This window comes from Ambystoma mexicanum, chromosome 8, assembly GCF_040938575.1.
Source record: "Ambystoma mexicanum isolate Mex_15411 chromosome 8, UKY_AmexF1_1, whole genome shotgun sequence".
Lineage (NCBI taxonomy): Eukaryota > Metazoa > Chordata > Amphibia > Caudata > Ambystomatidae > Ambystoma > Ambystoma mexicanum.
The window spans coordinates 33183766-33472123 of NC_090929.1; the positions used below are offsets into that span (position 1 = coordinate 33183766).

The following is a 288358-nucleotide window of genomic DNA, read 5'->3' on the forward strand; positions in this document are numbered from 1 at the left end:
GGTTCCTGGTGCATCTTGTGCACAATCTTGTTGAGTAAGGGAGTCGGGGGGGGGGGGGGGGTGAGCGTAAATACATTTCCCTGACCATGCTATCCAGAGCTCGTTCCCCTTGGAGTGGTTCTGTGGGTACCTGGAGGCATAATCTTGGCATTGAGCGTTCTCCAGAGTTGCGAACAAGTTGATCTCTGGGAAACCCCATTCTGTGCAAACGTTGGGGACGATGTTTTCATGTAGCTGCCATTCGTACTCTACGGGCAGTGGGAAATCTCTGCTGGGCACGTCTGTCAGAAGATTGAGTTCCCCTGAAACGTGTTGGGCCCTTGTTTGTTCAGGTAGTACATGGCTGTAGTGCTGTCTGTCAAGATCAGGACCGTCTTCCCCTGTAACTGTGTCTGAAAGTCTTTCAGTGCTTTGAATACCACTAATAGCTCCAACAGATTTATGTGGTTGGATGCTACTTGTGAGGACCACATGCCGTGCACCGTCTGCTGAAGCGGGTGAGCCCCCCACCCCGTGAGAGTTGCGTCGTTCGTGAGAATGGCTCCTACTGCAGGGGTGGTGAAGGTTTTCCCCTTCAAGAGCTTTTCCCTCGACCACCACTGCAGAGAGAGAACAAGGGCTGGCGAGACAACTACCAAATCTTCCCATTGTCCGCTGGCCTGACACCACTGGCTGTTGAGCCACTCTTGCATGGGACGCATGCGCAGACACGTGTGAGGATCCAAGTAAATGCAGGACGCCATCATTCCTAACAGTCGCATGGCCTTGCGTACCAACACTTCCCGACTGGCTACATACTGAGGGATATGAAACAGCATGTTTTGAACCTTCTCGTTGGAGGGGAAGACGAGGCCGAATTAGAGCCCCTAGAAACTGTTTGACTTGACTGGGGTCTAGGCTGGATTTCTTCTCGTTGATGGAGAATCCAGACTGAATTAGAGGTCTATTGTCTTCTGCGTGTTCAATAGGCATGTTTCGTAGGACTCCCCTGTTATGAGTCAGTCGTTGAGGTAAGGGTAAACCGGGATGGATAGTCTGCGCAGGTGCGCTGCCGCTACTGCCAGTACCTTTGGAAACATCCTTGGTGCCGAGGCAATGCCGAAGGGGTGTACTTTGAACTGATAGTGCTTGTCCTCTATCATGAACCTTAGGTATTTTCTGTGCGCTGGCAACATTGAAATATAAAAGTATGCATCTTTCATGTCCAGTGTTGCCATGTTATCCCCGTTTCAACAGCGGGATTACTTCCTGTAAAGTGACCATATGAAATTTTTGAGGTTTGACAAACTTGTTCGCTGGGCGCAGATCTAGCACAGGGCACATGGTGAAATCCTTTTTTGGTGCAAGGAAGTACACAGAATAAATAGCCTAATTTACCTGTAGAATAGGGACGACTTCTATGGCATCCTTTCCTAGAAGGGTCTGCACCTCTTGCAGTAGGATTTGCAGGTGGTCCGGCGTCAGGCGTCTTGATCTTGGCGGTCTGAATTGGGGTGGTCGGGCAAATTCTATACAGTACCCATGGGAGACCGTCTTGAGTACCCACTGGTCTGTTGTTATCCCCTCCCATGCAGTAAGGAAAGATGTTATACGCCCCCGACCCGGTTTGCATGGGAGGGGTCCTGGATGCGCAAGTCATTTCTGACCAGAGGTCGGGGCGCCCCTGGGGTTGGAACCTCGTCCTCTACCTTTGCCACGCCGCTGCCCTCTGGGTGGATAAGTGGTGGAGGTATTATACCCTTGACCCGAATTACAGTTGTTTCCTGTATTATACTGGTTCTGGGGAAAACTAGACTGCCCACGAAAGGACCAGCGGGAGCCGCTTCCTCTCTGAGGAGAGGGTTTCTGGGTAATTTGTTGAAGGGACTTGAGTGTTTCATGTTCTTTTTTAGCTGTTTCAAGAGCATCGTCCACTGCCTTGCCAAACAGGTTGGTCTCGTCCATGGGTTTGTTAATCAGTGCTGCTTGGGTCTCTGGCTTGAAACCGGAGTTCCTCAGCCATGCATGTCTCTTGAGCAAGGTACCTTGTGCCAGGGTTCTCCCTGCTGTCTCGGCAGCGTCCAGAATGTTTTTTAGCACATTCTGGTTCATCTGCTTGCCTTCGGAAATGAAGGTGAGCAACTTGGTCCTTGTAGGTTCTGGCACTTCCCGAAGGCCTTCTTGCTGAAGGTTCCACTGGACGTCTGCATAGCTGGCCAATATCGTTGTGTTATTGGCTATACGGGTGGTAAACGCTGCAGCTGTTAACCTTTTCCCAGGGCATAAAGTCTCTTGGATTCCTTATCGGGTGGTGCCTCTCCTGTAGGCAGGAGAACACCAGCCCGTTTTCTAGTAGTGGTAACCACTAACGAATCTGGAGTGGCATGACCCTTGATGTAGGCAGGGTCGGTCGGAGAAGGCCGAAACAGCTTCTCCACCCTAGGGTTCCCCGCCCTGGTCTGGCCCGGCGTCAACAAGGAAGGTGCCAATCTCCTCTTGATTGAGTTCAACAAGGGGATGGCCTGGCTGGCCAGAGGTTTTTCTTTGAGTATATACTCCACAAAATCAGTATCTGGTAAGGCCTCCTGAGTGGCGATCTGAAAATGGTCAGCTGCCTTCTTCAAGATGCAGTTGAACGCCATCTGGTCGTCCACTGGGGAGGCTTGCCGAGCCAGAGTGGAGGGGTGGAGGGGGGGAAATCTATGCACAGGACATCGGGGTGCCGGATGGGAGTAGGGGACGTCCAAGGTTGAGCATTAACCTGACGGCTGTCCTCCCAATTGTCCATAAGACCTGTCTGATCATCCACATTGTAGTTTTCCAGAAAGGTGCCATCTTCATCCTGATCATAAGTGTACATAACATCATCATCATCTGTGAGGACACAAGTAAACTCCTCATGTGGATCTTCCAAGGTCCTTTGAAACTTGGATACAGGAGTAGAAGGAAAGTCTTCAAGTCCACTTGGGAGCAAGGGTCTCAGAATAAGAGACACATTTTTCTAATCTGTCCAAACATCCCTCAAATTTCTCCCTGATCCATGAGGATGAACCAGAGGGATCCATTGGAGGAAAGAGTTCATCTTCTTCCCTGTGACGTCGAGATTTTTCCCCTAATGTGCCTGACAAAGGCACAGGACTCTCAACGTAGTCCTGGCAGGGATCGGGGTGCTTTGGCGTGTCCCTTGACATGTCTCTCAGCCGTTCTTTGTGCTTTGCCGCCTCCTTCGACCGCTCCTTCAGTCTACCTGCCGAAGTATCCTTGCAATGCTCTCGGTAATGGTCGGAGAATCCGGGCGGTCTACCAGCTGAACCAGAGGCTGAGCGGTGGATTTCAACGCCACCGGGACAACCGGAGGCTGAGCAGTGGATTTTGATGCCACCGGGAGAACTGGGAGCTGAGCTGTGGATTTTGCCGCCACCTGGGCCTTAAGCGGCATCTGCGCATCCTCCTGGAGCTCCTCGACGTCCATGTGTCTTACTGTTAGCGCCCTTTACTTTGGATTGCCCAGTTGCAGGCCGCGACTGCGGTTGCGGGGAAGACTGCCGATCAGAGGATCCCATCGAAGATTGACGGTTCTGTTGGCACTTTGATACGCTTCGACAGTGCCGCCGAAGCAGAACCATGGGTTGTGTGTTTGGTGTTATGATCGTGTGCGCCCCTGTGGCCGGGTGTTTTCCCCATAGCATGACTCGGGTCAGGCCTGGTGGGGTCAGGTACGGGCTTCACGGACCGAGAGCAGTCCACCGTTAGGTCAATGGATTCCGACACCGAGGCCTTGCCATCGCTAGTTCCTCCATCACTTTCGGCGGTCGCAACAGCGGGGGAAGAACATTCGGCCTGCGACATGCCGTAGGCCGCCCACTGCTTTAAGCAGCACTCCTTAAGCATTTTAGGGCGCAGGAGTCTACAGGCCTCGCAACTCGCTTCGTTGTGGTCTGGGGCAGACAATTGTTGCACCGAGCGTGCTCATCTTTCCAAGGATATTTGGCCCTGCACGAGGGACAAAATCTAAATGGCTTCTTTTCCATAGCGAAAGACTATTACAGCGATGACAAAACCCAGGGAGCAGAGAGGGTGAAGGAGGAAAGGCATACTTGTCAAGAATATGTCCACCCGACCCCATTCTGCCTACTGTGTAGGCCGGCCAGAAGGCCCAGCCACGTGGACGGCAGTGCCGCCGGGATTAACAGGCGTTGAAAGTCTGCAGCAGTCTTCGGCGTTGTCTCACAGGATTCAACAGTCAAAGTGACTTAACGGGAATAACGACAAAGTCGATAATAATGACAATAACGCTATCTCTATGTAAGAGCTCCACATTAGGGCGACCAGTAATCTGGGTGGAAAAAAACAATCCGAGGGACCTCAGCTTGTGAGGGATTTTGGGTACACTACACGTCACGTTAGGGATAGTGCTACGGACACGCCTATGCCGACGTCCCCTTTCGATCCTTGAAAGACAAGATGCAATACTCTGCGGTTACCACTGGATGACGGACTATATGCACAGCATGTGATTTGAAGCAGATTATCAAGCATCAGAAAATAGATTACATGTATGCAATCACTGAAGTAGGGCATAACACAAATCAAACCCCTGTAAAAGAAGGTGCAGATTAGGTTATGCACTACAGGTCCACAGAGAGTTAACCCTAACTTCAAAAGTCCTACCCAAAATTGTCTGGGGCTTTATGAAGGTAGGGTCTCTGGGGTCCAGCGAACAGATCCAAGGGTTACAGGACAGTGTATTCTAACTAATGGAAGTATCCCCAACTTTCGGAAGGCTTGCGCCAGCAAGCTATGGTAAAACCAAAGCATAGTAAAAGTTAGGAAAACTTTTAAAGGGAGTTTAGGGGCAGGTAAGAACCTATGTAACTTACCCCCCCATACTCCGATTCCTCCCAGGACTTGGCAGCTCGATGGAAGGTCTGAGGTTGCTTTTCCCACCGCCAGCCTCAGTCCTTGATTCGCAGGGGTTGCAGGTTCGAGCTGATCTCCGGTCAGTGTCATTCACTAGTGCAAGGACTCTCTGATCAAGGATGCCGAAAAACACGATGCAGGACCCCTCACAGGCCTGGACTCAACGGAGGTAAGCTGTTTCGAACGGTGGTCACTACAGCACCGTGACGCAAATGGCCTCACTTGTTGCGGTCAGACTTTTCCTCCTATCTCGGGTCCCGTTGAAGCTAGGACTCTGACATTCCGCTGAGGTAAGTATTGTTGGACAAGCTGAGGAGCCTCCAAGTGCCAGGCCTCAACCTGGAACGATTACGTCGACAGCACAGGAGCCCAAACTCAGAGCTGGTCAGCGACAGGACGGTCTTGGGACACTTCCGACGGCTCTTCTTCACAGGGTACTGAGCAGACGTCAGGAATGTATGTTCCCTCCACTCCAAGGGGTGCAGCTCCTTCACAGGACTGCTGAAGAGCAAGATAGGGCTCCGCCAGGACAGCAGCAGAGGTTGGTTGCCAAGCCTCCTTCAGTTTGGTCTCCACCCTCTTTACGGGTCTCACAGCTTGACAGGAGTCTTGGCTCCTTCAGGTTACTCCAAGATCTCTGAAGAGTGGATGCAGGTTTCCTCTTCTTATCCTAAAAGCCCCCTATCCCTCCAGCGTATACATTTAGCACACCTAGAGTGACCAAAAATCCTTTGAGTGTTAGTCTAGGGTAAGAAGGCCATGTCAGTTTTCCCATAACGGATAAAAGACAGTGTAGTGAAGCTTAAGTATTCCCTGCACTGTAAAAAAGCACAGGTCAGGATCAAAACTAAAAGCAAAAAGTGTCGGGGTCCATAAAAATGGAAGGAAGGTGCAGTAAAGAGGAATCTTTCCTAGCAGGTATGTTTTTAAAGAGGTAACACTGGAATACATTGACATATATATATATATATATATATATCACAAGTATGTTCTAACAGTGGGAATACTGGTCTATATTTTCACAGCCTTACAGTGATTTTGGGCACTGCACAGTCTGTTTTAGTGGCAACGTGGTGGAAAATGCTCCTTTGTATTGTTCGAGACCTTGTAGCTATTGGATTTACTCAAGTTATTCTACAGAACACATTTTAAATTGTATAGCTTCTTATCCAGTTTACACAGTTGTGCAGTAAAATGTACCCTATTAACCGATTATTTCAAAACAAAATCTAAAAAGGACCCCCCTGCCCCCCTGTCAAAAAAACCAACAGAAGCCTCCCTTGGCGCTGAAAACCTTTATATCCCTCCAGGCCAAATATTCACCTCTGCCACTGCCAGTCACCACGCTCGCTCACAATATTCAGACACCGGAGAAGCCTTAAACGATCAGCGCTTTGCACCCCATCCTCCACATCAGTATACAAGGGTGCAATGGAGGCGGTGCGGTGGGAGAGTTAAGAGTGGGCATACAGACTCATTATGAGTTTGGTGGCATCTTGGCGATAATTCAGAGAAACCACCAAAGAGTACTACTGTTATCACCACTTGGTCCGGAGGTATTACCACCGATTTGGCAGTCCTTGGGAGGTAGGGCAGAGGAATTACCTCCAGCATTTTGCCTGAAAGCCCAAGGGCACAACAAACTAAAAAGTGATGCGTGGCCTGTATTCAGATGGGAGTAGGCGCAGTGGTGCCAGAGAACCGGAAGTTCAGCGTCCTGAGAAGTTCGGCAAATGCCAAGACATGCATCGTACCAGGCCAAAAAAGAAGTGCAGGGCACATAAAACCTTGAAGACCCCAGAAGGAAGGCAGAGGTTAAGACAATGAGGGAAGGTCTGAGGACCATAGTCAATCGAGAAACTGGACTAGTTTTGTTTGGAAAACCCAGTAAAGTGACATACGCTAATCCCTTTATTTCCGATTGGTCATATCTGCCGAATCCTCGTATCTGACTAACAATTACCAATCAAAGATCAACATTCATTTCATATACTGCTCTGTTGACATGTGCGTCTCTTGTCTCACTTGAACAGCATCGGTCTTCATTTTCATGATTCATTCTTTTCACGCTTCTCTGCTAACTCATGAAGGTCTGTTTTGGGCTGTCCCAAGTTGCTATGGCAACTGGGAGAACGTCAGTAATGTGGAGGAAAAAAGCAATCATCCGTAGCTTGCTTTGGCCCTGCTAAGTGCCAGCAAGCCAGTGTCTCACTCAGTCCATCGCACACCCCATCCAAACGTTCTCCTATTAATCCCTTTATGAAAATGGATGTAAAAGTTGCAGAAGAAAGCATTATGGATCCTCCGAGGAAGGTACGGTAAAACTCTAGAGATCACTTTGAGAACAAGACTGGGCCAGTACCCCTGATGTAGGATCACCATAAATGGGGCGCATGCACCTAACTTGCAGTTGACAATAGGCTGTTGCATCCAGCAGAGCTTTAGGGGGAGGAATAGGGGGTGGGGGCGACAGAGAGTAGGAGGTGGATACGGGTCAGAGTTACAATCCTGGCTTCCTCATTGGACCACATAGAGTGATGCTGAGAACATGACTTCATCGCCTAGGGTTGGAGCGATTAGGAATGGCCAGAACATGGAAAGCCATTATCAGAGATGGGAAATCTATCAGAGTGCAAGAGAGAGATGGAATCCTCAGCCTTCCTGGCCTCACTCTGCTTGTGTTGAGAGCCAGTGAGGGATTCATGTCAAGGGGCATGCTTGAACTGCCTAGTGAATTGCCTTGTGGGATTGGAAACGAGAAGGTACCAGCCATGCCAGTTTCCCCCAAGGCAAGGCTAGACCTCGGGAGCAAGTGCAGTGAGCGGAGAACGCCTTCAAAAGGGCAACCGCATTGTGAACTCCAGCGTAAGAGCCTGACTGCTGAAACCCTCGTCACAGGGCAGTCAATAAATCTAGTCTCTTTGCACAGTAGCCCAACACTGCAAGACTTCTTTTATTTTAATTTTATAAATTAATCTCATGATTCTCTATGCACTGAAACAGTTATAAGAAAACAAAGCTGATGTTACCAAGTCTTCCCCAGAACAGGAACCTGTGTGCAAGCAGCCCCTGCTTGAGGAAGGGTCCCTGCATCACTAGAATATCAAACGCGGACTGGAGGAGCCTCAAGTAGTGTTCCGAGCCCTGGCTTCAGCCCCGAGCCGCCCCAGGTTCTTCACATTGAGACGGTACCCCCCCACAAGCGTTGTCATTAGTAGGATGAAGGAGGGTCATGTTTTTAGCTGCAGGCAGTGGGGGTGAGGGGAAATCCATTTGCAAGTGGCCAGGAATGCATCTGCTTGGTTGGTCAGGAGTTGGCGCTCTTCATCCAGGCTCTGCTTAGCTCAGCAGCTCCAAGTAGGTGACAGGGACCTTTCCTTTCTGGTTCCCTCTTTCTCCTACCAGCCAGTCAGGATCCATGCCAGGGAGGCTGTACACAGTGATCAGCTGCAAGATGGGGACACAAAAAACTGACATCAGACTTCAAACTACTACTTTTTGGAAAAATGTTGCAAAATGTGTATGAAGTTGTCAGATGCTCAGTGCCTGGAGCCCTCTGTTTAATCAGAAAAGAGGATAAGCGTTTGTGTCCGCACACAGCATGCTTCCCCCACCCTCAATCCAGAAGCTTGCACAGGCAGAACCATTGTAGGGACAAGATAGGGTCTGGTAAATGGAGGTGGCAAAGGACAAACCTTTTAGGCGAGCGGCACGTCGGAAGGACTTTGGAGAAGGGCTGACCTGGGGGGTATGACAGATAGTTGAAGCTGAGGGTAGGAGAGTCAGGGAAAGCCTAGGCTGGTGCCACGCGCGACCCCCAGACCTCCACCACATTGCACCGACAATCCATTCCACAGGAACCATACATCCTCTTTCCTGTCAGCAGAATTATCCGGGGGCATGTCAAGTGCTTCTATAGGGGAATCTTAGAGATGGAAAGGCGGGGCGCCAAGTGCTTACGGCAGCTGTGGGGACCCGTGCAGTGGAGCAGAGGGGTTGCAACCTTCCCCGAAGATGGCTCGAATGCGCTGAAGAAACCCACAATGACCAGTGCCTGAAATTGAAGTATTTGCCGCATCGCCTTATGATGCTGCGCTCGCTGGGATGGAAGGGGCAACTCTTTGTGCCTTCAGGTCTAACCACGCAGGGGCAAACCATTCACCCGGCGGCATGGCCTACCAGAGTGCAAATGTTACATGAATGGCATGTGAAAAAATCGTATCCAGTTATAATTTCGAAAAAAGTTTCTAAACACAAAACTTTCGAATACAAAGTTTAGAAGAAAAAAATTCCAAAGCATTTTTTTAATGTTAAAGAGTTTAGTTTAGTATAGTAAAATAAGTGTTTTTTTTTTTAAAAACAGGGGTTTAGGGTGGACCCCCATAAACATTTTTTTTAAAAATGGCATTCAATTTTTTTTTCCCCCGATGCTTTGTTGTCGAAACTTTTGTATTTCGAAACTTTTACTGTCGAAAAAGTCACTATAAACCGAAAAAATACAGATTTCTTTTGTTAAAAAGCGTACACGGTTTTGTCATTATAATCACATACATGAATATGCAATTTCCATAGCAGTGGGATGTTCAAGGCATGTCTGCTTGGACTTCACTTGGAGGAGTGCAATCGGGGCTGGATTGATGTAGGGTTGTAGGACCCTGGCTGTTTGTAGGACTTGGTTGCCTTGGAGGTGGGCCTTGGCAGGCGGCAACACGACAGGTCTGCACCTCTCACGAGGAGATGTGTGATCACATTTTGGCCCGCTGGGGCAGTGGAGTAGGAGGTGTGGGAATAGAAGATTATTGTTATTCTCACATGGGTTCTTTTCAATGTATAATTTCCTTTCAAATATAAACAACACACAGAACAGCAGATACGCCCTAGGGGCTTTGTTCACTTTTTCACACTAAATATTTTCGAATGTTCCAGTCAATGCGCAGCTCTGCCCGTCTCACTCCAGGGGGAGGCGAGGCCAGCGAAGTGGGAAAGTGCACACACACAGCGGTAATGACTGGAGGTTAAGGCAGCAGAATAGGATGTTGGAGGTGTGGAGTGGCTGGCTTTAAGAGATGCTTCCTGCGAGCACCCCATCATTCCTGCCATGCCCCAGAAGGGCCAATCAGTGTGTGCATCCAGCCAGGCTGCAGCCCCAAACTCGCACTGCCAAACATGGCAGCAAAGCTATCTCTGGCGCTGCCAAACATCTCCTTGTATATGTGCGGCAGCAAAGCTATCTCTGGCGCTGCCAAACATCTCCTTGTATATGTGCGGCAGCAAAGCTATCTCTGGCGCTGCCAAACATCTCCTTGTATATGTGTGGCAGCAAAGCTATCTCTGGCGCTGTATTCGAACTGAAGCAAAGTCTCCACGGACCTCCTGCGGTAGACAGATTGTGTGGATGAGTTGACGCAACCTACCTAGATAAATCAGTCACTCCTCTGCACACCTCCAAGTAATTTGAAAACAGAGGGGTATGGGCTTTCATGGGTATCTGGTTCCACCAACTGCTAGACGATAATAAAACAATATTTACTCTTACATTTGTTTTTATACTTTGTCCTTTAATTTCGTCATATCCTTGGGCCTACACGCGTTTCGGGCTCTGCACTCTTCAGGGATTTGAATATTGCTGTTGCATATGTATTGCTAGTTTCTCTCTAATGCATAAATAATAAACCCATTTTTGAGAGAAAATATTCTTTTATAATCTTCTAGCAGTTGGCACAACCAGGTACCCATGATAACACACCCGCTCCCCATTTTCATATCTGGCCCTGGTCCCAAAGAACTTAAGTCCTGATGTGCAATGCCCTGGTAGAGACAGGTGCATGGGGTCAAGCGAGGCACTGCGTGTTGAAGGATGGCCAAGGGAAACAGGATACAGAAATTGGCAGTTGATGGGTTTTACTGATGAAGTGCGAGTCATTCCACAATACATGTTGTGCCAGAGCAAAGGGAGGGAGCTGGTGCCAATTTCCAACTAACAATGAGGAGGAGGCATGTTCACAGCAGAGGGCTCCAGGGGGAGAAATAATGCACAGAGCCCAATGATGTGTCAGTTTGTGCACGCAATAAGGGCGGCCTTCGAGGGGAAATGGAGAAAGTCTATCCCTGGCATAAACATACCAGGGAACTCTCCGCGTCGGGTGGCAGGTCTCCGGCCATTTCCTCAACACCATCAACATTTACAAACACAACAGGGAAAGAGCTTTGGAAATTCCGTACACTGCGCCTGGAGCTCTAGAAACTATTTGTTGGTAGGTCTCAGTAAATTCACTAATCCTGTGGTCATTTGGTTTCTCAACCCTACTGATTTGTGGATTTGTGGATGGAAATGTTTTAAGTGAAAGAGTTTGAAAGGAAAGAGTGTGGGGACTGTATTTCATTAAAGCCCATTCTCCCCCTCAGCAGTTCCAACTAAATAGTAACAGAGGAGACCAGAAGCACCTCCAGACCATCATCCCCAGCTTTTAAAGAAAAGGAATCCTTTCTTTTATAACATTGCACTTCCTGTGATGTCATCCAGGGAAAACGATAAGCATTTACAAGTACATGTTAGGTAGATTTGTATTTTTATGTGAAATCCCCTCACATGCGAGTCCCAACACTTTTTGCTGGACCACTGGATTTTTGGTCCGTTCGAGTGAGTTGGAATCTTTTTCACACTCACTCCTTCTTTTAACCTGTCTTTGGGACCCTTTTGTATTTAATTTTTCATAAATTTGTCTTGCTTTCCTGCAGGTTTTGTGGCATCAGTCTGACTTCTGCAGCACACAGCACTCTCTGTGCAGCGTTGCTGGGAGCCCTTTGGGCTTCCCTCTTCATTTTCTGTCTTTCTATTGTGATATCAGCACACCCCACCTTATGTGGATGTTGGCGGGGTTACACTGTATCCCCTTTCTCACTGCTCCTGTAACTGTTTGGTTACAGTGACAAGCCAATTAATCTGAATGGCTGGTGTCAGTGGTTTTATCCTGCCTACTTCTGTGCAATTGTTACTCCCAAGCTGTACTCAGCCACGGTAGCGCACAGAAGGGTCCCCATTGACCCTTTTTTTCGCCGATTAAAGATGGCTTGTCCTTTCTTGGTCCTTCTGCTGTGCAGGGTGGCGCAGGCCTTTGTTTGACTTGTCTTTGGCAGGTTTCCATGGAAAAGCACGCCCAGGCGCCAGCGTGTCTGAGGACAAGAAACAGGGGAGGACTATGAAACTCTGCTCTTCTTGGTCTTCCGCTTGCCTGCCTGAAACCAGTTCCAACTGGGGGTGGGGGTGGCTATCCTGTTGCCCCCCCACCCCCCCACAGAGTTTGAATGGTGCATGGGTGCAGATTGGCTGGGTTCCTGTATAAGAGTCATGGATCCTGTGGCTGAAGACAAGCTGACCACTGGAACTGAAGAATTGAGGAGGAGGAAGAGAAGACGTCCGCAGCCACTTCCAGACGACTGGAGATGCCTTCTGAATAATCACTGTTGTCCGACCCCTTCTTCCAAGCATCAAGAGAGCCCCGAAAAGGATGACTCTCTCCCTTAGACTGGTGGGTCCAATCAGTCTCAAGACGGCCTGCCTTTCGAGCCATCCCACAACGAGCTGTGACCTTCACCGGTTGCAAACCATCAATAAATACCCTGGAAGACATGCATTACTTACCGTAAAAGCCTTTCTGATGGTTGCATCTTCTTAGATTCACATGCTGTGCATATGGTTCGACATCCAGTGGTAACCGTGCAGTATCGCATCTTGTCTTTCGAGAGTCGAAAGGGGACGTCGGCATAGGTGTGTCTGTAACACTATCCCTATAGTGACGTGTAGTGTACCCAAAATCCCTCACGCATCGAGGTCCCTCGGATTGTATTTGTTCTGCCATGAGGGAGCCTTGTGACTAACGGGAGTGAGCACAGAAAAAGGAGAAAAGTAATAGGACGTCTATGTTCCTTCCATCCGAGCGGGGAGGCAGGGAGGGCGCATGTGAATCTAAGCAGATACAATCATCAGAAATGCTATTACGGTAAGTAATGCATGTCTTCTGATGTTTGTTAATCTGCTTAGAATCACATGCTGTGCATAGACTAGCGAGCAGTACCCGGAGTTGGAGGTGGGTTGTGAGAAGGAACAGTAGAAAAAATATGTCTTAGTACTGCTTGTCCCACCTGGGAATCAGATCTAGAGTGGGCATCTAGACAGAAGTGTTTTGTAAAGGTGTGTACAGAACTCCAGGTTGCCGCTTTGCAAATGGACCCAAGAGGGACATTTGCAATGAATGCTATGGAAGCCCCAGTGCCTCGAGTAGAATGTGCTCTAGGCTTGAAGGGCAGTTCTCTCTTAGCAAGAGTGTAACAGAGAGTGATGCATTGGACAATCCATCTAGATATAGTGGATTTGGAAACTGCATCTCCTTCTCTTCCTGCCGCCACCGGCACAAAGAACTGATTAGTCTTTCTTAGCGGTCGAGTTCTTTCCATATAAAACATGACTGCTCTGCGTACATCAAGTGTGTGCAGGCTCTTCTCTCCCAGGTTTGATGGGTTCTGAAAGAACGTTGGTAGTTCTATTGACTGGTTGACATGGAACTTTGAAATTAATTTAGGTGCAAACCTAGGGTGTGTGCGTAGAACCACCTTATCTTTGTGAACTGTTACAAAGGGGCCTCAGATTCAGAGCGCTTGTAGTTCACTCACTCTCTTAATGAAGGTGATAGCTATTAAGAAAGCCGTCTTAAGAGTGAGGACCTTAAGGCTCGCTCTATGCATGGGCTTGAAGGGGGGAGCCCATTAGCCTGGTTAACACGACGTTCAGGTCCCATCCGGGAGCTGGGTTAGACATAGGAGGGTGAATTCTTTTCACTCCCTCCATGAAGGCTTTAATAACTGGAACCTTCCACCATGACACCTTATGTTGTGACGTAGTGTAGGGGGAGAGTGCAGCTAGGTGAACTTTAATGGAATTAAAGACTAAACCTGAGTCCAGTAAGTGAGTCAGGTATAAAACAATATGTGTGGGAGAGCAGTCAACAGGGTTGATGCTCCTTGAGTTACATCAGATGATGAACCGTTTCCACTTACTGGAGTAGCAGTAACGAGTGTTCGGTTTCCTAGCCTCCCTGAGAATGTCCATGGATCTCTGAGGGAGCTGCAAATGTCCAAATGCTATGACCTCAGGAGCCAGGCTGCCAAGTTCATGGTCTGCGGGCATGGGTGCAGCGTCCGGCCCCTGTCCAGCGACAACATGTTGTAGGGGCATGGTAGTTTCACTGGAGGAGATAGTGACATCTCCATCAGATGAGCGAACCAGGGTTGGCAGGCCCAAATGGGGGCCACCATTATCATGGTAACTGGTTCCTGGTGCATCTTGTGCACTATCTTGTTGAGAAGGGGAGTCAGGGGGAAAAGCGTAGACACATTTCCCTGACCATGTTATCCAGTCTGTTTCCCTTGGAGCGGTTCTGGGGGTACCTGGAGGCGTAATCTTGGCATTGGGCGTTCTCCAGAGTTGCGTACAAGTCTATCTCTGGAAAGCTCTATTCTGCGTAAACGTTGGAGACGATGTCACAGTGTAAACGCCATTCATATTCTGCGGGCAGAGGGAAGTCTCTGCTGAGTTCGTCTGCCAGAAGATTGAGTTCCCCTGGTACATGTTGAGATAACAGGAACATGTGTTTGAGAGCCCACTTCCAGATGTTCTGGGACAGCTTGGACAGTCCTGGAGAGGGAGTGCCCCCTTGCTTGTTCAGGTATTACATGGCCGTGGTGCTGTCTGTGAGGATCAGCACTGTTTTCCCTTGTAGGTGCGCCTGGAAGGCCTTCAGTGCTTTAAAGGACGCAAACAATTCCAGAAGGTTTATATGGTTGGACGCCACACTTGAAGTTCAAACTCTGTGCGCAGTCTGATGGGATAGGTGAGCCCCCCCATCCGGTGAGGGATGTGTCTGTGGTTAGAGTGGCATCCACTGCGGGGGTGGTGATGGAGTTCCCCTTCACAAGGTTCTCCCTCGACCACCACCGCAGCAAGAGAACCAAGGCTTGCGAGACAACCACTAGATCGTTCCATTGTCCTCTGGCCTGAAACCGCTGGCTGTTGAACCACTCCTGCATAGTGCGCATGTGCAGGCGCACGTGGGGAACCAAGTAAATACACAATGCCATCATTCCTCGCAATCGCATGGCTTTGCGTAGCGTCACCTCTCGACCGGCTACATATTGAGGGATCTGAAACAGCATGTTTTGAACCCTCTCGTTGGAGGGGAAGACGAGGCCGTCCCTTGTTCGAATTAGAGCCCCTAGGAATTGCTCGACCTGGCTGGGATCTAGACTGGACTTCTTCTCGTTGATGGAGAAGCCCAGGTGGAACGAGAGGTCTATCGTCTTTTGGGTATTTGAGAAGCATGTTTCGTAAGAATCCCCTGTTATGAGCAAGTCGTCGAAATAAGGATAAACCGGATTGGACGACCTGCGCAGATAAGTCGCTGCAACTGCAATTACTTTCGTGAATACCCTTGGCGCTGAGGGTAGCACTTTGAACTGATAGTGTTTGCCTTCTATCGTGAACCTGAGGTATTTCCTGTGCGCTAGCAACATTGAAATATGAAAGTATGCATCTTTCATGTCCAGTGTTGCCATGTAATCCTCCTGTGTGAGCAGGAGGATTACTTCCTGCAGAGCCACCATACAAAATTTTTGAGGTTTTACAAATTTGTACAGTGCGCATGGTTAGATCCTTTTTGGGTACAAGGAAGTACACTGAATAAATACCCTCCTTTACCTGTGACAGAGGCACAACCTCTATGGCTCCTTTTTTCAGCAGCGATTCTACTTCCTGAAGAAGGATGAGAAGGTATTCTGGTGTGAGACGTCTTCCCTTTGGAGGTCTGAATGTCGGGGACCGGCTGAACTCGATACAGTAACCGTGGGCTATTGTTGACAGTACCCAATGTTCTGTGGTAATCCCCTCCCATGCCTGGAGAAAAGATGTTAACCGGCCCCCGACCAGGGAAGCATGGGAGGGGACCCGAATTTTCAGGTCATTTAGTGACGGCAGCCGGGGAGCCTCTAGGAGTAGGGCTCCGACCCCTTCTTTTGCCACAACGCTGGCCTCTCTGGGCATACAGCGTGTTGTAATTACTGGTTCCTTGAGGGGAGGACCAGTTGCTGCCTGAGACATACTGCTGCTGAGGTTGGCGTTGGCCACGGAAAAGGCACCTATTACCAGGTCCGCGCCTGTTGGAGGGTTTCGTGATCTGGACCAGGGTCTTCAAGGTTTCATGCTCCTTTTTCGCTGTTTCCAGGGCGTCATCAACCGCCTTTCCAAACAAGTTGGAGTCCTCCAGGGGTTTGTTAATGAGGGACGCCTGAGTCTCCGGCTTGAACCCTGAGTTTCTAAGCCATGCATGACTTTTGAGGAGTACGCCCTGGACTAAGGAACGCCCAGCCGTTTCCGCAGCATCTAAAGTATTTTTAATTATGCTCTGGTTCACTTGAGTGCCCTCGGTAACCGTGGCCAAGAGACGGGTGCGAAGTGGTTCAGGAACCTCCTGTAGGCCTTTGCGCAACAAGGCCCACTGGGCATCAGCGTAACTCGCCAACAGAATTGTATTGTTGGCAATACGCGTAGCGAAAGCCGCCGAGGCCGTAACCCTCTTGCCCTCTTGCCAAGTGCATAGCGCCTCTTCCCTTCCTTATCTGGGGGTGCTTCTCTGGTGGATAGAGGAACCCCCGCCCTCTTCCTCATGGTAGTCACCACCAGAGAGTCTGGGATGGAGAGGCCTCCAATATATAGAGGATCAGAGGAGGAGGGGCTGAAGAGTTTCTCAATCCATGGGTTAACACCCTTGACCAAGGCTGGTGTAGACAAAGAGGGCGCGAGGCACCTTTTGATGGAGGCGAGAAGCGGAATGGCCTGGCTAGCCGGTGGCTTTTCCTTGATGATTTTCTCCACAAAATCAACCTCGGGGATAATCTCCCCCGCATCGATCTGAAAATGTGCTGCCGCCTTGCGTAGCATGGCATTAAACGTGGACTGATCATCCACAGGCAAAGGCTCCCTAACAGGGGTAGTCTGTGGAGAGGCCAAATCCACAGTATCAGGGTCAGTAGACACAGGGGACTGCCATGGCTGTGGGTCACACCTATTGGGGTCTACCCCCCAGCCCTCAACAGGATCTTGCTGGTTCCCAGGATCCATGAATTCATCATCATCCTGAGTGTCAACAGAAGGGTCATCTTAAGTGTCATATATGTACAGTTCCTCTTCCTGGTGGTCGAAAAGTCTTGGAACCTTGGCTTGAGGGCCCTGAGGGCTTTCATCCATTGGCCTTTTAGGTGTCTCAGAAAAGGAAACAAATCTATCCAACCTGTCCATACAGGTCTCAAATCTTTCCCTGGTCCAATGGGAAGATCCAGAATGGTCCCGGGGCGGAAAATCTTGTTCCCCTGTCTCCAGACGTTGAGATCTCTCCCACAAAGTGGAGGAAATCCCCCCCGTCGCCCTCCGAGAAGCCTTCTCGTGGGCCAGACGGTGGAGGAGTGTCTCTGAGTCTCTCCTTCGACCTAGGGCAGGGTTCCGCCCCTCCTGTCACACCTTCGCTAGCCGTTTCTGAGCATCATCGGAGACGGAGACGATCCTCGCGATGCTCTCTGGGACCATCCTCAAAGCCGGGAGTTGATCATGTGGAGTTGTTTTCGGCAGAGCCGGAACCTTGCCGTCGACGGACGCCTTCTTGCGATGCATCTCGATGGCGCCTAATACTTTAGGGGTAGCGCCCTTTGTGTTAATCGGCCCAGTCGCTAGGCGTGTATGCGGCTGCGGGGAGGGCTGCCGACTCTTACGGTCGGCGGGGACCGCCGGCTGTGCCGCCGTCCCCGTTGGCGCAGAGGCCTTCTTTGAGGAATGGCTGGGGGTTGTTTGCTTTGTGACGTGTAATTGTCTGTCAGCGTCGCCGGGGTGTACATCCCCCAAAGCAGGGCCAGAGACAGACGCAGCTGAGCCAGAGCGCTCTGTTGAGAGGTCTACAACCTCCAGTACAGAGGTCTGGTCGTAACTATCACCCTCGTCACATTCAGCAGCCGCGGGCGAGCAATCAGCCTTCGACATCGCGTAGGCTCCCCACCTTTTGACCCTGCGCTCCTTCAGAGCCTTAGGGCGGAGGAGCTTGCAGGCCGCGCAACCAGCTTCGTCGTGCTAGAGGGGTAAGCAGCGGTTACACCGCTTATGCTTATCCTTCCACGGGAACTTGCCTTTACAAGCAGGGCAAAATCTAAATGGAGTCCTCTCCATAGCTGAGGACGTTACCAGTGACGACGACCAAGAAGGAAAAGGGGAAGAAAGGGAAAGGCATTCTCAGTATGAGACAGAAATGTCTACCCCAACCCCACTCTCCCTACTGTGTAGGCCTCGAAGGCCTGGCCACGTGCTCGGCAGCGCCGATGGGATCACCATCCGTCGAAATTCTTGTCTCGGCGGCGATCGGGAACGGCCATCGAAAAGAGTCGGTAGGTGATATTATATAACAGTAATTAAACAAATCGACCAAAGGTCGAGGGGACAAAGGCAATGTCTCTTTATGAGCTCCGCTTAAGGCGACCAGTATTCTGGGTGGAAAAAAACAATCTGAGGGGCCTCGATGCGTGAGGGATTTTGGGTACACTACACGTGGCTATAGGACTAGTGTTACAGACACGCCTATGCCGACGTCCCCTTTCGACTCTCGAGAAGACAAGATGCAATACTCTGCGGTGACCACTGGATGTCGGACTATATGCACAGCATGTGATTCCAAGCAGATTAACAAACATCAGAAACTGTGACCACTGTGCAGTGCATCACCTTCTGAAGATCGAATCCTCCCGAAACTTTGGTGGACTCTTTCCGGACCTCCATAGGCAAGATTCCACTCCTTGAAGTCCCCTCACCAGAGTGCTGGGCCGGGAAAGCGAGACAAAAACGTTGACCGCGTGCTAATCATTCTGCACTGGTGTCTTGAAAAGGGCGCCAAAATCACAGAACCACAAAGAATCTTATGCCAGAAGCTGCTTCACTCGATTGCTGCTACGAGATCCATTCCAGTGTCCCTTCTTTCGCCTGCCTTGCCAAGAATCTGGAGACCAGGTCTGCTGCTGCATCATGGGGGCATCAGGCTGCATCCTCTTCTTCACGAATAAGGTACCGTGAGACTCCTGGTAGAACTTACCTAGGGCTGAATTACTGCAATGCTCATTTGTGTGTTTGGGAGTTCGCCTATACACGTCCGGCCAGGCTCAACGCCTGTGTGCCTTCAGGGAGCCTTCCCCGAAGTCCCTGAACCCTTTTTACAAGAAATGCTTTACTTACTTGCTTCTGAAGACTTCCTCTGGCACCTTTGGACTTTGTACAGCGTGTGCCTTGCTTGTTTTGCCCTTCAGTCTGACTCTGTGACACTCATACCTAGATAGGGATGGACTACTACAGCCTAAGGCCCCTATGAAATCATTGCAAAGTATTTACCTGTTTGTTGGTCTGGTTTCATTTATTTTACCCAAAACAGTTATTACTAAAGCACTTTACTTACCTTTTGAATTGCATACTGCCATTCTCAAAGTGTTTTACTTACTGTAAGAATTGCATTGATTTTTTTAAGTTGCTCATTGTGTGTTATAGTACTTAACTTTCTGAAGAGTCACTTACCTTGGTGTATATATAAAATAAACCATTATTTTTACATAACGTTTAGTGTGTTAGTGTTTCTTTGGCCTATGTGTATACTCCAAGTTCTTTGTACTGCCTACAGCCGCCTTCCTCCTTCCCAAGATAAGCCTGGCTGCTCAGCCATTGCTACCAATAAAACGTGTGTGGTTCAGGCCTGTACTAAGAGTCTGAGCCCTGTGTCCCGAGTGTGAGTTTTCTAAAGTCCTACCTCAGGTGGATTTTTGCAAAACTCCATAACAGTACAGGCTGAAGGCCTGGTTATTGTTATGGGGTTTTAGTATAGGGCTTGCGTTTCCTAGCCAATACTCAGATTTCTGCCATGTTGGGATACGTGGCCCTCCAAGTGGCAAAGCAATTTGTAACCAGCTACAAATAACCCCTCAGCCTCCTGCCCTCCATTGTGATCTTCCTGGAGGTTGGGGACACCATCTTGTGCTGGCGGGCAGACTGCTAGGGTCAGGAGAGGAAATAGAAGGGCTACCCTTTTCTTAGAAATCTGCAATGCAAGTCTTGACTAGCATGATTTCCTAAAGGACTGTGGTTTATCTTGTGTGAGAGAAAAGTATATAACAAAGGCAGAAAATCAAGTTGTGGCACAAACCAGTGGCAGGTTGAGGCTAGAAAAGCACACTTGGACGTGAAATACCAACCTCATCTGACTTCAGAGCTAGCTCGCTGGAATCCGAAGCATCATAGTCGTACAAGACTCGAGCTTTGCGGGTACCACTAGCAGGGGGTCTCAGGTCACTGGGAGACAGGCTACTTTCCACAACTGTGCCAGGTGCTGATGCTGCGGTAGGCGCGACAGGAATGGTAGCTGCACTTGCAGGCGTGCTGAGAGGAGATGTGGAGTCTGAATTCACCACCAACGTGGCAGGAAATCTGGCAAAGAAAGAAAAAGGTGAGTGCTTCAGGACGTGCACAGAGGAGTCAAATCCTAGAAGCTAAATGCCAAATGGACTGGAGCTCGCAGTACAGCGGGTGGTAATGAGCTCTATGCACTACCATAGACCTGTAGGCCTTATTGCACTACTGAAGGAGGCCAGCCCATGGGCAGCAAAACCAAAGTCCCATTTACACCAATACCTGTGGGGTTATGGACTAAAGCAAGCCTACCCATTTTCCTATCACCAATAGCATGAAAATCATTTACTTATTTACCAACACAAACCACGTTTAATCCTTGCTAATACATACAAAGAAAACCATTTGTCGCTCCGTGATCACCCTCGGTCCCACAGGGTCCCCTCCATCACCAGCAATGTCCTCCACTAATTAATTTTAAGGGGGTGGGGCAGATCTCGCGCAAGAAAGAAGCAAGATGGAGCAAACGATGCGTTTGCTGGCAGCGGAATACATGAACCGTAAGAGTGTGCAGAGTCCTGGGTCGAGAGGGGAGCAAAGGGAGGAAGGAGGGGAGGGGGTTCCAGAGTCAGCATCTCTGAAAATGAAAAAGAAGGCGATGGCAGAAGAGGTACAGCTCAGAGGTGGGGGTGACCAAATACAGCAAAAAAGCTGAGGTAATGGCAGGTTGAGGCGGGGCCTGGCTAGTCTCAACAGAACATTTAAAAAAGGACCCTTTTTGTTTTGTTTAACCAAATAATATCTGGGTTTTAATGCTACAAAACATAGGAAGGAGTAATGGAAACGAAAAACAAAAACGCAAATGATAAAAATTAATTTGTCAAATGGATCCTGCAAGCCATCCTGCCAGCACCCTGCCCTCCGTTCCGTGGTTTGCCGGCCACCGCTTCCACCCTCCTCTAACTGTCACTCCCATACAGATTCCACATCTTACGATGTGCAACATGCAGCCATGCATACAACCCACCCCTTCCCCTCCAAGGACAATTGGCTGCGAACATTCAAAGACTAACAAACAACCCTTATGAAGTCACACTTGGGACACCATGTGTCACTAGCATTCTGAAGGAAAAAAGTTCTGCGATACTGAGAACGTTAGAATCAAAAGTGGCAAACACCACATTTCATAGACATATGCAGACACAGCTGCACCCTCCTGGCAAGATTTACTTCCCGGGGTATGCAACCCTCTACATACGGCCTCTAGAAAGTGTGCATCTTGCTCCACTCTCACTTCTTCTGAATCCTCCCTCACCTTGAGAGCACTCCACTCCCACTTCTTCTGAATCCTCCCTCACCTTGAGAGCACTCCACTCCCACTTCTTCTGAATCCTCCCTCACCTTGAGAGCACTCCACTCTCACTTCTTCTGAATCCTCCCTCACCTTGAGAGCACTCCATTTGTCCTTCCCACATGGACAACCCGCTATTATTCGTATTCACTAAATTCTGTCTGAACCTCTTTCTAACGTCAACTTCCCACCTGGGAATAGAACACTGCCACTTGACTACCCTGTTCAAATTCAATATTCAACCATCATGGAGTCTAACATTCGTAAATACCTCCCTTACATCACTGGGTCTGAAAATTGACAAACTCTTGTGCACTGCTTGTCCCTTTTTCCTCCTCACCCAGTACCCGGTTTGGATCATCTGGGGATCTCTTAGAACCCACCAATTTCCTGTACTTGGTTTGTCCCTCCGTGTTGAACATCTCATGAACAACCTCCTCATTCTTCACCAAGGAACGTATACAACCTGTGTCCAGGCTGGTATTTGGTTCCCTACATCACATGAGGCCAGAAAGGAGACAGCCCTGTCAATTTATTAAATGTCCTAATACGCCATTACCTTTCCTCCATTGTATTGCTGATCTTGGGCGTTTCATTCCTTAAGGCTTGTTCAGTAGTCTCTACCATAACATGGTCGAACCTCTCTACTAATTCATTTGTCTCAGGTGGACGTTTTCGGCAAATGATCATCCCACTCCCTACCTCCTTTGCATAATCCATCATGGGCTTCCCTTTAAACTGGATTTCATGGTCGCTTATTACACTCTCAGGTAATCCTTCTTTCCTGAACACTTGTTACAAAAACTCCATCACATAATAAATGCTTGCAATCTTCGCCAGTGTTCCCTCTGGCCACTTGGAAAAATAATCATCAATACAAATCTTGTGCCCAACTTCAAGGCGCGGTACATCCCCAAAAAATATTTTCCCGCTGGTCTCCACGCTCGCTCTCTTTTGAGTCTGCAGCTAAAATGGGATAAACTTCTTGCCTCCTCAATTTCCAACTCGGGTCAGAGTTCTGGCAAGGCCAGCAATTCTGACCACCTTTTCTGCACAAAACCACTACCACCAACAATATTTTTCCCTAACAGCCAACCATTCTAACCCCAGAATTGTTGTGGTAAATATTCAGTGGAGCCACAAGGTAGGTGGTTTAATTTATTTAACACATCTCCATTATGGAGACTTGCAACCGCTTCCACCCTCCTTCATCCAGTCCTCCAACTGTCCGTCCCGAATACCCAGTTTCACTCACCATGTTCTCCATTCCAGATCTTGGAATGTGGAGCATGCAGCCATGCATAAAACAGCTACTTTAAACAATGTTCATTCAGAGATTTTCCACAACATGCAGTTCCCTACCTAAATGTTTTTGCGGAACGTTAAATCCCACTGACAAGCTCTTTAGATATGATTGTCTTTATGTGGCCCTGTTTTTTCATGGCTATTATGTTGGTATAGAAAACACAAAGAGTTGATGGCTGGAAGGATTAGAATGAATCTTAAACCTCTGGCAATTGCTCCGGGCAACGCTCCAGACAATAGTTCTTCACCTGCCCAGCCATCTACTGAATCTCCTAAAGGAAAATAGCTTTGAGAAGGGATCAACACGGTTCTTGGCCTTCATGGACCTTGAACAGGCATTTGATAGTGTTCTCAGGAGTCATTTTTGGGCAAAATTACGGAAGTGGGGTTGTCCGGTTGATCTGGTAGAAGCAATGGAAGCACTCTATACAGATACTTAAGTCCGAATTAGGTTGTCATCTAGTAAAATCTTCACTTATCGGGGTTGGAAACAGGGGTGTGCTCTTGAACCGCTCCTTTTCTGCCTCTATATAGCTGATTTGGGATTGTCTCAGGTGGATATTCGGGCCTTTCTGCCAACAATCAACAGAGCCCAGGTTTCGTGGATTCTTTTTGCGGATGACCTGGTTTTCCTTGATTGTACTCCAATAGGACTCCGACGGCGTCTGCAAGCTAATGGTATGAGAATCAATGCAGCAAAATCTAAGGTGCTCCCGCTGAAGAATGCAAGATTGACTAAGAAAGAGAAATTTACTTGGAGGGAGGAGGGTATACCCTTGGAGATAGTGCATTCAATTGTAGTGCATTCAATTGTGTATTTGGGAGTCACTATTATCAGAAATACTAATGAGGCAGCTCATTATGCATATTTGTGGCAGAGAATGATCCCCCTGGTTAATCAGGGTAGGGTGCTCCACCGGAAGTTCAGTAAATTTACATTTCTACCTATTGTGACCTTCTACAAGCAGAAGGTGGCGCAGATACTCACCTATGGCGCGGAGGCAGTGCTTCGATCTCATGTGATTGCTGGGAGAAATTGGAGGGTCATTTTTGGCGCAGGATCTTAAAACTGCCAAATGACCTCCCGATGTTTATGATTAGGCTTGAAATAAGGCTCCAGTCTCTGGAATCAATGGTGGCTTGGAAGACCGCCTCTTTATATAGAAAGTGTGCCCTGGAGAGTGTGGTGATGACTTTTAAGATCTTGGCACTAAATAGTAGGGTGGTCGAAAGCCAGTTGGAACAATGGCGGCTTAAGGTGGAAGCTTTTTTGTTGGATAAGAATGTCTCTGTGGAATCGTTGCTGTCCAATCCAATGAGTGTGAGAAATAAATTGTTGTCTAGGGACTGGATCGTCACCATGGATCAATGTGGTGGTTTAAACTCTAGAGAAATGATGACCACTGACAGTGGGAGGGTCAAAGAGCTACCCAAATTTATGATCAAATTCCCCTCCCGAAAATATCAGGATTTACTTCTTCGATGTCGTCTGAATATCCTCCATACAAGAGAGGTTCTGTTTAGGAGGAAGATGGTGGGTGTTGGTACAGTAAGAGGCTCCAGCATGTGAAAACCCCGGAGTATTTAGTCATGAATTGCGAAGCACTGAGGGAGACTCAAGCGTTTTTTTCTTGAGGATTCTCTCCGGATGGAATCAACTCTTACAAGTGTGGAATGGTGGAAGTGGATGTTAATTGGTGATAAGTCCAGGGTGGTTATTGCAGTGATGAAAATGCTTAACGCTGTGTTATCAAACTGGGAGGGACCACCGAGGATTGAGGGTGAGGATTAATTGAACTCAGTTGGTCGACTGTAATTTAACTACCTATGGTTTGGTCTGATTTATTAAGTGGGAATGTAGGGGATTAGAGTGTGTTGCAGTTGGGTTGTAGATGCTCTCTGGAAATGTAATGTTAAAGGTTTATTTTAAGTTGATGATTGTTTTTACATATTTGACTTTTAACTAATAAATAAATAAAAAATTAAATTTAAAAAGGGGAAAGACCATATGCTAATCAGGCTTGCCCCCACCACAAAAGGGGCAGTCCAGCCCGAACTGCTAGGTCACATCCCTTCTGCGCGAGACCACAAGCATCCCGAGACATGCCTCGGCATCATCAGTGATGAGTAGCTTGGGTCTCTAGGCCCACCTGGCACGGTACCCACATCTGGGCATACCTGTCTCGCTCAGAGTGACAAAACAACAACAAAGAGTTGCGGGATCAAGCCTGATTTGCATATGGTCCTTCCCCTTTTGGAATGACTTGGCAAACAAAGAACGATGGTTTGGAAGGTTGCCCAGAGCAATGCCAGAGGTTAAGATACATTCGAAACCTTCCAGCCATCACCTCTTTTGTTTTGATGTAGTCACCCCGAGTGGGACGGGTATACCCATATTTTGGTCCTGTGTCTGCTGGCCTACAGACCCAAGCTACTCCTCACTGATGAGGCCCAACAAGGCCGAAAAATGTTTGGGGATGCTTGCAGTCTCGTGCAGAAGGGATGTGACCTAGCAGTTTGGGCTGGACTGTCCCTTTTGGGGTGGGACCAAGCACGATTTGAATAAAGTCCTTCCCCTTTTGTAATGACGTTGCAGGCGAAGAACAATGGTCTTGAGGGTTGCCTAGAGCAATGCAAGAGGTTACGATTAATTCTAAACTTACAGCTATCACCTCTTTTGGTTTGCTATTATGTTGGTATGCATTGTAAATCTCGCTTTAGTTTTTCCTGTGCAGAGTAAAGGACGATTTGACTTTCTAAATCAGCATTAATAAACACGCTGCTAAGAAATACTGCAGAGGACATGTGGGCTATGTGGGGGAGGACAAGTGTGTGGAGGGGTTGGCAGGCCTTTCCTCGGAGGCTCAGAAGAACGAAGGAGAGGAGGTAAGCATGTGTTTGGGGGCAGGAGCGCAATATTTGGAGCAGGGGTGTGTGTGTGTGTGTGTGCGTGTGTGTGTGTGTTTTTGTTTTGGGGCTGGGAGAGCAGTGTGTGGTGGTAAAGTAGGGGATGAGGGAGTGAAAGAGGGTCTTGGGTGGGTGTAATCCCCACCCCAATAAGAGGAAATTCCTGCAAACACAGGCGAAGTGCAGGGGCAGGAGGCAGAGCAGTTCAAAGAAGGCTACTCCAAATCGTGCAGAAATATTTGACCTTTCTTGGATGCAGTCTTCAACATGTGGGATTTTCACATAGAACCAATATGTTTTTACTGATTTAGAAAGTCATTTGGTCTGGATATTTTTACGCTTAATACATTTTTTTTAAAAAGGGGGGAATTTTACACCTCCTTTCAGCAAAACACCAACTATAGATGTTTTACCAGAAAATTACTAGAAACTGCCATATATTTAAAACAATAGTTTTCTGTCACTGTGTGCTACAATGGTGTAAAGCCATGTGCCCATTGCATACTGTGCCTTCAGAGAGGATGCAGCAAGCCCTCTACCAATCAGCGTGCCAGCTGTAGGAGTAACTCAGAAGCCATGCACAAGCAGAGAAAGAAGCTATCGCAAGGCATGTACCCATCTTATGAGCTACCAGCAAAAAGAAGCATTTCCAGCCCTGTGCCAGCAGAGAGGCTGACAGAGGTCCAAAGCATATCACAGTGTTGCACAAAGGGGGGCAGCAAGCTCTGTGCCCAGCTCATATGCGCAGTGTGGCAGCAGTGTTTTTCTAAGCATTGTGCTCATTTAAGTGTGCTGGCAAAGAAGGGGGAGAGGGGTGCTTCATCAATCAGCACGTTTTCTTCAGGTCCTTGGCCCATTTCAGTTTGTCGCCACAGAGGCCATCACTGACCCATCATCTGAGCCTATTATGGTCAGTCAAGTTTTGGGGTACAGATAGAGTAGCAAGTGAGCCAGATACAGATTCTTTTGTGATTATGTTCCAAGGGCAAGACAATGTTTGGAAATGAGGAGGTGCCACCTTACCTTGTATCCGCAAAGAAGGGATTGGAAAAGGTATGCAAAGTGGTCAGTCCAGGAGAAGGGAGTGAGTGGAAAGACCAACATTTCTGCTGTCCATGCAAAAGGTTGTTCTAATCTATGGCCGGTTTCGTGGTTAGGGTGTTAAACAAGGGCTAATATGGTAGTCTTGTACAATGAATCTAGTATTTTCCATAAATAGACTGGCCAGGGTATGCAAGAGTTCTGCTTATGAACAGGAAGGCTTTATAACAGTAGCAAGTTCAGAACTTCGGCTTGTCCCATTTTGAATTGTAGGGGCAATAATTCAGCAGCTAAGGTTATTGGACATGTTAGTGCAGTTCTATTGAAAACCAACGTATAAATAACCGCAAGTCCACCATCCTGTTTGGTAATGTGGGACTTTGAGATCTATTTGTAATTACTAGGAGTAGGTTCAGAAAACAATGACAGGGTTTGTCACCCGGAAGCAGAGTGTCGGACAAAATGAGCATATCAAGACCATATCATGCACTCTGGCTTCACCATTCAAACAAAAAGGACTGTGCTAGGCACATCCACATTCATGTGGACATCCCACAATTATGGAAGGAAAGGGATGGGATGTAGCACCACTCAACCTTTTGTATTATTTAATATACAGGGGGAACAATGCACTTTTGATCACAAAAGAACATACAATAGATAAGAAATCCAATTTGACGGGAAGCTGTGAGCTTCTTACAATGGGGTGAGTTTGAGGGACATTCTGACCAGGTTGTGTAGACAAGTTGGAACAGTCACTGTGAACAATACATAAGTGGACATACACAGATTAAGGACAACCAACATTAGACCTTTTTAAGTGCAGATAGGGTGTACGGCCAGCTGTACTCAGAACGTGACCATGATGAAGTGCTAGAGTGGAAGCAGCGAAAGTGAGGGACAGAGGCAGGTTAGAGGTGAGGGAAAAATGTTAGCTAGAAGACAGATGAGAGGTATGTTAAAAAGGTAACTTGGAGGCGAGGAGGTAGAATTTTAGTTTGGTTTTGAACAAATAAGTGTGTACAGTTTCTGGGATGTCCGTGGGAAGAGAATTCCATGGAAGTGGAACAAGAAGACTGGACGGTTTGGGGGGGAATCAAGGAGCCCCAAGGGTAGTTGAGGAGGCAGAGCAGAGATTACAAGAGCTTGTAGAGTTGCCTATAGGAGGACAGACACATTGGTGTGGATGGATTTGTGAACCAGGGGAATACATTTAAATCTGGCCTGGTTTTGCATCATCAGCCATCCAGCTTGGTGACGGTACGAGAAAGTAGGTGTGAAGTGAGGGAGTTCGAAGAGAGTCCTGGTAGCGAAGATAATGATCTTGCTGAGAGGACATAAAGCTTAGCTGGGAAGACCAAAGAGGATGCTGGCACGTGTGCCGCACTGTAGCCCTTCCCCCTTCACATGCACTTGCGCGATCTGAATGACACTTGGCCTAGTATGATCGTTGTCTGTCTTCCCTCTGTCCCCCCTCCCTTGCCTCGTCGCGCCTTGAAACACTTCTGTATAGGCGCGTTATAAATGCCATATCATATCATAAAGAGATACTAGGCAGTGGTGAAAGGAAGGAGGGCCTGATTTTCCTAATATTTAGGAGGTTGAGGCAAGCTGTTGCAGTTTTGGAGATGAAAGTAGAGTAGGTGTGAGAAGGGTCATTGATGACGCTGAGGTTCCTAGCTGAAGAGTAGAGGAGAGTGTCAGGTGGGAACTGGATAGGCAGAGGAAGAGATATGAGAGAGAGCATTTGGCAGGGAAGAAGAGCACCCCTGTTTTGGTAGAGTGCAAAGCCATCCAATATTTAATGGCAGAGACACAGTTGGACATTTTAATAGAGAGATCATAGGAGAGTTCAGGAAAAATGAAGATTTGGGTGTCATCCGTGAAGAGTTAGTACAAGAACCCAAAGGAGGAGATTAGTGCCCCAACAGAAGAGGTGTAGAGTGTAAAGAGAAGCAGACCCAAGACCGAGCCTTGAGGAACACCAACAGTTAGGCGTGAGTTGAGTGGTGTTGTTGCTCCAGAGAACGAAGAATTGGCGAGGTGCCTAGTAGGATTCAATCCAGGCACATGCTTGATGGCGAATGCCAAGAAGAAAGCGTATTAAGGAAATCATAGGGATCGACACTGTCAAAGGCAGCAGACAGGCCAAGGAGAATTAGGCTAGAGGATAGGTTGGAGTGCTTAGTGGCGATTAAGTTTGACACATTCATGAGAGCAGTTTCCGTGGAGCGGCAGGAGCGGAAACCTGCTTGTAGGGGGTCTCGAAGGTTGTGGATGTCTAAGACGGTTGAGCAGAGCCCTTTTGAGCACTTTAGAGTAGTGTGGAAGGAGAGACACAGGGCGGAAGTAAGCCTGTAGGTTCGGGTCAGCCCCTTGCTTTTTTAGGAGAGGGATGACCGTGGCTGTTTTGAAAATAGAGGGAAAGCAAGCAGAGTCAAAGGACAGGTTAAAGAGTAAATTGAGGCGAGAGGCCTCTTAAGGAGCAATAGGCTTGACTAACTGAGGAGCAAGAGGGTCTAATGGGGCATAAGAGGGGTTAGCCTTCATCTGTAGAGATGGGATTTCGTCAGTATTAGTGTGGTTCTAAAGTGGGAGATGGAGGCAGAGGCTGGTGGTAGAGTAGGCGGAGTGTAGGAGGAAGGAGGGTGAGGAAGGTCAGGAGAGTCTCTAATTTTTGAAGTTTGTGCAGCTAGACCATTAGCTGTGAGAGTGCAGTCGATGGTCATAGATTTAGGAGGATCTCTGCTTAACAGCATCTCCCTTGGTCTTCCTGAATTTCTGGAACATGCTTCAGGGAAGTGTGAGACACAAGTAGTTTAAGGGGATGATTGTCAAGGAAATTCAGTAGGTTAAAAAAGGGGGGCAGGGGGACGTGGAGTCCCCCATTTTTTGCATGACAACATTATCAACTACCTCAGAACAATAAATGAAAAAATCCAACAGACAATCGATACAAACGTGCAACTATAAACGCAACCACAGATAACTGGTGACACACCAACCACAGGAAGACTCGGTTTTGAACCAATAGACATAATGATCTCACCCCCAGAGGGCAACGCAACCAACTCACAACTGGACTAGCCGCCTAGCATGGGAACCCAACCGGAGACTTAAAACGTGACACATAACCTAGGAACACTCATGAACAGACTATCACTGGAACCACAAGTCAACGCAATTACAAAGAAATGAGTCTACCTCTTGAGAGTACTTAGAGGGCTGCTACTCTACCTCTCTTTCCCACATAGAACCCTTGCAATCATCTCACTAGTATTGTCAAGAATCGACTACGCAAACAGCCTCTACCTTGGAATTCCAGAACGGCTCACCAAAAACATCATCGCATCCAAAACAGTGCAGCAAGGATACTCCTGAGATTAAACAGAAGAGACCACATCACATCAGCTCTGAATATCCTCCATTGGCTCCCAGTAAAAAATAAATAAAAAACCATTAAATTTAAAGCTCTCTGCATTGCCCATAAATCATTACATGTACAAGGAGCCGAATTACTCCAGGCCAAGATCAGCCACTACCAACCAGGAAGAGACCCAAGATCAAACAACGACCACCAAATTGAGACAAAAATACAGAAAAATGAAATTTGGAAGAAGTGCATTCTCACGCCTACTTACTGATCTATGGAACACAATGACAAAGGAAATTAGGCGAACAGAAGACCACCTCATCTTTGGAAAACAACTGAAAACATGGCTATTCAACTTCCAATGACCTAAACAAAATATGGCAGCAGCACCAATGGGGACCGTAGGAAAGCCACCAACCACTAACCCCCGCTTCCATCTCCTCCCCTCCTAGGCATGCGTCACATTAGACAGAATTGTGAAGATTAGCCATGTGTCACTTTTGCCGTTTAATCTTGCTGCACGCAGAAGCACACTGTGTCTGGTCATTCTTGCTGCGTAGAAAGGGGCTAGTGGGAGTAGCCAATGTATTGTACTTCGAGGAATTGTGGGAGTGTCTAGTGTGTATCCCAGACACTGGACCTTACGCTTACAGATACAAGCCAGTACGCACAAACCATAACTACCAGACAAACTACACACGAAACACACCTAACATAACAAACCTTTGCATATTACAAACAACCAATGCATTGGGCCTTCCCCTTATAGATACAACAAGCCAGTCCACGTAATCAACTCATCCACAGCCAACACACACCAAGGCCGGTTTCTCCTGGTTCTGGACCTTTCCCATCATTCTACCCTCACTAACTCACCTGCCCTATTTCTTGCAGAGCCACGCAAGCACCTGGAGACCACCCCAATGGTAGCGGTGCGCGGTATTAGACAACATAACAGCTTTTAAGAGTGTATTTTGAGGGACTATTTGGCATGTATTTATTTGTAGGGGTTTTCTGTGAGAGTTAAAGCCTATATAAGTGAGGAAACTTTGTTGTGCCCTGATCATCAGGGGTTGAAGTGAAGAAATGAATGATATTACATTTTCATGAAATATATATACATAGTTGTAATTGATAGGTTCAATGGGTAGGCTGCAAGAGAGTGGCAGCTTAATAAGAGGTTCCTTTTACTTGTCTTCCAATTATTAGAGTCATGAATTGCAGGATTCAACCAGTCTGAATAAGGGCGCAGACTGACACCTGAAACAACACAAATAATAAGACTGCCCCCAAACCTTGTGTTCATACCACTGACACCAGAGCGAAACAGAAAAAAAAAAATGTATATGTCAGCGGAAAAAAGCTGGTCAGACTGGCCTCAGTTATTTCTTTCAAAATGCAAAACCCCTTCAAGGTATGTTTTGAGTAACTGTTTTTAATCGATATAAGTTTAAAACTGTTTTTTTTTAATGGTCTTCACAAATAAATAAAAGGTTTCTGGTTATGACAGGATGGTGGTGGAATTGCAGGACCTGTCTCAGACTTAACAGAATTCAAATAAACTATAGCCTTGAGAAAGCTCATGCGTGAACTGCTCATCACCACCAAATCAAACATTAAAGACAACTTAGACATTTGTCAAGTAATTAGAATAACTTCAATCTTATACCAAAGGCATAAGAATCAGTCAGTGTTCGTAAAGCGTGGAATCCTCTTTTAGCTCTTAAACGATGTATGTTTTTGGGAGACTCCCACATTCTTTACCAAATACGTTCCTGTTAGGCAGGTGTATAAACTAAAAGCAATGCAGGCTTCAGGTTAAGTTCTCAAGCACTCAAATGGGTAAGATGCCTTTGATATGCTTGGCTAGCAGATAAGCTTTTCTTGCTTCCGTGGCTACTAGAAGGGGTGCAATTCACCTAGCATGGCGACAGAGTCTCAATCAGATCCACTAGAGGGTGCAGGCAGGTTTGGGAATGATCCCGTGTGTTGCCAGTGGCCACAGAGCTAGCCATGGCCTGGGATGTAATAGGAGAGAGTAGGTTTCCCCAAGTCCTGTGCCCATCTAATAAAATGCCATCAGGAAACTGAGGTGGTCCTAAGCTGTCTAGAAAACCTCCACGTGCCAGCAGATAAAAGCAGTTTCTAGCATAGTACAATTCCTCACACTGTCACCAGGAAGGACAGCCTATGCCCTGTCCTCTTCCAAACGCATGCAAATCGGTGCCAGTGCAGGAGGCACTGCTTCTAGTTAGAACCCTTTCATTGGCATCAGCCAATTGCAAGCCACATGTCATGCAGTGAATACTTACATTTCTCCTCTGGAGCTGCGGCCGTGAAAAGGAATGGAAGGAGAACCAGTGTTAATCACTTTAACAGCGATGTTTCAGTTCCACAGAGGGAGAGAAGCAGAGCATAGGGGGCACAGATGGGGCTCGGGCATGGCCATGCAATTGGCTCACCACCGTTGGACAGGCACATGCTGGTGCCCCTCAACCAAGACACAGATGGAGATGGGTATAGAAACATGCCCCTACCCCACATGTGGTGGTGGCGAGAATGACCTGAGCAGGCAGAAAAGGAACTGGTCCGCTCCATACGAGATGGGGAAGGTGACACGACTGGACCAGCACACAGAGACGCAGGCATAGCAACATGCCCGTGCAGCAGGGACATGCCCAGGGAGCGTCATTCACCAGCTCTGTAGCCTTCGGCTTGATATGTAAACATGAGGAGGAGGAATACAGCAATGGGAAGGCACAGCCACTCCTTCGCCTCTGCATAGCACAGTCCCCAGCAGCCCTGTATCGTGGGTTACTGTGGGCACTGTGTGAATATTCACTACTTCAGTACAATGGGCAGTCGCAGGATGCAGACACTCCAGAAGCACATACACCTCAAAACAAACCCAGCATTATCTGCTCATGACATTTCATACAAGAAATTTTGGCTGTGGCGTTACGGTGAAAAACCAGACCATTTGAGCATGTATTTTTTTGAACATATTCGGTCCTTGCACGGGTGCTGTAACAGGGCGCAATGAAACTCGGAGCCCACCAGAGAGCAGAATCCACATTTACTCTCACAACAGCATGGCACCATAGGGTCATCTCCTGCTGCCGGCTGTGCCAATCACCAGGGTGCAGCACGACTGACTTCTAGGGGTGTGCTTCCATACGTAAAGAAGGGACGAAAAACGAATGCAATTTCCAGAGCTCAACATCCTGAAAAGCCAGTGACCTCATGATTCAGACATACATATACTTTCAGGTGTTAAGGTCGCTGGAGCTCAAATCCCGCCCTCTCAGAGCCGAATGACCCCGGGCCTCAGAGTAAAACGGTCTCAACTCCCCTCTCCTCAGAGACCAATACCCTACCCTCACACTTCCCAGAGCCCAACACTCTGCCTTTCTTCAGAGCCCAAAGGCCTCTCTCCCCAGACCCCTATGCGACGGGTCCATACCTAGCCAGCCCTGCCACAGCGGCGGGGTGAGGGAGTTAGGTCGAGACCCAGTCTTCGCCATCCCTATATTTGCTGTATTGCATATGGAAGAAAAACACCTAATGCCTGCTGTACTCCATTTTGGCTAGAATTCCATTTCTCTCATTTCATGACTACCTGTACCAGGAGGTAGGGAGCAGAGGAGGGGGGCAGGGGAGAGACGGGAGCAGAGTAAGGGGAGATGGTGGCAGTGTAGAGGGGCTTGGGCGAGAAAGAAAACAAGGCCATGAAAACCCTGAGTGAGAGGAACTGGATGTTTGGAAAGGCACCAGACTATATTGGAATACAAATCCCAGGAAGTGGTCAGGATAGGTTCCCACCAAGAAGATAGAAAAGACTAAGAATTGTTAGGGTAGCACTCTAGATAGTAGCTGTTACTGAGCTCCAGTTGTCAACCTGGGATGGACAAGTAAGCCTGTGCTAGACGGGAAGCCCACGGGCAACGAGAGGGTTATACAAAATAAAAAAACCTTGAACAATCCTTTGAAGTCTGAATGTTCTTAAGGCCACGTGGGACACCAATGACTCCCTTCTACGAGCCCAAGCCCCCCCTTCAGAACCAAATGGCCTCAGCCCCCTCAGAGCACCATGCCCAGCCTCCACTCAACGCATCATGCCCCCCCACCCTTCCTTAGAACATCATGGCCTGCAATGCTTTGCTCCTCAGAGTCTAAAGGCCTATGGCCCCTCATCCCCTGTGTCCAATGACACCCCATTCCTTAGAAATAATGTGCCTTCCACATGTTCAGTGCCCCCATGCTCTCCACCCTAATCAGAGACTCCCCCACCCCCGACACACACAGGCGGACAAACCCTACTCTATGAATCTGTTTATTTTTTTATTGTAAAATATAGTTTTATATCAAAAAACTTTTTTTTTTTACATCTTCCATAGGTTCCATCCCTTCATGCTTCATTTTACACGTCGCCTGTAAAACGAAGTATTAGTGCAAATTACATCGAAACCAGTGTCAAAGTCAGGATCAAAATCAAACATCAGAGTCAAAACCAAGATCAAAGTAAAAATCAAGATCAAGATCAAAATCAACCAACAAAATCGACCATCGGTTGTCTCTTCAAGTCTCAAGTCTCAGGAAGCTAGCACATTGTCAGATAGTCTATTACAGCACAGGATAATAGACAATTGCGACCAGACAGTAGGTATGACCACCACTCATATTGTTGTTCAGTGGTGCATATTTCTCCATAAATCTGGATCTTTTTATTGTTGCTGGACAGCCTATAACTAGGTGTTTTAGACATTCAACCGTTTGTTCACAGAATCGACAACTGTTGTTAGTGGTGCCACTTGTTTGTCTGCCGAATAGTAGTTCCTTAGTTGGGAGTAGGTTTAGACGTAATCGTAGGAACTGATTACGGTGGTAATTTGATGGGAATTTGATTAGGTATTTCGCAGGTTCATGTAGGGGTCGGGCTTCGCCGATCAAAGGTAGACTAGTTTTGAGGCATGCCCTTTGATCAATGGTTTTGATCCAGTCACTAAGGGCTAGCATTTTCTTTACTTTGCATGGATTCTGTCATGATCTCTGCTTCCAAAAGGTCAGGGTTTTCCCAACTCCCTTGGAAGCAGATCCATAACCCAGGTTCCGAGTGCCAACCAGTCCCAATTGGGACCTTTTGGACCCAGTCCTGGCGCCAGTGGCACCAGGCTCATAAATATGCCCAGTCCCAGCGCTGGAAGCGCCGGGCTCATAATGCTTGGGTGGACTTACCTGCAGCAGACCATGCTGCTTACTTGCCTGCCAGTTGAGCCTCTGATCCTCTTCTGTTTGGAACTACTTTTCCTGTTGGGTGGGGCAGGAGCCACTCCCTAGATTCAGAACACTGGAACTCTTCTGGAAAGCAGGAACTCTTTTCTTACCTAGGCGTGGCTGTGGAAGGAGACACCTAAGCACTACAGGAGGCTATTTAAACCACACCCGATGGATGAATCTTGCTTTGCGTTATTCTGCATCCTCTGCAGCAGAACGCTCATCGTGTCTTCTGCATCTGATCCTGGGCCTAAGGAAAAAGGCTTACCATCCTGAATCCAGTCTTCAGCAACACCTATAAAGACAAGAAAGAACAGGTTAGCATTACGGTCTTCAGTGACAGCTCTTCACTTACCTGGTCCATCGGCTGTCACCAACGCCTCGCGCTGCATTCCGGCATCTGAAAGACAAAGGCTTACCTACTCTTCGCACGCTCCGGAGGCCTTCGGCGCTGCATCCCGCATCTGAAAGACAAAACAAGGTGCGTTTAAAGACATTGGGGAACTTTGATACTCACGTGCCATTACTCCTTTCCACATCTAACTCAGTGGGTATTCCGGCACCCTGCAGCCGCTCCGAACTTGTACCTGCAAAATAAAAAGACAGAGCGCATCGTGAAGCAGGCAACAAGCGCTTACTTACGTGCTTCCAGGCGCTTCTATTCATCACACGGGCTCCATCTTCAACTCACTTCAGCCCGTCATCCGCCATCGCCGGAACCCTGCAAAACAAGAAACATCATTACTAAAGACTTTAAAGACATTAGAATTACTCGAAACTTACCGTTCGTGCAGTAAACGACGGACAGCAGTCCTCTGAAGTCAAGAGGCCTGCTCCCCTTATCCAGTGAAGAAACTGGTTACAGCACCCTGCCCCGAGGCAGATGGAGAGCACGGCGTTCACTTACCTAAGGTGAGAGCGTTAACCTTTGGGGATCTACAGGAGAAGAGAAAGGGAAGAAGAGAGAGACATTCAATAACCCAGTTCCTTAATCCCATATTTTCTATCTGCACACATCCTACCCTTCAAGTCAGACATACAGTGCACAGAGGTCCAGCCCAAAGAGCCAGCCGTGTGTTACACATCACCTTTGCAGATACGGTATACGCCCAGTCAAGACCGGCGCCTCTACGGGAATCAGGTGAGCGTTACAGATTCTCCATCAGCATTTGTATGCTGCTTCCAGTGTCAATCAAAAGATCGGTCAATTTGTCAGACCATGACTTCGGCAAACAAGTGTTTGTTGCACCCTCTAATATTTTGTATGCTTTCGGTGTATTGTCCATCAATATTTTTCTCAGTAGCGAGACCGATTTCCAAATCACATGAGAGTAAAGTGATCGGAGCCCCAGTTCATATCTAATGGATTTTATGGCGGCACAATTGGGTAACCCAAGGACCTTTTGCCAGAATAGGCCTTCTAAGACGGGCCAGAGGTGATAGCTGATGTTGAAGCCTGCCTCGCTTCCAAATGTTACAACAGCGACTACTTTTTGGCGATAAAACATTATTACCGGACGTAACAAGAACTTTCCCTAGTCTGCATGCAGTTTTGTACCTTGTAGTTGCAGACTGTTGATTTTGGAGGTCAAATTCGTAACCCATCGATGCTCTCTAATGGAGTTATTAAAATACACCCCCCAAGTAGCAGATATTGTTGACCCGTTCCAGGCTCTCGGCTGAAGCATACCATTTAAACGACTTCCATTTCTTTCCCGATTTGAAGCCAAAGTTCAGGATTTTAGATTTTGCGACATTGGTCTTCAAGTCATTTTGAACCAGATACAGTTCTAAACTTGAAAGCAGTAGTTGGAGGCCAACTTGGGTGCAATCAATCAACACCAAGTCGTGTGCATAGGTGACCCAACTGAGATGGTGGCTGTTGATCTTTGGAGGGAAACAATGGCAGTCCATTAAGGCAGCTGGTAGATCTGATATATATAGTTTGAAGATTGCTGCAGCCAACGGGCAGCCTTGCTTAACCCCTCTTTCTGTGGGGGGATCTTGTTGGTCAGTTCGCCTTGGGCGTTAATTTTCCCTCGAATAGATGTATTCGTGTGAAGAAGCATTATAGCCTGTAGTAGGTCGGGTGGACATTTCCAGAGATTAAGTTTGTTCCACAACAATTATCTATTTAGGCTGTTAAACGCTTGTTGTAGATCGACAAACGTGAGAAACAATGATTTGTGGTCACGTAGGGTTTCAAGTTTTAGGACTGAGAAAAGTGATAGATTTAGTTCAACTCCGACTCCTTTAGTGAAACCAGTTTGTCATGTATCGACAATGTTGTTGTCCAAAGCCCACTTGGATAGTCCCTTTTCCAAGAAAGATGCAAATAATTTTCCAACTACATCTAAGAGGGCAACCGGCTGGTAGTTATTGGGATTCGAGCGATCACCTTTTTTAAAGATAGGTACAACTACTGCTGATTGCCAAGAAGTTGTAAGCGTTCTAGTTGATAAGATTTGGCCGAACAAAACATGGATAAAACTGGACCATTCAATGATGTTTTTCTTTAGCACTAGATTTGTTATCCCGCCTGGGCCTGCTGCACCAGAGTTTCTCAGCTTTGAGATCGCAGTTCGAATGTCATCTATCGAGGGTGGTGGATCCCAAGTCACTGCATCATCCATGATAAATGTAGTGGTGGTATTTGAAGTATTGCTGACTACTTTGGAGAAGTGATCTATCCATACATTGGCTGCAACCTCGATGCTTAAATGAAATTGTTGGGATAAGGAGCCAGTGTTAATTATCGCCCAGGTTTCATGTCTTTTATTGGCACAAATCAGCAGGGGCATCATCTCTGCACGCTCTTGTTCACGAAGGAACTTAAAGGATTTCATCCAGTTCCGATATTGCTGTTGACGTTTCTTTTCAGAGAAACATAATCATTGATGTTATTGGTCTTAATTTGTTTGATGTCAAAACGCAGTTGTCTCTTGGCGTTTGCGATTATTTTGCTGTATTGATGAATAGGCTTTTCATAGTTTACTCGGAAGCCACTTGATATTGTTTGAAAGTCTAACAGCAAAGCTTCATATTCCACAGTGACTGAATCATTTTGGTTTGCAAGTTGAAAAGCCTTTGTTAAACATCTGATGTTATTGTTCGTCATTCGTAAGCGATTTGGACCTTGATTTATTTCTAGATCCCCAACATGGAGGTAGGGGTCTTTGTTAGCAGGCTCCGTCCAAGTAGATATAATCGCACCGTGGTCACTTTTGCCTAGGTTCTTAGTGTAGAAGCATTTGATCTTGTAGGTAAAGTTGTTAGATACCCAGATGTAATCAAGGGTTTTCTTAAAACCCATTGGCGCCCATGTGTGTTTTGCCGGGATATCGCCTATGGTCTGTCCATTGAGCATGGTGACATTTTGGGCGTTCATTTTGTTAAGCCACAGTTTCCCTCTGTTAGAGTTTGGGGTTGTACGCATATCACTGGGTGATCCATGGGCATCTACCCAGACGGAATTAAAGTCACCACATATCATGATGTAGATTTCCTGGAATTTGGCTGTGTGGTCATCAATTATTTGTGTGACTGAGTCGATGAAATGGGTCGAGACAATCATTGCTGGGTTCCAGTCCACATTTATTATCAAGAAATGGACACGTGATCAATTTTTTTCCGTCATCGATTTTATCACTGTGGCCTGGATGAAAGTACTGGGCTCAATGGAGTCGATTACTGACCAGTCATCCTTATTTTGAATTAGTGTTAGGAGGCCAAAGAAATGGACGGCCAGATGTGTTCTTTTTTGCTTTATTTAGTAGAATGGTGAAACCGTCACCTACTAGAGTACGTTGGAGCCACGTTTCTTGAAGGCAGATTATTGAAAAGTTCTCTTTCCTTAATTCACATTCATTAAATAGGTGAGAGAAGCCCTGTGTGTTCCGAGAGATCAAGGAGTGATCCTCCAATTGGGTTCCATGGCTACATAGCTAACCATGGTTTAGGCTTCCAAATCTCGCACTGTCGAATCCATTTGTTGAATTGGTTGAATGATTTTTGATGTTATGCCTCAAGGATGGCTTGTCATTCCTTTCAGAAAGCTGCTGATGTCTTTGCTCATTTCTTGTTAAATTTGACAAATGGAATGGAGAATGGTCATGAGGCATATTGTCTCTTGAAGAGTTTTGTTTACAATAGCTGCTAATTTCATATACGAACAGGAGGATTTCAGCTCTAGCTTCTAAGAGTGTTTTTTTTATCAGTTTTGAGTGGATGTGTAGAATTACCTTGTCGGCACGCGTTTCTGAGACGTACTCAACAATATCAATGTCCTCTGATCTTATGGTCCTGAGAGATGGAACACAATACAGGAGCTTCAAGATATTACGTCGATTCAGATTGTCTTCCTCTTTATCGCGCATGATATTTTCTAATAAGATCTTTATTGATTGGGATTGGTTTGTGCTGTGCTCAGATTGCGATCTCTGTTTTTCTTTTTCCTTCTTTTTTCATTTGAGCTTGGCTAAATTTTGGATTCAGGTGTGAAATTTGAATGTGTGTTCTCCCTCTTGACGGTCTATTGGAACAAGCAGAGTCCATTTTTGGAGAAAAGGATTTACTTAATGTATTTTGTTGTTTAGGTGCAGAAGTGGGTCGCTCCACTTGATTGTCATCTGCATCTTTGACAATGTAAATAGAGCCACTTGAAGAATCGCCATTTTGGACAGAATGGGAGGAGGAATCTGAGGTATCTCGCGATTGCGCCTCCTCATCGATGGAATATGTCGTTAGGTTGGCAAGGTCTGCCGAGTTAAAGGTTGTGTCGTGATCTTGTTCATTCTTTCGTGATTTTATTTTTGGGTTTGCGGTCATCTCAGACCGTTTAAAAAGATTAGGTGCTTCAATGTTTGAGATTGTAGTCCTGCCAACGAGCTTTCGCATTGAGATGTTTTTGGGGACTTCAACAGGCAGAGGTGTAGTAAGATTACTTATACATTTCTTTGAGTTGTTCGATTTTCATTTCTTTCTCAAGGGCGCTGTATCAGCAGCTTTAGATGCCAACAATTTATCTTTGGCAGGGTCATTTAAGTGACTTAGGGGAGCTTTACCAGGTTGAGCTTGTGATGGGGGAAGAGGCACTGTCTTCATTGTGGTTGCTTGTGAACTAATCTTGGGATTGCTTTCAACCAAGACTGCAGTGTTGGTCCCAGAATTTGTCATCTGTGGAAATTTGATTGGATGGTTGGTCCCAAGATCAGTGTTTTTAGTTCCAAAGGCAAATCAAATGTCTTGTGTCGATGTCGGGTTTGGCATAGGTTTTTGAACTTTCCTGCGTTTATCTACAGTGTCGAATAAAAGAGGGGCAGACGCACTTGATAGATTTATTGGAGGGGCGATAGGGTCAACCAGTTTTTCTATCAACGGACAGCCGATATTGGAACGATCATCTTTCTGGTTGGATTTTGTCTCAGAATTGAAGATGTAAGTCTGGGCTATTGTTGTATCCTTTCCGAATTTTGTTTGGATGCAACTGCAGTTTAGAGGCAAGTTCGAAGGTCCACAGTTTTTCCGCATCCATTTTGCGCATTCCATAACTCCTTCCATTAAATCAGCTTTGTGAACAAATTTATTTCTTGCAACATCGCTAAGACGTTGCTGCCATCGAGTTGACGACTCGGCCTCGGTATCCATCTCCGATACACACAGGCGAACAAACCCCACTCTATGAACCTATGTTGCACAAGGAGTCTTTATAGGGTCATTTCATGAAGTAACAGGAGATGGAGCAATACTTGACCAGAATAGAACACTCACTGATGCATAGAAAGGCAAATAGTGGAAAGGCACTGCATGAAAAAACTGCTCGAGGAAATAAAACATGAGGCAGAAACCCCTCAATCCCCCACCCACGCATGAACGTCCTCATCGCCTGCGCCCAATGGCGCCTGCGCCCAATGGCGTCCACACCCTGGATTTCCATGTCTTCAAAGCACAATATGTTACACACCCTCCGAACCACAATTGCTCTACAATCCGAAAGCACACCATTCTCCACCTCACAAGAATTCTTCATGCTGCCAGAAGAGAATAACTACACACATCCCGAGCCTGATGGTCTCACCATCCCAAGCCAGTGTTCCTCTGGAGTGTCAGCTCAGCCACGCCCTCAATTCCACATGCCCAGCGTGCAGAATCCTCAACATCCCTCGTTTCCCAGTATCATCAAAACATTCTTAAGAACACGTTCTGCCACATTGACAGAAGAGAACGGGCAATTCATCATGACCAGCTCCTTGTTGCGGCATACCTTGGTAGAGAAAGCTTTAAATAGAGGTCCCATCTCACAGTTCCACTAGAAGAGAGTATCAGAGAGTATGCCATGGGCATGGGTACCTGCCAAGCTGTTTCTGCAGATCCACCATATACTGGTAGCACTGGGCGTAGTAGGTAGCTTGAGCTTCCACAAACTCATGGAGGCAGCGCAGGTGGTTCACCTGCGGGAGGAACACAAGCCTGGTCAGTTTCCGTCAGATATCAGGGATCAGCGACTGTGCTGTGGGGGTGCTAAATAAGAAAGGGAAAGGGAATGTGCAACATTCAAAGGGTTTTACTCAAGAGCACGGGCATCTAATCCCAGGTTCTTGACAAACTGAATACGTACATACCACAATCCCTCACAAAACACTGGCATGCATGCCAACTGGTTAATGTTGCCATAAGGCCCCTTCATCCAGCCCAGTGGCAGGCTCCAGTGTTGAGGGAAGAAGCCACAGTGGTGTTCTACACGCAGCTGGGCACCACTGAGCCAGCCATGGCAGTCTACTTGAATACTCACATGTGTACTGCTGATCCCCTCCAGCAGGAGACGCGTCACTTCCCCCTGCCGGTCAAACTCAGTCTGGGCAACACGAAGCTCGTGCTCTGCCTGCAAGACAAAAGTGCACAATGTATTAAGACACACACTAGTGTCCCTGAAACTACACCTGGCCTCCCCTCGCCCCTCCCTCCCCCACAGGAGTCACATTCACCATTTTACTCTTCAGACTGTCCGAATGGCATCGTTCCTCTGGACGGACTCTGGCCAGAAATACAATACTTTCCGTTATGTGTAGTGTTTGAATTTGAATACATGGAAGCACAGAAAGGTACTAGATCTTCTAGGAAGGCAATGTGCAGCAGTGGAATGCACAGGGGAATGTGCTACTACCCCAAACGTCAACCTGCAATACAGAGGAGCCTGTGAAAGGGGAAACATCTGCGCAGCAGTGTCAGTGCTCTGGTCAGATAGCAATCTGGCTGCATGCTCTACTGTCCCAGGCTTAGGACCGCAATGGACTCCTGGAAGAGGAGGAATCGGACACTGATCTCCCAGAGCAGAGAGTGCTCAGAAGGGATAGAGCATGCAACATATGATGCCTGGGTCTGTAACAAGCCAAGGAGCGGTCAGGAGTTGAGCCAATTTCATCAATTTACCACCGGTTTTGTGAGGATATGACCCTCCACTCCCATAAAGATAAGTTAGACAACGTGCTTGTCTTGGATCGGTGAACAGAATCTACTGTGGGTTCTTTCTGCTGGGCAGTAGGTGGGAAGGATTTACTCAATGTCACCAAGTGACTAAAAACACTGTACATTGCTCTAACACTTACCAGTCCAATCCCCTTATGAGGTTCTAGGAGGGTTGAGATAAATTAAATGTATCTGAAAATGCTAGGCACCAAAAGGCTAATTGAGTAGGTCGCTGATAAATGTCAGTCCAAGGCTAGAGCATGATGGTCCGTGCAGGTTGGTGAGAACCTGGATAAGAAGGGCACGTAGGATTATCTTCCTGTTCAAACTCTGGGAAGTGCACTTGCTGTGACTGCAACCTGTATATATATTGCTAATGACCATGTAACTAAGTAACTAAGCTTTGCACTGTAACAAGTGCCACGATGTCCTCGGGCTGTTGTGCGCTATATAAATTAGAATAAAACAAAACAAACAAACAAACAAACTGCCATCTTGAGGTCCGCTCTCCTTTGCCTCCCTAGCCATACTCTATGCCGTGTGCACTGCCCAAGGCCTTCCAATCCCGACTCTGCAGCATGCTACACTCACAGTCATCGCAAGGTTTTTGGCGACTACAGATTTGTTGAATTGCACTAGATTATTCAATTAAACAGGTTGACAGGTTTCTTTTTGCACCGTTTTTTTACCAGGACTAATAACCATGTCAAGATGCAGTTTGTTCTGGTGTTTATTTAGCATATTTACTCCACACCCCACCGCCCACTTCAGAGCACCAAGATATTTTCCAATGGGTCCTACTTCTGGTCAACAGTGCTCCAACGCACTCTAGAGCTCATCTCTTTAGAAAAGTGTGAAAATAATGAGTGAATCTAAAAGGTGTGTTGTATCCTGCAAGCGTACTGTAGGCATATGACTGGTTCATGAGAGCGCAGAATGGTATCTGCTTGCGGGGGTTGGTGATAAGGGCGGCCAGGGATGTATTGAGGTGGAGAAAGCGTGAGCTCTGCAAAAGAGTCGACAGCTGGTAAAGGAATAGATGCAGACGAGCACTGATGGGTAAGGTTACATGTGAAGGACACTGGAAATATCAAAATAAGTTTATTCAAAAAGGGATTTCCACAAAACATCCAGTAAAATATACAATCAACATTTCATGGACCATTTCAACCATTCATAGGGGTTCAAAATATAAAATGGGGCTTTTAAAGATGAAATGACAGTGGCTTCTATCGAACATTAGATTTCAGATTTTAATTAAGCACATTTACAATGAAAGATCCCCCAGTGTTAAAATGCACATAAGATATTCATTACCCTCTTCCATATAGGTTTCTAACAATTCCATTCTGATACGGACTATAGGCCAACATAGAAAACAAACTCAATTGTAATGAAAAGGGAAATGGATTGAAAGTCATACTAGACACATGCTGAAATCTAGGCGACCGTCTGAGCTTTCCTGCAATGTCACTCAGCGGGTAGATGATGAAATAATGTGATGTCCGACAGTAACGGGGTGCAGACAGCCCCACATGGATTATGGACTACTGCTGGGTCACGTGTCTGCGGTACGTGGACTGCCTTCTTCTCTGGGATATCAGGATGAGCAGAAGGGGGGAAAGTGGGCCAGTGTCTGCCAAAAATATTTGGGAAAGCTGTATGCTACTCTACAAGATTTTCAAAGGTGGTCCATACATTGGTTTGTCCATCACATCAGTCTGCTGCGCAGCACCGAGTGCGTGAAATGTGCAGCAAGGTTGCATGCCACAAAAGCGGACCATGAAGCAATCCCACAGGCTGCATGTTGTACAATTCAAAATGATCATCCTCTGTCAAAGAAGAAATGGGGGGGGGCATAAGACAATGTATCCACCACCTTCTAACCTACAACAGTGGACCCCAGACAAATCGAGGAAGGGGAAAAGCTAAGACGCATGTAACTCCTATGGACGGAAGGCCTGGAAACTCATCAGTATACAGATCTAAGGAGGGATCCAGATTAAAACGTTGTGAAGAGCGTTCTACGCATCACGTCCCCTGCCTAAACACAGGCTAGCACGGTTAAGGCTACATCCAAAAAAGGAAGTGGCATGACAGGATGACTCACGAAGGATTAAGCCATTGCAACCCCAAATCTTGTAAGGAAGGGGAGATCCGTTTCCAGACCTTTCCATCTGCTACAGGTGCAACAGTGACAAGGCCTGCGGTTAAAGCAACATGTAGGTTGCACCTATGTGCATGCAGGTTCTTCGATAGCACTTCAAGCCGTCATTCTGACCATTTCAAGTCTTTGCTGAAGTGAATGAGGGCTATGGAAAATGGTCATGGAGCCAATGAGGCCGGCGGGGGGGTTTTGGAATGGACATGAAAGCGTGCAGTGTAAAAGGCATCATGAAGAAGGACACAGCCAACAGATTCCAAATTCAAACAATCAGTTTTCATTAACTTGCATATCAGGATGGAAAAAGGCCTAAATTGCCCTATGCTAAGGTGGGATTTCCCTACCCAAATAAAACTAAGGAGAGTCTGAGTCAAAGAGGTCAACTTAGGAATCTGTCTGTGACCAGAACCTATGCTTGCCAACACAAATATAAGTATACAATGTGTATGGGTGTCAGCAATCAACAGAAAACAGTGTTCAACACACAGTCCTGAGCTTCTTCCAGCTCGCAGCTTTCTTTCAGCTCCCTTCCTCTAGTATAAAACAACTCAACAAAGTAAAGTCTCAAAATCCCCTTATTTAGAATTGGAATGCAAAGAAGTCTCTTCAGGTCTCAGGGGTTCCTTCCCCAAGTTACAACTCAGAATTCCCCTCTCCCAGTTCCAAATCACACAATGAAGGGCTTCTAATCAGGACTCCGGGTTCCCTTCCCCAAGTGCCAAAACACAATTCCAAAAGAAACGCAAAATGTATTTTCTTCCACCGTTTGGTTAATGTTGTTTTCAAATGCACAGTTCAAATACTTTTGTAGTTTCCCCACAGGTTGAAATTGTCAAAATGATTTTTGTAGTTTTCCCACAGGTTAAAATTGTCTCTGTCTGTCGGTGTCCTTCGATTGCCTGTTCTTGTCCCCATTTGGTTTCAAACTTTAGGTTCTGTTTAGCAACAAAGTCTTAGTTCAGTTTGGTGTTCAATAATTAAACCCCTGGCTTCAGGTTTGTTTTTGCTTCATATAGAGTTCAATAAATATAAATTTCACTTTAATTGTATAATTCTATGTGCAGAGACCTTTTAACACGCGTTTCTCATCACACACGCTCACTCCAATGGAAGGTATTCCCTTTTGTTTAATGGTAGACAAATAGAACTGCTCGCTTTGCTTCAATTGTATAGTTCGCCGTTCAGAGACTTTCGGGACATGTTCCGTGCCACATGCATCCCATCCGATACAAAGTATTCCCCATTTTTGTATACTTTTTTTAAAAAACAATTTTTATTGATTTTATTCAAAACACAAAAACAACAACTCAAACCAAACGTACAGTGGATGCATAATGTCAATCACAAATAAGCTTACATTGCTAAGATCCAGCTCACTGTATCTCCTCTTCCCTCCCCCCTCCCCAGCCTACTCCCCCTTGTTTCGTCTCTCCCTCTTGCGGTAGGGATTCCTCTTCGACAGAACTCGGTGAGTCTCTATCACTTGTTTCCACATACGAAGGCCCGAATAATCCAGCAATCAATTGCCTCCAGCCCGTTAGGGTTCCGGCTTCTTCTTCTACCCCCCCTGTACACGCTTCCTGCCATACCACAGTTTCTGCATCCGCCCACTTTTGCAGATCTTTCCACCATGTCTCCATTTTCAGTCTATGGCATGCCTTCCAGCCCATCGCAATCCTTCTCTTTGCTAGGACATACGCTAGGTCTTTAAGTTTGCTTACATGTTTAAGCTTGCGTGGTCTGGGGAAACCTCCTATCAAACAGGCCCACGCCATATCCACCTTCATATGGATCCCCTTGTCTTCCAATTTTTGCGCTATTTCTCCCCAATATCTCTCTATCAGTGGGCACGCCCAAAACATATGCACCATTCCCGCATTTTCTTCATTACATTTAGGGCACACCTGACGTCCAGCATTTTTAAATTTGGCCATCTTCTGAGGGGTCAGGTATGCCCTGTGAGTTATATACAATTGTATCTGCTGTAGCCTAGCATTTCTTGATACTTTTTTATGGTATCCTTGTGCTCTTTCCCACATCCCATCGCTCATCGGGGCCCCTATTTCTTCTTCCCAGTCCAGTCTGAGTTGCACCACCTCTTTGCCCACTTGGGACATTATCATCACATACAGTCTAGACGTTTCATGTCCCCCTTCTGCTATGTCATATATCGTGTCTATAGCGGCATCCGTATCCTCCCCCAGCACCACTTCAGACCAAGTATCTTTAATTTGTTGCACCACCCCATGATACGTAATATATTGTCCCACCTGCAGCCCCATTTGTTCCACCAGCTCCCCAAAATCTAGTATCCTCCCCTCCTGCCACACATCCCCCATCGTTGCTATTGTCATGATGCCTACCCCCGGGCTTCAGGACCAAGCCCATCAGCTCTGGAAGCAGGCATCCAGATACTTATTAAAACCCCAACAGCCCCGGCTGGGGGCTGTTTGGGTTCAAGTCCTGGCGCCTTAGGCGCCAGGCTCATAGACTTTACTTACCTGATGCAGACCATGCTGCAAGTGAGTCCAAGCCAACGTGAGGCCTGGATGGGACTATTTTATTACAGGGACTATTTTTTACTCAGGCGTGGTTCTGGAGAACTTCTTACCTGGAACTACTTTGGAGGCTATTTAAACCACGCTTCGCGTTATTCTCCATCCAGCAGCGTAACGCTCACCGTGCCTGCAGTCAGCATCCAGTCTTCTGCCACGCCCGCCTCGAATCTGGAGCTCCTGAAACAAAGAGGAAAGAAAATGACAAGGTTAGAAAACAAACTATTTTCAAAATCCTCACCTGATTCCGGATCCATCTTTCCATCTGGAAAGAACATCATTTCAGTACGCGTCGCATCTCCAGCTGCAGCGCCGCGCCATACTCACCAGTCCTCGCAGCATCTTTCGATTCGGCACTGCCTCCATCATTTCTTCGCCGAACTCCGGCACCTGGGGGACAAAAGAAAACAACAAGGTGAGCCGAGAAAACCAACAAATATAACTCTTATCACCATAGACTTACCTGATTTACCACCGGAGGCATTATTCTATAACTCTCCACATCTTCATGCGCCGCACCTGCAAAGAGGGAGAAAAACAACACGTTAAACACGTGCAACATTTACCGGACAGCGTCAGGTAATACAGGCTCTTACCTGAGTGCCACCAGCTACCACAAGAGCATCTTCTCACAAACTCAGCTGCAAGACAAGGAAGGAAGGGGGGAACAAGAGTGAACATCGGACATATGAACTTGATACTTACTGTCCTCGCCAGGAACCTCAGAGTCAATACTCTCCAGAACTCTCCCACGCCTTCAAACCAGTGAAGTAACTGGCATCAATGCGCCCCTGCAATCCATGCACGATGGAGAGCTCATCTTTCAAGAGTATAAGGTGAGATTGCTGAGAGGGCACTTCGGAGGTGATTAGTGGGAGGACTGTGGGGGGTGCCATCACATGAATCCACGGGTGGCTAAATCCATCTCTCCACTTGCAGGAGAATACTTCTACGGGTCAAGCAGACAAGATTAGGAGGGCCAGTCCAGTCAGTCATCTCTGCATTACGCATCACGTTGGTGGAGACCGCAGCCATCTGGGTCTGACCGACGCCCCTGTGGGAGCCAGGTGAGCGTAACAGCTATCCCCACCGGTTCCCAGTGCTTCCTAATCATTAACCTTAGCTGCTTTTAGCTTCCCACCACTGTGACCAATGGGATCTGTGGGGAGCACGGGGACGGCTTATCTATTAACCGGCACGATCTTCGCCACATCCTCCATCCAAGGCTCATCATCCTCGGGCGGCCTTCCAACTCCGATTTAGGTAACCATATCATCTCTTGTAGAAAGTATGGGGCGCAGTCCCTCTGGAACAGCCTGTGTTCCAGGGTAGACTCATCTGAGAGCCATTTAGCTACGTATTGTAGTTGGCTTGCTACGTAGTAAACTTCCCAGTTTGGTAATTTAATGCCTCCTTTCTCATATGGATTTTCTGATTTCCACAGGGCTACCCTGTTCCTCATCCCGTACCATAAGAATTCCCTGCATATGCTACTCAGCCTAACAAAAAATTTCCTGGGTATTGAGTATGGGATGTTCGCGAAGCAGTGCAACAATCTGGGCAGCGCCACCATCTTGAGCATCGCCCCTCGTCCCATCATTGCCAGGGGGAGCTTCGCCCAAAACTTCATGCTAGTTTCCAATTTCTTAACTGCTCTCTACGTGTTATGTTTATGTTCGGCTTCTACCATGTGATATATATCTACTCCCAGATATCGGAATGTGTTAACCTTCCACGGTATCTGTAGAACCGGCAAATGCTCTAACGGGAGCCCTCTGTACCTGCCCAACGGGAACATGCAGGACTTACTTGGGTTCACCGCTATGCCTGATAATTGTGCGAACCTCTCCATCACTTCTAATATATATTGGAGGTTCTCTTCTGGGTAGCGCAAATATAGGAACATATCATCTGCATACCAGATTAGATGTGGTGTCTCCCCAACGACAATTCCTATCACATCATATTGCTGGCTTAAATAAATCGCCAGGGGTTCTAAGGCCAGGGCTGGGGACCATGGGCAGCCCTGTCTGGTGCCTCTACTGAGTTGCCATCTTTCAGAAACCACAGCCCCTGTCTTCACTCTTGCAAGTGGTGCACTATATAGCAGTTTGACCCATTGGAGATATCCTGGTCCCATACCATAATTGGTTAGGTCCAGAGTTAACCAGGGCCATTTGACCAAGTCAAATGCCTTGATCGCATCTAGTGATATTATCACCATCTCGCCTGTATCTCCGTTGGCATGTTCAATAACCTGGTGGAGTCGCCTCAGGTTATTTGAGATGTTTATATTCGGGACATATCCCGTTTGGTCGGGGTGTATTAGTTTATTAATGACCTTCTTCAGTCTATTCGCCAGAACCGCTGTCAGAATTTTACCGTCTTGATTTAACATCGACAAGGGCCTATAGGAGCCACAGTCGCTACCCGGCTTATTAGGTTTAGGAAGTGGTATAATGACCGCTTCCCGTAGGGATTCCGGTAATTGCCCAGCTTCATAAGCATCTCCAGTAGCGGGGGGAGTACCTTTGTTTTATATGCTTTATAAAATTTGCTTGGGAGGCCATCAGTTCCCGGGGCTTTGCACGTGGGCAGTTGCCTCACTACCTCTTCCAATTCCTCCAGGGTAATCGGGGCATCTAGTTCCTCCCTCTCCTCTGCACTTATCTGGGGTAGCCCGATATCTTCCAATGTGTCTCTTATCTCTTCACTGCTGCTCCCTGTCTCGTCCCCATACAGGCACTTATAACACTCTGCGAATTCCTGATTGACCCCTTCTTGCGTGTCAGTTATGCTCCTGTCTTCTCTCAGTATCGTTCTAATTGGGGGCCTAGGGGTTTCATTTATATATAGCCATGCTAGGGCTCTCCCCGGTTTGTCCCCTCCTGCGTGCTGTCTCTCTATATACTTTTTATAGTTGAGGTTGCACAATCGTTCCCAGTATACAGCACATTTCTGTTGCAGGCCTAGGACCCTCTCTGTGTCTTCCTTGGTAGTACTACCCCTTTCCGGCACCCTTTCTAGTTCCTTTTCAGCCTGCTGCAATTCGGTCAGGATCCCATTCTGCAGTCCCCTAGCCTTGGCTATGGCAATCCCTCTCACCACCACCTTGAAAGCTTCCAAGAGTGTGCACGCTGTCTTAACACTGCCAGTGTTTATCTCAAAGTAACTAATTATTTCTTCTCACATATCTTCCCTAAATACATGGTCTTTCAGTGCCTCAGCTCGCAAGCACCATGTGGGTATCCTTCCCCTCGGGGGTCGTTATTGCCATACTAACATCAGCGGCGAGTGGTCAGAGAGGATCCTCGCTTTATATTCCGCGTTCGTTATTTCAATCATTAGTTCATGTGAGACAAACACGTAGTCTAGCCTAGTATGTAGGCCTTGAGGGGCCGCATAGTGTGAATATTGTCTATCCTGTGGATGGCGTGCCCTCCACGCATCGTCTAGCCAGAAGTCTGCCAATAATGACTGCAATGTCTTCGCAGCCGGAGTGGGTCTGTCTACCTTAGTGTCCGATCTGTCTATTTCGGGGTTTAACACACAAGTGAAATCACCCCCCCATAGTAGCGCCTCCCCACACTACCACTGAGTTTACCATACAGGGTCCTAAAGTACGCTGCTGTGTCCTGGTTCTGGGCATAAGTATTTACAATACATATCTCTCTATTTTCCACCAGCCATTTCATGACCACCATCCTGCCGTCTGAATCCGCTGCCGAATGCAACAGCTGGAACGGGACATGCAGGGCCACCCATGTAATTACCCCTCTAGCATAGGCCGAGTATGCTGCCCCTACTACCTTCCCTTTCCACTTCTTCTGTAGCACTTCCAGTTCGTCCTGCGTTAGGGGAGTTTCTTGTAACAAGGCTATGTCTACTTTCTGTCTGTACAGGTAAAGCATAACCTGGTTTCTTTTCAGATAGATGTTGAGCCCCCTAACATTCCAAGTAACTATCTTAAGGTCTCCCATGGTTTGTATCTTTTTTCTCGGGGTGTAGGCTTGCACCCCAATTTACCACCCTCCCCAACTACAACAAACCACTGCACCCCGCCCATGCGCTCCCCTCTGCCCCCCCAACCTCGACCTCGACCCCAACCCCAACAAATGCCCAGCTCCATCCCTGGATCTCAGGCCCTCCCGCGTTTGGTTCTGCACTAGGAAGCCCAGGCCCAGAACCCAGCAGGGTGTCACCGGGCTACCAGTGACCTAACTAAACGTCCAGTTATGGGTGTGTGAGGTCATGCTCCGTGTAACTCTTATACTAATATCAGGGTTTATAGTGCTACCGGATCGTACTTATGACCATCTCCAAGCCTACTTCCCCACCAGTTATATGCAGTGCTATATTCAAGTCCCATTGTCATAAGCTGCAGCACATAGGGCGCTCCAGACGCTTATTACTTATCTCTGCCTTCATCCTCCTGGACCCCCGGTTCCTGGGGGCTATTCTGCGCATCCAAACCTCCCATGGCATCCTCTGGGGTGTCGAAAAACCAAGTCCTGCTCTTGTGAAATACTTTTCATTTCGCTGGGTAGAGCAACATGTATTTATGGCCTGCTTCCCGCAATCTTCTCTTCACTGACCCAAAGTTCATGCGGCTGCGCTGTACCTGCAGGGTGTAATCCGGGTATGCCGTTATGCTCGCTGCTCCCTTCTGAATCGTGCCACCCTTCCGAAAGTGTTTGAGGATCCTTTCTCCGTCTCGATAGTTTAGGATCTTGGCAATCACTGGCCTAGGGGGGTTGCCTGGCGGCAGCTTCCTCATCAGAGCCCTGTGCGCTCTCTCCACGGCGAACCCCTGGGACAGGGTTCCTCCAGGTATCTCCTGCAATAGCATGGACTCAATGTATTCTGTGAGGTTTGTACCCTCAGCTCCTTCTGGCAACCCGACAATGCGGACATTGTTTCTCCGAGCGCGTCCCTCTGCCTCCTCCGCCCTGTTTTCCAGGTTGCCTACACGTTGCACTAGGGTGTGAATTTCCGACTTATGGGCCGCACAGGCCGCCGTATTCGGGGCTACCTCTTTTTCCAGGTTCCCTGTGCGCTCAGCCAGCGATCTTACGTCTTGTCGTAGTAGGTTCACATCCTCCTTCACTTCTCCGACTTTCAACTCCAGTGCAGCTTTCAGTTCATTTATTGCCAGGCCCAGTTTAGTCTCCCAGGCCACTTTTAGGTCTGCTATCGCCGCCAGGACCTCCTTGTTGCCCATTGCATCTGGGCCCTCTTCGGGGGTCTTGTCTTTCTTCCTGGCCCCTTCTGCACCTGGTGGTGTTTTAGCAAAATCGTCCAGTGTGGGCTGTTTGCCTTTTTGTCTAAGGGGCTTGTTGGACATCTTAATGCCTCAGGGGCAAGTGGGCCCACCACGTACAGTTCTCTTTTTGGGCATGCCAAGTCGCCCAAAATATCAGGGCCCAGCTCACTCGTGTCTCCGCGGCGGCCCGTTGCTCTGGCTCTTTTCCGTGGCTATTTGCGTGCCATGTATTGTGATCCGCTTCTGCGTTGCGTCCGCCCCAGAGTGGATCAGGATCCTCAAAGGGTTAGCTTCGCCATACAGGCGCTATGTGGTCCTGCTGCCCAGCTTCTAGTGTGCTGGGATGCAATCCTTGTGTGTTTATACCTTATGAGCGTATCCCGCTCCTTTGTCAATGCGCCTACAGCTGTTTGTTCAATTATAATTTGCCCGCGTATTGTTGTGCAGGCAGTATGGCAGGCTCCCAAGCTACTGACAATGGGCTGCGTTGCGTCCGTGATCAGCCCGCTTCTTCACATTTGTCCGTTTCTGGAGCGAATCAGGATTCCCAGGGGGTTAACTTCCCACACCGGCACCACATAGTCCTACTGCCCAGGTTGTTATGTTGATGCCCTCCCTTGCAATCTCAGTGTGTTCATACTCTGTGAGCGTATCTCGCTCCCCTTTCAGTGCGCCTGCAACTGTTTGCTCATTCCAATTTCGCTCACGTGTTATTGTGCAGGCAGCACGGCGATGTTCCCAATATATTGTCAATGGGCCTTGTTGCATACGCAATCAGCCTTCCTCCTCGTGTTTGTCTGTTTCACTGCTTCAGCTCGCGCTGTACGTGTCCGCTCTCCACCTGTTACTGTATCCTCTTGTTGGAGCGTTCAATGTATCCATTCCGCCTCTCGCTCAGGTTCGTGCGACGTCTTCATTTCGGCTGCCGTCCACTTCACCTCTCTTGTCTCTTCTATGTATGCAAAGCCTGTAGCCTTCCCAGTTTATGTGAGCACTTCGGACCCCATATCCATGAATCCGCTGTGCGGACAGCTCCACCCGCGCTCTCCTGAGGCTCGCCCTTTCACTTCTTCCGTTACACAGAGCTCTGGCGTGGGGGCCGCGTGTCTTGGTTTCGTTTCTCCGGCCCGATCTGCGGCTCGCACAGGGGCTCTCACACGCGGCCACGCTGCGCACGGCTCCGGCTCCTCTGTTCGCCTCACGGCGGTCCTGTACTGCCAGCTGGGTGAAAGCTCGCCGCTCGCATCTCTTTGCCCCAGCCTTCCTTTGTCCTTAAGCCACCATCTTGGGGTCTCGCAACAAAGGGTCCCCAGACTTCAAACGTGCTCAGTCAGCCTCCAGTTTCTCGGGCGTCCATAAGATTGCATGCTCTGCATGCCCTGTGCATTCATACGTCCTTTTGTGTCGTATGAGGCTTCTCTGCAAGCTTTAAATGCACTTTGTTTCCAGGATAATGGCCAGATCTTCGAGAGCTCTCGGGAAACACCACCTCCTACGTGGCCATGAAGCCACAGCCCCCCTTTTTTTGTATACTTAACAAGCATAAAGGTTTGATCCTCTTTAATGGAACTGTTCGGAGACTGTCGAAAAAGTGCCTTCTGCCGCACGCGACAACGCCGATACATTGTATTTCATGAAATGCTTAAGTTCACACACGCGCAATGGGTTTCTTAAGCCCCAGAAACTCAATGGTCAATTAGGATGTTTTGGCTGCAGCGTGGATCACACACCCTTCTTCCTCTAGTGCCGAGGCTCCAGCTTTTGCCCCTCAGACACTCCTGGGGTGGTCCTCCATCACAGGGGAACGAGTACTTTAAATATAAAGGAACAGGGCAGTCTTCCAGCACGGCTCCCTTCACCTTTCTTGTTCAGCTCCAGGGACACCTTACTGCCATGCCATGCTGAACGATCCTCTGCTGCACGCACCAGCCTCATGGTCCTTCTCCTGTCGATTCCCTCGGCCACTGGGTTGGGCTCAATTTATACACCTGCAGCCCCTTGACAGTCTGCAGGTGTGAATGATTATTCAGTCCTGCCTGACTCCCATTAAAGGGGCATGTCTGACCTTCCCTACTCCTAGCAGGCATCTTCCTCTTCCCAGTACTAGAATGGTAAAAGAGCATAGTCTTCATTGCTCTTAGTTGCCTCTTCTTCGTCCCAGTACTGTAAATTGTTAATGGTGGTGAAATGAGGGGAGCTGGCTAGCCTATATTGGTTGTGGAAGGGTTGGGTTGGTTGTCACTAGGGAAAGGGGGATACCATGTCTCGCCCAAGGGTATCCCACCTCCAGTTCCCAAGGATCCTCCACCCAGGTGATCCTCCCTCGCTTCAACGCTACCCAGGGTCGGGATCCAATACCGATGGCCTTTCCCTGGTCACCTCTGCAGAGGATCCAAGGGGTTCAGAAGTGAGAATACGCTCAGGTTTCTCACAGCAGCCAGCGTGTAGTCAGTCGGTCAATACTGCCTCAGTGTCCGAACTGGCAGATTCAGAGTTATGTCCACTATTGGGGCCTGTGGCATGTAGAAGGAAGCTTTTCGTGGAGGGTTGTTGCAACTACAGGGCTCGAAAATTGGTTTGTATGGTGGTGCTTGACACATGGCACAAAAAATCTCCTGAAAATCCAGGAAACAACCTTCCTTTACAATGCAAATTCCCTGCAACTGTTCCAAACAAGCACAGGGAATGCTTCTTCAACATATGTTAATGCATATTTCATTTGTGACTAGTAGGTGTTGTGATGGGCCAGCAATGCGAGACTCAAGACTGTTTAGTATTCTCAAGTTTCAACATTTTAAAATAAAATCCACAAAAAAACCTAACTACACCTACTCTACCTAGTCTAGGATCTAAGGGACAACCTCCTAGCATTGACAATACTAACCCTCACACTAAACAGAAACATGTAAATAAACATGAAACCTATATAAATGAAAGGTTACCAAACAGCCAGTGTCTTGGATGACTTCTACTTGTGCTGGGCAGAGCTTGCTCCCCCAGAAATATCCCAAAGTCAATACTACCAAGGAAAAGAAAAGTCTTATAAAGTTCACACAAATAAAAATCCAAAGTAGCAACTCCTCGTCGCTGGATGAAAAGATTCCCCTTTTCAAGTTCCAAAAAAGAAAACAACAGTACCAATATCATCCCTGGACAGCCTCTCTCCAGGAAAAGATGAACAAAGTTGTTGACAAAAATACCACTTCTGCTTGATAACTCTTCTGTTCGCAACTTCTGCTGCGTCTGCTAGATACAGTGTTGTGAGGATGCTTCTGCTTGAAAATTGCTCTCTCCAGCAACTCGCTTGATGCAACTATGAGAGCAGGCTCCCTTGCCCCACAGTTAACTTTTGGCTTCTACTATATTCAACTGCTACAATACTGACAATTGTATTTGCGACCACAGTTCTGCTGCTCTGCTGCTACTGCAATTTATACGGTTAGGTAACTTCCACAAGACATCTTCCGACCTCTACAGGCACTCTTCTCTCACATGTGGTAAGAGGGCAGCCTCTTTACCTTTCCTTCTGCCTTGTAGCTACCAACCACAATTAGACTGCTACAACTTTAAAATATTTATGCAACTTCATTGATGTTGAACAAGTTCCCAGCTCCCTTCCCCATCTTCACGAACACTGTGGCTTCAGTGGCTTTCTCAAGGCTATAATGCCACTCTCTCCAGCCTTGGATAACCTTTATCATCCCTAGAGTTGGAAGTCTGAGGTAACGCAGCGTCAACAACTCAAACAATATTGTTTAGTTCTTAGATGAGCTGGATATGCTGTAACAGGGTTTAGGCTATTGGCTTTGCAGTACTCGTTCTCTGCTCAGCTTCTACTGCTTTTATATAACTTCTGCTTTATTGTTTGTGATGTTGCAAGAAATCCATTTTCAGGTAATTATTAAATTAAGCACATGCGATTTCGTTTTACCTTTGAGCTGCCAGTCCAAAGTTACGCATTCCCAACTTTCGGTCAGCTTCTTGGCCTCCAAGGTACATGGGACGCAATGTTGCACGCGCAACTTCTCAATTTATGAAAACTGGGCTGTAACGCTTTGGGAGAGTCAACTAAGAGTCTTTCGCTTTACAGATAGCGCTCTCCATATTAACAAAAGGCACTGACCGCTCGGCATCGAGTTGTGCTTAACAGTGGAAAAAGAAAAGGGCAACACTTGTTTCTGCTTTTTGATTTTTCCATTGCGTGTTACTTCTCCCTTATTAATAGGACTTCTCACTTCTACAAACAAATGTATCTTGCTCAAATGTTAAGAAAGCTGGCTACTGTTACCGGCAAGGTATTCAAACAGATTTAGAGTACAGGGCTTCACTTTCCCGACTCCACAATCACTATAACTGCGGGCTACATCTGCTTCCCGGCTTGTTTTCTTCAGCTACTACTGTTGCAGGTACTCTTGGGACCCAAACCCCTCTGCTGCTCGGGTGTCCTCCAATCCAGCCTCATCCAAGAAGAGTCTTCTACTCTCCAGTTTCCCTCGGCTTGCGTCCGCACACAAGCCTTGGGTGGATGCACAATTTCAGCTCTCCATTCACAGCAATTAGGCGCGCTTGGAAAGACTGTCCGTTTCCTTCAGCCTCTCCTAATGCTGCCAAAGCCAACAGGGTTTGTGAGCACAGGACCAACTCAGAGGCTGAAGGGGAAATCTGCTCTTCTCTTGTTCTGGCCTCCTTTCTGTGGTCACACTTCCTTGTGAACCCCCAGTCGTGTGCTCTGCTCCTACTTCTGCCAACCATCCAGCTCCCACTCCAGTTTCTTTCTACTGCTCCTCCCTGCTGCAGCCTTTTATGCCCCTCAAATGGGTTAATTGGTTTCAGGTGCAAGCCCTTAGCTCTTGGCAGGGTCAGGCAATTAGTTCTGTTAGGCTTGCCTGCCTGACCTGAGCTCCTGTATGCCTCTTTAGTCCTGTTCTTCACAGTACCTGAGGGATTCTGGGACATGTAGTCCATGGCTACATCTTTAGAATGACAAAAAGCCATTAAATGGGTGGAGTTATGGGGAAAGTTCAAAAGGGGTTCCTCCCAGTCTTCCTGGTCTGATTCCTCCCCACACCCCCTTGATCCTCCGGCCGTGCATCACCACTAGTGTCAGGAACAGAGAGCGCACGCCTGGCTTCCCCTGGGCACATGAAAAGTTCCCAAACCAGGTTTCTGGGGGGAATCCCATTGGATTCTCCACAGTGTGCATTGGACTACCTGGAAACATCTCAGCAAATGCACACAGCAGTAGAACAAGGGTGTCCGATTTTGCTCATCTGTGCTGTATACGTTCTATGCAATTTGCGAGTAAAGCACACCATCTGTTCTGGTGAGGATCCACTAGCGCAAACCTTCATTTACAGGACCTTTTTTTTTAAACGTGTATATATATTAAGCACCACATACAAAGCTAACTCTACTTGAAGGCGCTGAACCAGCAGCAACATAAAGCGGGTAACAAACTCAGTGCCTAAAAACCTAAAGGTAAAAGCATCACAATTAAGCAACACTGACAGTGTGTGGTCAAACATTCAGACACACACAAACGTGAAGGCACTTGTCTCCCGAGGTTTTCTTTTTAATTGCCATATCCACTGTCTGTGAAGGAAGCCCCCTGGATATACAAGTACTGAGGGCTGAGTACCACCCAATTATTCCAAACAATGGAAACGTCCTTTAACTTGATTTCCTATTCAATGGGCCAGCATCCCACCTTCTGCCTGAAGAGTTCGACCAGCGCATCAAGCTTCACATCAGTATGATGGCACTCTCTGCATCATCCGTCAATTATGCAAGCTCTTATGTGGCAAGCCAATGATATGTAGCTGCTGTTATAGTAATTCAGCAAGGACATCGCCAGAGCATGGATCAAAGTATGAAGCCCCAGTACCTGGGGAGGAACAGCGAGCAAAGAATTGAAAATCAGGACAAAAACATAACAGTCTGCTGAACAAAAAGCAGGAGTTTAAAAACGCCTGAATAACAATGAGCCCTGGGGAGCAATGAAGCTCTATGCATAAAATGCTGTAATTGAGCGAACAGGTTATTGGGTTTATGTAGATGAAAGATAATTGCTATTCTTATGCAATTTGCAGGTGTACTCTGTTTTGGTGATAATGTTCAACAGAGCAGTATCTGGGAGTCAGCACTATACACCGGTAAACATGGACTATATGTAATGACTCCTACCATGCACCAGGAAACCTGGACTATATGTAATGACTTCCCTACCATGCACCAGGAAACCTGGACTATATGTAATGACTTCCCTACCATGCACCAGGAAACCTGGACTATATGTAATGACTCCTACCATGCACCAGGAAACCTGGACTATATGTAATGACTTCCCTACCACGCACCAGGAAACCTGGACTATATGTAATGACTTCCCTACCATGCACCAGGAAACCTGGACTATATGTAATGACTTCCCTACCACGCACCAGGAAACCTGGACTATATGTAATGACTCCTACCATGCACCAGGAAACCTGGACTATATGTAATGACTTCCCTACCATAGGAAACCTGGACTATATGTAATGACTTCCCTACCATGCACCAGGAAACCTGGACTATATGTAATGACTTCCCTACCATGCACCAGGAAACCTGGACGATATGTAATGACTTCCCTACCATGCACCAGGAAACCTGGACTATATGTAATGACTTCCCTACCATGCACCAGGAAACCTGGACTATATGTAATGACTCCTACCATGCACCAGGAAACCTGGACTATGTGTAATGACTTCCCTACCATGCACCAGGAAACCTGGACTATATGTAATGACTTCCCTACCATGCACCAGGAAACCTGGACTATATGTTATGACTTCCCTACCATGCACCAGGAAACCTGGACTATATGTAATGACTTCCCTACCATGCACCAGGAAACCTTGGACGATATGCAATGGCTCCCTCTAAAGCCCACATAGACCCAGGGCGCAGTGTTGTGCGACACAGGGCCGCAGGAGACGCTGGCTGTTTGATATGTAGCACATTGCGCTACGTCCACACATTCTGATCCTTAAAGAGCCGGGGATCGGGCCCTCCATGGCCAGGCCCACGCAGGCCAAAGGCGCGGTGTTGTGCGATGCAGGTGTTTGGCGATGAAGGGGTGCGGCGCAGAATGTGCGAGTATGCTGTGTAGTCGTCGACCATCTGCGTCCGAAAGGTAAGAAAAGTGCGGGAAGTTGGAGCAGCCACTACTGCTCCCTACTAAACTACCCGGCCTTTGCGTGTACTTCCACCTAACCGCCTGATATAACATACTCTGTCTCTGTGCAATCTTAGGCTCTGCCCTCTAGTCATTAGCCATACTTTGTGTTTTGGGTCCCGCTCCAAGTCCACTCAACTGTGGCTACTGTTAACTGTTGAACCATGCCCCTCTAGGCTCTCTCCCACTCTCTAGGTCCCACCCACTGTAGTTACTTCTGTACTGTATCTGTGTCCCACTAGGCTCTCTCCCACTTTCTTGGTCCCATCCACTGTGGTTACTGTTGTACTGTTGTGCGTCACCTGTCTGCTTCTCTGTGTGTTGCCTACTGTGTGACCCTCCCCCCCCTGCGCACCTTGGGTCGTTCGGCGCAGGGCTGTACGTCTTTCCTTGGCTCCCTCTTCCTCCTCCTTTCCTCTTTGCACCTTCTTTGGTGCTTTACGTTTCTCCCATCTTCTCTCCCTGCTACTCTATCTCCTATCCTATCCCTCTCACTAAATCTGGAAGTAGGAAGTTCAAGAGGGACATCCTGGTCTCCAACCCAGGCCTCCCTATCGCCGATACCTACAGCAGTGCTTCCTCCAGACAGACTCTCAGTGATACCCTCTTTGTCGTTCCCTCACCAGACCTATGGACCCCTCATATTGTCTCGGCTCTCTCTCCGATCTCTTCCTCTCCCATTAATGATGGCACTCGGTGGTAGGTCCTCTTGGCCTCCATCCACTCCTCCAAGACCATCAGTAATGTCTATCTGAATGGCGCCGTCTTGTTCCAAGGCCCTCAGCCCAATCACCTCCTTTTCGATAGGTGTCTCCTGTGCTTTATCAACTTACTTCCTTCTCCCGCTACTCCTACTAGCACCTCTCTGGCTCTTCCACCACCACATTCTTCCACCACCTCTCTGGCTACTATGCCACCTCCTGGTACCACCTCTGCCCACTCTTGTGCCCCTCTACCACTTCTGCTGGGTGTACCTCAAGCCTGTACCCCATCCCAGAAGTCTTTCAAATGTGGCGGCTCCACATCGCTACTCTCAACTCTCGCCCTGCTGTCAAAACACTCCTCTGACATGTGCCACCTCCTGGAAGAACTTGACCTTCATGTCCTCGCTCTCACTGAGACGTGGTTCACGGCCAGCTCTGTCACAAGTTTTGACACTCTCCTCCCTGATGGCTACAAGATCCGCTCCGAGCCAAGAACCAATTGACCCAGAGGTGGAGTAACTCTGATCTTTCCGGATTGGGTCCCTGCTTCTGTCATTCCTACGCAGGCCTACCCCTCCTTTGAATGCCTGGTCTGCAGGCTCTCTATCTCTGATGACCTCTCTCCGACTGTGGCCACAATCTACAGGCCACCTGGCCAGGTTGCCCTCTTCCTCTCAGAGTGGGCTGACCTCTCCTCTCCTCTCCTCTCTTTGCCTCTACCTCTCAACTTCTCCTCCTTGGAGACATCAACATCCAACTGGATGCTTCCAATCCTCCTTCTGGGTTCTTCCGCAATCTCTGCGACCTGCTCCCTTTCTCCATTCTACCCTCTGGTCCAACACACTCTGCCGGACACACCTTGGATGTTCTCATCTCCTCAAACATCCCCGCTCCCTAACCCCCTCACCACTCCTCTCTCTTGGACTGACCACTTTTGGCTTTCCTCTCACCTCAAGCTCTGTCCCCCAGGTAAAGCCCACCCCAGCACTGCCACCTACCTTCTTGGTCATTTGACCCATGAAGCATGTGTTAGTGGATGCTTTTGCCTCTACTTTCTCTGCTCCTCCTACAGCAGACTCACACCCGTACAGAGCCATCTCTAACCAGCATCTTTCGATCCCCAACACTCTGGACATACTTGCCCCTGTCATGAGAATCCATCTGGAGCCTACCTCCAAGTACAACTCTTGGTATGGCTCCGACCTCGCCGCCCTGAAACGCAAGTGCAGGATGGCTGAGAGGAAGTGGAGGGCCTCAGGCGCATCCTCTGACAAACTGGCCTGCTGCCTGCTCCAAAGGCAAAGCAGACTCTCTGTCCTGTCCAAGATGAGAGCCCACATCCAAGCCTGAGTCTCTGCGGCCTCTAGCAACATGGCTAAACTCAAATCTGCAAGGAGCTGGACAATGCTTCTGCAGTCTCCACCTCTCCTGTTCCCTCCCAGGCCCTCTGTATGGCTCTGGCTTCTCACTTCACCACTAAAATTCAGGACATCCTGTCCTCGCTCTCCTCTTCCTCTCCTTATACCTCTTGCAGCCCCCCTTCGGCCGCTTCTCCCTCTCCTCCTTTCTTCTCTTTCTCTCGGACAACACCTAATGAGGTTTCTAGACAAGTCTGATCTATGAAAATGTCAGCCAAACAGGTGCTCCCCTGCTCCTCCAGAACCATTAAGGAGCACATTGACATTATCGCTGCAGCCTTGGACGATTTCTGCAATCACTTCTGCCACTGGATCTTTTCCTCCCTCTTCTCAGTACTCCCTTGTGCACCCCCTCAAAAAAACCTTCTGCCAATCCTACCTGTATGGCAAACTACCGCCCAATCTCTCTCACCCCTTTCCTGGACGAACTCCTGGAAAAGTTGGCCATCTCCCAGCTTACTCTCCACACTGAATCTGTTGGTTGTCTCCATGACCATCAGTCTGGCTTCAGAGCAGGAAAGGAAACAGCTCTCCTGAACACCCAGGAAGATCTGCTCACTAATCTGGATTCCAGCCTTCCTTCTGTCCTCATCCTCATTGACCTTTCCTCCACTTTTGACACGGTCAACCTTGACTATTTATAATGACCCCCCTACCATGCACTAGGAAACCCTGACGATTTACTTTTTTTCCCACTAAATATTTTTTTTATTAAACATTTTGTCATACAAACAGTTCAATCAGTAATTCACAAAGAACTGCATCAGATTTAAACTTTGCCCCTCCTTCCCTCCCTTCCTCTCTCCCTCACTCACTCACTCACTCACTCACTCACTCACTCACTCACTCACTCACTCACTCACTCACTCACTCACCCCCCGCTCGTATTCAACCAGGCCCAGTCGGGCTCTGGGGATTGTAGAAAGAATTGAATCAGGACCTTTTTCCATAGACAGGCTGACAAATAGGGTTCATAGAAAGCGAAACCCTAAGAGTGACGGAGAATGTTTTTCGAGGAGACCAACGGGTGGGTCAGTTCAAAGCAGGCTTAAGCAAAGTCTCATTGTACCACAGTCCTCATGCAGGAGCACCATTGTCCAGTTCAGCAAGAAGGATTCCATCGGGTCATGGGTTAGCGCTGTTAATTTCTCCTAAGGGAAGATAGCACAAAGTTCTGCAAGCCACTCTGCTCTGGAGGGCACTAGATTGTTTTTCAACTTCTGGGCCAAGGCCAGTCTCCCCGTTCTCAACATGGCCTGGACAACCTTGGAGAGGCTACCAGAGTCTGATTCTGGGGAGGGGATACCAAATAGGAGTTCAATAGGGTGCAAGGGTAGAGAGAGACCCACTATATCCCTGATCCAGCTCAAGAGCTCCAACCAATAGATCTGGATGGAAGGGCATTGCCACCACAAGTGATACCAGGTCCCAAGTTGACCGCACTACCTAGGACAGAGGGGGGGGAACACCAGAAAACATTCTAGACAACCTATCACAAGGGAGGCGCCACAAGTGGAGGACCTTAAAGTTATGTTCCATGGCTGAGGTATAGAGAGACCTGTTTGAATCTTTGTCTGCCCTCCAGTTGCACTGTGATCAGTACATTGTATATCCTGGACAGAGCTCCCCTTCTCGAAGTAGATTCCACAATTACCCTCTCCAGCGGCTTGAGAGGGCGGGTAAAGGCTTCGCCCCACTGGGGACTGGTCAAGATACCTTTCACACGGAGGTAATCGAAGATTGACATTGGGTGATCCCCCAGGGTTTCTACTAGAGTACTGTGCTCAATAAAGGCATTCTGATGAAATAGCTGGGCAGCCCGTTCCAAGCCCATGTCCGACCACCTTTGGGTATCTCGAAGACCCCTCTTACCCAGATCAAGGGGTGGTCCCCACAAAGAGGATGGGGGCGGGGGGAGACCAGGAAGAGAGGGTTACATTCACTTTATCAAGTTTCTATAAGACCCATAGGACTGACAGTGTTGGGTGGTTTCTGATTGTGTCAGGTCAGTCTCTGTTCGGAGCGCACAGGAGTTCTCATTCCTGTGGTGTGTGTGGGTGTCTTCTATATAGGTCCAGTAGGTTCACATTTCCTCTTGCATGTGTTCTAGCATCACCCTAAACTGGACTGCTTTGTAGTCCTGCCAGAAAACCAGGAGACCAAAGCCACCCTGGGACCTCAGGAGAGTTGAGGTGGTGAATTTAATCCTTGGCTTCTTACCGTTCCAGATAAATCTTTGGGCCATAGAGTGCAGGGCTTTGAAGAATGCTTCCGGTATAATAGTCGGGAGCGAGGTGAAGAGGTAAAGGAGGCGGCGGAGGAGATACCTTTTTAGGGATACTATGCACCCGAACCATGAGATAGTCAAAGGAGCCCAACGCTGGAAGTCTGATCTTATCTTGGAAAGGATGGGGGGAAAGTTAGTTCAAAGAGGTTACCCATATCCCTTGGGAGGAGGATTACCAGGTACGAAGTTGCTTTGCGTTCTATTCTGATACCTCACACTGAATCCCTCTCCCCAATATCCTTGTCAGCTCTCCCCATTGGCATGAGACTTGATTTTGATGGATTTATTTTCAACTCAGAGAAAATCTCAAATGTATGCATCAGGTCTAGGATCCTAGGGAGGGAGACCTTTAAATTAGTTAAGTAAGCGAGGATATCATCTGCAAAGAGTGAGAGCTTAAAGTCGAGATCCCCAAGGCAGACCCCCCCTGAGATCGCCTGATGTTGTCTTATAGCTATGGCGAGAGGCTCCTTTGCGAGGGCATATAAGAGGAGAAATAGGACAGCCTTGACGTGTCTCCCTGGAGAGGAGGAACGGGGCAGAGACCGTCTTGTTAACCGACATCCTGGCGGAAGGGCCATTGTACAGAGAGGCAATTCACCCACAAAATGTTTCCTCCAGTCTCATCCTTTGCAGAACGTTGCCCATATAAGACCATTCAACACGGTCGAAGGCCTTTTTTGAGTCAAATGAGAGAAGATAGGCTTCTACATTGCTATTGGTGGCGTAGGTGGCGTAGGGTTGGTCCCCGTGAACCAGTGAAGGGAGATGATTGGCCAACCTATTTGCGAGCAGCTTAGCTAAGACCTTCACGTCAGTATTAAGTAAAGAGATGGGGCGATAGGATTGGCAGTTCTGCGGGTCCTTCCTCTCTTTTGGCATAACCACGATGCAGGCCGACAACATGGACTGAGGGAGGGATCCAGAGTCCAGGACCGCATTGAACAATTTGGACAAAAACAGAGCTTGAGTGGAGCGAAAGGATTTGTAGAAGAGAACCGCGAAGCCATCATCGCCCGGGGTGGTGCCCCCGCTCATGGTGCTGATAGTGTCCACCACCTCTTGAGGGGTAGTGGGCCTCTCCAGGGGGTACGCTCTCGGAGGAGGGAGGCGAGGGATCGGAAGAGTCCAGGAAGTTATCGGCCTCAGCCCCGTCCCCAAAGTACTCTGACGTGTAGAGACGTTCAATAGTATAGGCGGAATTGCTCTGCTATTCCCGGATCGTCAAGACATTTAGCCACCCCGGGTAGTTCCAGCGAGTCGACCCTTCTGCTGTTTCTGAGTTCTCGCAGCCTCCAAGCTAGGATTCCATCCGCTTTCTCCCCCCTCTCCATATATCTTTGTTTCAGGAAGGATAATTTCCTTTCAGTCTGCCCAATCAAGAGTGTGGCAAGTTTTGCCTTAAGTTGCTGGAGCTCTGCCCATTTGCCCGGGAACACTTGGGATTGGAGTTTGCCCCCCAGTTGGATCGCCTCTATTCTGTCTAAGGCATCTCTCCTCTTTAGCTCTCACGGGTGCACTGCTGGCCCAGGCTTCCCCTGGTGGGGTCTGGAGGTCACTCCTGGGAGGCTAAGGGGGTGGCTCAAACCCTATATCTGGCCAGCGAGGAGATCAGTCGAGATGCGTCAGTCCATCTCAGCGCCCCCTGGTGGTTCCGACTATTTACTTTTTATTTAATTTATTTATGTTTGCATTTGTTAAGCTCTCTTAACCCAGAGGCATGAAGGTGCTGGTCACATGTTAAATACACACATGGGTGCATGCATATAGAGGGGCTTAAGCTGACGGTTCAAGCAAAGAGAAGGCAAGTTAGACCAGTTCAGGGAGATTTGGGCATTCAAGGGCTCCAATGGGTGGTCAGTTAGAGGAGAAGAGTACAGTTTGGAGATGTTTCCTGAATGACCAGAGATGTTTCCTGAATAACCAGTATGATTGCTCTGATCTCAATTGCACAGAAAGTACGTTCCAATTGTTTGAGGCAATTACTGTGAAACTGCACCCCTCTAGATCTCTTCCTCCTGAATCTTGGGATAGCCAGCTGGTGGGAATACGCAGAGAGGATAGGTGCAGCGGAATGAGATTTGGAGAATATTTGCGAGAGATACTCAGGCGCAGTGTTCAAAAGACATTTGTGGGTAATGGCTAAGGATTTTGAAGATGATGCGCTCCATGATCGGTAGCCTGTGAACACTTTTCTAGCTGCTGAAATGTGCTCACGCTTTGGGATGTTGAATGCCGCTCTAAGGGTGTGATTCTGAACAATCTGCAGTTTATTAATATTGTGTGACAAGGTCCCAGCAAATAGGGCATTGCAATAGTCCAGTCTCGAGCCTATGAGGAATCTAGCAATGGTGAAACAGCTTTCTGTGGTCATGAAGTGTCTGCATGCGTTGATCAATTTGCGGTGTGGGCTGCCGAAGAAAAGATTGTGTTGACCTGCCTGGAGAGGGACAAAGTAGCATCCGAATAGACACCCCGGGTAATGACACTGCTGGAGACGTGAATGGTAAAGCCCTCAATGATTAAAGATTTCTAGGCTGGGCCAAGCATAATAAGGGAGGAGTGTAAGCCAACCAACAGGATCTCTCCGTCTTAATGCCAGTAAGACGGAGATCCTCCTCATCAGCTCACCAGCACCTTCCTTTCCTCACTCTCTGGCTGGCCACTCTGGGCCCTCTTCCTACTCCTACCTGTGAGGCTAAGAACCTTGTGGTCATCTTCGACTCCACCGTCTCCTTCTCTCCTCACATCACTGACGTCTCTAAGAAGTCAAACTACCAGCTGCACCTCCTCTGAGGTATTCTTCCTTTCCTCACTTTCCCCCAGAAATCCACTGTCTCCAGAGCGTTGGTTCTCTCTAGGCTGGACTACTGCAATAGCCTCTTTCTAAATCTACCTGCCTCTACTCTGCATTCCCTACAACTCATCCAGAACAGGACTGCAAGACTTGTCCTTGGCCTCGAGGCCAGGCATCGTTTCTCTCCAGCATAGAAATCTCTTCATTGGCTCCCAGTGGCGGCAAGGATCAAGTTCATGACCCTCTGCATCGCCCACAAGGCTTTCTATGGCCTGGGACCACACTATCTCTCACTACCGAAATATCTTCCTACTCCAGCTCTTCACTCCTCCACCTCCACCTCCTTGAGGGTCAGTCGTTTCCTCAAGCAACGAGTTGGGGACAGATCTCTTTCTTCGGCTGGTGCCTCCCTCTGGAGCAGCCTCCCTACCTCTGTGAAACTTGAGCAGAACCATCTCCTGTTCCGGAAGCACCGCAAGACCTTCCTCTTTGCTTCTGCCTTCTCTTTTCTTCTCCCCTGCTGATCTCCTGTCCGATACACACACTGGTCACGTGGCAACCTTCTGAATTCGGGCCCAAGTTCCTGCCTGGACCAGCTGCAAACCTGCACTGCCTCTTGGCACCCCCTGCACTTGTGGTCTGTATCTGTAACCCTAAAGTCCCCTCTCCTGCACTTCTTAGACACTTGTTGTCTGCACTTTTAACAGTCGCACTTGCCACCCGTTGGCTGCGCTACTTGTTTCCAGATTCCTTATCTTGCACGTGCCCATTCTCCCACACCCAAAGCCCCCCGACACTTCTCCCCTTCCTGCTCGCCTTACATCTGATCTGCATGTCACTAGGCCTAGTAAGATCATTATTGTCCCCCACGTTTCCCCTCCCTTGCCTTGTCGCGCCTTGAAACCCTTGTGTATAAGCGTGTTACAAATGCCATAATCATATCATATCTGTCATCATTGAGGCAGAGGTGGTAATGGGCCATCCAAGCCTGGATGGTAGCGTAGATTGAGTGAAGATTGCGAGAGTCAGTGGAGTAGTTTCCGCCAGAGAGAGCAAGATTTGCATGTCATCACCATAGTTCATGTAGGCAATTCCTGTATCATCAAGCAGGTCAAAAAAGTGGCTTAGTGAGTATATTGTAGAGCATCAGGGAGACACTAGCCTCGCGGGATGCCACATGTAACAGGGGATGGAGTTAATGCAGCACTTGTAGAGAACATCCTCATGGTTCTTTCCGAGAGAAAGTATGATATCCAAGAGACAGCGTCTGAGGCCAGGTGTCAACATAGGATTTGATGATCTACCAGGTCAAAGACTGCAGACAAGTCTAGCAGCAGGAGGAAGGCTGATTTGCTAGCGTCTTTAATCTCAACTAGTTGAATCTTCAGATCCAGCAGGGCAGAATCAGTGCCATAGTGTGGACAGAAGCCAGATTAGCGCAAGTCCAAGAGATTGTATGTTTTGAGGAAGCTCTGGATCTGAAGATACGCTGCCCGGTCTAGGATTTTCAGCAGAAAAGGAATGGTGGTGATGGGTTGATAGTTAGTAGGGATGTCAGGGTCCAAGGTAGGTTTATTTAGAAGAGGAAGGGCCCAAGCATCCTTGAGGCTAGAGGGTACAGAACATGAGGTGAATGAGGTGTTGACAAGGGTGGCCAAGAAAGATGTGAGTGGTTTATATATAATAACTCTTACCATGCACTAGGAAACCTTGACTATATGTAATGACTCCCCCACCCCCTCTCCCCCTTGACCGGTAAACCACCACGACAAGGCTTATGGTCAATAAATCATGAAATAATGCTCCTCCCTTTGGCAAGATTGTCAGACCTAAACAGAGAGCGATTTCTCCTGAAACATGGACCTCATATTAACGTTGCCAGTGTTAACGGATGCCACAACGAGGGCCTGGATTCTGATCAATCCAATAGCCTCCCCTGCAGGGGAAGTTGTTGCTTTTCAAGGTAGAAAGACAGGTGCACATGGAAATAGCTGTATAGTTTCCAGCTGAACCCTGTGTGCTAATCGATCTCCAGGGCTCTGGGAAATGACCAAACTTGGTGCTTACAAGCGGTGGAGAATGAGCAGCACCCCTACTAGCAGATCCTGGTCACTTGACCCCTCCAGAGAGGCTTGCCGTGTACAGCCTCAGGTGACACTGGGCAGCTGCTTACAGGCAGTCTGGGGAGAGCGGGCGGGCGGAAACGGCAGTCACTGAGCCCAGCTGTAAACAACTGATCAGTAGATCGGCCCAATTTGCATATAAATATGAGATTTATTGCAACAACAAAAATGACTTCCACCTTTAAAGTTGAGATCAAATTATAAAGATATATCTGGGATTTGCAGGCAGTCTTTCTAGTCACGATCATGCAGTACTTTCTCTTTATCGCATGTGCCCCAAATCCTAATAAAGGTGAATGGTAAAAACAGGAGCCATTTAAATATTACCATTACCACCATACTAATCAAAAAGGTAATGATTTTGAATGATAATGTGTGCAAGGCTGAGTAGGGTAGTGCTCTATTTGAGATGGACTGGATCCGAAGAGGGATGTGAGCCTGTTGAGTGGGGGTAGAGCAAGGTAACATGGCGGGACGTGGCTAGCAAGGATCAAGCCTCTTGTAGAGGATAGGCTGGCTGGTTTGAAGGGCTTCACACACTGTATCACAGTATGGGTCGCTAGTGCACAAGCATGCCCTCAATGAGCATGTTAATATGTGGCAATGAACGTCTGCCCCACTCCCATTTTCAACCATATGGGTCATACAGTTGCATTCATTCACGGCTGCAAACTTTAGCAGTGCAACACTGATGTTGCCATAGTTGGGGGAAGGCACTCTGCCAGACAAGCAAGTACCAGGAAGAAGCAGATCATGCGGATGTTCTGCAGCTGTGCATTTGACAAAGATCTCTTTGATGGCAGTCATGCTGGCATCGGAGGACAGGACTGCTTTGTGATCAGAAGGCGGATGTGCTCCCTTGACCTACCCAGTGGGCACAGTCAAGCTGCAAGTTTCCCCTGTTTCTAGAGAGCCTTGCAGTCCTTTCTTGTACAGACCCGACACAACGTGGCTGGACCACCCGACGCACTGAGCACCAGAGACAGACCGCGCTGAAGGCCTGTTTCAAAAGCCAAGCAATACGAGAACATCAAAGGTATAGTTGGCTTCCTCATTGGTGTGAGCACATGGCTGAAACAGGGTGCCCAAAACGGCCGTGTCTTTTTTAGCTCCAAGTGCTATTTCCTTGATACAGGTCTTGGGAACTTCTGGGGGGTGTGGGAGATCATCCAGAGGTTGGCAAGGTCTCTGCTATCCAAGCCATTCTGTAGACAGAACAAGGTATTGGCTAGGGTGCCAGTACCTAGATGTGCTAGAAAGTGCTTATGCATGCTTTACCTGCTGCTTGTGAATAAGTCTGGCTCATCTGTAACAGAAGGGAGTAAAAGAAGGATGCGCTGAAGCTGCCTGGGCAAGAACTGCCTAAGCTTTTGGAGTTATCCCCAGGGAGTTGTATACGCTGCAGAGGAACCTACACAATTTCCAGCAGTACGTGTACCTCCACCAAAGACTGTGCCCCCTGCAAAGCTTTATTCAGATGGAGGCCCCATATCACCTTCAAGATGGCCATGTCTCCCCAACCACCATCACCCCTTGGCGTTACGTGGGGCTCCCCCTTAGGCAGTGCCCCCTTCACAAGGTAACTCTCTGGCCTCAATTGACCTCTCTTTAGGGGGCTCCCATCATCTACAAAGGTAACTCCAGTCTCTGGGCCTAAAGTGGTATTCTCATGAGGTCTCTAAAGATAACCACAGTCCGAGTCCCGAAGGGGATGTCCTAAATGGATCATACAGAGGGTCCCTCATTTGGCGGAATGCTTTGCTTCATAAACTGCAGATATTGGAAGTGCATTGAAGCCCTCATCAGTAGGCACAAGGGTGGCACGTAAATAAAGCTTTAAAACGTAGAGAGATTATATTCCGTTGAAAAGTATTAGACATCTGAAGTCTTGGGAAATATTTCACAAATCCTGCTGAATGGAGGGGCATATCCTACCAATTTCCCTGAATCAGATTTGAGGTCCACACACCCGGCAAGGAGGCGTCCACATGACCCTGCGCCCCACACCAGCTTTACTGGTTTGTTTCTGCGTTTGATGGGTGGCATTCCTGAACATTACTAGGATGACTTTCCAACCCATCCGGCGCCCTACAAGCCCCAGTGTCTTTGGCTAGGTTTGCTGCAGTGCAGTTCACTCGGATTGTTTCACTGGTGGCAATATCTACTGATTAGGTGTTCCTGGAGGGGGAAGAGGGGCCCACTAGTCACCAATACTTACATGTATCCCCCTTGAGTCGATTCCCTTGGAATTCTGTACCCACTAGCACAACCCTTCTTTCACAGCAAGCCGTGAATGACAGCAAGCGACAGCTGCGGCTGAACTCTCAATGACCCGGGAGAACTATGGTCTCCTTCAGAATCACCTTCTTAGGGAGGACCCCAGGATTAGCCCTGAACAGATCCAATCATTGAACCCCCTCCGCACCCCCCCTGCATGCTTTCAGCAAGGTGTCAGGCTACAAGGTTGACAAAGCAACAACCCTCTCAGAAAGTTGTCTCCCCAGTCCCACCACAGGAGTCCTGGAGAGACCCTGTCTGAGACTCACAATGGGTCTGACAGGATGCCCTGAAACCGAGACCACTGACACCAACGTAGCCAATGGAGCGATGTGTAACCAGGTCTCTTGAACCAGCAGGATGCAAGAGGCCATGAGAACCAGTAGAAGCAGAAAGGTAGAGGCAGGAACAAGCCACTGGGACTTAAAGCCATTGACCATATGGAGGATGTTTGCAACAGATCCTCTGAAGGGAAGGCCCTGCCAAGGGAGGTGTCCAAGACAATCCTGATGAAACCGAGGGACTGGGAGGAGGGGGCATGGGACTTCTTTAAGTTTGGGGAAAAGCCCAAACCGTGCAACAGGTTGCACATACACTACAAATGTGCCAACACCAGGTCTGGAGAACGAGTTCGGATAAGCCTGTCATGTAGGTAAAGATATGAATGCCTTCCCACCTGTGGCAAGCCGACACCGCTGCCAGAAGCTTGGTGAACACCTTGGGCACCGAAAAAAGGCTGAATGGCAGGAACCTGAATTGGTAGTGGGTGGATTCTAGCACAAATCTCACATCGGTCTTGTGCTTGCGATGAATCGGCACATGGAAGTAGGTGTCCTGGAGATCAGAGCTAAAGTGACCATCTTGAACCTGTACTTGCACAAGTACAGGCTCAAAGCCTTCAATCGAAGATAAGAATCAGGACCCAGTCCTTTGGAAAAAAAAGTAGTGTACCTGCCCTGCCTTGTTCTGAGTAGTGCACCAGTTCTATGCCACTCTTCGTTAAAAGCTGACAAAACTCCTCCGGGCGTTGAGCAAAAAGGGAGACTGTAACCCGAGTTACAAACTTCAAGGCCCAAGTTGGTTAACCCCACTCCTCATCAAGCAGGGAAATTCTCCCTCCCACTTGGGTGACATGCCTGAGGTCCACGTTACAGAGGTCACTCTGGAGGTAGCAATACCACCCCTCCCCCGCCCCCTTTGTTCTCCAGGACTTCTGCCCTAGTGCAAGAAGAGCAAACACTTTGCATCCACAAGCATTCAATCTCTTTCTACCCCTGTCAGGAGGAAGCAAGGGGAAGTCGTGGGCTTGAGGTTGGCCGTCATGGCCTACACCACCAACCTCTCCGGGGGATGCATTGGATGAGAGAAGAAACAGATCCAAGGGTACCAGGTGGTGCTTCTTAGGTCCCAGTCCACCTTGGGGATAGATGCCAGCTTCTCCCAACACTGGGGCCTCTACAGTTGGGTTGAAAGGCAGCAGGGTTTCCCTCAGGGTACCCTCATCCAGGATATTGGTTAGTTCAAACTGGACCTTGGTCCTGGTGGGTACCAACAACCCCAGTGGCTTGTATTATCTTTGCCATCATCCGCTGGAAAGAAGCATGTGGCTTGCTCGGAATCAGCGCTGGAAGGATTTCTAGCTCTGGTGTTACGAAAGATTTTTGTTTTGCGCCTTTCCCTCCATAGATTTCAAGAAAACATCCTTCTTTTTGGTTGTATTGAAGCCTGTCCTTACTCTTTGGATGACAGTAAAGCCTTCTGCTTTACTTCCCTTTCCCTGTATTTGCTACGAGCCATGAGCTGGGGGGAAATCTGTGGCAAAATTGACGATTTTCAGCGCGATTACCGCCGGCGGGAAATCCGCCGGCGGTAATAGCACAAATTTTCCCCATTGGGCCCAATGGGGAATGAGGATTTCCCGAATGGGCCCAATGGGGAATGGGCAATAACCCTTCCGCCAAACCCGTGATCCGGCGCTAATAGCGCCGGTGGGGGTTGGCGGTAGGGCTATTAGCGCCGGCGCTAATAGCGCCGGTGTTACCGCCCAACTCGTGATGAGGCCCTTATTATCCTTATATCTCTTTATATAATGGCTTTTTGGTTACTTTTCATATATGCCTAAGACAAGCCGGTGGCAGCTGTGATATTGTTACTGTTTTTTGTGTTATTTTACTTGTGTACTTACCGCAAATGGCTACTAAAGTTGGCCAGCACCCTAAACTGGCCAAGCCACAAGGTATTCTGCATGTTCTTTTGCCATATTTTTCTTTGACCTTCTTCCTGCCTTCTCAGGTCAGGAACTGCCTTATTTGCAATTCCCTTTCCCGGGGAAAAGTTGTGGCTTTCGCAGGCTAAGGGGTGGTGTGTGTGAGCCAGAGAAGGTGCCTGGGACTGTTTAATTCAAATCCACATCTCTGGTGGCAGAAAGTATGTTACTAGGCAGATGTGGTGGCCAGTGGCTATCCATCACTGGATAGCTGCTGGCTGTTTGACCGGTGCAGATCCTTACCTTTGGGGGGCTTGGAATTGCTCCCAGCCTGAATCTTGGATAAAAGGAGGACACACGATACTGTGGAAGTCTCGGCACCAACGATGATCTGATTAACAAAGACCAGAAGCACGCAGACAACCCAAAGGCGACCCTGCAGTTAACTAGCATCGACTCCAGTGTTGTCCCGGAGAAGCCCTGCTTTTCCGTCCTGATCTCAAGGTGGTCTTTGTTGGTGCTTGGACCTCTGGACCGATGGCAACAACCAGTCTTGACCAGCCCCCCTCCCTGCTGAGCCTTCGGAAGTGTCTATGGACCAACCAGCGGACAGACCAGCTCTCTCCTGAGGTATCTCACTGCAGCCATTGTCGGTCCGAGTAGAGCCTTGGAACTCGACAGAACTTCAGCGTGTGCCATAACTCGCCTGGTCCTGCATTTTCAGTGTCTCACTCCAAGGGAAGCTCTGCTGGGGCGGCTCCTATATTCGCAGCTGTACGATTGCTTGCCACCACCTGACCGGGAAGACCGTCATTTGATCTTGTCTTCCTCGTGTCCCGAAGGTGTCCCGTGGCTGTCTCTCCCAGAGAGGTCTTCACTTTTCTTTGTTTGGTTCTTTAACTGGAAGCTGTCTGGAACACATTCCTGTGCACTGCAACCAAAACGAAATCCTGTGAAACAACTTATCACTTCTGTCTAGACGACCCTTGCAGAAAGAACAACAGAAGAGCACTCCTGCAATTACGTCTGGAACCTCCACCCAAGGTATCTGGAGAACTCTGTGCTGAGGGGGGGGGAAGCTGAGGGGGGAAGAGTGGTGACCGAAGGAGATGAGGGGGACAGGGAGGGCCGACGGGGGGCATAGGTCTACTTTGCTTTTACTTTCTCCCCCTATCTCCCATAGGGTAACTAGGGCGTAAATTCCTGACTCCAACTCACTCTGACCGGACCTCTGGTGGTGGAACCTGGGGTTGAGAATCCTTCTCTATGACTATTTTAGTGGGTTGGTATTTGAGTGGAGTACCCAATCTGGGGCTCTAGGCCCAGTAGGCACACGACCCACGTCTGGGCATACCCATCCCACTCGACGTGAAAAAGCAAAAACAAAGCAGTGATGGCTGGAAGGTTTAGCATTAATCTTAAACATCTGGCAATTGCTCTGGGTAACCTTCCAGACCATCGATCTTCGCCTGCCAAGCCATTACAGAAAGGGGAAAGACTATATGCAAATCAGGCTTGGTGCCACCCCTTTTTATTTTGCATAAGTCACCCTGAGTGGTGTGGGTATGCCGAGATGTGGGTCCCAAGCCTGCTGGGCCTATAGACCCAAGCTAGTCCTCACTGATGACACCCTATGAGGCTGAAACACGTCTGGGGGTGCTTGTGGTCTCGTGCAGAAGGGATGTGACCTAGCCGTCTGGGCTGGACTGTCCCTTTTGGGGTGGGACTATGCATGGGTTCCATTTCTGTAATAGCTTGGCAGGCTGCAGAACGATGGTCTGGAGGGTTGGCCAGAGCAATGCCAAAGGTGAGGATTAATTCTAAACCTTCCAGCCATCACCTCTTTTGTTTTGCTTAATTTCTTTGGTACAGGAATATTATGGGCTTTGGGGTAGTCAGCTTAAAGCACAGAGTGTGGAGGTGTCCCTAAGCAGCCAGTCTTTCTCCCAGAATGGGCTAAACCTCCCAGGCTTGAGCGGATCAGAATACCACCCAAACAGCTGTCCAGCCAATCAAGGATCCATGTACCTCATAACAATGCTTGGTGTTAGAAGCAAGAAACACCAAGTCTTGTATTGTTCACCTATGGGTTTACTACCATTTGAATCCGATTTCTGGGAATTTGACATCGGCCCATGTGCTCTTTCAGCCCACAGGCTCCTGAGCACCATTAGAACAATTTACATGTCCCTGAATAGGTCTAGGGAACTACTTACATTTTGCAAATGTTCCTTGCAGGTTTTGAATCCAATTACAAAGAATTGTTATTTCTCTGCATTACAATAAAAAAAACTCCCATTTAAATGTAAATAATCTTGCTTCTACAATTCCATTGCTCATTTTCATTCCATCTTAATTGCCCATGAGCTCATGTCCACCTCCCTGGCTTCTGTATCCATCCAGCCAGTGTAAAGTCCAGTCGGAGAGCCCACAGTTGCACTTCTGGCATTATAGTTGTGCTGACAACTTGTAGATGCTTTGCTTGATCTGCAGACAAGCCGGAACGCTCTCCTGCTGGCCATGTGGCTGTCATTAAGCCTCGTATTATTGTCTCGCAGTCCCCAGCAATTTTGCTGGCCCATAGCTCGCCCTAAACCCTCATCTCCTTTTCCATCCCTTCAGACCTACACTCCAAACCCACTGCCCACAAAGCTCTCTACCCCAAGATGTGAAAGCACCCCATGTTAGCCATGTAGCTTTCTCCAGCCCTCCAACTGACCTGCTCACTTCAAAGCTCCTATACCAGCTCAGGGTCTATACTATCAACCCCACCACTCTGCTCTTCTGCCAACCCCCTCGACTCCTCTGCCAGCAGACATTTTCCCAGCCAGCCTCGACAGCTTGCCTGTAGTCCCTTGCTGGCTTTCCTACATGTTGTGCCTTTGTTTCTAGGGCAGCAGATGTGTCTGCTCTCGGCTCTGTGCCCGCTGCGCCTCTCCCCCAGGACTGAGAGGGGTGAGCAGGGAATGAAGCAATTCTGAAGTAAGAAGTCCCAGGTAGAAGGCAGATTATTAATCGACAGGAGACGGTGCTTCACAGGGAAGACAGGGCAACAGCCCTGTGCAAGGACTAAAGCATACCCTCTGCTTCTTTACCAAAGCAGCAGAAATGGAATCACTCTGTGCTACGGGCAGGGGTGGTGGTTGGTGTTTCCCAGGGCCTACAGTGGATGAGTCAATGTTAAGACGGAGCACACTGTGCTCTCCACTCCTCCCCCATAATCCCTTAACACCCACATAAAGAGCATCATTAAATATTCAGCAGAGCTGTTCCCACTGCCTCCGAGAAGCAGAGCGAGACCAAATGGATTCCCTTCAGCAGGCAAGAACACGCAGCATGAGATGAAATACAGATTAGAAGGGATGCAAGACGTAGAGCGCAAACCATCACAAATACTGTGCAATGCAGCCGTATGTATCATGTCTACATCACCGCTGTGTGCCCTTCTGAGATCTAGGCGGTGGCCAAGTCCCTGTGCACGTCATGGTTTTACAGCAATACACATCACATGAAAGTCACATCACAGGAACACAAGCCCCCCCTCCCCGGCCAATATACAAATACTTACTTTATCCACCTCGTCACTCCAGAGCTACAGGATCCCAGAACATCAGGACGGCAGAGTAACAGGACAACAGGTCAGTATCAGACAAGTCGTATACAATTCAACACCACAAACACATACATGCAGGCTAGCGGTAGGAGCACAGAAAAGGGTGGGAGCGTCACTGGGTGGCGGGGTGCAGACACATACACACAGGAATTTCATGCTCTAGAAATGGGACAGGTCTGGGCCTCGTCTGTGGGTAGGGAGAGGATGAAGGCAACGTTTTGATTGAAATCACAAACATGTAAAACAAAGCAATGAAAAACCATGCAGAGGTGGCCTGATGAGAGTGAAAATAAACGAATGGCTGGGGGATTAATGACAGCTGGAGAGTGAGAGCAGGGTATTGGAAGCGGACAGAGACAGGCTTTTGGCCTTTCACCATCATCAGTACACCCCCCCTGCCCAACACCATGAGGATAAAAAAACATCAACCCAAGGAGACCAACGAGGTGTCCTACCCAGCCCAGTGTTGGACCAGAGTCATTGCAAATCACTGTTACTTAATAGCTCTTTGACAGGACAGTTATAATCGTTCAGGTCTTCTGGGGTCCACTCCTGTCGCATAGAAAAGCCTACTCAGTTAATTTCCTATCACTAACCATGAGAACATGTTGCGATGCATAAAACCATCCTTGAACACTTGGCCTGTCCTTAATTCAAATGTTTCAAAGAGAATGCCATCTCCACCCAGTGCTAGAAACCCTCCACTGCATCAACTCAACCCAACCCCACGCTTAGTCCGCCTCTCCGCTTCCCCTTACCAACATCACCCACTTTACAAAAACAGGAATTCTATTCAAATAAACTACAATTCTTGGAATCTACCATCTAAAAGTACAGCTTCCAGTTTTGCAAAAACAAAAAAGCAAAATGAATTTTACAGACCGCTGAGGCCACCATTCAAATAAGGTCTGGTTGAAATTAGACATCCTGTCCCTGGCACAGTCATCCAGAATAACTTTAGTTCTCTGCACCAGGCTCTCCTCCTGTACCCTTACCCAGGCTGACTTCTGTCCCTTCTATGCAATAGGCTTGTTCCCCTACTCCCACCCAGACACCTTCTACTCCCACCCAGGCTCCCTTCCTCTACTCTCACCCAGGTGAATGTATGATCCTTCTCTGCCCTTCTGTACCCTCACCCAGGCTTCCCTCCCATACCTTCTCTGTACCCTCACCAATGCTCCCTTGCTGCATTATCGGCCAGGCGCTCTTCACTACCCTCTCTGCACTAGGCGCCATTCCTCCATCTTCACTTAGGCTCCCCTCCTGTTCTCCTTTTTGCCCTATGCGCCCTTTGAGAACCTTCGCCTAGGCTCCTTTCCAGCCCAACTCTGTTCCCTCCCTGCATCAGACCCCCTCGCCCAGGCTCCCTTCATGTTCTCTAGCCCATGGAAACTTCCATCGTTGCACCGGACTCCCTTCCTGAACTCTCTCCTAGGATTTCTGCCAGTAAACCTCTGTGTTTGAAGGCCTGCTTAATTCAAATTTCTCCATTAAACATGTCCCATGCAGAAGCAGAATGATAAAGTATATAAAATTAAAATAAATCTCGATTCCACAGGGACAGTCACAGCACCACAGAAAGACCTGCACAGCCGGATGGCAAGAGGGAAGAGTTGCTCTGGGGAATGAACACCAATGGACATGGCTCTGGTACCCACCAGGAGAGACCCCAAACCCTATTACTCCATCACAGGCCCAGATGGCTATTTAAGCTCTTTAATGTCGCCACTGGGAGATGTTGGATTTAAAGCAGGGCAACATGGCACTAAACTGCATCCAGGCTAAGGATGAGACTGGTGTCCGCATTAAACAATTTGACGCACACATGGCACTCTCACTTTAGAGAACCCAAGCTATACCAGACTAGGAAGGAAGAATGCATACCTGGCTCAGATGTCACCATGTCCAAAAAGCTTTTGCATGGATAGGAACTGTGCTTGCTCTGGTTTTTCAACAAGGGGGGCAGGTCCCACCTTTTACCTCCAAAGAGTGTGTGTATACCAACGACCTTCCTTTGCTGATATGTAGCCCTTGCTACTCCTCCAACTATCAACAAACATTTCAAACAGCCGACAATGTGTTTGGTTTCATTCTGCCATTGCACCCCTTTAAGACTCCGATTCAGGACTGTTTGTGAACTCAGAAGCCCACCCGAACCGGCCTCTGCAAATGTGCTGCACAACCAGTTCCTCTTTCCTCTTTTGCTTGCTCAGAGCCAGGCCTAGGTGTTCATTCCACCAGAAGGAAGGAAGCGAAGCAAAGCCACACCTGGATTTTCAACATATTAACAAGAGATGGACGGTGGCCTTTGAGAAACCAAGCTGCAGTAGGTGTGGGGGCGGTGATGATGGACACAGAATGTGGGGGTGGGGGGGAACCATGCCAACTCTGGAAAGATACAGAATCCCCACCCAAAGGCATCAGCACTCGGAGGAAGTGGCTATTTGAGGTCCCCTCATCCCCATTCTCCACTCAAGCAATGAACACAGTATTGTGAGGTGTGGGGGTTTGAAGTGTTACACTCAATGGGACCACGCCACTCTACTCCCTCTCTAAAGCAGGAGGTCCCAGCTGGTTCATGGGGCTCATCGAGGCAGCACTGGATGCACAGAGCCCAATTCTACTTCTGTTCTCAGAGTGCTTGTAATCACAACATGAACAAGCCAATGACCATAGTTATGTTAGGGTCACAGTCACCAAGCATTTTATACTTTCAATTTAATGGCAGAAACTTCCCTGCAGGCCGGGAGTGTATTTGGAACAACGCTGTTCAGCAATGTAGCTAAACCAGCATGGACGCGTGCGAGGCTGCCCAATTTGGGAGGGCACGGAGTGAGTTTTTTTCTGGGTCAATCAGGAACTAGCTCACAGTGGACGTATGCCTTGTGCATGGAACTCACCGCATAGCTTTGTTTTTTTTTTAGAGGGCAGTGGAATAGGACTGCCTGCCAGTGAATGGTGTCTGCTTTAGTGCAGCCTGTGGCTAGAATAGTAAAGGTTTTCACAGCACTCGGCCAGGTCTGGTTGGAGCCGCACATCAACGGCTCTTCACCAGAATATGATCAGGCCAGTGACCACGACTCGGGAGGATAGCTCGGCTTGGAAGCAAGACAACACAGAGCAACACAGGTTCTATTCCCAGGTCTGTGCTTAGAAACCTCTGGGTATTAAGCGCGCTGTAAATAAACTATCATATCATATCACGACAGAGAGAGCTTCAGGCAAATACTTGCCTGTTTTTTCTAAAGGAGAATTCTCTGGAGAGCTTCATGCGGCAAGAGCAGAGCCACAGGCTCTGGAGAGGACGAAACTGTTCTAAAATAGACCCGAAAGCCCTGAGAAGTTCTGACAAACATTTAACATGGACTGTTTATAAAATTGAGTCAAACACCAGAATGTTGGCAAAATCTTTCGCTGAGTGTTTTCATGAACATATCTGTCAGCACTCACTGAGCAAGCTATTTCAATGCTATTTTCATTTCCTATAATCAGAGATTGCCAAACACTTCCTCCAGCAACTGGCAAGCAGTATTCTCCTTCGAGTCGATCACATAAGCAAGCCATTTAAATCCTATCTTCCTTTCCTATTATCCAGAGATTGCCAAACACTGCTTCCAGCAACTGGCAAGCAGTATTCTCCTTCTGGTCTATCATGTTTAAGTCTTGGACCCAGGAGCACACAATGGATTATACAGCTGCCTATTTGAGGGCAGCAAAAGCATTTCAGTTTCTACAGCTTCGGAATGACTATGTGTGGTTTACCACAGAACGGTAGCAAAGTCCCAGACATCTGAAACTTGACAGACTCTTAGATAAGTTCATTGTTTTTTTTTGTTTTTTTTTTATTCTCGTTTATAATCAAAAAGATTTTTACAAGAACCTTTTCAATTTGAACATCATCTTTGTAGAAGGATGTGTAAAAAGATGGCGAGGAGTAGAGAAAATGATCGAATGTCTTTAAATCCAGGAGAGCAGGATTTGTAGTTTCCCCTTTAAATTGCTCTACGAGTTGGTCAAGAGTGGGGCAGCCGCTTGGTCAACCTTTTTGGATTGACGTCGCTTGAGCTGTGATCATTTTCAATGCTGCTTCTAAAATTTTGACTGCCGCTATGGTGTATCTGTCTCCCCTGCTATCAAGAGGCACCATCAGGTTTCCTCCTCTCTAATTTTGGAATCACCAAAAAGCGGAGTTAGGTATGAGATCCTAAGATGGCGAGTCTTTTCACAATCCATTAGTAGGTGTTTTATCGTTTCCGGTTTTGATTCATCTTTGCAGAGTCTGAATTTGTCTGATGTTGTGAGTGCATGGATCGCACACATTTCTTGTGTGGGGAGTAAGTTCAAATGTATTCTCATAAAAGATTTCTGCAGTGCTTTGTTTGGAAATTTAGAGCAGTATGCTAGTGGAACTTTCAATTTGTTTGTCGATGGTGGAAGATGTGTCAGCAAACGGTTTGCAGTTGCTTTTTCACATGTAGATATCCAATCATCAAACCCCATTTTTGCATTTATTTTTTTGGGGTTAGTGATCAAGTCTTCTTGAGAACAGGCGAGTTCTTTCAGTCTACTGTCCAAGTTGTGTTTCCAGGTGTTTAATGCTTTGCATCGGCCGCTTTGAAGTTCACTACAAATGATCTTATAAATAGCCAAGTTGTCGGGAGTTAGAATTTTCCGCAGCAATTGCATTTGGCTTTGTTCCACTGAGGCTGCCAATGACAGTAGACCAAGCTCACGCCTAATAGCTGGTGTTGAGGTTGATTTAGGAAGTCCTAGGACCGATTTCCACACGTAGCCTTCGATCTTCAACCAGAGCAAAGATGGGATGTTAAGAAATGCGTCCATTCGGTAAATCAGTGCAGGGACCACTTTGGATTTATAGAAGTGTATTGCTGGTGTTAGCGAGAATTTTCCATATCTTCTGTTGACCAGCCTGATTTGGCTGGTCAAAGTTTAGTTTTATTCCAAAGTGATTGTTTCATTGCTTTTTCACTGTTTGTTGAATCCACCATTATGCCTAGATATTTGAAGTGCGTGACTACTTCCATTTTTGTGTTGTTTAGTGACCAATGGCTTTTGTTCTTTTTCCCCGTTTATTATTATTTTTTTGTCAAGAATTAGGACTTTTGTTTTGGCTATGTTGATTTCCAAGTTGTTTTCTTCGGTATATTTGGGCAAGTTAGATATCTGACGTTGGAGACCAATTTGAGTTTGGTCAAAAAGAATTAGGTTGTCTGTGTATAAAATACAGGATATTGGATGTTCACCTATTTTGGGCGGCAAAATGATCTCACAGATTCTTCAGAGTATTGGAAGTCACCAATGTATGCGATAAAAAGAGAGGGAGCCAAAGGGCAGCCCTGTTTCACTCCTCGCTCAGATTTAATTTCTTCTGAGAGTTGTCCCTGTTGGCTCAATCGTACTCGGATTTTGGTGTTAGTATGGAGTGTAATTACTGGTTCTAGGATTTCTTTGGGGCAATTCCATGTGCTAAGTTTGCTCCAGAGTTTCTGACGATCAATTTTGTCAAACGCCTGTGACATGTCAATAAATGCTAAGAACACTTTTGGCGACCCGGTCTTGATGTTATTTTTTATTATGTTGAGTAGAAGAATATTAATGCTGGTACTTGCGTTTTTCAAGAAACCGGTTTCAAAGAAATCTGTGCTTGGTGATGTTCTGGCCCACCTTTGAAATCTTTCCAGTAGTAAATGAGGCAAAATAAATTCCAGTTATATCCATCAGTGCGATTGGTCTGTAGATTAGTGGATCGTCGCGCTTTCCTTTCTTGAAAATTGGTACCACTACGGCTTCCGTCCAGGATGCGAGGATCTGCTTTGCTACTTTGCAGTGATGGAAAACGTTACTTATAAAGATTGCCCACTCATCCGGGTTCTGTTTGAGGTCGATATTAGTGAGACCGTCCAGTCCCGGTGCCCTTGATCTTTTAAGTTTTAAGATTGATGCTCTAATGTCTTCGGTGTCTGTAAGGTCGGCCCATTTATTTTCAGCTGGAAAGGATGGCATCTTTGCATTCAGTGTTAGTGGGGCGAAGAGGTTGGTGAAGTGTGCTATCCAATCTGTCTCTGGGGTGGCATTAATTAGCTGATTGTTAGTTTGAGGGTCTTTGCTCTTTATCAGTGCCCAGAAATCTCTATGTTTGTTAAGAATTTGAACATGTTCTCGGCGTCGTTTTGGTATAAGGTTGCTCTGTAGTCTCTTAGACTGGTTTCATAGGTCCTTGTTGCTGCTTTAAGGACCTTTGTACCTTCCTCAGAGTCGTGGAAGCGGACAGATCGTTTTAGTTTGCTTAGCTCTCTTCTTTTCACTACTAGTGTCTTGTCGTATTCGTGATTAGCTTTCTTCTTTTCTTTACCTTTCCTGGAGTCTTGCTTGTAAGTCATCAGGAGCGGAATGTAGTTTGGTCTCGATGTTTCTGCGCCAAGGGGGGCGCTTTTCAATTCAACGTTGTATTTGTTCGTTATATGTCTTAAGTCTGCCGCTGTTAGTCTGAGGCGCATCTGGTTTGCGTTTTGCTCCACGTTTGGCTTCTAGACTTGTTTTAGTGGACAGGTGGTAGTCAGATAGCTTTCATTAGTACGATGAACCTCAAAAAGATCGACGTAATGTAGTAAGTTATGTGTCACAAAGATGTAATCTAAAGTTGTAGCCGAATTTGCACATTCCCAAGTTGGAAGACATGGGTGATTTCCACATGTTGTTGCTATGTTTTGGAGATTTGACTTCATAAGATTCATCCAAGTCTTTCCTCGTTCTACTGTAGCAAGACTGAGTTGTTTCTGAGTATTGATGTCGGAAGATATTTTGCAATTCGCGTTTAAGTCCCTGCAAACAATAATATGGCTAGTTTCAAATTCGATTTGTAGTTTATCAAATGTGTTGGATACTTCTGTAGAAAAAGTGGCATTGGTGGTTCTTTGCGGGTTCCAATACAAATTTATTTATCCCAGCTTTGTTGGAGTTTGACTCGCCATTTTTGAAATTGTATGATTCCATGAGGCTAAAATTGCTAAAATTCCATAAGCCTCGACTATTTTTTTTCAATCGAGATTCCTGAGCCATATCGTACTGCCGTCAAGAGGCCCGAAGATGGCCGCCCTAGTAGACCTTTCATAGCTGGCGATAACTCGATTTCATAGCCGTCCAGGGCCGGTTTTTCCTGCAGCCAAGTTTCTTGGAGGCAAATTATGTCCAGAGTTTCCAAGTCTTGTGCCTCTGTTCGTGGCCACGTGTGTTCCAGGAGCCCATGGTTACTGGTTTTATTGATGTCAAAGCACTGCGATGGACGGTACTAATTTCATCTTTGCTCTTCCTGTTCCTTGGCTGCTATTTTGTAGATTTCGGTTTTAGAACGTCTTTCAGCCAATTCCAAGGTCCGGTTGAACCCTGATCGCTGTGAAAATCCTTGTCCGCTTTATTCCAATGTTGGGCAGACTTTTGATAAGTTAGGCTTGTGCCATCTTCACGATTGGATCTTGGAACGTATGGTGCCTTCCCATTCGTCAGGTCCTTCAAGATATGTCTTCTGTCTGACCTCAATCTGCCTCTTCTGTCGTTTTCATAGTTATCGCTTCAATAGTGGTGAAGTCTGTCGTGTCCGGGCCGGTCAAAGTTGGTCCGGCTTTGGTATGGCCGATTCCGTGCGCCATGGAGGTCTTCGCTTCTTCTATTTTTGTAATAGTCCTCCGTTTTAGACTTTTAGTGAGTTTTTGCAGCATGACTGCTATGTTTTGTACCTGGTTGTTTGACGGTGGAGGATGATGCGCATGGTAGTTCTGATATTTTGAAACCTAAATGTTCCAAGTCGGGAGTATACTTCTTGTTTGATTTCGTAAAGAGCTGACGCTTTTATGTGCAAATAAGCTTTTGCTTTTTTATCCTTATGATAAGGTTCAATCAGGATGAAATCTTCACTTTTTAATGTGCGTAGCTTTCGAACTTTTCCCAGTATTTCGAGCACCGATTTTCTGTTTAGGACCATATAGAATCTGCCGGGCGCTAACTGCTCCATTTTAAAGGTACGGGTAAGGTTAGTCTGCAGGGAGAGCCTTATAGAGCCATGCTGAGTTTGTACTTTAGATGGATCTATTCCTCCCGGTGGCCCTCTTTGTTCGTTTAATGTCTTTTGAGGGCTGATTGTTCCTTGTTTTGTCTGGTTCTTATTAGACGATGACGACTTTGTTCTTTCAAGATGATCCATGACAACTTGCCTTGGATCTTTTAGTGTTGAAGTTAATGGTCTTAATGGTCTTACTGGTACCGTATTCAAAATCAGTTTATTTTTAGGTGTTGAATCAGGTGGGCACTGTTCATGATTTTTTGGTGCGTCAACAGCTTCGGTGCGGTCATGAAAGACTTCCACTTCTTCAACTTGATCTAGGTGGAGTGCTAGATTCATTAACAAGGAATTACAATAAATTCCTTTGATGTCACTGGTGATTTGTCGAGTTCAATCACTTCATGATCATCCTGCTGGGAGTCTTTTGGAGTACTTGTTGGCTTTGTTGGTTTTATTTTCAGTGTTTTGTTTTGTGGTTGTGCAGGAGGTCGGGCTAGTTTAAATATAGCCAGTGTTTTGATAACAATTTTCTTTTGAGGTACCTGCTCGGAGCGTTTCTTAGAGTTATTTTCCGGTGCATCTGATAACAGATTTTTTTTGTCATAGACTTTATCTGTGATGCAAGGTTTTCCTCAAGGGTTGGTTGCCCCCCTTTCTCTAGGTTTGTTTGTTCTGAATTGGATGGGCGTAAGTCCGGATGATGTTTAAGTTTATCTTCCAGAGTCATGAGTCTTTGATCCCACCTCCTTTCATGGTCGGCAGTTTGTTCTAAGGCAGTTATAAAACCTTCTACAAAAATTAATTTGGTATGCATTATCGGTGTAACTGTTAGTGAGTCATTCATGGAGTTGTTTATAGACTAGTATAGTTTTCCAAAGGGCGCGAGAGCGATCGCGGGCATTATTGACAACATGTCTTTTTTTTTATTGGCAAGTCCTTGTGTATGTTTGCAAATAGTTTGCTCGATCTTCTATTTTTGATCAGCGTGTGATCCTCTTTCGATGTTCCTGGTGAGGTCGCGGCGAGTCTCGCCCAGTTACGTAATCTAGTTTTCTTTGAGCCTATTGTGGCTGATGACTGCTCAGGAGTAGTTTGAGCTTTTCCATATAGCTTGCTTGCCCTTGGTTTGCTTGTGTTTGTGGTGTCAGTTGACTTGGGCTCCAAGTCATGTAATTGAAGATCCTGAGGTTGGTCGTAGGGTATATGTTTTGCTGGAGCTGAGTCCGGTTGAGAGTGCCTGCTTTGCGCATCCTCAAGAGTAGTTGTTTGAGCTTCAGTCATCTCATTTGGGGTCTTTAAAAGGGACAGAGGTCGTGAGTTTAGTGCTAGGGGTTGCATTGTGTCAACAGTTGTTTCCAATGGCTGGGCATGCCCGTTCCAAGCTGTTGATTCGTTTACAAGGGGAAGGTCAGTGCTGACGGTGTCGGGTAATTGGAAGACTTCTCTAGCTTCTTCTTCATTATGGCCGTTGTAAAACACTTCTACCCCAGTTTTGCGTTGTTTTGATGTGGGTGGAATGTCGTAGACTGCGTCTAATATCTCGGCGTCTGAGAGTTCTGCCTCGGCCTACAATTTTCTTTCAAATTGTTTGGTGAAGAAATCCTTCAGGGCGGTTGACATTAAAGGATTTGGGAAGGAGGCTTTCCCTGTGTGTTTTTTTACTTGAAGTGGATTGTTTTTTCTGTTGCACTTTTGTATTCATAACTTCCGGTATATCCCTGCCTCTTTTTTTATGCAGGACTTTTTTTTGTAGATCGGTAATGCTTTTTCTCTCTTTTGCAGATATGGGTCAGAGTGGACGGTGATGGGACGAACCTGCGGAGGCGGGGATCCCTACGCGGCATCCCCCGCACTTCGTGACCAGGAGGAGTCAGTGACCAGAAGCAGCAGCTCCTCAGTGGAGAGTCCAGGTAAGGTATCCGGATGGGCGGTTCAGTCTGTGGTGAGCCCGTTTTTGCCGAGACTTTGGTCGTGTCTCGTGGGTTCGTCATGTACCAGAGCCTGTATAGATAAAAGGGCTGGGCACATTCCAATTCGTTATTTTTAAAAGACGGCAAAGTCTTTGCCGGCACATCCTTATGTTGTAGGTTGACTTCTTGCAGCGATAACAAAGTCGCTGTCGCGGATGACATCTCCGACGAGACATTTGCCCCAGTCGGCAGACAGAAGTCCTGCCGGAGGCGCCCTTCGACGCCTTCGTCCAGGGCACCACTTGCCATGGCGGAGGTCTGCCGGCCAGGGGACGCCTCCTCAGTGAGTTCCTGGTCCACTGCATTTTGCTCCTGCTACGGAGATCGATTCTGGTGGATGAGGGCCCCGTCTGCGGCGCACCGTTGGCCATCACTGATAGAATCTTGCGTGCTGGGCGTGATAGACAGGGGAACCCGAGCGATGGCTAAATGGCGGTGTAGCGGGATTGCCTCGACCACGCCGTTTGCTAGGCTCAGACTTGTGTCAGGGTCCGAGTCCGATTCGGAATTCCTCACCATGTTCAGGGTGGTGGAGGCGTTCAGAGAAGCGAGGTTCAGGACAAGTTGGTGGAATGAAGGAGACAGACGGTTGATCAAATTTCGAAGAGCAAGTTTTCCACGTCCCTTATTCGGTCGATCCGGACGGGAGAACTGGCTTTGGAGGACCCGCCCAGAAAGACTTTTGAGCGGGTCTGGTGGCGGGATGATTTCAGCCCCTCCGTCCCTTGACTTAGACTGCTTAGCTAAATGAGCCAAGGGGGTCTGCTCCAAAGGCTCCATGGAATCCGTGGACTGCCGTAGACTGCACAAACTCTGCGGTACAAACTCTGCATACCGCTTCGCGTTGGACCCTGGGTTATCAGGGCCAGCCCCCAGCCAGCAACAGTGAAGAGAGACTTCACAGGGAAATTGCAGAGTAGACTGCCGTAGACTGCACAAACTCTGCGGTACAAACTCTGCGTACCGCTTCGCGTTGGACCCTGGGTTATCAGGGCCAGCTCCCAGCCAGCAACAGTGAAGAGAGACTTCACGGGGAAATTGCAGAGTAGACTGCCGTAGACTGCACAAACTCTGAACTTGCGAGGAGTGAAATATGGAGACGGCAGGTCGCAAGAAGCATCAAAGAGTTGCGCAGCAGGAGGGTTACTGGGTTTCGGAGATGCAGTATTGACTCAAGTGCATACAGTATGTGCACATTTCACAGAAAAGAGGCCCAGGGTGCAGAGGCCTACCAGGAAATCTAAGTTTATTGTTTTGACTTTAGAATTCTCAGCCTCAGTAGGAATTAAAATTACTCCACTGCTGGACTGATTCTGGACTATGAATGCTGGAGCAGGTCAGTAAATCAATCGGAATTTGCTTCTCATGCACTGCAGAGCCTCCAGCAACCACATCACTGTGGTAACATCTTCTGCCGGTCCTGGGATCTTGTGGACTACTGGGCTGGCAGCTAACCTTCAAAAGAGCATCCCTCCACCAAGCCAGAAATTGGCCTGTTCTAACTTACACTCCAACAGTCTTACATCAAAGCAGGCACGGGATGAGCTCCTTTTCAGGAGAGCGCCCACTTAACAACCCCCCCACTCCCCTTACAAGGCAGCCATGTGCTCCTTCACCGAGTCATCCTGCGGACCATCAGCCATTGCAATGTCCTTGCGGCCATACTAGGAGTAGGTTTTGAAGAAATTAATGTGTTATATATATGAGCAGGAATGTGGGGTGTAATGTGAAAGGGTCCTGAAAGACACCCCCCTACTACTCCTCTTGTACCTGCCACAAAAGCAGATCAACCACAGAAATAAACAGTCCTCCTGCTGTTGGATGAGAATTATGCAGATACAGGGAGGGATGGGAATAAGACAATGGAGGGAAGATGATGGCAGGGTGGGGGTTAAGCCACTCCCAATAAATACAGCAGACACTCGTCCATCACCTCCATCGTAGAACTCTACAAGTACAGCCCTAACCATAGGTAAAGTTATACAGCTCGACAAATGCCTCATTTTAACATTGCGCGCATATATATTCCAAGATATACAAGAAAGCTCACGAATAGCTCAGAAAATAACTCAAACAGTCAGTGTTTAGTGCCTCCTCATGCCCACTGAGCTTGCCCTACACAGTGCCACCAGGAAGAGGTGCGACACATGTGAACACCCGGGTTAGTCAGTTACTTCTAGTGAGAGAATTGGAAGCGATGGAAAATAACAGCGTATCAATGAAAAGATTTCAGATGTTCAAAGAGGCCTATAACCACCAGAAATCTCGGTGCATCACTGAGGGGCACCAGCTTGGACAGAACATGGGAGGACAGGCACCCCGGGGTCAGGAAAGCACTCCATTGCTAATTAACATGTTGAAAATACCAGGACTTGAAGGGCTAGGCGGAGCAGGACACAAGGTGGAGACAAGAAGGGTTTTTGGGCTCTTACCGCTGATGCGCTGGCCGACAGAACATAATTGCGGGGCCTTGTCTCCTGAAAATCAGGCAAAGCCTGTAGGGGGAACAGAGGTCACAAACAGGTCACGAAGGAAAAGAGATTATTTGAGAACTCTAGGGAGCAGCTGGGAACATCAACCAGATGGCTGCTCCTATAATCTGGAACAGCAGAACTAAAAGTAGGTCATGGCAATTTCATGACCCCGCACAGACCCTACACACAAGCTCCTCGAGCACAGAGCCACACCCTAAACCCTCCCCCTAAGGCCTAGCACAGGTGTATGGACCCTACATCAACCGAAGTCCAAGTGCAGGTCTACAGAACATACACCTGCTTCTGAGGCCTATGACATGAGCACCCAATCTACACTAGCTTCCGAGGCCTATAACATGAGCGCCCAATCTAACCTAGCTTCCGAGGCCTACCAGAAAGAGAGCAAGAAAGGGAACTACATTTTACACGCAATGGCTGGACTTTCAGAACGTGAATATTACATCATGAAACATTAACACGGAACAGACTCCTCCATCATAAGCATTGTGCATGGACCATCGATAGATGCCTCCATTACAAGCATTGGGCATGGACCATTGATAGATGCTTCCATTACAAGCATGGTGCATGGACCAGGGATTCATGCCTCCATCACAAGCATGGTGCATGGACCAGGGATACATGCTTCCATCACAAGCATGGTGCATGGACCAGGTGTACATGCCTCCATCACAAGCATGGTGCAGGGACCAGGGATACATGTCTCCATCACAAGCATGGTGCATGGACCATTGATAGATGCCTCCATCACAAGCATGGAGCATGGACCAGGGATACATGCCTCCATCACAAGCATGGTCTATGGACCAGGGATAGATGCCTCCATCACAAGCATGGTGCATCAACATAGAATAGACCCCTTGATCGCAAGCATAGTGCATGAACATGGGATAGACGCCTCCATCACAAGCATGTACGCAATATAGAGGCCTCCCATTCAAGCATGATGCATGAACCTGGGCGATACCTCTATCACAAGCATGTACTTGGGACCGACACCTCCATCGTGAGCATCACATGCATGGTAAGCGAACCTGTGATAATCAGGAGCATGGAGCACAAACCTGCGTCAAATACTATTATCGCAAGGATGGACTTGGGATAGACACCTCTATCTCAAGCATGATGCATGAACCTGGACAGCTACCCCCATCACAAGCATGCACCCGAGATAGACACTTCCATCACAAGCATCACGGGCATGGTGAGTGAACCTTAGACAGGCGCCTGAACCACAAGCATCACAGGCATGGTGAGTGAACCTTAGACAGGCGCCTGAATCACAAGCATGGTGACTGCATCCATCCCCATTTGGGTGCCTGATCTTTATTTGGAACTCTCCATTCCAAGCGAGACACAGTCCTCAGTCATGAGTCTGCATAAAGATGCAGGTGCATAGAGCTGGGTCAGCAGCCCCCTAAGCGTGGGTGGATGTGGGCGTCCATGGAAGGATTGCCCAACAGCCGGAGCATTCTTTTGGAATGCCACAGAATGCGGAGGTGGCCGTTCACCAGCGCATCCAAATTCTTAACAGGTAGCTGGAGAAGAAAGAAATCACTGCAATTCAGCACCAACACAGTTTATACTCACATCCCCTTCGCACTGTGTACAGAACCAAAAAAAACAACAGCACATGTTAGTATCGGGAGGCAGAGCAAAGGGAAAGCATTTGATGAAGAGCCATGCCGGGTGGTTCTGGGGGGCACTGCCATAGCAACCCTCAGAGGATCATTTCAAAACAGAGCCATGCCTGGGGGCACTGCCAATGCAGGGACGTGCATTGCCAGGATCTCACTTGGAGAATCCTCCATGGCCCACAGCATGTAGCAACTATGGCGTGCCTGAAACCCCTACACAGAAACACATGCCCTTGCACCCCAGAAAGTGGCAACTCCTTAGAGTAGGAAGGAATTTCTGCTCCTGGTTACATGGCAGCAGTGATGGTCAGATATTCTCTGGAATACTGGCCTGAAAACTGCACCCACAAAGTCCATTGTGGCAGGATCATCAGAAGGGGAGTTTGCTCCTCCCCCTTCCTTAGTTTTCAGAGCCTCAGCCTCAGGTTTGCAGGCCATAGATTCACACTGAAGCACTATTGTTTAAAGTCAGTGTCCAGCAACATTGCTTTTGTGGGCTACGCAGCAGAGACAAGTGGGGGATTATTTGGAGCCAAAACGGGTCTTCTTCCTGCTGCTACACCTCGTGAACAAACCAGGACTCCTTATACTCCTTCAGATTAAAGGCTAAACAAGGCCCGCCAACTTTGTTACAGGAGGGAGAGGAAGCCTCTCAGGCAGGGGTTGAGGGGATGGGAAAGGAGCAAATCACCACAAAGCAGAATGCCACATGGGCAACGCCTTCTTTTGTAGATGTAGGGCATGGGGTACAGACAGGCAAAAGGGAGCTGGATTTGGGGGGGGGGGGGTAGAATGTTCAAGAAAAAGGTTCCCAAAGTTGGGTGCCAAGAAGAAGGAAACATGATTGGCGGGTATTACAGAAGGGGAGGGGTAACACATTTGGACCAGGAGTGGCAGCAAAAAGGACAACATTTTTGTTTGGGGTGCCCCAAAACAAGATAAGTTTTTCCTTCACAGTAGAAATATTAGTATGCGTTTTAATGGGGCATGGACCTTACTCTCCGTAAAGTATAGAAACTTTAGTCAGACTCTGGCCCTTACCCCCAGATTGTCAGGAACACCCCATTCAGCCCTTTCCTAAGGATATTGCAAGTCCAGCACAGTATTTGCTGCGGGTCTCCTCCATGGTGGCAAGGACTACCTCTCTGTCAAACCCTGCCACCGTGGAGGCACCGCTGCCAGTCTCGCATGCTGCCCCCCCCCCCTGTCCGCACATCACAGACTCTATCTTGTTGCATGCAGGCAATGTGCTAAATTAAGAAAGGACAATGAATCATGGGAGTAGTTACCGCTGCCTTGGCCTCGGCTGCCTTGGCCTTCTTCAGTCGGGCTTTGCAGGCGTCCAAGTCCAGGCGCCGGTTCTCCAGGATCCGTCTCTCTTTCTGCAGGTGGAGGAAATGTTAGACATCTGTGAACCAACCTTAGTAAAGGAGGATGTTTTAGCAGATCTTGCTATAAAATAAAGCCACACCTTCTTCAGCTTCCCAATGTCACCCAACATGCAACTTCTTTGGAATGAAGTGTGCTCGGCAAGAACACCATAACGGAACAGATGGGTGTAATGCAGCAGCTTCATTGGCCATCAGCTCCCTCTCCTAATGAACCCAATATAAAGTACCCCAAGCCTTACCCAAGCTACACTCCCCTAAAAACTGCATTTCTAGACTCACTTTCCATTCCATCCTCTCCTTTGGACCTATTGTGCTTAACTCCATACCTCCCCTTCACTGCAGAGAAGCAGTTCAGGCTACACCTTAATTCAATATTTTTTTATTTTTAATTATCTTTCAACACAGAGGGCTACCGCTAACCATCCAAATATGGCCACCCTCTTTTCCCAATGGCTGCTTTCTGAGACAAGATCACCACTGGATTGCCAGCACTAAAGCACAAGGAAAGGTGTAAGAAGCGAAGGCACTCTGTGTGCCCAGAGTGTCAAGGCAATAGCCTTGTGTTTGAAGCAGCATCTTGAGGTGGATGCCAGTGGGCGCAAAAGGCTTGCTCTTGTAGTTTGGAGAGTGGGAGATCAATATATCACACGATGGTAGGGGGTTGCAATGTCAAGTGGTCAAGTACAATTTTGTAAACATGAAACGTGTTCTTATTTGAAGGGAAAATTGGATTTCAACAATCTGATCCGTTGCATACAATATGGCGGGCCAATTGTAGGAGGAAACCACCTGATGCAGAGCAGAAATTCTATGCACAGGCCAAGAGAGGGGGTGAGGGGACAGATAGGATGGAGGGTAGTGTGACGCCTCAGCAGGAAAGGACACAGAACCGCTGGGGAATGAGTGAGTCAGAGCAGGAAAAGAAAGCATACAATAAGTTTAAGAAGGAGCAGGCTAAGAAGGACTAGAGAAAATGGTAAACGAAAGTAAGAAGAATCAAAGATGGCAGAAGACTTTAAGCATACGTCATTCAATGCTGCACGAAGCATATATTGAGACATTGTGTCAGCGGCATGGTCTGGCTGTAACAAGGAACATATTCTACCCAAATGATTGTACACATATTCCTGACACTGACACACAACCATGGAGGCTAGTTCAAAACATGGGCAACAGGCGAAAAGCCCACAGGTGCAGGGAAACAGGTTTATGATCGCAGACCTCTTCACTGAATACTACATAGGGGCCATGTGACAGTCACCTGCTGGCTCTGCAGAAGTGAAGGAGAGTGGCCGTGGGAACTAGGTGCATCCCCGAGGCCGTGGATAATAGGCCTGGGGTGGCACTCTCCCCCTGACCGAACCACTTTGCAGAGGACAGTCACACTAGCGATCATAGTCCTCGCCCCAATGTGATCCAACCATTATTAGAATGCATACTACAAACCCATTAGGTAAATCCTTAATCAAAACACTTATATTAACATGCAGGGTGATAAGACACCCCATCCGCAAAGGAAAGAATCCGAAGCTCCCTTTAAACATATGCCCAATGCCAGTTTAGAAAAAGCTGCCTTTCCCTTTAATGGACAATATTCCCCTTCACCAGACACTGCTGTTGTGCACTGTAACAAACGTTACTTCAGCTCTAAAAGGCACATTAAATGAATCAGGAAGTCTGTGGGACAGAGTCTCAATCCCACGGCTGCATGACCGTGATTGTATTAGAGAGAAACCAACTTACAAAAACATTGTGCCTCATTACAGGCTTGGTGTTATTTCGACAGTAAATCAACCGAAATACCACCAAACAGATTTACTGTTACCGCCTCTTGGTCCGGTGGAATTACCGCTGGATCACAAGTGGTGGTAGGCAGTGTTAGTCCCCATTTAGAGTCCACTGGACTTCATGGGATTTCATTGCAATTACTGCTGGCAGTAATCCAATTTGGCTGTTTTTTGGCAGTAGGGCAGAGGAATTACCTACAGCATTCGTCAGTGCGGTAATGCAGTAGTAACCATGTTACCACAGTTTTTGGACACACCGCCAAACTTTTAAATGAGGCCCATTGCCTTGGCCAAAGAAATCTTCTTCCGAGAATACATTTCACGTTCCCCAAGCGCTGCTACTCAACGGTCACAACTCTCCCTGACCAACTCCATGGGCCTCCAACAAATCATACTCTCCTCTAAACATGTTAACTGCCAGATGCACAACCTTTTCTTGGCCTCCTACCAGCTCAGTTCCTGCACAGACACACTGACCGACCATACCCCAACCCTCTACTCCTATCTCACACACGCACACACGCACAGGCCAGGTTAAACACTGGACTTTCTAGTAGACATCCTAAAGGCAACCTTTGAGACATTCCCCATCCCAGAGGATGCGGCAGACCTTCTGGAATCAATCGATCACTTTGCCAAGTCAAAGCCAAACCATTGCGCCATGGTACACACCCAAGCTAGTCTCCAGTAAACTCTCAAACTTATCCTTGGAACAGCAGTAGTGCAAAAAAACACACCTCAGGAACTCACATCCCTCAAATCCCTGTGCACCCAACACAGACCCATGATCTCCAATGCTAAGACTGCTTATTGCACGTCCGTCATCAAGGCACCCTCCAACAGGAGCAAAGTCTTATTCCAAGTAGTCTAGCACTGTGCCAAGTCCACACCCGACTCAGACATGCCCGGCTTTACAAGTAACGTGCAACGAAATCAAGATCTTCTTCATAAACAAAATTAACCGAACTCTAATTGACACCTCCAAGTTGGACAAAGGTTTGCTTCCCACTCCTTACTGAACACTCTCCCGTCCCCCGCCCTGAACTAACTTTATGCCCTTCTTCCCTAAGGATCTCTTAGATATACTCCCTTCCCTCAACCTCACCATTTACACGAACAATGCCATCCCAGCCTCCCTTAGCAAACACTTCACTGACCCAGTGCTCAATCCAGTCCTCGGCATCGTGAAAGTGTACCTCAACAAGGTTTCATTCCCAGACGTAATCAAAACAAATCTAGTATGACCCCTCTTCAAGAAGCCCACACTCAACCCAGAGGCCCTACCTAACTACAGGCCCACCCACAAGCCTTTCATTCATTTGGAGACTCAAAGTTGCGACCCAACTATTGACAAAAATCAAACAGCTCTGCTTCCTCTGTGACTATCAGTCTGGCTTCCATCTCAAATTCAGTAGAGAAACTGCCCCCACCAAAGTGGTAGACAACGCATTCAACTCATTTGCAAGCGTGACTCGTGTCTCTCATTACTCTTAGACCCCCCTCAGCTGTATTAGATACAGTCGACCATCAGACACTCCTCACTGAGAGGATGGGCTACTCCGGTACAGTCCTAAAATGTCTTGCTTCCTGCCTATATGGCCGACACCAAGGGGTACAGCAGGGTCAGTTCAGACCCATCACCTCACAATCATCTTTGACCTCTATATTGAACCTCCAGCAATTTTATACCAACATTGATATTAGTCAATAACCCGACACCTCAGGGTAAAAGGCCCCCATGACATCATCTGCCTCTGCGAGTGTCTGGCCACCATCCAAACACCTACCTTAAGCTTCCTCCCAACGTGACCGGACTTCACATCAGTCTACCTGCCAAACAGCATGTCCAAATGTGGCTTGACGATACGCAACTGGAGGGTCCACTACGCAGCTGTCAGATGCTGCCATATCCCTAGGCTTCATTATCAACATTAACTTCTACCAAAAAGGCATAGCCAAGAAAGCATGAACAACCAGTCTACAAATCGACATACTTCCTAAAATAAACCCTTCATCCTCCCTTTAGGAATTCTGCATGGTGGTTCATGCCCTTGAGGGGTAAACAGCAGCACACAGACATGCATCTGGCCACCTTCAAGTCTGTCCAACATTCTGCAGCCCACCTCATTATAGGCACCCGCAAATTTCACCACATCTTTTCCTCCCTGCGTGACATTCAATGGCTATCCCTCCCGGCCAAATCCTATTCAAAACTGCTTGCATCATCTACAGTCAACAGTCTTGAACAGCAGGCCAAAATACAAGATGGCTAACCTCCACAGCTCTGCAAGCCCTCAAGCTGCTGTAGCAAATCCATCAAAAAAGCTGGAGTCAAAGCTATCCCACAAAGAGAAGGGCCTCAAACAGTCCTTCTCCTGCCAAGCCTGACCTTCTGGAATTCTATGCTGCTGCAGGCTTGGACCTCCCTAACCATCCTCCAGTTCCGCAAAACACTAACCACGTGGCTCTTCCATCAGTGCCTCTCACATCAGTAAAGCCATGTTTAACCAGCCCTTCTGCCAACAGTCTATTACTACTGTCCAAACGAGCCATACCCAGGACATGCTTCTGAAGTCTGGGAACAATTCAGAAATCTGGCTTGGTCCAACCCTTCGAGTCCAAAATCATCCCCAGGTGCACTCAGGGAAGCCAGTCAATCCAATCCCAGCCTTCACTCAATCAGCACTCACAGGTGCACACCTTCTGTGAAAAGCACACTCGGGGGCGATGACACAGACTATTAATGTAGGCAACCCTAGTTGGGTGGGTGTGGGTTCGAGGGGGAGGAACCTTGTGTTTGGAGAAGACTAGAGATTGGAAGCCAGTGGAAGATCGGCAGGCTACTAGAGTGAAGGAGACTGGAGAGATGGCCGCAGAGGAGAGCAGTCGGTGGTGGTGGGGAGAGCTGAAAGCATAAACAAACAAAAAAACAAAAGAAAAGGGAGGTGGTGGAGGCCACTGGGGGGCGCAGGCAAGATGGACACCTGAACGCAAAGCTCCGGCCCCTGTCCCAGATATATGCAGAGCAACTGCAGAGAGCTAGATCTGGGAACCACGTTGGAGGGTTCCACATGCACAGGAGGAGTGGAGGCATAGCCTGGCCAAACGTTAGGCAAATACGGCCGGTGGAAACAGAGAACTGAGCACCCCCCCGCCACAGGCAGCAAGTGAATAGGTGCGGCCTTGGCCAGCCTCGCGGCCCGAAGCGGGAGCCGCCTCTGAGGAGGAGGCAGGGTTTCCAAAACCCTGAGCGGCGCACACCCACGACGAGCCCCCAAGAGGAGTCGCAGCTGCTGCAGGCACAGGCCGCAGTAGCGGTGATAAGAACGGCGAAACTGCAGCCACAGACAAAAATACCAAAACACACAGTGAGCAAGTCACAAGTGGCAAGTGGGGGATAGCCCTTTCCCTGGAGCCCTGGAGGTAGGGTCTGGGGATTGAGTGGCGACCGGCAAAGCCCCCTCCATTCCCCCAAAGTAAGCCACAAAGGAGAGCCAGGACAGTGATGCGTAGTAGAGCAGGGGGGCCCCTGTGATGGGCCATGAGTGGAGGGAGAAGGTATAAAAGGGACCCCCAAAAGTAGCAGAGAGGAGCAGCCAGAGCCCACGCTAGGAGAGCAAGCCACAAGACCACTAGTAGAGGACAGCCATCTCCCTGAAGGCCAGGCGGTAGGGTCTGGGGATAGAGAGGCAGCCGGCAGCAGACCCTGCATAGAGAGCGACAGAGGAGCACCAGGAGCAGCCATGCCAGCAGTGGCATACAGTGGAGTAGGGTGGCCACTAAGGGCCACAGGCTGAGGGTAAAAGCGGCAGACTCGAAGGAAGGCAAAAACCAGTGGGGGAAGGGGGGAAATCGGCCTCCAGAGAAGAAGGAGCACAGGGAGGCACGGCAGGTGGCCAGAAGTAGCCAAGGGGTAAAGGCGACCTCAACCCCCGGGGAGGAGCACAATGGATCAGAGACCTGGACAGTGAATTGGGGCAACGCACCTGAGAGGGGACACAAAGTGTGGAACGGAGGGACAAGCCCACCACAAACCAGAGCGTATGGTTAAGGAGACCCAAGTGGCAAGGGGACTAAAGAGAGGCACAGAGGCACAGAGCAGAAGGTGGCCCCGAGGGGAGAGTGACAGCAGAGGATACATCGCAACGTAGAGGCCGGGCCAAGTTAATGAGTTGGGAAGCAGCGCTCTCACAATTCCAATACCCTGACAGGGGAGACATGGCAACGACAAAGGCAGAGGGCGGATCCCACCCATGTTCTATGAAAATTGTCATTATAAAAAGTGACATTCAGATGATTCTGGAGGAAATCCGCGGAATGCGCACAGACATTGGGGCGAAAGTGGCAGACCTGTCTGCAAAGGTCATCACACTGGAAGAGGGAATAGAAGGTGTAGAGGCAAATTAGGCCTCCTCAGGAGTGATGTAGTCACAGATAGAAGTCCGACTCCGAGACATTGTGAGGAGAGAGGTAGGCCTAGGGCTCAAAGTGGGCGATATCAAAAATAGAGAGAGGCGCAACAACCTTCGCTTCTTTGGGCTGAAGGAAAAGGAAGGGGAATCGATGGCCGGACTTGAAAGAAAAATCCAGGAAATTATAGGAATGGTCCTAGGAACAAAGGAGGGTTAACAAGCGGCCCTAGATCGCATGCATTGAGCGGAAGGTGGCACCAGGGGACCCCAATCAGTGCTGGCAAAACTACACTACTATCGGGACAAGGCAGACATCTTGGACAAAGCGAGATGAATGGGACCATCGACTACGAAGACTCAAAAGTAGCGATATTTCAGGACCTCTCTGCACAGACCCTTATGAGATGCAAAAAGTGTGGCCCCCTCATGAGGTTGCTTCACGAGTAAGGGGTGAGATACAGGTGGGCTACCCGTTTGCACTCAATGCGAACTGGAAGGGGAAGCACACCACCTAGTCCTGGAAGAAGACATCAAAAGGGCCACAAAAGAGTTAACAGGACCCCCCCCCACAGGACCATCAGGTGGAAGAAGGGGGTGAAGAACTGTCCAAGAGGCGAGAACTCAGGGGCCCAAAGACAGAATAAAGAAGGCGTAGAACACAAGGAGCAAGGAAATTCCAAAAGCTCAGCACCCCATCCCCCAGAAAAGAAGCAACCTGACGGGGGCCAGGCCACAACAGGGCAGTTATTGGCTCAGAACCCAGTTTAGTTCTGTTTGAACTTCTGAGGGAGGATGTGGGGAGGGAACGAGGGGGAGCTGAAGCTACGAAAACTTTAGAGGGAGGGGAACGTTTTTTGGCAGTTGCCATGTTACGGTTCAGGTTACAGGATGACACATAGGGGTCAGAGATGGATACTCAGGGGAGAAAAGAGCAGGAAGGGGTGAGGAGAAATAAGGCTGAGATAGTCTAATCGGGGAGGCAGGGTCAATCTATGCTACAACTCTACACACGGAGGGTGTAATAGGGAATATCAAGGGGGATGGGACAGGGGCTGTTACCTTGGTGGTTCGGTCGGTCAGCCCGAGAGTTCAGGAATGGGTGGCCGAACGCTTCTAGCGGGAAGGGGGAGAAGCGAAGGGGGGAGGGCAGAAGGGGGGCAGAGGGAAAGCTGGTCCCAGATAAAGCCCACCGACATGGGGGAGGGACAGATCGAAAGGGGAATGGGGCTACATGCAGGGCCATATCACAACTGAACGGGGGGAAAGGTCTGACCAAGGACAGAGGTGGAGCGAGGTTACAAAGAAGGGATGATGGTTAATTGGAAGTGGCGACGCCAGAGGCATTGCTAGGGGGGGGCTGAAGGGGCTATAGCCCTGGGTCTTTTGGCTGTAGCCCCAGATAGAAGCTCAGGGGCTACAACCAAAAGGCTAGCTAGCCCCGAGTTCCGACAGTGTTGACATTAGCTTAGCCCCGGATCTTTTCCAAACCTAGCAACACCTTGGGCGACGCTAAATGTGAAGGAACTGAACTCCCCAAAGAAAAGATTGCTCACAGTAAATATGATTTGCAAAGCTTAAATAGCAGTATAGTTCCTACAAGAAACACACTATAGCCAAGGGATGGAGCGAGCACTAAAAGGGGTAGAGGTAGGGCAGACTTATTGGGCCTCGCACAAGACAAGCAAAAAGAAAGGAGTGGAGATCATCCTCTCGCGAGCCATACAATTACGTGAGGTGTAAGTGAAGAGTGGGTGGGTGGTATGTTTGTGGCAGCGAAAGGGCGAGTGGAGGGTCGGTCGATCACCCTAGCGTCTGTCTACGTGCCAAATGCACACCAGATGGCCTAGGAAGGCCCTCTCAATGCTTGAAGAATGGGGAAGGCATGCTGATAGTAGGAGGGGACTTTAATTTGATAGCTGACTAGGCAGTGGACTGGTGGTCAGCGAAGGGCGACAAGGTCAAGGTGAAAGGAAGGGAGCACAAAGCATTTTCCCAAATGCTGCAGGACCACTTCTGGGTTGATGTATCGAGGTTCAGATTCCCGCAGGCAGGAGGATGCACCTTCTCACCCCCCACACAACACATACTCCAGAATTGACCTCCTATTGGTCCCAAAGGAGGCCAAGGTATCACCAAAGGTAGGGACAGTGACATGGTCAGACCATGAGATGGTCACGACAGATTGGTGGATAGAAGAGGGAAGGAAGGGACAGCTGCGTTGGAGATGCAATGGTGGTCTCCTACGAGACCCAGTATTTCAGGACTTCCTGCCGATCACTCAATATTTAGAGACAAACGACAAGGGGGAGACGCAGCCAAAAACGGTATGGGAGGCAGCCAATGTGACAGTGAGAGGCCTTCTTATACCAGAGCGGGGGCCCGTAAAAAGAGGGAAAGAAAGCTGATAGAGGGGAGGGTGAGGGAGGAACTGAGGGATATGAGGACAAAGTTAACAAGACCATGGGTGGACAGAGAGAGACTACTGGAAACCATGCGGGATAAGAGACAAGAACTACACTCACTCTTGATAGGGGAAGTAGTGAAGAGGATGCACTACACTAAACAAAGGTATTATGAAGGAGGAGACCGAGTAGGGACTCTGCTGGCAAATTGGGTCAGGGGATGTAGGGGTGACAGAAGGGTTCACCAGCTGAGGGGTGAGGACGTGGAGATGGTCGGACCAAGTTGAAATATCCCCAAGCGTTTTGCGAACTACTAAAAAGTATTGTACTCCCAATCAGGAATAAAAATAGAGAAGAGGGAGGTCAAGGAGTACCTGGGCAAACTCCCCGTTCCACAGCTGACAAAAGAAGGGAAAACTATGCTGGAAATGGATATAACAACAGAGGAGGTGAAGAGGGTAATAGGCCAGCTGTGGGCAAGGAAGGCACATGGGGAAGATGGATACACAGCAGGCTTCTACAAACTGTTCCAAGAAATCCTCGCAGGGCCCATGGCGAAGGTCTTTAACTCCATAAGACAAGCAGAGGATACGCGCCCCCACTTTCTGGGAAGCACTCATAACAGTGATCCCCAAGCAGGGCAAGGATGCAACGCACTGTGCCTCATATAGGCCCATATCCCTGCTCAATGTAGACGCAAAACGTTTTCACCAGAATCTTGCCACAAAGGGAAGGGGCCCTGGTCCTCTCACTCAATGCCGAAAAGGCATTTGACCGGGTCAACTGGTCCTTTATGGAAGGGGTTCTTGAGGAGATAGGCATGGGAGATCGGTGGATGGGGTGGATCAGGGCCCTGTACCATACCCCTAGAGCAAGAGTGGTGGTGAATGGGGACATATCTAGGGAAATAAGGCTGCACAGAGGAACTAGGCAGGGATGCCCTCTATCACCATTACTATACACACTATTCATGGAGCCATGAGTAATAGTACTGAGAGGATTCAGGGACGTAACTGGGGTACATATAGGTGAACAGGAATATAAAGCAAGTCTGTCTGTATATCTCACAAACCTACAGGGCCTGGAAGAGTATCGGAAACTATCGGGGGTTCCGGGTAAATCTTGCCAAGTCAGTGGCATTCCTGGCGGGAAGCTGGGGTCAGGATAGCAACTGGATTGAGAAATGGGGATTTAAGATGAGACAGGAGGGCTTTCGATACCTCCGGATCAAAACCACGAGAGAACTACCTCCCACTATGGAATAAAATAAAGAAAGACATGCAGCGTTGGGCACAAATTGGTCTCTCCTGGATGGCATGGATGAACTGTATTAAAATGACAATCCTCCCCAAGATGCTGTTTCTCTTGCAGATGCTCCCCACGACGGTCCCAATCAACTTCCTAGCCACAATACAGCAACCCCTCTAGGGGTTTCTATGGGCAGGGGCGAAACCTTGAATAGCATATAAGGTACTAGTACTGTCAAAGGAGGAAAGGGGAGTGGGATTCCCAGATCTGGGTGCATACTACAGGGCGGCTCAACTGAGGATTATGGTAGACCATCTAGACCCAGAAACAAAGAAGCAATGGGTCCACATGGACAACGCGTTCTTGCAGCCGGTGACACTGGGGGAGTGAATTCTGCAGAAAGAGATCCCTATGCGAGTGCTGGAGAACCCCATCCTGGAAGTGTTCTGGTCGACTGGAGGGAAGGGAGTGCTACTCACTGGTTATCAACAAAGCCCTCCCCCTCAGTTTAATCTAGTCACCACCCATACGGAACCTCATCGTAGATCCTATGAGGTTACAAACGTGGTATGAGGCAGGGCTCTCGAGGGCAGGACAGATGTGGGAAGGAGGGGAATGTATGCCATTGGCCCGATTAGAGGAATGTCTGGGGATGAATGGACTCTCGATCTTTAGATACCTACAGCTGAAGGGGGTTCTGACAAAGCCCAACTGGGGAGTAAAACTATCCCGAGAGCTCACTCCCTTCGAAAAGATATTGCAGCAGGAAACCAATACGAAGGGGCACATTTCCAGGTTACATGGAGAAATAAGAAGGGGCAAACCCATTGACATATTGCCCCACACATCGGAAATGGGCCAAAGATATGGGAGTTGAATTGACCGACCAGAAGTGGGGCAAAACGGTCCATGTTGTCCCTGCAATATAGGATGCAGGCATTCAAATTCCTACATAGATGGCACTACCCGCTGGCAGCATTGGCAAAGATGTACCCGGAGGTAGACGCACGTTGTGGGCGCTGTAAAGGAGCTAAAGGGGACCATTACCACATGTGGTGGAACTGTCCACTCATTCAGATATATTGGAAAGAGGTCTTGGGCTGGCTAAAAGTCCTGATGGGATACATAGACCCAGGGAACCTAGACTACTTTTGTTTGACGTGCACGAGAATTAGGAAAATGGGAGCCAGGAGGGCCACATGATCCACACTCTATTAGCAGCGGCAAGGAGTTGTGTGGCACAATACTGGAAGAGAGGGAGCATGCCCACAGAAAAGGAATGGGTTCAGAAAGCGAAATCTAGATATGACATGGAATATCTGACCCATCTTTTGGGCGAAGCACGAACAGACATAGAAGGGCCCTGGCTTCCTTTCTTTAACAAGTATGTACGATAAACTGCACTTGGGGGAAAATGGCATGATGTTGGTACGCAACGGTTGTGATAAAGAAATAGGAGGGACTTGATGAACTGCATGTAGGGGGGATGGGGAGGAGGAAGAGGGGAAATAAAAAGCACAGAAATTAAATGCAGAACACGTTGGTGATACTGTTGATGTTTCTTTGAAAAATTATAAAACTTGATTTTCAACTACAAAAAAAGGAGGTGGCGGTAGCAAAGGAGTTGTCAACAGCAGACCGAGCCAGTTGTGTCATCAGGATAGAGTGGTACAGAGTATGCGAGTAGGTGGTGAAGGAGATCTGGGAGCAGGAATGACCGAGAAGAGGATGACGGCATATCCAGCCAAAATAGTAAGGTTCCGGCATGCTAGGATAGCATTAGGCAGGCCCAGACATAGGGAGGCAAAATGAGAGTGGGGCTCGGAGATTAAAAAGGAGAGTGGCAAGGTCGTGAGTGATCAAGGCACCTCCAGGAGTTGCTGGTGGGAAAGGAGATCAAAGCCTCCTTATGAAAATAATTAAAGAAAGAAATGCGTCATGAATATTGTATTTCCCATCTTTAGAAGTAGAGATGCCTTTTTAGCCAAAGGTACAAGAGAATAGAGGGGCTCCAGCATTATCAAAAGCTGGGTTAGGTCTCAGCGCTAGGTGCCTCTGGCTTAGCTATCCCAGTTGCAGCGGTCATTTGAGATAGAAAAATAACCCGGCACCCTCAACTATGTCTAGCAATTCCAACTCATCAAGGCTTTTATTGAACAACTCTGAGAGACTGTGGCCTAGCCACTCTCCTGGCCCCAGCTACCACCCACACACAGAATCCACTACTATTCGCACCTCCAAACTTCCCTCTCCTGGCCGTCTACTCTGAAATGCCAAGCTTCAACAAGTCAAAACGAGAACTAGGAAACGGGTGCAAGTCATAGAGCCTGGTGTACATGCTACCTCTTCAGCTTTCCAGCACCCGACGCGCAGCCCCGCATGAAATACCAAACACTTTAGTAAATGTTTGCAGAGATATCGGCCTCAAGACCAGGGTTTACTTACAGAGATGGTCCTCCAGTCCCCTTCCAGGAAGTTCCTCAAGGGAGTCAGGAAGTTGATGGAGGAAGAGTGTATAAAGTCCCGCTCTGCTCCTCCCAGGCGCTTTTCTGTTTCCCCGACTTTAAGGAGTGTCATTCCTGGTGTAAACGAGAGAATGGATAAAGAGGTGAGAATTCCTCCAAGCCCTTCACCTGCATGCAGAAATGGTGCCTAGCAATGGCAAGTCTGGAGCAGAGCGCTGGGCAGTAGCTGTGCCCGTTCACCTGCTCCGGTACCCCCTGAGCACCACAAAGATAAAGGACTGGGACCCAACTGAGGCCAGCTCAAGGGCAGTGCCAGAAAGCCTTTCTAGCATTCAGCCAAACATCTGAACATCTGACAGTGTTCAGCAAAAGCAGAGTAGTTGATATTTCATAACTTTAAGCTACAAATTGCTGCATTTTTGTCCCAAGGTTTCCTTGCTTACTTTTAAAAAGCATAACATATGGCACAAGGGGTGTTTCGGGCAGGTCAGGCCCGGGTGCCTACCACGGGAGGATGCGATAACGCATTTCAGATTACTGTCATATTGTTTGTTTATTCACTGCTTTAACCAGTCTGTTAAATAAAAGTTTAAAAAATAATAATAAATAAAAAGGATAACTTTGAAACGAAAGCATTAAGTCCAGAAAAGAAAGTTATCAGCAAGCATAGAGTTCCATTTGCGAAATACCATTTTCGGAAGGAACGTGATTTTGTGATACGGAAAGCATTTGACAAACAACAGCTTTAACCGCTGAGATTCAGCCAGGCAATCACATCATTATTGACCTAATTATCTGAATTTGGATCACACTTCAGACACACACAACTGAGGTTTCACTACTTGCAGATACAAACAGGAATAGCCTGCTTCGCTGGGGCACTTTCATCTCCCAAATTCACAGAAGGAAACGACTCCAACCTCTGCTTCGCCCCACAGGCCAACACAGTTACCAACAGTACGAACTTCCCAATCGAACTTGTCCAGGCTGGTCCTGCATCACCTGCACTATAATGGTAGGAGTAACTCACAATAGCATTAATATGCCCCTATTCAGGCTACTGTAACCTACCTGTACTGGAAAGAAAAGACGCTTCAGAGAAACCAGAACAAAGAAGGTCAGGCTGACTGACCGTGGAGAAGACAGATCACTTGATCGCTATGCAACAAAGGCTCACATTTCAAATCCTGTGCACCAGGACAAGTCGCACAGGTGACGCCAAGCCTGTACCACCTGCCAGACTAAACGCATTCAGCAAAGCTCAGCTGGAAGATCATCCATGGCACACAGCAGAGAGACGTAAAACAAAAAGGTGCGATCCATCAGGTCAGGATGCTCCCCGGATGAACCTTAAGGGAGAGGTACAGTTCCCTGCCGGCACTATCAAAGCTCCTTGCAATCCCAGTGGTCTGGGTCTTCCCAGGAGAGGGTGGTCCAAGGCCCAGGCTTCCATGTGTCACCGTCTGACTGAACACAAGACTGGTGCTCCGAGGCGGTAGTAGGCTGGTGTGGATACAGCAACACTAAAGTCCAGATTTAGAGCTCTGGCAGAAGTACTACTCGGCCCTCTCCACGCCTCCCGGCTAGCAGGCAGAAGGCTAAAATCCTGCCTCATTAAGAGTGCAGGATACAGAACGGGGCCCAGAGCAGAGGATCTGCCTCATGGAAAAGCTTCCACCAGGCAGATGTACATCGCCAGGAAGGCCTCTCTGCCTCTCGGGTGGTGCACAGCGAAGCATTGCTGTCGCCTGCTGCCCTGCTCCACTAGCTGCAGGGGGCAGAGGGCGGGGAGAATTCCCCAAGACCCAGCAATGAGATTAGGAGAAGGATGCCACCATCCACCAGGGATGGGGCCATAGCTACAAAACACACCTGGCATTCTTTAAATGTAGTCGATCATGGAGGTGGAACAAAGGCAGAGCTTTTTACCTTCTGTGCACGTGGTAACTCTGCTCCCCCCTCACACCAGACTGGGGCAGAAAAGGCTACTACCTCTTCCTGCCAACAGTAGCAATAAAGCAGGAGTGTCAAGCCAGAAACATTTACACCAAGCAGAACTATTTCTAGCAATACAACACAAAAGATAACATTTTTAAATACGTCCTTATTGTGATCCAAATAACTTGACGTGAATTCAATACTACTTAGAAAAATAAGTAGAATACAAGTACCCCACCACCAGGAAGTTGGAATACCTGTCCGTCAATCAAATGTAGTATTACAGGTTATGACTCAATCTCTCCAATGTTATTTTTGTACTGGATGAAGCTATAAAAAAAAAAGTGTGGTGAGGTTTATCAATAGGACAGTTGTAGCGACAAAGTAGCCTCTATGGGGCAGCCCTAGGCTGTGGGGGGGGGGGGGGGGTAGTGAGAGAGAGAACGTTTGAAGAGTATTGCATGTTATGTAAAATAAGGTCTCAGTTTTAGCATCCTCTTACCACCAGTTCCTGTCAGCATATACAAAATAAATGTGCAAACTTATGTGCGGGGGCTCGATGAAAACCATATGTAGAATTGTGCACAAGAACACCTTAAGAAGTCAATGCGTGTGCACAGCGTAGGTATGGAAGCATCACACTAGGCTGCATTCAAGGCATTCACTAAGGAGGCTGGGTTTGCCTCCATGGACACAGGCTTGACACTTCTCCATCCTAGGGTGGAAGGGTGGTGAAGCATCATAGTTCCTTCAGGAAACAGATACAAGCAGATGGGGCTACTTGTTCTGGACACCATTCTACATTTCATTTAATTATGCACCCTCTGTCATTTGCGTCCTCCGATAAGAAACCGTTTTAAACACAGTAAACCTTTGTCGCTGGTGTTCGATTTAGTTTTCCATGCTCTGCTGCACCCAACCACTCCCACATTAAAACATGGAATAGTAACCGTGACCCGAGGCATGGCTTGAGCTGCACCCAACGAAAAAAAAACACAATGCAGCCTCCTCCTGCCCTAATACTGAGCCCTGGGTGAATCAATGCCCTTGTCTCTCCCAGTGCTGAGCCCAACACCTAAGGCCTAATGTCTTGAGCTGGACTCCACCCTCTCGGACCAATCCACTGGTTGTCTCCCACAACGAACCCATAAACAACCATGGTAAATCTCTCAAAATAGTCTCCCTCCAATCATGTCAGGGCTCCAGTCTGATCTTATTCTCCATCCCAAGTCCGTGCCAATGAGTGGGCTTCCAGAACATTAGCTCTGCGGCGCCACGGTTGTGCACACACTTTCACCCCCACTTTGGCCTTCTCCTTCACCTCCTCTGCATTATATTCAAGTGCCGGCATGGTCAGGAATGAAATCCGGACACAGTCAGCCATGATTCGGGTTAAAGTCTTATTGAAAACAAAAGGGGTTGTGAAATGCCTCTTTTTTTTAATTTTATTGTTGTTTTTCGATACAAAGTTATCTTTACAACAATTCTTAATATTACTTTATAACGTTACTATCTTTTAAAAACAACATGATGCCATAAAAACAAGTTAATCAGCACAAAAATAAGCTCCCACAGCAGTGGTACTTTGCACAAAACCATATTCTCAGTCTAAGTACTATGATATGCAGAACTTGTACATATCAGCGCATTATCACCTCCTCCAATAGAGTATGAGATGTATAAATGAATTAAGATCAATAATTTCCGCATCGGAATAAACGTGCTTCTTACACTTTCATACTTTTGCTGGATGCACTACCACCTCGTCAGCCGATATATCTGACAACTCATCCGCCGATCCATCTAAGCGGAATTCCTTACACTTTAAGTTCCTTTCAATAACATATAACAATTGTGCTAAATCAATGATTAAAGGCATTCTATAGCCCCACATACATTGTATCCAGAGCATTTCACATTGATAAGCTGTTATTTCATTTTGATATTTCAACAAGTTAGTTTGCAGTGCTTTTGTAAAGAAGACACAATATATAACAAGATGTTTCAAAGTTTCTTTTTGGCGATTTTTGCAAAATCTGCATCCTTCTTCTTCTAAAGATAAACTGTTAGGCCATTTCTTGGTACGCTCTAATGTTGGAAAGAGGTTGAATTTAAACCTCATATAGAGAGAACGCATTTTATGGCCAGGGCACTGTCTCAGGTATGGCAGTAGGGGTGACTGTTTATGCTGAAACTTTGCATACTCTTTAAATAAGGTATATAACCCAATTTTATCTGAGTTCACTGCCCAATCATATTGTGTTAGCCTCACCTTTACAACTTGAAGACGTTTTATTAGATCTTCCATTTCCATGGATAATAATACAAGATTTCCGTCGCAACCTTTTCCTGCCTCAGCTACAGATGCTGGGACACCCTTCTTTAACATGTTGCCAAGATCTTCATAAAGAGAATTTGACAATTGGTCTAGCATTTTTGCATGGGACGCAAGCTTACGCCATAAGTATTTAGTAGCCAAGGATGTCAGTCCCAGTTCGTGTATGATAATCGAATTTGGGAGTGACATAGGCAAGTGTAATACTTTCTTCCATATTTTCCTTGGATTTTGTTTAGCATGGGACCAATTTCCAAATAACACAGATCTAAACCATATATGATGATTGCTTCTACTTTGAGCTTGTAAAAGTCGATCAGAGGAATCATAGAAAAATTGCAGATTGTTGAGTAAATTAGTTTAATTTGGGCAATCAGAGGCATCGCTTTGATTAAGATTTCTACTTGCCATTTGTCGATCGAATCAAAGTTATTCAAATTGTACCCCAAATAAATCATACCCAAAGCACGTGGAATCGGCAGTCCCTTTATCTTCCATTGGTATCTTACGATCTTTCGCTTATTTGTAAACACCCAGATATGTGATTTCTTTGGGTTTAGCTGGAGATTGCGATTCTCACAGAATTCTACAAGACATTCTAGTTTGTTTTGCAGCCCAAAAGGCGTAAGGTCAAACATTATCAAGTCATCCGCAAATGCCAACCAATCCAAACTGAGATCCCCTAGTTTGATCGCAAAGGAATTACACGTGGACCAAATTGTAGCTATCTCGGATAAGTACAGATTAAACAATGTGGTTGCAAGGTTACAGCCTTGCTTTACACCTATGTGGGTTGAAATAGGAGGTGTTAAAGAGCCTTCCTTGTCGATCTTAATCCTATAATTTGTGTTGTAATGTAGCATTATAATCATTGCTATCAGGTAAGGTTGTTTGTTTACAGAATCAAATGCCCTAGAATAAAATGCCCCGGATATGTCGACTAGAGCCATATAAATAGGACCATGTCCTTTCATCCTAGTGGATTTCAGTAAATGTGCCAACAGTGTTGCATTCAACTGTGTACCCATACCTTTGCGGAACCCAGTTTGAAACCGTGAGAGGATTTTGTGTTTTATGATGAAGTCGTTTAAGTCCTTTAATATTGAGGCAGCAAAAATCTTTGCAGAGATATCAATTAGCGCTATCGGTCTAAAATTGGTGGGATCATTCAACGGACCCTTTTTATGTAGTGGAATTATGATCGCAGTTAACCACGTCTCGGGAACTTTCTTTGATTTAAATACACATTCCAGCCTCCTTAATATGGTTTTTGCCCATAACTTCGGGTCATCCTTTATGACACACGGTGGAATGCCATCAGGCCCAGCAGCTTTAGAGGGTTTTAGCTTCGCTATTATAGAAGTAATATCATTCAATTCCCAAGGACATTTAGAGGGAAGAATCGTAGCCAAATCTAGAGTTTGTAACCCACTAAATTTCTGTGGCAGGGCATACTTGGTCTTATAAATTTCGCTCCAGACTTCCCCACTTACTGCCGAGCATAAATCCGGCTTTCCTTTTATAATAGGATCTTTCAGTGTTGCCCAAATTTCCCCAGAGTTTTTCCCGATTAGGTTCAGAATCATTTTTTGGTTGGTTTCAATAAATATACCAATCTTCAACTGTTTGACATAATTTCTATAGCTTGTAAGATTTTTTTTTTCTGATTCGCATAACCCGCTGTTTCATTAGATGATTTCATCAATTTGCGAATTTCATTGTTTTTTTGTTTTTTCCTCAATGCAATTTCTACGTTATAACTGCTCTTGTAAGCAATCTGCTTAACCATTGAGCGTTCCTTTACCAAGGTATCAAGATGACCGCATATCATGCCCTCGTTTTTCCTTTCCCATGCGATAAGGTCATACCTAGACATCATTTCCACATTTATTTTTACAGTGTCTCTGTTAACCAGGTAATTTAGCTGCCTGTATAGGCCAGCATTCCACCTGATGGAGTGCTTTTCGGTCTATCTCCAACAAAGACAATGCCGGCTTAGCTTCATACATAGGTAAGTTGCAATCTAACAGACACTCCAATATACAGTGATCACTTAGATGTGATTGAATGATATTACAATTTATTGTAAATTCTGATAATGAGTCCGAGATTACCAAATAATCGATTGTTGAGCATTTCATTCCACAAGACCAAGTGTATGCATGCACCTTTTGTACAAAGGGTACTACATACAATTCCCATTCGCTCAAGAAATTCCTCCATATTTGCCCCCTTTCAAAAGCCAATATTTCATCCGTAGTGGTCACTATATCTGTCTTCACCATTTTTGTATTAAGATTTGAATTAAAGTCACCACCCATAATGATTTGTGCATTTGGAGCGTCGATTGCAACTTGTAAAAATACAGAGTTCACTTTTTCGATAATCGCTTCTAGAGTTATTATCGCTGGGTTCCAATACAACGCAATTATGAACATCTGAGAAAGCACTTGAGCTTTCGATGTCACTTCCACCACCAATATGTCTGAGGATGAATACATTTGCAACATTTTAGTATAATATAAGTGTCTCACAAAGATAGCAAGGCCACCAGATGGACGGCCTTGTATACCTCTTACCGCATGAGAGCAAAAAGCTACATATCCTTCTAAATAAATGTCTTGAGTTGCCATGGTTTCCTGCAATATAATTATTGCTGGTAGTTGTGCATATGAATTATTCTGAAACCATTGCTCAAGGTTGTTAAATCCACAGCAATTCCAAGAATTTATAACCACTACGTTGTTTTATTGTTTTTCTTTGGCTGGCATATCAACTATTAGGGTTTTCAAAAGTGGTTCAAGCCATGCCAGGCTTGTAGCAATTTGTGCAACAGATTCAGATTGTATTCTGATTTTTTCATGCAGGGTTGCAAACTGATTATCATGATCTTCAATGAGATTATTGTTATGTGGCGCTGAGGGCTGATATTCTACAAAAAGTGTAGCATTTTCCAACGAGTTATACATGGATAACTCATAACCGAGCAATTGGAAATCTTTTGAGTGTTTCCATATTAGAGCAGCAATGATGGTGTTCTGATATTTACATAACATTCGACCATTCGCGACATACGGTAATCGAATCCAGTCGATGTCATTAGACACTAAATTACACAGTGCTGGTATTTGATGGAATACTTTCATCAATGATGCTCGATTTAAGTTAGGTTTGTCTACTTTCGTTGGATCCAACGTCCAACCCACCAAAGTATTATAATATGTCCATCTATCCGCACCCTCTCCATCAAAGGATGAAGTAGGTGGCATGGACTGCCATTTTTGCTGTACATCTGGGCCTCCTTGCATGACCTGTTGAGTTAATAGGGTCAGGATCCTGAGTACCTGCAACTTCGTTCTCATCTTGGCTTATCTGTTTATGGACACTTCTATTTACCAAAGTGTTCGCAACAGAGCAATTAGCACTGGTATCTACTACATTTGTGGTTTTTGGACTAAGGAGGTTATTTATTTGTCCCTTTTTAAAAAAAAAACGGTGTAGCTGCGTTTGTATAAGAATAGGTGATGATAGCGCATTGTCATCTTTTATATTTACAGCATTGCTGTTTGATGGCTCATCTGAAATATTTTTTTTTCTGTTCTCCCCTGCGCTTTAGGGAACGATGTTTGGTGGCACAGTATCAGTTATACCCAATACAGCTTGACTTTCGATGTTAAGTTGCGTTATATCGATGTTGTTGTCATCCTTAATAACGCGCTTATTTTTTTTTTGTTGTTGATTTTTTTCCTTTCTGTTTTTCCATTGTCATAGACTTTTTGTTTTTTACTTTATTATTGTGAGCCGTGTTGGGCCCTGCTTGAGTTAAGGGATTTTGCATAGCTGCATTTTTTTGTCTTTTCAGTGCTTTCACATGCAGTTTTTTAGCTTTGCGAGACATAAAGAATGTGCTCTGATTTCCGTTTCCTGCCTCAGCTAAACCATCAATACATTCCTGTTCCCTCTGGGTAAGATCCGAGTTTAAGTCAATCAGATCTGTAAGCGCAGAGGGGCTATCAGGGACATGCCTTGATGGAGTTAACTTTGGCTCCTCGTTTGTGTTGAGCACCTCGGCCATCCTCTCTACTGAAATTAGATTTGCAGCAAGAACTATCTTTTCTAGGGTCAATATTCTTTCGTGTTGTAATTTGGCTATCTCCACATATGGTGGAGTCTGATTTGATGTCTCAGTCTTAGCACCACTTGTTACATTTGTTTCAATAAGGTCAATTTTTTCTACGTTCTAAGTTTGAGAAGCTATAGATTTTACATTATGTAACTTTTCAGCTTTTATTTCAGTTACTATTGCTTCTAGCTTTTGAGTATGGTAACGTTTCTCGCTCAAGTGTTGCTCAGCCCAGAAAGTGTGGCATTTTTCCAGAGCCATCAAGAAGCCCTCTATTTTACACAGTCTCGAGTTGATCTCGGACGTTGCTAGACTCAGAGCGCCAATCGCCCCATGAGTAAATTCGTGCCCCTTATCCAGCAAGTTCAGGATCCTAGTCAAGACTGGAAAATTCTGTAGTTCTTGGGGGTTTAAATCCACTAGAGTCTCTTCTAGTGGAAATAACGGTAATGATGAGGTAGGTTGACGAGGTTTTTCTGAGCTTTGCTTTGATGGTATTGGGTCAAAGCCCAGTACTGGCGAGTGTGGATAAATTGTATCAGAGGGATTATATCGCATTTCATGTGTAGGTGGGCTAGCGGAGTGTTTTAAATCCCTAGCCCCCCACCCTCTCATTTTTTTTCATTTCTTTTAGTTGATTCAGATTTTCCGCTATAGCTGCATGGAAATGTACTTGCTCCCTGAAGCCCCTTGACTCTGCAGCAGGCGTTGAGGGCCCATTTGATAATCGTGTTCTGCTGTGGAGTTCGGCTAGGACTACTGGGGCAACCAATGAGATATCTATAGTTGGCATATTACAATCGTCATTTACCGCTCCCAATATTGAGCTGTCGGTAATAGGTACATTATGTATCAGATTTGATGGATAAATTATACTCTCCTGCCCCTCTCTATGGATTTGGGCCACTATATTCACCTCGTTTTCGATTTCTGGCATTTTAACTTTTGCTAACTCAAATGGTGTTAAGGTGGGCCCATTTGTGTTCAATAATGGCTTCGATTGTGGGCTAATACTCAAGTTCTCAATTATACCTTTTCCCTTTTTCCTGATTTGGTTTACCGTTTCATGAGTGTGCTCTTCGTCTGACATATTCCCCTCAGACAGCATTGATGGAGATCCATTTAGGCATCTCTTCCCATTTCGCAATTTTTTTTACCATGATGAACGTAAGGACACAACCAAACACCACCCAATCAGCTCAATGCTTACCGCCTGGTATACAGAAAACTTCTCTGTATAGACAGTGACAGACGCCCTAAGGCACCCTGTCGCACCCCGCGCCACGCACAGCAAACAGTAATTGTCCGGTACTTGGTGCGCGGCGCGGGTGCGCCAGACTGCTACTATTTGAAGACCGAGGCAGCGTGACTCGTCACAGGGGGCGTGGCCACCACAATCAGGAAGTGCCTTCAACAACAAGAAAAAAGAGGCGGAGTTAGATGCCTGTGATTACGGGATAGCAACTACGTGTGCACAGCTATTTGCACACAAACCGTAAAGCTTGCAGTTTGTAAAGCACACAAGTTGTGAAGCACACAAGTTCGATTAGGGCGATCACAATAAGCAGCACAAGGCATCACTAGGTAAAGAGTCACCTTAAGGTCAGGCACGCTGGTGTAACCAGCCGAGACGTCCTCCTGGCAAAGCCTGCTCACTGCAGCAAAGTCCGTTGCAACACGGCAGCAAGGCAACGAAGCGGCGGCGATAGATCCAATAGATGCAAGGCGGAGGGACAGCGGCAGCAAACAGTAATTGTCCGGTATTTGGTGCGCGGCGCGGGTGCGCCAGACTGCTACTATTTGAAGACAGAGGCAGCGTGACTCGTCACAGGGGGCGTGGCCACCACAATCAGGAAGTGCCTTAAGGTCAGGCACGCTGGTATAACCAGCCGAGACGTCCTCCTGGCAAAGCCTGCTCACTGCAGCAAAGTCCGTTGCAACACGGCAGCAAGGCAAGGAAGCGGCGGCGATAGATCCAATAGATGCAAGGCGGAGGGATAGCGGCAGCAAACAGTACTTGTCCGGTACTTGGTGCGCCTCTCAGACTCTGTCCCAAGAGGAATTTCCATACCAAAACCAAAAACTAAGGATTTGTCTGTGACAGAATGTCCAAACAAAAATTGTCCCATGTACAGAGCTATATTCTGACCCTCACACTAAAAACGAACTCCAAGGTGAAAAGGGGAAACGTCTTTAATCATGGGTGGTTCCAAAAAGTGTTCATAAAAGAAAAGAAGAATAAATGGTTCCAACAAAAAGTACTTCAGGGAGAAGGTCCTTGTTCCAGAGTGTAAATCCCCTCCCCTGAATTCTTCCTTACTCTTGAGGTTTTATACACAAGAGTTCTTTAGGCCTCTCTTGGCCACTACAAAAATTGCACACAAAACGGTCTGGCTTTGTAATCTTGGTTTCTTTCAGGACACCTGGTATATCTCTCTATCATGTGATGTTGCTCCTTTTCTCTCGCTTCACACAACTTGCCGGGTATACTGTACAGCTAAGATTTCTGATTCTCTCACACTTGTGACTGCCTGGTGTACTCTCCTGCCAGGGCTTCTGCTCATTTGGGGAATTTGCCCGCTCTCAGAGTTGCTTATATATGGTGTTGGATAATGTATCCTCCCGATATAGTATCCTCTCTCTGTTTCTTATAGACTTGCACTGTGTGCACTATTAGGACCTCATAGTGGCAACAGTAAAGACAGACAAGTGATCACAGTTCAAGGGTGCTTATTAAACTATATAGGTAGGTTGGAAAAACGCCTAAGCTAAACGTAAATCTAAGATGGCAGCAAGCTACGAGCATCAAATAATAATAATGTAGTCCTAGTGGCATCTTGTCAAATAAAAAGGCCTATGCAAAGAAAAACCTATTTCCAATCCTTGCAACTAATACAAAATGGTGTGAGATAAGATTCACAAGAAAGAAAGAAGTGTTCACAAATAAGTCAGGATGGGGTAGCCGGGGGTCTCCCTTACCCACGTTTTGAGCACGGGACAAGGCAGGACTCGTGAGCACAGCACACGCTCGAGCTTTTCCAGCACGAGATGACAGTTCAGTTTCCGGCTATCAGGACCTTCAGTGGTGAAGTCGCTTTTCTACAAAAAGTCTCCTCCGCGGACCTGAGGTGTTCAAAATAAAACACTCAAAGTTCCTTTCCAAATGTACTTTGGGTGATGACTCCCCCCCCACCTCCATGTGTATCCCTCTTCCAGGCTCATATCCACAAAAGTTCTTAGCGATATCAGGACCTTCAGTGGTTAAGTTTCTTGCTTCCCAGGGCCTGATAGATTCAAAATAATAAAAAAAGTTCCTTTCTGATTTCCGTTCATGTGATTCTTCACCCCTGGATCCCCATCTTCCAGGTTCAGACCCTTCTAAAATGTTTGCCTCCCTCCGTCGGGTTCACTACGGCTTTCCAAATCAATTTCTCTTATGGCATTCACAAATCTTAATGTCTTTTTAAAAGGTTCACCATGGACATCCCTCTGTCGGGTTCACTTTTGTCAACACACTGTTCTTTGGGACTTCAAGCTTCACCCCTTTCCATCGGCATCCCTCCGTTGGGTTCATTCTTGCCAACTTCATTCAATGCAGGATCAACCAGAGTCTCGCATAGCTCTCAACCACTTGTGTCGCACAGGCGGGTGGAAACAGCCGATTTTATTTGTGGCGGGTGAGGGGCCCATTGAAACAAATGGGCGTTCAGGAGGCTTGGCGGGTGATTCAGCTATTTACAAGGTGGGTCACACCCGCCAAAAGCGTGTGAGTTGAGAGCTATGGTCTCTTGAGTGAGCACCCACGTGGTGCCAGACTCCTCTGCAGCTAGTTTTCACTTAACAGTTTACAGTTCTTTGAACGTTCCTCAATGTGCCACATTGCGACTTTCATTCAACACAGTTCGGTTTCCTATCGGTTCTCCTCTCGACTCACCGGCTGCGCTGAACCGCTTGGCTTTCCTCGTATCTGGAGTCAAGGACAGTACCATGGTAGCAGGCGTCTTTCTCTGCCCTGCTTATCAGCGTAGGCATGCTCTATGTACCGCTGACATCTGCTGCAACACACTTTGGCTATTGTTCGCGGTCTTAAGATTCCTTCCACACAGGCTTTGTGGGTCTGGGTCTGAAAAGACAAAGTCGCTTCTCTCCTGGTCACCCTTTCGGTTCTCGCCACCTTTCTCCTTCTCTTGAACGGCCGTGCCTGGATAGCTGTCTAGTAGTGCGGTCTGCCTTGCTCGTCTTGTGCTCTCGTGCTCCACCTTTTATCCCTGTGGGGAAGGGAAAGGGCAAAGGCCGTCAGTGGGTGTGTGATTCTGGTCAATTGCCTGACTTTGCCTTACCCTTGTGTTGGGACATGTCAGGTAGACGGATCTGGTGTTAGTCCGTCCTCCTTTGTGGTATGCAACAGTGTTCATTTCAGAAAAGGAAAAGGTGGGGTAGAGTGTTTGAGTATCCTACATGGTAGGCTGGGGAAAAGATGTTCTAAGAAGGGGGATACCGCATCTCACCCATCTGTTTCTAACTTCCACTCCATGAGGACCCTCCCCATCCAGGTGATCCTCCCTCACTGGTCCACCTCCAAGAACTGGATCCAATAGCGATGGCCACATTTTGACTAGTAAGTGAAACACCTTCAGGTTTCTCACAGCACTCACACATTACAAAATGGTTTGTTTGCAACTGACCCCCCGCCCCCCTTTTTCAATATGTCTATTCTTTTCCTTTCTCTCTGTAAAGTCACAATACATATGTTTGCACTCTGCGTGCTCGCCGATATGCCCTGGTGTCCCCTCTGTTTCTGGGTGGACTCACTGGTTTTTGTTGCCATTGCTGGATTCTTTGTCGGTCAGCCGATGCAGGGTTCTCGTCCACTTCCTTCTCGCGGTCACCTTTACTTTGTTTGCCCGACTCCTGCGACTTCCACTTGACAAGTCTACTTTCCTATGGGTTCCGGTAAGTGAAGTGCTGCTTTCCATCACCTGCGAACCCCCAGGAGTCCCTCACCAGCTCCTGGTGTTCCCGCAGCATGTCCTGGTGCAGCAGCTTCTTTCTTGTCCATCGGTGAGCCACTTGGCTCCACCACACAGGTCCCATCCTTTCTGTTCTCCGTTCCTCGCAGAGGTGCAGCTCTCTCTCGCGAGTCACGGCAGCAGCCATCCTTGATTTGCTGCTCTGGCTGTTACATTTCCCGGGCACAGGTGCATGCCAGAAAACACTAGAGCACTCGCTGAGCAGGTAGTCTTTTGCTCCACATTGCTCGATCCCTCTGCCCCATCCCAGCATGTTGAGAATACTGGGAACAGGGTCGGGCCCTTCACACAGTCGGGGGCAGAGGGGCGAAGGGACCCCTCCCAGCGTGAGGCCTATCAGGTACAATGTAATGTAAAGTGGTCTTAAGTAGGGCTCTTCTACCAGAATTGTTGGCCTCGCTGCGCATATGCCACAGCCTGTCCAACCACGTTGGGGGGGTGGGGGGGAGTTGGGGTGACCCAGACCCTAAACCGCCCCCTAAGCGTGCCTTGAATGAGTGGACAGGTACCATTTTTGATCACCCCAAGCACCCTCCATTCAGGATAATGGACGGTGGAGCAGAGCGCGGAGGAGTCTGCAGAGCAGTTAGATGGAAGTGTAGGTGAGGTATTGTGAGTGAGAGTGTGGGACCTAGTGGAAAGAGTGCATCTGTGATTGTGAGCGTCTATGTAAAAGTGAATGGTAGTGGAAGAAGGGGAGGCGTGCACGAGTGTAGAGAGAGTTGGCGAGAGTAGTAGGGGTGAAGACTGAGGGGGTAGTTTGGGGGAAGGGGGAGCGACCACAGGGAGTAGGGACCCCAGGGGACACTGAGGGACAAGCTAGAAGAGCCTCTTAGTTACCTTGCCTGGCCACCAAACCAAACGCATGATACCAACGCAGGAGCTGTTAATTAAAACCCTTGAAGCACCCATCGGATTTCTGATTTTCTTCTGGCCGTCTGTTTGTTTGTTTGTTTATTTATTGAATTTATAATGCGCACCAGGCCCGGAGGCAGCAGGGCGCCACAAAGGTTATGCAAGGCTTACAAGGTTACAAATGGCAAACAGTATAAAATGATATGTACAATACAAAGTAGATACAGGCTCATCATGTGTAAGAAATAGATTATACAGAGAAGTTATTTACATAGCTTACACAGTAGATTATGCAGAAAAGTTATTTACATTATGGTGTACAGTAGTATGCAAGTTTGCAGAATTAGGAGGTCGGGTTTGGAGTATGCCGGTGGTAGATTATAAGGAGGAGTTATTTATATCAACATATGCAGTAATAAGCAGAAGTTTGCAGTCTGCGGGTAAAATTTACCAAGTTGCAGTGGACAATGAGAATTGTGACTAGACTTCTGTCAGGTTAAGGTAAGTGATGAGGTTCTTTCTGAATAGTGGGTAGGGTTGGTCGGCTTTCAGCTCGTGAGGCAATGAGTTCCAAAGTTTAGCAGCCTTCATGGGGAAGCTGTTGCCTCCAATTTTGGAAGATTTGAATCTTGAAACCAGCAGGCAGTTTGAGTTAGCGGCTCTAGTGGGCCTGCTGGAGGTTCTTCTAGACACTTTGTTAATGAGGTAGCTGGGGGCAGCATTGTGTAATGCTTTATGTGTCAGGGAGGCGATTTTCAGTTGTATTTTGTTTTGGGTGGAAATCCATTTATGTTGACGTCTGATTTCGGTCATGTGCACTCTTTTGTTGATGCCTAGAGCAGCTCTCAGGGCGTTGTTTTGTAGTATTTATAGTTTTTGGATACTGGCTTTGTAAGCGCTACTGTAAAGAGCATTACAGTAGTCTAATCTGGAAAGAATGAATGCTCTGGCCAATATGATGCAACTTGTATATACACATTGGGTGGTCCTGTCCTCAAAGAATTTTTGGTGCTGCACGCAATTTAGGGCAGTAAGTTATTTAACCTTCCTAGGTGTCTCATATAAAGGTCCAAGGATCCCTAACATGAGGTGAGAAAACAACCATTGACAATGAATAGGTTTTTATGGTAGCCTTATTGATTTCTTAAGTGGCTTTTATTTCCTTTTTTAGATTTATAAAAAACAAGCATTCAGTTAGAATCCAATGTTACAGTGTAAAAGCATGAAAGAAGCATGAAAAATGAGCAGTGAAGCACCAAGGTTTTAACATTGCATGATTCAGTCACACGCTGGTCTAGGACTATGTTGTACAAACACGAGAAGAAGTTTACAGTTTTCAAATTCAACTTGACACAAATCAGCATATACAGTGTGCAACAACTTCTTATGTTTTTAGAAAAAAGATAAAGAAAATAATTGGTTGTAGGTGTGTACATTATTATTTCATGTCAAAACACAACCACCTAATACCAATGCTGTAGAAGATTATATTTAGATTCAAATTCTTTACATATAATACTCTGTTAAAGTAATTAACACTTCTGTGTTGAAGTGGTTCAGACATGATGGTGGCCAGCCTAGGCTGGTCCAAGACCGAGAGAGACTGGTCCTGTATATGCTGATTTGTGTCAAGTTGAATTTGAAAACTGTAAACTTCTTCTCGTGTTTGTACAACATAGTCCTAGACCAGCGTGTGACTGAATCATGCAATGTTAAAACCTTGGTGCTTCACTGCTCATTTGTCATGCTTCTTTCATGCTTTTACACTTTAACATTGGATTCTAACTGAATGCTTGTTTTTTATAAATCTAAAAAAGGAAATAAAAGCCACTTAAGAAATCAATAAGGCTGCCATAAAAAACCTATTCATTGTCAATGGTTGTTTCCTCACCTCATGTTAGGGATCCTTGGACCTTTATATGAGACACCTAGGAAGGTTAAATAACTTACTGCCCTAAATTGCGTGCAGCACCAAAAATTCTTTGAGGACAGGACCACCCAATGTGTATATACATTTTGATCCCTCAGCCCACTACATCCTGTCCGGCATTAGGGCTGTCCCTCCAGTTACAAACAATATGATGCAACTGTCATTGGATAGGAAGGGCGTGCCAGCTCTGATAAGCTGGCACGTGTAGGCAGTAATAGAGGCCAGTGATTTCAGTTGTTTATTAAAAGACATTGTGGCGTCCAAGTAAAATCTTAGGGTTTTTACCTCTTGAGACTATAATGTTATTGCCATCAATGATAAAGGAGGCATATTCATGACCTAGTTTGGAGACATTGGAAGGGGTGCCCAAAATTATCAGCTGTCTTGTCATCATTCAGGCATAGGCCATCCATGCCTGAATGATGAGGTAGATCCTATTCACCAGAGCCAGGTCCATGCTATGATCCCCGGAAAGTGGGAGGAGAATCTGTGTATCATCTGCGTAATTCGTACAGGTGATTCCCAGAAGGTCCAAATCATCGAACAATGGCTTGGTGAATATGTTGTACAAAGTTGGGGACACGCAGGAGCCCTGGGGGACCCCGCACACGATTGGGGTGGGATTGGCAGCTGCTGAAGGGGAGAATACACTGATAGTTCTATCGCTAAGGAAGGATTCTATCCATTTAACAGCATCTGTGGAGAAGTGGGCTGCTGAGTCAAGATGCCTCCTGCAGAGGACCTTGTGATCCACCAAATCAAAAGCAGCTGAGGGATGGAGTAACAGTAATAGTGCAGTCCTCCCTTTGTCTCTCAATTCATCAGTTTGTGTTTTCAGATCTATCAAGGCAGTTTCCGTCCCATGTAGCGGACGGAAGCCTGATTGTCTGACCCCCCAGGAGTTCATGTAACTCAAGGTATTTTTGGATCTGCGAGCACGAAACTTTGTCCAGGATCTTAAGGAGAAAAGGTACCGTCGTGATGGGGTGGTAGTTTGTGGCAATGAGTGGGTCAAGAGTTTGCTTTTTTAGAAGTGGGAGCACCCAGGATTGTTTAAGGTTGACTGGGATGGTGCCAGAGGCAAATGAGGCGTTGATTAGCTCGGAAATAAACGGAGAGAGGTCTCTCGCGGCATCTTTTATGATGTGTGCAGGGCAGACATCTCCTCTCCTTTACAATTCGAAGGTTTTTGTGACAGGATGGTTTTTTCAACTTCTAGAATGGAAGTTTTGGTGAATCGGAATCTGTTATTTTGATCAATGTTTTTTATTCGGTGAAGGGGAGCTGGATGGCTGTGGTAGGTTCAAAGCGTCTTTTTTTGTTTTTTATTTTGGTTTGTAGGGTGTTTATTTTATTGGTTAAAGCTAGTTGGATTTCTGAGCACCAGGTTTTGTTTTTGATACAAATATCAGGTGTGGAGATAGGAGACTCTAGTTCTCTTAGTATTGTGAATAGTTCCTTGATACTGGAATTGGAATTGGCGATGCGTTCATTATATGAGTTGCGTTTTGCTGAACAGATTTCATTTTTGTAATGAAGTGCCGTGGAGGTTAGCTTCTTTTTATTCTCACTAGAAGGGCAAAGTCACCAGGCGGTTTCACATTTTCTTTTTAATAGTCGCAAGTCCTTTAGTTGTGGAGTGAACCATTTGTTAAGGTGAGCTTTGGCTTTGCTTGGTCTCAGTTTGAGAGGGGCAACTTTGTCCAATGTGGAGAGCATAATTGCATTATATTCCAGTACCAAAGAGCTAGGGTCTAGATTATCCGGCAGGGCGTTTAGGGTGGGAAGAATGTGAGGGATCACAGTGTCCAATGTGATGTTCTTTTTCATTCTAGTTAGGCACGGTGGTGCTACTTGAGGGGCTGCGATTATGGGTCTGGTGGTAGTTAGAGTTATGGATACGAGGGAGTGGTCAGTCCATGAAAGGGGAGAAACAGAGGTAATAGTAGCTGTGCAGTTGTATTCCGCTACCCAGTCCAATGTTCTTCCCTCGATATAGGTAGGTTAGTTTACTTTTTGTATTATTCCTAGTGCGTTTAGGGAGTTGGCAATTTGTGAGGCTGGCTTGTCTGAGGGATCATTAAATCCTAAATTAAAGTCACCAAGGAGCAGTACTTGGGAGGTAGGTTTGAGATTATTAGCAAGTATATTATGCAGGTCCTCCTCAAATGTTCCAATGGGCCCAGGAGGTCTGTATATTACGTGCATGGTGAGTGATTGGGAGTTTAGTGGGAGCTTGATAGAGAGGGATTTGCATGATTGCATGGTTTGGGGAGAGACTAATCTCATAGATAAGCTTATTCTGGAGATGATAGCTATTCTGTCACCTCCGGAACCATCTCTATCTTGTCTGGAGATAGTGTATCCTTCCGGGATGGCTAACATGAGTGTAGGTCCTGCAGCGTTATGCAGCCAAGATTCCGTTATGGCTAGGAAGTCCAGCTTGTGTTCTGTGATTAAGTCGGCTATGTCAATAGCATGAGCCACTAGGGACCTAGAATTAAGGAGAGCTCCTTTGAGGGGCTGATTACCGAATTTGGCTACAGTTGAGAGCGGAGTCAGGCTAGTATGTGCCGTAGTAGTAGTCTGCATGGTAATGGCACAGGGAGCATATGGGATGGTAGGCCCTTTAGCAGTATTGGAGGTGATGGTGCGGTGGCAATTGGTTTTCTTGTTAGTAGGAGGTAGAGATCTGGTCAGAGGCTTGTATAATGTAGGAAGTCTAGCAAGCAGTTTAAGATTTATGTTAGTCGTGGTACATGGGATCATGGTAAGGTCCCCAGTCAGCTTGCCAGAGTGGTATTTGTAAAGGGCAAGGCTACTAGCATTAGGAGCCATGATTAGCAGGTTGAAGGGGGGTGATCTAATCTCTTTTCGTGTGGTTCCATTGGGATGGACTGCAGAGTTGAAGGCAAGGAGATGTAAAGCCACTAGAATCAGGGTGGGGTGGGAGATACTTTGGCCTGTGAACGATCACACCCTCCAACTACCCTTCTACTCTTCTGACACCAATCCTGTGCTCCTGTGGATTGGTATCCCTTATAGACGATCACAAAGGACCCATCACCACTAACAATGCTCCTATCTCTGCCCTCTGCTTACCCTCTCTTGTGCACTGAACTGGGAAGGTCCCAGAAGCAAAATAAGAACTGCCATACCCATTACTGAAAATAAAAATAAAATATAAAACCATACATATGCACTCTGCTATCTCAACTGTCTGCTTATCTCCTTCCTCCCACACTACTCAAATTCTGGAAACAGTGTTAATAGTATCACTTTTTACACGGAAACCAACAAACCTTGCAGCATTCACCCATCGGAGTTCCACATCAGGCAGCTCATGGAAGCAGCACTCGCGCATATCCCCCCAAGGTGCTCACAACTCCACAGGTTCATCGATCCTCATCCTCACTCATCAGTCTGCTGCCTTCGAGAATTTCCATCGCCCCTCTCTCCAACTTCAGCATCCAGTGCTCTGCCCTTGACTGTACCTCTTCCTATCAGAATGGCCTGTTCCATCGCACGACACTGGCAACTCCAATCACACCCTTCATGGTAGGGGAATGCCCAACTGTGTTTTCTGGTCAACTACTCTTCATACTGCACATTCTATCTTGGTAAACTAACTTCTCCCTTTGACTTTTGACAGCACCAATTTGCTGAAGACACACACTTTCTCCTCCCCATCCTTCATTCCCGATTCACCATCCCCTATAGACAACTCTCTCTCCCATAAATCATTAACTGGCACTTTAACTAAACTCTTCTAAAATGTCCAACTACCAGTTTCCAATGCCCCACCCTTCTCTCCTGCCAATTATCTTTGGGGTCCTCTTCAATAGTGAATTAGGCGTTCAACTATTCTGCCACGACGGCCAGAAAAAGTATGCTGGATATGGGCAGAATCAACCCTTACATCCACTGGACCAAGACTATGATTTCCACTGGTCTTCAGCCGACTAGTCTACTGCTCTAGCCTGCTTCCTGGCCTTCCTCTACTCATTGGCCCCATTCAAAGTACTGAACTTAGCAACCCACACTCTAAAATGTCCTTGGTTCCTCCCTCACCTCCTTAAGGTAAGCTTGTTCACCATGCAATGCAGGTACCTCCCTCCCCCGCCCACCGCCCAAGTGTATTCAAACTGTCCACCCACTATCCTTTGGGGCTATCTAGGTCTCGCTTTTCTCCTCACCTTTAACCTGTATACCCAAACTCTGCCCGATTTGTCAGTTCCTAGCACCCCACCACCCCCAGAGCAGTCGCCTATTCCTTTACCTTCATTATTTATCCTAAATCACTGGCACTCGAACGCCAGACAAAGACCAAAAACACACTGTAGGTATTTACTGTTCTCAGGAATCACCACCTCAATGGTGAGAGGGCACACAGAGGCTTTGGTATCATCATCATCATCCACGAGTCCTGGTCAACGCCGGTCTTCTCTCGCCCCAGTGCAATCTTCTTGATAGCGCCCGTCCTCTCCTGCCTCCTTGCTGGGCCCTAGTGTTGAGACTCAGATATATTGCATCCCTTTCCTGCATAAATGCAGAGTCCTGGACAGGTCTCGCCAAACTTCAGCCCTAAAGTTAAGCCCGGATATATCCCAACCCTCCCCTGCCCCAGTGATGTGCCCTGGATGTATCGCACCTCCCTCTTAGGCCAATGATGAGCACTAGATTACACCATCCCTCTCAACTCCGCTGTGACAATGCTGAACTCTGAATGCAACCAACAACCTCTGCCATACACCAGTGCAAAGCCAATAATAACTCACATCTTCTCATGCCCAGTGTTGGATCTTAGATGAAGCTCTGCCTCTCATGCCAGGGATCAGGGTCCTTCTTAATCACAGACCGTGCCTGCCCTAGTGCCACATACCTATGTAAAGGCCACCCTTTCCTGCCTCGCTCCTGCACCCTGGATAGCAAGTCTGGTTTGCTTTTTTTAATGTGATGGGCATGGGGGCTGGCATGTGCACCAAACAAAGACTTGGCAGTAGAGATTACCATTAGTTTAAAAAGCTAAACAGATTAGACCGAGATATGGAGGATGAAAATGCTTTCTGGGTGCATTTCTATTAAGCCAGGGATCAGCAGGCTGAGAAATCAGTGAAGCATTAATGAGGAGTCCAATCGCTGCCACAACCAATCCATACTGGATACAGAGCTGGAGTAGCAAAGGAATCCAAACACACAGTTTACAGAAGAGGACCCACCACAGGTACTACTAGCAGCAAATGCTGCTGCAGATAGTCCACTACATGGCTAAGAGTTCAAAGGTCATCCACTTCTGAAACCCTAGTTCTCTCACCATACGGGGTCCCAGGACCAAACTCCCCGGCAGCCTCGGTCATGTACTGGGCAAGCAGCTCCCCATTGGTGATCCGGGACGGCACCTTGCGGTCCAACTTCTCATAAAGGAATTCTTCCACACGAGTACCTTGAAAAGGGAGGAGACAGCACATGTGAGTGCACCTTGCGTGTACACACGCTGGAAAAGGGACCTAGCATGCACATCCTGGGTGTACTAGGACATTCAGAAAGCATAGCCATGCCAGCAGTACTGAGACATGCACAGGAAAGCACACCTCAGCGGCAGAGATGAAGCAAGCACACAACATCAGTTGTAAAATATGCACATGGCATGCACACCCTGCCAATATTGAGCAGGGACGCTCAGTCAGTGCTGAAACATGCACACACGTACACAGAACAGATATTCCACACAAGCAATGAGAAACACAGGACGGCAAACAACGCGCATTAAAACATACACACAACCCGTCAAAATGGACACATGCATACCCAACAGGCATAATGTGCAGACTTGGAGAAGCACACAAAGCATTCTCACCTAACTAGCATTGAGACGTGCACAATGAGCAGCTACAACTTTCCAGCACTGAGACGTACACAGAATGCATGCACGCCACTCCATCATCGAGATGAAGCACTGCAATATACACAATGATCGAGACAGAGCAATGAGTTCACCGGCACACAGAGCAAGCATAGACATTCATCATGCAGAATCAAACCAAACAAGAAACATAGCAAGATGCAGGTCCCACTGTGACAGAGACCCAGACAGTGGGAGGAAAACAATGCTACTTCAACAAGCAAAGATGGAAAGAGACCCACAGCATCAGACATACGAACAACCAAACCCCCAATAAAACAAGTAGACTGTAAGCAAAGACTCCAGTCCAACTGTGGCAAGAAGATCAAAGCAAACCCCAAAGTAGTGAGGAGACCCAAACTGTTTTCTGAGCCAAAACACAATTTGAATCCTCCCCAACCCACTCCCCCCATACATTGTGAAACAAGTATTTCCATATTCTCTTTAGTGGTACCCACGCACAACCCTCTTCCTGCTGAACTTACTGGGGTTTGGCTGCAGTAAAACCTCAGTTTGTCTCAATATCTTCTCTGTCCAGTTCTTCGTGGTGTCGGCTCGAGCCAGGAGGTTCTCAAAATGTGCATCAAGCTCCGTCTTTTCCGAGTGCCCCAACTTCTCCTCTGTGAACTGCAAGAAGTAAACCACATACATGAAAAAAATCACATCAGACAAGACTGCCCTTCAGGAACCAAAATATAGGGGTCGTATAGGGGAGTTACAGCAGGGGGAGCTACTAACAACCAAACCAATACATGAAGTCCTAATCCACTCTACATCTACACAGCCCCCCACCCCACCCTGTTCAAATCCCATGCAGGGATAGACCATCCAAACATATAGAGACCCTTAACCCAAGGCAGGTTGCGGCACAGGAACCATAGAAGCAGAGGGGAGGGGAGGCAAAGCGACTCATACAAACATGGGCAGATACAAATCCAAGCACAGTACATGCGACACCCCCACCACACTAGATACAGCATGAAACAACCTACTCTCAGTAAAGCACAACCCCAAGCAACCCAGCCCAACAGGAACCATGGAAACCGAGTGGGCCGAGTGGCTTATATAAAGAAGAGCTCAGACCAACCTAAGCCTGTTACATGCAACCTGCTCCGACCCGCTACCATCCTAGGTACAGCAACCCCCCCCCCACCCAAGTTCACCAAACCATGACCCCCAACATAAGCAGCGCTGGAAGCCATTCAATACATTAAGACCCACAAACAAAGCAAAGCCGCCCACCTTTGCCATCTAAAGCAGTTCAGGGGTTCATGCTGTAAAGGTCTCTAGGTCCCCAGAATCTTTGGCATTTAATATACTATTCGGGGTGCTCCTTAAAGCCAGCCGACTGCAAACCTGGGACAAAAGAAATTGACCTTTTCCCTGTGGAGAACCACCCCTAGACCTCAGTGGCTGCAGGTCTGGTTGATGGCAGTCCAATATCATGCATCATTTGGAGGGTGGCCAGGGGGCTTAAGGCCTTTTAATTGGTACCTCCATAAGCTGCTATCACCAGAAGATTGTGAAGTAAAGCCGAAGCTTACAGTGACACCAACACTGCTGCATAGTGGACCCATCTTTGTCAGAAATAATGCTGTAAGAATTGGGGGAGGGGCCCCTTGCAAACCTACGAAGGGGTCTGGAAACACATGGTGGTCTCCCAGAAGGCACACAGTGATGTCATTGAGAATCCATTGCCAAGAAATTCACCTACAATCTAGAATAAAAAAAATAAAAAAGCAGATATTAAGTTTGGGAAATGGGATACCATATTTTTAGGAGTGAGGTTGGGGGTTAGTTTGGGCTGCAGGGTGGGGTGGGTGCATTTTGCTGCTGTTCTGAATAAAAAAACAATGACGATTCTAAAATGGATATCGAGGATGAAGACACATCGGGGGTAAAAAATACATGGAGCCCTCCCGGCCCCCAGAACTGAGGTAAGCTAGAGGTAGGCGAGCTATGAAACGGAGGATGCCGTACCGGGGCACTGGCACATGCCAAGCTCAAGCATGCCATAACAAGCAGTCGAGAGACTACAGGTCGCTCAGTAGGCAACAGAACAGGATTAGTTGGGCCCTGGAACACTAGCTCTACTGGGCCATGAAGGGCTGGCTACCTAACAATCAGGACCTCTTTGTAATCATCCCTTTCTTATTCGCACACTGCCTAGCCCCCCCACTTTGCATGCGTCCATGTCCCTTTGGCATGTGTGGGACCTATTTTTTGCATGTTGCGAGTTGCAAAATGAACAAATCTCTTAATTGTTTGCTTGTAACTCTACATGTCTGTCAAGGGTAACTTCAAAGTTCTCATGTAGGATGCCAGAGGGGCGCAAAGAGTGAAAGGCAGTCCAGAGGAGGGGATAAGGTTAGTTCTGAAGAGCCAAGTCTTCTGACAACTGAAGGTTGAGGACAGCCAGGTCTATCTGAAGTATGTTCCAAAGGTATCACAAATCGAAAGATCAACAAACAGCTTGAGACAGAAATAAGCACTAAAACCACTAGGTTTGTTGAGATCAGAACGATGATTGAAGCAGAGTTCCGAATTCATGGGCACAGTGAACCATTCAGCTCCCGCTTCTAGCCCAAAATCCTGGTTAGCTTGAAACCAATAGTTACCAGGAGCTACTTCTAACTCCCCAGGTCAACTGGTGCTGAACAAAGATACATATGTGATAATAACTTGAATAAAAGACAAATCTAAGGGACATCCAAATCAGACTAGACCATACATCGGAGACAGATATGTTGCGTTTGCATCTCATGCTCAAGTTAGATTTGCGATGCACTGTGCAATAGCTCCTGGTTTGTCAGAAGTAGCTTCCGACTACCGGGTGACTCCCAATACCCAGGATCTGCATTTAGCCCCTGTTCATCAATTCGCAAATTTCAATCCAAGGTGGACAAGCCTTCTTGAAACAGGGTGAGATGTCGGGAGAACTAAACCAGTACAGGGAATTTCATAAAGAACTGTCCTCGTGTTATCTCAGGGTTGTTACCTTAAGCCACAAGACTCTCATCTCACTGTTCACACTTATTGTAGCTTAGACTCCACTGAATCGAGCTTGCACTATGCCACATGGTACACACTCATAGGCAAGTATTCTTACATGTCCTACCAGACCAGCTAGCCCGTCTCGGATATCCTTTAGTCTTCACTGGGTCTTTAGGATTTGGCAGGGCCAAAATCCCCTTTTTCCACCTGGGTAAAGAACCCAAACACCAGACAGTAAGTCCCAGTTTCAGACATTGGGGAAAAAGGTACTTGTAACAAAGTTACAGTTCTCACTAACGTGCCGGCAAGAAACGTTAATCAGTAAGCCTCAGTCTAACTCTTCCCTTTGGGCAGCTACTACATGTTCCAGCCACATAAACAGTGGAAATGTAACAACCTGGATTTTTACAGAGACAATATTTGAGTGGTACGCTCTTGGGCAAAGCGGTTTGTGAGCGTTTGTAGCTAGAGTATGCAAAGCGCAACCTGTAACATAGAAGCCAACTAACACCTGTGGCATGGATGTCAGATCGTAAGCCTCCAACGAGCGGCCATGCCCAACAGCAGGATAAAACAAAGATGGCACCTGTCCATGTTAAAGTGTTAATGCCTGGTTTCGTCAACCTGTGCACCACTAACATCTGTGCAGCTGGGCGTTCGGTATTTTACCATGGATCTGGCCAATCATAAGGCCCAGTCTGGACCGACCCCAACTGAATTGTATCATGCAATCAGCATGTCAGCAGGCCAGCTTGCTTCAAAATAAAAGGGGCTAAAAAGTCATAAGTATGGGAGTTAGGAGTTGCAAGGCAAGTGAAGCAAAATAGACCCACGAGAAGATAAACGGCAAAGGCGAGGAGTGACCAGAGCAAAAAAGAAGGTGATTTGAACAGCAGAGGGAGGAGGGGCAACGGAATGCATGAGCGGTGGCAAGAAGAATATTATAGAAAGACGTGGAGGGGGCAACAACCAGGCTACAGAAGACTATCAAGCAAGAGGCAGAGAGTAGCAGAATGGAGGGGGAAGCAAGTGGGCACTGAAACATCCAGGTGGAAAAGAGGAAAGCTATTATAGGTTAGAAAAAGGAGCTAAGAAAAAAAGCAAATAAGAGACACTTGACTAGATGGAGGGGACTGGGACAAGACCATTTGAAGACTGAAAAGAGGCAAATCACAAACCCTCCTTGGGCTAAGGGGATCCTGACAACGATCCTAAAGAGTCGGATGAGTAGCCCAGCCCAGATGATTCACAGCCCAACTGCGGTGGCGCAAAGGTAATGAAGAAGAGAACACAAGCAATATCATGGCAAGAAAGACATCACAGCTGAGAAAGAAGTGCTAGGCCTTCAAAATCTCAGACTGCGAGTGAATCTTCATTCACCGCCAGGGGGTCACAGCTCTGGGAAGAACAGTGGAATGCAGTCCTAGGAAAGATTCAATTTGTTTTGGTTTACTCCCAGATAACCCAGTCAAACCTAATTCCTGTTAAAATACAACCCCTTCATTCTGGCTTTGAGTCGCCTTATTGCAGGCGACCAATCGGCTGCAGCAGATTGCATATTTAAGATGACAGAGTTCACACCCACTCATCTCGACTACTGAAGACAGACATCAGCTGAACTTTATTAGGGTACAGTCTGGCCCAATGTTGGCTGGATGTTGGACCCCTTTGGGCACTTCCCTCCTTCCTGGCAATCCTCTACTTCCTTTGACTCCTTCCCCTCTAGCTTCCTCGCTTCTCCCCGAGCCGGTCCTTACAATCCTAGAGCTTCTACAAACAGTTTGTGGACTCTTCTGGCCAGAAAGCCTCTACAGGTTTCTCACCTACGTCCTTATAGAAGGACTCCCATGTTAGTAAGGCCTAAAGTCTAATCACCTTAGTTGGATGCTGACTGCCTGACCTCTCGGCTCCTTTTCGACATTCTTTTTGTCAGCTCTTCAACCTCCTGCTACCTTGGCAACTCCTCCTGGGGCCTCTTCCCATCCTCCTTTGAGCTGATCCCCTCTTCACTGGTACTTCCACCTACCCCTCGATAACTTATCCACAATCTAATCTCCTCATCCTATTCAATAGCACCTACTGAATCTCCACGCCAATCTTCACTGTTTTTATTACTTATCTCAACTCCGGAATTCATGCAACCTTTCTTACTCCCTCCCGTAGTGCCACGCCTGGTTTTACTTCCTTCCTACTTCCCTTTACTCCTATTCCTTCCTCTGCTTCACTACAGACCCCCCCTTTCCCGGCGCTCTCCTTTCTCCAATCTCCACTCTTGGTCTCCCCTACACTCCCCTGCTCCATCACCCCCGCTCTCTAATCACTACCTTGTTCCTGCTCCAGACTCCTTCCTCCACCTCCAAATTATCCTCCTTACTTCTCGACTGGAGCAATTTCTTATATTGTCCCTTCACCTCATCCCGGTGTTGGCTCACAGCGACACAGAATACATCTGGACAGGTAGGGGTTTGCTGGCAATTGGTAGACTCTACGTACTTCCAGAGGCTGGCCAAGGGTGGAGTATATGGGGGGCTACATCAGGTGGGGCAGCTATTGTGAATGGCACTAGTTGGTCCTACCACTGCCGGCCGCCTGTTTCTCTCACTACTGGGGACAGCTACTCTTCCTTTAACAATATATTCTATATATTCTTCCTGACCCCTACACATTCCCCCTGGTTGGTGTGGAGCCAGGACTGGGCTGGTAAGGGTAAACATAATGTTGTTGCTGCACAGGGGCACCACATTGTCAGTTCCTGCGGTCAAGCAGAGGACCTCGTCACATAAGGCAGTAAGAATGCTCCCAACGACACCGCAGTACTCATGCCACACTGATCCAGACATATCTGTAGAGCTTACTTATTAATTCTCAATTCATTTGGGAAACTCAACGTGAAAAACTATCTTTTTTACTTTTGAAAACATGCGTTTGCTGAATGCAATTACAACTGTGTTAACTGTTCAGGCTAGGGAGACAATCACACGGTTTGTATACTTGTCAAAAGTATTTTTATAATATGTTGCACAATGCACAGCCTAGTGTTCAATGGTCAAAATGCAGAGGGGGCTACAACAATAAAGATTATTCTAAAATGTGAGAAACAGTATTCTTTACGTTTATCAAATGTTTAAAAATGCAAACTACAACTCTGGGACAGTGTTAGGGAGAATGTTAATTTCTGTGCCGATCCCCTTTAACCTTACAGAGACCCCCAGCTCTTTTACTTCCCGAGTGGGTATTTTTTCTCACTCATGTGTTTTTTCTGACTAGGATTTGTGTGTTTCTTACTGTTTAATGGAGTCTGGTAAACTCCATAGGCATGTGCTTTTTGCATGGTGACACAGACAACTTTTGTGCAGTGCCACTGAAGTCCCTTGGACTTCTCTTAATGTTGAACTACATTTTCTTGGGTGAGCTACAGTTCCCAAGAATAGGAAGATGACTCCCGTCTTACTTACCTTTTCTTTTGTGGGCCCAGCACACACTACACTATGTGGAGTGCTGGATGGTTACATAGTAACTCCTTTATCCCACTTCACATGTAACATTCCGTTACACTAACTTGAATGGATGGTGGCAGTGGTTTCTTTTTTACTACCTGGTGCCATGTATCTGCAGGCTGATGCCTCTTTTTTCGCCATTTCTTGTCAGTTAGTTTCTTCTGGGCTTTTACTCTGTTTGAATCGGGTTTGAGTCCTTTGTGCATTTTGCCTTTGGCGGGCTTCAGCCCTGAAGCCCGCCCAGGCTCCAGTGTGCCTGGAAAGGCAGGAAGTGAGGGAGGGTCCCGAAGCATCCCTGTCCTTTGTCTCTAGGTGTGCCTGAGTGAAACCAGTTCCGATTGGCTGGCTGGCTGTCTAGAAGGGCAGCCGCCCTGCTGGGCGATTGACAGCGTAGGGGTGTGAATGAATGGGAACTTGCTTACAATGTGAGATTTTTGGGACTAGAGGCAGTCTCGACCACAACATCCGACAAAGAAGACGTAAAGACACCAGCAGCACCCTCCTGGACAGCAAAGTGCCAGGTGAAGCCCTGCAGCTGTGCTGACCCTACTTTTGTTTTCGACCGAGAAGACCCGTACGGGACGACTTCCTCCCTTGGGCTGGTGGGACCAACTAGCCTTGTTTGTTTGTTTATTTATTTATTTATTTATATTGCGCGCCAGACCCTAGGGTATCAGGGCACATAGGAAACAGGAAGTCTTTCAGCTTAGGTTACACATTGGCAAATGAAATACAAATCCAGAAAATACAGATACATACAAATACATCATGTATAAATGAAGGTAGATACAGGCAATCAGTAAAAGGGCTATACAGACAGGAGCATAATTAACAGAACTTTCTGAAATCTATTTACAGTACAGTGGTGTGTGGGACCGAGACATTACTGGTCATTATCCTTAAGCCAGTTGATGAAATTCTGTCTGAGGTTTATGTATGTTTGATCCGCTCGCAAGGAGGGAGGAAGGGAATTCCAGAGCTGCGCTGCCTTGACTGGAAAGCTGCAACCCCCGACCTTAGAGAGTTTAAATCTTGGGACAATGAGGCAGTTAGTATTTACTGTTCTAGTGGGCCTAGTTGAAGATTTTCTAGTGAATCTCTCAGTGAGGTAGCATTGTTCAGACATTTGTGAGTGAGTGAGGCGGTTTTCAGCTGGATTTTATCGTAGGTATATAGCCAATTGTTTTGTCTCCTAATCTCAGAGACGTGCTCTCTCCTTACTATTCCCAGGGCAGTTCTCAGGGCATTGTCCTGGAGAGTTTGAATTCTCTTGATAATGTGCTTATTGGCCCCAATGTAGAGAGAGTTACAGTAGTCCAGTTTTGACAAAATGAGAGCTCTGGCAAGAATAATACAACTATTTTTAGATAAGAATGGTTTACCAGCTCCGATTAATTTGCAGGTATATGCAGGGGCGGAAGCCATGAAATTTACTTGTTTGGTAAATGAGAGGGTGAAATCAAGGTAGAAGCCTAGAGTTTTTACCTCTTCGGCTACTTTGATAGGGTTACTGTCGATATTGAAGGTGGTATATTTAGGGACAAGTTTTTTTAGGTTCGAGGTGGTGCCCAGGATGATGAGCTCAGTTTTGTCATCATCCAGGCATAGACCGTGTGCAGCCATCCATGGCTGGATGATGATATACCCTATTCACCAAGGCCAAATCCTTGTCGTAATCCCCAGTGAGTGGTAGGAGCATCTGGATATCATCTGCATAGTTTGTGTAGGTTATACCACGATGGTCCTGATCATCGAAAAGGGGGATGGTAAATATATATTATACAATATATTGTATAATGTAGGTGAGACACATGATTTCTGCGGCTGCTAAGGGTGAGAAGACTCTCATAGTCCTGTTACTTAAGAATGATTGTATCCAGACTATGGCTTCCTTAGAGAAATGCACTGCCGAGTCCAGATGGCTGCAGAAGACCTTGTGGTCCACAAAGTCAAATGCAGCTGAAAGATCAAGAAGGAGCAGTAGGGCTGATTTCCCTTTGTCCCTGAGCTTGTCGATTTGGGCCTTAAGGTCAATTAATGCTGTTTCCGTACCATCTTGTGGCCGAATACCTGATTGGCGAGCTCCTAGTAGTTGGTTGGTCTCCAGATACTTCTGTATTTGTAGATAGGCCACCTTATCTATTATTTTAAGAAGAAATGGCACTGTTATGATGGGCCGGTAGTTGGTGGGTATGGATGGGTCTAATGTCTGTTTTCTAAGGAGAGGGAGTACCCAGGATTCTTTAAGGTTACTTGGGATGGTTCCTGAAGAGAATGAGGCATTAATTACCTTTGTTATAAAAAGGTGCAAGATCTCTTGCTGCATCCTTAATGAGTTGGGCTGGGTATTGTTCACCCTGGCAATTCGAAGGTTTGAGGGACAGTATGACTTTTTCAGCCTCGAGAATAGAGATTTTAGAGAAGCTAAAGCGGAGTGGAGGTGGAGCGTTGTGAGAAGGCGCAGGGGAGTTGTTCAATGAAGTTATGGTAGTTGAAGGCTTTTTTTGTGATTTTACCTTGAAGGTTGGCAACTCTATTAGTGCTTGCTGAATATTTGAGCACCAGGATTTGTCAAAATTACAAATAATGCCTTCATGCTTGAGTTGGCTTGCAAGATTCTAGTATTATAGGTTTCTCGTTTGGCGAGAAGTATTTCTCTCTTGTAAAGTGATATATTGCTAAGGTTGGTTTTGTTTCCAGTCGAGGATAGTAAACTCCATGAGGCCTTGCATCGTCTTTTATCCGTTTGCAGCGTTTTCAAGTGTGGGGTGAACCAGGAGTTAAGGTGGACTTTGGGTTTGCTTTGTCTAATTCTTAGGGGGCGATGGAATCAAGTGTTACGGTCATAATTTTGTTGTACTCGTTGACTAACATATTAGGCTCCATACTCTCTGGTAGAGAATTAAGGGTTGAGAAAAGCTTCATTTTGGCAGAACCCCCGACTTGCTGTGACTTTTCAAAGCTGAAGAATCCCAATGCCCGGGGACTCCTGACCATCATCGAGTGCATGGTCTTCAGAAGTGCGAATCCGGCCAAAACTTTGTGAGCAACCATAGGACCCTAGAAAAGCAGGAATTCATCCAGAGTCCCCTCACCAAAGTCCAGGACCGAGGGATCAGATACATTCTAACCGGAGCTGTTCGCTCTTCTTTGGCGCTGAGAAAAAGGCGCCAAAACCACAAAGAGCCGCTGAATTGCAGAGAATCCATTGCTGCTGAGTCCCTCTCATGAGTGCTGCCGCAGGAGCCCACCAGACGTCCTCCCTTACATCACCACGACCAAGGGCCAGGAAGAAGGGTCTGCTGTGTTGCATCCAGAAAGCATTCAGATGAAACCAATTCTTCATTTCACAGGAACTATGGGGATTGGGGTACATCTACCTTTTGCCAATTGTAGTGCTTCCTACCTTGGGAAGTACCATTTTAAACCCCTTTTGAGTTGACCTCAACTAACTTGCACTGGCCTCCCAGCGTGTGCTTCTTCAAGGTGGCTCCTCTTGAGCTTCGGTGATTTTCTATTTGAATTACTGACTTTTTAAAAACATGTTCTAAAAAGAGTGCATCGGAACTTTGAACTGGCCAATTGACCTTGGCTGACCTGGCTCCCTAAACACCCCCTTCTGAACCTATTGGCTTTGGCAGTGCTTGTTCCCTTACACATTTTAATTGTTGAACACTATTATTGCTAAGATAAAAGACTGCCTACATCCCTCAGGGAGAATCTAACTGTTTTTCTAAGTACAAAGTATGTTCTGATTGCACTATAACTGTTCCCTCCTTTTAACTCAATATTGCAAAGGTGATTACTAATAAATGTTATTACTGATGTCATATGACTTCACTCAATGTGCTGGAATAGGTATAGCACAGTTAAGGTTACTCATCTGCTGTATTGCTCTTGTTGAAATTGAATCCACACTTTGGGATTAATGTTACTATTAGTTGCTGCTTTTTAAAGAATGTGTAATCATCCTTGTCTATACATATAAATAAATATTTATACTATAACTAAGTATGTGGGTGTTTACTTGGATACCAGTATTTACTGACAGCTCTACAGCTCACATTACCCCTTTTAACATAAGCCTAGCTGCTCAGTCACACTACCAACTTGTGTAGTACAGGCCTATATTAAAAGGTGGGTTACTGAATACGAAGAGAAAGGTCTTGTAAAGTCCCACACCCGTTGGACTACAAATTCTTACCTAACAAACTGATACAGAGAGAGGGGCCCTCTGGGTAGGACTGAACAATCGGTGATGTCCCTCCCCTGCGGGAACATCCAAACATGGACGCCTTGGATCTGGTGCACAGAGGTCTTCTCTTGCAATCTACCAGGACCTCCCTATCATATTGCAATAGAGGGGTGAGGGGTGGGTTGGGTTGGGTCCCTTAACTACATTTATTTCTAATCCACGTTTTGTCACTGGTGTCAAAAGGGTGCATTTGCACACTGGCAGAGAGGAGGCATGGCTCTATTGCACCAACTATATCGGAATGGGTCCCCATTGACATTCGAGGAGTGCAAGGTGGAGCTCAGACTCTTGAGTCAGAGCACTTCCGTTATTGTCAACTCAGTCAATGGATTTCCAACCCAGAGCCTAGGGAGGCCGGATCGAGGCCCCTGCTGGCGCTGGAGCTTGCTTGGCAGGAGGGCAACTCGACTCGATTGACCTGCAGGATCTATATATTGTTAAACAGAACCGATCCTTTTACTAGGTTCACATATATGGCCCAATGGGAGCATGATCTGAGGCGCCCTACAACTAAGGGGCCCTGGGGCAGATATGGCAGAGGGCTGCGACCTCCTCACGTTGCGTTACCAATAAAGAAAACAACTACAAAGTGTTGTACCATTGGTACCTGTTCCCCACTAGACTTCACATGTTAGATACTTCTAACTCCCCGCTTTGCTGGAAGGGCTGTGTTCAGAATGGGGACTACCTCCACAGGTGGTGGTCGTTCGAAAAGGCACAGGTCTTTTGGCGGGATGTGGTAGCCCTCATAAGGAAAATAACAGGGGCATCTCTACTGTTGGATTCGGGGGTGGTACTCTGGGCCGGACCAGTGGATTCAATCTATCCCATGTGTGGTGCCCGGGCAACTTTCATCTCCAAACTGCTTTAGGCTGCCCGCATACCTTTGGCTTAGAACAAGGAGGGAGGGGGGGCACTGGTAAATGTCTGGTGGTACAAGATTTGGGAAGTGGCCACCGCAGAAAAGGTGGGAGCAGTGAAACAAGGCAGCTTTGCTAAATATACTGCCATTTGGCTCCCTGTACATGAAATCTGCGAGAAATGCCCGGCTTGTTCTATGAAGCCACAAATGCTACAACACTTCTCCTTGATATAATACCCTCTATTCTGGGGGTGCTGTCAGAAACCTGAAGGTGTCTCCCTGGCTAGTCCCCGGGGATCTGTCATCCAGGTGGCCAGGACACAGCCATCGCTATTTGATCCAGTTCCTGGGGGTGGACCAGTGAGGAAGGATCACCTGGATGAGGGGTCCTTGGGGAGTGGGACACTGTCGGGTGAGGCGCGGTATCCTCCTTTCAACACCTTTTCCCATCCTGCCACGTAGGATATACCAAAACCATGCCCCCCACCCTTTTCCTACACAAACACTTTTGCACAACCCGAAAGACAATGGACTAACACCAGAGCCGTTTACCTGACATGTCCCAATATAAGGGTCAGGCAAAGTCAGGCAACTAATCAGAATCACACACACACACCCGACGGCCCTCTCCCTTCCCCACAGGGATAAAAGGTGGAGCACGAGAGCAGGCAGACCGCACGATGTGAGAGCTAACTCAGCATGGCAATTCAAAAGGAGGCGATAGACGGCGAACACTGAGAGGGTGGCAAGGAAAGAAGTGACCCTTTTCGACCCAGGCCCCTGAAACCTCTGCAGATGGAAACATAAGACCGCAAACAAAAGCCAGCATTTGTTGCAGCAGATGTCTACAGTACACAAGACATTCCTCCGCTGATAACCAAGCCGGGGAAGGACATTGGTCTCAGTGGTACCAACCTTGACTCCAAGGATAAAGAAAGGTAAGCGGTTCATCACAGCCGGTGAGTCGAGGAGAGAAATCAACAAGAAACCGAACTGTGTTGAATAAAAATTAGCCAACGGCCAATTTGAACTTTGAAAGGCTTAATAATACATTGATAAAAGAAGGGGGAAACCAGCAAGAGAGGAGTACGGCACCACATGGGTGTTCAGGCAGGAAACTCTGGGCGATTACCCGATGCTAGAAAGAATACCGTAACCAGAAGCCCTTGCGAAGAGGTGAAAAGAGGTCAAAGTGGTCATACAGGGGTCTTGTAAAAATCCTCTGTACTGTCAAAAGTCTTTGACCGTCAGATGATTGCGAAAGCTAAGGGAGGTGAATCCTGCATGGTGAAAAGTTCATATATGAACTGCATTTCGTAAAAGGTTGGCAAGAGTGAACCCGGCGGAGGGATGTTCACAAAAAGGGGCGAAGTCCAAAGGGGCAAAGTCCAAAGTCCCAAAGTACAGTGAACTGTCTGTAAAAGTTGGCGAGAGGGAACAATCAGGGACAAAGCCTGAAGTTCTGTTTAAAACGGGCATTAAGATGTATTGGAAGACCAGTGGAAGTGAATTGTCCCCCTTGTCAAGCCCAGTCGAGGGAGATCCACGTTGAAAAGTCACCCAAAGTTAATTGAGAAAGAAGCTGTTCAATTTAATGGTTGATTACGATAAGCCCGGAAGAGGGGGGATCCAGGGGTGAAGCCGTCACCCAACGTGAACTGAGGAAAATAACTTTTTGTTTGTGTTTGTTTGTTGGATACATAAGGCCTCGAAGGCAAGAGACTTTTTTAATGAAAAGAGACTTTACCATCGAAGAACCTGAGAGCTGGAACGGAACTGCCGGCTCGTGCTGAGAAAGCTCAAGTGTGTACTATGCTAGCTGGAGCGGAACTATCTGCTCGTGCTGAGAAAGCTTGAGCGTGTACTGTACTAGCTGAAACGGAATGGTCGGCTCAAGAATAGAAAGCTCGAGCGTGTGCTGTGCTCCAAGGTCCCACCTTGTCCCATGCTGAAAACGTGGGGAGGGAGACCCCAAGCTACTACATCCTAACTTAAAACATGTATTTTCTTTATTGAAACCCTACCCCACACTCCTTCTGTGATTAGTTGGCAATAGGTTTTTTTCTTTAGTATAGGCCCTTTGATTTTGACACAATGCCACTCGGACGGCCTTATTTTTCATTTGATGGTCGACACTTGCTCCCACCTTAGATTTAGGTTTGGCGTTTTTCCACCCTGCATTCATTGTTCAATAAACACCCTCGACCTGTGATCACTTGTGTCTGTCTTTACTATTGTCACCATGAGTTCCTTACAGTGCCCAGTTGGATTGTGGATCCGGGAGGGGACTGGAACTTGTGTATTGTATGGTTTGATCCCAGGTATTGTAATATTGCTCAACTCCTATAACTATGCATCTTCTTTGTTGCACGCCGTACTCTGTTTTGAGGTTGTTGTTGTTGTTTTGAAATTAATCGCAAAACTGATAAAGCCTTTAAAAAAAAGAAAAAAAATTGTAAAACTACCTTACACTTCAAATTCAATAAATATAGAGAATGAAGAAAACATTTTCCAACATGCATAGCAGCCAGTGAAGATGTAGACATCGGTTTCTATTGACACGGAGTGAACTGCTCTCATGTCTTGCAGCAGATTTCATGTAGTTTTAACTATTGGCGTAAAGCGCTGTAGACATTTTTACTGCCACAAATCTGTTTTAATGATCTCGGTAGAGCTGTGCTGGTGGAAGCACCGGGCAGCATCCACTGTATTGGTTCTATTTTTTGTTGTAAGCGTTGGCGCTCCCTGTTTTTCTTCTGTTTTCATATACGCCGCTTATCTCTAAGGCTGCATGAAAAGCTTTGGGGATAATTCAGGCTGCTTGGAACTCTATTGTCGTGCAAACAGGAAGTAAGTGGTGACAGACTGGGACAAAAATAGTTGCAGCACCAAAAGAAAAGCAGCACACATGCACGGACAATAACAAATACCTCTTTTTGACAAAGTAAGTAGCATCTGGGAACACTGGTTTTGGGAAATTGAGCATTTCCCACACAATTTCCTGGACAATCCCACAATATAACCTGGATGAAAACTATGCACAAAAAACAGAACACGATACAAGATCTTCCACAGCACATGGATATTAAAAACACATTTTTGATGATTGAGGCAAAGAAGAGAAGAGAAAAGAAAAAAAACTTCTACTGAGTTTACCAGATCATTCCTCTGAGGGTGAAGACATGAAAACAGTTTTTCTGCCCTGATGAAGGCTGCTCAAAAATCAAGGGAAAACAATTACTGCATCCCGAATTGAGGCCAAAACAGTCGACAAGCGTATTCTCCGATACAGGTGTTTCAGTGACATCAGGAAGGGACACAATTCCCAGCCACGGAATATGTTACTACTGTGATAGTGTATGCACATTCGAGGACAGCTTTGAATCAATGGGGGTCATTACGACCTGGGCGCAAAGGGATACCGGCCACCGGTAATGACACCGGTGCCGGTAATCCCTTTGCGCACTATTCCTAGGTCCCTTTACGGGTCCTCCCTTAACGCCTGGTTTTACCAGGCGTTATGGACGGGACCCACAAAGGGTACCGGGGTTAATAACGGTAGCGCAATTTGCGGTACCGTTATTGCTGCCTTCCCATTGAGCCTTATGGGGGCTCAAATGGGAATGGGGAATGGCTCTGGTGAACGGGGAATTACCGTTCCCGCCGACCTCGGACTGGACCGGTAATTACTCCCTTCACCAGACCGGAGTCGGACCGATTTTGGAGGCAGCCATGGCGCTAACAGCGCCATGGCTACAATAGCGCCATGGCTACCTCCAAACTCGGAATGAGGGCCAATGGCTTTATACACCAGTGCAATCGCTTGCTGGGATTCATGAAAACAACGTGCTACAATAGGCAGTGCTGTTCCTTTTTTGAATGAAGGGGGGGGTTTGACATATAATGTTTATATATAAAATTCAAAAAGAAAATGTGTATTGTTTTATCTGGTTTTTGGTCAAAATTGTTTCAATGTTGCTTCTTGTTTTGATTTATTGTGAATAAAATGGCTCATATTTTAATTAGTTGTGCCATTTTGACCTGTGGTACACATGCTATTGAGAGCATTGCTCTTTTGGCTTTGTTACTTGTGTTAATTGTGCAGTCAGGCCCGTTGTGGGAAGCCTCAATAGTGGAGGGTCTGCCCTCTACACTTCTGTGCATGCTACAAAACGCTGAATAATCTGCTCTCCGGCAGACACACCCAGAAGCTTGCCTATGGCCTACAGGAGACCTGCAGGTGCCCCTCTCTGGATGCGGATGCGCACCACTGACTTGCTCCTGGGGGTGGGTTTTTAAAAGTCATCCCTGAACTCCTCAGTTTCACCAGTGGGACATTTAAGATCTGCAACCTTGCATGGCCCAAAATAAGATTTTGGGTTACCTTCTGCAAGCCACAACGCTATTGCACTAAAACAAAAAAGCATAAAAATGTGCACACATACAAGACCAATTCATGTTTAACAAGGTTAAACTAAGTAGGAGGCTACTTTACATGTGCAGCAAAAGATAAGACTTCTCAATGTCGACTGATCCTGCACTACTATAACTAGCGCCAAATTATTCAAATATTTTCAGGAAATGATTTCTCTGCAGTTAGAGGCTTGGGTTTTCTTGGACCAAATCACCTGGGTTCGACAAAATTCAAAAAGGAAAAAATAATACTGGTCTGCAATGATGGAACTGAGGTTTCTTTAGCCTAGGTAACGTGCCTTGTTCACAGACGATTTCAGCACACAAAGGAACCAGGAGTGCAACGTGTTCATGGTCTATGGCTGCAGATCCAGGAACCCTTCTGGTAATCCTTCCCCTCCCTTCTTTCGAGCTGTGTGGCCAATGGTAGAAGCCCAATCTAAAACGGGAAAGTAACAATCTATTGCTTGAGAGATGAATGTGAGCAAGATATTGGAGTAATCTGCTATGAACTGGGATTGTCAATCTCAGGAACTCATTGCCTTTACGTAACTTGGATGGCAATGCGTCCATGTTCCCACGATGGAAAGGAGCTACGATAGGAAAGCCAGCAAGTCACCTGAAGCCTAGCCAGGTGGGACATCACATAGTGCATCCAGCACCAATTTAGGACAAGAACTATTCAGACCAACTGTCCACAGGGTCCGACATGGAAGGGTAAAAGAATATAGAGGGTAATTCAGCGAGCCAACACAGAACCTATTAGTACGGCCCCAGAATGGGGCATTCTGGGGCCGTACTCTTGAACCCGCCATGGTTCCAGCATGCTGAAATTTGCCACCGACTTTCGTCATGACTTTCGTCAGCTTTCAGTGCTTGTAACCCAAAGATTTCGTATCTCAACCCTCTATTTTTGCTGGGTGGCATTTTTCAAAATAACGAAAGTTATTTCTCCAAGAAAACCCCTTTGTGTGAGATTATTTCTGCTTAATACTTACACTGCCCACAACATTCTCCAACCCTCTATAGATGCATAGAGGATGCTTAAGAGCTGGCTACTTCTGCGGAGTAGTTGACAATGCTGGATGCCCAGGAAGCAGACGTCACTATCCGAATGTCAGACAGAAAAGCCCTCCCTTTCCCCCATTTGCAGTCAGGGCTATTAGAGTAGTTGCCAACACCTAAAATTACTATAGCAGGCGTTCAAATGTAATTCAGTGCGGGCCTTTTAAAAGCTTCTCGGATCCAATGCACGATGGATCTAGTGTCTGTCCCATCTCTAGGACCAGATAACGGAAGATACACATAGCCACCTCTTGCTTCTACTCCACATGGACAGTTCCTCCTGAAAGGCTGTCCTTTATCAGGTCCTCTACAGAGCAACCACCCATCATGTCTACTGCCCCCGCACGCCCTCCCCTCGCAGCATACCAGCAGCTAGAAAGGCAGCGTCCCTTAGTGCACCTCACATATGGCTGGTGCAGCAAGTCTTTCACATGTGTATACACACAAGTACTTCCTTCGCTTTCAGCCTGGTGACTTTGCATGCCTGGGAGAACGAACATGGTGCACACCAGGCTTAACCATGAGCCAATTGGCTCCTGCTCCAGGGGTGCAGCTTAAGAGGCCTGGTTCCTGCTCTTTACAGTCTGGATCCACCTTGTTGACACCCCGGCGTTTTAGACATTTAAACAGTCTCACCGTGCCTCCATGATTTCCCTGTGCAGGGTCATCTCTCACCTCCAGGGCTTTGCTTCTCAAGGTTTCCGTCCAGAATCTCGTCCATTAGACTCTCTACACCACTGTGTTCAACTAGTTGCCAACTGCTCTTCATGCATGGAGGCTCTGCTGCTCCTTTATTGGTCATGTGGGTGAAGGCCCTATCATACTGGTCCTGCCCTTCAGCCAGTACTTACCAACCGCCAAAGACTCTGCGTCTCCTGCATGTCCAGCCACAGCTCCTGAAGATGCGGCTTTGACAGCGAGACTACAGCCACTACAGCCACATAGTCTGGTCTAAAAACAACGATTTACCCATGGTTTGGCTGCATTTGTGCTTCAAGAGACAGAAACAAAAAAAAAAGAACGAAAGAGCGAGCAAATGTGTTCCATCACTGCCTGAGGCGAGCAAAGGGAAAAACCAAATGCACAGAGGCTCATCACAAAGTATGGCCAATAGCCATTCAGGACAAGCAAAACCGAACCTTCATCCATAGCCGATACAGTGAGAGAAGGGCTCAACCAATGGCTGGGGATTGGGGTGGGAGTGAGGTGGCGGGGTCTCCTCCTATTGAAACCGTCCACACAAGAACAAGCAGAGTTTATGGGGTTCTTCACTGCTCAACAATGCCAAATTCAAGCAAGCACTTCATCCTTAACAACAATGGCCACCAGCACAAGTAAGCCTGGGGTTGCCGACGTGTTGGGTTGAGGCACGTACAGCAGTAGGAATAAGAGGAAATCTATACGATCACTGGCAATAGAACAAGCATGCCCATAAAAATCCAGTATATATATTCAAAACAGTTCCTGACCTAAAACCATAAGACCCAGAAAGAGAGCAGACACCCGAGTGAGACCCATAGATCCCCTCGCAGCGAGCACCCCAGAGCTGGACCACAGAACCCATAAAGGGGCAGCGATGCTCCACTGGAATAGCATCTCAACATGGCCTATAGCCCCGGAGCACCCCCAGAGCTGGACCACAGGACCCATAAAGGGGCAGTGATGCTCCACTGGAATCGCATCTGAACATGGCCTATAGCCCCCGAGCAGCAACGGAGAGGTAGCCAATGACGGTCCAATTAACGTCCGGAAGGACTCCGAGGCAGATGCCCTACTGAGCCATCTGTACCGAGATCAGGGAGAGGGTCTCTGGATCCACCCCAGTATTCAGTCAACCCCTCAGGATAGATCCCTAGAGGCAGTCATCAGGAGAAGTACCGTTTGAGGAGGGCGGAAACATGCCCCACAGTGTTCCATGCAGGGGGGACTATGGAGAGGGGAGAGGGCACAGAAATCAGTTGCACAGAAGATCGCACACATCGGAAACCACACGCTCATCATGGGCTAGTTATACAGAGGTAGATTCCATGGTAACCGCCCCACAGTTGCTTAATCCCCAGAGAGGACCATCGTGATCTAGAGCCTAAAACAGAGCCATAAGTTGCTGAAGCAGACAAAAGGTATGTGCACAAAATTAACTGTAGCCAACAAGGGCAATCCTGTGGGGCACTGGCAGCTGCAAGAGTGCCTGATCCCAAGATGGCAGACAGGCTGTTATGAGTCCTTAGGTTAAACAGGCAGAGGTGCCGGCCCAATTAAATTCAAACATATGTATATAGGCTGGAAACAAGGACAGGCAGCTGAGGGTTGTAGGACTGGTGGAACCTATGGGGGACAAAGGTCCACCAATCACCACTCATTGGAACAATGAATGCCCAAGCAACAATTAAAGACAGGAAGAAGCCTGTAGTAGTGTGGGCACTAGGAGAGTGTTTTGAAGAGTCCATCTTGTAGCAGAGAAAGAAAAACTAAAGGTCGACCAGCCAAACGGGTCCCATTGCAGCACACATCAGGAGGCGGGTCCCATTGCAGCGCACATCAGGAGGCGGGTCCCACTGCAGCGCACATCAGGAGGCGGGTCCCATTGCAGCGCACATCAGGAGGCGGGTCCCACTGCAGCGCACATCAGGAGGCGGGTCCCACTGCAGCACATCAGGAGGCGGGTCCCACTGCAGCACATCAGGAGGCAGGTCCCACTGCAGCACATCAGGAGGTAGGTCCCACTGCAGCACATCAGGAGGCAGGTCCCACTGCAGCACATCAGGAGTCAGGTCCCTGTTACGCTCACCTGGTCTTTGCGGAGGCGTTGGGGCACGGTTGCAGCCCACCCGGGGGTGAGGTCGCTCGGGTCCGACTTTGCCCTCTGCGCTTATGTGGTGACTGGTGGTAACAGGTGATGCTGCTCGGGATTGCTCCTGCGTGGAGAATAGGGGGCGTGAGTACGCCAGCTTGTGTGCCTGATCCCCCTTCCAGACCCCTTCTCCCAAACCGTGGTACCTGTAGGATGCGCTGTCCCTGGAAAGCTCACCTGTTGATTAGTTTTTGGTAGCACTCCGCCCTGCTGCTTCTGGCAGGGGCGCTTGTATGATCTGGACCGAGTTCCTTCACTGGTCCCTTGCACGTGGTAGTCCAGTCCTGCTGCGACTAAGTCACTATACTTCAGGTAAGTGTTCCTGTTTGACTTTGTCTTTCCTCGTCTGTTTTTGTTGTATTGTTGAGTTCGTTGTCTTGTATTGCTGTCCGTTCCACTTTTGATGTTTGCTCTTTTGCTTTCTTCCCTTGCAGGTGATGTTGCCGGCTGTTATGTATGGGCACTCGTTTCTCTCTAAACTACGGGCTCGTGTCCCTTTAAGAAACGCGAAACCTGGTGCCTGGAAATTGGCATGGCAACGCTGGCGTCCGCTCTACTCCTCCCATGGACCACGCCGAGTAGCACGCTGTGTTGTCACGTGACTTGCCTCCTTATTAGCACTTCCTCCCTCTAGGTCGGTGCTTCTGATCACGGATTAGTGGCGTTTCGAAATCTGGTTAAAGTTATCTTGTTCTTGTTCTCTCCGTTCCTGTCCTTGTTACCCTGTTTTTTCCCCACAGTGTATGGTTACCTTGGCTCCTCGACGCGGACTGTTTATTGGATTGCTCTTCCTTATCGCCTTTGTCATGATCCCTGCTTCCAAGGGGTCAGGACTTGCCCCACGACCTTGGAAGCAGGCCCATGACTCTGATCCCAGGAACCAGCCAGTCCCTATAGGGACCCTCTGGACCTTGTCCTGGCGCCAGTTGCGCCAGGCTCATGATGGTGACTGGTCCCGGCACAGGAAGCGCCGGGCTCATATTGGATAAGAGTGCTTGGTGGACCTACCTGTAGCAGACCATGCTGCTTACTTACCAGCTAACTGGTCTCCTGATCCTTCTCTGCCTGGAACTACTTTTTATGTCTGGGTGGAGCAGGAGCCACTCCCTGGAAGCAGAACACAGGAACTCTTTTAGAAATCTGGAACTCTTTTCTTACCTGGGTGGGGCCGTGGAAGGAGACGCCTAAGCACTACAGAAGGCTGTTTAAACCACACCCGATTGGTTTCACGTGCTTCGCGTTATTCTGCATCTGCAGCAGGACGCTCACCGTGTCAGCTCCAGGAAACCTCCAGCTCCAGATCCTGTGAACACGAAATAACCTGCTGGAATCCAATCTTCAGTCTTCTTCAGTCTTCTGCAGCTCCTGCAAAACAAAGACACAGGTTAGGCTAAAGTAAAGGCAGTGAATCTACTTCCCTAATCCAACGGCAGCATCCAAGGCGCCTTTTTCTGCCTTTCTCTTCCGGCATCCGACATCTGCAAAGAGAGAGAACATCGGTCAGTAATATTCAACTACAAGTTCTGCTTACCTGTGTTACGCCCGTTCCAACTCAGCTCGCGCTGCATTCCGGCACCTGCAAGGCAAGATAAATCGGTTAGTAACGCTTAGTTACAAGACTGCTTACCTGTGTTATGCTCGCTTTCAATCTGTTCGCGCTGCACCTCAGCACCTGCAAAGACAAAAGAGACATTACGGAGCATTCTCCAGCGCTAGTGCAGTCTTTCTACTTACGTGCCATTAGAAGGATAATCTTCATTGTCACAGCATCTGAAAAGGGAAAAACATAGACTTTACAGACTTAAGACTTTTGAAAGAGAAGAAAACAAGGCAAAAGGAACTTTAATACTTACAAGGCACGCTCGTGCATTAACGGCGTCTTCGCTCTCAGCAAATCCTCTGCTATCAAGAGGCAGAGCTCGCATCCAGTGAAGCAACTGGATCCAGCGCCCCTGCATAAGACGCAGGATGGAGAGCCCGGCATTTACCTATATAAGGTAAGCGCAATATCAACCCAGTTCCACGGGGAAAGGGCGAGAGGGGCTAGGAACTTTCCGAACCTTCCAAACACTAATACCTTGGTTTACCCTTGCAGACATCTCACTCTTCAGCTTAAACTGTCGATGGGAAGGGGGCCCAGTCCGGGAGCAAAACGAACCCTGCGCCTAACACTGAAGACAGTATCCTCGCCAGATCAAGACCTGCGCCTCCGGGGGAACCAGGTGAGCGTTACAGCCTTGCCTTGAATTGCCTCGTCTGGTATCTTGATCACGGACCGCTACTGGAATTCTCTTGCCTGCTCCTTGGATGCCTCGTTACTTCAGGCCAGACCTCGTCTGCATACGCTTTTCCACCTTCGGATTGTTATTCTTGGAACTTCTGGTTTTCTCCCGCTTACCTGGAACTTTGGAGTTTAGAATTGGTACACGGACTATAGACTTCCTGTGTGTACTAGCGTCCTTGTGCCGTCGGGTCAGGGTGTTATTAGGCGTCCTCGTGCCGTCGGGCTAGGTTTGGACTGCTACATTGTGGATTGCTTGGATCTTGTCTACGTGTGCTTTTCCTCTCCTGGGACAAAACCACCGGTAAGCGGTTAACCTTTTCTGATAAGCCTGGGTGGAAGAAGGGGGGTGGCTTATGTATCTTTTTCTTACTATTACTGGTGGGGTACATTCACTTAACTTCCTTTTTGCCTTGCATGGTAAATCTTTGGCATAACGCATCTCAAATCTTGCTGCTGTGGTGTGTTGTTATATCTCACCTGTGCAGGTCCGGCTTCGAATTGCTGTTGTATTATCCTTCTCCAGTCCTCCTTTGACATCCCGCGTCCCGACCTGAGTTGTTCCATTGAGACTCCAGGATTTCCATCGGCATCCATTCTTTTCTCCAATAGATTGCTCTGGTTCTTTCTAAACCAAAACCAGAGGGGTACATTGGGAAGAAGAATTCATCGGCTACACTACGAGGGCAAATCTGCCATCTGACACCGGCCCGGTAGAAGCTGCGGAGCTCGAGGCGGCAGCCGGAGGGAATGAGCAACGAAGCTGCAGCGGTACAGTAGCTGGTAAGTTGTTATCTAGGGGGTGTGCAGGGTTTCAAATGCGGCGCGGCCCTAGGACGGATGGTCTAATCTTGTCTTTCTTCTTCTTCACAGGGTCCGAGTTCGTGGGTGCGAGTGCGGTGCTGTGGCATCGGGATCAAGATCACTGGATGTCAGGAGAGGAGTCTGCAGATGAAGCGATGAAGCACCAGTTTCCTGGAGGCGAGTATGCAGGAGAACGCCTGGTTTCAAAGGGAAGTAAACAGCTCCAAGCGGCGGTGAGCATCACGTTGCACGCAAGTGCACAGTAACGCGAAGCACCGGCCATAAGGATGGAGCAGCTTATATAGCTGAGCTTCTGAAGCCACGACCACCAGGTTGAGCCTGCCTGCCACACCCTGCCATACCCGATGAGTCAGCACATGAATACCAGGCCTAGGGAGCAAGGCCATGAGGATGTTCTCTGGAATAAAGGCTTTCAGCGCCTGGAAAGTTCTTGTAAAATAAAAGCACTCCTGCACTGAAATAAATTAAAAGCACTCCTGCACTGACATAAAGTGTTCCTGCTCACATCTCTATATGAGCCTGGCACCAAAGGCGCCAGGACTGAGTCCAGCTAAGGGCCCCTGTGTTTATCGTTCCCAAAGGGACATAAGTGAGTCAAGTGACCCATTGCCCCCATCACTAGATGGTGTGTTTTTTTGTTCTGGGGCCTGTGGCCATGACGGTCACACTGCAGCACATCAGGAGGCGGGTCCCATTGCAGCATATCAGGAGGCGGGTCCCATTGCAGCATATCAGGAGGCGGGTCCCATTGCAGCAGGTCAGGAGGTAGCTAATCAATGAAGAAGAGTTGAGGCTTCTAGGAGATGCAAGAGTAAGGCGCTTGCTGGAGCCTGGACACAAAAGCCAGCAAGAGAGAGTGTAGCCTGCTGGTGGCTCTAGTCAAGATACTGGTGGGGTCTGCAAACCTTGGGAGCCTAAGCAGAGCCTGTGGTGTACGCAAGTCTGTGACCCTGAGAGTTATATCTACTTCAGGCTGTTAAGGAACTGGAGGGGTTATCCTACACTTAAGACCGCTGGGGCAAGAGGGGAAAGGTGCAAAGTCATGGTTCTTCCTCCAGTAAGAGCACATCGAGACCCCCTAGGGCGGTGGGGAGATGGGTTGATGGGAGAAGCATGGTCTAGAGAGCCCTGGAGGACTACTCATCCTTGGGATTATCTGCCAAGGCAAAATAAAAAAAAGTGTGCTGGGGCACTAAAGTCCCCGAGACCGTGAGTTTGTGGAGACACTTTCCAGGGTGGATTTAGAACATGGACTGCATCGGACCCTAGTGCTGCAGCCCCTACATTTGACTTCATTTATCCCTTCATCCTGACAGTTACTTGAGATTCGCCTTCCTGTTTAGGCATGCCACACTGCAATAGGCCTTCCTCCAACCCCTTCCTGCAGAGCAGGAATAAAGACATTAAAATATCTCTGCGCCTCCAAATTGCAACTTAGCTCAGAGGTGAAAAGGGAATCAGTAGACACCAGAGGCAACTCAAGAGAAGGGAATGAGGGACTCAGAGGATTGCTTAGAGACCCCAGCCCAGCTCAGACTATTGGGGTGGGACTTGAGACCCTGGAGCGGGTGAGCCGGGACATCTGCCACTGTATCCTAAGCCACAATACAATTGATGCTCACTTCAAAGAGGGTGAAAAACCAGTGGAAACCAAGATCCAGATTGCTGGTGTATAGTAATTCAGGATGGACAGGTTGCATATTGGGCACTCTAGCTTCACTGTGAGCACAGGTGTACCATTTGCTGCTTGCTCCCCAACAGAGCCAGCAAGCACAGAGCTTGGGGGAAGAGGTGGGGACGCAGAACAAGGAGGGAAGATGCTGCACACCTGACACCCCATTCAATTATTCATTACAAGCCACACACCCGTTGCTGAGTGAGCAGAAGGGGAATCCCCATCCCCCTTGCAGGGGAAGAGCAATATTGCTGGCTCCCTGCTCAGAACCGACAGCACTGCAGGGGAAGAGCAATACTGCTGGCTCCCTGCTCAGAGCCGACAGCACTGCAAGGGAAGAGCAATACTGCTGGCTCCCTGCTCAGAACCGACAGCACTGCAGGGGAAGGGCAATACTGCATGCTCCCTGCTCAGAGCCGACAGCACTGCAGGGGAAGGGCAATACTGCTGGCTCCCTGCTCAGAGCCGACAGCACTGCAGGGGAAGGGCAATACTGCTGGCTCCCTCCTCAGAGCCGACAGCACTGCAGGGGAAGGGCAATACTGCATGCTCCCTGCTCAGAGCCGACAGCACTGCAGGGGAAGAGCAATACTGCTGGCTCCCTGCTCAGAGCCGACAGCACTGCAGGGGAAGGGCAATACTGCTGGCTCCCTGCTCAGAGCCGACAGCACTGCAGGGGAAGGGCAATACTGCTGGCTCCCTGCTCAGAGCCGACAGCACTGCAGGGGAAGGGCAATACTGCACGCTCCCTGCTCAGACCCATACAGCACTGCAGGGGAAGGGCAATACTGCATGCTCCCTGCTCAGAGCCGACAGCACTGCAGGGGAAGAGCAATACTGCTGGTTCTCTGCTCAGAGCCGACAGCACTGCAGGGGAAGGGCAATACTGATGGCTCCCTGCTCAGAGCCGACAGCACTGCAGGGGAAGGGCAATACTGCTGGCTCCCTGCTCAGAGCCGACAGCACTGCAGGGGAAGGGCAATACTGCACGCTCCCTGCTCGGACCCAGACAGCACTGCAGGGGAAGGGCAATACTGCTGGCTCCCTGCTCAGAGCCGACAGCACTGCAGGGGAAGGGCAATACTGCTGGCTCCCTGCTCAGAGCCGACAGCACTGCAGGGGAAGGGCAATACTGCACGGTCCCTGCTCAGGAGCAAGACAGCACTACAGGGCAAGGGCAATACTGCACACTCCCTGCTCGGATCCAGACAGCACTGCAGGGGAAGGGCAATACTGCTGGCTCCCTGCTCAGAGCCGACAGCACTGCAGGGGAAGGGCAATACTGCATGCTCCCTGCTCAGAGCCGACAGCACTGCAGGGGAAGGGCAATACTGCTGGCTCCCTGCTCAGAGCCGACAGCACTGCAGGGGAAGGGCAATACTGCTGGCTCCCTGCTCAGAGCCGACAGCACTGCAGGGGAAGGGCAATACTGCTGGCTCCCTGCTCAGAGCGGACAGCACTGCAGGGGAAGGGCAATACTGCACAGTCCCTGCTCAGGAGCAAGACAGCACTGCAGGGCAAGGGCAATACTGCACACTCCCTGCTCGGCCCCAGACAGCACTGCAGGGGAGGGGCAATACTGCTGGCTCCCTGCTCGGACCCAGACTGCACTGCAGGGGAAAAGCAATACTGCTGGCTCCCTGCTCGGACCCAGACAGCACTGCAGGGGAAGAGCAATACTGCACTCGCCCTGCTCGGACCCAGACAGCACTGCCAGGGAAGAGCAATACTGCACTCGCCCTGCTGAGACCCAGACAGCACTGCAGGGGGAGAACAATACTGCACGCTCCCTGCTCGGACCCAGACAGCATTGCAGGGGATGAGCAATACTACATGCTCCCTGCTCGGACCCAGACAGCACTGCAGGGGTAGAGCAATACTGCATTCGTCCTGCTCGGACCCAGACAGCACTGCCAGGGAAGAGCAATACTGCACTCGCCCTGCTCGGACCCAGACAGCACTGCCAGGGAAGAGCAATACTGCACTCGCCCTGCTCAGACCCAGACAGCACTGCAGGGGGAGAACAATACTGCACGCTCCGTGCTCACACCTAGACAGCACTGCAGGGGAAGAGCAAGACTGCATGATGCTCCCTGCTCAAACCTAGACAGCACTGCAGGGCAAGGGCAATACTGCACGCTCCCTGCTCAGACCCAGACAGCACTGCAGGGCAAGGGCAATACTGCACGCTCCCTGCTCAGACCTAGACAGCACTGCAGGAGAAGAGCAATACTGCATGCTCGTTGCTCAGACCAAGACAGTACTGCAGGGGAAGAGCAATAGTGCATGCTCCCTGCTCAGACCCAGACAGCACTGCAGGGCAAGGGCAATACTGCACGCTCCCTGCTCAGACCTAGACAGCACTGCAGGAGAAGAGCAATACTGCATGCTCTCTGCTTGGACCCAGACAGTACTGCCCGGAAAGAGTAATACTGCATGCTCCCTGCTCAGACCAAGACAGCACTGCAGGAGAAGAGCAATACTGCATGCTCTCTGCTTGGACCCAGCCAGCACTCCAAGGGAAGAGCAATACTGCATGCTCGTTGCTCAGACCCAGACAGCACTGCAGGGCAAGGGCAAGGGCAATACTGCACACTCCCTGCTCAGGAGCAAGACAGCACTGCAGAGCAATACTGCATGCTTCCTGCTCGGACCCAGACAGCACTGTCGGGGAAGAGCAATACTGCACTCACCCTGCTTAGAGAAAGACAGCACTGCCGGGCAAGAGCAATACTGCACACTCCCTGCTCAGAGCAATACTGCACACTCCCTGCTCAGAGCAAGACAGCACACTCCCTGCTCAGAGCAATACTGCACACTCCCTGCTCAGAGCAAGACAGCACTGCCGGGGAAGAGGAATACTGCACACTCCCTGCTCAGAGCAAGACAGCACACTCCCTGCTCAGAGCAAGACAGCACTGCCGGGGAAGAGGAATACTGCACGCTCCCTGCTCAGAGCAAGACAGTACCGAGACTAGATCTGTGACAGGGGTGGGTGCAGACCGCACCCAGTTGGAAACTAAGAGCAAGGTCGCCCGGGACCCAAACAGGTGGGGGCTTTGGGGGCTCGTGGATGCCAATATCGCACACATCACTTCACCGGCCTGAACAGGGCTGGGAGCGCAGGAGTAGCGCGTGATCCTCATCCCAGACACACCCCATGTCCCCCTAGGCGGGGCGAGGGACTGAATGGCACTGACCCACTGGCAGACGTCAGAGAAGCCAGAAAAGGGAAGGCTTTCTTCCCCGAGCGTCCTCGGCCTCTGGCCTCTGCTCTGCGGGGGCGCCCTCATTCCTGCCAGTCTCTTTCCCCCAGGCTTGCGCTTCTAGACCAGCGATGCGGGGCCAGGGTGCAAGTGTCAGAAGAGAAGCCGTCTGCTCCCCGCTCCCTCCTAGCTCCTGGCTCCGCACATGCCAAGGCCCTGGCTTCGGTAGCAAGGCCAGGCACTCCCTCCTGGCCTTGAATCTCGCGCCTTCTGTGGTCTGAGCCCCTCTGGCTCTGCCTGGCACCCTCGCTCAGCGCAGCCGAGACCCACAAGCAAGCAGTCCACAGCCCAGAAGAAGGGCGCCCGGGCCTGCCTGCCACATTCCCATACAGGCCACACTCAGCAGAGAAGCTCGGCCTTCTCAGCACCAGCAAGCATTGCACACAAAACGAATGGACTTGCGCTGGACACGGGAGGGAGAAAAAACACCACAAAAGGTTTGTCACCGGCTCAAGAAATTGGCCACGGATATGTTCTAATGTTTACCGGTTGTATACAACATCCAGAGTCAGATTTGAAAAAGGATCGCTGAACAACACTAGGTTAGCAAACACTTCCGGAATCCTCTGCGGCCAACCTTGAAAGCGCCCACTCCTACAATGGTGTAGGTGTGTGCAGCCACGTCTGCTGGCCTTAAGGGGCTACAGAATCGCGGCAGTGGGCCTATTGCTGCCGGAATGTGATTGGCTCTTTGTTTACGGTCATTATTGGTGGGTTGGGGTTTGTCCAAGGCCAAGAAACCCTTACGGGCGGGTTAAGTAGCAAAGCTTCTCTGACTGAACTCACGGATGGCAAGCGGCTGGGCAATGCGGATGAAGCTTTCCAGTTCAGGGCGAGACCCACCAGCAAGAGGTAGGGCAGGCTATGCACTCGACTGCTGGGTAGGGTTCCCCATCTCAGGAATGGAGGCAGTGTTCTTTGGATGCAGCAGATTGCCTCCCTGCCCAGCCACCCAGTTACCCCCCCCCACTCCCCCTCGTAGCCCTCGGACCTCCCTCCCCACTTCGTCATGCGCCTTGAAGCAACACTTTAGCCGAATGATGGCGCAGCCCCAAGGGAAGCCGGCGGTCACTGAAGAAGGAACACAGGACTAGGCTCTGGTCTCGAGCCCAGAGCAATATAGAAAAGATGCAATGTTTGCCATAGGGCGGAGAAACTCCTGGATTGATCCAGAAAGGGCGGGCTCACAAGGAACAAGGCGTTCTCAGCTCCAACCTCACGCACCCAGAGCCAAACAATTGTGCTCTTGGTGCCAAGCATTTGGCCTTAGAATCCTGGTTGGTGAGGAATGGGCTTTCTGGTGACATCTGGCAGATTACAGTCATGAAAACTGAAAATCATCTCATAGATTAATGCTGTTCTTGACGAAAGGGCTGCGCCCATGGACATGCAGCGCTTTGTAAATTGCATCAGGGCACCGATTCATAGTTAGGAACTCTTAGCTATGTTGTTGCTCTTTTACCCCACTGAGCATGCGCCGAGCAGCACATGTGCAAAAGATCAACATATCAAAGAAATTAGACGGCAGGAGGTTGACGTGGAAAGTTTTCTGGACTCTAAAAGTTGACCCCAAAAAGTTAAAAGGTACAGAAACAGAAAAGGTACGTACAAAGGATGAGCAACGGCTTAGAGAAACAGTCAAGATGGGGGAATCAGACCGGCAGGGCCTCCCCACATAAAACATTATTTGCAAAATGCTCCACTTTTGAAAGCCACATTTGGACTTGATTAACTTGGCCTGCAGACTTTTGGAGGTTCAGATGAATGGTTATCAAGAAGAAGACACCCCCAAGAGAACTGAATCTTGGAACGTCAGGAACCTTTTGCAAGATGGTGCATGACATCAAATCAAGTTCCTGTCCCTCCAAGGATCCTTAGCCTTCATGTTCTAAGACACTAGAGATACACGGAATCTCGCAGCCAACCTTCATGCAGGATAAAAGAAGGCAGTAGGGCCTGTGCCAGTAAAGAGGCGACCCTCAACCCCAGTAACTTCTCCCCATCCACGTATCAGAACATCCTGTGGTTGGGCCCCACTAGAACCTATGTTTTAAATGTCCAACAGTATATATATATGTAGAGTGGGGAGGGGGGGGGGGGACTAGTGTACCAGTAGCCCGGACCATTCCACGCCCTCCAGCTTGCCGAGATGGAGGAAAGGCACTCATGTGAACTATCTCCAAGCCTCCAGGCAGACTGCCAGTCGTGTCATCAGCAAACCACTTCCATCAGGCTTCAAAGTTGCAGACGGAGATTGTCACTCCTCAGCTGGCGCAGCGCAGCTCCTCTCCATTGGCCCCTCCCTTCTCCTTTCCTCCTACCTTTCTCAACATCTCTTCATCTGCACAGAATCTCTTGAGTTTTCCTCGATTCCTCACTCGCATTCTCCTCTCCTATCTCAACTATTGCCCGCTCCAGCCAACACCAGCTCTTTAATGTCCAGAAGGCGCTGACTTTTCTTGCCTTCAAAGCTACCAAAACTCATATCCCCTTATATTCTTCTGACAATTCTACTATGCTTCTGTTCTGCTTGGCCTTCCTGCTACTCACTTGGCTCCTTTCCATTCTATATATAATTCCTCTAATCGTTCTCTTACCCTCTCAAGAGTCCACCTCCTCTATGCTTGCATCATGCCTTCTTTTCAATTTTCTCGGGCTCGTTTTCAAGTGTCTGCACGACCTGCCCCTCCCACCCCCCATCTCCCTTGCTTGATTTCTTTTTTTACACCTTCCCGATCTCGTCGGTCCCAATCCCTTTCTTCTTACTCTCCCTCGTCCCCCATGTGCTAAATCTCAATTTCGCTCTGTTTCTCTCTTGGCCCCCAAACATTGGAAAGCATGCCCCCTTACTCATTCTCCCTCTTCCTTTCCTCTCTTCGGGACCTGCCTTAAAACCCATTCGCTTGCATGTTGATCTGGTTGTAGCATCTATTTCTGCTGATTTGTACTGTTTTTTAACCCGTTAAAGGATTTTGGCGTATAGTGCTATATAAAGAAATTAAATACAAAATATATCAAAAAAAGAACACGCAAAGGGCAACATGCAAGAAAGCGGGTTCAATTTTGGAAATAGCCGGTCACCAGCATTACTGTGCAATCAGAAGCCCAATAAAAGAGCTCAGGGATATGCAGACAGGAAGAGAGCGGTCCATAAAGGTGTTGCTAGGAAGCAGCCGGAGAGCAGCCAACGCTTGCTGGAAGCTATACTCCAGAGCCTGTCAGGCTCGAAGTGCATCTCCCCCTTCTCCTCACCTGATTCTTCCGAAGTAAGATCCTCAAGGACGGCTTCAGTCCTCCTCCAATCCTTTTTCTTCTTCGGTGATCTCTTATCCTTGAGTTTCTGTCCTTTTTTCTCGTGTAAATAATGTCTAGCCCCCCAGGGGGCTAGCCTTGCTCCAGGGAAAAAGCCAGAAGGCAGAAAAAACCCTGGTATGATGGTGGGATTCACTAGATGGTGCGATATCCAAAGACCAAAGCTCAACAACCGGCACTCCGGAAAGAATGATTTGATAAGCCTCGGGGTATGGGAGGCTATGAGAAGACTTATTCCCAGGTAGAAAAGAAGGTAGACACAAAAGAAAGACTGAAATAGCAAAAGTAGAAGACGCTATGAACTGACAGGGAAAAGGGTAAGTGGTTCTCCCAGAGAGGATCTGGTCACTGTGAAAGATAAGCGTGAACCAGCGGAGAGCACCTGTGAAAGTGAAGAAAGAGGGATACGTTCTAAAGGTGTCAGGAGGAAGGTAAGAACGTTGGACGCCGTATAAAATTAAATAGGAAAAGGTAAAAAGAAAAAGTGGTTAAATGAAAAGAACATCCAAGGAGGACGGCGCCGAGGAGGAGGGAAGCTAGCGCTGGCCAAGGAAAGAACACTGCTTACGCTGTTACGCGGACGAAGCAGCTGAGTAAACGGCAAGCACCGTTAAGAAAAGGAAAGCCGTACCGGTCCAGAGGCGGACGGGCGGCAAAGGCACACGGCATGCAATCCGGGAGAGAAAGGGGGGAAAAAAAATATACAAACATTCCCCGCGGACGAAGGCTGGGTGACAAGTAGCGAAGCTGCGGGAACGTAAACAACGTCCGAGCTGGACGAAGCAAACAAGTTTGCAAAAGCAGGGAAAACAAATACGATACGAAAGGAAAGGCAGAGGAAAGGGACACGTGGGAAGAGTACAGACTACTAACAAAACGAGGAAAGAAGGGAATAAGCAGAAAAGGCAGGTCTGACAAAGATAGAACAACGAGTAAGCCACATGAGTGACGAGCGTAGTAACGAGTTGAGTACACAACCAAGTAGGCCACCTCATATTCTTCCAGAATCTGGGTTATCTGAGCACGCCCCTTATGGACAGGTCTTTGGAATGGATCTTCCTTATGCTCCTTGAGTAACGAGACATGGAAGACCGGAGGCACCTTTTTGAGATAGGCAGGGAGTTTGATCTTAAAGGCCACAGGGTTGATTTGTTGAACTATTGGAAATGGCCCAAGGAATCGTGGGGGAAAATTTACCGGAATGAACCCATTGTGGCAGAAAACGGGTGGATAACCAGACTTATTGCCCAGTTTCCCACCTTGTGTTGGATTTCCGGCCTTTGTCAGCCCATCTCTTCTGTGTCTGTTGACTGACTAAGTGAGCCTTTTTGGCAAGATGGTGGACCTCATACAAATCTTTGAGTACTCCATCCAAAGTAGGGATCTTGGTAGCAGGGGAACTGAGCCAAGGCAAATACTGAGGATTATATCCATAGGTACAAAAAAAGGACTCATTTGGACCGATGTGTGAAAGGCATTGTTGTAGGCAAATTCTGCCTGCGGGAGAAATTGATACCATTTGTCCTGCTGTGGGCTGCAAAAACATCTCAAATATTGTTCCAAACCATTATTCAGTCTTTCTGTCTGCCCATTGCTTTGTGGGTGGTAACCTGAAGACAGAGCTCTGTGAATACCCAGAGTCTGGCAGAGGGACGCCCAAAACTTTGATGTAAATGGGCGTCCGCGATCGGAGACTATAGTCCGAGGTAACCCATGTAGGCGGACTACATCTCGTAAAAACACTGCAGCTGCTTCGGAAGCGGACGGAACTTGCTTGAATGCGGAAAAGTGGGCAAGCTTGCTGAAGGAATCAATGGTTACCATTATCACAGTCATGCCATTTGAAGGGGGGAGATTGATAATGAAGTCGGTAGAAATGTGTTCCCAGGTGCGTTCAGGCAATGTGGGTTGTAGTAACAACCCTAAAGGGCTTCCCGTTCGGTGTTTATTGGAAGCACAAATCGAACAGGTAGATAAGTATTGATCCACATCCTTCTTGAGCGAAGGCCACCAAAACCCTCTGCAGAGGAGATCATATGTCTTTCTGACTCCCGGATGTCCTGTTAAAGGAGTGTTGTGACACCATGATAGAACAAGTTCTTGGAGTTTCTTGGTGGGGATGAACAGCGCCTCTTTGTGATAATACAACCCATCCCTTCCTTGAATGACAGACGGAGGATGGTCGGATATGGAGTGGTACTGGGGAATCAATTCTTGAATAAAGGAATGTGTAAACGCTACGATCTTCACTTCCGTAAAGACCAAGCCATGTCCCCTGTAGACACCGGAGCCTTCCCCGAGGCTCCTAGATAGGGCATCCGCCTTTTTGTTTTCAGATCCGGGAATGTAAGTTATGATAAAGTCGAACTGCAGAAAGAAATATGCCCATCGGGCATGACGTGAGTTGGTACATTCCATCTGTTGCAAGACTCTCAAGTTGTGGTGGTCGGTTCGAATGGTGAAACAGTGGGCGGCGCCTTGCAAAAGATGACGCCACTCTTGGCACGCCAATTTGATTGCCAACAATTCTCTTTCGAGTACAGAGTAGTTGCGCTCACTGGTAGTCTGGGTCTTTGAGTAATAGGCAACCGGATGTTCATATCCTTCTTTTGATTCCTGTAGGAGATTGGCTCCGACTGCCCCTATGGAAGCATCAGTTTTCAGAATGTAAGGTTTGGTTTGATCCGGCTGGACCAATATGGGTGCAGTAGAAAAGCGATTCTTGAGAGTAGTAAACGCTTCCCTAGGCTTCTCCCCAAAGACAAATTTAACTCCTTTCTTTAATAAAGAGGTGAGAGGGAGTACTGTGTTGGAGAAATTGAGTATGAACCTTCTATAAAAGTTGGCTAAGCCTAGGAAGCTTTGTAGTTCCTTGATGTTGGTTGGCTCCTTCCATTCTTGGATCGCCTTTATCTTGATTGGATCCATTTCTATTCCCTCCTTGGATAGGATAAATCCCAAGTAAGACACAGAAGTCGTTTCAAATTGACATTTTTCTGGTTTTACCAGTAATTGATGAGCTTGCAGGTGCTGTAATACCTGCCTGACTAGCTGTCTATGCTCAGAAAGTGTTCGGGAGAATATCAAGATGTCATCAAGATAGACCACAACTGATACAAACAACATGTCGGCAAACACCTTGTCCATATATCTTTGGAAAATTGCTGGCGCATTAACAAGACCAAACGGCATTACCCTATATTCGAATAAGCCAAATGGGGTGCGGAAAGCCGTTTTCCATTCGTCTCCTTGTCTTATTCGTAGTAGGTGGTACGCCTCTCTCAGGTCTAGTTTGGTGAAATATACAGCACCTTGTGTTAGGGAGAATTCTCTGTTTAGGCTGAATTTCCTAACCTAGCGAGTCCCCCAGCAGCTTTGCTGGATTTTTGGGGTTTATTTTCTTCTCCTGCCAAGAGTGACACTCTTTTACCCTCACTCTTGGGCATAATTTGAGTGTGTTTCTTTGAATCTAGATGTGTTTAATGGGCTATGGGGTCTTTTACTCCATAGGGCTTCATGTGTTTTTGTGATGTGTGTTACACAGCACCCTCAGTGCAGTGACACAGGGGTGTCATAGTGACCCCCCAGCATAGACTCCATACCCTGGGACTGACTACTGTCTCCCAGGGCATGTAAAGTCACCATTGACTTTACTAGTCTTAAATTCTGAACAGAACCAGTACAAACCATCATATTGTGGAAATAATGGCTGGGGCAATTCGATTGCCCCAGGGTCTGTTAGTCGAGGGGGCACGTCTCCGTCCCCCCTGATCGAGTTTTGGCTGGTGGCAGTGGATACTACTTTTTATATTCAACCGCGAATATTTTCCTATGGGATTTCCCATTGTTTTAGGCTACTATCTTTATTTAATTATTTACGGTAGCCTCGAACATACCGCCGGTTTATTTAATTAATATTAATTCTCCGGTTGGTATTTTTTGCCAAAACTTGATTCTAAAATGGCGTTTGTGTTCTCTTCTGTGACTCCAACCCAAGTCGAGCCCTTTGTTCCACTTTTTGGCGGGCTTCTCCACAGAAGCCCTCCCAAGTGGTGCCACTCTGTCTGGGGTACTTAGGAGGGGTGGAGGAAAATGTAGGCACCCTGGACTGAGTTGCTTAGGCAACTCAAGTCGCACTCCATCCTGATTGGCCCAAGTGGTGACAGCTAGGCTGAGTGAATGGGGGTTTGCTGCATAAAAGCAGGGCTTTGGGGACTGGAACTTCAGAAGTCGCCACAGGACCTAAGAATCCGACGAGGGAGAAGCTGAGCCGACCTGCCACGACACCACCACCGGTGGAGCCCTGCTGGACTGCCTCACCACTTTTCCCAACGACAGAGGAGATCTCCCGCCGGAGAGTCTTCTTCCTTTGACTGGTGGGGATAACCAGTTTCACCGTCTTTTCGCTTTCCCCGACGTATCTCGTGGCCACCTTGCCCGTGCCAAGCACCCCGGCAACCAGGATACCACGTTTTACCACGACCGCGAAACAAAGGTACCACCTTTAACCGGAAGACTCCGCGGCTGGTTTCTTCCCTGGTAGTGCAACAACCTCATCTTTCCTCCAAGTCGAGATCTTCTCTTCCCCTGGACGACGACGCGACTTGCACCCACTACCAGGAACAACTGCCACCGCTGGAGGATCCTTCCCACTTAAGGTACCGTGTCCCGCCTGGCTTCCCTTGCTACCGACTGTACGGGGTGGATTTAGCCCCCGGCTTTTGAACCTGGGTTAGTCTGGGACACCCTGGCTAAACTTTCTTAAAGCCTCTCTAAACCCTTTTCTGAACCCTCTGCAAGACTTTCTAAGCATAGTGTAACTGTGTGATCTTGGGCGCATTTGTGCTCTGCTCTCTCGAAGAGTGGGCCCAGCCTTTGGACCTTGGCTCACCAGTGACTTTTTGCTCTCTGCCTTGCTAACCGTGTTCCTGAATCTTAGAAGGGTGTACCATTTCATATTTTGCCTTTTTCCCTCCCTTTCTCATAAACTTATTGGAGTGCAATCTAGTTAAGCGCTCACCTCTGTATGAAAATAAGTGGTGTTTATTGTGACTTATCTGATAAGGAAAAAGGGGTGTATATATTACAATAGTAACTGTGTTTAGGATATTTTACAATAAGAGTGCTGGAGTGTTTCAACTGTGTGTTTTTAAATAAATAATTATATACTTTGATACCAAAGCTCTGGTCAGTGTTTGCTTGTATTATTGTACCTGAGTGCCTATTGTGTATACTTTGCATACTGCCTAACTCTTCTTGAGGGAAGTCTGACTGCTCAGCCACAGCTACCAGGTAAATCTGGGTGGTGCGGACTGCTACCAAGAGGGTTTACTGCCAACACCTGTAGTCTTCAATCTTTTGCAGTGGTCCCAGACGGAACTGCACAGGTTTCTGCTTAACACCTTGTATTGCCTCCAGAATGTCTCGTATCAACGGCATGGGATATCTATCCTGTATTGTTACCTTGTTAAGACCTCGGTAATCTATGCAACGGCGCAACTCTGCAGAATCCTTTTTGGGGATGAAAAACAAAGAAGCCCTACAGGAGGACCTGGATTCTCTTATGAGCCCGTTTTGCAGATTGGCGTCCAGATATTCACAAAGAACCTTTCGCTCAGGGAGTGACAAAGGGTACATACGCCCGAAAGGAACTACTGCCTCAGGAAGTAAATCAATGCAATAGTCTTCCGCCCTGTGAGGGGGCAATAGTTTGGGTACAATGTCCAGGAAAACTTCTGCAAATTCTTGGTATTGGAGGGGAATCAAGGAAATTACCAAGGGACCTCGGATAGTAGACCCTTCCTTGAATTGAACCTTGGAAAAGTTAGCTATAGGTTGGTTCATACAGTTGGCCTCACAGAATGGGGAGTTAAAGCTCACCTTATTTGCAGCCCAGTCGACATGTGGATTATGTTTTCTTAACACGGAATTCCTATTATCAAAGGAAAGTGTGCTGCTCTAATAAGATCAAACACCACATATTCTTCCTGTCGGCCCATTCCCATCTTCAAGGGGATCCTCTCTGTAGTGATGGGTCCAGAAGACAAGGGCTTGCCATCTACTCCCTCTACTGGTATAGGGGATGTCTTTGTTCTAGTAGTTACTTGATGTTCCATGGCCCATCTTAGTTCTATGAAATTGCCTGCTGCACCACAGTCCAACATGGCCAATACGTCGGTGGGACCAGTCTCCGATAACCACATATTTACCTTAAATACCATCAATCTGTTTTCCGCAGACGGTTCTAGTGTTCTGGAGTTGTTGCAAGGGCACTTGGTAAAACCCCGACACTTCCCTTGCGACAGAGCGGGGGTTGTAGTTTTCCTTCCGTCTAGGGGGTACCTCAGGACAGTCTCTTAGTAAGTGTTTTGAAGAACCGCAGTACATACACAGGCCGGCTTCAGGTCGTCTTCTTCTCCACTAGAGGTCAAGGGTCCTCTAGTGGCTCCGACTTGCATAGGTTCTTCTGTTTGGGCCGACGCTCTCGTCTGTGGTGAAGGGGAAGGGAGATGAACAGCCTGAGGGTTGTTACGGAGACGCCTTCGTTCTTGACGACGTTCCTGCAATCTGAATTCAATTTGGAGGGACAGAGTCACCAGATCTCGGAATGAAGCAGGTCTTGCTACCCGCGCCATCTCATCCTTGATCTCGTCATGAAGACCACGTCTGAATATGGTCTGTTGGGCTGAATCAGGCCAGTCTGCCTTGGCGGCGAGTCTCTGAAAATGGGATATGTAAGTTTGTAGATCAGTGTTCCCTTGTCTGACATCAAGAATAGCTTCTAAAGATGAATAGAGTACTTCGGGTCTGTCGAATCTCTCTGTGAACACTTCCAAAAAACGGTCGTAATCGTTAAGGGATGGATCATTATTCATCACCAAAGGGCTGACCCAGGATCGGGCGTTACCAGTGAGGTTGGCAATAATGAAGCCGACTCTGGTTCTAGCCGAGTCATAGGCATGGGGCTGAAAGGCAAAGTACACCTTACAGGCGTCCAGGAACTCCTTCAGTCCCCCTGGGTGTCCATCATATTTGCCGAACGAAAGCGGCATTGTCGGCAGGTCTCCATGATCATCTCGGTGTAGGACGACCTGTTGTCGGAGAGCAATATTCTCTGCTCGCAAGGATTGGACTTCCGCGGTTAAGTTCTGCATTGCTGCCACTGGTTCTTGGTATTGTTCCAAGGAGGCCATAGTATGCATTGGGCGTTGTATTCTGTCATGCTCGAAGTGTATCTCCCCCTTCTCCTCACCTGATTCTTCCGAAGTAAGATCCTCAAGGACCGCTTCAGTCCTCCTCCAATACTTTTTCTTCTTCGGTGACCTCTTATCCTTGAGTTTCTGTCCTTTTTTCTCGTGTAAATAAGGTCTAGTCCCTCGGGAGGCCACCTTGGCAGAGGTGGGACTCTACCTTCGGGGAACCCCAGGGGGCTAGCCTTGCTCCAGGGAAAAAGCCGGAAGGCCGAAAAAACCCTGGTATGATGGTGGGATTCACTAGATGGTGCGATATCCAAAGAACAAAGCTCAGCAACCGGCACTCCGGAAAGAATGATTTGATAAGCCTTGGGGTATTGGAGGCTATGAGAAGACTTATTCCCAGGTAGAAAAGAAGGTAGACACAAAAGAAAGACTGAAATAGCAAAAGTAGAAGACGCTATGAACTGACAGGGAAAAAGGTAAGTGGTTCTCCCAGAGAGGATCTGGTCACTGTGAAAGATAAGCGTGAACCAGCAGAGAGCACCTGTGAAAGTGAGGAAAGAGGGATACGTTCTAAAGGTGTCAGGAGGAAGGTAAGAACGGCGGACGCAAGCCACAGGAGTGACGAGCGTAGTAACGAGTTGAGTACACAGATACAACGCGTCTGCAATGTGGGTGGAGTCGGTATTTATGGGACAGGACGCCATGTTAGAGGAGGACTAGAGCGTTAACCTGCACTGATCAATGTCTCCAAATGTTCCAAAGTTTCCATTGACAGTTCCTGACAGAGCCTGGGAGATACCACGCTGTGACCACCAGGGGATTACTGTGAAGCAAAGGGCATACGTGAGAACCACAGGCAATGGGAGAGACAAGATACAGCCCACCAGGGGTCTGTTGGGAAGCCGCAGCCCCACTTGAGAAAACAAAAAACCTTTGGGGAGCTGTACTCATAGGAGACCCATGGCAGGAGGGTGACACTATCTGCAAAGACTCTAGGCAAGGGAAGGAGACATACTTGCGGGTAAGTGCGTAAACATGCATGGCTACTATTCCTGTGGCTAGCGGGCGAGAATATAATGGTCTGATCAGCATCCTAAGGCGACGTGAAGCTGAGGTACAGGCTGCTAGGAGAGGTCCAGAGACGGCCTTTGAAGGAGGCATTCTGGTGAGACTAGATCCACGCTAACCTGTACTCTACAGGGGACGCCACATTCCTAATATCTCTATGGGAGTTCAAGAGGGGCACAATCCTGTAAAGTGATCCTCTAGGCTGCTGCTCCAACACTTGTGGCAATTAATTTTTTTGTAAATCCTTATCTACTTTTTTCCCCTCCAAGACTCAAAGAAACAAACAAAATATATTATTAAAAATAGAAGAACAAGTTACTTACCCCTGGTAACGTTCTTTCAACGGGATGTTCCTCCCACGTATCTCTCATCTTTGAGGTTGATGCTGGTCGCAAACAGATCCACTTGAGGGGTTCCCTAAAGGGTGAATATCTCTTGAAGGACTTCCTGTGCTAGTTCCCACTCGTGGGAGACTGTGCTCTGCCTGCTCAGAGCGTCCACCGCTGTGTTCTGCTCTACGGCTAGGGGAACCACCGATAGAGAGATTCCTTCTTGTATTACCCAGAACCAGAGCTGCATTGCCTCTATGCACAGTGGTGGTGATCCTACGACTCCTCTTTTGTTGAGGTAGTACGTGGCCACTGTGTTGTCCGTCATCATCAGTACATTCTTTCCCCGTACAGAGGGCAGAAAGACCTTCAGCGCAAGTCCGTTTGCCCTCAGCGCCAAAAGATTGATGTGCAGTTTGGACTCCAATGGAGACCAACGACCGCTGACTGTCAGATCGTTGGTGTGGGCACCCCACACCCTGAGTGAGGCGTCAGTCACTACGGTTATCTCTGGCCATGGTTGCCAAAAGGGTTCTCCCTTCTGAAAGGTGTCCTTGCAGGCCCACCACAGAAGATCCTGTGCGACCCTGCTTGAAACCTGAAGTAGGTCCGACATCTTTCCTGAGAACTGCCCAATTGAGTTCTTAGAACCCATTGAAGGGAAATGAATCTTAGACAAGCCTCTGGCACCAGAAAAATGCCGGATGCCATAAGGCTGAGCAATCTCAAAAAAATAATCGAAGGCCGGGAGACACTGGGCACTTTGAAATTTGGTGACCATCTTTAGAATGTCTTGAGCCCTCACCTCGGGTGGCGAGCTCTTTCCCTGAGATGATCTAGGACTTGTTCGGGAGAACGCACCCTGATCAGCCAATCTTCCAGGTAGGGGTAGACGTGAATCCCTCCTCTCCTGAGACTCGTTACCATTACCGCCATCAATTTGATGAAAACTCTCGGGGTAGAGGTCAGCCCGAATGGCAGAACTCGAAATTGATCATGAGAAACGCCAACTGCGAACCTCAGGTATTTCCTGTGCTTGAGATGGATTGGCACATGAAAATAAGCCTCCTGAAGGTCCAATGACACCATGCAATTGGGGAGTTACAGGGTCTGAAGGATCAGAGAAAGTTGCCCTTCCTGAGGAACTTGTTCAAGTATCTCAAGTCCAAGATGGTCTCAGTCCTCAGTCCTTCTTGGGTATTAGAAAATAAGTGGAATACCAACCCTCTCCGCTGCCGACACTGGTTCTGTCGTGCCTTTCTCTAGCAGGGTTTACATCTCCTGCACAAGTAGCATATCAGGAATCCTCAAAGAGTGGCTCCCCGGTGGATTTTTCAGAGGTCTCTGTATAAAAGGAAGGCAGTAACCGTGGGCTACAGGTTCCAAGGCCCAAGCATCCGAAGTAAGGTCTCGCCATTCTTGTAGATGCTGAGACAGTCTGCCCCCCCCCCACCCACTGGTGAACTGTGACTCAAGACCTCAGAGAGGTTTTGAGGCAGCTGATGCAGCGGCAGATGGTAAGGAAGCCGCTGCTTGAGCTGGCTTTGCACCACTTCCTCGTCGTCCACCACAAGGAAATCTTCTTTGGCCCCTTTGACTGGCCATTCCTCTCACCCTTCCAACTGAGGAGTACTAGCGAAAAGCTCTACCCCTCCAAAGTTGTCCACTAGATCGAAAAGGCTGAAGTTGCCTAAAAGCGGCGCCTAAAGATTTGGCAGCCGCCTTAGAGGACTGCAACTTCTCAAGACTCTCGTCAGCTTTGTTGCCAAAAAGGTGAGACCCATCAAAGGGCATGTTGAGTAGTCTGGATTGCACATCTGGTGCAAAACCCGACTTCCGCAACCACACAAACCTGCGCATTAACGGTGCTAGTAGCCATGGCTCTACTGATGTCATCAGCAGAATCCAAACCTGACTGGAGAGACTCGCACATAGCTTCTTTGCCGTCTCCAACTATGGCTAAGAACCAGTCTCCCTCATCCCCTTCGGGAATGTGCTCTGCCGCCATGGAAATGCAGTCCCATAGAGTGAATGTAAACTTTGTGAGGGAACATGTGCAGTTGGCAGATTTGAGTGCCATACTCCCTGCAGAAAATACCTTTCTTGCCCATCCATCTACTATTTGTTTGTCCCTATCTGGAGAGATGGTATGGTAAGCCACTTGCATAGATGCTGCAGTAGCTGCCTGCACCACCAGACTCTCTGGAGTGGGGTGTTTCGACAGGTAGTCCAGGTCACTACTGGAGGGACGGTATTTCCTGGTCTAGTTTTTATTTACAACCGGATTGTTTTCTAGCGTTTCCCAATTCATTGCCACCCTTTTCTGTAAGGCAATGTGAAACGGTAATATGGGATCCGACTGAGGACCCTTATCTAAGATGTCTGTTAGATCATCTTCCCTTATCTAAGATGTCTGTTAGATCATCTTGTTCGAATGGCAATGGAGGCCTACTCTAACCCATGTAGTCCACTACCTAAGACATGAGTTGTCTGTAAAACGCATCTGCATGCTCCCCAGCCTCTGGTCTCCCAAACTCCAACTCAGGTGAGGTATCCACCCCACTTGCAGTATGTAGGTTGTCATAGAGGTCTCTCAACCTTGACTCTTCTGCAATAAAACTCGGGTACATTTGGCGTACCAAACTGGAGGCCAAATAGAGTCTCTTCATCTGACTGCTCATTCTCTTCATAAATGGAAGAAAGACCTAAAATATAGTCTTTCCTGGGTAATGGTACATAGGTTTCTCAGGAATGAAGGATTTGGTGACTAATGGGTCCGACGCTGTAGAAGTCGGCGAAACTTTTTTAATTGGCGATGTCGATTTTACTGGAGCGCTCGGCATCGATAGTGCAGCTGGCAATAATGGCGCAGCTTGCGTCAACGGTTTGGCTAGCGTCATAGGCGCTGCCGAAGGTGTCAATGGCATCAATGACCTCGACTTATGCTTCCGGCTCGACTGATCCTTCAATGAGACTTAATCAGATCGAGGCCTCTGGATGCAGATCAGGCCTTAGTCCCGGGCTCGAGGGATTTAGGTCGAGCCCTTTCCTTCCCGGCTTCTTTCGAAGGCGTGGTAAGAGCATGGCTTGGAGGCTTTTGTTTTTCAAATATTTTGAGCGTTTCTGTTCGGAGTGGACTTCTTGGTTGGGCAACAAACTCTCTAAGGGGAAAGAGTCAGATAACGAAGTCGACCTACCGTGCCTTCTCTTCGACTTCTCTGAGAAGAGTCGCCTCTCGACTAGTCAGTCGAAGGTTTCTTTGTCGGGTAGGAGATTTAAGGATTCAACCTACCTTCAACTTCCCCTTACATTCCTTCAAGACCTTTCCAGTCATAAACTGGCACTTAGAGCAGTCTGAGGTGTTGTGATACGCCCCGAGGCACCAGAAACAGATTTGATGAGGATCGGTCAAAGACATTTTCGACCCACAATCCAGACACTTATTTAACCCGGTCGTCAGGGTTGTCGGCGTCAATGAATAAGACATTTCGATGTCTCGAAATAACTAAGTCGTCACGACAGTGAAGAAGCACGCCGTACTTGTCGAAGGTAAAGCTGTCGCGGAAAAACGGAACTGAAGCCAACGGGTACTGATCATGCTATATATGCCTTTGATGAACTCATCCTCGAGACGGAGGCCTTCGAGGGATATCGAATCGACGTCAGCGACATACAGCACCCTCTGCCAAAATAAAATTCCAAAGCAGCTGAAGCTGGATAACGAATATCAAAGATGAGGAATAAGTGGGAAGACACAATCCATTCAAAAAGTCCAGTATATTCATACACAAACTTGGAACAACTTGTAATATACTGTCGATACCCACTGTACCAACAAAACACAGAAATCCAGAAGGCATTCAAAAAACAATCCAATACTAGATGATATAATTATGTGTGTTTTAGAGGTCACTTCCGTCACGCTGATCTTTCACAATAGAGGAGTTTGAAGCTCCTAAACAAACTTCATAAAAAGGACCCTTGTCCCCTAAAGCACATTTCCTCATAATTCACCCTGCCTCTTATGGAACTACCTGCTTATCCCCCCAGTTCCTCCTCCACAGTACCCTCACTTTGTAGGGGGAATTGGGGATGGGGGTGGGTTGGGGGGAAGAAGAGGGTCATCCCTACCTGATTCAACTGACACTATAAAACGATCTCTAGTTATCACCAAATCTTTTGCAATAAGGCCCCTCGTTCCTCATTAAATGTGGACAATTTGTCATTAGCCATATACGTCAGTTTATCCATAAAGTATGCATCCCACACTTTCAACAGCCAATCTATCTTGGAAGGGACTATAAAGTTGCATTTTTGAGCAACTGGAGCAAAAAGGGCATGCTCGTAAAAGGGAATCCCACATCCTAGGGAACAGATATTAGTCACCATCTCTGCGAAAAACACCCATCAGTGTCGTCAAGGGATGCAATCGCAGGGACGTCCCTATAAAGTCCCTTATCCAGCTCTACAACTTCTTCCAGAAAGTCTGTATGATTGGACAGGTCCACCACATTTGAGCATGAGCACCCATCTCCCCATAAAGGAGAAGATCCACAACACATTCTAGATATAGTCTGCGGGTCCCTATGCCACCCCTGAAGCACCTAAAAGTTATGCTCCATAGCAGGAATAGAGAGGTTCCCATGAAAAGTGATCTTATATATTTTTCCCCAAAGAATGTCTCGGATGTCCCAATCACACAACAGAGCACAGTAGATTTGGAAGGACTGTCTACTTGCTAAATCACTGGTAACCAGAACTTTATATAGTTTCGAAATGATACCCTTCCTCAGAAGAAGGAGCGATATCCCTCATCCACCTGGGGTCTAAACGATGACCCTTAAGTCTAAGACAGTTAAAAATCATATTACTGCATTTTAACCACATCATAACCCTTAAATTGCCTGTCTGAGAAAAGATGACCCTATCCTGTGCCTGACATCCAACCAGGCCTGAGTACAACGGAACCCCAACTCTCCCGTATCAAAGGGGGGTGGGGAGGGTAGGGCACAACGAACTCTGGGGGGATAGCCAAGTAGAGCACTCCCCATTACTATAAACATCTTTCCACAAGGTCCAAAGCACTCCAAGGTCAGATGATCTCAGACCTCAGGGAGGAGAGACTTAACGGGAGACCATATCAAATCCCCAACCTTCTTCGGCTGGACCACCCAATCCTCTGTGAATGTCCGATAGGTGCCCAAGCTATCAGGCATATGTTTCAGTAGAACGCTAAGCTGAGCAGCTTTATAATAGGCGAAGAAGTTGGGGAAGCCAAATCCTCTGCAGTCTTTCGGGAGAGTGTGTACTTTTAATTCTTGATTTTTTTTACCTAAACAAACTGATAAACCCAAAGATTACGTTCCCTAAAATAAAGTCTTATAATGGCATAGGAAGCATTGTAAACAAAAATAGAAGCCTCAGTAAAATATTAATTTTAACTGCCATCAGGGGCGCTGTTGCTCGGCAACTATGATGGCGGCTTGTGTTTAGAGCTCCCGCTCCGGGTGTTTTCCACAGCCACTTTGCGCCTTCTGCAGACCCTTGACACAGCAGCAACTACTGCCCACGGACACCAAGCATCCTTTTCCACACTTCGGCCACATTGCGACCTCGAACTGAGACCAACGGGCCAAGTAGCGAGAGGCTACGTTCCCCGTGGCAAGGAAAGCTCCGGGCAGGCCGCGCAAGACTCTGTCTATAACAGCACGCGACCTCACAGCTGCAACTCCACAGCAGGCCTGTATAACCCATGCTGAGAGGACCCATTGGCGGCAGCCCCTGGGTGGAGGTGAGGGTATAGAGGCGTTCTCCCCCCCACTCTCCCTTGGACACATTCCGCTGCATTTGGAACCGACCGTGCAGCAAACTGACGGCCACAGAAGGGAGACTACACAAGAGGTTGGCTTCCCCATATACGCAGTGCGGGGGGGGGGCACAAGCTAGCCTGCCCCCGGCAAGACAATACCAGCAGTGGGCTGCCTTGACTTGGTGCCATGTATCCGCCCCCACACTTGAGACTTGGGCCTCTGCCTGTGGCAACCTGGTGAGACCCCGACCCTGGATATTTGACCCACTCTTATCTGGAGAGACCAGTCCAGTCAAAACCATTACTATGCTCCCCCTCATGTAATGACAAGTATCTCCTAGCTACAATACTGCCTAGAGGAGCCCCTACAGCAACTTAAGGAATATTGCCGATACCACCTGTGGAGGCAATACTCAGTCTATCACCAGCCTGATTACGTGGGCCACGTGGGGGTGCACCTGCCTGCAAATTGTAATGGTTGCGTGTGTTCCATATGACCGTTGTCCCAGGCGCACATGCTTCAACCCCCCCTCTCCTCCAGGTGGCACAATGGGAACCCTGTAACTTCCACTAAGCGTGCACCACGTTGAATGGCACTCACCCACTAGCAGGACCTACAGTTCACCTCAGGGGGAGGACTAAAGGATGTGCCAAAACCCAGCGCTCCATGAATCATCACACTAAGGCCACACCAATGAAACCAGCAAACGGCAGGGAGGAAGAACCCTCTACTGTCGAGCCCACAGAAGCACAGCGCACAATGGCATGCATGCAGGAAGGGTTTGCCAAAGTACACAGAAAAATCGACGACATGACCAGCACCATGGACTCCATTAAGCCGTGCATAGACAGAACGGACCAGCGTCTGGACGAAGCTGAAGCAAGGGTGATGTGTACAACCTTTAAGCCGAACTAACCACTCTCCAAGCGGGTATTACAAGTTGACAAGAAAAAGTACGACCTAGAGCTGCGGTCCCGCCAAAATAATATCTGCATTATAGGGATCCTGGAGAGTAATTCTGAATCCTCCATGGAGCAATGGATTGTTAGGGAGAATCCTCGTTTAATGGCTAATTTCCCTTACCTAGTGAGTCCCTCAGCAGCTTTGCTGGATTTCTGTAGTTTATTTTTCCACTTGGTAAGAGTGTACCCTTTTTTCCCACTCTTACTTGTGTTTTGCCATGTGTATTTCATCTGCTTTTGTGATTGTGGACTCTGGAGTACACCACTTCAGTAGCCCCCTTCCTTTGTGTGTTACACAGCACCTTCAGTGCAGTAACACAGGGTTGTCTTTTAGACTTCCCACCGACTCCATTTCTGAGGCGGACTACTGTCCCCCAGAAAAGGGTAAAGTTGCCATTAACTTTACTTAGACAAATTAACCACAGATCCAGTACAACCCATCTTACATGGAATACTGGAAAGGGTTAATCCTTAGCCCTTTTTATCTGTACCTCCTAGAGCATTGTTTCGCTCTTTTAACATTTAGACTTGGCTGGTGGCAATGGTACCTACCCTAACTTTTCTACCTCGATTATACTATATAAACGTGGTATTGTATTAGGCTATTATATTAGCCTCGAACTTAAACCCGCTTGACCAAATACTTTTTCTTTTGGCTCCGGTCGGGTTTCGTTCGCCATTTCTTTTCGTTAAATTCCTTCTCGTGTTTTACTTTGCGTGGCAAACCAGGTTTACCTTCTTTGTTCACTCTCTTTTGGTGGGCTTCTGCCCAGAAGCCCTCCTCTAGGCGCCTGGGTGTCTAGGTGGACTGAATGTGAGGGAGGGGTGTAGTCACCCCCTGCACAGGGTATCCTAGGAAATCCAAGTCGCACTTTGCCATGATTGGCTGAGGTGGTTGTCCAGGCCGGACAACCCCCCTGCTGCGTGATTGACAGCCAGGCTGTGTGAATGGGGGATTTTCGCATAAAAAGCAGGTCTCTTGGCTAGAAGTCAGAGCGCCACTGGAACTACAAGGAACCGAAGAGAAGCGGAGAAGAAGTCGATTGCTGCAACTATCCCGTCTCGATGAAGCCCTGCTGCAGTCCTGAGCTATCTACCCTTCGACGACCAGAGAAGATCCAGTCCGGAGTCTTCTTCCCTTGAGCTCGGTGGGGATAACCAGCTCATCTTCTACAGACAGAGGACCCTCTTCGTGGTCAAAATCGCTGCACACTGCTGTTTGGTCCGGATAGCCAACTGAAGAGCCTCTCCTCTGTTTAAGGAGCGCACCTTTTATTCACCGTCGCTGCTGCCGGCTTCATCCCTGTGTGTGCAGACCCCTCCAAACGTCCTCCTTCGGATCGAAGCTCCATGAACCGAGGGTCTGCAGGAAAACTACCAGGAACAACTGCCGTGGCACCAGCTTCTTCATTGAATAAGGTACTGTGTTCTGCTTGAGGAATTAGGGTGAATCCCTTTTCTTCGCCTCCAAGTCAGTGTTTGCTCGTGTCACAGTAATTGTGGTCCCTTTGTGTAATCTCTGCTACTGCTCATATACTCTTGAGATAAGCCTGGCTGCTCCGCTACTGCTACCACTTTAACATAGTAGTACAGGCTTGTACCAAAGGTAAAACTTGTATTGCCATCTGTAGTCTTAATTGTGTGTAGTGGTCCCCAAGGGCACTGCACAGGTTTCTGCCTAACATGGATCACGAACACTCTGCTGCCACTTCTGGGTAACCCTGCACTGTCTCCGCAGCTTTCTATCGAGCGTGCCCATGGATCCCTGGCACACAAGCTTAAACGTGGCCTCCTCCATGCCGAATCATTGACTGGGATATCAACCTCCAGGACGCCATCCTGCGGACAGCTCGAACAAGAGGTCCTCATATTGTGATCTAACAGGATACATATATATCCTGACTTTTCAGTGACTGTGCAGCAAGAAAGAAAATCCTTTCTGACAGTTAAAAAAACATCTTCGTGAAGGACACTTGAAATACACCATGCTATAACCAGCTAAGCTACGTGTGGAATGGAATGAAAAGACTTATTTCTTCACGCTACCAGGAGAGGCTATGAAGTTCCTGGACGGTACCCTACCAGCACCCTGACGCTATGTGTGATGGCCCAAAATACACTTGTACTGTGCCTTAATTCCCCACGTTGTTCGCCAAAAGACCCGTGGTCATTCACTTATTCACCATCCAATTTTTTGGGGGCAGAGGCCTCCCTCTACCATGGTAACGTTACCCACTGCAAAGCTACACCCATATGGGTGAATGTTGATTTGAAAGAAGGTTGTGAACATATAGCCTTTTTCTATGTGTTTAAAACCCGGAAGTGCCCGGGTTGCTTAATGCAGCAGTCCCCCATGCAAGGTTGCGCTCAAAGTTTGGCATGTTGGTATATATTTTTTTTTTCTGTTGGTTTTGTTACTGAAGGGTCTCATCTCCCAATTTTGATGGAAAATGCGTGTGGTGGGTGGGTTTGGGAAGTTAAATAGGAAAAAGAAAAATCACACAGGGCAAACATCAGATCAATGGCTAGCAGCATGGTGGGCTCTGGTGGGGTTGACAGGGGGAGACGCAGGTGGCCACGAACCAATGTTGTTGACACTGGGATGGGTGACATGATATGTCTTAGCTGGAAAGTACGGGGCCTTGGGAATTCAATTAAGAGGTGAAAGATATACCTGCAGACAGACACAAGGCCAACATTTTGTATTTACAAGCGACACATTAACTTTCAGTGACCTATGAGGGATATGCGAGACTGTGGGGCGGGAACTGATTCTACACGTCATATTCAACTCAGGCTAGAGGGGTTATGATCCCAATACATAAGTCCCTTCCATTCGAGCGTAGACCTGTGGTCATTGACCCTTTCGGTAGACATAGACAACCCTCAATTTTATATTGAAGTTAATGATAAATTGGCCGAGTACCCATTGGACCCCATAATGGGGGTGGGGGGGTGGGAGGGAGACTTCAATACTACCCTTGATCTCCTGTTGTACAGATCCACATCCTCTCAGAGAGTCCTGACACGAGCTGCCATCACAATAAATGGGGGAATGCATTACCTTGGCCTGGTCGATGCTTGGAGGGCGACTCATGGCAATGATCGATCTCCTTCTACTCATCGGTCCCGGATTCCTCCTCCCGAATCGATATGTGGCTGATCTCAGATGTGCTGATGGGAGGAGTCAAAGAGACCCACATGCTCCCCAGAACATACTCCGATCACTCCCCTGTCTGTCTCTACCCGACACTATCTGCGCTCCCTAAACCCCGAAACAACTGGCGCTTTACACCACAAGCATTGCTGGATTTGGCGTTCGCATCCACCACAGATGACCATGTGAATAATACGTGGGATCACAATGTCTACCGAATTAAGTGTCCCCAAAACGATACAGCAAGACAGGCTAAAAGAACTTGAAAGGGGCCTAACAAGGGTTACCCCCTCTGCCACACTCACACAGATTAAAGAGGCATTGGACACCTTCAGGGTATTTGCGGAACCCAAAGTGAAGTTCTTGGATATCCCTATGGCAGCATGAAGGTACGGTGAGGGGGATAGACCCGGTAAACTGCTTGCTCGCATGTCTCGACAAGAAAGAGGCAATGGGTGTGTCCCGGTGATTACAGACTCTTCAGGGAACCTTGTACCCAATCCAGCAGCCATCAACAATGTGTTTGCTCAATTTTACAGGGATCTCTCTTCTAATGCGGATACACAGATGACATTGACAAGATTTTTAGACACATTACCACTTAGCCTACTTTCCCACGATGCCAGAACCCAATCTCCCGGACCCCGACAGATATCACCCAAGCTATCGAACACTTACCATTTCGGAAAGCCCCCGACACTGACGGCCTCACAGCCGAATTTAACAAGCACCACAAGACTTATCTTGCCCCATACTTACTTCTACTATCGCATGAATCCCTTAAGTTACAGACACTACCTGCCACTATGCGCGAAGCGGTCATCACAATCCTGCTTAAACCCAACAAACCAGCTGAACAGTGCAGCTCCTATAGGCACCTCTCTCTAATCAACACAGATGTTAAAATATTCGCTAAAATGATGGCCACACGACCGATGCCGTTCATGTCACATCATTCACCCGGACCAGTCAGGGTTAATTCCTGGGAGATCTACAGCGCCTCTTTAATGTACTAGCCCAAACAGACCTGGGGACCCAGGCAATAGCGGCCGCCTTGGGCGTTCAAAGGCGTTTGAGTCTGTATCCTGGGGGTTCATGTACGACGTGTAACGAAATGTGGGTTTGCTCTGGAGTTCCTTGCCTTTCTGCATCTATTATACACGTCCCCGGTCAACACTAATGGGACACTATCTGCACCCTTTGCGATAGAGAGGGGCACCCGGCAGGGTTGCCCGCTATCACCCCTCATATTTGCAACTATCATCGAACCTTTCGCAGACCTGAGACGCCATAAACATAAACATCAGGGTATCAGGATGACGGGGAAACTGAAATGATTGCCCTATACGCAGATGACGCACTATTATACATAAGGGACCCCTCCATCCACCTGGAACCCATCATGTCAGATGTTTCTGAATTCGGCTAGATATTGAGCCTCAACTGTAGTAAATCAGAACTCTTCCCCCCCAAGGTAGCTACCGTCCCACCTCACAACACACAGGGATTTTCATTGGCTCTCAAAACCATATGTTATTTGGGGATCGCCATTGCCAGACACTGCCCTGAACTATACGAACATAACTATGCCGGGTATACTGCACAGCCGAGGGACAAATTCAGAAGACGGGCCAGTCTTCCCATTATGATTGCTGGCAAAATGGCATTCCTCCAAATGACTGTGCTCTCAAAATTGCTATATTTATTTTTCAATTTAAAGCAGACATTCTTCCAAGAGCAAGAAACTAATATATGTAAATATGTGTGGCCCTCATGAGCGGTGCGCCTAAAATGGAGCACACTGTCGCAACCATTCGACAGGGGGAGTGGGGTCCATGCTCCAGACTTTTGTTTCTACTGGACTGCCGCACAGGCGCAATTTACTGTGTACTGGTACTCTGAGTAACCGCCTCTCCCTCACACATGTTTAGAGAAACACCCAGCAGGTGACAAAGTCCTGCGTTCATGGATTTTACCCACTAGATTCGTGGATAGCTACTGATTTGATCCCGCTAGCACCACAGCACTCGCCTGGCACAAAATATGGGAAATTGTTGGCGCACCTGCCCCATACCCTTGAGGGATTGCATGCAGCGTCTACCACACTTGGACTCGGGCTCATGCAAAATCTGGACGTGACATTGATTCCCTACACTAGGAACCCTATTTCCACAGGGCAACTTCATTCAGCCAAATGACACCCCAATGCTCGGGCACCACACATCACAATGGTTACAATATGCAGGCCTACACAAAGCATGCAAAAAAATGTGGGTAGATTTCCCAGCAGAGCCTGCAGACGATACATTACTTGAATATGCCCGGACGGCGCGCGGCAGTCGAGGTCTAGTGGCAACCCTATATCGGATCATTCAAAATCGCCTGGCTCCACCACAGTGTAATGCTCGCTCCAAGTGGGCAACCGACCTGCAGATTGACATTACAGATGACCTCTGGACAAACATGTGCACACAGTCTTGTATAATTCTAAATTTCAATTGATACAACTGAAAATACTGCACAGGTTCCACTACACACCTGCCAGACTACGCCTGTTCTTGGGAGAAGGGACTGGGGGCGTGCCCCTGATGCATCTATCCTGAGGCTAAATACTTCACATGTTGTGGGATTGCCCGAAATTACAACCGTTCTGGGGTGAAGTATGTACTGCTATGTCAGAAATGGTGGACCGAGAGATTCGTCCCATCCCGCTGTCCTGTCTGTTCCACATATCCGACACTACCATGGGCAGCGTGAGTAGACTTATAAAGCTGTGCCTTCTTCTTGCTAAATGATGCATATAACTGAGATGGACAAATGCGAATGTCCCCAACAAGGATCACTGGTTGAATGATGTTGTATGAGCCAACGACATGGAGGAGCACTGAGCACGAAAGCAACCAATTGACTTTCGTCCAAGGAACATTTGGGGGCCACTCAAGGCCTACCTCATCAGTGGGTCGTCAGCTGCGGATGGGATTCCTATACTCTGAGTGTGTTACAATATGTACCCACCTGCCTATGAAACTTGTTGAATTCTCATCCAGGATTATCTCCATGGTCTCCCCCCTCCCCGAAACTGTTCCCTACGATCACTGTCCCCTGAGGCACTCCACCTCTGCTCCTGCTGAGCCGCTACCTACAATGCCAAATATTCTGTACTGTGAATTGAGATGTATTGCCTTGTGTTAATAAAGAAAGCTACAAATAAAAATGTTAACTGCCATCGTTCAGCCTAATCAGGAGAGTCCGCTTCGACCATATCTCCAAGTCACCCTTTATAACTTTCAAAATCGGAATGTAGTTTAGGATAAGAGCCGCACGATCCCTAGGGATCATAATTTCAAGGTACTTGATTACTCGATATTCAACAGTTATACCACACAATGTCTCTCCCTCTATGCCTACCCCCTCCCAGTAGTCAATGGCATAATAGAAGATTTGGCCAGATTTACTCGCTATCTTCCCATATGCCCCAATAATCGACAAGAGTTGCCTGAGCGATTCCTTAGTGTCTTTTAAATAGACAAGGATATTGTCTGCAAATAATTAAAAGTTTATACTCCACAGCCCCACTCTCAATACCTTTAACCTTAGGGTTCATCCTAACGGCCACCATCAGGAGTTCTCTCACCAAAGCATAGAGTAGAGGGGACAAGCAACACTAGTCTGGTACCGCTAGACAATCAAAAAGACTCAGACACTCGAACATTCATCAGTACCCCAGCAGTGGGTTCACCATAAAGGGAGGGACCCATCTTCTAAAATGATCACCAAAATCCTATCTCCCCCAACAGGTCTTGCATAAATTCCCATTCAACTCTGTCGAATGCTTCCTCTGAATCCAGAGAAACAGGGATACATCCAGATGCGCCCTTTGAGCAAAATACATCAGGTTCAGAGTCTTCCTCACATTATCTGAACCCTTCCGCCCTCTAACGAAACCCACCTGATCTCCATGGATGAAAGAACAGCATCCAGTCTGGAACCCAAGATGTTAGCAAAACTTTTTACATCCATATTAAGAAGGGAAATAGATCTAGAGATAGAGCAATATGCGGGATCTTTACCCTTGTACGGGAGTATCGCAATGATTTCACCCAGCATTGATCTCAGCAAGGCACCCCACACTAAAACACCATTAAACACCCTCGTCTTCACCAGAGCAGGAAGGGATTAATCTGCTGATCATCATCTTCTCCCCATTCTGACTTATACAATATCACATAGAATTTCCTAAACTCTGACCTTATTTCCCCATCTTCGCAGCAGTCAACCTGCATAACATTGAATACTATTTACCATCCTTAACGCATGTTGTTCCCTCAATCTCCATGCCAGGATTCCATCAGTCATCTCCCCCCCCTTCGTTTCAAATATTTCAGCTTCCAATCCATCTCATCAACTAGAAGAGCTTTCAATTCAACCTTCGAAATCCTGAGATTTTGAGAAACAACCCTGTCCACGGTGCTCTCCCCCGAGTTGCATTTCCTCAATTTTAGCTCTCAACAAGAGTTCCTTCCGCTTCCCTTTTCGTTTCCGGTATGATCCCATTCCTATAAACACGCCACAAATTGGGGACGTCAAAACATATCCCAAAGAACAGGCAAGGTAACCACCCCATTATCATTATACTCAAAATGCTCCTTAATTTTCAGTATCAACTCCTCACACTGCCTTATTCTTGAACAGAAAATAATTACAGGTCCACCTATTGCCACTAGGGCAACCATCACACATCCCTACCTTTACATGAACCAAATCATGGTCCGACCATGGACCTGCACATAAATGCATCTCCCCAATCCCTGTTCCCAACACCCGGTCAATTAAAACCAGATCAAATCTCGAATAGGAATCGTGTACCACAGAATAATGGAAGAATGTCGAAGAAGGAAGCAGACACATGGGTGGCGCCTTTGTTATAGATGTTTTTTTATAGTGAGGATTCTTTTTACTATGCCCCAACAGGGGGTTCCCTTCCTCAAAATAACACTAAAGGATCTGTCAGAATGTCCGCCCGAATGAAAATGGCACTGGACTGGTTGGCCGCCTTCCTCTATGACCGACCTTTCCAGGTTCAACTCGGGCCTTTTCTCGCCCCATCACTCTCTCCACCTGCTGCGTACTTCAAGGCTCTATTCTCTCGCCCTGGCTCTTCAACATCTACTTTGCCCCTCTGGCCCACCTGATCTCCTCCTTCTCTCCGCAATTCCAGTGTTATGCAAATGCCACAAAGCTCTCCTTCAAGCATCCCTCCACTTCCCCCTCTTCCTCCTCTCTCATCCCGGACTGTCCCACTACTATTCAGGCATGGTGTGCTGCCAATGATCTCTGCCTTAAAGCCAATAAGACGGAGATCCTTCTCATCTGGACCCCAGCTCCCTCCATAAATCCCTCCCTCCCTCCCTCTGGCCGCCCTCTATGGGTCCCCTCCGCTCACCCTCTTGTGCAGCAAAAAGAAATACTTGGGGTCATCTTGGAATCCTCTCTCTCCTCACATTGCGGACCTTGCCAAGAAAGCCCACCACCAGCTGCATCCTCCCGTCCTCACCAGCCCCCAGAAACTCACTGTCTCAGAGCTCTGGTCCTCTCCAGGCGGACTACTACAACAGCCTGTTCCTGAAATGTCCTTTATCCTCCATTCGTCCCCTTCAACTGATCCCAAATAGGACTGCAAGACTTATCCTTGGACTCAAGCCCGGGGACCGCATCTCTCCAGCCCTATAATCTCTCCACTGGCTCCCGGTTGCTGCTAGGATCAAGTTCAAGACACTCTGCCTCATCCACAAGGCTTTCCGGGGTTTGGGACCTCGCTACCTCCAACTCTCTCTCCCTAAATACCTCCCTGCTAGAGCCCTTCAATCCTCTGGCTCCAAGTCTCTGCAGATCAGACGCTTCTCTAAGCAGAGAGTGGGGGCTTAAGTTCCGAAAGCACCACAAGACCTGCCCTTTCTCTTCTTCCTTCCCTCTCCCCCTCCCCCTCTCCTTCCTCTTCCCCTGCCAAGACCCTGTTTGCCTCAGTGACTAGCTGCCTGGTTTCCCCTCAGAGTTCTACAGAGCACCAGCCGCCTGACCAGTGCACCCTCTTCCTCGCACTTAGCATAGGGACCCTCACCCCATGCAATCCCTGGCACTTGCACACCTGGCCTCCCCTTAACACTCACTTACCCCGTGTGGCCCTCTCCCTCTCTTCACCTCCTTTCACATCGTTGTCACCTGTTGCCTTGTACTCCACTTCCCATCCTAGCACTTTGCATTTCATGCAAACTGGCAACCCTCTACCCCCATCGCATTTCTTGTTACTGCGCTTGTACGATCCATATGTCACAAGGCCTAGTAGGACCGTTATTGTTATCTTTCTCCCTTCTCCCTGCGCCCCCGTTTGTGTCTTGTGGGGCCTTGAACCTCCATTTGTTGTATAGGCGCCATACAAATAAATAATCACTTTACAGGTGACAAGGTGTTCGACCGCTTACATTTCCTTACCCCCAATCTTCCCCGCCAATAAAGTCTTCCACCACTCACTGTATATCCTCTTCCGCCTGTTAAGGAATACGTCACAGCCTCAACTTCAACGGCAAACTGGAACCCCCAACCTATATTTCACTCCTTTTCCCCTCAGCCATTGGGTCCGAGCCAAACATTGCTTACGCTGTACGAGTGTGTACACAGAAAGTTCCTGGAAAATAGTCCCCTTGGAAGCACCAATAACCACCAGTTCATCGGACCTCTCCTTCGTAAGGACCTTACATTTTTCAGAATAATAAGGGAATCTCTCAAGCACTGGGCGTGGTCCTCTCCCCCATCCACCAGCTCTATGGGCCCTGTCTATAGTCACTGTGGCAGCCTCTCCAGTACCCATCAAAACACCCATAATGTCCTGAACCGCTTTCTCAACTGCCTTGGGTGATTCACTATCATTCTCAGGTATCCCAAAAAATCTGACGTTATTACACTACTCTCTATTCTCAAAGTCATCCATCTTTAGTGGCAGATCACCAATTTGCCTCACCAGTTGAGTTATCCAAACTTCTATCAGAGTTTCAAGATCAAGAGAGGTTTGATTTGTCTCTAGACCCTGAAGTCGCTCCTCCATAGACTCCATCTTCTTATCAATTCCCTCTCATTGTAGGCCTATATCCGCTCTTTTACCTCTTAGTTCTTCCAGAACTGCCAGGGTATCGCTCTTAGTTGTGCCGAGATCCCCCAAGATCGTCTGATCCATGCTGACCTGTTACATAAATGGCACATCCGCTTCCCAAGTGGATTGTCTACAAAATTATTGCAGGGTACCCTTCCAACTCATCTGGTGGCAGGTGTGCCCATGGTTCTTCAATGTACAGAGAACCACAAAATAGACCCCCCGACCATTACTGCATCCTCAGACACACAGCCTCCCATATACCACCAAATCCTTTGAACATTGCCAGCAGAGCACCATTAGTTATGCACCGATCCCCTCACGCATACGATGTATGCCATGACAAATCTTGGGAATTAGTCCCTTCTCCCCAAAGGAGGTTAACCTGTACCCAGGATGGCTCACATGCAATGATCTCAAATATCACAAACTCTTTCACATCCAAACTGAGACAAAGAAAATCTGCAGGGATGCCATTATTTTACTGAAAAGGATGTCTCCAAGTAGGAATAACATATCTACTGAGACAAGTACGTTGATAAGCATAGCCTCGATGACCCACAGTGAGAGGTGAGAGCGAGAGAGAGTGGAACTCAGAGATCAGCCCAGGGGAGGTCCCGAGCTGCACAACACCCACAGGAAGCAGGAATCAGAGCGCCTGCGAGTTTTGAACTTGCATAACTGCGGAAAGCGGAACGCCAGAGCTACGGCATAGCCGTATCATGAGAGTCCAGACAGGCAAGAGCACAGGAACAGATGATGGAGAGACCACGGCAGAGGACCCCGTGGTGGACTGTTGGTCTGACAAACTTCAGACACCATCGCAAGTGTGAAGCCACAGGGTGTCCGGTCCCATATCCGAGCACCAGAGACGAGACGAGAGACCAGGCAGACAGGAGAAACCGCGAGAAAGCAGATGAAGGAAAGGCACCGGCAGTCGAATCCAAGCAAGAAGGATTGCGAGGAACCAGACTCCGGAAGATGTACCCCTTCAAAAAGGTAGTCAGGAGTATAGGAGGCCGCAACGAGGGAATCCTTATACCACACAGCCAACTAGTCTCAGTGTTAGTCATGAAACAAAGATAATCTTGAAACAAAGTAAAGTGTGATAACACGAAAGAGCAAACTATTGGAAACCTGAATAAAAAGAGAAGAACCAGTGGTCGAAACTCTCTGGGAGAAGGCAAAAGAGTCTAAAGTAAACTTAAAATGTGATCATACGAACAAGCAAACTATCGAAAAGCTGAACAAGAAGAGTGGGACACCAGTGATAATACCTTGGAAAAGGGGACAAACATTGCAACAGACAAGGTCGGAGAGATCCGAGTGAGTTGCATTATAATAACCCAAGAGGGGAAGCCTCCACAAACATATCCTAGAAAATACTGAGAAGCCCAAGCAAGAGGGTAAGCGTAAGAACCCCATAAAGGAAAGTCTCAAAGAAAGAAGAAGAAGATTCACTAGCGCCACTGAAGAATTACAGAGACTAATCAAAGAAGTAACCAGAGGATATTTAAGGATCCTATACTGATGTATAGACGGACAAGAACTTTCCTAGGGAGAAGGGAGTCATTCTCCGAAACCAAGTTAGTCTACAGATTGGTAGGGTCAGCTAGGGTCGTTTTGGACAGCAGACTTCATTATTTGGACTTGCACGACAGATTGACGAGCACCTTAGTAAGTGTCACGATCCTACCCGCTTGCCACCCAGCAATGCTACATGCGCACATTCCGAGACTCTGCATAATTGCGCAGTCTATGGGGCAAAATCTCTGGTCGTGACAGCCGCCGCATATCACATCTAGCAACATGTGGGAAAGAGGCTGGATATTCTAAAGGGCTAAATCCAAACATCACTGGTTTCAAATAGCTAGAGAGACTTAGCTCTCGAAGGGAAAAAGCACAAAGGAAATGTAATTATTAATATCATTACTATTGGTTTTGTCCCTGTTAGCGATGGTGATGTATTAGTCACATTTTCTTTGAATCAGATGAAAGGTTATTTCCTTTGTTGTTTTTCACCTTATTCCTTTTAAAAGTTATTGTATGATGATTTGTTTTATTTGATTTTTAGTGTAAAGGTCTCATTTTGACCATAAACACAAATAAAAAATAAAAAAGAAATTGCAAAGTTAAAACCTACAAACTGCCTCTGCATTCATGTACTTCGCTGCAGTTTTGGACCAATCTCATTTCATGTTCCGATACAGGTTTTGGGTTGAACCAGAAGATGCATTCTGGCACATGTATGCTGTGCAAGAGGCAGAAGGCTGGAAGAGGCATACAAAGTACCTTTGTTTGCATCAAGCTACAAAGAGCTGTAAAGGCACTGATTGCATTGACCTGTTCCAAGCTACTGCAGGCTAGGCTACCAAGAAAGAGCGAGGCTTTATTTATTTATTTATATATTTATAACGTGCCGAAAGCCCGCAGGCATCAGGGCGCGACAAAGACACAGGTACGGTGAAGTGACAGGACAGAATAGAAAACGGGAGTGATCAGGCTTTACATGGCCACAGAATGTGAATGATGAGGGATTTCTTTAATTGCAATCCACTGCTGCAGGCTACTGAAGCCTGGACTGAATTGGACACAGCTGCCTCAGGCTGCGACCAGCTGTGGGCTGGGAGGGCCTTTGTAAGCTCACTTTGAACTGGGAGTCTGTTCTGTGCTCACGTGACCAGTTATTGAACCTTTCCTGAATATCCCGATTTCAGCTTTTGAATCCCGTTTGTTCTTGCTGCCTTACAGCACCCTTTCCAGTCTGCTTTTGCGGTCTGCCTGTTTTTGAACCCTTTCTTGATTTCCCAGCTTTTGACTTCTGAAACCCTGCCGGCCTTTGCTGCTGTGTTACAGCACATGTCCCGTTTTGCTATTAAGGCCATCGAGTTCTGTACTGGTATCTTTGCTGCCTTTCTGTAAGCATTTCTGCTTCACAGACTTGACCTGTTTTTGGCAAATTTGCCCAGTTTTTCTCTTGTTTGAACCTTGCCTGCGATATTACAAGACTTCAATCCATAGTTGTAGTGCCTGTTCTTAGTGCTCTGGGTTTCCTGAATCCCTCTTATTCATTGTTGGCAGCAACCTATCTTGTCTGAGTACTTTGCCTGGTGTATTCCAATATTCCAGTCTCTGCTTTGTACTTTTGTTTCTCTATCCTGTCCTGTACCTGGTTACTTCTTTCTACACTGCTTTCCGTCTGTATTACATCTTGGTCTACTGTTGTGCCTCGCTCTGTATCCGTTTACAGTGCAAATCCCTGGTTTGGTCTACGTTCCGATAAGGGAAAGACGTATGTTGCATTTGCCTGGTCCGTTGGAGTCTTACATGCTTCAGTATATGGTCTATAGTTTTACCCTTGCCCTGGGTATAACAGTCTCGCTGGCACGCCTAACTCATGACGCTGCTGTAGGACAGTTAAGAGTTATGTGCTGGTACCTATCCAAAGGGATTTCCCCTATTCCCTGGAGACCCCTTATCATATTCCAGTACACCCTTTATTCTGATCCATCAATGTTGCCCAGTAGATTTGCTTGTCTTTGCCTTCTCTCCGTCTCTTTGCTTACAGCCAGCTTCTGCTCCTGCAGTTCCTGTGAATACCTGTTTCAACTCAGATCAGCTTGGTATGTAGCCACTACCCGGTTTATATTATATGCTAGCATTGCCTCAGCAATCTCCCCTAATCTACAGTGCATACTGTGAGATGCTCGCCGGCCAGACTCCTGACAGAAAGTAGTTAGGGATTCATAGGGAACCTAGGCCTTACAATTCTTACTTTAATAAACCATCCTGAAACATGTCATCTAATAGTCTATGTCCTTCTGATCTGCCACATAACATCCACCTTCCAAGCAGATGGGCTCCAAAGTTACAGTAGGTTTCATTTTCAAGCCATCTAGGTTCACAAGTGGTACTGGTTTTCTCATATGCAAAGGACCACATACTGGTTTCCTCGCGTGTCTTCAAGCACCCCATTGGTTCCACCACTCTGGATACAGCAACATTTTAGTCCCAGCTTCAAGGAGAATATCACTAAATACGTCCAAGAACCATGGAGGCTCAAATACCCTCCACCAGCATCCACACAACCGAAGCACAACATCCGTCGTCGCAGCTCAAAGCGAATCACAGACAAGTAAACTGGAGGCATATTTCCCCTTTGAAACACTTGCCTGTGTATAGGTGCTATATAAATAAACATTACCGTGCCATACCATACCATACCCAATGCCTCAGAGCTGTCCATGAAAAAAGCCATAATGGCACATGCCCATGTACCACGGGACATTCAACAGTGCTGCCAGGCCCCAACACTGCCCTCCATGTCCAAGTATCCACACATCACTGATCGGATCCTCTCCGCCAAATGTCAAGATAGCAATCCGGGCACCGGCTCCTCTTGAAACTCTTGCGCTGTGCCTACGTCTTCCGCCCTTTACCCGGTCTGAATGCCATCAAAGTACAGCGCTCGGAGGTACTTCCACAGCATTACAATTCCACTGACACTACAACAGAGACCTCAGGACGGGTACCCATGCCGAAATCTCAGAACAGAGACACTGCAGCCCCCCTAAAAGGTGCTTAGGATAGGAAAACAAGGTAGAGCCTCAACCAGAAGGCCATCTTGTCTGCACCCCCTGGTGGCCATCTGTGAGGAATCGGAGGGCTTCCTCACTTCTTTCCCCAATATAACATCCTCTCAGGTGGCATGGGAAAGGCCGTTGCTTTCGAATCCTGACCCTGGTGGTGGATATGCGAGAGTCAGACATCTTCTCTTTATAAACACAGACATACACACTCTGGTACTGGTATGAGGAAGACGGAGGCAGAGTGCCAAAACAGTTACTCAGTAAAGGAACATTGCCTGCACCTGGGGCCCATGAGGCGGTATAAATGGCCTGCTCAGGTGAGGCTGATGAGATTGCCTGTGGAACGCTTGCAGGAGAGCAGACCAGAGGTGAAACCAGGGAGACGCGTACACGAAATGCCCAGAAGCTACAGAAGCAGATTGGGGCAGGACCCTTTGCGAGGTCTCAGAGAGCAGAACTGCTCTGCGGTCCTACTGGAGTCAGAGGGACTCCTCTGTACAACCAAGACGGCAGAGATCATGTAACAGAGGCGTGCCTAGCCAGGAGCAGCGACAGCTACAGAGAGCCTGCCGATGTGGAGTGCAGTACCCAGAGACAGCGTACCTGAAGAGTCACAGGAGCCTGAATGACTCTGGGACGCTGTGGGGGGAACTGCATGGCTCTGCTTAGGCAGTGCAAATGACGGTCCAATATTGAATTAAAGACTTTTGACAATACGATAAGCAAAAGGCTGAGACAACTCAACATTTTTTTTTTTTAAATACTGAATTGTGAATATGACGAAATTGAAAAGGCCAAGAAAAAGTGACGTTTGGAACTTGTGAAAACGCCGTGAAAAGGGTGCAAATTCCCAGCAGGAGAGTGAACTGGGAATTCGATGACGATGGATTTAAAGTGACTGAAAAGAAATTAGATGAAAAATTGTGTTTCGAATACCGAACCGAAAGAAAGCAAGTGTGATTGAATACCAATTGGATTGAAAGCAGTTGGTGATGTTGCCTGATACAAAGGAACTGTGAATTGGGTAAAATGAAGAACATGAATTGACAAGTGTCATAACAAATATAAAGAACTGTGTATACTGACGGACTAAGCGGTGGCAAAAGATTTGAGAACATTTGAAAATAAAACAAGTGAATGGTGGCAAACCAAGTATTGAGAATGCTCCAAGAGGATACATCCAATACCACTGTGAAGCTGAAACAGTGGCAGTGTAACTGTGAAGAAGAAGCAAGTAAAGTGTGTTGGTTGCGTGACCGGTAATGGGAGGAGAGTTTGGTCCGACAACTGCGCCTAGACACCCATCTAAAGGAAAATCCACTTAACGCACCCATAAGCTTGTGTTTCACTGTCAAGGAGAACTTGGGTGAGCTGAAATGAAGAAGCAAACATTGTGATATTGGTGAAATTGATGAAAGGCAATTCTTCCAGAAAGCTGGTAAATGTCCCAAGGAATTGTGTTGTTTTGGAACATTGAAAGACTTGAAAGCGTGGGGAAGGGAACCCATCTTTTTGACAAAGTGAACTATCCTGAATGTTGGGGAAGGGAAAACCCTGTTTGCTACCAAGAGCTGGAAGATGCTCTGAACTTTTATTCGAACACTTCTCATTAGGTGCCGACATCCGTACACATTGTATTGAAATAGTTGTGAGGGCAAGACAAAAACCTATACACAGACAGATATTTGCTTTGGACTTTCTGACACAGACTGTCATTAGTTTCTGTAAGGTAAGGAAATCCCATCTTAGCACAGAGCACGTTGAGTATTTGTCCACCATTCCTTTTTTTTTTTAATACAAGTTTGTGACCCAATCTTTCCTCCATTTCCTGTGTGTACTTCCTGATGCCTTCAAACTCCCCACTTGTGCTAATTGAACTCTGAGGCCCCCAAAAGGGACTGAGAAAGAGGTGGCCTGTTGGAATGGATCAGACCCACCCATAAGAGAGCAATGGAAGAGGCACGCCATGGGACCAGGTATGCCATGGGGAATCAGTGTGGTGAGGCGCAAGCCAACACTTGGAAGCAGGAACAGAAGAGCAGGTGCATCAGAACTGTTAAACTCGCCGATTCCAGATCACAGACAGGAATCCCCACCGGCCGTGCCCCAGAGCTTACTTGCAGCAAACAGACAAACAGCACCATTGCTGAATTAGACCAGCAGCAGCTCTCTGCAGTAGGGCCAGAGTCCAGAATCGAGGCAGGACTTCAGCCTAGCATCAATATGGTCAACAACCCCTTTCAAAGCTTGAAGCAACACAGACCCGCAAGAGAAGGAGCAAACGGACACGCCACCCAAATACCAAATCCAGAAGACTCCAGAGAATAAATGCAGGAAGCAAACCAATCTGAGGTACCAAGTAAAAGAAATAGAGCATGAAGGGGAAGCCTAAGAGAAGCTGGTTGCCTATGTAGAAGGGTTAGGGCAGGCATGGCATGGCATAAAGGTGTGTGCAAGACCAGGACAACGCAGGCCATAGAGCATTAGGAGAAACAGGCCTACAGGAGTCAACAACAGGGGAGGGAGAGAGGGAGCATGAGGCCAGACCCAAAGGCGTATGACTGGACCCGAGACCATCTGGGAGAAGGGAATTGGAGATGGTCAGTCAACTAGAAAGTCAAACCCAACAGTTGTGGCAAGGTGAAAAGCAGTGTCTCGGGGCCAGTATCCGCTTAAGACACCCAAGGGGAAAATGCTCCTTGCTGGTGCAAAGGGGGAAATATCCCTCATAGGAGAGCTGGGGCAACATAACCACAGACCAGAAACAAGTAGGCTAGGTACTATCTTCTTGGCTGGATTACAAATGGATTGCAAGTTGGGGACTATAGCCTTGTGACTGTATCCTAAGCAAAGGATTGGCTGCGTGCTACTATGTGACTTGTTTGAGCCAACAAGTGGCTTGGCGTCTGTTAAGGAAAAAAATTTCACAAACATCTGATGGGGCTATATAGCCACTCTCTCTCGCTGGGGGCTAACACAACAAGCCAGAAAAGGAAGCCAAGCCTCTCTTAAGGGAAGTAGCATGGCAGAGCGAAAAAGGCCTAACCATCAGGAAGGTGTAGAAGGCGGACACAAAAGGTACTATTAGTCCACAGAACACGCAGAATAACAAATATATCCATTCATTATGTTACACATATTGATCTCCATTAGTTCAAATACGTTCTTAAGACACATACCCCACTATTAAAAACACACATACACAGTCAGTAAATGTCTTTGAGGACTCTCCTCACCCCTATATTTTACTGTGGCTCCACTATCACAAATAAGCACACGTGTAGTGACAGCTGTAGGTTGGAGGGAACCAGACAGTCTAAACAGTTAAAAATCTGTAGTGTGTGAACAACACAGTATAGTGTCCCAAAGATACCCCCCCCACTCTTGCTATATATTGGAGGTCCTTATACCCAGCACACAGCACATAGACACTGGACCCGACATTTTACAAGGCAGGTAAAATAGTCAGAGGCCTCTAAAGCCAACAGTCATAATCCACTTTCATTCTGGACCTCCAGAATAGACAAATTCACAATTTCTAATGAATAATGGTGTTCGAGGGTGGACACTATTCTTTACAGACAGCCAGAGGCCTCCAAGGAATCGGGATACATTTTTTGAAACAATGAGCAGTGCAATACACTTCAGGGAAACAGTTACCAACAGTGTAAATATTCATTCACAATTACAGAAGTGGATATACACCTACAATCAAGGATGAATACAAACAATCCAGTTCTTGGCATAGAGCTGCCTGAACCCCATGTCCAGCATAAGGGAAGTACCCACAAAGTCATTTTGGGAGAGTCCCAGGTGAAATAGAAAGTCCCATAGAAGTCATGGAACCAAGTCCATGGCTGAGTTTCTTGAACAAATGCCCACACCAGGACCCAGAGACAAGTACTCATGGCATCAGTTAAAGGGAAATCCCAACGTTAGCATGGTGAAATAACCCAGGTTAGCACAGGCTTCTTCCTAGGTGTGGCCTACAATGATCCAGTGACTAGGAACCATGATCCAACAACATGCTGGAGTCCCTTGAACCAGCGGGCAAATATCAGCAAAGACAACTAGGGGAAAACAAGCCCAGTGGCCAGAATGGTCATTTCCGGCTTAGATCATGGTTTCCCTGAACAAAGTATGCCCTGAAATACAAAATGGCCAAAAGAGGGCTTAAACATATGCTGCTACCTGGGGATCTGTCATCTAGGTGGCCACAACACGGCCATCGCTTTGGATCCAGTTCCTGGGGGTGTACCAGTGGGGGAAGATCACCTGGGTGAGGCGTGTTCGGGGACGCAGTATCCCCTTCCCTATAACACCTTCACCCCATCCTACCAAGGATATTTAGGAACTCCAACCCCTTCCCCCACCCTTCACAACACGAACACTTTTTTACGGACAACCCGCTATGAGAGAAAACAAACTAACACACAAGCTGTATACCTGACGTGTCCCAATACAATGATCAGGCAAGGTCAGGCAATTATCACACACACACACACACACACACACCTGACTTCCATTAGACTTCCCCACATGGATAAAAGGCGGAGCAGGAGAGAACACTCTGAACGAGGCAAAACACACGATGAAACGGCAGTTCCAAGATGGCAGTTTAACGAGAGAAGAAAGACGGCTAAGCAGAAGGGGATTGCAAGGAGGGAAGTTCACTTGACCTTTTCGACAAGTGAAAGGTTGCTTTCATGAACCCTCGAGATTGGAAAGCGTAAGACCAGGAAAACAGGCTGAATAATCCTACATTGTGTGCTGAAGATATCTGAGGCCCTCCTGCATCAATAATCAAGGCAGGAAGAATCACCAGCCGCTGTACTATTGTCCTTGGCTCCACAAACAAAGCAGCATCAGTGAAATCAACACAGCCAGTGGGTTGGGGAGACCGATACAAGACCGTTCTGTGTTGAAGCCAAGGTTGCAAGTGGCAACATTGTATGGCGAGCGCTGGAACAAACATTGTCGAAATGTGTGTGATAAAAGACGCAAGTAAAGTTGAACTGCTGATGAGTGATTGAACTTTAAAACCAAGACACAATACCTTAGACAGAGTGGTCTGGCACCGCGTGTGTGCTCAATCGAAGGTGTCTGTAAGGTAATGGGCAAAGGGGCAAAAGTGAAAGAGTTGTAGAGAATTGGGAATCAAAGTTGTTCTGCCACGGGTCAAGCTAAATCCCACGCACAGTTGAAAGTCTTCGATGTTGATGCAGTAAAGAAAGTTTGTGGCAAAGTAGATAAAGTCGGTCCGAGCCCGGCAGAGGCGGACCCTGGGTGAAGCGAAAATCACCTGAGAAGGTTTTGTGTTAAAGTGGGTCTGAGCCTGGAGGATGCGGACCCGGGGTCAAGCGAAAATCACCGGAGAATTTGTACATGTGAAATTCTAAGAAGAAAGGAACTTTGATGTTTGTCTTGATGCATCTGGCCCTCTGAAAAAGAGACCTCGAATGGCAAAGAGACTTGTCACAGAAGGCCATGATGTTTGAACTGCACCCTCGTACTAGAGAAGCCAGAGACTGTGCTAAGCCCGAGTGTGACGCGTTGTCCCATGCTGAAAACGTAGGTAAAGGAAGCCAATGGCTTGAATATCCTGAGATAACATTTCTTGAACACTTGTTTTGCATACCATGGTTTGCCACACTATTTGTATTTAGAAGGACTGGCAATAGTTGTTTTTAGTAGAGGCCCTTTTTTGTTGACAAGACACCACTAGGACTGCATTATTATTATTATTATTATTTGATGGTCGTAGCTTCCTCCCATCTTTAGACTTAGTATTGGATAGGCGTTTTTCAAACCCAGTTGAAGTTCAATAAACACCCTTGAAATGTGATCACTTGTGTCTGCCTTGCTCCAATGGTTACCAATAAGGTACATTGGACTATCAATGCAAAACGGCTTGCACCCCTAATGAAGCAAATGCATATTACAGCTGCCACAGCCTACTCCCTAAAACAAATGGATGATAGGCACCTACTTTTTGCCATATGTAGATTCTATGGAGCACCCCTAGAGCTGGGAATCTTATGGGTGAACCAGTACCATACCTCAAGTAAAGCGAAAAGTGTTGTAAAGTCCCTCTGGCCACCAAAAATAAATCTGGATCCAAACGGGGGGAGAAAGCAAAACGGTTTGGGGCCCTAGAATTACCAAAAATGTAAATGATGTCTTAACAGCACTGAGGGGAGACTAGTATTACCCCAGAAGGAAGAAGAAAAAAAAACAAGCACTATTTTTGACCCCACTTGGCTGTTGTGGTCCCAGAGATGGATTCCCAGTGGAGTTGTAGGTGAACTGTAGACCATAAATGTTAATTCACCCCAAAAATATATAGTTTGAATAAATACTTTGAATAGCCATTCATGAGTCACATGATTTGTCAAACAGGCACAGCACTACAGCAATGTACACATGATTTGTCCTCTTACTTATAGATCCCCTCATTACTCTTTTCCCGGAGATTTTAAGTCCCCACTCTACTCCTCCCACCCGCTCCTCTCAAACCTGCTCTTCGAATCAACCACAAAAGGCCATGCCATCCCCCATTAAATTCTGCGGTAATTGCACCGAAAATTACCCATTATGGAGCCAATGGGGAGGGGAGTAACAGCGCCCAACCCGTGATCCTACAGTAATACCGCCGGACGGGCGGGCGCCAACGCAAATAAAGTTGGCCGGTATCCCCAGCCGGGATACCGCCCAACTCGTGATGAGGCCCTATGTCTGGCCTGATGTACTGTGGTCTGTCGTTCCTGACAGGCTGACATAGCTGGAGTTAAAAGTTCCCTTTGACCTGCTGCCTTTCCTGACTCTGCTTATTTGTAGGCTCAGAGACAAATACGGTGTCTGCAGCTTGTTTAAGGACAGGCTTCTCCCGGTCACAGGTTACTCCGAATCTATCGTTTGGTCGCTTAACGACACTGTTTACATGCTAGCCTGAGGATGATGCATATGTGCTCCTCGATTCTGGCTGGGTGGGGGGCAATACACATTTTTGGGGTGAAACTTGGTACAATGGGCAGTTGCCCCTTTACAGAATGGAAAGGAAAGCAGGAATGGCAGAGGATTGTTTTAGGGTGAGGATACACACCTATGGCTAGCAATGATGGCCCTTCTCTAGATTGTACACAGACCATGCTGGCCTGGTGAGTACAGGCCCTGGATGTTCCAGTGCATCGCAAATCTATAAATCGCTATATTGTGCGACTTCTCCCGGCCAGTGACCTTTTTGCAAGAAACCCATCTGCTGAGCTCGGATGAAAAAAAGACTTGGGCACAGTCACTTTTCGCCAGGGTTTATTGCCTCCAGTGTAGTTAAGAGAACACTGGGTTGCGATCTTATTTGATAGATCAACACCCTATGTGAAAACAGGGGTTCTACGTGACCCCAATGGGAGATACCTAGGACTTAAGGGGATATTTATGGGTAACGCCTTAATTTTTGTCTCAGTGTATGCCCGCATTGAACAACAGGGTCTCTTCCGCAATGAGACTTTCTAGGTTAGATTACAAACCTTCACAGATGGCTCAATAATCATAAGGTGGACTTCACCCTTGCACCCGATCCCATCGTTGATAAAACCTTGCCCGCCACTAGATTGGACTTTGAAAAATCACTTGCTCTCATGAAGGCTCTCCAGGAGTGCGCCTGGAAGACATATGGTGGCTATGAAACTACTGGTAGGGATCACACACACTACTCTTATGCTCACATGGGATACTCACGAATAAGCATGTTCCTTGACTCGCCCCCCCCCCCCTTGGCTACTACTAGCCCAGAAGCCTCCATACACATCACAACCCTCTCATATCACGCTCCGGTTTCACTCTCTCACTCGGTCTCAGGCTTTCCACCTCCAGTTCGGAAGACTTGCAGACTGTATAACCCGATACTCAAGGATGTAGTAATCTGCCAAGAGAACAAAACGGCTATAACCTCATACTTTGAAAATAACCTTAAAGATGATGAGGCCCTGAACACGGTCTGGGATGCGATGAAGGCAGTAGGTGGGTGATGAGTCGGACCGCTACCTACACAAAAACCAGAGCCTGTTTGATGAAGGAACTTGAGGAGGTGCGCTCAAGAGAGGCCGCACATGAGCTCTCAGGGCGCCACTTGAATATAGCAAGGGCCAAGTTAGAGTCTCTCCTTGCGGAAAGGACATCCCAGGCCCTCTTAAAGGTGACAGTATTAATGCAATAGAGATAACAAGGCTAACAAGGTCTTAGCCCACAGGCTAGCTAAACACAGAGCCTGCACAATATTCAAGCTTTACTGGAGGACGATGGGCTGGTAAACTTGCTTGTGTTCACAAATAATACGCTGCATATACGGCTACAGCCATCTCCAGACAGAGGCTCTGAGTGACTATCTGGCCTCAGTCGCCTTGCCATCTCTCCCACTAGCCAAGATTACGCAACCGATACCAGAGGCTGAGGTCATGGCAGCTAGCAAATCACTTAGAAATACAACCCCGGGTCCTGATGGGTTTACATTGGAATCTATCAAACATATTGCAAGGTCCTTTCCCGGTATCGAACCCAACTTTTCAGTACATTCCCAGATACTGGGACAATGAAGCTTGCCATGCTTAAAACTTCTATAATCCGGATTTTGAAACCGAACAAAGACCCCAAATTGCTTAATTCGTACCACCCGATCACTCATCAACAATGATGCAAAAATATACTCTATACACCATCCCAACTGCATAAAGCGGGTGTGAGGCCTTCACCAAACTGCTGGAGGGGGTGTGAGCAAAAGGAGTCGCTTTTCCATCTCCTATGGGACTGCCCTAAAGCGGCGCACTATTGGAAGGGGGTTCTGACGCATATCCGAGCAATAACAGGCCTCAATATCCCGTGGGACCCTGGAATAATTTTACTGGGAGACTTGGGGGAGGGGGACCTGCCGATTTCAGGAAACGCAGCCCACCTATGCACTCATCTACTATTGGCAGCCAAGATCGCCCTCGCCCGTCTTTGGAAGCACCACGAAGGCCCCTTCATCCCGCTATGGTGGGCTAAGTGTTGGGACATTGTTTTTGCGGAAAGAGTCACTGCAATTCGCCTGGGTAACCTCAATCCCATCCGGAACACCTGGGCCCCATTTATGGACTATGCGGACCGTTATCCAGCCCTCACACTAAAGCCGCCCAGTGTCCGCTGGCTGAACTGAACTCTGCACGGCTATAGCCCGGCCCAATATAGAAATATCCCCTCCATCATCGCTTCCCTACCAGAATATTGCTATGAATGAGTTGCATGCTAAACCTCACCTTCCAATGTCTATTATTCCACTGTAATGATCTGTGTCATCACAATCTTGTGCTAATTCCGTTGTCTAACGTTCAATTTGTTTCCTTCTTTTCACTGTTATTGATTAATATTTGAATAAAATGTAGATTTTGAAAAAAATATATATATACTCTAATGTCCTGGCTACCAGATTGATGTCGGTCCTGCCATTGCTTGTCCATTCAGACCGAACGTGTTTTTTATTGCTCGTTGCTGCACACAGGACAATATTAGAAAAACACTGAACCTAGTGGACATCGCGGGTAAACTAAGGCGCAGGGCAGAACTCATACCACTCGATGCCCAGAAGGCCTTTGATCGTCTGGACAGGTCTTATCTGAGAGCAGTCCTCGGGACTGGGCTCGAGATTTTGATAGTTTTTACTGGCCTTCCATTCTACACCCTCAACCTGGGTTTTGCGCAATGGTAACTCAACCTCCCGCCTTAATATAGGTTTTCAGAGGCACAAGATGGGGATGTCCTTTGTCTCCCCTCCTTTTTGCCCTCTCCATGGGACCCCTTGTGATTTGCGTTCGTGATCACTGCAATATCAGAGGTATCCCATATCAGCGGCAAGAGTATAATACTTCTTTAGCCAATGATGTTCTGGTTATGCTGACCGAGTTTGGCCACAGCCCTAATGACTGAGCTTGGGGACTTTGGCCGGGTTTGGAATTCAAAGTCAACTACTCCAAGTCCTTGGTGTTACCATCAGCGATACTTGGAGTACTTATGGAGATGTGCCAGATAAATGATGACAACAGGATTGGATCAGCTACGTGGGGGTTCAAGCGCCCATCACTCTTAAAACGCTGTACACTGTTAATCTCCCTTCTCTATTCGCCGACGTGGAATCAGACCTGAAATGGAGGCACACGCAAGCAATTTTGTGGCTGGGTTGGGTAACCGCAGTAAAAATGACTAGCATTCCAAAACTCATTTATCACTTCTCAGCATTCCCGACACTGGTCCCCATCCCCAAACTGCATGCACTCCAAGGGAAGCTCATTGCATTCATTTGGCAGCATTGCAAACCCAGAATAGCAAATAGGGCATTATTGAAGAAGAAAGCCTTGGAGGACCTTAGGGGCCCTGGACGTCTATCGATATTACCTGGCATCCCAGCTCTCGCACTTCTTCTCATGGGCGCAGTTGGGGGGGCACAGATTGAACAAACTGCAACCCATGTCCTGTTGCAACAATTGCCATTCACAAACTGGGCACAGAGCCTGTCAGAGCATACATTCCTCACCCAACCCACACGCGTGCTTCCTGGAACATAGCTACAAAAAGATGCTACACTCCACCTGGGTCCTTTATCACCCATTGTTAATAATCACGAGTTTACCCATGGCGGACAGAAAGCAGCGCTCTCTTCCTGGATTTCTGGTGGGCTCCAAGAACTTAAAATAACGTTTTAAGGACGGTTCCCCGCTTACTTCTTAAGACTGCAAACAGTCGTTCTCATTACAGAAAGCAGAAAGCTTTACAGCACTCAGCTGCGGCAATGGACAAGTCACCATGCTGTCAAACAAAGAGGCACTAGAGACCTTAATACCCTAGAGCTTACTTACTTAGCAGGACAATCTAGGGACAGAATTTCAGGGGTCTATAACCTGTTTGACCATTATGATTCACAAGCAGGCCTGCCCTATATGCTCAGCTGGGAGCGGGACTTAGCCTCTCAAATTGGGGAGGAATCGAGGTGTAGTATATGGGAACAGTGAGGAAGTCGATCATCTGCACGGTGGCCGTGCGCTCGCCTGGGATTGTTTGAAATGTAGGAATTTAAATTATGGTAGATCAACCTCCAGAAAATGTGTGTGGCTAATCTGCACACATTTTCCTATGCTCACCGCACAACATACTCAAAAACCTGTGTCCTCTGGGTGGAAAGCCTAAAGGCGCCATCCCGCCTGTCATATTTAGTTGGGATATGACAGGAAGAGTACAAAATGCATCTCCAGAAAGGGGATGGCTACACCTTACACCTACCATGGCTAGCCTGATTAACTATCAAAGGCTCCATGGATCCGCCCTGTCCTTTTGTTGGGCCATGCAGATGGTGGCAGCAATGTGTATACTATTCACAGGGCAATTCAAACAGGCCCCACCAACCTTTCATATGTACTGTGACAACCTGAAGCCAGCTCCCGCCTCTCAGTATCGATTAGCAGTGAACTAGCATGTCTGGGACCACGTGTTTATAGTTCTCCCCGCAGGGGGACCCTGTTCATAAAGTACAAGAATGTGGTTTGCCGGAGCCAGAAATTCTGGTGTCGCCGCAGCTTCAAGGGAGACATGCCCCTTTAATCAGGAACCACATAGAGCTCCATTAACCAGAGGGACCCCTTGATCCACAACAGACAGGTAGATGGGTGGGACTTAGTATCACTTTTTCACCCCTTTACCATTTCTGTTGCAAAACACCATGGTTATGAACTCTCACATACAGGTGATAGTTGGGGGAGACCCAGGATGGGTTCATTAAGGTAAGCTTAGCTCACACCAATCCCTGTGGTCCATTTGCATTTAAAAGAGGGCAGAGCCTCCCTTTTGGCAGATCATCTGAAGGCTTAACCAGAAAAAGATGGAATTGGTCCTTGGACCCTGGCAGAAGGTACAGTCTGCCTTACATATTTCGCCAGTGAAGGAAGGCCAGGACCTCCGAAAGGGAAGCAGGATCCCTACCCTAAACGTCTCCCAGGGACAGAGGGAGACAGTGAATCCAGAGGACCCTCCAGCAGTTACACAGCATGCCCTGCTAGGCTCTGAAGCAAGCTTTCTAGGTGGGAAGTGCCAGAGAGTCTCTGAATCCTAAGTCAAGGACAAGGCAGCTGCCTGAAACACTCTCCTCAGCTTTGGGTCATCCGCCTTCAAGGATGACACAAGCCCAGTGAAGAAGCTAGGGGAAATTCCTCCACGAGCATCTACCGATGTCCGCCTTAAAGTACATTTTCAAGCCAGTCGAGTTTCTTGAGCTGCAACTGACTGCAACGCTGACTGTTATGCCACCGTCACTTAAACACTTACGAGACGCCTCGACCAGTGCTTCAGAACCGCTGACCAGCACAGAGACAATGATTCCTGACCCCCGAGCCGCCATGTAGGCCAGCTTGCAGCCATTCGCACAGCTTCGCTAGTTGAACTGTCTTGCCACCCGATACCCACACCTGTCCCCCGTCTTGAACTCTGTCACGGAAGCCTCAAAGCGCACTTAAGCCGACTCCACCGTTTCGAGCATTAAGAAACTCCTACAGCACAAGGTACATTGTTGTTCTGTACCCCTGAACCTTCTCCGAAGGCCCCTACAGACATTTTAAGACCCATTGCCCCCTTTGTGCTGAAGCCAAGTATGCTTGGACTGTTGCAATTATTGACCATACCGACTACCCTCCTGTCAGTATCCAGAGTGCATCCCTTTTCCTTCTTTGAAACGGTCCGTCCTCTGCATTCCTTTACGGGGTGGACTATATTTCGTAGTGTTGCTCAAACTGTCTGTTGTGATAATAATAAAGTGATATTTTGTATACAACCTTGACTGGGCAGTCCCTTTTGTCATGGGTAATAGTTGTATTTTCGCTGTTATGCAACTAACCAACGATAAATGACCTTTCGCAGATAAGTCTGCCGTTCCGTCCACGTTACCAAAATTGGAAAAGGAGGTTTATAATTTGCTTGTGTTTCCAATCTCTTCAGATCTCTTCTGGTGAACTAGAGGTGTGGGGCTGATTGATGGTTTAGAAACCGATATTCATCCCTGGACCACTGTGATTTGTCACAGGAACAGAATCACAAGGTTGCCAGGTGCCCTACAGATAAGGAGTGCCAATTCAAACTCTGCTACTGCTGGTGTCTCTCCCCTGATCGTCTCCACCACATGGTGCATTTGTACCCTGAGACTTGCTGGAGGGGCTGCTTGGAAATGAGGTACCCATTATCAAATCTGGTGGTTATGCCCCAAAGCCCACGCATTCTGGAAGAGGTTCTCTCACATATCAAATCTATGCGAGAGGTTACGGTACCTTTGAACCCCATGGTCATTTTGCTTGGGGAAATCGAGGGGACTTGATTTACCTGCTTTAAGGCAACAAGTCCAAACTAATCACCCACCTTCTTCTCACAGCCAAGATCTCCCTGGCCCACAATTGGAGATCCCTGGATGGTCCAGATGTGGTGGGAAAACTTGGGACATTCTAGCCTCTGAAGGAATTACAGCCCTGGCTGAGGTGGTGTGGTGGGCAAGGGGAGAGTGGACCTCCTAGGTTGCAACCTCATTTGCACACAAGATTCCTACCATGGGCATACAAACTATATAGACACCTGCCATCGCTGTAAAAGGTGATAAATTGCCTGGCTGTCTAGCGTAAGATGTTGTTGCCTTGAGTGAACAATCACCACATGATTGATTTGGGTTTGACGTTCCTTGCTGTCTATTACTGCTTGAAAACGCTGTGTCCAGCCTGGGATGACACTGCGCTGTCTCAAAAAATAAAGATGGTTAAAAAATTTGAAAAAATAAAAGTCCACTGCTGCAGCTCCCTGGGCCTGTTTTCTGGTGGCAGAACTTGATCATGGCATCCTGTCTGGGGTTCCCCTGCAAGATATGATATGATAGGTTATTTAGAATGCGCTTAATACCCAGAGGTTTCCAAGCGCGGACCCAGGGATCAAACCTACGTTGCTCCGTGTCATCTTGCTTCCAAGGCAAGCACGTTTTGTTTGTTTGTTTATTTATTTACAGGGCGCCAGAAAACCCTTGGGTAGCTGGGCGCACAGAATAACAAGAATGCTTAGAACTTGGTTACAGGTTGCATATTACAGGTTGTTGGTAACATAAATTGTATACAGTAATTACATTATGTACATTCTTTACATGTAAGGGTGGAAAGGTAACAAATGATATACAGTAAATACATTATGTACATTTTACATGTAAGAGTGGAGGGGTACATGCGTCATCAGATCACAATGCTCAGGGTCACCGGTTTCAGGGGTCGTTGCGTCGAAGCCAGGTGCAGGTATGGTGCCTGAAGCTGTTGTAAGGCTGGTCCCTTCTTAGTTCAACTGGTAGGGTGTTCCAGTACTGGGCTGCTTGCACAGGAAAGCTATTGCCTCCTGTTTTTTTAGTCGGAATTTAGGGGTTTGGAGGCAGAAAGAGTTGGCTGTTCTGGTTGGTCATGCAGTGGTTTTTCTTATTATTCTATCCCTAAGTATGGGGGGGCTGCATTGTCCAGACATTTGAATGTTAGTGTGACAACGTTGCCGCTGAGCTATCCTCCCGAGACTTTCACTTAGGCTCCCCCTTACCTACTCAAGAAGCTTGACTTGCATATCCTATGAACGTATTGAAAATACTCTAGGATGAACTCTGCATCAAGCCCAATGTCCACTATGGGAAAATGGCAAGTAACAAAAATGATTCTTAAAGTAATCTAAACTGGGTTACTTACCATGAACGTGGCTAAACTTGTGTTTCTAGGACAGTGCGTGGACGTGTGAGGCCTAGGACTAAAGCGTTGCATGCTTTATAACTCTGTAAGGCCCACCTACGAGAGATGCTTAACATCTCATCTCGGACCTCGGCCCCACTTTAGGCTAAAGTGTGGGGTGGGTTCCAATTTGGACACCAAACTGGTTGCATATGGCGATTACATCTACCTTTGTGTTCACTTAATGCATAAATTGAAGATTGCTAAAAACATGGTTCTTTAACTCACTGCGCTAAACAGGAAACACTGTTGGAGGGAAACAGCCAATGAGAATCACCCAAAACAACCAAAACCTTATGAACTGAAACCGTGATGCCCCAACACAAAGCATTTTAACACAAACCACCATAAAAGAAAAATGAACCATGCCAGATCAGCATAACCACTGCAAAGACTAGCAGCATAACTAACTAGCCAGACTAAAAACGCTCCAATATCCTCCATACTCACTGTCAAACACCAAACAAAACACACACAAACCTCGATCAGAGCAGAAACCTAAAAACCACAGAAAAAAATGCACACACACTCAGCAACATCCAACTAACCCCCCACAAACTACAGAAAACCAAACTAATTACACACAAACCATCCCAGACATACTCATAGAACAAACACCACCTGACTCTTAGCAACTCAAACCCAGGCCAGCACACAGGGAACGGTTTATCTGAACGGCAGCTACTAACATGAAAGCTCTCTAGCGCAATTCCTCTCTATCCCACTAACAATGCCCTGCTTCCAGGGAATGTTGTAGGGTGTTACAGGGGAGAATGGAGGAGGGGGCTGGGGGGGCGGGTTCAATTGGGGATGTGTTTATTCACTGGAAAACTGGTTGTTATGGGGTAAAGGATCAAGATGAGGCGCACTGCTGAAAATGTTGAATTGTATCTTGTGAGAAGGAGAAACCCTGAGAAAAAGAAGAAAAAAACCTAAGCCCCCCATCCTTTGCGGATCCGCCTGAGCAGCTGGAGACCATGAAAAGGGCAGCAGTGCCAGTTATAAATCACTATTACATATGTTGCAAAAGAAGGAGACTTTCGGTTTGTTGTACTTACCGGTGTGATGATGGGCGAGTCTTAGGGAGACTAAGGGTGCGAGGGGTTCTGCAGAGAATGGTGTGCACCGTTCCCTGCAGTCCCATCCTGTGTAGTGTGTTTGCTGGCTCGTTCTTCTGTGGCTCTATACTTTGTCCTCAATTACTCTCAGCATTCGCAGAGATATGGGCTCAGAAAGCACATCTGGTTCGCTTTGCTCCTCGCGTTAATTATAGTCTGTAGGACTCCAGGTACACGGGTGAGCTGCGGCTGTGCAAACAGGATTCCCCCTCACACAATGATACCTTTCAACAAGTGTACATTCTCCAGTGGAAATGTTGTGTGACCCCAAATCTTGGGCTCTGGCCTGCATTTTGGGAGGTGAAGGTGCAAAGGGCTGGCGTTTTGCCGTTTGACGCCAGGATGGTCTCAGACTATACCAGGGACCCTGGTCTGGTGCCCCATGAAGAGTCCTTCACCCCCTCTGCAAACACCAGTGTCTGCCAAGGAGCATTGGGAGAGGGAATCATTCTCTTCCACATGAAACGAAAACTATAAAATCGCATAGGAGCCAATATTGAAGCGATGCGCAACGTAAATGCATAAACGGTGTGAAAGGCTTGCGTAAGGCTTTTACTCCATGTATTCACTTCTCTGCATTTTTCATTTATTTCCATGGAGGGGGGGAGGGTGTATCGTAACTGGCGATTCTGCCACCCCCTTCTCTTCCGCCATACAAATACTCAGCATTTGCAGGAGTGTGCACTTTCATGCTGGCGCAAATGCTGGGGGTTCCTAGAGAGTACACTGGCTTCTGGCTTTTTGCACCATTTGAGCGTGCATTTTCATGCTGGCGCAAATGCTGGGGGTTCCTAGGGAGTACACTGGCTTATTGCACCATTTGAGCGTGCACTTTCATGCTGGCGCAAATGCTGGGGGTTCCTAGAGAGTACACTGGCTGTTTGCACCATTTGAGCGTGCATTTTATGCTGGTGCAAATGCTGCGGATTCCTAGGGAGTACACTGGCTTTTTGCACCATTTGAGCGTGCATTTTCATGCTGGCGCAAATGCTTGGGATTCCTAGAGAGTACACTGGCTTTTTGTACCATTTGAACGTGCATTTTCATGCTGGCGCAAATGCTGGGGATTCCTACAGAGTACACTGACTTTTTGCACCATTTGAGCGTGCATTTTCATGCTGGCGCAAATGCTTGGGATTCCTAGAGAGTACACTGGCTTTTTGTACCATTTGAGCGTGCATTTTCATGCTGGCGCAAATGCTGGGGATTCCTACAGAGTACACTGGCTGTTTGCACCATTTGAGCGTGCATTTTATGCTGGTGCAAATGCTGCGGATTCCTACAGAGTACAATGGCTGTTTGCACCATTTCAGCGTGCACTTTCATGCTGGCGCAAATGCTGGGGGTTCCTAGAGAGTACACTGGCTTCTGGCTTTTTGCACCATTTGAGCGTGCATTTTCATGCTGGCGCAAATGCTTGGGATTCCTAGAGAGTACACTGGCTTTTTGTACCATTTGAGCGTGCATTTTCATGCTGGCGCAAATGCTGGGGATTCCAACAGAGTACACTGGCTGTTTGCACCATTTGAGCGTGCATTTTATGCTGGTGCAAATGCTGCGGATTCCTACAGAGTACAATGGCTGTTTGCACCATTTGAGCGTGCATTTTCATGCTGGCGCAAATGCTGGGGGTTCCTAGGGAGTACACTGGCTTATTGCACCATTTGAGCGTGCACTTTCATGCTGGCGCAAATGCTGGGGGTTCCTAGAGAGTACACTGGCTTCTGGCTTTTTGCACCATTTGAGCGTGCATTTTCATGCTGGCGCAAATGCTGGGGATTCCTACAGAGTACACTGGCTGTTTGCACCATTTGAGCGTGCATTTTATGCTGGTGCAAATGCTGCGGATTCCTAGGGAGTACACTGGCTTTTTGCACCATTTGAGCGTGCATTTTCATGCTGGCGCAAATGCTGGGGGTTCCTAGGGAGTACACTGGCTTTTTGCACCATTTGAGCGTGCATTTTTTTCATGCTGGCGCAAATGCTTGGGATTCCTAGAGAGTACACTGGCTTTTTGTACCATTTGAACGGGCATTTTCATGCTGGCGCAAATGCTGGGGATTCCTACAGAGTACACTGGCTTTTTGCACCATTTGAGCGTGCATTTTCATGCTGGCGCAAATGCTTGGGATTCCTAGAGAGTACACTGGCTTTTGTACCATTTGAGCGTGCATTTTCATGCTGGCGCAAATGCTGGGGATTCCTACAGAGTACACTGGCTGTTTGCACCATTTGAGCGTGCATTTTATGCTGGTGCAAATGCTGCGGATTCCTACAGAGTACAATGGCTGTTTGCACCATTTGAGCGTGCACTTTCATGCTGGCGCAAATGCTGGGGGTTCCTAGAGAGTACACTGGCTTCTGGCTTTTTGCACCATTTGAGCGTGCATTTTCATGCTGGAGCAAATGCTGGGGGTTCCTAGGGAGTACACTGGCTTTTTGCACCATTTGAGCGTGCACTTTTATGCTGGCGCAAATGCTGGGGGTTCCTACAGAGTACACTGGCTTTTGCACCATTTGAGTGTGCATTTTATGCTGGTGCAAATGCTGCGGATTCCTAGGGAGTACACTGGCTTTTTGCACCATTTGAGCGTGCATTTTATGCTGGTGCAAATGCTGCGGATTCCTAGGGAGTACACTCGCTTTTTGCACCATTTGAGCGTGCATTTTATGCTGGTGCAAATGCTGCGGATTCCTAGGGAGTACACTGGCTTTTGCACCATTTGAGCGTGCATTTTACGCTGGTGCAAATGCTGCGGATTCCTAGGGAGTACACTAGCTTTTGCACCATTCCATTTGAGTGTGCATTTTATGCTGGTGCAAATGCTGCGGATTCCTAGGGAGTACACTGGCTTTTTGCACCATTTGAGCGTGCATTTTATGCTGGTGCAAATGCTGGGGATTCCTACGGAGTACACTGGCTGTTTGCACCATTGGACGCTATATGAATCCATTGCAAATGCTGCTCGCCATGCGCACATGGCGAGCAGTGTTCACGCCATTTGCAGGTGGAGTGCAAAAGAACAGTGTATAAACACATACACCACCTTTGTTTTCTCTGCTCCCCTTGTGCACTCTGCCGTGCAAATAAAGAAAATGACACAAGGAAACCTGCGTACACGAAAGGGCAAATGGAACCGGTCCACGCCGCGTTTTAAGGGGGAACTCAAATATGAGCCCCGTAGTGTGTTGGTGAAAAGTTCCTGTGGGAGAGTGGCGGCCCCACTGAGAAGCCAGGAAACGATCCACTGCATCTGACCAATGAAAGCCTGGGATCTCCCCAACACTAAACGCTGGTGACGTGAACTTCAGAACAAAGGAGGATGCGGCGAATTATTACGCAAGACCAGGAGGAAGGGCTGGCAAAAGGCAGAGAAAAGGGAAGGAAAGGCGTGGAATACAGGAAAGGGTGGCACCCGAGCCACCTGAGCCCCCCGAAGAGGCCCGAGAGTCCTGGCGTGCAGCCACATACAGTCTGGTGCCCAGCACGCAGTGCGACGGCCCCATTGTTCCAGGCGCCCATGGCCGGTGCCCAGTCACAAGACTGGCACGTTCAGCAGGGTCAGCTTTTAGTGGCACTTCTTTCTCATCAAGGCAGTGCCCAGGCGATCCCGTGACAGCAGCAAAGCCCCCCACAGGAGCCGGGCCTCTGTGAGGTCTCAGGCTCCATTAGGAGCCTGAGGCCCCACAAAGGCCCGGCCTCTGTCGCACTATTGGTGGTGGCAGTAGGGTCAGATTGGCCCCTGGCCTGGCCGAAATCGTCCCTGGGGAGTAAGGGCCGGTTTCAGGCCATGCTTGGGCCGGTTTGAAAACATTTTTGGGGAAAACTTCATTTTTTTCAAATTTCTTTTTTCATTTTTTATTCTTCAAAAACCTTTCATCCTTCTTGGGTTGATATAAATACCAACATATTTGTTCTATAAAAAAATAGCTTAAGGGTAAGTGCTATATAATAGCATATTATCATGTGGCCTTGGACGTCTGCTTGGAGTCACAGTATTTTGAAATATGGATCTATACACACAGATATTAATGATACGTATGGTGATCCATTCTTGTATGAAATGTATATCACCTTAGTGAAATCATAACCATATTTTTCGTAGTGTAGTTTACTTAGGAACAATGCTATTTGATGACACTTTCTATTTTGTCAAGGGGTGAAAGGTTGTGTTTCATCGCTTCCCGGGATGTCACTTTGGTGTGGGGTCAAATTACATCACTTTCGGTGATATCATCAGAGGTCAAGTGTCGTGAGGCGAGGGGTGGGGCACTTTTTTTGGGGTGACCGAGCCTATTTCTTGTCCCAGTCCGACCCTGGGTGGCAGCAGTGGTGTGGAACTGCCCAAGTGTCACAGAAGTGCTAGAACATATTTGAGCACAGACACCTACTGTTTTACCAATTAAGCACTTGCTATACACATGCAGTTGAAATTAAATGTTCATTAAAAAAGTATGCCCTCAAGAGTATGCTATCACAGAGAAACGGGGACCCCAAAGCCAGTTCAACTACCCATTCCCAGGTGTGCTACTGAACAGGTAGATGTAAGTCGAGAGCCAACCAACCTCTTTCTCCTATCTGTGCTACTGTACCATCCAAATTAGGGGGAAATCGCTCTCCTGCAGCCTCTCTCCCAGTCATCGATTCTTGATGATTTACTGGTGCAGTCACAAAAAAAGATTTTTTGGGGGTTCATTTTGTTTAAAAAAGTAGTGCATTGCTAAAACCCCCTGGCTGCCAGTTCATTGTCTTTGGAGCGTCCCAGGCGCCCTACCCCGAGAGCCACCAAACTTGGGTGCTGTTTTATAACAAATGAAAGACGCAGACAGAATAATAACTGTGTGAGTCAACTGAGAGATTAATGCACTCATGCTCCATTCAGAGAGAGGCTTTGAAAATGTAGCTCTGACAAATCAGAGAATCAGGGGGGCAAAGAAGCACTGCACATCTCCGCTCCCTCTTCATGGGTTTACGGTTGCCACCTGAAAGGTTGCTAGCAGCTAACATGCCATCCTGTCCCAACTCCATGCCTCGTGTGCTATTCCCTGGTCAACCAAACCCTGTGAACTCATAGGCCACATACGACCCACAGAAGTCTTTTTACCGCCCGTCCTGAACATCTGTTTCTTGCACTAGTGCTATTAACGCGTGCACCTCCAAGGTATAATATTAACAACCAGTGTTTGTGGGTAAAGGGCCGGCATAAAGTCTCTATTTCAGAGCCAGAGTAAAATTATAGGGTGCTTGTGGCAGTATGGAGTTCCAGGCCTCTGCTTGGACGCCGGGTTCTGCCACCTTTAGCTCTGCAGATGTGTTGGACTACAATGCTCATCAGCCCCAGCCAGCATAGTCAATGGTGATGGATCATAGGAGTCATAGTCCAAAACATCTGGAGAGCCACATGTTTAAGACCCCTGGCTTTAAGGAACATGAAGTAAAATAATCCATGAAAGTAACAGGAGTATGATGTTCCTGGATCTACATGGGTAGAATAAAAGTAGACTAGAAGAACAGCCTGGGGGCATCAAGTTTATGTAGGATGGACTGGTGGGGGTCTGAGTCACCTGAGGAGACAGGGGTATTTTACAGGTCTGAAACTTGGTAATCCACATTACAATAAAAGACAACATGGAGAGAGGGGATGTCTCTGTGTGGCCTGTAAATCTGCCGAGATACCACCAAACTGTACTACCATTACTGCCACTTGGTCTGGCGGTATTACTGCCGGATTACAAGTGATGGTAGGCAGTGTTAGTCCCCATTAATTGGAGTCCATAGGACTCCATGGTGGATTTCAGCGGTATTACGGCTGGTAGTAATTTTGCTGGTGGTAATATCCCAAATTGTTCTATTTTGGACGGTATGGTGGAGGAAATACCTCCAGCTTCTTGCTGGAGGATTTTCCTCCACCTTTGCCCTCAAACTCATAGTTGGGCGGTGCGATAATGTGGCTCTATACGGTATTACCAGTGTTGCCAGTCAGAACTCATTTACCTCAGCAATGTATTCAGTTCTCTGTTTTTTGTCCTGACACTTAAAATGTGCGATTTGCATTACAAGCTGTGTGCCGCAGACTGCTTCCACTCTAAGCGGTGAAGAAGTTAGGACTGTGGGGACTGAAACGGCAGGACTTTTCAACCTTTTGACACAAGGGGCCTTCACTGAGTCTTGGGGGGGCATCACCTCCCACGGGATATGGTACAGTATAATTAACTCATTGCTTTCTAACACTGGTTCCTCTACATTAGCCTCTTGCTGACATAGAAGGGTTTATAGCTGTTCAGTGGGCATTCAGTGGTTAAGATCTATGCTGGCCTGCCATCTTGTGATAAACGGCAGCTATTGACCTTAAATGTGTTGCCATTGCAAGTCTCGCTTCTCCCACAGCAACAGCAGAGCCCGCTTGCCAGTGCCTGATAATCCCAAAATTCTCTGTAATTTTATGCAAAGCTGCATTTTATTTTTATAAGGTTATTTTACTCACTGAATGCTGATCAAGTGTTTTAAGTCTGGACTTTATTAACTGGGTGCTTGTAATTGCATCACAAGCACTCTTTACAATCTAAACTAGAGGTGTGTTTACAATGTTGATTGTTCCAAAATACATCTCCTAGTGTGCTGCTTTCGGTCAGGTGGCCCCATTAAGCTGTACACAATGATACATTGTCTGGTTGACATACTTTGTGATTTGTGTATTTTATAAAGGAAACTAAGACCACTAGAACTCACAACCCCAGAAACTCCCAATCCCACCTTTGGGGGCATTCCTGTGGACATGGGAACACAGAGGAAAGAATGAATACAAACGTATTTACCTTCAAGAGGAAGCCAGACCTTTGCAAAAGAACAGTTGGAGCTGGGCAAGCCACCTAGCAACATTAAGGTCCAGCTTTGATGAATACTTCCCTGAAGTAAAGGCTGGCATTAATGGCTGGGTGATGCAGACTTTTCTGGCAGAGGAGCTGGTGCATCATCCATTTGATGCCCAGGAAGAGCTGACTGAGGTTCAGTCGGACACTATTCTGCAATCTGAATTTAGGAACATTGCAGTGGATGAATTTTGACTGAAGGTAATCCTGGAGTATCCTACATTGGCATGGTCTGCTATACAGTCGCTCTTACCCTTTGGGTCTTAGTACTTGTGCGAAATAGGGTTTTCAGCATTGGCTTTTTTACTGACTCCTTCATTTTTTGAATAAGGGGTGTTTCAAATGAATATTGAAAACCCGGAAAGTGGGAGTTTTTAAAACATGGAGACAACCATGGCTACAACATTTAGACGTGAGTGCTTCCATCAGTCCCAAACATCACCTGTGTGCAGGGTGAGCCTGGGTAACTGCTTTTTAACATTGTACACTACTTTACCAGAATTTCTGGTAAACTACAATGTTAAAAGCAGTTAACACTCTTCCCCCCGACCCCCCCCTCCCAAGTCTGAAACCACACTTGATTGCATTATACTTCAGCCAGGATTGAATTATACTTCAGTAGCACATCTGATGTGTCCACTGAAAGGTTTAAGATTAAGCTACATTCCTAACTCTATCTGGTTGCCCAGAGGTAACATCTTAGCAAATGTCACTTGTGGCTGGCCAATCTACAGCAGCACTATTGTAAATTTGAATTGTTGATGTTTTACTGAACTATGGCACCACACACGTCTTGCTTGGCACTTTTTAATCAGGAAACATCTTTACTTCTCGTTTCCCTTGAATTGGGAACTTTTTTTTTTTTTGGTGGTGGTGGTACTCCACCTTGCAGCTGTACCTTCTGTTTAGCAAGCATTTCATTCTCCCATCCTAGCTGTGTTGCTGGACGATTATAGAGCAGTGGAGTAGGGGCAGTGATGTCTTACTGGAATGCAACTCGAAGGCTTAAATCTCCTTCTTTCTTGACTTTAGTATATGCAGTGCATGCTAGCCAATGTTTCCACTGCGCTGCGTGCGCCAACACCTGCCCCCTGCGCGCTGTTGCACCAAGTTGGCGACTACATGCACATTTGCGGTCATATAACTGCCAGTGATGTCACTTCCTGTATTTGGCCCCCCCCCCTCCGGGAAATTCATAAGTCGGCTCCCCTGGGCCTAGGCAGCCAGAGTACACGGAACATGGTCACACCACATCCAGAGGCGGGCTAGTCCTTCTCGAGCAGGAATAGACCCACACCCACAAAGCCTGACCCCCCCTCCCCACCCCCCACAGGGAGTCTGAGTCTCTGCACCCGCCATGGAAATGCTATCCTTCTACATCAAGCTTTGAGGGTAGCGGGGGGGGGGTGGTTACAGCTCCTGCCCCCGCCCCGCCTCCAGATATTAACTGAATCATCCCACTGTGACAGAAGCACTTGCCCAGACACACAAACACACACTGAGACACACACCACACACAGTAGTGAGACACACACCACACACAGTGACACACACACACACTGAGACACACACAGTGAGAAACACACACAGTGAGAGACACACACACAGTGAGACACAGACACACACTGAGACACATACAGCGAGAGACACACACACACAAAGACACAGTGAGACACACACACAGAGACACACACACAGAGACACACACACAGAGACACTGAGACACACACACACACAGTGAGAGACACACACAGAGACACAGTGAGACACACACACACACACACACACACTGACACAGTGAGAGACACACACACACACACACACACAGACAGACACAGTGAGACACACACACACACAGAGACACACACACTGACACAGTGAGAGAGACACACACACACACACAGACACAGTGAGACACACACAGACACAGTGAGACACACACACACAGTGAGACATACACACACACAGAGACACAGTGAGACACACACACACACACAGACACACACACACACACAGTGAGAGACACACACACAGACACACAGACACACAGTGAGACACACACACAGACACACAGTGAGACACGCCGCGCCTTCAGGAAGGGGGCTGTGGGGCACCCCTTCCTTGACACTGGTGCTCATTTCCCCTCCTCCCGTTCTTCCTTCCCGGCGACCCCTCCCACCCCGCCTTGCCCAGAGGAGAGAATACCTGTTTCTTTGATACTAATTAGCTGGTCTCTCGTTCATAGCGGCTCCCCTACTAAATAATAAAAGGGGAATGTGTCACCTGAAACAATGTAACTTAGTAACATGGCATCCCTCCCCCTGCAACAGGTGGGCTGTGCAACGTAACTGCAAACACTGCGCACTCACTTCCATGTTGGGTCTTGGGATACCACTAGGCCAGAGCATGAGGGACTGGCGTACTACATTCTGCAGGGTCGCGGGACTGGCACCATGCATTCAGCGGGGTTAACAACCGAATGACAGATTGGGAGACTGGTGCTTTGCATTATACAAGGCTGGGGGACTGGCACCTTGCATTCTGCAGGGTTGGACCACAGAATGGGGGACTGGCACCTTACATTCTGCAATGTTGGAGGACTGGCACCTTGCATTCTGCAGGGTCGGGGGACTGGCGCCTTGCATTCTGTAGGGTTGGGGGACTGGCACCTTGCATTCTGCAGGCTTGGGGGACTGGCACCTTGCATTCTGCAGGGTTGGACCACAGAATGGGGGACTGGCGCCTTGCATTCTGCATGGTTGGAGGACTGGCACCTTGCATTCTGCAGGGTTGGGGGACTGGCGCCTTGCATTCTGCAGGGTTGGGGGACTGGCGCCTTGCATTCTGCAGGCTTGGGTCACAGAACGACAGTCTGCGGGACTGGCACCTTGCATTCTGCAGGGATGGGGGACTGGCACCTTGCATTTGCAGGCTTTGAGGACTGGTACCTTGCATTTGCAGGCTTGGACCACAGAATGGGGGACTGGCGCCTTGCATTCTGCAGGGTTGGAGGACTGGCACCTTGCATTTGCAGGCTTGGGGGACTGGCACCTTGCATTTTGCAGGCTTGGACAACAGAATGGGGGACTGGTGCCTTGCATTCTGCAGGGTTGGAGGACTGGCACCTTGCATTTGCAGGCTTGGGGGACTGGCGCCTTGCATTCTGCAGGGTTGGACCACAGAATGGGGGACTGGCGCCATGCATTCTGCAGGCTTGGGGGACTGGCACCTTGCATTTGCAGGCTTGGACCACAGAATGGGGGACTGGCGCCTTGCATTCTGCAGGGTTGGGGGACTGGCACCATGCATTTGCAGGCTTGGAGGACTGGCACCTTGCATTTTCCAGGGTTGGACCACAGAATGGGGGATTGGCGCCTTGCATTCTGCAGGGTTGGAGGACTGGCACCTTGCATTTGCAGGCTTGGGGGACTGGCACCTTGCATTTTGCAGGGTTGGACCACAGAATGGGGGACTGGCGCCTTGCATTCTGCAGGGTTGGAGGACTGGCACCTTGCATTTGCAGGCTTGGGGGACTGGCACCTTGCATTTTGCAGGGTTGGACCACAGAATGGGGGACTGGCGCCTTGCATTCTGCAGGGTTGGAGGACTGGCACCTTGCATTTGCAAGGCTTGGGGGACTGGCACCTTGCATTTTGCAGGGTTGGACCACAGAATGGGGGACTGGCGCCTTGCATTCTGCAGGATTGGAGGACTGGCGCCTTGCATTCAGCGTGGTTGGACCACAGCCACAGGATGGGAGACTGGCACCTTGCATTCTGTAGGGTTGGGGGACTGGCGCCTTGCATTCTGCAGGCTTGGGGACTGGCGCATTGCATTGTGCAGGCTTGGGTCACAGAACGACAGTCTGCCGGACTGGCACCTTGCATTCTGCAGGGATGGGCTACAGAATGGCAGCCTGGGGACCTGGCACCTTGCATTCTGCAGGCTTGGGGACTGGCGCCTTGCATTCTGCAGGGTTGGGGCACAGAATGGCAGCCTGGGGGCTTGGTGCCTTGCATTCTGGAAGGTTGGGCTACAGAATGGCAGCCTGGGGGCTTGGCGCCTTGCATTCCGGAAGGTTGGGCTACAGAATGGCAGCCTGGGGGCTTGGTGCCTTGCATTCTGGAAGATTGGGCTACAGAATGGCAGCCTGGGGACCTGGCACCTTGCATTCTGCAGGCTTGGGGACTGGCGCCTTGCATTCTGCAGGGTTGGGGCACAGAATGGCAGCCTGGGGGCTTGGTGCCTTGCATTCTGGAAGGTTGGGCTACAGAATGGCAGCCTGGGGGCTTGGCGCCTTGCATTCTGCCGGGTTGGGCTACAGAATGGCAGCCTGGCGCCTTGCATTCTGCAGGGTTGGAGGACTGGTACCTTGCATTCTGCATGGTTGGACCACAGCCACAGGATGGGGGACTGGCACCTTGCATTAAGCAGGCTTGGGGGATTGGCGCCTTGCATTCTGCAGGCTTGGGTCACAGAACGGCAGTCTGCAGGACTGGCACCTTGCATTCTGCAGGGTTGGGCTACAGAATAGCAGCCTGGGTCCTTGTATTCTGCAGGGTTGGGCTACAGAATGGCAGCCTGGGGGCCTGGCGCCTTGCATTCTGCATGTTTGGGCTACAGAATGGCAGCCTGGGGGCCTGACGCCTTGTATTCTGCAGGGTTGGGCTACAGAATGGCAGCCTGGGGGCCTGGCACCTTGCATTCTGTGTGGTTGGACCACAGCCACAGGATGGGGGATTAGCACCTTGCATTATGCAGGCTTGAGGGATTAGCGTCTTGCATTCTGCAGGCTTGGGTCACAGAATGGCAGTCTACGGGACTGGCGCCTTGCATTCTGGAAGGTTGGGCTACAGAATGGCAGCCTGGGGTCTTGCATCCTGCAGGGTTGGGCTACAGAATGGCAGCCTGGGGGCTTGGCGCCTTGCATCCTGCAGGGTTGGGCTACAGAATGGCAGCCTGGGGGCTTGGCGCCTTGCATTCTGGAAGGTTGGGCTACAGAATGGCAGCCTGAAGTCTTGCATCCTGCAGGGTTGGGCTACAGAATGGCAGCCTGGGGGCTTGGCGCCTTGCATTCTGCAGGGTTGGGCTACAGAATGGCAGCCTGGGGTCTTGCATTCTGCAGGCTGGGGGCCTGGGGTCTGGCATCCTAAAGGGTTGGGCTACAGAATGGCAGCCTGGGGGCTTGACGCCTTGCATGCTGCACGGTTGGGCTACAGAGTGGCAGCCTGGGGTCTTGCATCCTGCAGGCTGGGGGCCTGGGGTCTTGCATGCTGCACGGTTGGGCTACAGAATGGCAGTCTGGGGGGCTGGGGTCTTGCATCCTGCAGGGTTGGGCTACAGAGTGGCAGTCTGGGGGGCTGGGGCCTTGCATTCTGCAGGGTTGGGCTACAGAGTGGCAGTCTGGGGGCCTGGGGTCTTGCATCCTGCAGGGTTGGGCTACAGAATGGCAGCCTGGGGACTTGGCGCCTTGCATTATGCAGGCTTGGGTCACAGAATGGCAGTCTGGGGGCTTGGCGCCTTGCATTCTGGAAGGTTGGGCTACAGAATGGCAGCCTGGGGGCCTAGGGTCTTGCATCCTGCAGGCTGGGGGCCTGTGGTCTTGCATCCTGCACATGCTACAGAAGAGCGAGTCACGGCCCTAGAAGGTGCAATAGACGATGCAAATGGTCGTAGCAGTGGAGTAACTTCAGAAAAGGTTGGGGGGGGGGGGTATGACATCTGAAGAAAAAGTGCCCCAGCCAAATGAATGGGGACAAAATGGTGTGCCATGAAAGTTGGGGGGTCAAACACTCGTGCCCCCCTAAAATTACGCCCATGGGTCGTAGTGTCAACCATTGATACATCGAGAACTAATGGGTGGCCCTTACACACTTGGGGCTTGAGACATGGACAGACGCTGGAAAACGAAGAGAGTATGGGGTGGCTGGCTGTGGAGGAGGGAGGGGGCAGGAAGAAGGTGGAGAAACCATCATCAAAGGTGAAGGTAATAGGGGCACCAGTTAAGGCTGCACTGGGAAGTGAATTGGTGAGAAACTACATTTGTGAAGCAAAATGATTATTACAATGCAAGGGGGGTGACGAATCCAGGGGATTCCTCCCTTCTCCCCAGGGGGGCCACCACCATGGAGGTTAGGGAGAGGGGGGTGACGAATCCAGGGGATTCCTCCCTTCTCCCCAAGAGGGGGCCACCCCCATTGTGGTTAAGGAGAAGGGGGTGACGAAACCAGGGGATTCCTCCCTTCTCCCCAAGAGGGGGCCACCCCCATTGTGGTTAAGGAGAAGGGGGTGACGAAACCAGGGGATTCCTCCCTTCTCCCCAAGGGGGGGCACCCCCATTGAGGTTAGGGAGAGGGGGGTGACGAATCCAGGGAATTCCTCCCTTCTCCCCAAGGGGGGGCACCCCCATGGAGGTTAAGGAGAGGGGGAGTGACGAATCCAGGGAATTCCTCCCTTCTCCCCAGGGGGGAAGCACCCCCATGGAGGTTAGGGAGAGGGGGGGGTGACGAATCCAGGGAACTCCTCCCTTCTCCCAAAGGGGGGAACCACCCCCATGGAGGTTACGGAGGGGGGGGTGATGATTCCGGGGAATTCCTCCCTTCTCCCCAGGGGGGCCACCCCCATGGGGTTAGGGAGAGGGGGGTGACAACCCCCATTGAGGTTAGGGAGAGGGGGGTGACGAATCCAGGGAATTCCTCCCTTCTCCCCAAGGGGGGGCACCCCCATGGAGGTTAGGGAGAGGGGGGTGACGAATCCAGGGGATTCCTCCCTTCTCCTCAAGTGGGGGCCACCCCCATGGAGGTTAGGGAGAGGGGGGTGACGAATCCAGGGGATTCCTCCCTTCTCCCCAAGGGGGGGGGAACCACCCCCATGGAGGTTAGGGAGAGGGAGGTGACGAATCCAGGGGATTCATCCCTTCTCCCCAGGGGGGCCACCCCCATTGAGGTTAGGGAGAGGGGGTGTCGATTCCAGGGGAGTCCTCCCTTCTCCCCAGGGGGGGGGAACCACCCCCATTGAGGTTAGGGAGAGGGGGTGACGAATCCAGGGAATTCCTCCCTTCTCCCCAGGGGAGAACCACCCCCATGGAGGTTAGGGAGAGGTGTGTGACGAATCCAGGGGATTCCCCCTTCTCCCCGGGGGGGGGGCACCTCCATTGAGGTTAGGGAGAGGGGGAGTGACAAATCAGGGAACCACCCCACGGAGGTTAGGGAGAGGGGTGTGACGAATCCAGGGGATTCCTCCTTCTCCCCAGGGGGGGCCACCCTCATTGAGGTTAGGGAGAGGGGGAGTGACAAATCTAGGGAATTCCTCCCTTCTCCCCAGGGGCGGGCACCCCCATGGAGGTTAAGGAGAGGGGGGGTGACGATTCCGGGGGGTGATGAATCCAGGGAATTCCTCCCTTCTCCCCAGGCAGGAACCACCCCCATGGAGGTTAGGGAGAGGGGGGGTGACAAATCCAGGGAATTCCTCCCTTCTCCCCAAGGGGGGGCACCCCCATGGAGGTTAGGGAGAGGGAGGTAACGAATCCAGGGAATTCCTCCCTTCTCCCAAAGGGGGGGAACCACCCCCATGGAGGTTAGGGAGAGGGGGGTGACGATTCCGGGGAATTCCTCCCTTCTCCCCAGGGGGGAACCACCCCCATTGAGGTTAGGGAGAGTGACGAATCCAGGGAATTCTTCCCTTCTCCCCAAGGGGGGGCACCCCCATGGAGGTTAGGGAGAGGGGGATGACGAATCCAGGGGATTCCTCCCTTCTCCCCAAGGGGGGGCCACCCCCATTGAGGTTAGGGAGAGAGGGTGACAAATCCAGGGAATTCCTCCCTTCTCCCCAGGGGGGGAACCACCCCCATGGAGGTTATGGAGAGGGGGGGGGGTGACGTGTCCAAGGAACTCCTCCCTTCTCCCCAAGGGGGGGCCACCCCCATGGAGTTTAGGGAGAGGGAGGTGACGAATCCAGGGGATTCCTCCCTTCTCCCCAAGGGGGGGGACACCCCCATGGAGGTTAGGGAGGCGAGCCCGCTCTGCACGATCCTCCCTAGGGGTTTGGGCAAGAGGGACTTCACTGGGAGTGACCTACCCGGGTGTAAGAGGGACCCCTGTGAATTCTGTACTCCCCGCCTATGTGGGGGCCACATAAATAGTAAAGGGGGTGAGGCCTCACTCCTGAGCCCTCCTGAGACTAGACACCTAATCGGAGGCATATGCCTTTTTCAACTCCTATGAAAATAACGAAGTCCTCGGCAGAGGAGATTCCCTGTGCTACTCCGAACTGCAGGGAGGAGACACGCAGAGCGACACTGCCACTGGAGCGTGGACCAAAAGCATCCTGGAGGCAGGACCACAGAGAGGACGTGGTAGGCCAGGAGCCCACGAAATCCCGCCAAATCCAGGAAGGCTGGGGGCAAAGGCGCTTCAGTCCCCATACCGAGAAGCGCAGAAGGGAAGAGCGCCCGAGCACGGATAGGCCCAGGGAGGATTGCCGCAACAGGAGGGAATAATGCAGAAGGGACGAGAGCCCAAAGCACGGATAGGCCCAGGGAGGGTTGCCGCAACAGGAGGGAATAATGCAGAAGGGACGAGAGCCCAGAGCACGGATAGGCCCAGGGAGGGTTGCCACAACAGGAGGGAATAATGCAGAAGGGAAGAGAGCCCAGAGCACGTATAGGCCCAGGGAGGGTTGCCGTAACAGGAGGGAATAATGCAGAAGGGAAGAGAGCCCAGAGTACGGATAGGCCCAGGGAGGGTTGCTGCAACAGGAGGGAATAGGGACGAGAGCCCAGAGCACGGATAGGCCCAGAGAGGGTTGCTGCAACAGGAGGGAATAATGCAGAAGGGAAGAGAGCCCAGAGCACTGATAGGCCCAGGGAGGGTTGCTGCAACAGGTGGGAATAATACGGCTGGAGGATAGGCCCAGGGATGGTTGCCGCAACAGGAGGGAATAATGCGGCTGGGAATAGAGCCCAGAGGACGGATAGGCCCAGAGAGGGAATAATGCAGCTGGGAAGAGAGCCCAGAGCACGGATAGGCCCTGGGAGGGTTGCCGCAACAGGAGGGAATAATGCAGAAGGGACGAGCGCCCAGAGCATGGATAGGCCCAGAGAGGGTTGTCGCAACAGGAGGGAATAATGCGGCTGGGAAGAGAGCCCAGAGCACGGATAGGCCCAGAGAGGGTTGCTGCAACAGGGGGGAATAGGGACGAGAGCCCAGAGCACGGATAGGCCCAGAGAGGGTTGCCACAACAGGAGGGAATAATGCAGAAGGGAAGAGAGCCTAGAGCACGGATAGGCCCAGGGAGGGTTGCTGCAACAGGAAGGAATAATGCAGAAGGGAAGAGAGACCAGAGCACGGATAGGCCCGGAGAGGGTTGCCGCAACAGGAGGGAATAATGCGGCTGGGAAGAGAGCCCAGAGCACGGATAGGCCCAGAGAGGGTTGCTGCAACAGGAGGGAATAATGCAGAAGGGAAGAGAGCCCAGAGCACGGATAGGCCCAGAGAGGGTTGCCACAACAGGAGGGAATAATGCAGAAGGGAAGAGAGCCTAGAGCACGGATAGGCCCAGGGAGGGTTGCCGCAACAGGAAGGAATAATGCAGAAGGGAAGAGAGACCAGAGCACGGATAGGCCCGGAGAGGGTTGCCGCAACAGGAGGGAATAATGCGGCTGGGAAGAGAGCCCAGAGCACGGATAGGCCCAGAGAGGGTTGCTGCAACAGGGGGGAATAGGGACGAGAGCCCAGAGCACGGATAGGCACAGAGAGGGTTGCCGCAACAGGAGGGAATAATGCAGAAGGGAAGAGAGCCCAGAGCACGGATAGGCCCTGAGAGGGTTGCCACAACAGGAGGGAATAATGCAGAAGGGAAGAGAGCCTAGAGCCCGGATAGGCCCAGGGAGGGTTGCTGCAACAGGAGGGAATAATGCTGAAGGGAAGAGAGCCCAGAGCACGGATAGGCCCCGAGAGGGAATAATGCAGCAGGGAAGAGAGCACGGATAGGCCCAGAGAGGGTTGCTGCAATAGGAGGGAATAATGCAGAATATTTATAAATTGAGTGACTTTGCTACCAAAAGAACGGAGTCAGATTTGGATTTTGAACTTTTTGTTTGATTTCTTCTTAGAAAGCCACTGTGATGACCCAGGCCAGGAACAGTGTCCTGGGGCGAAAATGTGATTTTAAAGATTGCCTGCAGGAGGGGAGAGGGAGGTGGCGGGAGGCAGCCAGGTGGCCTGGACACCCTCCGGTGTGAAAACACTTTCTCTCCACGTTTGTTTCCTTTTCATCTAGGGGATGGCTAGTTAGCTGGACAGGTTTGGAAGGAGGATTGTTTCTCAGTTCTTGGACATCCTGACAAGGAGATTTGTTTTAGTTGGGAAACCGCCTTTTAGCAGGAGGGCTAGTGAGGCATTTTCTTTCCTTTAAATAAATGTTCAGTGATTAACTAAGTGCTCTGGTTCGAGTCTTACTTCTGGGTCCTTACAGGAGATTAAGTGGACACTAGATATACACAGGCTCCGAACTACAGAAAAACAGATCAGGGTTGACCCCAGAAGAACTCTTTGCAAATGGCAGTGCACATTGACTCGCACGTGATCCATCTTCCTGCTTGGATGCTGGGTCCGTTGGTATTCAGGTCAGTAGACTTGAAGGCACATGAAGGGGAGAGCAGCAGACATGAGGAAGGAACATATGCCAGTCATGTCCACAAGATCAACACCTCCCTCCCGTAAGCAGTCTTCCAGACCTTGGTTTAGGCTCTTGCCATTTCACTTGAACCAAAGAAAATGCGATGGGTGGAATTTTGAAGTAATCTTTACCACTGGTCAACCTTCTACAACAATGTTTTGTAGCCCAGCTGCGCCATCACAGAAGGGGGACCAGCCATTTGCAAAACAGTCGGGTACCTGCTTCAATGCCAGCAGTCCAGTCTGAACTGCCGGGGCATGTCTTCTCTGCACGGAAACGCAAGTTACCCCAAACATGTTTCAGCCTTGTTACGCCTCCTCAGTGAGGTGTAGCTTGGTTCCCTGTGGTGCAGCAAGGCCGAAAAATGTCTGGGGCTGGGGTTAAAGTTGGTCTGCCAACTTGAGGACGGGTGTACCCAGCAGACGTGGGTGCCTTGCTTGCTGCTCCATGAGGAACCAAACTGTACCACAAGGAGGCCCAACTAGGGCAAACCATGCCTGGGGCTGACTGCGTTTCCATGCAGAGGGGATGTGGTCTAGACGTTCTTGTTGGGCCGCTACCATTAGTGGCAGTACCAGGCTGATATTTCACGTGGCTTGTCCTCTTCTGCAATGGCAAAGATGGGCTAAAAACAGTGGTGTGGAAGGTTGCCCACAACAATGCCAGTGGTTAGGCTAACCTTCCACCATCACACTTTTGGTTATAGCTCCTGAAGTCACACCTGGATGGCAGCAATGGCACCCTTGCTGCAGCCACTACATCACACCTTGTACATAAAAGGCAGTTGAGCACGCCACAGCCACCAAGTCACCAGAAACAAAAAAAGCAAACCATCTCTCTTCAAATCCATGATTAATAAATCCCACTGCAGCCCATTCCAGACACATTACTGTTCAAGATACTATGCACCCCACATAAGGCTGTGCACACAGAAACAAGCCTACTTTACTGCGTCTCTCTCCCAATTCTAGCAACACGTGTGTAAAGACTGGAGGGGGGGGGGCATCTGTACTTCTGCCCTCTATATGGTTGGAACAGAAGCACAGAGCACCCCAGCCAAGGTTTTCTATATAGCAGCTATGGACAATAAACCCAGGATTAAGCTCTCAGGGGGTGATGCAGGCTAGTTCTTAAGTACAGTGATGCCCCAAGCCCCCACAAAGGAATGTTCACATACTGTTAGGTGATAACACAGCTTCTTTATGTAAAATAAGGTTCAGTAACATATATACATATAAATAATAACACTTTGTACTGGGGCTGTTCTATTAAAATAATAGCAAATATGGTATACACTATGTGGTACCATACTAAACTTAAATTCAGTAAAAATGCTCCAACTGCTGACAGTTCTAAACAGGCATGTACAATCTTAAGTAAGGTGGATTTTCATAGATCAAGCAAGGAAGGCAGGCTAGTTTCCGAATGTAGGCGGTATACTTTCATAAGACTCAAATAGTAACACTGTACAAGTATCCCCCACCTGTGCAACCTGTAATGGAAACGTTAGGGAGTACCTTATCTTGGCTTTTACAGCCAAGTCCAAAAATGTTCAATAACGTTTTGCTTTCTTGTTAAAAGGTCCTACCACAAGAGAACAGGATCCACAAGGACGCTGCGGGAGCCCAGGACGACTCTGGAAGCTGGAAGACACTTTAACCTCATCACAGTACTTGCCAGGCGAAGTGGCAGAGTTTCTTAGCTTCACTCGATGGGACACCTGAAGGATGGACCCCCCTTTGCAAGAAGGAGTCGCTGGGATGCCGAGGCCAACAGAAAAAGGAGGATGCAAGTACTTCTGGAAAAGCAGCAGCTTCAGTCTTCGTGGTGGTCTCCATTAGACGGGTGTTACTCCTGTTGTGGAAGTCCTAGGAAGGTGAAACTTACTGTGGACTCCAAAAAAACACCTGGCTGAAGAAGAGAAGACCCATGCAGACTTTGGAAGCCTTTCAGTGTTAACGGGGGCAATGGCAGAAATGGGCATCTGGTTTCAGGATTTTGCGGTTCACCAACTTTTGAATCATCGGTGCGACAACCACAGCACGGACCTCAGGACGGCTTCTGGCAACCTGGACTCAGCCACTGGACTACAGATCCTCACCAAGGCTAGACCCTCAGGACGTCTTCTTCTTCAGATGTTGGTGGCGGGAAACCCACTGGCAGACCTTACACTGCACACAGCAAACTGGGATCTTCAGCAAGAAAAAAAATAGTCAGCGGTCATAGCAAGGAAGTCCCTTGAAGGATTCTCAAGAGATATGGAACTTCGCAGCTCTGGGTGTCAAGCAGCACTATGCCAGGGTACCCCTTCTTCTGGGCGGTAGGCAGCAATCTGGCTTCCAGTGGTCACAAACACTTCTCCGCACCCTGGGTGAAACAACTGGACTTCTTTGACTCAAGATGTCCAAGCACTCCTCTGGACTCACGAAGACCCCTTCTTGGGACGGCAGGCACACAGGACTGGCTTCCAGGGTACTACAGATGAAAAGTAGCAGGTGCATGGTTGTCCCTTGTAGCTCAGCAAGTGGTCTCCTATCCAGGTCCTCTCTTGGATCAGTCCTTGGAAGAACACAGCAGCTTTCAGATTACATCAAGAGAATACAGCAGCAGACTTTTCTACAGCTGGGCTCCAGGTTTCAGCTTCCGAACTAACTGCTGAACAAATTGGTGAGAGTGGTCCACTGTTATACACATTGGTTCCCCGTTCACTCAGACTGAGCCAGACTCTGCAGCCAATCAATCACAAGTGCATTCATGCCGATGGGCAGCCAATCAGGCTCACAGGCATTCAGGCCATTCACTCCACGCAGACACCCATAGCACAGAATGTGGATTGGAGTAAGCCCCTAGCCTTATAGCACACTACATTCACTCCAGTGTCAGGTCAGGGCTGTCTCAGGCATTGTGTCACACATGCCAAAACCAGACACCCACAACCCAGAATGAGAGTTCAGACTCCATTCATACAGGTCCCAACCCAAGGGTGTACCCACAACACAATGCCCTTGGGAAGGCTCCAGTCAGGGCTTCCCAGGACTTTAGGAAAACAAGGTAACAGGCAACAGAAACCCAGAGGCTACAGTTGCCATCTTGCCTTTCTTCAGGAATCCATCGATTCCTATGGCAGAGCCAGGTTACCCAAAAATGGAGGACACTTGGAGCCACTGCCAAGTCATCATGTAGCTACCACTAGCCCATACCCTGCTCTGTGGGCAACACAGGTGCCCAAAACACATAAGGGGTACAAGGGTGTACCCCCACCCAGGGGTGCTATAAGGGTATCCCATGGGTGTCGTTCACCAAAAGCAAAACATGAAGAGCTGCACTGCCAGAGGTCCAAGCTGGACTTGAGTGGCAGAAAACAAAAAAGACACACAGAGAAGTGGTGGGACAAAGACTAGGAAGCCCTGTCCCTCCATAGGGCAATTCCAGCATCACTACATGCCAATCTCTGAGCAACGCCATCTCCAATCTTGAGACCAAGTTACCCCACAAGAAGAAAACAATGATAAAGGCATCTGCGTGCTACGCCCCAGGCAACTGGAACAATGTTGCCGTTTCAATTAGAACACTCCTTCAGGCAGGAAAGGGCTACTAGACTTTGCTCTTTATAGGAACACAGAGCGTTCAACTTGGGAGAACCATCTTCTGGCCCACGCAACAGGCCCAGCCCATGGCCCAACCTTTGATGTACTGACTTTTGAAGCCCTCCTTCTGTTAAATGCATTTAGTGCTCTGTTGCTTTCCAGCTAAGGGTGTGCTGTAGTAAACCATTTACACACACATGCATGGATCTAATGCTGGGAAAGATCATTGTGCCAGCATGTTTTACAGGCCATTATCCCTTTTCAACACGCACGTGACCATCCTGGGCAAGTGCTAGTAACAGGTTAGACAAACTCCAAGCTGTATTCAGTGACCCGGAAGGATCTATTTATTATGAGACAAGTCTAGGCTAAATGGGCTATTTTAGGGCTGTGAAATGGTTCTTTGGAATGCTCATAGTTTACTCCCTGGGTGAGGGTATGGGCAGGTATCAAGGTCAACCACTCAAACTATGTCCTTGGTAGGTACAGAGGGTGCTTCTCGTAAAATGTACATGTGCACAGTAGCTTAAATGCCAAAGAATGCGAGCACGTGCATTACAAAATACTGGGAGTATATGCAATTATTTCCCTCCTGACGGAAGACCATTGACATGGGATATTGGGGAGGCGGGGGGCGGAAATCATAAGCGAGGGAAATGGCAACACAAATGAGCTTATCTCAGGTCGAGTTGAGATGGGGACATGTTTATTTGAAGTGGCAAAACATCAAAGGGTGATTTGACAACTCAATGCCGTCCATGATGATCGGCGATTAGGAATGTTTGACTAAAACAGGTGTTACTTGACCATTTACTGGGCAGGCCACCAGTGCAATGGAAAAGATGAGACCCTCCAGGCTTGCTGTACAAAGAGGCAGCCACCACGAACATTACAAAACCGGTATGACGAAACCCTGCAAAACCCAATGGCGCGCAATTCGGTTAGATGAAATACTATGGTGCGGATCACTTGGCGTCCCTACGCCTTCACTAAACACCTCGGGGAGCCCTCTATTGCAATGCTTCATAATGGGGTGGGCTGGAGAGAATAAGCCAACCATTCTAAGAAGAAAAAAGTAACTTACATGACAATCCGAGGAAGCAGAGGAAAACCTAACAGAACTCCCAAAACACGAGCTATGGGTGCAACTAAACGACACGAATTTGAAGTTTGGCCTTCTATGACATACAGAGAATGAGAAAGACCTACAAGAACATATTCTGAAAGAGGGCTTAAGAGGGGGGCGGGGATAGTGAAAGATTCGCAAGCCCCACAACCGAGAGAGAATTCATAAAAAATGTCATGCACCTGGCACTCGTCCTCAAGTAGACTGACTAAAGCGAATGCGGACACAGATTACTTTCCCAAAAGCAGACGCAAGAAATACTGGGAATGCAAGCACGAGCCCGTCACGGAAATACATAGATGATGAGAATGAAGAAAAGTAACCATCTTCTCGGTCAAAAAACGTAGGTTGGATTACAAAAGTAATAGGAATTCTATTCTCGGAAGGTCAATGTGAGTTCATTTTCAACCCGCAGCCACAAAACTACGATAAAAAAAAGCCTACGTGGGACTCCAACATGTGCTTATTGCAGGGGTCTGCAACATTCGGGTCTCCAGAGTTTAGGGATTACAACTCACACCAGCATAAAGCAGAATAAATAGTGAGGGATCATGGGAGTCATAGTCCCAAACACTTGTAAAGCAACAGGCCACAGGCCACTGCTTTATTGCCGCTAGACAATGTGGGGGGGACCAAGAGAAAATAACTAAACACGAGGACAGCTGCTCCTACAGATCTGGAGATGCGCGTTCACTGCAGCAGAGCGATTCCCAGGAGCCAGATCACTACACAAGTAACCCAGAAACAATGCATATGCTGAGGAACAGAGGTCTGCAACCTTTTGGCTAAGCACATCTTTCGGACTACACTTCCACCAGTCCCATTCAGCAAAGACAATGGTGAAGGATCAAGGTAGTTGTAGTCCAAAATATCTGGAGAGCCACAATTACAGACTGGTCTACCTCTCGGACACTGTCCAATGGAGGGTCGGATCAGAGCACCTCCCGGGCACTGTCCAATGGAGGGTCGGATCAGAGCAGGGCAACGCGCCATGGAGAAGGCTGGTCTACCTCCCGGGCACTGTCCAACGGAGGGTCAGATCAGAGCAGGGAGACGCGCCATGGAGAAGGCTGGTCTACCTCCCGGGCACTGTCCAATGGAGGGTCGGATCAGAGCAGGAAGATGCACCATGGAGGAGGCTGGTCTACCTCCCGGGCACTGTCCAATGGAGGGTCGGATCAGAGCAGGAAGATGCACCATGGAGGAGGCTGGTCTACCTCCCGGGCACTGTCCAACGGAGGGTCGGATCAGAGCAGGGAGACGCGCCATGGAGAAGGCTGGTCTACCTCCCGGACACTGTCCAATGGAGGGTCGGATCAGAGCACCTCCCGGGCACTGTCCAACGGAGGGTCAGATCAGATCAGAGCAGGGAGATGGGCCATGGAGAAGGCTGGTCTAACTCCCGGGCACTGTCCAACGAAGGGTCGGATCAGAGCAGGGAGAGGCACCATGGAGAAGGCTGATCTACCTCCCGGGCACTGTCCCGTGCAGGGTCGGATCAGAGCAGGGAGACGCACCATGGAGGAGGCTGATCTACCTCCCGGGCACTGTCCCGTGCAGGGTCGGATCAGAGCAGGGAGACGCGCCATGGAGAAGGCTGGTCTACCTCCCGGACACTGTCCAATGGAGGGTCGGATCAGAGCACCTCCCGGGCACTGTCCAACGGAGGGTCAGATCAGATCAGATCAGAGCAGGGAGATGCGCCATGGAGATGGCTGGTCTAACTCCCGGGCACTGTCCAACGAAGGGTCGGATCAGAGCAGGGAGAGGCACCATGGAGAAGGCTGATCTACCTCCCGGGCACTGTCCCGTGCAGGGTCGGATCAGAGCAGGGAGACGCACCATGGAGGAGGCTGATCTACCTCCCGGGCACTGTCCCGTGCAGGGTCGGATCAGAGCAGGGAGACGCACCATGGAGGAGGCTGGTCTACCTCCCGGGCACTGCCCAATGGACAGTTGGATCAGAGCAGGGAGACCAGCAATAGGTGAACGCTCGCCTACCTCACAGACACAAAGAGGTTTGGACCAACACAGGAAGGGACAATTGATGAGACAGGTCTGTCCCCTGGACACTTTGCAAAGTTGGTATTGCATCAGTGCTAGGAGCCACCCGACACGTGATGGCTAGAGGCCAATCTTGCCCTTTGTGGTTTCTTACAGGGGAACGCTGCTATTAACAGGACTGTTCCATCTCCCCACATCTAACCCTGGGAAAAATAGTTTCACACATGCAGCCAGAAAATGTCATGTACCATTTACTATTAAACTACTTATTCATTGGCTAACCCATTTTCTTTCAACAAATTACACTTTAAAATAATTCAATTAAGGAATTCAGCCTTGTAGACATAGCCTCACATTCTACAGAGAGCTCATTCCTAAACATCCCTCATCCCAGAAATACTGCTCAGTTTGGGTTTGTGAACAGACCCTATGCTGCCTGTTGCTGTGCATCGATAGGGACCGCTGACAACTTGTAAAACGGAGTCCTCTGGTTCCAGTGCTTTTGGCTGGTCATGGCGATCTTACGTGGCCTCTATCCTGTATCCTGTACGTACCGGAACCTCGACCAGAGCCAGAGGAGAAGTGGGAGATGTGCCAACAGGTTGATGACTCTTTCAAGGTGGCAGGGCTATGGCAGAGACCGAGCCTCTGTTTGGAGAGGTACATACAGGGAAAGGGGGCCCAGACGAGGCAGGGCATCAGAAGCGGGTCTTAGTGCAGTGGTCTTCACAGGAACACAGTGGGGGATGGGCATGTTCCTGTGTTTAAGGGCAGTGGACCTACTTGTTAAGCACAAATGCTTTCTTTGAGGTCTTAAAAATGGCTAGAGTTATGCAGACCAATGCCCAGTGAGATAGCACGGAACCTGCAGCAAGCCAGGAGTACCCACAGTGAAGGCCCAGAGGGTCTCTGGGCAAGACATGGTGGGCTCTATGATCACTCAGTGCCCTGGGGGAATAAATATGCCTGATTTTAAAAGAAAGTATGATTCTTGGGGACAGCTCTCAGGGTAACCCCTCTTTTCCACCTCGCAATACACTAGAAAACGAATGTATGGCTTTCTTTATTTTGGTAAACCTGTTCAAGAAATCTGAAAGGGAACCACGAGTTAATAAGGAGTTCAAACTGCAAAACACTGCATATTTTGCATCGCGGGTACATCGTTATGTACTCAATGATATAGTACCCCAGCCACGTCCTTCGAAAGTATGTCATCTGCTTATCACCCACTTAGATGTGAAGCCCAGAAGATGATGGGGAAGAGAGAGGGGGGCACCCACGCGAGAAGGAAGCCGAGACATGTCATGGGGCTTGGGGGAGCTTCACCCATTGCGAAATGTATCAAATGCTGGTGGTGGCGGTGGGGGTTGTGGCGGCACCAGAAAACAGAAGAGATGGTATCCAGAGGATGGAGGTGGCTTAGGTGTGAAGGAGAGTGAGGGTACAGAGTATGGAAGGAGCGATTCGAGGTTGGAAGGAGTCTGTAGGGGATGGGTGGGGAGGACCGAACACACATGCCAGGGAGCATATCAGTGGGAGACTAGGGGCGATTGGCATAAGGGCAGAGGATGGAAAGGTGAAGTAGAAGATGCTGGGACTGGGTAGATGGAAGCAGGGATGACAGAGTAGGGGGCAGACAGAGGGAGGGAGTAGGGGATACATGCTGGAGGTGAAGTAAAGAGGGGCGTGTGATGATTGGAGAAAGCACGGGCTATCTGGTGGCAGCAAGTGGGGTGGTGAATTGGGGCATGCAGGGAGGGAATGGGGCATGCAGGGAGGGAATGGGGCTACCGGTGGTGGGGTAGGGGCTGGTAAACGGAGGGAGCCTGGGATAGAGCAGCGGTTGGGATGTGGAACAAGGCGACAGGTGTTGATGAAGATAGGTCAGAGGAAGGCAGGGAGCAGGGAAGGGCGGGACCAGGAGACGGAGGGGTCGAAGGAGTGCAGAGAAGGGACAGGGGTGTGGAGCAGGAGTATAATAGCCAAAAGGGGTGGAAAAAGCAATGGGTGTGGGGAGAGCATGGCCCACAAGGGGCTAGTAAAGGTTCAACGCGGTGAATAAAGTGTGCAGGGTCATGGGAAGGGAATGAACGTGCAAAGAATGCGGAGCAGGGATGGGTGCAGAAGGAGCAGGGGGTGGCTGGCGGCGAGCAGGGAGTGCACGGGCCTCAGGGGGCACGCAGGCTGTGAGCTGAACATGGGGGCACAGGGCAGTGCCCCGGGTGCAGGGGTGGGTGCAAAAGGAGCAGGGATGGGTGCAGAGAGGGCAGGGATGGGTGCAGAAGGAGCAGGGATGGATGAAGAAGAGCAGGGATGGGTGCAGAAGGAGCAGGGATGGGTGAAGAAGAGCAGGGTGTGGGTGCGGAAGGAGCAGGGATGGATGAAGAAGAGCAGGGTGTGGGTGCAGAAGCAGGGATGGGTGCAGAAGGAGCAGGGATGGGTGCAGAAGAGCAGGGTGTGGGTGCAGAAGGAGCAGGGATGGGTGCAGAAGGAGCAGGGATGGGTGCAGAAGGAGCAGGGATGGGTGCAGAAGGAGCAGGGATGGATGAAGAAGAGCAGGGATGGGTGCAGAAGAGCAGGGTGAGGGTGCAGGGATGGGTGCAGAAGGAGCAGGGATGGATGAAGAAGAGCAGGGTGTGGGTGCAGGGATGGGTGCAGAAGGAGCAGGGATGGATGAAGAAGAGCAGGGTGTGGGTGCAGGGATGGGTGCAGAAGGAGCAGGGATGGGTGCAGAAGGAGCAGGGGTGGATGAAGAAGAGCAGGGTGTGGGTGCAGAAGGAGCAGGGATGGATGAAGAAGAGCAGGGTGTGGGTGCAGAAGGAGCAGGGATGGCGCAGAAGGAGCCGGGGTGGCTGGGTGGGGGCGAGCAAGGGGTGCACGGGCCTGGGGGGGGGGGGGGCACGCAGGCTGTGAACTGTACGTGGGGACACGGTGCAGTGCCCCGGGTGCAGGGATGGGTGCAGAAGGATGAATGCAGCGGGAGAGGCCAGGGATGGGCGAGCAGCGGGATGAGGATGGGCGCAGGCACTGCAGCAGCAGGGAGTGCTGCTGGCTGCAGGCCATCCCTCTCTCTCACCTGCACGGCCCGGGTGAAGAAGACCCCGGCGTCCGAGGCCAGCTTCTTGACGTTGAAGTCCATGGCTGCCAGGGTACCAGGGGCAGGTGACAGGCGCTGCTGCCTGCCTCCCTGCTGCCTGCCTGCTGCTCCTGTCTCCTCCCATGCACCGCCTCCTCTCCCACCCACCCTGCCAGAAGTCGACGCCCCCTCACCACTTCCGGGTACAGCAGACGTACGGGGAGACACTGAATGCCGGGGCGGCAACGTTATACGGAACGGACCAATCAGAGCCGGTGTTCAAATCACAGCGTTATCTCTGACCCAATCAGTCATGAGGATATATAGTGAGGTACGTCACTCGTGGAGGGAGCGTGCCAGCTGGCAGGCAATCTTCCACAGAAGCGGGGATGGGCAGTGCTTAATATCCTAGCCAATGGGCGGCCAGCAGGCTCGCGGACTCCGCCCCTTGCGATGTGAAAAGCTGGAAATGGAGGCGGCTGCGCCATTGCTGCTGCATGGAGACAAGATGGCGGCGCTGCTGCTGCTGCTGCTGCTGGACAGCACGCGGGAGTAGCTGCTCAATGCAGCGGCGCACATGTGGCCATTGTGCCTGATTTTCCCGCACGTCAGATGTCCGTGGAGCCCTTACACAGTCTCTTATGGGGTCCTAGTCCAGAGACGCATCGCACAGTATTTAGCAAGCAGTAACTTAATATTTTAAATAATGGGGGGATTTTACTCAAGAAAGAGGGAGGCCTGTGTTTTATCTTTTCATTTGCATTGGAGGAAAATCCCTTTTCTGTTGGGGAAACTTAAACCGTGTTGTAAAATGCAGACCGTCCTATGGCCATATGCTCAAGAAGGCCACTCGGTTATGGGACTTGCAGTTGGTCAAAATCTGAGCACTAGGCCTGATTATGGGTGTGGTGTCATGTGCCGGAGAATACCAAGCAGTCGTGTTTTTCTTCTGTGCAGCGACATGCTGCGCCATATCATTATACAGAGAATACCATTAATTGAGTTTTTTCACTATTAATTACCAAATCGTTGTTGGTGGCGTATTCCCAGAGCGCACAGGCCGATCTGGATAGTCCACTAAATGTGTGGTCCATGATGATCAGATCATCAGCATATGCAAGCACTGAACAGTGCTCAGATCCGATCCGAGGGGGGGCAATTGTGCACTACAGAGACCGCTATGGGAAGGTCATAAGTAAATAAATTGTACAAGAAAGGAGCTGTAACACAACCCTGTTTTATTCCTCTATTCTGCATTATTGGGAAAGTCATATGGCCTTGGGAATCCAACTTCAGTTTGGCCGAGGTATTTAGATGTAAAGCTCTCAGGTAGTAGAGGAGTTCATCAGGGCAGCCTAATCATTTTAATTTTAGCCAAAGTTTTTCATGAGGGACGGTATCAAAGGCCGCGCGGAAGACTATGAAGAGGGCGTACTGAGGGGGTTTCCCACGGTTCTTAGCTCTCGTCCTCAGCAGATCAATGATCATTAGGTTCATGGTAGTAGTGTAACCTTTCCTGAATCCACTTTGGAAGTGGTTGAGTATTCCAAATTTATCAGCCCACGCCTCCAATTTTTCCAAGAGCAGCGACGCAAATAGCTTATCTGTGCAATTCAACATCGATAGCAGTCTGTAATTTCCAGGTTCCAGTCTATTTCCTCTCTTGGAGACTGAAATAAGTATGGAAGTTTGCCATGAGGCCGGGATATTACCAGTCTCCAATATTTTATCGAATATGATCTTTATTAAGCTGGCCCAGAAATCAGGATTACTCTTCAGAACAACATTAGCTAGGCCGTTGGGTCCTGGCGCTCTTGATGATTTTAAAGATTTGATTTTGACAAGGAGTTGCTCATTGGTCACAGTGAATGGTTTCACAGGAGGGACACGTTCATCACTACTTTGATAGTCCGGCGCTAATGGAGTATTACGTTCTCTAGGCCTAAACTAGTTATGCAGGGGAGTGAAATAAAATACACCCCCACATACAAATATTTGGATGTGGAGGTTGATGTTATAGGTGAATATCCGACCTGCATACAGACACGAATCACCAGAGCTGCACAATTAACAGCATTAATACACCAATTTGCCATCAAAAACTCTGGTTATACCATGTGGGGAGTGCGCCAGTTATACATGCAGATATTGGTTCCTATGGTTAGCTATGGCCTGGAGGCACTACTGAACATCAATTTAAGCTGGCTCCAAGTCATAGAGGGCAAATTTTGGAGGAGGATATTGGGCCTTCCCCAATGTATCCCGATGGCGATCCTCAGATTGGAACTGGAGCTAACCTCCCTAAAAGCCATCATACTCAAAAGAAGAGCGGATATGTATCTGAAGATGACCAACCAACCCTTGAACTTCTTATTGAGATTCTTGTCTCAAGAAATTTCTAGGGAGTCGACGATCTACCTCCTAAAAGATCAGATGGAAAGTCTTTATAAAGAGATTGGCTGGATCCTGCATTGAGAGGCACCTACGATATATCGAAGAAAGGCCTGTCGAAACGGATAGGCCTATGGGACTGGCTAGAGAACTATGAGCATCTGAGCAAACTCGCAAAGTACCAATTTGTACAATATAGATTATAAACATTTTTGAAACCACAGGTGTATATGAACCTAAGTCCGTCCAGTAGACTCAGACGTTTTCTTCTCTTGCTATGACTCGATTGTCTACCGGTGATATCCACTTGCCATCTCAAGAAAGATATTGTCACTTATGCAAAAACACTTCTATTACTGAAACTGCCATGCACTTACTTATAGCTTGTCCGGTTTTGGCTAAAACCTATGAATTATGCTATGGGAACTTGGTCCACAATTTGGAGCACTTAGATGAACCTTGGTTTTGGTACCATACTCTAAATTCAACCAGCATAAAAACTCATATAGCTATGTATAGCATGTGGCTGAAGATCAAAAAATCTTTGGGCATTACTATCTAGCCTATCCAATTTCTCAGTAATATAATGTGCCACGTGGGTCGGGTCCACCAAAATGATTCGAAGCAAATAACATCTTGGAGGGCTATTTGTGCATGGCGTTAGCTTTGGATAAGCGGATTATACTTAATTCCAATTCTTATGGTTGGGCAATGAGGTGGTTTTGACCTTGAATAATGAATACAAACGTACATTCGAATAATGAATTGAATTGAACTATTGATGGTGCTCTTCAATTTTGTTAGAGAGAATATGTATCGTTATCTACACGTATATTGATATCTCTGGAAATTCTGTGCATAGAATAATCAGTCCTAAATGAGGTTATTTTATTTTATCTTATGTTACTTATTCTATCAGATTTTATTCCAATCAATCTATTTTACTTTTATATGCATTTGAATCATGTGTAAAGTTTATACTTAAACTGTCTCACATTATTGAAATAAATAAATAAATATCATTATAGGCCGAGAAGTATGTGGTAACAAGTCTCTGAATGATGTTAGGGTAAACATCACACTGGCGACGAGCGTGACAAGAGCCCAAATGCGAAATTAATGTGGACTGCAATATCCACAAAGCAAGGAGAGTGTGAGGTGAGGGGCCAATAATTAACAGTGGAAATGCACGCGTATGCAGAGCCTCGTTTTTGTGCCCCCAATGTTCCGTTACACGGCCTAATAACTAACGGAGGAAACACGCGCATATGCAAAACTTTGTTTTAGTGCCCCCAACGTTCCGTTACACGGCCTAAAAACTAACGGAGGAAACATGTGAATGTGCAGAGCCTCGTTTTAGTGCCCCCAACGTTCTGTTTACACGCCCAGAAGAAACAGAGCTCCATTACAGCAACCTCAACGGTGTGAAGTCACTAACAGAAAAAGGGAAAGCACAAATCAATGTTTTTTTTTCTTCAAGCCACATCGTCAGAAAGCACAGGGAAAAACAGACACAGCAGTCAGTAAGGATCCCAAATATCACTGACCAAAGAGACAGAGGTGAAACTGTCAAGGAACATTGTAAACGTCACAAAACACCAACCCTGAATATTGGTGAGTGAAACCAGTCCAGTTTGGGCCCGCATTGATTTAAAAACATTTTTTTTAATCTTCTTCTTGTTTTATCCAAGTAAAGACTCAATTTGTGAAATACCACAGCGCCAACCATGTCCAGCACTGAAACAAGCCCTGCGAGGACTGGTGCGAGCCCGTCAGCAAGGAGAAATGCCAACTCAGATCACCCTGACCCAGCCCTGACCACTCTCATGCCACCTTTCGACCCATTCACCATGGGTGCAGCTATTCGATAGGAAATCTGGTTACAACAATTTGAAATGCACCTGGATGCAAGAGAGATCACTTTAGCTAAGAAGAAACACACATTTCTTCTACTCAACATCGGAGCGGCAGCACTATGCCTGTTCAACGCAATCCCAGACCATGGAGATGAAAACAACTACGATGCTGCAAAGAACGCCCTCACCAATATGTTTGAGCCCAAACTCAATCCTGACTATGAACGCTTTCATTTCTGTAAGGCTAGACAGCGTAAAAATGAAACAGTGGACAAATTCCATGCACGCCTACGTGAAATGGCTGTTGGCTGTGAATTTCCCAACGAAGAATTCACCATCCGTTTTCAAATTATAAATGGAATTTCATCTGAAAAACTGAGGAGGGCCATCTTGTCGGAAAGGAACATAAGCCTGTCCTGAATCTTAGAAATGGCACGCCTGCGCGAGCAAACAGAAGACCAAGTGGCAGTCATTGAGGCGGCCATCCAAAGACTCCAGCTCGACAACCCAAAGCCAACGGAAGATGTTGCTGCTATATCGAGACACCAAAACACCCAAGAATAGGGTGAGCTAAGTAAAAATATTCCCAAAACCCATACGTCACATGGGAGAGACATGGCATGCAAATGGTGCGGGGGCCTGTGGCACAAGGGGAAGTCCTGCCCTGCGTGGGGATCGACATGCCACAAATGCAACCACCTCAACCACTATGCAGCTGTCTGCTTAAACCCACCGAACAGAAGTGATCGAGAACAAACACTGTGGCAAACACTTGAACGCCAGAAGAAATTCGGCCCCCGAGAAACAACTCGTCAACCAGGAAAGAAAGGAAGGGCGAGAGCAGTAGATCACTCCCAGCGATCACTGGACACAAGTGAAAGTGAAGACAGTGAAGACAGTGCATCCCCTGATAGAAAGGACCATGACAAACGGAGAAAACTCAGCAAACGAGTACACAGTGTGCATCTCATCTCCGCCGTATAGCCGCACCATTCTAGACAACAGAAGAGGCCATCATGCACTGTCATTTCTGATGGAGAACCACTGCGCGTAGTCATAGTCACAGGCGCAACCGTCAATGTAATGCCAGTATCAGCATTTAACAAACTTCATCCAAAGCCCAAACTCCAAGAAAGGAAGGTCAGACTATATGCATATGGCTGCAAGAAACCTCTGCCGGTGCAAGGGTCGTTCAAATCTGACTTCGCCCACAATAGTGCCATGTGCCGAGCACGAGTTTACGTCGTCGATGCTGGCTGTGAAACACTGCTAATTGTAGAACCGCTGAGAAACTGAAATGAATCCATTTTGCTTTCAACATTTAGTGCAGAGAGATTGACAAATTGCTACAAACAACATGCCGAAAATGAGATAAGGGAGGCATGCAAACTGGGGTCTTTTGTATCAGGAGGCACTCGAGCCAGTACTTGTTGTGATAAAGGACCCTTTTAAGCATGTGAACGAAAAGGGAAGAATTGGAGGGAGGGATGAAAATCTTTTGTGTTGTTGTTTTTTTTTAAAGGTTTGAATAAACCATTAAAAAAAAAAAAAAAAAAAACAACACAGCGTATTCCAAGGCATCGGGTGTCTAAAGGACAGGTCAATCAAACTCCACATTGACCCCACCATTGAACCAAAAGCAGTACGCCATCGCCGAGTACTATTCCACATGAGGGAAGCTGTAAGAAAAGAATTAGACAAACTAGAAGCGGCAGGCATCATAGAGAAAACATCAGGGCCAACCCCGTGGGTATCCCCACATGGTAGTTCCGAAAAAATCTAAACAACCAAACGCAGTACGAATCTGCATTGACATGCGGCTCTCTAACGCAGCCATCAGAAGGGAATGCCACATTACACCGACCGTAGATGAACTTATTGTTGACCTAACGGGAGCAACCATCTTCAGCAAGCTTGACCTCAGGTCCGGATACCATCAACTTAAGTTAGCCATGGAGTCGAGATACATCACTACGTTCTCCTCCCACCTCGGACTGCGACGCTACAAGCGGCTAAATTTCGGAATATCGTCAGCTGCTGAGGTATTCCAGCATGAAATTAGAAAAGTTCTCACCAGCTTGGAAGGGACGATGAATATCAGTGATGACATTATCGAATATGTGTCCAATGAAAGTGAACCCCTCAAGCGCCTTGCAGCAGTTTTACACAGGTTAGAAGAATCCAGACTGACTCTGAATGCCAAAAAATGCGAATTTGGAAAAGAAGAACTAAGCTTTTTCGGATACATTTTCAACGCAAAAGGAGTATCGCCAGATCCACATAAAAAACACCAGGCCTCCAACATCAGTTACTGAAGTAAGGAGTTTCATGGGAATGGCGACATACTGTGCGAGATTAATTCCAGATCTCGCCACCATTGCAAGTCCCCTCCGCAAACTAACCAAGAAGGACCAAAAGTGAGAATGGCTGCCCGCTCATCAACAAGCGTTCCAGCAGATCAAGGACACTCTATCTGCGTCCATAACAATGGCTTTCTTTGACATCAAGAGGCATACCAGAACTTCTAGTCGACGCTAGTCCAGTTGGCCTAGGAGCCGTACTTACCCAGACTGACAATGATGGAAACGTCTACCCAAATGCCTTTGCCAGTTGTGCGCTGACCAAAATGGAACAGAATTACGCACACATAGAGAAAGAGGCCCTCGCTATTTTATGGGGATGCAGGCATTTCAAAGTCTACCTGCTGGGCAAGCAGGCAAAAGTATTCTCAGATCACAAACCACTTATTCCAATTTTTAGAGGTTCAGCACCTCATCCACCAGCACGCATCGAAAAGTGGATGCTTCAACTCCAGCCCTACAACAGAGAGGTGGAGTACCGACCAGGGATGGATAACCCAGCCAATTATCTATCTCGCCATCCACGACCCGCTACAGAGGAAGAAGAACAACACGCGAAGGAGACGGAAGAACATGTGTGCCATGTGGTAGCCTGCGCTCGACCGCGAGCTCTGACATTGCGAGAGATAGCCAACGAATCTGAGACAGACACCATCCTAACCCACACCATAACCGCCATTCAGTCAGGGAATTGGAAGAACTTCCTTGCCTACATGGCTCAGCGCATAGCAGCGGCACAGGTCAAACTTCAATCCCTCTTCGGAATCCGTCATGAACTTAACTGTAGCCCCGGAAGGAGTAATACTAAAGGGCCACTGCATTGTACTACCCACTTCGTTGGAAGAGCGAGCCCTCAGACTAGCCCACAGTGGGCACCAAGGTATAGTGAAAACAACAGCATATTTGTAGTCCAGGATGTGGATGGAAAGCCAGGAAGCCGCAAGGGAAGGATCCGGATCGCCCTACCGGCCACCAGGTCAATCACCCGACCGGCCGGTAAGCCAATCGACACCTGGACTCTATGAGACACTAAGAGAGCCGAAGACTCCCAGTCGGCAAGAAGAGGAAGTTCATCCTGAGAGCCCCCCGGCAGATAACCCAGAAAGATGCAATCCCCGATACCACCTGAGGGAAAGACCAAAACCATCATCCCGCCTGCAAGGCTATATGGTGGATGGGATCTACCAGCAGGTGAGCCTGCCCAGATAAACCTGAGAGACTAGAATAGACTAGACCTGTTTGTGTTGGTTATTGCTCAGTACTGTTTAAACATTTTCAAAGTTGGGGAGGAATGTGGTGTCACGTGCCGGAGAATAGCCGGTCACGTGACAAGAGGAACAAGGAAGTAGGAAAATAAAGGTTCCACCGGAACTGGCATCATGACACCAGTCCGGGTTTGTAAACCGTACCAAGCAGTCGTGTTTTTCATCGGCGCAGCGACGCACTGCGCCTATCATTGCAGGCCGAGAAGTATGTGGTAACAAGTCTTTGAATGATGTTAGGGTAAACATCACATCTGTGTTATTGAGTGGTTGTGACAGTGGTAAGGAGGGAGATGTGTCATAATCTGAGCGCTAGGCCTGATTATGGGGCTCTGTGCTATTGAATGGTTGTGACAGTGGTAAGGAGGGAGATGTGTCATAATCTGAGCACTAGGCCTGATTATGGGGCTCTGTGCTATTGAGTGGTTGTGACAGTGGTAAGGAGGGAGATGTGTCATAACCTGTGGGTTGTGACATCACTGTGGAACCTGGGTGGTGGCTTTGGGAATCCAGGGATGGCAGTTGGTCCTGCTGCTCTGGATGGGAAAGGATGTCTCAGTATTTTCTCCACTTATTAACTTTTGTGTTAAAAAACCCACGTTTATAACTTACCTTTGTGAAGTTATTACATAGTTTAGGGTTGGGGGGGCTGAACAAGTCGCAGAATTCAGAGGCGAAAAAAACAGGACTGGATCGCCTTCTCAGATACATGGCTATGAGAAATTTGAGTGCCCTGAAAATAGCGTTTGGGGTCTAACGCACGAGGCATCCGCAAAACTCCGGACACCTGGTCAGGAGAGAGAGTGCAGCTGCCAATGCGCAGTAGGAAGGTCAGGCACACCGGGCACACTGCCTTACAGAACACTCATACCCGTGCTGATTCTCTGACACATAACAGCGAGAATCTCCAAGTCACAGTCAGACCTTCACATGATCACGCTACCTGTGGTGCAAGGGAAGCGTCACCAACTTCCAGGCTCTGTCAGAGGGCGATACTATTTGTTCCCTCATTTCCGCTGGCAACTGCCATGGAGATTGCGAGAGGGCTGGAGCAAGAGTAATCAACGACAACTACTTCCTGGTTCCAGGCCGAACTCTCGGTCACGTGCCCTGAGCTCCGGGCACGTGATCAGGAGTCGGCAGGTATAAAAGCGACGCACTTTGGATCACTCGCTGCTTCACAGCTGTTTCGCGACACTATTTGGCGTTTTCGATTCACGTTGGATTCATTTGGTTACAGATCTCAAGCTTACGGATTACGGACTGGGTTTTCTTGTTCCTTGGATTTGGCATTTGGTTTCTGCTTGGATTTACGGACCCTTTGACTTTAGCTCACGTCTCACGGATTGATTTGGATTACCCTTATCTGTTTTGTCAAGTATTCTACGCTCTCAAGAGTTCCTCGAACTGTTACGTTACCACAGTTTTCAGAATACTTCCAAGAATCCTCAGGTGGTAGCCAGCGCTGAGTTTCTGGCGTCTTGGCTTTGAAGGATTACCGACACTTCCCTGCACCACAGCCTCAGAGTTACTGGCAGTTAGAATATAACGCTTGGGTAAGACCTATTTTCAATAACAGTTACTTTGTTGACAGTACTGTGTTTGTTTGTGCTAATACCTAATTCATTCCACAGCTCTGGGGTCCTCGGCGGCGTCTGTTCCTGCGAAACAACAACCACCACCTTCAAGGCTCGCACGGGGAGTGATTTTTCTTCTCTCCGTGTGGAACTTGGGGACAGAGGCCCATAAATTCTTCACAACGAGTCAAGTTACGACAGACTGTGAAGCCATGCAGATAGGCGGAATCCGCAGTCCGATTCCCCAAATTGAGCGAGAACGCCGTAGAACGGACAACGCCTGTTATTATTATTATTGTGGCTTAAATGGTCATTTTGTAAAGACCTGTCCTCGGCGTCCTAAGACTAAAAATGTGGTTTTTCGGACTGCTCGACCCTAGATTCGAGGGCCGGATCGAGCAGTTCATCCACTCCCTCGGAAATGATACCTGCTTTTGGGAGGGTTAGGACAGTGGTGGTACAGGCTACTTTGAAACCCACTCCAGAGGTCACTCATACAGTTTCTATTGTTATTGATTCAGGTGCCACAGGCTATTATGTTGATATAATTTTGGCTAAGTCATTGAATCTACCCCTGGTTACCAAGCAACACCCATAACCCGTACATGCAGTTGATGGCACGGCATTGATTTCCGGTCCGATCAGACAATAAACTGCTCCAATCACCATGAATATACAGAACACCCATCAGGAAGTGATTTCCTTTGACTTAATCTCGACACCACAGTTCGGGTTGATATTGGGTATTCCGTGGGTGAAACAACATAATCCCTTGATTGACTGGAAGCCTGGGCATGTTCATTTTGAGTCGGAAATATGTCAAAATGTTTGCCTCACCGCACCCGAAGGTGTTGATTCACCCCCACGTGCTTTGGGGGCCATAGCACAACTCACGTTGAACGATGACACTTCTTCTTCATTATCAGAGCCACACTTGGTGGGGGCGGTTGTAACTGGCATTCCTTCTGAATACCAAGATTTTCAGGAAGTTTTTGATAAGGGTTCTTCAGAAATTCTTCCTCCGCATCGCCCTTATGATTGTCCTATTGACATAATTCCTGATTCCATCATTCCTTCAGGGCGCATTTATTCACTATCTCCCTCGGAGGAACAAGCTCTCAAGGATTACATCCAAAAGGCCCTAAAAATTGGCCACATACGCCCTTCTACCTCATCAGCGGCCAGTCCTATTTTTTTTGTTCCCAAAAAGGAGGGCGGTTTACGTCCTTGCGTGGATTACCGCCACTTGAATTCCATCACCATAAAAAAACGGTATCCTATCCCTTTGATCACTCCATTGTTGGATAGATTAAGTCATGCCACTGTCTTTACAAAACTCGATCTCCGTGAAGCATATAACTTGTTCAGGATTCGCCCCGGAGACAAATGGAAAACTGCTTTTTGTACTCGGTATGGGCTGTTCGAGTATGTGGTTATGCCCTTTGGGCTTTGTAACGCCCCCGTCACATTTCAACGGTTCATGAACGAGATATTCCATGACTTGCTGGACGTATATGTAGCGGTATATCTAGATGATATTCTCATTTTTTCACAAAACCTAAAGGAACATGTGACACACGTCCGCGAGGTTTTGTCCCGTCTTCGCCAAAATTAACTTTTGGCTAAACCTGAGAAGTGTCAGTTTCATACTGACAGTGTGGAGTTCTTGGGATTCCATATTACACCCGGGGGTCTATCCATGAATCATTCTAAAGTTCTTGCTGTGTTGGATTGGCCGAAGCCCAGTAATCTTAAGGCATTACAATCATTTCTGGGTTTCTCAAATTATTACAGGCGTTTTATTCAGGATTTTTCCTCCATTGTAACACCTCTGACTGCACTAACCAGTCCCAAAGTGCCTTTTGTATGGCTAGAAGAGCATCAGACAGCTTTTGACGCATTAAAGACAGCGTTTACTACTGCCCCCTTTCTGAAACATCCCGATCCAGAACTCCCCTTCATAGTGGAAGCAGATGCATCCTCATTTGCCCTTGGCGCAGTGTTATCCCAGCATTGCCCTTATTCAGGTCAATTACATCCAGTGGCCTTTCATTCCCGGAAATGTTCCCCTACGGAAAGCCATTACACTGTCACGGAAAAAGAATTATTAGCAATCAAAGATGCCTTTCAGGTTTGGCGACATCATCTATTAGGGGCCAGATATCCTATCACGATATTCACAGACCACCGTAATATCCAAGACTTAGCCTCACTCAAGTGTATCAATAGCCGGCAGGTGCAATGGCATTTATTCTTTGCGGCCTTCGACTTCCAGATCAAACATAGATCAGGCTTGTCCCATGGAAAGGCAGATGCTTTATCACGTTCCCCTGGCGGAGTCTCCCTACCTGTTTTTCCGGAAACTCTATTAGACCAACATGTCATTTGTCTTTGTACACCTCCTTTACCACTACTGAAATCGATTCGAACATGGGTTTCACTACATCCCGAACAAATCTCAGAGTGGAATCCAGTGTTTCATGATGGTTTGCCTTTCATCCAGAATAAATTATGGTTGCCAACAACAGAGACTTGCAACTTTGCTCTGGAATTGTCCCATGACAGTGCTATCAATGGACATCCTGGACAAAAGAGAACGTTGGATCTCCTCAAACGCTGGTGTTGGTGGCCATCCATGAAACACGATGTTGAGGGCTATGTGATTGCATGTGCAATATGTGCCCAGGGTAAGCATTGTTGGGGGCGTCCAGTGGGCCTTTTACATCCTTAGCCTATACCCCCTCGACCCTGGCACACAGTGTCGATGGATTTTGTAACGGATTTACCCCGAACCATGGGCTTCGACACAGTTTGGGTGGTTGTGGATTCTTTTTCTAAACTTGCTCGATTTTTTCCCTGTTCTGGCATACCGTCCGCCCCAACCCTGGCCAACCTATTCTTTAAATCTGTCTTCTGACTTTTTGGGCTACCCACGGTTATCATCTCGGACAGAGGGCCGCAATTCACGTCTCGTTTCTGGCGGGCGCTCACAGGTTTCCCGGCCATTGATTCCCGTTTCTCATCCGCCTACCATCCAGAAACGGACGGCCAGACCGAGAGGGTGAACCAGGCCATGGAACAGTATTTACGCTGTCTCATCTTACAGCACCAACAATCATGGTTGAATGTCCTACACCTTGCTGAATTCGCCTACAATAACTCCTTACACACTTCCACTGGTTCTTCTCCCTTTTATGTTTTGCATGGTCAACATCCCCGTACCTTGCCTGTTCCTGATTCCACACTTTCTGTTAATCCTGCTGCGGTTGCTTGTGCCCGTGATCTATCGGCTATTCATGCCCAGACACTCACTCATCTTCGCGAGGCTCAGGCGTCGGCAAAGTCTGCGGCCGATAGGCGGAGGGCTGAGGCACCTTCCTGTTCTGTGGGGGACAGGGTTTGGCTTTCTTCACGTCACCTTCGATTACCAGGGTGTCGCAAATTACTTCCCCGTTTTGTGGGTCCTTATAGGATTTCTGCTGTGATCAATCCGGTGGCTTATCGCCTCTCTGTTCCCTCTTCCTGGCGCATCCATCCTGTGTTTCATACCTCCTTGTTAAAACCTTGCCCCGCTCCTACCCGTCTTCGCTCTGCCCCGGGACCCGTTTCTGTGGGTAGTTCTGAGGAGTATGAGGTGTCGAACATTCTGGGATCCCGTGTGGTTAGGGATGGTCTCCAGTAGCTTGTGGACTGGGTGGGTTTTGGCCAGGAGGAGCGATGTTGGATTCCCGAGGCAGATGTCCATGCCCCGCGGCTGGTTTCTCGTTTCCACCTGGACCATCCCGCATGCCCACGTGGTCGTGGGCCATTGGGGGGGGCTCTGTCATGCGCAGTGGGAAGGTCAGGCACACCAGGCACTCCGCCTTACAGAACACTCATACCCGCGCTGATTCTCTGACACATAACACAGCGAGAATCTCCAAGTCACAGTCAGACCTTCACATGATCACGCTATCTGTGGTGCGAGGGAAGCGTCACCAACTTCCAGGCTCTGTCAGAGGGCGATACTATTTGTTCCCTCGTTTCCGCTGGCAACTGCAAGGAGATTGCGAGAGGGCTTGAGCAAGAGTAATCGACGACAACTAATTCCTGGTTCCAGGCCGAACTCTCAGTCACGTGCCCTGAGCTCCGCTCACGTGACCAGGAGTCAGCAGGCATAAAAGCGACACACTTTGGATCACTCGTCGCTTCACAGCTGTTTCACGACACTGTTTGGCGTTTTCGATTCATGTTGGATTCATTTGGTTACAGATCTCAAGCTTACTGATTACGGACTGGGTTTTCTTTTTCCTTGGATTTGGCGTTTGGTTTCTGCTTGGATTTACGGACCCTTTGACTTTAGCTCACGTCTCACGGATTGATTTGGATTACCCTTATCTGTTTTGTGAAGTATTCTACGCTCTCAAGAGTTCCTCCAACTGTTACGTTACCACAGTTTTCAGAATACTTCCAAGAATCCTCAGGTGGTAGCCAGCGCTGAGTTTCTGGCGTCTTGGCTTTGAAGGATTACCAACGCTTCCCTGCACCACAGCCTCAGAGTTACTGGCAGTTAGAATATAACCCTTGGGTAAGACCTATTTTCAATAACAGTTACTTTGTTGACAATACTGTGTTTGTTTGTACTAATACCTAATTCATTCCACAGCTCTGGGGTCCTCGGCGGCGTCTGTTCCTGCGAAGCAACAACAACCACCTGTGGCCTCAAGGCTCGCACGGGGAGTGATTTTTCTTCTCTCTGTGTGGAACCTGGGGACAGAGGCCCATATATTCTTCACAACGAGTCAAGTTACGACAGCAGCAGTGATCATCTACTCCACTGTTGAGCCAACGGCCTGTGTGCGAGTACTAACCATGAAAAGTTCTTTCTTTTTCAAATATTTGCAAATCAAATGTATATCGGGATGATACTTTTATTAGACCAACTATTTTCTGTTTGGCAAAGACCAGTATGTATTTGTAACGCTCACCTGATTCCCGTAGAGGCGCCGGTCTTGACTGGGCGTATACCGTATCTTCAAAGGTGATGTGTAACACACGGCTGGCTCTTTGGGCTGGACCTCTGTGCACTGTATGTCTGACTCGAAGGGTAAGATGTCTGCAGATAGAAAATATGGGATTAAGGAACTGGGTTATTGAATGTCTCTCTCTTCTTCCCTTTCTCTTCTCCTATAGAACCCCAAAGGTTAACGCTCTCACCTTAGGTAAGTGAACGCTGTGCTCTCCATCTGCCTCGGGGCAGGGTGCTGTAACCAGTTTCTTCACTGGATAAGGGGAGCAGGCCTCTTGACCTCAGAGGACTGCTGTCCGTCGTTTACTGCACGAACGGTAAGTTTCGAGTAATTCTAATGTCTTTAAAGTCTTTAGTAATGATGTCTCTTGTTTTGCAGGGTTCCGGCGATGGCGGATGACGGGCTGAAGTGAGTTGAAGATGGAGCCCGTGTGATGAATAGAAGCGCCTGGAAGCACGTAAGTAAGCGCTTGTTGCCTGCTTCACGATGCGCTCTAACTGTCTTTTTATTTTGCAGGTACAAGTTCGGAGCGGCTGCAGGGTGCCGGAATACCCACTGGGTTAGATGTGGAAAGGAGTAATGGCACGTGAGTATTAAAGTTCCCCAATGTCTTTAAACGCACCTTGTTTTGTCTTTCAGATGCGGGATGCAGCGCCGAAGGCCTCCGGAGCGTGCGAAGAGTTGGTAAGCTTTTGTCTTTCAGATGCCGTAATGCAGTGTGAAGACCTCCGGAGCGCACGAAGAGTAGGTAAGCCTTTGTCTTTCAGATGCCGGAATGCAGCGCGAGGCGTTGGTGACAGCCGATGGACCAGGTAAGTGAAGAGCTGTCACTGAAGACCGTAATGCTAACCTGTTCTTTCTTGTCTTTATAGGTGTTGCTGAAGACTGGATTCAGGATGGTAAGCCTTTTTCCTTAGGCCCAGGATCAGATGCAGAAGACACAATGAGCGTTCTGCTGCAGAGGATGCAGAATAACGCAAAGCAAGATTCATCCATCGGGTGTGGTTTAAATAGCCTCCTGTAGTGCTTAGGTGTCTCCTTCCACAGCCACGCCTAGGTAAGAAAAGAGTTCCTGCTTTCCAGAAGAGTTCCAGTGTTCTGAATCTAGGAAGTGGCTCCTGCCCCACCCAACAGGAAAAGTAGTTCCAAACAGAAGAGGATCAGAGGCTCAACTGGCAGGCAAGTAAGCAGCATGGTCTGCTGCAGGTAAGTCCAACCAAGCATTATGAGCCCGGCGCTTCCAGCGCTGGGACTGGGCATATTTATGAGCCTGGTGCCACTGGCGCCAGGACTGGGTCCAAAAGGTCCCAATTGGGACTGGTTGGCACTCGGAACCTGGGTTATGGATCTGCTTCCAAGGGAGTTGGGAAAACCCTGACCTTTTGGAAGCAGAGATCATGACAGTACCCCCCCTCAAGGCCCCTCCCAAACCGGGCTTCTCCGGGGGTTTTGGCTTGTCAGGAAATGTTCGGTGAAATCTTTTGATTAGGCGAGGAGCGTGGACATATTCAGCAGGTTCCCAGGATCTCTCTTGGGGGCCGTAGCCTTTCCAGTCAATTAGGTAAAATAGTTTAGATTTGGAGATCTTGGAGTCCAGAATGCTTTTGACTTCAAACTCGAGTTCTCCATCAACTAGGATAGGTTTTGGAGATTTAGTTAGTCGGGTTTGAGGTTGCACGGGTTTTAATAGAGAGACGTGGAAGACCGGATGTATCTTCATGTGCGGGGGCAAGTCCAACTTGACCGCTACTGGGTTTACTATGGTAGTGATGGAATAGGGACCAAGGTATCTTGGGTTGAATGTGCGTGGCCCTTTTAGAGGTAGATATTTGGTGGATAACCAGACTTGATCCCCTACTTGATATTGAGGGGCTTCCTTCCGATGTTGATCTGCTCCTTTCTTGTATTGTTCTTTAGCCCTTTGAAGGTGAGAAACAGCTTCCTTAAAGGCTTGGGTGATTCTAGAATGCAGGTAGTCTACTGCTGGTGTTTCAAGATCTTGGAGGGGATCCAACTCCGAGGTTCGAGGGTGACTGCCGTACAAAAGAAAAAACGGGGTTTTCCCAGTTCCCGAATGGACAGAGTTATTGTAGGCATATTCGGCTATCCAAAGGATGTCTTTCCATGTTTTTCAGTTTGTTGCAGCATGCAGCGTAAATACTGTTCCAGAGTTTGATTGGTCCTCTCGGTTTGTCCGTCGGTCTGAGGGTGGTGACTGGTCGATAGTCTCACATCAATTTGAGCCGACCGACAGCAACTTCGCCAAAAATGAGAAATAAATTGACTACCTCGATCCGAAATTAGAACCGAAGGAAAACCGTGCAGTCGGACGATGTTTTCGAGAAATTCTCGGGCCAGAGTTGCTGCTGTTGGCAAGCCTTTGAGCGGAATGAAATGCGCCCTCTTGGAGAATAAGTCCACGATTACTAGAATCGTATTGTATCCGGAGCATGGAGGTAGATCGGTGATGAAGTCCATAGAAAGCGTATGCCAAGGGCGAGGTGGGATGTCAATAGGGCGTAAGAGGCCTGCTGGTCTTTCCTTTTGACTCTTGTTTTGGGCGCATACTCCACAGGACATTATAAAGTCTCTGATATCTTTTTTCCAAGACGGCCACCAGAAGTAGCGCTTGATCTTTTCTGAGGTCTTGGCCATACCGGGATGTCCTTCCATTAAAGAATCGTGATAACAAGAGATTACTTTTTTCTGTAAATCTGTGCTGGGTAGGTATAATCGTTCTTGGAAATACAATAAGTTGTCCTTTACTGCAAAGTCCTTTCCCTGCAGATGCCAATTCTGTATGTCTGCAGGAGTTACAAGTTGCCTGGCTTTATCCTTAACTTCCTCTATGGATTCTGTGGCGATTACACCCAGAATTCTTTGTTCGGGAATGATTGGTACAGGTTTAGGGTTGATCAAGTGTTCTTCCACTCCCATCCGAGAAAGGGCATCAGCTTTACCGTTCTTTGTACCAGGTCGATAGGTAATTATGAAGTCAAACTCGGCAAAGAATAATGCCCAACGGAGTTGTCTAGAGGATTGGGCTTTTGCGGTTTTCAAATATTGCAGGTTTCGGTGATCCGTAATCACAGTAACGGTGTGTCGGGCCCCCAGCAGATAATGCCGCCAAGCCTTAAAGGCAGACTTGATAGCCAGAAGTTCCTTGTCAGTAATCGTGTAATTGATTTCAGGAGGCGAGAATTTGCGGGACCAAAATGCCACGGGATGCAACTGATTGGTTACCGTGTCCTTTTGTGATAGAACTGCCCCCATGGCAAGGCTTGAAGCATCAGTTTCCACGATGTAGGGGAGTTCGGGGCGAGGGTGTTTTAAGATTGGTGCAGAGATAAATTTAGTCTTCAAATCCTGGAAAGCTTGTTCCGCCTCGGTAGACCATTCAAAACGTTTGTTTTTCTTTAACAAGGCAGTGATGGGCTGGACTATTCGAGAGAATTCGGGGATAAACCTGCGGTAAAAGTTAGCGAAGCCTAACATGCTTTGCACACCTTTTACGGAGGATGGTGATGGCCATTTGAGAACTGCATCGACCTTCTTTGAATCCATACGCACTCCGCCAGGTGATAATATGAATCCCAAGAATTCAACTTCAGTCACGTTGAAAACACATTTTTCCAACTTAGCGAAAAGTTTGTGTTGACGCAATCTTTCGAGGACCATTTTCACGTGTTTCCGATGTTCAGATTCCGATGAAGAATAAACGAGGATGTCGTCAATTTAAACAACAACACACACATCTATGAGCTCTCTGAGGACATCGTTCATAAAATATTGAAAGGCGGCCGGGGCATTGCAAAGTCCGAAGGGCATGACCTGATATTCAAATAGCCCATACTTGGTGCGGAAGGCCGTCTTCCATTCATCGCCCTCTTTTACTCGTACCAAGTGGTAAGCTCCTCTAAGATCCAGCTTTGTATATATGCATGCTTTTCTGACTTGGTCCAGGAGTTCAGGGATCAAAGGTAACGGATATCTATTCTTAACGGTGATCTGGTTCAGGGAGCGATAATCTATACAAGTTCTAAGGTCTCCTTCCTTTTTTGGAACGAAGAACAAAGCTGAAGAAGCAGGGGACTTGGAAGGACGAATAAACCCATTTGCCAGGTATTGATCCAGGTATTGTCGAAGGTGAAGGTTCTCAGGCTCGGTGAGGGCATAAATTCTACTACAAGGAGGAGTAGATCCAGGTATCAGGTCTATCTGGCAGTCATAAGACCTATGAGGAGGTAGAGAGTTAGCCTGATCCTTCCGGAAAACATCTTGGTATTCTAGGTATTCGGGAGGTAACTGGGGAGTCTCTGAAGAAATTGCTGCCAGTGCAACACCAGGTGGAGGGTGACAAGTAGAGACACATTCTGGAAACTGGACCGTTCTTGCTCGCCAATCGATCAGAGGATTGTGTTTCTCTAACCAAGGTATTCCTAGAATAATCTGAAACTGAGGGGCCTTGATCACATCGAACACGATCTTCTCATGGTGTCCATCTTGACTTACTAGCGTCACCTCTTGAGTGGTATGCGTTACTGGCCCGAAGGCTATCTCCGTACCATCCACCGTAGTAATGACGTCCTTTACAGCCTTGGGACAAAGAGTTAGATTCATCCTCAAAACCATTTCATGATCCACATAATTGCCGATGGCACCGCTGTCGACGTAAGCTTCAATTGCATGTAATCGATCCGGATTATCAGGGCTAATGAGGACCATAGGTATCACGAAATGCGAGGTCACGGAACTGGTTTTCACGCTCGGCAAGAGGACCTCTATTCTTGTCGGGCGAGGTCGTTTCCCTGCTCAGAGTTTGTAACTTTGGTAACTGCAGCTTCTACTGCCTTCTTGGCAGGTTTCACCGGAAAGTCTCGAAGAAAGTGCCCTGAGTTTCCGCAATAGAGGCATAATTGCAACTGTTTTCTCCTTTCCCGCTCCTTTTGTGTTAGAGGACCTTTCAGACCCCCTATTTGCATGGGTTCCCCGGAGTCTACTCCTTTGGAAGGAGTTGGCGGTTTGGAAAATACTCGAGCATCAAACTTGGAACGATCGGCCTTCCTGTTCTGCAGTCTGTGATCTATTTGAACGACTAAGTCTATATAGTCCGAACAATCTTGTGGGGGATTCACTACTTGGGCTAACACATCTTTGAGCTCTCCACGTAGACCTCTATAAAACAGCGTAATCCTTTTGTCCTCAGGCCATTGAGTTTCCACTATCAGTCTGTTGAAAGACGCAATATAAGCCAAAAGGTCTTGATTACCTTGTCGCAACGAAAGAAGCTCATTGTCCAAGGCCTGCCCCTGTGAATGTCTTGCGAACAGTTTTTCCATACTGAGCTGAAAAGCTTGAAAATCATGGAGGACCGGATCATCTTGATTTACTAGAGGGATCGACCAGTCTGCCGCATTGCCACTAAGGTACGAAAGTACGAAAGCTACTTTAGCTTGATCAGTTGGAAAGGCTGCTGGCCGGCATAAGAAATGCAACCGGCACTGATTGATAAATACTGCAAACCTCTTTGGGTCACCAGAAAATCGTTCGGGCGGAGCCAGAGGTACATTCCCAGGTAGGTTGATCTGCACTGGATTCATAGAGGATGTAGAAGGAAGATTTCCCCCAGATGCGGGTAACGGGGTCTGTCCGGCTTGTGACTGTAGCAATTGTCTAGCGAGATCATCTGTTCGCTCCTTGGAAATAATCAGTTCCCTTCTTAGAGCGTTCGTTTCCTGACGGGCTGCATGCACTTCTGCCCTTAGTTCCCCAAGTAATTGGGCTAGCTGGTCGGTATCCGAGGTTTCCATAGCGCCTGGACGGGAGTTTTGTGGTAGGCTTTGCGTTCTGTAACGCTCACCTGATTCCTGTAGAGGCGCCGGTCTTGACTGGGCGTATACCGTATCTTCAAAGGTGATGTGTAACACACGGCTGGCTCTTTGGGCTGGACCTCTGTGCACTGTATGTCTGACTCGAAGGGTAAGATGTCTGCAGATAGAAAATATGGGATTAAGGAACTGGGTTATTGAATGTCTCTCTCTTCTTCCCTTTCTCTTCTCCTGTAGAACCCCAAAGGTTAACGCTCTCACCTTAGGTAAGTGAACGCTGTGCTCTCCATCTGCCTCGGGGCAGGGTGCTGTAACCAGTTTCTTCACTGGATAAGGGGAGCAGGCCTCTTGACTTCAGAGGACTGCTGTCCGTCGTTTACTGCACGAACGGTAAGTTTCGAGTAATTCTAATGTCTTTAAAGTCTTTAGTAATGATGTCTCTTGTTTTGCAGGGTTCCGGCGATGGCGGATGACGGGCTGAAGTGAGTTGAAGATGGAGCCCGTGTGATGAATAGAAGCGCCTGGAAGCACGTAAGTAAGCGCTTGTTGCCTGCTTCACGATGCGCTCTAACTGTCTTTTTATTTTGCAGGTACAAGTTCGGAGCGGCTGCAGGGTGCCGGAATACCCACTGGGTTAGATGTGGAAAGGAGTAATGGCACGTGAGTATTAAAGTTCCCCAATGTCTTTAAACGCACCTTGTTTGTCTTTCAGATGCGGGATGCAGCGCCGAAGGCCTCCGGAGCGTGCGAAGAGTTGGTAAGCTTTTGTCTTTCAGATGCTGGAATGCAGTGTGAAGACCTCCGGAGCGCACGAAGAGTAGGTAAGCCTTTGTCTTTCAGATGCCGGAATGCAGCGCGAGGCGTTGGTGACAGCCGATGGACCAGGTAAGTGAAGAGCTGTCATTGAAGACCGTAATGCTAACCTGTTCTTTCTTGTCTTTATAGGTGTTGCTGAAGACTGGATTCAGGATGGTAAGCCTTTTTCCTTAGGCCCAGGATCAGATGCAGAAGACACGATGAGCGTTCTGCTGCAGAGGATGCAGAATAACGCAAAGCAAGATTCATCCATCGGTGTGGTTTAAATAGCCTCCTGTAGTGCTTAGGTGTCTCCTTCCACAGCCACGCCTAGGTAAGAAAAGAGTTCCTGCTTTCCAGAAGAGTTCCAGTGTTCTGAACCTAGGGAGTGGCTCCTGCCCCACCCAACAGGAAAAGTAGTTCCAAACAGAAGAGGATCAGAGGCTCAACTGGCAGGCAAGTAAGCAGCATGGTCTGCTGCAGGTAAGTCCACCCAAGCATTATGAGCCCGGCGCTTCCAGCGCTGGGACTGGGCATATTTATGAGCCTGGTGCCACTGGCGCCAGGACTGGGTCCAAAAGGTCCCAATTGGGACTGGTTGGCACTCGGAACCTGGGTTATGGATCTGCTTCCAAGGGAGTTGGGAAAACCCTGACCTTTTGGAAGCAGAGATCATGACAGTATTAACTTAAAACTGTCAAGCAATTCCGTCCCTTAAAATATAAATTGTAACATAATTCATAATTACAGTACTTTTACTATAAAACACTGCTTTGTCTTTATGGTTTTAAGTAAAGTTTAGTGTATCTAAATCTGTGTCAACAACATTTATTTTTGTAGGGGAACATGCATCATATTGACAAGTCAACCCTTTTGAAAATGTACATGATCACATGATATGATATGGCATTTATAACGCGCCTATGCACAAGTGTTTCAAGGCGCGACGAGGCAAGGGAGGGGGAATAGAGGGAAGACCGAGACAACAATCTTACTAGGCCAGGTGACAGGGAGATCGTGTAAGTGCAGGGGAAGGGGGAAGTGTGGGGTACATTGGAGGGACAGTAAAATAAAGAAATGGAATAAATAAGCAATAAGTGAAAGAGCGGCCAGCTGGTGGCAAGTGTAAGGGTAAGTGCAGGCATCAGGTGTCAAGTGCTGGTAGGGGGCTGCAGGGATACAGAAACAGTCCCCAAGTGCGGGGGATGCGAGGGAGGCAGTGCAGGGGTGCAACTGGCGGGGGAGGGGACCTAGGCCCGAGATCAGAGGGTAGCCACGTGAGCAGTGCAATTTCAGCCAGGAGTTCAGCGGGGGAGAGGAGGAGAGAAAGCAGAAGCAAAGAGGAAGGTTTTGAGGTGCTCCAGAACCAGAGATGGTTCTCCTCAAGTTTCAGGGAGGCTGTTCCAGAGGGAGTCCCCTGCCGAAGAAAGAGATCTACCACCAACTCGTTGCTTGGAGAAGCGACAGACCCTGAGAGAGTTGGTGGCGGATCAGCGAAGAGCTCGAGAAGGAAGATATTTAGGATGAGAGAGTTGAAGGTATTGAGGTCCCTGGTCCCAGATGGCCTTGTGGACAATGCAGAGAGTTTTGAACTTGAGGCCAAGGACAAGTCTTGCAGTTCTGTTCTGAGTGAGTTGCAGAGGGTGGAGAGTAGAAGCAGGCAGATTTAGAAAGCGGCTGTTGCAGTAGTCCAGCCTAGAGAGAACCAGAGCTCTATAGACAGTGAGCTTCTGGGGGAAGGAAAGGAAGAATACCTCTGAGGAGGTGCAGCTGGTAGTGTGACTTCTTAGAGATGTGAGGAGAGAAGGATAGTGTGGAGTCGAAGATGACCCTGCGGTTTTTAGCCTCACAGGTGGGAGAAGGAAGAGGGCCAAGAGAGGCCGGCCAGAGAGTGACAGGAAAGGTGGGAGCAGGTATGCTGATGAGAACCTCAGTTTTACTGGCATTAGGGCAGAGATCATTGGCGGCACACCACTCCTGGATAGTGGATAGTCCGAGATGAGTGAAGGAGAAGAAGTGGCGGAAGGGAAAAACAAAACAACGATCTTACTAGGGCCAGTGACAGTGAGAATGCGCAAGTGCATGGGAGAGGGAGAGGGGAAAGTGCAAGGGAGAGGGGAGAAGTGGAAAGTGCTGAACAAAGGGATAAACGTAGATAATACATACATAAATACATAATAAAAAGCAACAAACAGTGGTAGTGCAGCCAGCAAGTGCTAGGTTAAGGCAACAGTCAAGCTCTGATAAGTGCAGAAAAAGGGGTCGGGGGCTGTAGGGTTACAGATACAGACCCCAGTGCAAGGGATTGCCAGGAGGCAGTGCTGGTGGGTGGCAGGGTGAGCAGATACTTGGGCCTAAAAGTCAGAGGTTAACCAGGTGCACAATGCTGCGACAGAACAGATCAACAGGGGAGAGTAGAAACAAATGCAGAAGCAAAGAGGAAGGTCTTGAGGTGCTCCCGGAACCAGAAATGGTTTTCAAGTTTCAGAATGGCAGGGTGGCTGTTCCAGAGGGAGGCCCCAGCCGAAGACAGAGATCTACCCCCAGCTCATTTCTTTGAAAAACACTTGACCCTGATGGAGTTGGAGGTGGAGGAGCGAAGAGCTCATGAAGGAAGATATTTACAGAAGTACAGCTGAAGGTAATTTGGACCTAGGCCCCAGAAAGCCTTGTGGACAATGCAAAGGGTCTTGAATTTAATTGTTGCTTCCACTGGGAGCCAATGGAGAGATTTCAGGGCTCGAGAGATACGATCCCAGGGCTTGTGGACAAGGACAAGTCTTGCAATCCTGTTCTGGATAAGTTGCAAAGGGCGGAGAGTAGAAGCAGGTACATTTAGAAAGAGGCTGTTGCAATAATCCAACCCAGAGAGAACCATGGCTCGAGAGACTGTGAGCTTCTGGGGTAAAGAGAGGAAAGGCAGAGTACCTCTGAGGTGGTGAAGTAGGAAGTTTGACTTTTTAGAGACGTCAGAGATGTGGGCGGAGAAGGAAAGCCTGGAGTCAAGGATGACCCCGAGGTTCTTAGCCTCGCAGGTGAGGTTAGGAGGAGGGCCAAGGGAGGCCGGCCAGAGAGTGACAGGAAAGGGAGGTGAAGGTGTGCCGATGAGGAGGATGTCAAGACTTGCTGGTCGTGTAGCCGATGGGACCTCTGTCCCCAAGTACCACTCGGGCAGATAGGAAAGTTACTGCACCGAGCGATCTTTGAGGCCACAGGTGGTGATCTTCGTCAGTCGCAACAAGGAATGCCTGTAGATGCCGGAAGGTGCCCCTGATGACCGCTGTAAGGAAAACACGTGATTAGGTCAAAACAAAGAACCCCAAGTTTGCAGGTGACTATGATAAATCTGGAACAAGGCTTACCCTGCGAAGTTGGTCAGGACTTAATAAAGGAAAATGTGTCAGAAGCAGCCAGCAAGGATGACGGGATGGATTAAATCACCACCTGACGTGGAAGACAGGAACGTAGATCAATCAGAGTGGTCCAAGAACATAGTTCATGACAAGGGATAATCCGACAGCAATCCAGGGACAGAAAATGATCAAAACCAGTAGAGGCAAAGTTCCAAAACAATTATACCGATAGGGAAAAGCCAAATCAGAGTCCAAAGTTCAATCCGAGGTCCAGTAGCACAACTAGTTCGAAATCCGTAGTACGCCTAACAGGATCAGCTGTGAAGCGTCGAAGGAAGTCAGCACGTCCCTTTTAAACGCTGACTGGTGATCACATGACTCCGTCAACCGTCACGTGATCGAGCACGTTGAGGGGGAGTTTTTAGTTGCCGGCAACGGAGACGCTGTAGAATGCTCGTAGCGCGTCTCCATGGCAACTGCCATCGATTGAATGGAAACCAGTGTTGAGATGGCAAAACTCTGCGTCGTTGACCTTGTCCCAATCCTTGCTGGCAGGTCTTCAGGGGAGAGTGTGTTTTGTGAGGTGTGTTCAAAATATATCGGGGCGTGACAGAGCCCCCCCTCAAAGGCCCACGACCCCGTGGGCTGGAAGGGTTTTCCCGATGGAACCTAGACACCAATAACGGGGCATGGACATCAGAGGACGGGACCCAGGACCTCTCCTCAGGACCGTAACCCAACCAGTCTACCAAATACTGTAACTTTCCCCTGACTATCCGGGATCCCAGAATAGAGCTCACTTCATAATCCTCCTGAGAAACCACAGTAACAGGGCCAGGGGCAGAAGAAACACGTGTATCAACAGTACAAGGTTTAAGGAGAGAAGTGTGAAAAACGGGGTGTAACTTCCAAGAAGTGGGGACGGCTAGTCTATAGACCACCGGGTTCAGAACTTTAGAAACTTTATACGGGCCGACGAAACGGGGCAGCAGTTTACGACACCCCGGTATGTGGAGATGCCGTGTAGACAACCAAACCCGTTCACCTGGTTTATATGACGGGGCCTCTTTTCTTTTTTTGTTAGCGGCAGCACTCATAGACGCCTGGGCCTCTTGGAGATGGACAAGGGTTTGTGCATGAACGGATGCGAGATCTCTGACACAATCATTTGCCGCAGGGGTACTGATACTTGATACAGGGACATTGACAGGATTCAAGTCAGGAAAGGGCAAAGTACGAGGATGTTGGCCATAGAGTGAAAAAAACGGAGAAAAACCAGTGGCCGAATGCAGGGCGTTGTTGTAGGCAAATTCTGCAAAGTGAAGAGAGTCTAACCAAGTGTTCTGGAATTGCAAAGTTAGACACCTCAAAAACTGCTCCAGGACCTGGTTAACTCTCTCAGTTTGCCCATCGCTTTCGGGATGATATGCCGATGAAAAACGAGCATCTATACCTAGCAGTTTGGTAAGGGCCAACCAGAAGCGTGAGGTGAATTGGGATCCCCTGTCTGATACAATGACATTCGGTAACCCGAACAGACAAAAAACTGATTCAAAAAACATACGGGCTAATGAGGGAGCAGTAGGAATGCCTTTACATGGTAGAAAACGGGCCATTTTTGTGTATGAATCAACAACCACCCAAATTGTGTCATAGCCTCGTACTCGCGGTAGATCAGTTATCAGGTCCATGGATACTGTATGCCATGGTTTCGGGGGTATGGGCAAAGGATGTAACAACCCTAATGGACGACCTTTCCGGGTCTTGCATTGTGCACATATAGAACAGGTGTTGACGTAAGTCTCCACATCTCGTCGCATCGATGGCCACCAACACCAGCGTTTCAACAAGTCTAGAGTACGTCGCTGACCTGGATGACCATTGATTGGAGCATTATGTGACCATTCTAAGGCTTGGTTACGAGAGTCACTGGTAGGGAGAAACAATTTTCCTTGAACGAAAGGCAATCCATCCTGCATAATGGTATCCCAATCATCCAATACTTGAGGATGTTGTATAACCCAATGGCGTATGTCCTTTAACATAGGAGGAGATGGAGTACAGGTACAAACAATATGGCCTTTCCCTAGCAGCGTATCAGGATATGAAGGGAGAGATATCCCCCCAGGTGAACGGGACAAAGCATCAGCTTTACCATGAGACAAACCAGGTCTGTGTTTGACGATGAAATCGTATGCAGAAAAAAAAAAGGTGCCAACGAACTTGCCTACTATTGACACATTTCAGGGATGCTAGATCTTGTAAATTTTTATGGTCGGTGTAGACGATAGCCTGATGTCTCGCTCCCAAAAGATGGTGTCTCCATACCAACAATGCGTCTCTAATGGCCAATAGTTCCTTTTCAGTGACCGTATAATGAATCTCAGTAGGTGTGAACTTCCTGGAATGATAGGCCACCGGGTGTAATGCTCCGGTAGTAGGACAAGGCTGAGATAGAACGGCCCCTAAAGCAAAGGAAGAAGCATCTGCTTCTACTATATACGGAAGCTCTGGGTCTGGGTGCTGCAGAACTGGGGCCGTGGTGAACGAGGTTTTAAGGGAGTCAAAAGCTGTTTGATGTACATCAGTCCAGAGAAACGGTACTGACGGACTGGTCAGTGCAGTTAATGGTGCGACCATGGAGGAAAAATTCGCAATGAATCTTCGATAAAAGTTTGCGAACCCTAGGAAAGATTGCAGTTGTTTCAGATTAACAGGTACTGGCCAATTTGTGATGGCTCGAACTTTGGATTGATTCATTGTTAATCCCCCCGGTGAAATACGAAAACCCAGAAACTCGACTTCGGCTGTATGAAACAGACATTTCTCGGGTTTAGCGTAAAGGGAATACTTCTTAAGTCTTGTGAGTACTTCTCTAACGTGAATGACATGTTCAGCTACTGTTTGAGAGAATACCAATATGTCGTCCAAATACGCTACGACATAAACATCCAGAATATCACTGAATATATCATTTACCAGTCGTTGGAAAATGGCTGGGGCATTACAAAGGCCAAAAGGCATCACCAAGTATTCATATAGTCCTTGGCGAGAACAGAAAGCAGTCTTCCACTCATCTCCTGGTCGCATACGAACCAAATTATATGCTCCCCTGAGGTCCAACTTGGTATAGATGGAGGCCTTGGTTAACTTGTCCAACAAGGTAGAGATGAGTGGAATAGGATAACGATTCTTAATGGTGATTGCATTCAGGCGTCTATAGTCTATACAGGGACGGAGATCGCCTTCTTTTTTAGGAACAAAGAATATGGGACTGGCAACGGGTGATGAGGAAGGCCTGATATGACCTAACTGTAGTGCATGATGTATATATTCTTTGAGGGACGTTTCTTCAGATGGTGATAACGAATATATGCGTCCCTTGGGGAGCGATGCCCCATCGACTAGTTCAATAGAACAATCATACGGTCTGTGAGGAGGCAGTATCTCCGCTGATGTTTTATCAAATACCGAATGAAAGTCATGATATTCTGGGGGTACCCCTGACAATGTGGCGCCCACTGTATGAGCTGTTTCAAATGTACCGTTCTCCTCATCAGGAGCTAAATGTAGGGCCCCAAGTGCTCTTGCAGGATTGTTTGCTTCACCTTCTGATAGACAAAAATGTTGGCAAATATCCGATTCAAACGTAACTTGTCCTGTACCCCAGTCTATGAGGGGATTGTGTTTTTTCAACCAGGGAAGACCTAGGATTATTCCAAACTGTGGTGTGGATATCAAATCAAAAGACAATTGTTCTTTATGGTTTCCCTGAATTACTACGTCCATCTGGGCAGTTTGTTGTTTAATTGGACCAGAAGCGAGAGAGGAACCGTCCACTGTTTGAACTGGTTCGGGATGTGCCTTGGTTATTAAAGGAAGGTTCAATGTTTTGGCCAAAGGTATATCAATAAAACAACCAGTGGCCCCTGAATCAATTACTATATGTACTGTGTGTGAACAATCCCTATCAGGCTGAAGAACTGCCTGAACGACCACTGGTCTTATTGGGCCAAAAGTAGGAACTCTGGGGTTATGAATCAAGCTCGTCTTGTCCCCCATATTCAAGGACGAGCTTTCTGAAAACCTGAGGATTTGTTTTTTGGGCGTCTTGGGCATTCTTTGACAAAATGACCACTGAGTCCACAGTAGAAGCATGCATTGTCGGTTCTCCGACGCTCCCTTTCGGTCTGAGTGATGGGACTTCGTAGACCACCTATTTGCATGGGTTCACTTGTACTATCCGGTGGAGAAGGTAAGGATTTGCCTGAGAAGCCAGATTCCGCCCGACGTTCAGTCTTTCGAGCGTCTACTTGAAGAACTAAATCTACTAGTTCAGGATATGCATCAGGAAGGGAAGGTATTACAGAAAGGGCGTCCTTCATAGTGTTACACAAACCTTTGTAAAATACTACAGCTTTCTTATTTTCGGGCCATGAAGTCTCAGCTGATAATTGGTTAAAGCGTGTGATGTATTCTATTAAGGTTTGTCTGCCCTGAGCTAATTCCAAGAGCTCCAGATCCCGAGACTGGGCTTTGTACCTGGTGTCAAAAACTTTGGCCAATTCACTTACCAAAAGATCAAAATCATAAAGAGCTGGATGGTTATTCTCAAGAAAAGGATTAGCCCAGGTAGCTGCAACCCCGGTCAAATGGGATAACAAAAAGGCTGCCTTTGTAGTGGAATCATGGAACACTAGTGGTCGGCAAAGAAAATGAAGTTTGCACTGATTAATGAAAGTGCGATATTTTCTAGGATCACCCTGAAATTTCTCTGGAGGTGCCAATGGAAACTGTGTAGGTAACACCACAGGAGTAGGTGGGGTAGCAGGTATAATGGGAACTGGTGGGGGTGTTGCCAAATCCCCGAATTCAGCATCTGCCGGTAGAGGGTTGCGGGTACTTTGGATATTGTCTAAACGATGATGTATCGCAGTAGTAGCAGCCGCTACTTCGGTTCTAAGGGATGCAACAGCTTGCATTAAAGCAGCCACAGGGTCCCCGGCAGTAGGTTCCATCGTCTGAACGACCAAAAAAATGGCTTCACAGTCTGTCAAGACTTGCTGGTCGTGTAGCCGATGGGACCTCTGTCCCCAAGTACCACTCGGGCAGATAGGAAAGTTACTGCACCGAGCGATCTTTGTGGCCACAGGTGGTGATCTTCGTCAGTCGCAACAAGGAATGCCTGTAGATGCCGGAAGGTGCCCCTGATGACCGCTGTAAGGAAAACACGTGATTAGGTCAAAACAAAGAACCCCAAGTTTGCAGGTGACTATGATAAATCTGGAACAAGGCTTACCCTGCGAAGTTGGTCAGGACTTAATAAAGGAAAATGTGTCAGAAGCAGCCAGCAAGGATGACGGGATGGATTAAATCACCACCTGACGTGGAAGACAGGAACGTAGATCAATCAGAGTGGTCCAAGAACATAGTTCATGACAAGGGATAATCCGACAGCAATCCAGGGACAGAAAATGATCAAAACCAGTAGAGGCAAAGTTCCAAAACAATTATACCGATAGGGAAAAGCCAAATCAGAGTCCAAAGTTCAATCCGAGGTCCAGTAGCACAACTAGTTCGAAATCCGTAGTACGCCTAACAGGATCAGCTGTGAAGCGTCGAAGGAAGTCAGCGCGTCCCTTTTAAACGCTGACTGGTGATCACATGACTCCGTCAACCGTCACGTGATCGAGCACGTTGAGGAGGAGTTTTTAGTTGCCGGCAACGGAGACGCTGTAGAATGCTCGTAGCGCGTCTCCATGGCAACTGCCATCGATTGAATGGAAACCAGTGTTGAGATGGCAAAACTCTGCGTCGTTGACCTTGTCCCAATCCTTGCTGGCAGGTCTTCAGGGGAGAGTGTGTTTTGTGAGGTGTGTTCAAAATATATCGGGGCGTGACAGAGGATCTCCGTCTTGCTGGCATTCAGGCAGAGATCGTTGGCGGCACACCAATCCTGAATGGCAGATAGATAATGAGAGAAGGAGAAGAGCTGGCTGAGGGAAGCCAGAAGAGGAGTTGAGTGTCATCAGCAAAGCACTGGAAATAGGAGCAGAAGATGGCAATGCGGTGAGTGAGAGTTGCCAGGTATTGGTTGAAAAGCCAGGATGAGAGATTAGACCCCTGGGGAACACTGCAGCTAGATAGGGAGATGGAGGAAAGGAAGGACCCAAGTTGGACACTGGGAGGGTCGATCAGAGAGGAAAGAGGTCAGCGAGGCCAGAGCTTGAATGGTGATACCCAGGTTGTTATGAAGACGGTTGAGCAGGATGGTTTGTTTGACTGTGTCAAAGGCAGAAGAGAGATCAAGTAGGATGAGGACAGAGGGGATGTTGGAGTCAAGGCTGGAGAGCAAATCTTCATGGATGTTCAGTAGAGCAGTTTCCATGCTTCTGGCAGCTCTAAAGCCAGACTGTAGGTCATGGAGCCAACCAACAGAATCAGAGTGAAGGTTAAGCTGCGAGATGGCCAGCTTTTCCAGGAGTTGGCCCAGAAAAGGAGTGATGGAGATTGGGAGATAGTTAGCCGGGCAAGAAGGGTCAGCTTTGGGTTTCTTGAGAAGGGGCTGCACAAGGGAGTGCTTTAGGGGACAGGGGAAGGCTCTTGAGGCAAAGAAGAGGTTGCAGAACTCAGCCAGGGCAGGAGCGAGGGTGTCAACGTGGTCCTTGAAGGTTTTGGAAGAACAGGGAGGAATCTGTTTTGATGAGACTTCATCGATCAGACTTGTCTAGAGACCTTGTCAGGGAAAAAAAGAGGAAAGGAAGAGAAAGAGGGCGGCGGTGGCTGTAGGAGGGCCAGAGTTCACAGAAGAAGAGGGGGAGGGGACAAGAGGGTGGACGGGATGTCCTGGGTTTTTGAGATGAAGTGAGAGGCAAGGGCCGTGCAAAGGGCCTGGGAGGTGACAGGAGATGTAGAGACTGCAGCAGGGTTGGCCAGCTCCTAGCAGATTTTAAAGAGTTCAGCCGAGTTGTTAGATGCCGCAGAGACACAGGCTTGGATGTGGGCTCTCTCCTTAGTGTGGACAGAGAGTCGGTATTACAATTGGAGCAGGCGACAGGCCAGTTTGTCAGAGGATGAATAAGAAGCCCTCCATTTCTTCTCAGCGACCCTACACTTATGTTTAAGTGTGGCTAGGTTGGTGTCATACCAAGAATTGCACTTGGCTTTGGGCTTCAAACGGATGCTCATGACAGGGGCAAGAGCATCAAGAGTACCGGAAATAGATGAGTAGAGCATAGACAGGGCTGTGTCAAGATGTGAGTCAGTCGGAGGTGGGGGGAGGAGAGAAGATGGCGGCGAAAGCCTCAACTGACACACGCTTCATGGGCTGGATGTCCAAGAAGGTAAGTGGCAGTGTTGGGGTAGACCTGGCCTGGGGGGAGGAGAGGGAGAGATGAGAGAAGAGGAGGGAGTGATCGCTCCAGGAGAGAGGAGTGGTCATAGGGATGGAAAACGGGAGGTCAGAGGACATCAAGTGTGTGCCCTGCAGAGTGAGTTGGGCCAGAGGGGAAGATAGAAAGGGAGAGGGAACCACAGAAGAGTACATAGGAGGAACAAGGAGAGTCAAGATGGATATTGAGGTCACCAAGAAGGAGGAGTTGAGTGGTTGAAGCCAGGATGGAGGAGGAGAGGTCCGCCCACTCAGAGAGAAATGAGGTGATCTGACCAGGGGGCTGGTAGATAGTAGCCACAGTAAGAGAGTGGAAAGGAGAGAGAGAAAGCCTGCAGACAAGCATTAGGATTAATTGGGTATTACGGTAGGTTTATCCCTAATTTCTCGGACAGAACAGCTAGGTTGACAAACAAATTAAAGAACGCTGAACCCCAGAAGATTCACTGAACTGACAAGGATGATTTTATTTTGAAATGTCTTTATTGGCATTTCTTAAGATTACAACAGTAGCATGTCTAGGCAGGTATGCTACAGCATTGAGTATTGCAGGTGGTAAATAACAGAACAATAACATTAAACCAACATTAACTGTCTTAGTGTGATTGATGATGCACTTCGGTATGAATGGGACCAGTTCGGGGGCAAGGCATGCAGGATAAGGGTAAGGAGGGGAGGGAAGGAGGTAGAGAAATTCAGGTTCGGGGAGTAACCTGCTTCAGATGCATCTGTAGGTGGTGAGTTCCAGTAACAGTGGAGCTGGTTGTTCAGGGGGGTTTGTCATCAGAGGGATGAAACACACTCCAGGTCAGTGCTTTCCAAGCGTCTAGTGCCATACTTGCATCATCAGGAGATCTAGAGACACTATCCTCCCAAGCTTTGGTTTCAGCTCCTACCCAGTGCTCTAACTCTCCATACCCTGTGTTGTATTGTGGGCCATTAGGTCGTTTCTATGCCATTGCGATGGTCCTTTTAGTTAGTACACACGCAATGTCCATGAGTTTTACAGTGTGCTTAAAGGAATGGTGCGGTCAGAAACATTATTGTCCCGAGGGTTCGGGCATGTGTTTTTAACCATACGTTGATCGTACAAACATTTCCTATGCACCTTACCGTAGTTTTCCTCTTTTGTACACAAGCGAAATCAAGCTATAGGGCGCAGCCCTTTTATGATATTCTTATCCATTGCTGCATCGCCCAAGCAGGACTGCCTTTGGGGCACAAAATCATATCCCCCGCCCCTGAGCCTGTCATCACCAAATCAGTGATATTCTCTGCCTTTCTCCCTGACGTTACTGGGCAGCGTAGCCAAAAGTGCCAGGTCGTCACCCGGAAAACAACACACACCGTCTCACAACACAGCGTGTCACAATTCGGAATATGAAACTGTACTTTAAAAGGAAACAGCAAGACTGTACAATTTGTAAAGCACATTTATTTCACCGTAAACGCTTCGAGAACATTCAGCAATTGCCATATTCAATCAAAATGGAACTTTTTTTCTTTGCTCTCGATCCGCAAATGTTTATCGTGTGTCATGCGCTGTTCCTTTTGGGTACACAGGGGTTCGTTTTGGGTAAAAGAAGTGCTTTGGTCGCACTGTGAATTGCAGGGCTTGTGCATCAACTTGGCACTAGACCACCATAAAGGTTGTTATGTTGCTCCTAATCGCTGGTACGGCGTAAGGGCATATCGGCTCTTGGTGATCGTCCCAAAAAAGAGTAAAATAAATCCAGTGATTGACATGAAGCTGTAGCTGGTGGTTGAAGAAACCATTGTTTGGGATCTGGAATCGATGACAATCACAGAATGGCAGGATGTACCTGTTTGCAAAACATAATAATAAAACATAATAATAGAAATGCGTCTCAGTAGCCAATCTTTATTACAATTTATCATTTTACTTATTAAATCTGCATCGAGTTACAACTAACGATTATCACAGACGTGAAACAATGTGAACAGAGAGAGCACAACGTGGAAAGTCCTCCACTATTTGCTTCCGAGGATAGTGCAATGGAGTATTTTCAGCTCTAAACGTGATGCGGAAGCTGAGGCAACAATTCGAGGTGCACAATTTAATGATTTATTAGCGTTGAACCTGGGGGAACCGAGTGGTGGTATACATGCGTCTCGATGCTGGACTGCCCATGTGCCCGGTAGAAAGACCAGCACACAAAGGTTGTACTTGCGTTTCATTGCAATATGCCACACCGAACGAACGAGTACAATGTAACTCAGCAATAACGGTCATAATTGGACTAGTTCTGGTATAAAATCGTCTAAAGTGAAACAAACATTATATTCGGCATTTCCATTCTCTTGGCGTAATGCAGATCGTAACGCAGACACTGTTCGGGTCAACGATTTTTCATAAACTGAATTTATAAGTACCTAAATCCAGTTTTGGAATGGAGAACCTTATCATATCTTAGGTTATTACACCCCTCCTTCAATTCAATTCCTTTTGGAATGGTCCCTTTCGCTCAAGGTCAAAAAACAATAGAACCTTATACTGTGTGAGCGATGCGTGGGCTTCCTCAGCTCGCAAGCAAAAATTCAAAGCTGGTGATCTTCCCTCAGAATGAACATACATTCTTAGTTTGCAACATCTCGTGTCAACGCATCCTTGAGAACTGGAATTGTGAAGCACGGGCAAAGGAGGAAAAATATGGGGGCTGTCACTGCTCGCTGTTCATGGCGCTGCTGAGGGTAGGGGAAACTTGGCAATGACAGAATGCGCCCTGCTCCAAAATTAGTCAAGGAAACACAAAAACGGAGTAAAAGTGTGTCTAGTAATAGCCCCACCTCTGCTTATGTCACGGCGTCCTACCCCATGGTATGTTTTGTTCACAGTTAGTACTTCTTGCGTGCCTAATTTCTTATGTAGCCTAGGTCTCATCCCTTTTGTGTGGCGAGCAGTTATTCAGTGGCTTGGGTAACTGTATGGTAAGGCAACTGCCGAACCCCAAAGATTCTTACACACTGTTATCCATCTGGCCCTACCACGATCACTGAAGATCCCACAGTAGCTCGACGAAACTGTGAAATGTGAAAGCACAGCATTGTATTGTATGGCAATCGTAAAAATGGCACTAGTTGAAAAAAAAGGACAAATAGGATAGATTTCAAAAGAGAAATTGCTTACCTTATTTTGACACTTCATAAAAACATTGTTGGTAAAAATAAAAACAGATGGTTATCATTTGTATCGGGATTTGGACTGTTCAACGAGCTCTGCTTTAAGGGGACAGGGCACGTTGGCAATGTTTTGTGGCAATGTATGTGTGCTCTGAACAAAATTGTGCGCAATTATGAGTATGCATCTCCAAGACATTAATAATAAGATATTTCACAAAATCGAATTGCATTTCCTCATATACTGGCTTGATCACCCATTTTTTGCTTCTTAGCGAAGCATCCCTAAGTTACCCGCAGTCCTAGATTGTTCACGGCCTACATTCTCGTTATGCGCTAATACCGCTAGTAATGTTCTATATTTCATCCCTTCAATGCCAAAATGCAATCTCTTTGGCCTGTACTTTAGGCACATATTGTGGAACACCTCCAAATCTCCTGTATGACAGAATTCTGTGAGTCCCTTCAGATCTCTTGATAGAGTTTTATCAAACACAATCTTCTCAAGGGCTTTGTGTGGAGGTGAATATGGAATCAACCACTTCTTCTTCCGTGCCTGCTCCGGGGACAAAGGGCCATGTTCGCATTGGTGGAAATGTTGGTTTTCTGTCCAAGAGTGAACGTAGGAACAGTGGTGCATTAGTGACCGCCATTTTTCCAGTACAATTTCCACAGACCCATTGCATGTTTTGGAGCTCCACCAAAGATGGTTGCTGAAAGACTGGCACCACTGTGAAATACTTTCTGTTATGATGTGCTTGTCTGAGTCTGCTGAAGCTGGTCATGTGCTTAGTGATGTCATGCCAGTGTCTAGTGGAATGTTGATGTATGAGTGTGAGAATGCTGTGCTGAGTGTTCTGTAACGAGTTCAGTTGGTCCCTCCCTCCCTGGGTGATGGGTGCCAGTGATCTATCTGTCTTAATCCTGATGTCTCAGTGTCATGTAACTGTAACTAAGAATCTGAAGTAAATTTATAGAGAAGCAACATAAACCTGCCTGGACTGTGCTTTATAACACTTTCAGAACCTTTTTTTTCCCTGCAGCTGAGACTTTTTTTATTGATTGATTTGGCAACATACCATACATCAAATTGATGTCTAATATTTGGAAACTGCTCTCTCATTGCCTTGGCTAGTGAAACGTGCCTGTCCGTGGCTATGAGGTCGATTTGCATTTCCCTCGATTGTAGATCTTCCAGTGATTTTATAAAACCACGTTTCTCCATGGCCACTGAGGATTTACATTCGGACACCAGCACGACCACCGAACTCAAAATTCTTTTACTTTCCATGTCCTGAAAGTGGTATGTGCCGTACTTAGCAGAAAATCCAGGGCTGTCACACTGTCCATCATCGGCTAGCCTGAACCGTTTGTCGGAGAATGTACTTTGAATAGACAAATGTTCAATTTTCCAAGCTTCACTAACGGCAGGGAATAGATAATGTGTTGATATTTGTAGTACTGCGCTTTAGAAATGAAATGGAGTCCCACAAATGAACAGAAACTGGACAACTTCCTGAAACTAGAGCCACTGAAAAGTAAAGCTGCTGCACACAGTAGATTGCCAGCTGGCAGTTTCCCCAGCATCGGTTGAGTGGACCATGAAAATGTTTTATGTAACATTTCACAGGTGGCATGTATTTTGAGGTTACTGCCTTGTGATACACGAGTTACATTCACCAATGGCTTCCCACATACTTCCCCCCTCACTGAATGCACACAATTCAGCATGTTTATAAACTCCATCAAGCTACTGTCGAACACTATGTATTTGGCCTCCTTTATTAGACTGTCATCCTGCATTAATGTTGTTTCTGACTGAACTGTTGTGGACATATCAGCCAAACTGGACATACTATCATTTGTCCAGCACGTCATTTTGTCAAATTATACATTTTGGATTTCACCTGATTGATGGCTAGCTTGATCATTCTAAGTTGACTGTACGAAGAACACTACTCGAAAAGTTGCACTCAAGCAATTTGCAAAAATCGCTTGTTTCTAATATTGCCACAGTCTAATAGTATCACATCTAAGACCGACTTTCTTTCATTTGAGGGTACTGTCAGTACGCATACCTCTGGCTCTGGATCAACTACAAGGGATGTTGTAATTGTAGTGGACGCTCCACTGTCTCCCTGAAACACAGTACTTGCATTAGTATGGATGAAAATATTGGAAATTGAACACACACATTGGGACACGGACAAAGGTACATATCAATATCAAACCACGAATGAAACATTGTGTAAACGAATGACACGATACGTAAATATGATCAGATTATTTCAAATTCCATGCACAAAACAAGTCTGGAATAGAATAGCTAAGTAGGACTACCTGATACGCGCTCGAAGTGGTTGATGACTCCAGGCAAGACATGGATGCTGAATCTTGTTCCTTCATATTCAGTGCATAGTCATGGAGTTGTAAAGGGAAAATATTATTTGATTTTGAAATGCTAATATTAAAAATGGGCATGTAAGGAGTCTGATTACGAGAACATTATGCTTATTTCAAAGCATAATATAGCATAGTTATCTGTGCCCATAAATCAATTTTCTATGAGGGTTATAAAACCAAGGACTGATGTTTAGCAAAATGGTCTCTATTTAAAAAGCAATACAATCTGATAAATATGGAAAGTATTATAAGTGACATTCACACCTAAAATACCAATCAATCCATTTAGTTACCTGCTCACTACCCCAAGGCCTACAGCTTAATCCGAAACCGTGACTCACCTGAGGCAGCATGTGAACGAATACAGTCGGAATAGCATTTGGGAGCAATTTTTGAGTCGTTCTGAGTTGATTTTTCTTTGTGTACCAGGATGTGTCGTACATATTTGGGGTAAAGTACAGGCTGCAGATGCAGTATCGATCACCCCTCTTGTCCTCCAAGATTTTTGTGACTATTTTCAAGCTCTTCCGGCGCATATCCGCAATATCTGACCCCTTCTCTAATTCGATCTACAGTCTTTGGGAATACATGCATTGTATTGCCTTCAGATTTCTCATGGGTCTTAGAATGGCAACCGAAAATCGAACATGCAGGCATTGTTGTAAATTCTGCAAAAAAAAGGTCAACATTATTCGAAAATTACTTTGCATAAAAACATGAGAAAGAAGGAATTATACCATACATTCTTCAATGCAAGCTATGTTTTGGTCACCACAGCAAAACCAGTGCAGCTTGGGCGGCTGTATTATACAATAACTTTCATAAAAAGTTCTTTGATGTGACGAAAATCAGATCATGTTACTCGTCCCTTGAATGTGCTATCGTGCATTAAAAGGAAATATGCTTATATTATAGACACGGTCCACTAAGGATGCAATTCGATGCCAATTGACAATTGATATATCGATAACATAACAAATTAAACTCAAGTCAATGGCAATGGGATGAATGAACATAACACTACTGAGTATGTTAATTTGAAATAGATAGAAATTTAGAGATGAAGGAGATATGATTAGGATACATGCCCTTACCTTGACCAACAAACAGTTAGATTCAGCAAGCAGAGTAGTTAGTGGCAGGAGAACAGGGCAATGTTCACAGGTAGCATGACGACGAGCTGACTCGCATCGGTCACAGAAGTTCACAGGTAGCACGACGACGAACAGATTAGCATTGGTCACCGGGGTTCTCAGGTAGCACGTTCACGAGTTGACTTGCAGTGCTCCAAGATGTTCTCATGATAAAAATCAAGTGGCTTATAAAGAATTACAAAAAGGGGTGTGTATGTGAATGAATGACGTGTGTATGTCGTGGTATTATGTGGAGAGGAGGGGGTGGTCTGCTTCAAGGGGAGCCTGCCTGGAGACATGGGGTCTGAGGAGGGCATGTGAACAAAGACCCCTGCGCGTATGATACCTTTGAAGTGTACATGGTGTTTGGCACCTTGGCCGTTTGCGCCCCTGACAGCACCACTTGGCAGCGCACATCCACTGGTGCCAACTGCCTTTGATAATGGAGGGGGGATGGATGGGTCTGGGGCATGCACACAAGGCACCGGAACACTTCTGAATGGAGGCACACTTATGCGGATTGTAGGGGCGCAGCCTGCTTCAAGGGGAGCCTGCCTGGAGACACAGGGTCTGAGGAGGGCATGTGAACAATGACCCCTGCGGGTAAGATACCTTTGAAGTGTACATGGTGTTTGGCACCTTGGTCGTTCGCGCCCCTGACAGCACCCCTTGGCAGCGCACATCCACTGGTGCCAACTGCCTTTGATAATGGAGGGGGGATGGATGGGCCTGGGGTGTGCAGACAAGGCACCGGAACACTGCTGAATGGAGACACACTTGATTCACTGAAAAACTGAAACAACCATTGACAAAAATTCTGTTGCGTTTTATTTTGTATCTTATTTTGATGGCTCAAAACTACTACACATTGTAAAATTCCGGTTGCAGCACATTGAGGGAAAATCCCCTGTACGGACCGCTGTACTTGGGGAAAGTTTCTCTAATGGCACCAACGACACAGGTGGGTATTACTCGTCGAACGCGGTGTCCAAGCCTCCCATGAAGCCACCATGTAAACGAACGATAGGCCACCAGGCTGTACCACCTGTGAAAGAGAAAGATACAAACTGTTTTTAAATGACCAAGATAAGTGTATTAAACCTTAGTTGTCAATGACAATTCTTGTATCCAATGGCATTTTTGCCAGTACAAATGCTACCTAGACACTGTACAATATTGAACGATTATTATACGACTATTACTAGAGAACTGCAAGACTAAAATGGTATGACAAAGATATATTGAAGTTACGACAATATAAGAGACAACCATGAAATAGTAGTGGCCCAAGTGACATCACAACCAGAGTATACTTACTCGTTACTTGGATTCCGAGGGCGAACTGTTGCGCGAAGTCCGTGCATAAGCAGCATCAAAATCCTCAACACGGACCGTGTGAGGCAGGTTGTCCTTAAGTCTGGCAGCTCGGTAACGCATTGCGGCCATGGCTCGCCTTGCAATATGTAGGACAAGCATCCCAAGTTTTCTCGGCAGCAGCAGTTCTCCACCTCGGTTGGCATTAGCACGCACCGATTGCAGGTACACCAGGTGGAAACACTGTCCATGCGACTAGGACCAGGCTCTTCATCTGTTGAATCATCCTCCCAACTGTCGTCCGAAGCCCCATCGTTTCCGCATCTTTCTCTTTCCAGTAATTCCACCTTGGAATACTCGGGCTCGTACTGGTAGGGCATTATTGTTGCCATTGTGGGGTAAACAAACGAAAATAATTTATAGCGATGGTACTGGTATCTGTTTGCACGGGCTACAAGCAACGAAGGTAGCTGACCAGAGCACAGAAACGAGTCACAGAATACTCAAAGAAATACAGTGAGAGGAATGGAATAGAAAATCTGATGTTTTGTGTTGAGAAACGGTCTGTTTATACTTATTGAGGAAAGAGGCGTCCTGCCATTTCCATGGTGACACATCATTAGCTGAAGCGCAGAGAATGTTGACACGAGACGTGCTTTGGCGTTGTGAAATGGGCGGTACGCGTCTAGTGATGTCAGGCTCAGGGGCGGGGGATATGATTTACTCCCGCAAAGGCAGTCCTTCTTGGGTGATGCGGCAACGGATAAGATTATCACAAGATGGCCCCGCCCTATAGCTTGATTTCACTTGTGTACAAAAGAGGAAAACTACGGTAAGGTGCATAGGAAATGTTTGTACGATCTATCAGCGTATGGATAAAAACACATGCCCCAACCCTTGGGACAATAATATTTCTGGCTGCACCATTCCTTTAATTTTAGCTAGTCTGGGGTAAGTTCCTAAGAGGCATTGACTGGGGGATCATTCGTATGAGGACATGCCTGCCCTCCTGCACGTCTGTTCCACCTCGGCCCAGAGACGCTGCACCTTGGTGCATTCCCAGAACTTATGTAAAAGATCTGCCTTGTCGGCTTTACACCAGGTGCAGTTAGGGTGAGCTTGTTTGTTGAACTTCGCTATTCTATGTGGAGTTAGGTATGTGCGGTATAATACATTCAGTTGAATTAATTGAAACCTGGAGTTCCTGGACACCTCTTTAGGGAATGCAAGTGCCCTGTCCCACTCCTTGTCGGTCATCTCCAGCCCCAGATCTTTCTCCCATTTGGATTTTAATCCGGAGCTGAGGGGGTTAGGATTGTCCCTTAGGTGGCCCTATATTTGGGACACCGGTTTCCAGCCCTCCCTGAGGTTATATAGTAATGTCTCAAAGGGGTCTGCCTCTGGTACCTCAGGCCATACATCCCACTTGGCCCTCGCCACCCTTCGGATCCTCTGGTACCATAGAAATTGACCGCTAGGTACGTCATCTTCAGACTGTAGTGAGTGAATTCGCGAAAAGTACCATCTGTATGTAAATCTCCCCATGTGTAAACTCCCTTTCTTTCCCAGAGTCTGATGGTCGCCAGGTCGACACTGGTTTTGCATAGGTCCGAGATCATCGGTATTTCGGGGGAGTATGAATGTTCTAGGTGCAAGAGTGTCTTGGCCATATGCCATATTTTCCACCCCAGGGTAGTTAATAAAGGTGCTCCACTCAAGAGGTGTTGGGGCGCCCAGATGAGTTCCTTCAGTCGCACCGGGGTGATTAAGTGCTGTAGTAAAGTAGTCTCGGACGTGACTTCGTCCGCCAACCATTTAGCCACGAAGCTGAGTTGGGCCGCCAAGTAGTATTTCTCTAGATCTGGAAGTTGGATTCCACCTTGTCTAAATGAGAGGGTTAGTGTGGATAGCGCCATCTGGTGTCTGCCCTTCCCCCATAAAAATTCTCAAAATAGCATCTCAAGCAAGCGAAAAATGGGGGCATTGAGGGAGCAATGTACGTTCTGAAACCCATAGAGAAACCTGGGAAGGACAATCATTTTGATAATGGATGCTCTACCCATCATAGGCAGGGGAAGCTTAGACCAAAATTCTATTGATATGCGTAGGGCTGGTAGCGCAGACATGGTGTTATATTCGTGCATCAGTTCCGGAGTGTGCCTTATGTTGACTCCAAGGTATCGAAATGTGGTCAGTTGCAATTGTACACCCACTGAAGGTAGGTCTTCAATGTTTGTGCCTCTCAAGTCTGCTAGTGGGAAGAGGCAGGACTTTTGTTTGCTGAACTGTATTCTAGAAACTTTGGCGTAGTTATCTAGGACCTCTAACTTGGTTGGTACGTTCAGGTGTGGGTCCCTGACGTATAGGAGGTCACCGTCCGCATATAGGGAAATTATATGGTTTACCCCACCCAATTGTATGCCTGCATAGAAAAACTGTTTCCTAAAGTAAATGGCAATGGGTTCTAATCCCAGTATGTAAAGCATGGCGGACAACAGGCAGCCTTGTCTGGTGCCCCTGCATATGTCCCACGCTGCAGAAACAAACCTCCCGGATTTCACTCGTGCCCTTGGCTTAGTGTAAAGTACATTCACCCATCTGATACATTTCTCCCCAAAGCCAAAACTCTTAAGAACCGCCAGTGGCCACTCCCAATAGTTGGAATCAAATGCCTTTATCGCGTCAAAGGATAACAGTGCATAAGAACCCCCATTTAGGTTGGTTTGGGCTATAATGTGTTGGAGTCTGCGAAGATTCGCAGTGGTATTGCGGCCTGGTACGAAGACGTTTTGATCTGTGTTTACTATCCCGCCTATCAGTCTGGAGAGCCTTTTTGCTAGGATCGTGGTCAGTATTTTTACATCATAATTGAGCATGACGAGTGGGCAGTAGGAGTCACAATCGTCTGTGGGTTTATTGGGCTTAAGCATCAGGACCACAAGAGTCTCACGCATGCTCTCTGGTAGGACCCCTTGGTCGTATGCTTCTTGAAAGACTTTGTGTAGTAGCAGTGTCAAGGATGATTCATAGGCTTTATAGAATTCTGGGGGTAACCCATCACTGACAAGGGCCTTACATGTAGCCAAGGGTTTAATTGCCTCCGTTATGTCCTCCATGGTGATGTCTGCACCTAGGGCTTCGCTTTGTGTGGGTGATAACCTGGGCAGCCCTATTTCATCTAGTGTGTCTGTGATCTCGTCTGGGGGGACTTGGGTATTGTGAGAGTATAATAGGGTGTAGAAGTGTTTTAAAGGTTTCATTAATGCCTTGTTGGGTCTGATGCAGGGTGTCATTGTCACCTTTCAGTGCGGTGGTTAAATGTCTAGGGTGTTCTTTCTTACAGAGCCAAGCTAGTAGGTGGCTGGGTTTATCTGCTTCTCTGTGTGCTCTAGTGGTTCTAGTGGTATGGTCGAACTTAGCAAGCCTACTCCAAGCTTCTTTGCATTCGGTTCTGATCTGTCTAAGCTTGTCTTCCTCCTGCTGGGTGCCCTGGGTGGTGGATTCTAGTCTCTCAATCTCTTTTTCCAGATGTTCCAGTTCAGTTCGTAATAGCCTCCTGATACCCCCCGCTTTCGCTATGATTTCCCCTCGCATTGCTACTTTCAAGGCATCCCATACTGTGCTTAGGCGGTCTACACTTCCTGTGTTTACCTCAATGTAATTCTCTAGGGAGACCTTAAGGTCACTTCTGAATGCCAGGTCTTTCAATGTTTCAGTGGGCAATCTCCATGTCGGTATGGGGGATCTAGGGCCCGTAATGCTCCATTCCACCACCAGGGGTGAGTGGTCTGAAATAGATCTACCCAAATATCACGCCGTTTCCATCTGGGGTAGGTGTTTCCTTTCAGTATAAACATAATCTATCCTTGTGTAGAGGCTGTGCGGGGATGAGAAATAGGAGTAGCCTCTTTACGCAGGGTGTAACTCTCACCAGACATCTACTAGATCTAGGCATTCTAACATGGTGTTCAGTGCGGTAGTGGCTGCTGTCGGGCCATTGAGAAGGGGTGTGGATCTATCCAACTCTGGGTTACCTACACAATTAAAGTCTCTCCCCCCCCCAGGATAAAAAAAAACCATCCCTGTATTGTGCAATCTTGGCATACACTAGGTTCAGTGACCTGGGATATTGTTATTGGGGAGATAGGAGTTCACAATGCATACTTCTGTTTGTTCAATACAACCCCATTGTATCACATACCTGCCCTCTGGATCCGTTTCTGTCTTGGTTAGTTTGAAGGGGAGTTGGGGGCTGATCCAAGTGAACACCCCCCTGGCGTATTTGGAGTAAGCCGCCCGAACCCCTGCCCTCCCCAATGTGTCCCTGCAGCTTTGTCACAGATTCCCTTGTTAGGTGAGACTCTTGTAATAGGGCTATTCCAACCTTCTTCCTGTGTAGGTAGGATTTAATTCTATTTCTGCGAAGATAAGTGCCTAATCCCCGGACATTCCAGGTTAACACATTAATGCGTGTTCCCATTGCCATTTACCTTAGTCCAACATGAATGGACCCAAGATTGCGCCATTGCTAGTTTTATCTCTCTCTCTACTTAACACACGCTCGCTATATAAGCATGGTGTGGAAATCTCTGACCTTACCAACAAGCTCAAGCCCGACTTTTTCGGCATAACCGAAACCTGGCTCAACCCCGACCTTCCCACTCAGGCCACACTCTCATTGCCCGACGACTACATTCTCTTCAGAGCAGATCGTTTGTTAGGCAAAGGTGGCGGAGTGGCAATGATGTGCAAGTCAAGTCTTGAATGCTATGAAATTCCCCACACTTCGCCAGAAGGCTGTGAGAGTTTATGGGTGAAAATAAAAACTTCCCCACACACCACACTAAACACACTCACGATTTATCGTCCACCCAAAATCATGCCCCTCTTTGAAGAACAGCTTAGTGATCTACTGACTCAGATCAGTACCACTAAGGGCCCCGTTATTGTTATGGGTGATTTTAACTACTGGGCCAACGATCAACAGGACAAAGCAGGTACCGACCTTATGGATACTATCACCTCTTTTGGCCTTACCCAGTGGATGGAGTCTCCCACGCATAGTAAGGGTCACACTCTAGACTGGCTCCTGTCCCAAAACATTAACATCTCTGACATCCTGGTCACGCCATGTATTTGGTCTGACCATTTTCTCCTTCAAGCCAAGATCTCACTACCACCTCCTCCTCCCAAACTTAACACTAACCCACGTATACAAAAAATGTCCCGTAATCTAACGAATCTTACTGCCCCTACATTTGCCGCACTACGGTCTACCAAGCTTCAACCCTTAGACAATTTTGCTGATTCCTCAAAACTTATAAACCATCTGTCTACTAACATCAAGGAAGCAGTTAACGATCTCACTCCATTGAAAATTAAGGCAATTAAGACCGAAACCGCAAAGAACACTTGGTTCAATAATTAAATTCTTACGGCCAGACAAGAAAAGAGAGCTCTTGAAAGAGCCTGGAGGAAAGACCCTAATGAAAACACCTGATCAAAATATAAAAAATCCATTCTCAACTACAAAAAACTCATCATAGAAGCTAAGGCCATACACTATAACGAAAGAATAGTGAATGCTAAATCTAACACTGGGGAGCTTTTTTAAAATCTTAGCGGAATTTCAAAATCAGCCTCCATCCACTAACAACATCATCAAGGGTAACAAGTGGTGTCAGGGCATTCATGATGCCTTTCTTCTTAAGATTGATTCTCACAAAGAAAAAATCAGTAAAGCCTTAGGCAACGTAACTTCCACACAATCTCTTACCGATACCACTTCACTTAACACCCATGAAAACATTATCCCTCAATTTCCATTTACGCACTATACGGAAGACGAAGTATCCAAAATCATACAGGACCTTAAAGCCACGTCCTGTCCCGCTGACGACTGCCCCACTAGTATTTTTAAGGAATCCTTGGACTCCCTGGTTCCATGGATCACCAAACTGGTTAACCTTTCCTTTGATGAGGGTCTGGTGCCAGACATGCTAAAGTCGGCATGGATCCCTCCTCTACTGAAAAAGGAAAACCTTGATCCAGCCAACAATGACAACTACAGGCCCATAACCAACATGCCCTATGTGCTCAAGATACTTGACAAACTTGCCTACTTACAGCTACAGGCCCATGTTGAAAAATACAACATCTTGGGGTACCTGTCAGTCAGGATACAGAGCTCGTCACAGGACTGAGACAGCTATGTTGGATCTGAAATCTACACTTGCCAGCATAGCTGATAAAAAACAAGCTGCTTTGCTCATGCTATTGGACCTCTCCGCAGCCTTTGACCTGGTTGATCACAGCTTACTGGTGTCAAGGCTCGGAGAGGTCGCCAACTGCTCTGTGATTGCATCCAAATGGATTGCTTCTTTTCTGGGCCCATGGTAAGTGTTTGCGTTGGTGATAATCAATCTTCTGCCATCTCTCAGACTTGTGGAGTTCCTCAGGGCTCCTGTCTGTCGCTGCTGCTTTTTAATCTTTACATCCGGCCCCTTCTTGACCTCTTGAACAAATTAGGAGTGCAATATACAAATTACGCCGATGATACTCAGGTTGTTATACAGTTGAGTGGCTCATATAGCAGTGACACGGAAACCATCAACAAAATATACAAAGCCATACAAGATTGGATGGCCTGCAATTCTCTTGCCCTGAACGATAAAAAGACCAAACTCCTTATCGTGGCATCTAAAAACACTCGGGTGAAACTTGATTCTAACTACAATAGTTTCCACATAGCCAATAATACCATTATCGTTCAAAAGAAAGTTAAGACATTAGGAGTAGTTCTTGATAAAGAACTCTCCATGAAATCCCATTTTTCCAGCATTAAATCCAGCTGTGGTCTTATAAACAAGAGAATAAGATATATTCGACCATTCATCTCAGAAGAGAACTGTGCTCTTTTGTCCACTGCCCTGGTTAACTCAAGATTGGGCTATTGTAACAGTCTGTTGGCGGGCACCTCAGTCTCTAATATCCAATCTCTACAAGTGGCGCTGTTATACGTTGATAGTCGTGAAGATATAAGAGACCTCCGTCCCCAAGTGCCGCACAGGGAGAATCACTAATCACTCCCTGTGCAACCTTTGAGGCCACAGGTGGAGAGATCCGAGGCCGGAACCGAAGTACTAGGAGCCCCAAGGCAGCTGTAAAAAATACAATGATTAAATACCAAGCAAGCAGGGTACTATATGCATAAAACAAAGAATGGCCAGTTTCTTACCAGATATCTGATGAAAGGGAAGATGGACCTGAGAGATGGTTCTGGGACTCACGTAGGCAAGGAATCCACCCTAAAGGATAGGTCAGGATGTTTTTCAGCCAATCTCCACCTGAAGAGTGTTGTGGTCCCTCGATAGTTGGGTGACAACTACCACTTGGGAAGTATGATTTATTGTACAAGGATGCGGCCTGGGAAATCCAAAAGGTGTCCGTTGAACAAAAGAAGGTATCAAGCCAGGAAAGGCAGTCCGAATCCAGTGGAAGAACAAAGAGCAAGATCCAGAAGAAGTCCGTGATTCAATCCGAGGTCAGAAGCCGTGAGAAACAGGAGAGCCGAAGTCGCCGTAGCCGAACGTGATCCACAAGAAGTCCAAAAACAAGAGCCAGATTCAAAGAAGCCAGGTAAGCGGGTTTATTCAGCCAAAACAGGGTCTCCGAGGAAAACAGCTGTGAAGCGCGGTATACCAGTACTGCCCGGCTTAAATACAGTTACTTCCTGGTCATATGACACGGAATGGAATCACGTGACCGTGAGCCTGGGGCACATGACCGCATAACGTCACGTGATCGGGCCGCAACGGAACGAGCACTTGTCTTCCTGCTCGAGCGGCTGCCTAATCCATCGCATTGCAGTGGTGGGTGGTCATAATAGTTCTGCATCTTGTGGTCACGCTGTGCAGCCGCTAGTTTATGTGGAGCCCCCAGTCCCCACATCTCTCTTTAGTTCATGTAATGGGCTCCTCGTCTCCGGCCAGGTTGTTGTGCTCCAGCCACATATTGGCTACAGCTGGGGTTTCCAGGAATATCGCCTTTCCCTTGTAGAGCACCTTGAGGCGTGATGGGTATAGTAGCATATACTTGAGGTTGAGTTTCCGAAGCCTAGCCTTCACTGGCACGAATGAATTCCTTGCACGCTGCACTGTAGGGGTGTAGTCTGGCTATATGACAATCTTGGAATCATTTAGTTTGATCTCTCCTCCTTTCCTCGAGAATTTAAGTATTGTTTCCCTGTCTCGAAAGTTCAGGATCCTTGCGATCATTGAGCGTGGGTATGATCCTGGTGGGGGCCTTTTCTGCAGAGATCTATGAGCCCTCTCCACTGAGAATCCTTCAGAGAGTTTTCCGGCCCCAATTTCACCAATTGCACCATTTTCTTGCTGTAACATGCTCTCCACTAATTCAGTCGGGTTTGATCCTTCCATATCTTCCGGAATACCTAGTATGCGTATATTGTTGCGGCGGGCTCGCCCCTCTGCATCTTCTGATCGCACCTCGAGTCGTGCCACCTTCATCTCTAACTCTTGGACCCTAGCTTTCAGATCCGAGGTGCTCTTGACAGTGTCTTGTAGGCCTGCTTCCACCGTGGTCACTCTCTCTGCGATGGCTTGTAGTACTTGTGCGTCCTTAGGATTGTCATCAGGGGTGGGTGATTCTTGTTGTGTGGTGGTCTCGTGTTGCGGTTGCTGCTTGGGCCTGGCCACTGTGAAGGAATCCATTATTGATGACTTAGGTTTGTTCTTGGAGGGGGAAATTCCAGTTTGGATCTCTTGGGTCACTTCAATGGCGTCCGCCTGGTAAATCGCAGTCTCAATGTGCTACGTGTGGGGTTGAGCAGCAGGCCCCCGATCCCGTGGAAGTGCTTGGTCGTACAACTTGATACCGGCTATGCTTGCAGTATTCCCCGGTGTTTTGATAGGAATGTGAGCAGGATGTTGAGGCGATGCTCGGTAGTCGCAGATGAAATTGAGTCAAAAGGATGGTCCAAAGCAGTTTAGGCGGTGGGGGCATCTTGGGTGCACCTCGGTGGCTAAGGTGTCTTGCTGACTGTTGGGTGGGGTGTGCCAATGTGTTAGTGGTAGCCCAGCTGGGTCAGGGTGCAGCCAACTGCCTCAACTCCCTGGGCTTCTCCTCCTTGCCGCCTGTGGCATCAGCTCCAGGGTAGAGGCTCACCGGTCAAAAGATCTGCCCGCTTCAGTGCGCAATACCTTGCCCGAGGCAGGGACCCTAAGGTGCAACGGGCAAGGCGTTACCTGCTTTGTTATCTGCACCCGCTCACTCTACAGTCTTCATAGCATCGGCTTCTAAATGATTCCACCCAGTGCAATCTGTGATGCAGGATGGCTTCCTTCAAGTTGGTTAGGGTGGGTTATTGATTCGTTCACGTGATTGAGGGTCAGAACAGGGAGTCTCACGCACCCCCTGCTTGGGCAGTTGATGTGCGGTTGGTCTGGCGCAGGGCAGCCAAACGTATAAATGACACTGTCTGGTTTCGTGACTCTAATAATGTAGTCGATCCACCGTGGTTTAGGTTACCCGTCCAGGCCTCAGATTGGTGTTACTCCTTTCCGTTCCTCAGGTTTAAGCAGTACAGTTCCTACGGGAGGCCTGGTATCTAAGTTGTTCAAGCCAGGGTTTATCAGTGGACTCGGTTCGCTCCACTTTGCTGCAAATGTGGCATAAATTGGTGCACTTTCAGGGATGGTTGCGGTTTCAAGGTAGCGGTCCGTGTATGGCTGCGGAGACTGTGTGCTCCAGGATAGGCCCCCGTTGAACGATGTGTCGCTCAGGGGCCGACTGTGGTAGACGTGTTCGACCGCCGTGGGCCAGGAATTAGTGTTTACCTGTGTTTATTTCGTGTCGTAGGTCTGCACTTAGATGTAGGGATTAGTCGCTCTGCCCCATAGTACGTGGCTAGCCACTGATGTATCTTAGTGGGAGCAGATTTAGGTGTTATGATGTGTTTGGGGTGCCATTAAACACAATTTCTGCACGCAGGGTGAGTAGTGACTAGCAACAGCAGCTTATGCCCCAGTAAATGTACCTTCAGGCTTTTCAGCACCTCCAGCAGCACGCTACGGGGTACAACCAGTCCCGCCAAGCAGACAGTTCTGTCGTGGCTGGGGGAAGTGTCAATAGGAGCCGCAAGTCCGACGTCTGTCCCGGGCCCAAGGTGACAGTGCAGACGATCAGACTGTTTCAGTCACTTCTCAGCTCCCTGTGGCTCGTAGCCCGCCGTCATCGGTCCTTGGACCGGAGCGACGTCCCCTTTCCCCGTGCTGTGGTGTGTGTCGCAACAGAGCTGGTGTTCTTTTCGGTGTTCCCCCATCACTGGTGCTTGTCGGCAGGAAGACACAGGGTGTCCTTCGCTCTTGCTCCAGGTGCAGTTGGTAGTTGGTGGTTGAGTCGGGTAGATTGGGTAAGTTGTAGGGGCTCCGCTATTCTCAGGGGCACAACAGAGCAGCTCCCGCAGTCCTCGGCTCACATCCCCCTTCCACGTGATGTTCTGCCGGGCGGTCTCAGCGCCCCGCTCTCGCCTTCTCGAGTTTGGTGCCCCGTGGGCACACGGGCCCGATTCGGTACTCTCGCCTTCGGACACACGAATAGAAGGCGCCTCTGCACGGTTCTGTTACATGCTTCTGGTGGATCTCACTGCCCCGCCGAGCCGACTTTCCCTCCTGCGTGATTCTCTGGTCGCCGGCCCCATTTTGTGTAAGCACCTTTTTCTTTAGTTTTCCAGCTCCGATTTTGTTCGGTGTCAGGACTGGGTATGAGGGGAAGGGTTTCTTCTTCCGCTGTTGTGATTTTTAATACGTATCTCAGCACAAATACGTCGTAGTGCAATCAATTGTAGGATCTCGGATGGGAGCTCTGCAGGATTACTTCCTCACGCCATGCACGCTGGCCACGCCCCGGACTGACGAGGACGATGTATGTTACCACAACTTAAAACAAACCCTGTGCCAGAATCCGCTCCTAAAGGCATTAGATTTTTCAAAAGAGTTTGTGTTACACACCAACGCCTCTCTTACAGGGTCAGGAGCGGTTTTATCACAAATTTGTGATGGATTAGAACATCCCATCCTATTCACTAGTCAAAAACTATTTCCACGTGAAATAAATTACTCTGTGTTGGAATTACAGGCCTTTCCCATCAAATAGGCCATCACCCATCTAAGATACTGTCTCCTAGGAAGGAAGTTCACACTCGCCACAGATCATTCTCCATTAGTGTGGATAAGCCAACTGTGGAGCACCGAAAAGGTAAAGACCAGGGGAATGTCGATTCCCTTTCTCGGTTTCCCTGTGAAACAGATGTGGCTACATCGCAAAGGGGAAGGGTATGTGAGAAACCAGAAAGTGTCTCACCCACTAGTCCCCGTGGATCTGTCATGCAGGTGGCCAGGACATGGCCATCACTTTTGGATTAATTCCTGGAGGTCGACCACTGCAGGAGGATAACCTGGATGAGGGGGTCCTGGGAGTGGGACACCCAATGGTGAGACGATGTGTCTCCTTCCCTGTAACACCGTTACCCCATCCTATCAGATAGGATACATAAGAACTCTTTCCCCCTCTCCCCTCCTTTTCCTGCACATACACTTTCACACGGACAGCCCGCTCTGGAAGAAAACAGACTAACACCTGAGCAGTATACCTGACGTGTCCCAATACAATGGTCAGGCAATTTCTGACCGACACTCACATCTGACTTCCATTAAGCTTCCCCACACAGATAAAAGGCGGAGCACGAAAGCACACTCTGAGCGAGACAAAGCACACAAGGTAACAGCAGTTTCGAGATGGCAACTGAATGAGAGAAGCAAGACGGCAAAACAGGAGGGGATTGCAAGGAGGGAAGTTCCCTTGACCTTTCCAACACGAAACCGCTACTTTCAAGAGCCCTCGAGATTAGAATGCATAAGACCAGGAAACCAGGCTAAAGAATCCTGTATTGTGTGTCAGTACTCACCACAAACGTCCCTGGGAACCAACCAAGGCATTTAGGACTGGCAGACTGGTAACCCAAGTCTAGGATCGGGTCTCCTCTCTTGAGGGAGACCTTTTCTTTGATCTACCCCTCTATTTGGTTACAAACGAGAGAAGTGAAAGAACAAAAAATCCCACCAGGGAAATGCCAATCTGTGGAAATCAGGAAAGACTTTACAATCTGTACTAGTGCAAATATACATAAGTGAAAACAGAGGACAATACTGACTTGGTGAGCTTTATGTTAGGGGAAATACTCATAAATGTGCTATTCCCTCCACCTTAGAGACCCCCAGCAACTTTTGAGGACTTGATTTATTTACCTGGAAAGAGTGTGAGCCGTTTTCCCCACTCTTTCATGTATTTTGATGTGTATTTGTTAGGCAGAATCCTGGGCAGTGCCCTTAGGGACCACTACACAAGATTAAGACTACAGGTGGTAGTACAATTTCACCTTTGGTACAAGCCTGTACTACACAGTTAGAGTGGTTGCAGAAGCGGAGCAGCCAGACTTATCTCAAGAGAAAATGAGCAGTAGTAGAGATTACACAAAGGACTACAATTACTGTGACTCAAGCAAACACTGACTCAAGGTTTCTGGTTAAAAAATATAAGTACATTTATTTTTAAACTATCTGTGCATAAAGCACTTCACTTCTATTAAATTAAAACCACATTTCAAATATACTACACACAACCAATTCCCCTTGTGCAGTTCAATTCAAGGTAAGTACATTGGATTTGACGGACCAGTGTTGTGAAACAAAGACGTTATCGTGGGTTAATACGTGATCACTTTTTGACAGTAATGACAGTTCGGTCTTACTAAAGAAAGGCGTACCCGTGAGAAGAAATGTTACCGAAGTCAAACATACTTAGCACATTAATTAACACAAGTGTCAATGGGACAGGGGTCCTGTTGTCGAGGATCACAAGGTTAGAACAGTTCACGATTCGAGATTGCCAGGAGTACTTAGATATTGACAAAAGGGAGGCAAAAGTTATAAGAGTGAAGGAAGATAAGGACAAGCCTTTGGTGAGGAGAAAAGAGTTCACCCTAGTTCCTCGAAGTAGGACACAGTACCTTATTCGTTCGAAGAAAAGCTGGTGCCACGACAGTTGTTCCTGGTAGTTCCTGCAAACTCACGGTTCCTGGAGCTTCAGTCGTGGGGACAAGAAGGAGGACGTCTGAAGCGATCTGCACTTCCCAGGGATGAGGCCAGCAGCAGCAAAGCAACGGTGAATAAAAGGTGCGCTCTTTTAAAACGGGAGAGGCTCTTCAGATGGCTATCCGGACCACTACAGCTGTGTGCAGTGATTTCGACCAAGAAGAGGATCCTCTGGCTGAAGAAGGTGAGCTGGTTGGTCCCACCAGGCTCAAGGGAAGAAGACTCCGGACTGGATCTTCTCTTGTTGTTGAAGGGTAGATAGCTCAGGACTGCAGCAGGGCTTCACCGGGACTCGGGAGTTGCAGCAGCCGTCTTCTTCTCTGCTTCTCTTCGGTTCCTTGCAGTTCCAGTGGCGACTCTGACTTCCAGCTCAAGAGTCCTGCCTTTTATGCCAAAATCCCCCATTCACACAGCCTGGCTGTCAATCACTCAGCAGGGAGGTTGTCCGGCCCGGACAACCACCTCAGCCAATCAAGACAAAGTGCGACTTGAGCCTCCAAGGAGACCCTGTGCAGGGGGTGACTACACCCCTCCCTCACATTCAGCCCACCTAGACACCCAGACGCCAAAGGAGGGCTTCTGGACAGAAGCCTGCCAAAGGTCGGCAAACAAAGAAGCCAAACCTGGTGTGCCGCGCAAAGTAAAACACAAGAAGGATTTTAACAAAAAGAAATGGCGATAAAACCCGACCAGAGCCAAATAAAAAGTATTTGGTCAAGCGGGTTTAAGTTTGAGGCTAATACAATAGCCTAAAACAGTACCACGTCTATATAATATAATTGCGGTAGAAAAGATAGGGTAGGTACCACTGCCACCAGCCAAGTCTTAGTGTTAAGGGAGCAAAACAAAGCTCCAAGAGGTACAGACAAAAAGGAGTAGGAATGAACCCTTTCCAGTACTCCATGTAAGATGGGGTGTACTGGGTCTGCAATTTAAATGACTACATAAAGTAAATGGCAGGGGGGCGTGGCTAGCAAGCCATGTAGGATGCAAGCCTTCATCGTAGCTCCTGAGGATCCGACTATAATCCTGGCAAGGCCCACCAACGGAGCAGAACCCAGGCAAGTCCGCGGGAAGGAATGCTGAATGCTACGGTGTATCCTGTGATAGATACAAAGGTGTGTGAAAGAAACTGCCTGCGAAGTAAGAGACGAGCTGACGCGGAAACAAAGTAACAAAATGGCCGCCTCACACAGCAAAGGACTGCAGACTGCTGAGTGAAGTGGGCACTGTCTCCGCCTGAACTACAGCATGACTGGTGGAGCCCGACGGAGGGAGTGGGCGATCTGCGGGTGCCGACCCCGTAAGCCCACAATCCGTGGCCCCTGCGGGCCTGTGTGTGTACTTCGGTCGCCCGGCCGGTGCCCGAGATGCGGTGCGGCACGGGAGCGGGAGCGGAAGGCGGGGTGGACCCGCGGGGAGAATGGGAGGGCGGCCGGCCCCCCCCGGACAATGGGGGACTTGGAGGCAGATTGAAACCCGGTGGGGGTGGGCCACACCTGCACCTGCTGAAGTGGGGGCCTGCTCGGCGCCCTAATACATACAGGTATGCCAGGCGGAGGGGCCTGTGGAGGCCGGCCCAGCGGCTTGGAGGATCGGAGCACGGCCTGACCCCCCCCAGAGAACGACGTGAACCTTTCCATCACTTCCAGGACATATTGCAAATTTTCCTCTGGGTATCTTAGATTTAGTAAGATATCTCTGGGATAAAGGTAAACCCCCTGAAATCCAGACTGTTTCCCTTGGGTAGATATGTAGGGACTCGGGTGCAGACTTACCAGTTTTACAGATACCTTGGAAGACCAGCACCTTTAGATACCTGGGGGTGAATATATACCACAGGGTGGAGGATGAGCATAAACATAACACGGTAAGGGCAGTAGAAAATCTGGAGAAGAGCATGAGATTCTGGGCAAGGCTACCCATGGCTATGGTTGGGAGGGTAGCACTGTTGAAGATGGTGGCGCTCCCTAGGCTATTACACTTTTTTGTTAATATCCCCTACATGATACCTAAGTGATTTCTTTGGCAAATTACAAGCTTATGCAGAGGCTTCATATGGCACAATACCAGCAACAGGAAAGCCTTATGGAAGTTGCAAAACTCATACAACAGGGGCAGGATTGAACTGCCCAACCTTGAGATGTATTACCTGGCCAGCCAACTACAGCACGTAACCAGGTGGCTAAACGAAGACCCCACAGCTGAGTCTAACATGCTTCGGTCCGAGTGTGCCCCATTCTTCCTGAAAGAAATGATCTGGGTGCCCAACATAGAAATGAAAGGGAGAGCGCGGCTGCTGAGCCTGGGATGGAGCATGTGGCGCATGGCCTGCCAGGCACTGGGAAGCCCGTCTCCGTGCTCCCCCCCAGGTACCGCTAGTGGTGCTGGAGGAGGTAGATGAACAATTGCACAAGACGATCAGGAGGCACTGGGAATCCGTGGGCATAGCTACAGTGGGAGACCTATGGCAGGAGGGAATGGCCATTGAATTTGATGAACTCACTGAGAGAACAGGAGTACATCCAGGTCAATATATTGCCTATTCCAGGGTGGTCCGGCTTGTGAGAGATAAGTGGCCTGCGTCGGTGCTGGAAGAACAACCAGACGAGTCTAGTGAAACAATGTATGATATATCGGAAGGAGGACATGAGGTCTCCCGAATCTATGAACTCCTGATGTCCAGAGTGGAGAAGGAGGTAGTGCAATTGAGGAGGTTTAAAGATGTGAAGGCAGGCGTTCAGTTACCAGTCTTTAGCTTCTCCTCCTAACGCACGTTTTCATGACTTCATCAATCTTCAGGGAGGCTGAGTTTCTTTGTTTTTTCAGGCGCGTCTGTATTTCTGTTTCAG

At 48.0% G+C, this 288358-nt stretch overlaps 1 protein-coding gene across 6 annotated transcripts; it reads right to left on the bottom strand.

Annotated features, from left to right (window-relative positions):
- Nucleotides 1-7819: 7819 nt before the first annotated feature.
- SH3GLB2 (SH3 domain containing GRB2 like, endophilin B2) lies at nucleotides 7820-232718 on the bottom strand. 6 transcript variants are annotated; one of them, XM_069609206.1, is made up of 12 exons: nucleotides 232526-232683; nucleotides 128198-128339; nucleotides 127125-127253; nucleotides 105580-105713; nucleotides 93184-93276; nucleotides 90195-90257; nucleotides 77671-77694; nucleotides 42413-42502; nucleotides 41971-42071; nucleotides 32661-32675; nucleotides 20218-20449; nucleotides 7820-8346 (listed from the first exon to the last, which is right to left on the bottom strand). In XM_069609206.1, the coding sequence occupies exons 1-12, from the start codon at nucleotides 232586-232588 to the stop codon at nucleotides 8239-8241; spliced, it is 1194 nt and encodes a 397-aa protein (XP_069465307.1). In that variant the 5' UTR covers nucleotides 232589-232683; the 3' UTR covers nucleotides 7820-8238. The 6 variants fall into 6 exon arrangements, with proteins under 6 accessions (XP_069465307.1, XP_069465309.1, XP_069465308.1 ...); XM_069609208.1 differs by lacking the exon at nucleotides 90195-90257; XM_069609207.1 differs by lacking the exon at nucleotides 32661-32675 and having other exon boundaries at nucleotides 232526-232682.
- Between the last annotated feature and the right edge of the window lie 55640 nt (nucleotides 232719-288358).

Coding starts and splice junctions, on each gene's coding strand:
- SH3GLB2 (XM_069609206.1), bottom strand. CDS start 232,588: ATGGACTTCAACGTCAAGAAGCTGGCCTCGGACGCCGGGGTCTTCTTC. Junction 77,695..90,194: donor TGTCGGCCAGCGCATCAGCG/GTAAGAGCCCAA, acceptor GGGATCCTGTAG/CTCTGGAGTGACGAGGTGGA. Junction 42,503..77,670: donor GGAGTGACGAGGTGGATAAA/GTAAGTATTTGT, acceptor TTTGTCTTGCAG/GCAGAGCACGAGCTTCGTGT.